At 47.1% G+C, this 285,009-nt stretch overlaps 1 protein-coding gene across 1 annotated transcript; it reads left to right on the top strand.

The window, feature by feature from the left end:
• The first annotated feature begins 93,723 nt into the window (after nt 1-93,723).
• On the top strand, nt 93,724-267,407 carry LOC138265301 (solute carrier family 2, facilitated glucose transporter member 11-like). Its single transcript, XM_069212908.1, has 12 exons — nt 93,724-93,771; nt 97,735-97,842; nt 137,499-137,659; nt 183,103-183,227; nt 185,076-185,205; nt 185,611-185,759; nt 230,074-230,261; nt 232,389-232,499; nt 246,934-247,035; nt 252,559-252,634; nt 264,730-264,857; nt 265,958-267,407. The coding sequence occupies exons 1-12, from the start codon at nt 93,748-93,750 to the stop codon at nt 266,159-266,161; spliced, it is 1,506 nt and encodes a 501-aa protein (XP_069069009.1). The 5' UTR covers nt 93,724-93,747; the 3' UTR covers nt 266,162-267,407.
• The last annotated feature ends 17,602 nt before the right edge of the window (nt 267,408-285,009 follow it).

The following is a 285,009-nucleotide window of genomic DNA, read 5'->3' as shown; positions in this document are numbered from 1 at the left end:
CTCCATCCTCTAAATATTTGCATGACTTCAGAACAGCTTTTGACAGAGTAGGGAGGAATTTGCTGTGGTCCGAGTTGTTAAACTGAGGAATTTCAGATCATCGTCTAAGGGCTATTGTCTTACTATACATGGACACATGGGTCAGAGATAGCTGAGCCCATTGTTGGTAGCATCTGAAAGAGTTTACACTAATTCAAGGCTCAAACAGGGCTGTGTACTGGCTCCATTCCTTTTCAATATATATTTCGGAGACCTTGGCCCTCAGTACCAGTAAGTCTTTCCCTCCGAATTCAGACCGCTTCCTCTCCCAGCACTGCAATACACTGATGCCACTGTACTTTTGGATCAAAATGTTGTCAACATATGAAGAGCCTTAGCCTGCCTGCGGGCTTGTTACAGAGCGAATAAGCTTATAGTCAACACTGAAAAAAGCAAGGTTTTGTATTTTTTTGCAGGAAAGGAGATGGCACTTAGCTAACAAGAAATTAGAACACTCTGCACTTTACAAATACGTTCGGATTCAGTTTGTGAAAGTGGAAACAATGCATCATCAAGCTTTCTTAAAATCAACAGTTTTAGCCTTAAATACCCATTTCTTGCATCTGAGTAAAAAGTTGTCTGGTCCATTCTCAGGCAAAATTCAGAATGTTATGTCAGTAAAATTAATACCCACGCTCAATTTTAGGTCTGTGTAGGCTCAAGTAAGATTAGAATTTTACTTATATAAATAGAATCCAAGACCCTTTTTTCCGAATTTTGTACCAAAAGCTGAGAACAGACCTTGAGGACAACTTTAATATCCATAATATGCAAGACATTATTAAATCTAACAACCCCTAGAAACAGTACTTCCCTTCTTCCATTAGAAAGTTGCCGTTTAGTAACCTCTGGCACCCATAATTCTTGGCTCAGCGACTTAAACCCTTAATAATGAAGCAAGCAAAAGTAATTTCTTTCTCCAAAGATCTTGGAAAAAAGTAAAAAAATAAGTTTGGCTATCAATTCTTATGCTATCAGTTAGCCACACAGATAGTTAAGTTCACCATTGTATTTTTTATATAAAATTTCAAATTTGTAAGACTCATTTTTTGTTGCTTTCCTTTATTAGAATTTAGATCCGGTTGGAAAGAAACTGGAGGAAATCCCGTTGTAGTACCTGTTGCAACAGAACAGAATCGTATTCATTTTTTATTCATTCATCTGCTACAACCTAGACTGTATCCAAAGAATCATTATGAAACAGTGTTTTAATCATGGGCATCAAGATATGTGGTAATGTCCTCAAGAGTGGGAATGGGTCCACGCCAACAACTTGGAGCAGGACTTCCAAGACCGTTTTTGGTGTTCGACAATGTACAGCTTCCCTTCTCATTTACAGATCACCTTTGGGCTCACAGGGGCACGCGTCTTGCAGTACTTGGAGTCGTTCACTGAACCCAGCCACCAGAGGCACAGCTTGTGAGGATCTGCTATAGAAATTTGTTTGGAACAGTTTCCATAAGGCTTAAACCCTGAATGTAAGTTGTGAGCATGCAGGGGAAATTGTGATCATTTATGCATATAACCATGAACCCGGACTTCCGCAGTCTCTCATAAATTTGAGAGATGATATATTTAAAAAAAAACTTCTACTAAGAAATGTGAAGACTGAGTCAGTTAATGGATCCTGAAAGAATGTACCAAAAAGAACAAGCATTGGCAAAGTCAGTAGGTCTCGCCCATGCTATTGGCTTTGTTAATAACACTCAAACAAGTAAACTTTATTCGCAATTGTGCCATCAAAGTTCATTACATATCATATAAATAAAGCAAGAGTTAAATTTTGCAGTAACAAATACAATGGCTAATAAGTAGGATAAAACAAATCCTACAAAAAGGGGAGCTAAGTCACAGTTGGCCTAAAGTATTTCAAGGTGGGGAGCGGGATCAGCTGAGATGTTTTTTGTGTAGCCCTCCACATGACCAACAGGAATCAAGAGACCCCAAAGACCACACATTGTCTGGTATCATATTTCAAAACTGTCAATGCTTCTCTGCACTCCCGAACCCTCATGATACGGCAAATTGGTACTATCTAATATTTCCTAGCACATCAGTACGATGGACAGAAAAATAACACATGCTCTAGCGTTTCTTCTGTAGCAGTGCAAATAGCATACAGTTCTACACTAGGCCTGAGGGAAGGCGCCCAGCTAACTGTAAAACAATTTATGGGAAGAGTCCCATATCTCATTTGCAAATGGAGCACTCTGGCCAGCATTGGCTCTTCTTCATCTAAAAACCGCTCCTGCACAAACACTTTCTTTTGTAACAGGAATGTTGTGGTCAGAGAGCCCTGGTTAGGCTTAAGTAAGCCAAACTTATATTGCCAGTAGGCTTCCTTAACTTGTTCCTGAATGGTCATACAGGCCTCCTCTAAGGTATCTCAACGTCGTGCTAATCCAATCTTAGTCAGGTTTACTTTACATACTTTATCCAAGGGATATCACTGGCTTTTGGCAGGTGTAGGATCTCAGACACACACAACTGATAGGATGAGAACTCAGGGGTGGCCCAAACCCTCTTCCAGTACAAGACTAAGTTTAAATTGGGGTCGTCCACATTGGTTTTTGCCTCCATATCCATCCTCAGGGGAATCAGTGGTGTGCTAGCAGGTAGCCCCATTAATTGTCGCATAAAGCGATTATCAGCTATACCAATGATGGGCAAATCCCTATGCCCCCAAAGCTCAGCACCATAAAGGGCAGAGCCAAGCGCCTGAGATTTGTAAACTTGCAATGCTGGGGCGATGGTACAAAACTGTGAACTCTTTTGCATCCTAATTATGCCTCCTGCAGTTTTCTCTAATTTGAGTCTACACCTTGCCAGATGTTGCTGCCACTTAAAGAGGGTAACCCCCAGGTATTCGAATGTGCAGACACATTCCAGGGGAGACCCTCTAATCATGCAATTCAAATTTGTGGAACTGCAGGGGTTGAGGACCGTGTATTTGGTTTTACCAGTGTTTATGTCCAAATCCCTGAGACTACAAAAAGAGTCCAAACTATCAATGATTTTTTGTACCCAGCCTTCGTGTCAACAAAATATTGTCTGCCATATGAAATGGAAAATTATTAAAGCGGTCCAACCAATTCAGAGTTTAATTAAACAGGTTATTATGGGTCTCCCTCTGATCCTTGCATAAAGGTGGAACTCCAGATAGAACTGGCACATAAGGGCAGGCTGCTGGGGGGAGATTGATCATTGGCTGATTTACTAAATGGCTGCAAGTCTTCAACCGCTCGGGACCTGGACCCTGAACATTGTGGGCAGATTGGGATCTGACCGGGTCCCTTGTGGAATATCATCGCTGAATGTGAGAATGTTGTTGGATTTTGGCCATGGGGTTCTCCGAGTTATGCTCCCGCCTCAAGTTAGCAACTGTGGGTCTTTGATGGACTTTATCCGCAGGAGAAAAGTTTACAGAGCTTGCAGAGTGACAACCTTGGCCTCTCTCTTTATCACAAAATGGAGGTAGCACTGGATTAGGTGCCTGGGTGTGCGATTCCACTGGGTGTTTAAAGTTCTCAAGGAAGCACTCAATTGCTGCCAACCTTTCAAAAACCGGAGCCAACTCTGCCCGCAATAAATCCCCTATTTTGTATATACTGCCCTCCAGCAGTTTCCTAATCTCAACCGATTCCAGTTGCGAAACTCCTATTGTCTTGCCCACAAACAAACTATCAGGAGTAGGTAGGATAGATACTGCCATAGTACATTGGCACCGATCATTAGTCTGAACAGACATTCTCACCAAACGCAACTTTGCTGTTCGTTTTTGCCGTTTGGCAGCAGTGGCTGGATTAAGGCTATACCTCGGGCTTGGAGCTGCAGCAGCACCTGGGGACACATGATTGACAGGGGGTGGGGAACCTGGTATACTTGCAGATGGGTAATCAGGCAAATAACTTTGTGGGGCCAGCATATCACCAGAACTGACAATCTTGGTTCTGTAAGATCTATTTCATCACTGATAATGTTAACTGTCCTATGGAGCATCCTATCAATAGAGCTAGATGGAGTGAGAAACGTTGATGTGCAAGGAGCTCCTCCCAACTTTTTCTTTCTCGTTATGTGTTGTTCTACTCACAGTCCTCATCTACCAGATGTCCACAAAATTACCAAGTGGCAAAAAATATTTAAAGCGTACCTCAATGTTGAAAATCAAGGAGATTGGCCCAGCTTCCACTGGGCTCTGACGGGCACGAACAGGCATGCCCATGCAACGGGAGCACGCAACGTGCTATATAGCGCAAGGGAGGGGGGTGTCCGACCCTCCCCCGGTCTCACATTGGTGCTTCCAGGCACTGATCCTCCTGGGACATGGAGTCCCCACCACCAGCAAACATAGTAGAGCAAAAGCGGTGCTACCCAGGCAGGGGGAGCCCATGATGCGCTATATAGCACAAGGGAGAGGGTGTGTCTGACCCTCCCCATGTCTCACAGCACCTCCAGGTGCCCGGCCTCCTGGGACACGGACTCCCTACCACCAGCAACAGTAATAGAGCAAGAGCGGTGCTCCTCAGGAAGTGGGAGCACACAACCTGCTAGATAGCGCAAAGGGAGGAGGTGGTGTCTGACCCTCCTCTGGTCTCACAGCACCTCCAGGTGCTGGGCCCCCTGGGACACTAAGTCCCCACCACCAGCAACAGTAGTAGGGCAAGAGTGGTGCTCCCTAGGCAGTGGAAGCCCGCAAGGTGCTACATAGCGCAAGGGAGGGGGTGTGACCCTCACGTTGGCGCCTCTAGGCGCTGGGCATCCTGGGACACGGAGTCCCCACCACCAGCAGGAATAGTAGAGCAGGGCCAGCCAATAATTTTTAGCAAGTTACACCAGCATGGCTGCTTTGCAGCACGCTAAAAGTTAGTGGGGTAACGGAGAGTGGCGTGGAATGAAGTGTCTAAAGTAGAGTGGAGTGTTATGGAGTGCCATAGAGTTGAGTGTAGTGAAGTGTTGCAGAGGGAGTAGAGTTGTAGGGTGGAGTAGATTTGAATGGAGTAGCGTGGAGTGGCATTTAGGGGGTTATTACAACTTTGGAGGAGGTGTTAATCCGTCCCAAAAGTGAAGGTAAAGTGACGGATATACCACCAGCCGTATTACGAGTTCCATAGGATATAATGGACTTGTAATACGGCTGGTGGTATATCAGTCACTTTACCGTCACTTTTGGGACGGATTAACACCTCCTCCAAAGTTGTAATAACCCCCTTAGTGTTGTGGAGCGGTGTTGAGCAGAGTGGGTAGGCATAGAGGGAGTTGCGTAGAGTGGAGTACAGTGTTGTAGAGTGGCATAGAGTGGAGTGGCACAGAGTGGAGTAATGTAAAAGTGGAATGGCATAAAGGGGAGTAGAGTGTTGTAGGACTGAGTGGCATAGAGTGGAATGGCAAAGAATGCCATAGACTGGAGTGACAGAGTAGAGTAGTGTGTTGTAGAATGTAGTGGACTAAAGTGGTATGAAGTGGCATAGAGGGAGTTGTCTAGAGTTTTGAAGAGTGGAGTAGTGTTGAAGAGTGGCACAGAGTGTTGTAGAGTGGAGTGGCAGGTACTGGAGTAGTGTCAGAGTGGAGTGGAGTAGAGTTTAATAGAGTAGAGCATCTGAGAGTGGAGTATTGTAGAGTGGAGTGGAGTAAAGTGGCCTAGGGTACAGTGGTGTAAAGTACAGTGGTGCAGAGTAGATTGGTGTAGAGTGCATTGGTGTAAGGAAATGCCTTCCTTGGCATGGTTGCCCCCTAACTTTTTGCCTTTTGTTGATGCCAGTTATGATAGAAAGTGTGCTGGGATCCTGCTAGCCAGGCCCCAGCACCACCGTTCTTTCCCTAAACTGTACCTTTGTTCCCACAATTGGCACAGCCCTGGCACACAGATAAGTCCCTTGTAAATGGTACCCCTGTTACCAAGGGCCCTGTGGCCAGGGAAGGTCTCTAACGGCTGCAGCATGTATTATGCCACCCTGGGGACCCCCGACGCAGCACATGCACGGTGCCTCACAGCTTGTGTGTGCTGGTGGGAAGAAAATGACTAAGTCGACATGGCACTCCCCTCAGAGTGCCATGCCCACCTCTAGCAGGCCTCATAGCCCTAAGGCAGGGTGCACTATACCACAGGTGAGGGAATACTTGCAGGAGCAATATGACCCTACAGTGTCTAGGCCAAATCTTAGACACTGTAAGTGCAGGGTAGCCATAAAGAGTATATAGCCTGGGAGCCTGTCAATTATGAACTCCACAGTTCCATAATGGCTACACTGAAATCTGGGAAGTTTGGTATCAAACGTCTCAGCACAATAAATCCACACTGATGCCAGTGTGGGATTTATTGAACAATGCACACAGAGGGCATCTTAGAGATGCCCCCTGCATGCTAGTCCGACTCGTAGTGTTAGGCTGACCAGTTCCTGTCAGCCTGCCACAACCAGACAAGTTTCTGGCCACATGGGGTGAGTGCCTTTGTCACTCTGTGGCCAGGAACAAACCCTGCACTGGATGGAGGTGCTTCTCACCTCCCCCTGCAGGAACTATAACACCTGGCGGTGAGCCTCAAAGGATCATGCCTGTTGTTACAGCGCCCCAGTGCATCCCAGCTAGTGGAGATGCCCGCCCCTCCGGACACAGCCCCCACTTGTGGCAAGTCCAGAGGAGATAATGAGAAAAACAAGGAGGAGTCACCTACCAGTCAGGACAACCCCTAAGGTGCCCTGAGCTGAGGTGACCCCTGCCTTTAGAAGTCCTCCATCTTGAGTTTGGAGGATTCCCCCAATAGGAACAGAGATGTGCCCCCATCCCCTCAGGGAGGAGGCACAAAGAGGGTGAAGCCACCCTCAAGGACAGTAGCCATTGGCTACTACCCCCCCAGACCTAAACACACCCCTAAATTGAGTATTTAGGGGTGACCCTGGACCCAGGAAATCAGATTCCTGCAACCTGAAGAAAGAAGAAGGACTGCTGACCTGAAAGCCTTGCAGAGATGACAGAGACACTAACTGGCTTGGCCCCAGCCCTACCGACCTGTCTCCAGACTCAAAGAACCTGCACAGCGACGCATCCAGCGGGACCAGCGACCTCTGAGTACTCAGAGGACTGCCCTGCACCTAAAGGACCAAGAAACTCCCAGAACAGCGGCACTGTTCAGAAACAGCAACAAACTTGCAACTTTGAAACAACTGTTAAAGAGACTCTCACTTCCCGCCAGAAGCGTGAGTATTCACACTCTGCTCCCGACACCCCCGGCTTGAATCCAGGACAACAAACACCACAGAGAGGACCCCCAGGTGACTCTAACGACGTGGACACCCTGAGTTGACCTCCCTGCACCCCCACAGCGACACCTGCATAGAGGATCAAAAATGTTCTAGCTTACGTGACAAGAATTTTCAATTGTATTAAGGACACGGAGGCGAGGATTATGCTATCTCACTCTTCACTGTCAACACACAGAGGCCAATAGAAAAACAGAACTACATTTCCCAATATTAAACAGCCTTGTTATGACCCCCAATCAGGGCCCACCATCTGCTATATATGTCCTTAACACGTTAGTCCTTCAGCAACCAAAGACAAACCATCAGCCAATAGGATTCGTGTCCTCGAACCACAGGACTCCCAAAAGTGGGAGGTGAACAGCACAACGGTGCAACTTAAGTCGAAAAGATCTCTATGAGGAAACTCAGTCAATCCTCCGTGGAATTCTTTCACATAGCCTTCTTGTCTGAAAAAACAGAAAACTTTACGTAATGCTATATCTTAATAAATCAAACAATCTTAATAAAGGGAGGGTTACATCATAATAATATCAATGTAAATTACATAAATACAATTTACAATAAATTGTTACCAAAAAACCCGGGTGGGATAATCCTCGCGTCTGTGTCCTTAATAGAATTGAAAATTCTTGTTGCGTAAGCTAGAAATTTTTTGATTCTATGTCAGGAACGGAGGCTTCGGATTATGCTAGTTTAAAGCTGAGCAATTACTCCAGAAGCTACATCCACAATAGGTTTATGATAAAATAACTTGAAAGTAGAATCTGAAGACCAATCAGCTGCAGTCATAATGTCTTCAAATCTAGAACCTGAATTGAAAGCTTTAGAAGCCATTGCTCCTCTAACAGCGTGAGCTCCAAACACAGAGATATAAATTCCTGCCTCCTGTAACAACCATCTGACCCATCTAGCTAAGGTGGCTGAAGACGCAGGTCCAAATGGTTTCTGCAGTGAAATCAACAATTGTCCAAAATGATCTCTTCTTAACTCTCGAGAAACATCTTCATAAACTTTCAAACAATTCACAACACAAAGTTTAGAATTATCCCTAAAACTTGGATACGAAATACATGTAGAAAGTGACTTAGTTTGTTTAGAAATCCTAAAAGAAACTCCCGTAGGAGTAAATACTCTACCTGCGATATCCAGGGCTTTAACGTCAGATACCCTCCTACCTGAAATCAGGCAAAGTAACATAGTTAATTTGGCAGACAACTGTTTCTTGATAGACCTTCATTAGCCGGCCAAGAAACCAGGAATTTCAAGATAATATTTACATCTCATAAAGCAGAATATTTGGGATTTTGTACCAACCGAATACCGCATAGAAGCTTACATATCACAGGGTGTTCCCCAATAGGCTTACCCTCAACTCGTGGATGTTTAGCTGAAATGGCAGAACGGAAGTTATTAATCGTTCTGTAAGCAAGTCCTTGCGCCGCTAACTGGGACAAAACATTTGCAATAATTTGCACTGGTGTTCCCAAGGGATCCACACTCTCCTGACTGCACCAATCCAATCTTTGCTTCCATGCGGAGGCATATCTCTTATGTGTGCTAGGCATCAAGGATTGAGAGAGGAAGAACCTAGGGCCAGATGTAGCAAAGTTTTACGAGTCGCAAATGGCCCGAATCGCTATTTGCGACTGCAAAATCGGAAATGGGATGCAAAAACCCCATATCCGACTTGCAAAAAGCGATGCGAGCCGTTAGCGACTCGCAAAATTTTCGACCCCATTTTGCTACCCGCAAATAGAAAGTCGCAATTTGCGAGTCGCAAACCTTATGCAATTTCAACTCGCAAATTGCGACTAGTCGCAAAAAGACCAGTTTGCACTTGCAATTCACCACTAACTCAGAGCAGGTGGTAACCATAACCAAAGTATAAAAGGAGACCCAGAAGGCATCTGGGTTACTCAAGATGGCGGAGATATACCTGATAGCAGTGAGGAGGAGAGTCCACGCCGCCCAGCAGAGGAGGAGGAGGGGCCACAGACAGGAGAATATATATAGAACAAGGCAGACTCTTTTTCAGTAAACTGAGGAAGAGATCTATGACAAATACCACCTTAGCAGCGCAGCCATACTAGAATTCATTGATTTACTTAAACCACAGCTAGAACACCAGACTCTGCGCGGCTGCGCCATCCCTACGCATGTGCAAGTGCTATGCTCACTGCACCTCTTGGCCTCGGGGAGCTATCAGGGGGTCATTGCTGTGGCAGGTGGGGTATCTCAAAGTTCAGTGTCAAGGTTCCTCAGGGCCTTCCTAGATGCCTTACTCACACACATGTCTCACTTCATATACCTACCAAGGAATGAGGCAGAAATAAACAGCACCAAGCTGGACTTTTACCGCATTGCCAACTTTCCCCATGTCATAGGATGTATAGATGGGACACATATTCAAATATGCCCCCCTGCAAACCTGGAACATCTTTTCCGCAACAGAAAGTGTACCCACTCACTGAATATTCAGGTTGTTTGTGACGCCCATTATGTCATCACTGACATTGTAGCTAAGTTTCCAGGCAGTACCCATGACTCCTACATTTTTAGGCACAGTGGGATACACCAACGCCTGGAACGTGGGGAGTTTGGAGACGGATACCTCCTAGGTAGAGCTGCATACACCTTGCAGACATACAGACAGGTCACTGTGCACACCAACCAGGACTTTCTAACAGTGTGATGTTTGTGCCCAACAGGTGACAGTGCATATGATCTAAGGCCATGGATTATGACTCCGTTTTTACCCAGCAATGAATGTGAGAGGCGATACAACAATGCACGTAAGAGGACCAGGAACCTTATCGAACGCACCTTCGGACTCCTGAAAGCAAGATTCAGATGCCTCCACCGCAGTGGAGGTGCCCTCCAGTATACCCCCATTACAGCATTCAAAATTGTGGTCGCATGCGCCATCCTTCACAACATAGCCACCAGACGTGGGCTACCTCTCACCCCTGCAGACCCAGATCCTGATGATGAAGAGCAAGAGCAACCACATCGCCATCATGGGGATCGGAGTATAGCTAATCAAGGCAGACTGAGACGGGAACACATCGCAAGCCAATACTTTGGAAGGTACGTGTCAACTCCAACCATACTCACCTATTGACCAAAAACTCCATTAGTTAAGTGGAACAAATAAACTATTTAATTTGTGCAGAAATAGAACTATTTACAAATAATAACTGTTCATGGTCATCTAAATGCAAACCATGCCTGGGGCACATTGATGTCATGTGCCACATCAACAGGGCCAGGGTAATGTCTATGTCCTTCGGTGGACCCTGCCAGCCTGGCTGGTCCCTGGTGCTTCTGCTGTGCTCTGCCTGGTACTGGTACTCCGGAGCACCCTAGTGTCAGTGGCAGAGACACTGCTCACTGTAGAGCCCTCCTCGCTGTCCTGGGGTGTTTCCCCTGTGCCCCTGGACAGATGCCGTGCCTCCATTAAGTCTATCACGTGTGTGATACGTCCCAGGCCCCTAGCCACATCTCCAGCAAAAATGGCCCATTTCGACCTGGAGGCCAACTGTCCTTCTCGACAGGCCAGTGGTGTTCACAGCCAGTCTGCCAATGGATGTGGCCATCCTATCTAGTCTTTGAAGGAGCTGACGGTCCCTGCGCCGCCCACCCTCGGCCGGGGCCAGTAGTCCTGCTGCCAGATCCCTCATGGACAGGGCTAGGTCCCCAGTGTTTGTGGCAATAATGTCAATTCTGGAGTTCAGATGCTGCATGCTGGCCTCGTTATTTCGGACAAAGCGGTGCAGCACACCACTAATCCTCCCTAATATGTTGTTTTGCAGGCGCTGACCACGCAGCAGCTGTGCCTCACTGTTGCTGGGAGGTTGACGGCCGGACGCAGCCTGCAGCCCTGATCTCCTGTACCTGCGACACCTGCGCAGCGGTGGCTGCCTTGTGTGTTCAACTGTATCACTCCTGCCTGTTGCTGGCGCAGCCTCCTGGAACACAGTTGCAGCAGGTGTGGACATTTCAGGGATGATGTTGGCCGTGCAGGTGGGAGTGCTGGCGGCTCCTGAGCTGTCCTCATGTGGCTGGCTGCTGTGGGTTGTGGTGGTGTCTTGTGGGAGACCTGTGGGACATGGGGAACAGACTGTCAGTGTCTACTATATGTTGCACACTTCCTAATAAACAATTGCCTATGAACTGCCTACTTGACTACATTTCCCATAATGCATCATTCTGGTGTTTGCTACCCTGAAATGGAGCTATCTTGGTTGAGCATGCCCCTGTCTACATGGTGGGTGGGGGTATGGCATTGATAGGGGTACAGGCATGTCACATGGTACTCACCGGTTGATGTGGTGGGCTCTGAGGTGTCCAGGTCTCCAAATCCTGACACTGCCTCCTGCTCCAGGGTCTCCTCCACCCTTTCTTCCAGGGGTGTGGGTGGTGCTACTGAAGATGGTCCCCCTCCTGTGCGTCTCATCTCCCGGAGCCTTTCAGCCACCCTCTCCTTGGTCCGGGAGCGGAGGTCATACCACCGTTTTTTTATTTCTTCAACACTCCTGTGGCTCACCCCCAGGGAGATGATTTTTTCCTGGATCTCCTGCCACAGTTGTCTTTTGGTGGCTTCTGGCACATTGAGGGCTGCCTTCCCAAATAATTCGTCATAGTGCTGACAGCATTCATCTGTCAGCACCTCAAGCTCCTTCTCTGAGAATTTAATTTTTCTCTTTCTAGGAGTTCCTTCCATTGCAGCTGCTGTTTCTCCTGTGTGCAGTTCAGCAGTTAAAAAGGGTGTGGTCCTCCCTCCTCCCAGGTGTATTTGTAAACTTCCTGGCTGTGATGTCATCATCATGTGCCAGGAAGTGTTTCCAGAGTGTTCTGGAGTGGTTTCTGGAGTGTTCTGCAGCACCTGTAAGCAATTTACATGGTACTTGCAATTTGCGACACCCACTCGCAAATTGCGAGTTCGTTTTTTGCACAGTCGCAAAAAGTGACCTCGCAATCAGCGGACTCGCTCTCTGCGTTGCGACTCCGGGTGCGAGTCGCTATTTGAACACTGACATTGTACCTGCATTTCAATTTGCGACTCGCACCTACTCGCAAATTGCGAGTCGCAAAATGTTTGTTTCCTACATCTGGCCCTTATTGTCTTCCGAAACTTCAGACAGTTGTTCGGAGAGCCTGAAATTCTCCAAGCCACGAGCGACGACTTGCCCTCCAAAACAAGAGGGTGCGGTTGTCCCAGAGGATCCAACAAGAGATCCATTGAATTCAGAATTTGCACCGGAGCTGCACAACACAGGGACAATACCACTGGAAACCAAGATTGGGCTTTCCAGTATGGGGTTATCAAAATCAACTCTACCTTCTGTTGAAGGACCTGGGAGAGAACCCTGTGAATCATTGAAAAAGGGGGAAACGCGTAACTCAATTCCCTGTCCAGGACTGCAGGAAGGGGTCTGACCCTAGGTCCATCGGATCTGGTCTCCAACTGTAAAATCGCGGGAGATGAGAGTTCAGGCGAGATGCAAACAGAGCCACCATGCAAGGACCCTAAAGATGATTCAGAAATTGAAAAACCCTGGGGTGCAATCACCAATCGCTGGCATCCCGGAGATACTGAGAATTCCAGTCCGCTACTACATTCACCCTGCCTGGAATGTACTCCGCTGTAATCGAGATTTGGTGAGCTAGGCAAAAATGTCAAAAATCTTTTGCGATCTCCGCTAACATCTTGGCTCGCGTCCCCCCTAATTTGTTGATGTATCTCACTGCCGATATGTTGTCCATTTTTAGAAGGATACAGCAATTCGATTTGAGAGGGGACAGAGTCTTCACCGCAAACGAGCATGCTAGAAGCTCTAGACAATTGATATGTAATTGGACCACCGACCACCGTCTCTATCTATCCACATCTGGCTCCCCAACCCCATCTGCTGGCATCCGACTCTATGATCACCTCCGAAACAGAGGCAAAAATCGCTCTGCCATTCCAAGCATCCATATGGGCTAACCACCACCGGAGTTCCGTCCTGGCTTCCTGAGATAAAACTATCAGCTCTGAATAAGCAAGCCCCTTTTGAAGGTGCCTAATCTTCAACCTCTGAAGAGCTCGGTAATGTAGAGGGCCTGGAAAAATAGCCTAAATGGATGGAGCTAGGAGGCCCACTAGACGGGAAAGAGCCCTCAAGGAAATCAAAGGAGCAGACAATGCTCTCCTCAACTCCTTCTTGATTGCCAATCTCTTGGTCAAAGGGAATTTCAACTGAGATGAAATGGAATCTGTTCTGAAATCTAGAAAGTCTATCATCTGAGAAGGATCTAGTTGAGACTTTTCCACATTTATAATGAACCCGAAATCCTGAACTAATTGAATCGTCCAAGATAGGTGGAGAAGAACAAGACTCTCTCTTGTGCCATGATGAGAATGTCTTCTAGATACACTATGAGACGTGCTCCTTTCTCTCTGAGCCATTGCATGACTGGTCGCATGAGTTTGGTGAAGCACCAGGGGGCAGAAGAAAGCGCGAAGGGAAGAGCTGCGAACTCGTAACAAATGTTTCACCAGTAAAATTGAAGGAAGCGACGATGAGGCGCAAAAATAAGAACGTTCAGGTATGCATCCTTGAGATCTAGACGGACCATCCAATCGCCCTCTAGTAAGAGGTCTCGGAGCAAATGAATGCCCTCCATTTTGAAATGACGAAACACGATCCAAGCGTTGAACTGCCGAAGATTGAGCACCAGCCGTGATCCCTCTCCCTTCTTTTGCACCAGGAAGATAGTACTGATAAACCCTCTGGGATGAGGGGAAGAATGAACAATGGCTCCTTTTAGAAGCAAAGCTTCTATCTCCTGATCTATGAAACTGCTCTCTAGTTGGGAAAAACTGAGAGGAAGAGGAGGGAAGTCTTGTTCGGGAGTTGAATAGAACTACAGGTGATGACCTGTCACAGTCTGCAAAACCCATACATCTTGAGAGATTAAGGCCCAATTGTGTACAAAAAAACTGGATGCCCCCCAACAAAACTTCCTGGAAAGAACAAAGCTTTACCTGCTTGAGAGGAAACTTAGTTATATTGTCCTCTTTGAGGCCCTCCCGGGTTGCGTCCTCTATAGCCTCTGCCTCTTGAGGGGTAGAAGTTGGCCTTGTCTTGGAAGCTGGAATTACCTCTGCCTCGTTAATAAGGACGTGAAGTCTGGGAATAGCTGGGGCCTGGCGCTCGACCCCCAAAGCGTCCGGCCCTGTGAAAAAGGCCACTATTAAAAACCTTTTTGATAGAGGTATGGGCCTTACCCAAAGCTGAAAAGGTCGCCACAAACTTGACAAGATCTTTAACAAATCGGTCGCCAAAAAGAAGTCCATTGGCCACAGGGCCCGCTGCAGTAGGAGCTAATTCAGCTAGCTTCGGATCAATACGTAGCAGAAGAGACTTCCTGCGTTCCGTGGAAATGGAACAATTAGCATTGCCTAAAAGGCAAATGACCCTTTGGGCCCACACCTGCAAAACGTCTGGGTCAATGGCTTCTTGTGATACTTTGGCCTGAACCGCTAGGTCCAGGATCTTAGTGAGGGGACCCAAAACATCCAGCAATTTATCTTGACATCCCCTCCATGTCCTGTCAATACCCTTTTTAGGATCCTTGGCATACTTTTTTTAGAAAAGTAACCATATGGGGATCTAATTTGGGGGTATCTGCCACCTTACCGGCTAGGGCAGGACGAGGGCATTCAGAACGCAATGTACTGCGAATGTCTTTTTCAAAGCTCTTCCGAAGTCGAGATTCGACATACATAGCCATTTCCTGACAAGGGGTCCATTCGGTTGATCTGGGATGTATCAGAGCTTCTCGATCAAAAAGAAGATTCTTACTAGCCTGAGAGCTCATAGGATCATCTGCATGACGCGTTTTACGTTTACCTTGCGTTTTATCAGGGGATGATTTATCCTCAGAGTCAGATGAATTGGAGTCGTCAGAGGAGTTCTGATTAGTCTCGGAGGACTGAGCATCTTTGTGGCTTCCCAAAGATTCATATTCATGATCATTTAAGATCGCATTCATGGACTGATCCAAAGGGTCACACAAAGATGACTGGCTAGGCTGATTTACATTGACCTCTGTAGGGCTGGGGTTCCCCGCTCCTGCGCCAAAACGCCTGATCCCATAATAAAAAATGGGTTGTGCAAAAGGTCGCAAGGCTTTCACCAGGGCTTTATTTACAGAATCCTGCATGTGGAAGTCAAGGGCTTCCACCAGGTGCTCCTCCATATGTTGATCAAAATGACCGGCCTCATAAACCCCAAACTGCTCATCTTCTTGGTATTGTGCCATAATTACTTTGTATTGTGAATTCTTTTAAGAGGGGAAGAAATTCTCCCAGCCGGTAATTTTTTCTTAATGTTAGGCAATTCACAAGAGGAGTGGCACCAAAAAAAACCCTAGAGCAGAGCTCTAACGTTTATTGCAGGCCCTCAGGGCATAAAACAGGGGGCACGCAAGCTCCAATCCTGCTGAGCTCCGTGTTCCCAACGCGCTCGCACTGAACTTAAAAATAAGTTCATGCGCATGCGCGAGAAGGGAAACAGAAAGAGGACTGTGCTGCCATAAGTGCGGCCGCCCCACCACTCCTAACTGGCGAATTTTTTGTGAATCAGCAAAAAGCCAAAAAATATCGAGAAAGATTTGCCCGGAGCATCTCGAGCACGCGCGACCGACCTCAACCGGAGCAAAAAGGCACCTGAATGCAAAGGTGCTGCGCCAAAGAAGCTAAAGTGAACGCAATGTAAGCACAATGTAAATCACTATAAATATAAAGAACTTATCTCTGCGTGTTGAGCAGCAAAGAAAGAGGAAGGACTAACGTGTTAAGGACATATATAACAGATGGTGGGCCCTGATTGGGGGTCAGAACGAGGCTGTTTAATATTGGGAAATGTAGATCTGTTTTTCTATTGGCTGCTGTGTGTTGACAGTAAAGAGTGAGATAGCATAATCTGAAGCCTCTGGTCCTGACATAGAATCCAGAGGCTCCCCCTGACCGCGACTACCTGGGAACAAAGGAACCCGGCGCCTGGACCAAGCACTGCACCCGCCGCCCCCAGGACAGAGAAGAACCACCTAGCAGTGCAGGAGTGACCAGCAGGTGGCCCTCACACTAGCCCAGTTGGTGGCTGGTTCGAGAAGCCCCCTTGTGCCCTGCCTGCATTGCCTAAGTGACCCCCGGGCCTCCCAATTGCTTTCAATAGCAAACCCGATGCTTACTTTGCACACTGCACCCGGCCGCCCCTGTGCCCCTGAGGGTGTGTTCTGTGTGCTTGTGTGTGTCTCCGCCCAGTGCTCTACAAACCCCCCCTGGTCTGCTTCCCGAGGACACAGGTACTTACCTGTAAACAGACTAGGACTGGAGCACCCCTGTTCTTCATAGGCGCCTATGTGTTTTGGGCCCTCCATTGACCTCTGCACCTGACCGTTCCTGTGTTGCTGGTGCTATGGCTTTGGGGTTGCCTTGAACCCCCAACGGTGGGCTGCCTATGCCCAGGAAACTGACTGTGTAAGTGCTTTACTTACCTGCAAAATCTAACCAAAACTTACCTCTCCCAGGAACTGTTGATGTTTGCAGTGCCCACTTTTAAAATAGCTTATTGCCATTTTAACCAAAACTGTGTGTACTACTGTTTTAGATCAAAGTTCTATACTTACCTGTGTGAAGTACCTTGCATTTGATGTACTTACCTCAAATTTGAATATTGTGGTTCTGAAATAAGTTAAGAAAATATATTTTTCTATATAAAAACCTATAGGCCTGGAGTTAAGTCTTTGAGTGGGGTTTCTCATTTATTGCCTGTGTGTGTACAACAAATGCTTAACACTACCCTCTGATAAGCCTACTGCTCGATCACACTACCAAAAAATAGAGCATTAGTAATATCTAATTTTGCCACTATCAACCTCTAAGGGGAACCCTTGGACTCTATCACTTTGAGATAGTATATACAGAGCCAACTTCCTACATTGGTGGATCAGCCGTGGGGACTAAGACTTTGCATTTGCTGGACTACTCAGCAAATAACTGATCACACAACTAAATTCCAAAAATTGTCATTAGAAACTGATACTGATTTTTGATTTTTTTACTATTTTTCTAAATTTTTAAAAGTCCTGCTAGGGCCTTGTGTAAGTCCCTGATAGCATTTCGTTTAGAGTTTAAAAGTTTGTAAAAGTTTGGATTTAAGTTCTAGAAGTAGGTTTTATATTCTCAAAAAGTAATCCCAACTTTTAGAGTGATAATGTCTAGCACAGATGAGATGGTGGTGGAACTCAACCTCACCCCATACCTGCATCTAGGGATGTCAGAGTTAAGGTCTCTCTGTAAGCTAAAGAAGATAAAAACTGGGTCCAACCCTACCAAAGTAAAGCTCCAGGAGATTTTGGCAGAGTTCACAAAGGACCACCCCTCTGAGGATACTCCTTCAGATGGGGAAGTTAGAGGATACTCCTTCAGATGGGGAAGTTAGTGACCAGGAGGAAGATCTCCCCCTTCCTGGCCTAACCAGGGAGAACAGGGGTCCTCAAACCCTGACTCCACAAATCATAGTCAGAGAGACGGGTTCTTCCACAGGGGAGACCAGTACCTCTGGAAGCATTGAGGGCAGCGTCAATGAAGAGGACCTTCTGTTAGCCATGATGGTCAAAAGATTGGCTTTGGAAAAGCAGCTACTACCCATAGAAAGGGAAAGACAAGAGATGGATTTAACTGCTATCAATGGTGGCAGCAACATAAATAGGGTCAGAGAGAATACTGACTCCCTAAAAATCCCCAAAGGGATTGTAACACAATGTGAAGATGGTGATGACATCACCAAGTGGTTCACAGCTTTTGAGAGGGTTTGTGCAACCAGAAAAGTAAAAAGATCTTACTTGAGTGTTCTCCTTTGGGAAATGTTTACTGGAAAGTGTAGGGATAGACTCCACACACTCTTTGGTAAAGATGCAGAATCTTATGACCTCATGAAGGCTACCCTAATTGAGGGCTTGGATTCTCAACTGAGGAGTACATGATTAGGTTCAGGATGGATCAAAAATCCTCGAGCCAGACCTGGGTTGATTTTGTTGACTTCTCAGTCAAAACACTAGATGGTTGGATTACTGGCAGTGGTGTACATGATTATGATGGGCTGTATAACTTGTTTATGAAAGAACATCTGTTAAGTAATTGTTTCAGTGACAAACTGCATCAACGTCTAGTAGACCTAGGTCCAATTTCTCCCCAAGAATTGGGAAAGATGGCAGACCATTAGGTCAAGACTAGGGTGACCAAGACTTCCACAGGGGTAACCAAAAGAAAGGGGTCACAAAGCCTCCCCAGGGGAAGAGTGGTGAAACATCCAAGGGTAAAAGTAAAAAGTCTTCTACAGGGCCTCAAAAATTTGCTCAGGAGGGTGGGCCCGAGCCTATTCACAGTCTATAAATGGGCATAACAGTAAAAACTTTGATCCCAAGAAGGCCTGGTGTCGAATCTGTACTCAGCATGGACACCAAACTGGAGACAAGGCCTGTCCAAAGAAAAGTCCCAAAACAAATACTACTCCGGTTAGCACTGGAATAGCCAGTCTTCAGGTGGGCTCAACAGTATGCCAAGAGAAAATCAGGGTTCACACTGAAGCTACATTAGTCTCTGAGGGCAGGGTGGATTTAGCCACACTTGCTGCCTGGCCGCCTAACATGCAAAAATACAGGCAGCAGCTCTTCATCAATGGGATTAACCCCTTCTGTGCCCAGGACGTAATGGTTACGTCCTGAGGCACAGTGCTGCTGTGCCCAGGACGTAACCATTACGTGCTGTGCACAGAGCCCAGAGGGAGCGCTCTCGCTCCCTCTGTGTGGTTCCCCCCCACCCCCCCAAGTCAGGGATGGAAGGGGAAGCCCTTCCCCTCCCACCCCCGACCCCCCCAACCCCCCCGTGACGTCAGCGCGCGAGCGCGCGCTGATTAGTCACAGGGTCTCCCCCATCGCGCTGGAAGCAGAGCTTCCAGCGCGATTGAAAAAGAAATGCTTTTGCATTTCTTTTTCAATCCCATGGGGGAGGCCCCGAGAGGCTTCAAAGGGAAGGAAATGTATTTCCTTCCCTTTGAAGTCTCTCACAGGTTTCAAAAGCCGGATTGCTTGCAATCCGGCTTTTGAAACCCCACTAGACACCAGGGATTTTTTTTTTTTTCCTTGAAATTGGCAAAAGGGAGCGACCCCTTGGGCAAGGGTCGCTCCCAGGGGGGCATTTTTTTAGGAAGGCCTTTTCTGCCCCCCCTGGGGGCAGATTGGCCTATTATTAGGCCGATCTGCCACCAGGGGGGGCAGAAACCTCTAGGCACCAGGGATCTTTTTTTTTTTTTTTTCTTTTTGTTATGTTTTCTTTTTTTTTTAGGTGGGGAGCGACCCCTTAGGCAAGGGTCGCTCCCCTAGGGGGCAAATTATATTTAGGCCATTTCTGCCCCCCTTGGGGGCAGATTGGCCTATTTTGATGAGGCCAATCTGCCCCCAAGGGGGGCAGAAACCATTAGACACCAGGGAGTTTTTGTTTTTTTTGCGTGAATTTCACGCAAGGGGAGCGACCCCTTAGGCAAGGGTCGCTCCCTGAGGGGGGGTGGGGGGGGGGGATTATTTTAGGCCATTTCTGCCCCCCTGGGGGGGGGGGTAGATCAGCCTATTTTCATTCGGCTGATCTGCCCCCAAGGGGGGCAGAAACCACTAGGCACCAGGGATTTTTTTGTTTTTCTGTTTTACAGATGGGGAGCGACCCCCTTGGACAAGGGTCGCTCCCCTGGTGGGGCAAAATGTATTTAGGCCATTTCTGCCCGCTTTGGGGGCAGATCGGCCGATTTTAGGTCAATCTGCCCCCAAGAGGGGCAGAAACCACTAGGCACCAGGGATCTTTTTTTTGCGCCGTCACACAAGGGGAGCGACCTTGTAGTCAAGGGTCGCTCCCCGGGGGGGGGGTAGGGGTGGGGGGGCAAAATTATTTTAGGCCATCTCTGCCCCCCCTGGGGGCAGATCGGCCTATTGGTATTAGGCCGGTCTACCCCCAGGGGGGGCAGAAACCTCTAGGCGCCAGGGCAAATTTTTTTTTTGTGTTTTTTTTATTGGTTTGGTGTTTTTTTTAGAGAAGGGGAGCGACCCATCAGGCAAGGGTCGCTCCCCTGTGGGGCAAATTGTGTTTAGCCCATTTCTGCCCCCCTTGGGGGCAGATTGGTCGATTTTAGGTCAATCTGCCCCAAGGGGGCAGAAACCACTAGGCACCGGGGATTTGTTTGTTGGCGCCAATGTCACGCAGGGGGAGCGACCCCGTAGGCAATGGTCGCTCCGGGGGGGGGCGGGGGTGGGGGTTCAGGGGGCAAATTTATTTTAGGCCATTTCTGCCCCCAGGGGGGGCAGAAACCTCTTGTTGCCAGGGCAAATTTTTTTTTTGTGTTTTTTTTTTTGTTTGTTTGGTTTTTTTTAGAGATGGGGAGCGACCCATCAGGCAAGGGTCGCTCCCCTGGGGGGCAAATTGTGTTTAGACCATTTCTGCCCCCCTTGGGGGCAGATTGGTAGATTTTAGGTCAATCTGCCCCAAGGGGGCAGAAACCACTAGGCACCGGGGATTTGTTTTTTGGCGCCAATGTCACGCAGGGGGAGCGACCCCGTAGGCAAGGGTCCCTCCGGGGGGGGGGGGAGTGGGTGTTCGGGGGGCAAATTTATGTTAGGCCATTTCTGCCCCCCCTGGGGGCAGATCGGCCTATTATTAGGCCGATCTGCCCCCAGGGGGGGCAGAAACCTCTTGTTGCCAGGGCAATTTTTTTTTTTGTGTTTTTGTTTTTGTTTGTTTGTTTTTTTTTAGAGATGGGGAGCGACCCATCAGGCAAGGGTCGCTCCCCTGGGGGGCAAATTGTGTTTAGACCATTTCTGCCCCCCTTGGGGGCAGATTGGTAGATTTTAGGTCAATCTGCCCCAAGGGGGCAGAAACCACTAGGCACCGGGGATTTGTTTTTTGGCGCCAATGTCACGCAGGGGGAGCGACCCCGTAGGCAAGGGTCGCTCCGGGGGGGGGGGGGTGTTCGGGGGGCAAATTTATTTTAGGCCATTTTCTATTATTAGGCCGATCTGCCACCAGGGGGGGGCAGAAACCTCTAGGCGCCAGGGCAATTTTTTTTGTGTGTTTTTTTTTTTTGTATGTTTGTTTTTTTAGAGATGGGGAGCGACCCATCAGGCAAGGGTCGCTCCCCTGGGGGGCAAACTATGTTTAGACCATTTCTGCCCCCCTTGGGGGCAGATTGGTCGATTTTAGGTCAATCTGCCCCCAAGGGGGCAGAAACCACTAGGCACCGGGAATTTGTTTTTTGGCGCCAATTTCACGCAGGGGTAGCGACCCCGTAGGCAAGGGTCGCACCTGGGCAGGGGGGGTTTGGGGGGGTGGGGGGTCAAATTTATTTTAGGGCATTTCCCCCCCCTCCCCCGGGGCCGGCTGAGCTAGAGGCCAAAATCCACAGGTAGGCACTTTGCAAAAAACACCTCTGTTTTCTGTGAAAAAATATGTTGTGTTTTGGGCCATTTCCTTTTGTGGGCGCTAGGCCTACCCACACAAGTGAGGTACCATTTTTATGGAGAGACTTAGGGGAACGCTGGGTGGAAGGAAATTTGTGGCTCCTCTCAGATTCCAGAACTTTCTGTCACCGAAATGAGAGGAAAAAGTGTTTTTTAGCCAGATTTTGATGTTTGCAAAGAATTCTGGGTAACAGAACCTGGTCAGAGCCTCGCAAATCACCCCATCTTGGATTCCCCTAGGTCTCTAGTTTTCAAAAATGCGCTGGTTTGCTAGGTTTCCCCAGGTGCCGGCTGAGCTAGAGGCCAAAATCCACACGTAGGCACTGTTTTCTATGAAAAAATGTGATGTGTCCACGTTGTGTTTTGGGCCATTTCCTGTCGCGAGCGCTAGGCCTACCCACACAAGTGAGGTATCATTTTTATCGGGAGACGTGGGGGAACGCTGGGTGGAAGGAAATTTGTGGCTCCTCTCAGATTGTAGAACTTTCTGCCACAGAAATGTGAGGAACATGTGTTTTTTTAGCCAAATTTTGAGGTTTGCAAAGGATTCTGGGTAACAAAACCTGGTCCGAGCCACACAAGTCACCCCATCTTGGATTCCCCTAGGTCTCTAGTTTTCAGAAATGCACAGGTTTGGTAGGTTTCCCTAGGTGGCGGCTGAGCTACAGGCCAAAATCTACAGGTAGGCACTTTGCTAAAAACAGGTCTGTTTTCTGTGATGTGTCCACGTTGCGCTTTGGGGTGTTTCCTGTTGCGGGCGCTAGGCCTACCCACACAAGTGAGGTATCATTTTTATCGGGAGACGTGGGGGAACGCTGGGTGGAAGGAAATTTGTAGCTCCTCTCAGATTCCAGAACTTTCTGCCACAAAAATGGGAGGGACATGTGTTTTTTTAGCCAAATTTTGAGGTTTGCAAAGGATTCTGGGTAACAGAACCTGGTCCGAGCCCCGCAAGTCACCCCTCCTTGGATTCCCCTAGGTCTCTAGTTTTCAGAAATGCACAGGTTTGGTAGGTTTCCCTAGGTGCCGGCTGAGCTAGAGGCCAAAATCTACAGGTAGGCACTTCGCAAAAAACACTTCTGTTTTTTTCCAAAATTTAGGATGTGTCCACGTTGCGCTTTGGGGTGTTTCCTGTCTCCGGCGCTAGGCCTACCCACGCAAGTGAGGTATCATTTTTATCGGGAGACTTGGGGGAACGCTGGGTGGAAGGAAATTTGTAGCTCCTCTCAGATTCCAGAACTTTCTGCCACAAAAATGTGAGGGACATGTGTTTTTTTAGCCAAATTTTGAGGTTTGCAAAGGATTCTGGGTAACAGAACCTGGTCCGAGCCCCGCAAGTCACCCCTCCTTGGATTCCCCTAGGTCTCTAGTTTTCAGAAATGCACAGGTTTGGTAGGTTTCCCAAGGTGCCGGCTGAGCTAGAGGCCAAAATCTACAGGTAGGCACTTCGCAAAAAACACCTCTGTTTTTTTCCAAAATTTAGGATGTGTCCACGTTGCGCTTTGGGGTGTTTCCTGTCGCCGGCGCTAGGCCTACCCACGCAAGTGAGGTATCATTTTTATCGGGAGACTTCGGGGAACGCTGGGTGGAAGGAAATTTGTAGCTCCTCTCAGATTCCAGAACTTTCTGCCACAGAAATGTGAGGGACATGTGTTTTTTTAGCCAAATTTTGAGGTTTGCAAAGGATTCTGGGTAACAGAACCTGGTCCGAGCCCCGCAAGTCACCCCTCCTTGGATTCCCCTAGGTCTCTAGTTTTCAGAAATGCACAGGTTTGGTAGGTTTCCCTAGGTGCCGGCTGAGCTAGAGGCCAAAATCTACAGGTAGGCACTTCGCAAAAAACACCTCTGTTTTTTTCCAAAATTTAGGATGTGTCCACGTTGCGCTTTGGGGTGTTTCCTGTCGCCGGCGCTAGGCCTACCCACGCAAGTGAGGTATCATTTTTATCGGGAGACTTGGGGGAACGCTGGGTGGAAGGAAATTTGTAGCTCCTCTCAGATTGTAGAACTTTCTGCCACAGAAATGTGAGGAACATGTGTTTTTTTAGCCAAATTTTGAGGTTTGCAAAGGATTCTGGGTAACAGAACCTGGTCCGAGCCACACAAGTCACCCCATCTTGGATTCCCCTAGGTCTCTAGTTTTCAGAAATGCACAGGTTTGGTAGGTTTCCCTAGGTGGCGGCTGAGCTACAGGCCAAAATCTACAGGTAGGCACTTTGCTAAAAACAGGTCTGTTTTCTGTGATGTGTCCACGTTGCGCTTTGGGGTGTTTCCTGTTGCGGGCGCTAGGCCTACCCACACAAGTGAGGTATCATTTTTATCGGGAGACGTGGGGGAACGCTGGGTGGAAGGAAATTTGTAGCTCCTCTCAGATTCCAGAACTTTCTGCCACAAAAATGGGAGGGACATGTGTTTTTTTAACCAAATTTTGAGGTTTGCAAAGGATTCTGGGTAACAGAACCTGGTCCGAGCCCCGCAAGTCACCCCTCCTTGGATTCCCCTAGGTCTCTAGTTTTCAGAAATGCACAGGTTTGGTAGGTTTCCCTAGGTGCCGGCTGAGCTAGAGGCCAAAATCTACAGGTAGGCACTTCGCAAAAAACACTTCTGTTTTTTTCCAAAATTTAGGATGTGTCCACGTTGCGCTTTGGGGTGTTTCCTGTCGCCGGCGCTAGGCCTACCCACGCAAGTGAGGTATCATTTTTATCGGGAGACTTGGGGGAACGCTGGGTGGAAGGAAATTTGTAGCTCCTCTCAGATTCCAGAACTTTCTGCCACAAAAATGTGAGGGACATGTGTTTTTTTAGCCAAATTTTGAGGTTTGCAAAGGATTCTGGGTAACAGAACCTGGTCCGAGCCCCGCAAGTCACCCCTCCTTGGATTCCCCTAGGTCTCTAGTTTTCAAAAATGCACAGGTTTGGTAGGTTTCCCTAGGTGCCGGCTGAGCTAGAGGCCAAAATCTACAGGTAGGCACTTCGCAAAAAACACCTCTGTTTTTTTCCAAAATTTAGGATGTGTCCACGTTGCGCTTTGGGGTGTTTCCTGTCGCCGGCGCTAGGCCTACCCACGCAAGTGAGGTATCATTTTTATCGGGAGACTTCGGGGAACGCTGGGTGGAAGGAAATTTGTAGCTCCTCTCAGATTCCAGAACTTTCTGCCACAGAAATGTGAGGGACATGTGTTTTTTTAGCCAAATTTTGAGGTTTGCAAAGGATTCTGGGTAACAGAACCTGGTCCGAGCCCCGCAAGTCACCCCTCCTTGGATTCCCCTAGGTCTCTAGTTTTCAGAAATGCACAGGTTTGGTAGGTTTCCCTAGGTGCCGGCTGAGCTAGAGGCCAAAATCTACAGGTAGGCACTTCGCAAAAAACACCTCTGTTTTTTTCCAAAATTTAGGATGTGTCCACGTTGCGCTTTGGGGTGTTTCCTGTCGCCGGCGCTAGGCCTACCCACGCAAGTGAGGTATCATTTTTATCGGGAGACTTCGGGGAACGCTGGGTGGAAGGAAATTTGTAGCTCCTCTCAGATTCCAGAACTTTCTGCCACAGAAATGTGAGGGACATGTGTTTTTTTAGCCAAATTTTGAGGTTTGCAAAGGATTCTGGGTAACAGAACCTGGTCCGAGCCCCGCAAGTCACCCCTCCTTGGATTCCCCTAGGTCTCTAGTTTTCAGAAATGCACAGGTTTGGTAGGTTTCCCTAGGTGCCGGCTGAGCTAGAGGCCAAAATCTACAGGTAGGCACTTCGCAAAAAACACCTCTGTTTTTTTCCAAAATTTAGGATGTGTCCACGTTGCGCTTTGGGGTGTTTCCTGTCGCCGGCGCTAGGCCTACCCACGCAAGTGAGGTATCATTTTTATCGGGAGACTTCGGGGAACGCTGGGTGGAAGGAAATTTGTAGCTCCTCTCAGATTCCAGAACTTTCTGCCACAGAAATGTGAGGGACACGTGTTTTTTTAGCCAAATTTTGAGGTTTGCAAAGGATTCTGGGTAACAGAACCTGGTCCGAGCCCCGCAAGTCACCCCTCCTTGGATTCCCCTAGGTCTCTAGTTTTCAGAAATGCACAGGTTTGGTAGGTTTCCCTAGGTGCCGGCTGAGCTAGAGGCCAAAATCTACAGGTAGGCACTTGGCAAAAAACACCTCTGTTTTTTTCCAAAATTTAGGATGTGTCCACGTTGCGCTTTGGGGTGTTTCCTGTCGCCGGCGCTAGGCCTACCCACGCAAGTGAGGTATCATTTTTATCGGGAGACTTGGGGGAACGCTGGGTGGAAGGAAATTTGTAGCTCCTCTCAGATTCCAGAACTTTCTGCCACAGAAATGTGAGGGACATGTGTTTTTTTAGCCAAATTTTGAGGTTTGCAAAGGATTCTGGGTAACAGAACCTGGTCCGAGCCCCGCAAGTCACCCCTCCTTGGATTCCCCTAGGTCTCTAGTTTTCAGAAATGCACAGGTTTGGTAGGTTTCCCTAGGTGCCGGCTGAGCTAGAGGCCAAAATCTACAGGTAGGCACTTCGCAAAAAACACCTCTGTTTTTTTCCAAAATTTAGGATGTGTCCACGTTGCGCTTTGGGGTGTTTCCTGTCTCCGGCGCTAGGCCTACCCACGCAAGTGAGGTATCATTTTTATCGGGAGACTTGGGGGAACGCTGGGTGGAAGGAAATTTGTAGCTCCTCTCAGATTCCAGAACTTTCTGCCACAAAAATGTGAGGGACATGTGTTTTTTTAGCCAAATTTTGAGGTTTGCAAAGGATTCTGGGTAATAGAACCTGGTCCGAGCTCCGCAAGTCACCCCTCCTTGGATTCCCCTAGGTCTCTAGTTTTCAGAAATGCACAGGTTTGGTAGGTTTCCCTAGGTGAGAGGCCAAAATCTACAGGTAGGCACTTCGCAAAAAACACCTCTGTTTTTTTCCAAAATTTAGGATGTGTCCACGTTGCGCTTTGGGGTGTTTCCTGTCGCCGGCGCTAGGCCTACCCACGCAAGTGAGGTATCATTTTTATCGGGAGACTTGGGGGAACGCTGGGTGGAAGGAAATTCGTAGCTCCTCTCAGATTCCAGAACTTTCTGCCACAGAAATGTGAGGGACATGTGTTTTTTTAGCCAAATTTTGAGGTTTGCAAAGGATTCTGGGTAACACAACCTGGTCCGAGCCCCGCAAGTCACCCCTCCTTGGATTCCCCTAGGTCTCTAGTTTTCAGAAATGTACAGGTTTGGTAGGTTTCCCTAGGTGCCGGCTGAGCTAGAGGCCAAAATCTACAGGTAGGCACTTCGCAAAAAACACCTCTGTTTTTTTCCAAAATTTATGATGTGTCCACGTTGCGCTTTGGGGCGTTTCCTGTCGCGGGCGCTAGGCCTACCGACGCAAGTGAGGTGTCATTTTTATCGGGAGAGTTGGGGGAACGCTGGGTGGAAGGAAATTCGTAGCTCCTCTCAGATTCCAGAACTTTCTGCCACAGAAATGTGAGGGACATGTGTTTTTTTAGCCAAATTTTGAGGTTTGCAAAGGATTCTGGGTAACAGAACCTGGTCCGAGCCCCGCAAGTCACCCCTCCTTGGATTCCCCTAGGTCTCTAGTTTTCAGAAATGCACAGGTTTGGTAGGTTTCCCTAGGTGCCGGCTGAGCTAGAGGCCAAAATCTACAGGTAGGCACTTGGCAAAAAGCACCTCTGTTTTTTTCCAAAATTTAGGATGTGTCCACGTTGCGCTTTGGGGTGTTTCCTGTCGCCGGCGCTAGGCCTACCCCCGCAAGTGAGGTATCATTTTTATCGGGAGACTTGGGGGAACGCTGGGTGGAAGGAAATTTGTAGCTCCTCTCAGATTCCAGAACTTTCTGCCACAAAAATGTGAGGGACATGTGTTTTTTTAGCCAAATTTTGAGGTTTGCAAAGGATTCTGGGTAACAGAACCTGGTCCGAGCCCCGCAAGTCACCCCTCCTTGGATTCCCCTAGGTCTCTAGTTTTCAGAAATGCACAGGTTTGGTAGGTTTCCCTAGGTGCCGGCTGAGCTAGAGGCCAAAATCTACAGGTAGGCACTTCGCAAAAAACACCTCTGTTTTTTTCCAAAATTTAGGATGTGTCCACGTTGCGCTTTGGGGTGTTTCCTGTCGCGGGCGCTAGGCCTACCCACACAAGTGAGGTATCTTTTTTATCGGGAGACTTGGGGGAACATAGTTTAGCAAAACAAGTGTTATTGCCCCTTGTCTTTCTCTACATTTTTTCCTTCCAAATATAGGAGAGTGTGTAAAAAAGACATCTATTTGAGAAATGCCCTGTAATTCACATGCTAGTTTGGTCACCCCGGAATTCAGATATGTGCAAATAACCACTGCTCCTCAACACCTTATCTTGTGCCCTTTTTGGAAATACAAAGGTTTTCTTGATAGCAATTTTTTACTCTTTATATTTCAGCAAATGAATTGCTTTATACCCGGTATAGATTGAAAACGCACGTCAGGGTGCAGCTTATTTATTGGCTCTGGGTTCCTTGGGTTCTTGATGAACCTACAAGCCCTATATATCCCCGCAACCAGAGGAGTCCAGCAGACGTAACGGTATATTGCTTTCGATAATCTGACATTGCAGGGAAAAGTTACAGAGTAAAACGTAGAGAAACATTTATGTTTTTTTCACCTCAATTTCAATATTTTTCTTTTTCAGTTGTTATTTTCTGTAGGTAACCCTTGTAAGATCTACACAAATGACCCCTTGCTGAATTCAGAATTTTGTCTACTTTTCAGAAATGTTTAGGTTTCTGCGATCCAGCATTGGTTTCATGCCCATTTCTGTCACTGACTGGAAGGAGGCTGAAAGCACAAAAAACTGCAAAAATGGGGTATGCCCCAGTAAAATGCCAAAATTGTGTTGAAAAATTGGGTTTTCTGATTCAAGTCTGCCTGTTCCTGAAAGCTGGGAAGCTGCTGAGTTTAGCACTGCAAACCCTTTGTTGATGCCATTTTCAGGGGAAAAACCACAAGCCTTTTTCTGCAGCCACTTTTTCCAATTTTTTTGAAAAAAACGAAATTTTCACTGTATTTTGGCCAATTTCTTGGCCTCCTTCAAGGGAACCCACAAAGTCTGGGTACCTCTAGAATCCCTAGGATGTTGGAAAAAAAGGATGCAAATTTGGGTTGGTTAGCTTATGTGGACAAAAAGTTATGAGGGCCTAAGCGCGAACTGCCCCAAATAGGCAAAAAAAGGCCCGGCACAGGAGGGGGAAAAGGCCTGGCAGCGAAGGGGTTAAAGTAGAAGCCCTGAGGGATACAGGTGCCAGTGCCACCATGGTGACAGACAAACTGGTTACTCCAGGACAGTACCTGGCTGGACAGAATATCCAGTCACTAATGCTGACAATCAAACTAAAGTCCATCTCTTGGCAATGGTAACTTTAGCATGGGGAGAGGTCACTGGCCTGAAAAAGGTCGTAGTCTCCTCTTCAATTCCAGTAGAATGTCTGCTAGGGAATGATCTGGAGTCCTCAGCATGGGCTGAGGTAGCACTCAAGACCCATGCAGCTATGCTGGGTATCCCTGAACTGGTGTGTGCCAAGACCAGGGCACAGAGCAGGGCTCAGGGTGAAAAGAAAGTGTTGGAGTCTGGAATAATGGCCCGCCTTCCAAGAGAAAAGGAAAGAAGACTGGGAAACCAGCTTCTACACAGCAAAACAAACAGAACTTCTCTTCCCAGGAAGATGTTCTATCCCTTGAGGGAACTGAGTCCATGGAGCTGGAGCCTTACCAGGTTGAGCTCTTGGGCCCAGGGGGACCCTCAAGGGAACAACTGTGCAAGGGACAAAAGAGTTGTCCCTCTCTTGAAGGCCTAAGACAGCAAGCAGCGGAGCAAGAAAAAGGAACTGTAAGTGGAACCCACAGGGTCTATTGGGAAGATAGGCTCCTTTACACCGAGGTAAGAGATCCCAAACCGGGTGCCACTAGGAGAGTGGTAGTACCTCAGGAGTTAGGGAGTTCATTCTGACCTTAGCCCATGACATTCCCCTTGCTGGGCATTTGGGACAAACCAAGACTTGGGAGAGACTAGTCAACCATTTCTATTGGCCCAATATGTCCCAGAAGGTTAAGGAGTTTTGCACCTTCTGTGTCACCTGTCAAGCCAGTGGTAAGACAGGTGGCCATCCAAAGGCCTCCCTCATTCCACTTCCAGTGGTGGGGGTCCCCTTTGAGAGAGTGGGAGTGGACCTAGTGGGTCCACTTGAACCTCCCACCGCATCAGGGAACCAATATATTCTGGTAGTAGTGGATCATGCTACCAGGTACCCTGAGACAATTCCCCTTAGGTCCACTATTGCTCCTGCAGTAGCTAAAGCACTCATTGGTATTTTTACCAGAGTGGGATTTCTTAAGGGGGTGGTTTCTGACAGCGGAACCAACTTCATGTCAGCTTACCTAAAGCACATGTGGAATGAGTGTGGGGTGACTTACAAATTCACCAAACCATACCATCCACAAACCAATGGTCTTGTAGAAAGGTTTAACAAGACATTCAAGGGCATGATCATGGGGCTCCCTGAAAAACTCAAGAGGAAATAGGATGTCCTCTTGCCATGCGTGCTTTTCGCCTACAGAGAGGTACCACAGAAGGGAAAAGGGTTTTCTCTCTTTGAGCTTCTGTTTAGCCATCCTGTCAGGGGACCACTGGCACTTGTAAAAGAAGGCTGGGAGAGACCTCTCCATGAGCCTAAACAAGATGTAGTGGACTATGTACTAGGCCTCTGCTCTATGATGGCAGAGTACATGGAAAAGGCAAGCAAAAACCATGAGGCCAGCCACCAACTCCAGAAGTTGTGTATGACCAAAAGGCTGCTATGGTTGAGTTTCATCCAAGGAAGAAAGTCTGGGTTCTGGAACCTGTGGCTCCCAGGGCACTTCAGGACAAATTGAGTTGCCCTTACCCAGTGCTAGAGAAAAAGAGTCAGGTCACCTACCTGGTGGACCTGGGCACTAGCAGGACCCCCAAGAGGTGATCCATGTTAATCACCTTAAGCTCTATCATGACAGGGCAGATGTAAACATGTTAATGGTTACAGATGAGGACCAGGAAGCAGAGAGTGAACCTCTCCCTGATCACCTCTCCACTGACCCTATAGATGGTTCAGTAGATTGAGTTGTCTATTTAGACACCCTCTCAGGCCAACAGCAAGCTGACTGCAGGATAGTCCTCCAGCAGTTTGCGGAGCTCTTTTCCTTGACCCCTGGTCAGACACAACTGTGTACCCATGATGTGGACTCCTTTTGTTATTTACTGAAAAACAATAGTAGGAAGTGTATTGCATACTCTATGCCTGAAAAAGGTTTTTTTCCAATGTATGAATGTCTGCAACAATAAGTATAAAAGTCAGCTGATGATCAATGCAGGTTTTTACAAGACTATTGGGTTTAAGCAGCTTTTCCAATAGAGCAAAAGAGAGATTTAAGAATGATACTACAACTGCCACAGTTCAGGGACACTACAAATGCAATAATTGTGCAGCATGCCAGTTTACAAGGACTCTAAAGAAATTATGTTGAATGGAATGTCACATCAGCAAAAAGATTTTTTGAACTGTAACACAAAGAATGTGGTTTACTGTATAAAGTGCCCTTGTGATCAGGTGTACATTGGACAAACTTCGCAACCGGTGAAGACGAGAATTCTGCAGCACAGATCAAGGATTAAGTGTTCAACTCGAGGTGCGCCATTGGTAGAACCTTTTGGTGAATTAAATCACAAACCAGATGACATCTGGTGGTCCGTACTGGCAGTGATACACCCTAAAGGAGATGGTCGTCCAATAATAAGCAAACTATTAAGAATGGAGGCAAGATTCACTGAGAAATATAGACCAGCCAGACAAGGCCTAAACGACCTGAACGAACTTTGGTCTCTGATCTAGAGACTCTCCTTTTGTTATTTACTGAAAAACACTAGTAGGAAGTGTATTGTATACTCTACACCTGAAAGAGGTTTTTTCCAATGTATGAATGTCTGCAACATTAAGTATAAATGTCAACTGATGATCAATGCATGTTTTTGTCCAAAGTAGAACATGGATGTAGATATTGTTTGTGGGTATACAGTATAATATCCAAAAAATAGGTAAACATGGTTCATTCAAACTGTACTTTATAGAAACCATTAGAATGTACGCTGTGGATAGACAATTGCATAGAGGTAACAAGATCAGGGTTATCTAATTTTCAAAAACCTTTTCTTCATATAGAGACCAGCATTTTTCATAATAGAAGGAACAGCTTCCATAGAGCTTTTTGGTTTACACCAATAAAGCCATTATGAGAGGGATATAATATACAGAAAATACACTGAAGATGATATATGCCCAATACCATCATTTGTAAGTGTTGAGGGATAAAGAGTGTTTTTCCCCCCGCTGGATTTACTGGGAGAAATGACACGTATTGTTTCAGGGGGACATCACATGATCTAGAAAAAATGTATAAAAATAACTTCAGTAAGATATGCATCCGGGAAGCGGTCGGATGACTGCTTTAGCCTGATTTGTTAGCTGAGGAGCAGTTTCATTTTGTCACATAATTGTATTGATCAATATATACATTATTTACACGCATGCTAAATGTAGAACGGTGCGTTGCATTATAGCTTCAAGATGGCAGTTACATTTCACAAAGTTTTTATCTATATGCGGCTATCTAAGATGGCCGCAGCATCGCAGCACGTCTTAGTATAAACGCGGCAAGTTTCTCGGCCGCGTTTCAGAGCCTGCAAGGAATTGACATGGATGAGACCGTTTGTGTCTATTCAAATTCAGCTTCTTGGAGCGAGTACGCCCGAGTGCATTATATATGCACACTAGTTAAATGATAGCTTGAGCAATCTTTTCAAGACACAACTGCTGATAAGTAAAAAAAAAAAAAACTGCGATTAAGCCACCAGCATATTGGTGAAGTTTTTAATGTTTGATCATTCATTATATTTACATCATTTTTCGAAGGTCAGACCAAAGAGTGTGGAAGTAACTGAAGCTGGGAATAAAAGGTAATATCGAAGTTACTCATTAGGAGATAATCTGTTCACACTGTCTAACTGACTAATATACACAAGGATCTATAAATGACACGGTTTCGCTCATTAATCATCAGAGCATAAGTACCATCTTGATATCTAGAAGATTTGGTGTACGTGATAACTCACTATGGGGTTTCCACATTAGTGATTCTTCTCTAATTTAGCATCTGTTTTTAAAATAGCACTTGTAAGGTGGAGGTATTACAAATTGTTTTTAACAGTTGTTACAAATATTTTTCATTTTTAATAGGCATTGTTGTCTCCGTTTGTCCTGATGAGGCCCAAATACGAAGGGGCCGTAACGCGTCGACATTTGTGTTAGATTGCAAGGTTGTAAGAAAGATTTATTGAACCTTTAAGAGCTGTGTCATACATTTCCTTATGACTTAGAAGGAAAAGTTTATAGATTGTGAGATGTGTGTTTCTTAGAGTACAACCATCGCAGATACGTGGATTATTGCTTTATGGGACGATATAACCACATTGTTTGTAAATGTAGGCGAGCAATGATGTATATAACTCTTGATATATTTCGGATTTTTGATAACACATGTTTGTATTTGTGTGTAGTTATTTGTATTTAGGATGCTTGTTCTTAATGATTTTTCGTCCTTTTTTCAAATGAATGAATAAATGTTGAAATGTATTTTCATTACCAAGGGGGTATTAATAACCCCATAGTGTATGAACTTAATTTGTAGATTCTTTCCTACTAGTTGACCAAGTTCATTTGTCGTGGACACAGGAGACAGTATGCCTGTCAAGAATAAAATATTCAGACAGTCTGACCAAGTCAAAGAAAGCATCAAGGTGGAAGTCCACAAGATGCTGGAGTTGGGAGTGATTGAGCACTCTGACAGTCCCTGGGCTAACCCAGTGGTCTTGGTCCCCAAACCTCACACAAAGGATAGAAAGAGAGAGCTGAGGTTTTGTGTGGACTACAGAGGGCTCAACTCTGTCACCAAGACAGATGCTCATCCCATTCCAATGGCAGATGAGCAGACTGACAAATTAGGTGCAGCCAAATTCTTAAGTATCTTTGACTTGACAGCAGGGTACTGGCAAATCAAAATGGCACCTGGAGCAAAAGAGAAGACAGCATTCTCTACACCTGATTGGCACTATTAGTTTACTGTGATGCCCTTTGGCTTAAAGAATGCCCCTGCCACCTTCCAAAGGTTGCTGAATCAAGTCCTTGCTGACTTAGAGTCCTTCAGTGCAGCTTATCTTGATGATATTGCTGTCTTTAGCTCCAACTGGCAGGATCACCGGGTTCACCTGAAGAAGGTTTTGCAGGCCCTGCAAACAGCAGGCCTCTCTATCAGGACATCTAAATGCCAGATAGGGCAGGGTACTGTGGTTTACTTGGGACACCTTGTAGGTGGAGGCCAGGTTCAGCCACTCAAACCCAAGATCCAGACTATTCTGGAATGGGAAGTTCCAAAAACCCAGACTCAAGTCTGGGCATTCCTTGGCTTGACTGGGTACTACAGGGGGTTTGTGAAGGGATATGGATCAATAGTGACACGCCTCACAGAACGTGCCTCTAAGAAAATGCCCAGAAAAGTTAACTGGGCCTTGGACTGTCAAAAGGTCTTTGACACCCTAATATAAGCTATGTGTTCAGCACAAGTTTTGAAAGCTCCAGATTATTCAAAGCAGTTCATTGTGCAGATTGATGCCTCTGAGCATGGGATAGGAATAGTCCTGTCCCAAACACATGATGATGGCCTTGACCAGTCTGTTGCTTTTATTAGCAGGAGGTTACTCTCCAGGGAGCAGCGTTGGAGTGCCATTGAGAGGGAGGCCTTTGTTGCGGTTTGGTCCCTGAAGAAGTTGAGACCATACCTTTTTGCTACTCACTTCACAGATAAAACTGACCACAGACCTCTCAGATGGCTGATGCAAATGAAAGGAGAAAACCCTAAACTGTTGAGGTGGTCCATATCATTACAGGGAATGGACTTTGTAGTGGAACACAGACCTGGGAGTGCCCATGCCAATGCAGATGGCCTTTCCAGGTTCTTCCACTTAGAAAATTAGGACTTTCTTGGGAAAGGGTAGTCTCATCCTCTTTCGTTAGGGAGGGGGAGGGTTTTGTAAGGAAATGCCTTCCTTGGCATGGTTACCCCCTTTTTGCTGGTGCCAGTTATGATTGAAATTGTGCTGGGATCCTGCTAACCAGGCCCCAGCACCAGCGTTCTTTCCCTAAACTGTACCTTTGTTCCCACAATTGCCACAGCCCTGGCACACAGATAAGTCCCTTGTAAATGATACCCCTGGTACCAAGGGCCCTGTGGCCAGGGAAGGTCTCTAAGGGCTGCAGCATGTATTATGCCACCCTGGGGACCCCTCATGCAGCACATGCACGCTGCCTCACAGCTTGTGTGTGCTGGTGGGAAGAAAATGACTAAGTCGGCATGGCACTCCCCTCAGAGTGCCATGCCCACCTCTCCTCTCAATGCCTGTCGCATAGGTAAGTCACCCATCTAGAAGGCCTTACAGCCCTAAGCCAGGGTGCACTATGCCACAGGTGAGGGCATTTTTGCATGAGCAATATACACCTACAGTGTCTAAGCCAAATCTTAGACATTGTAAGTGCAAGGTAGCCATAAAGAGTATATGGTCTGTGAGTCTGTCAGTTATGAACTCCACAGTTCCATAATGGCTACACTGAAATCTGGGAAGTTTGGTATCAAACTTCTCAGCACAATAAATCCACACTGATGCCAGTGTGGGATTTATTGAAAAATGCACACAGAGGGTATCTTAGAGATGCCCCCTGCATGCCAGTCTGACTCCTAGTGTTAGGCTGACCAGTTCCTGCCAACCTGCCACAACCAGACGAGTTTCTGGCCACATGGGGTGAGTGCCTTTGTCACTGTGTGGCCAGGAACAAAGCCTGCACTGGGTGGAGGTGCTCCTCACCTCCCCCTGCAGGAACTGTAACACCTGGCGGTGAGCCTCAAAGGCTCATGCCTGTTGTTACAGCGCCCCAGGGCATCCCAGCTAGTGGAGATGCCCACCCCTCAGGACACAGCCCCCACTTTTGGCGGCAAGTCCGGAGGAGACAATTAGAAGAACAAGGAGGAGTCACCTACCAGTCAGGACAACCCCTAAGGTGCCCTGAGCTGAGGTGACCCCTTCCTTTAGAAAATCCTCCATCTCGAGTTTGGAGGATTCCCCCAATAGGAATAGGGATGTGCCCCCCTCCCCTCAGGGAGGAGGCACAAAGAGGGTGTAGCTACCCTCAAGGACAGTAGCAATTGGCTAATGCCCCCAACCTAAACACACCACTAACTTGAGTATTTAGGGGCAACCCTGAACCCAGGAAATCAGATTCCTGCAACCTGAAGAAAGAAGAAGACTACTGACCTGAAAGCTCCGCAGAGACGACAGACACCAACTGACTTGGCCCCAGCCTAACCGGCCTGTCTCCAGACTCAAAGAACCTGCACAGCGATGCATCCAGCGGGACCAGTGACCTCTGAGAACTCAGAGGACTGCCCTGCACCTAAAGGACCAAGAAACTCCCAAGGACAGCGGCACTGTTCAAAAACAGCAACAAATTTGCAACTTTGAAACAACTGTTAAAGAGACTCTCACTTCCCGCCAGAAGCGTGAGTCTCCATACTCTGCACCCGACGCCCCAGGCTCGAGTCCAGGACAACAAACACTGCAGAGAGGACTCCCAGGCGACTCCAACGACGTGGACACCCTGAGTCGACCTCCCTGCACCCCCACAGCGACGCCTGCATAGAGGATTCAGAGGCTCCCCCGTCTGCGACTACCTGGTAACAAAAGAACCCGACGCCTGGACCAGGCACTGCACCCGCAGCCCCCAGGACCGAGAGGAACCACCTACCACTGCAGGAGTGACGAGCAGGCGGCCCTCATCCTAGCCTAGTCGGTGGCTGGCCCGAGAAGCCCCATTGTGCTCTGCCTGCATCACCTAAATAACCCCCAGGTCCCACCATTGCTTTCTATAGCAAACCTGACGCCTACTTTGCACACCAAACCCAGCCGCCCTTGTGCCGCTGAGGGTGTGTTTTATGTGCTTGTGTGTGTCCCCTCAGTGCTCTACAAAACCCCCCTGGTCTGCTCCCCAAGGACGCAGGTACTTACCTATCAGCAGACTAGGACCGGAGCACCCCTGTCCTTCATAGGCGCCTATGTGTTTTGGGCCCACCTTTGACCTCTGCACCTGACCGGCCCTGTGTTGCTGGTGCTGTGGCTTTGGGGTTGCCTTGAACCCCCAACGGTGGGCTGCCTATGCCCAGGACCCCTTGGGCACTCCCCCTTGCTCTCCGCTCCCTGCCGATGCCTCCCTGCGGCCACGCCCCCCTCGCGCCCCCATTCGCCGCTCCCTCCCGCCTCCCAGCTGCTCCTCCCTCCCCCTCCCTTCTTAATGGCTGGCGCTGCGCATCGCGAGTGAGCGACCTCTGACCTGTTTAGGTCTAGAGCTCGCCCCCGCGTCCGCAGCACCAACCTGCTGCCTCCTGCCTCTGACCCCACCCACGCTGCTGCTAGCGTGTTCGAGGCTCTCTTGAGCCGTTGTGCTGTGTATTCCGCCGTCCTGTAAGTGGTTTCTGTTTTCTTCTGTGCCTCGCCTCTTGCGCGTCTGCCCCCGTTGTGCCCCTCTGATTGCTGTGCCCCGATTGTAGTTTGTGCCAATACTGTATTTTGTGACTGTTTTTCCGATTTTGTGCCCGACTTTCTTGTGCCTTGTTTAAGTTGTTTTTCGCCCCTTGGGCGCTCCCCCTTGCTCTCCGCTCCCTGACGCTGCCTCCCTGCGGCCCCGCCCCCCTCGTGCCCCCATTCGCCGCTCCCTCCCGCCTCCCAGCTGCTCCTCCCTCCCCCCTCCCTTCTTAATGGCTGGCGCTGCGCGTCGCGAGTGAGCGACCTCTGACCTGTTTTAGGTCTAGAGCTCGCCCCCCGCGTCCGCAGCACCAACCTGCTGTCTCCTGCCTCTGACCCCCGCCCACGCTGCTGCTAGCGTGTTCGAGGCTCTCTTGAGCCGTTGTGCCGTGTATTCCGCCGTCCTGTGAGTGGTTTCTGTTTTCTTCTGCGCCTCGCCTCTTGCGCGTCTGCCCCCGTTGTGCCCCTCTGATTGCTGTGCCCCGATTGTAGTTTGTGCCAATACTGTATTTTGTGACTGTTTTTCCGATTTTGTGCCCGACTTTCTTGTGCCTTGTTTAAGTTGTTTTTCGCCCCTTGGGCGCTCCCCCTTGCTCTCCGCTCCCTGCCGCTGCCTCCCTGCGGCCCCGCCCCCCTCGTGCCCCCATTCGCCGCTCCCTCCCGCCTCCCAGCTGCTCCTCCCTCCCCCCTCCCCTCTTAATGGCTGGTGCTGCGCGTCCGCGCAGCGGGCGCGCCGGAGGCGCGCCAGAGGCAAGCCCGTCTGTGCCCGTCCGCGCCTGGACCGCGCCCAGCGCCACCCCCCCTGGTCCTCACCCCCCCACAACTCCTACTTCCGATACTCTGCCAGCGATCTCCTCGCCCTCAACCCTGGCCCCTCCATAGAGTGCTTCCTGGCCACCCCGAAGCACACCAAAGGACCTTTTTCCTGCCGCACCTGCAACTTCTCCTGCAACAGAACAACGAAGCCAGCAACAAACAACACTAACCACCTGCACTGCATCCTCCTCAACACACGCTCCGCACGAAAACACGCCATCGAGCTCTGGGACTTGCTCGACACCACCGCCCCAGACGTGGCCTTCCTGACCGAAACCTGGTGGAACGACTCTTCGGCCCCTGACATCGCTATCGCCATACCGGACGGATACAAGATCACCAGAAGAGATCGAACCAACGGAATCGGTGGAGGAATAGCCATCGCCCACAAATCCACCCTCAAGATCCACACCCACACGGACGACACTCTCAAGACAGCCGAACACCTCCACTTCCAGATCCACACGGACCCCAACACGACCCTCCGAGGAACCCTCATATACCGCCCTCCAGGACCAAGAGCCCCTTTCAGCGACACCATCTCCGACCTCGTAAGCACCCACGCCCTCGCCTCTCCAGACTACATCCTCCTGGGAGATCTAAACTTCCACCTTGAAAACAACAACGACGCCAACACCGCTTCACTGACCACCAACCTCCACAACTTCGGACTCCACCAACTGGTCAACACTCCCACCCACATCGCCGGTCACACGCTTGACCCCCTCTTCACCTCAAGCAACCACATCTCTTTCAGCCACACCTCCGAACTCCACTGGACCGACCATCACTGCGTCCATTTTACCTTCAAGAAAAACACCGAACACCACCGCATCCCTCTACCACCTCACCGCCGCTGGGGAAAAGTCACCAAAGACCAACTAACCAGCTCCCTCGTCAAACACCCACCACCCGACTCCAACGACCCGAGCGCCGCCGCCATCAACCTCCATCAATGGATCCTCGACTGCGCCAACACCTTAGCTCCACTCAAGAAACCCACCACCAACCAAGGAAAGAAAAAACCAGCCTGGTTCACAGAAGAACTGACCACCTCAAAACGCACCTGCCAGAAGCTCAAGAAGAAATGGATCCTCGAGCGCACTCCCGACAACCTTGCCACCCTCAAAGACGCCAACCGTGATCACCACCAACGGATCCGACTCGCCAAGCGCGCCCATTTCACTGAACGCCTCAACAACAACGCCCACGATTGCAAAGAACTCTTCAGCATCGTGAAGGAACTCTCCAACCCTAACGCCAACATCAACGACGTCCCACCCTCCCAGAAACTCTGCGACGACCTCTCCACCTTCTTCCACCAGAAAATCGCAGCCATCCACGACAGTTTCAACACCGCTCCTCCGCCAGACCCCACCCCTGACGACGACGCCCACGCCTGCCGCCTCACCGCCTGGATCCAAGTGGACGACGCCGAAACCCTAACAACCATGAATTCCATCCACTCAGGCTCTCCCACGGACCCATGCCCACATCACGCATTCAACAAAGCCGACGCCACCATCGCCCCCATACTCTGCAAGATCATCAACCTCTCCTTCAACACCGCCACCTTCCCGGACAGCTGGAAGCACGCAGAAATCCAACCCCTCCTCAAGAAACCCAAGGCTGACCCCAACGATCTCAAAAACTTCCGACCGATCTCTCTCCTCCCTTTTCCAGCGAAAGTCATCGAGAAGATCGCCAACGCACAGCTCGCCCACTTCCTAGAAGTCAACTCCATCCTAGACCCCTCTCAATCTGGATTCAGACGAAACCACAGTACCGAGACCGCACTCCTCGCCGCCACTGATGACATCAGACAACAAATAGACAATGGCGAAACCTCAGCCCTCATCCTCCTCGACCTATCAGCCGCCTTCGACACAGTCTGCCACCGCACCCTACTGGCCCGTCTCCACGAAGCCAGCATCCAAGACAAAGCCCTCAACTGGATCTCATCCTTCCTCTCCGACAGAACCCAGAGAGTCCGGCTCTCCCCCTTCCGCTCCAAAGCCACCAACCTCATCTGCGGCGTCCCCCAAGGCTCCTCTCTCAGTCCAACGTTATTCAACGTCTACATGGCCCCCCTTGCAAAAGTGGCCCGTCAACACAACCTCAGCATCATCTCCTACGCCGACGACACCCAGCTCGTCCTCTCCCTGACCAAAGACCCTCTCACCGCCAAAACCAACCTCCACGAGGGACTAAAATCCATCGCCAAGTGGATGAACAACAGCCGCCTGAAGCTCAACTCCGACAAGACGGAAGTCCTCATCCTCGGACGCTCCCCCTCGGCCTGGAACGACTCCTGGTGGCCCACTGCACTCGGACCCCCACCCACCCCAGCCAACCACGCAAGAAACCTCGGATTCATCCTCGACTCCGCTCTCACCATGTCCAAACAGGTCAACGCCGTCTCCTCTTCCTGTTTCAACACCCTCCGAATGCTCCGCAGAATCTTCAAGTGGATTCCAATAGGAACCAGAAAGACGGTAACTCAAGCCCTCGTCAGTAGCAGACTTGACTACGGCAACGCACTCTACACAGGTATCCCAACAAAAGACATCAAACGACTCCAGCGCATCCAGAACGCATCCGCCCGCCTGATCCTCGACATACCCCGCCGATGCCACATCTCCCCCCACCTAAAAGACCTCCACTGGCTCCCCGTGGAAAAAAGGATCACCTTCAAACTCCTCATCCACGCTCACAAGGCTCTACACGACACCGGACCCACTTACCTCAACACCAGACTCAACTTTTACGTCCCCACACGTCAACTCCGCTCTGCCAACCTCGCCCTCGCCATCGTCCCCCGAATCCAGCGCAAGACCTCTGGCGGCAGATCCTTCCTCGCCGCCAAGACCTGGAACTCTCTCCCCACCTCGCTACGCCAGTCCCAGGACCTCCTCACCTTCAGGAGACTCCTCAAGACTTGGCTCTTCGAACGCTAGCAGCTCCCTCCCTCCCCCCCCCCCTCAGCGCCTCGAAACCCTGACGGGTACATAGTGCGCTTAATAAGTTCTCTGATTGATTGATTGATAAGTGCTTTACTTACTGGCTAAAACTAACCAAAACGTACCTCTCCCTGGAACTGTTGATTTTTGCAGTGTCCACTTTGAAAATAGCTTATTGCCATTTTAACCACAACTGTGTGTACTACTGTTGTAAATCAAAGTTTTATACTTTTATGTGTGAAGTACCTTGCATATGATGTACTTATCTCAAATTTGAATCTTGTGGTTCTAACAATAAATTAAGAAAATATATTTTTATATATAAAAACCTATTGGCCTGGAGATAAGTCTTTGAGTGTGTGTTCTTATTTATTGCCTATGTGTGTACAACAAATGCTTAACACTACCCTCTGATAAGCCTACTGCTCGACCACACTACCACAAAATAGAGCATTAGTATTATCTAATTTTGCCACTATCAGCCTCTAGGGGGAACCCTCGGACTATGTGCACACTATCTCTCACTTTGAGATAGTATATACAGAGCCAACTTCCTACATTTGGTTTTAAGTAAAGTGGCAGAGAGTGCTGTGATGTAGAGTAGTGTGGCACTGAGTAAAGTAGTGCAGAGTAGAGTGCAGCAGTGTAGAGTCGATTGTTTCAGAGTGAAGTTGTGTAGAGTGCAGTAGTGAAGGGTAGAGTGTAGTGGTGCAGGGTAGAGTGCATAGAAGTAGACTAGAGTGGCATAGAGTGCAGTGGTGTGGTGTCAGGATTGTACCTTTCCGCAGGGATGAAATGGAAGTGAGGCAAGTTCCCAGCCTCCCAATGAGACAAACAGGCTAGATAAGCCAAGTCTGGCCCAATGGGATGAAGGAACGATAGGAAGCAAGACTCAGACTAGCATACCAGGTAGACGGGTGCAGCCTATGGTTTCTATAATGAAACAAATGATAAGTATCATTAGAATAAGAGTTGCAACAAAAGACTTTCTGTATATTACTATTGTCTTGTTAATCTTACCCTCATGTCCCTTCCCCCTTTCTTTTAATGAGATGAGTCCAGTATATGGATTGGCAAACACTGTAACTAGAAAAAGACTCTGAAATCAGTAACATCAATAGACTAGAACAATATTATACCAGTCTAGGGAATTTCTATGCACATACCTAAACTAGTGCTCTTCACCCCAATGCTAACTGTGGTCACAACTCAGTAATAACAATCGTTCTCATTTCCTGCAAATATTAGTGTATAGGTAAGTCATCTGACATATATATATCTTCTGAAAATTAGTGAGAGGATGTTGTGAACTAAGAATACCTTGACTGTTTTCATACGTAACAGACAAAAATCTCTAATACATTAGTCCATAGTTGCCTAAATCTCTAATAACTCCTTAATTTGTCTAGATTTTGAGAACACGTTCAGGAGTTCATGGCAGTTAATATCTTGCTGGGATCTATTTGTATCTTTATAATAATACAGTCACATTACTCAGGCTGAGGTTGGGATTAGTATCTTGCTGCACTCCATTCATGACTTAACAAAATAAGTTCACAGTATTAAAATTGAGGATGGAATTACGGAAAATGGGAACATGGGAAGCAGCGATCTAAAACTAGGTCAGAAGGCGCTGAAAGGCAAACTCTTCTGAGAAAAGTCAAGTGCTCGAAAAAAACCACAGAAGGCAACAATACGGCCTACCAGGGAAGAGATGGCCAAATGTGGATTGGAGAGGAGTCCTGCAGGAATGCTTAAGGACGGTGAGACCGACCCGCATCAGGCTTGAGACAGGAAACAAACTGACAACAAGCAATCGTCAAGGGCAGTGCGCAGTTTTAAGGCTAAGCATTCACCCTTAAAAGGACCGTGATCCGTGGGGCCTGACACATGAAGTGGTGAGTGCAATGGCAAGGAGTGTAGTGGTGAAGAATAGATGTGGCATGTAGTGCAGTAGAGTGGTGTAGAGTTGAGCGGTGTAGAGTAGAGTGCAGTGGAATAGAATGCAGTGGTGAAGAGTGCAGTCTTACAGAGCAGAGTGGTTCAGAGAACAGTGGTGCAGAGTAGACTAGAGTGGCATAGAGTGCAGTGGTGTAGAGTGCAGTGGTTTTGAGTAAAGTGGTGTTGAGTGCATTGGCACACAGTGCAGTTGTTTAGAACAGAGTGGAGTGGCATAGAGTGCAGTGGTGTAGAGTAAAGTGGCATAGAGTGGAGGGGTGCAGGATAGAGTGTAGTGGCATAGAGTGCACTGGCACAGAGTGCAGTTTTGCCAAGCAAAGTGGCATAGAATGGGGTGGTGTAGAGAGGAATAGTGCAGAGTAGGGTGCAGCGGCCTAGACTGGAGTGATGTCGGGTGCATTGGTAAGGAGTGCAGTGTTGCACAGTACAGTGCACTACAATAGGGTAGAGTGGTGCAGAGTAAAATGGTGCAGAGTAAAATGGTGCGGAGTAGAGCACATTGGCATAAAGTGCACTAGAGTAGAGTGGGTCAGAGTAGAGTGGCATAGAGTACAGTGGCAGAGACTGCTGTGTCAGATTGCAATAGTGCACAGTAAATTAGAGTGGTGTGGTGTACAATGTAGTGGCGTAGAGAGTGCATTTGTGTAGAGACCAGTAGAGTGGCATGAAGAGTGGTGCAGAGTATAGTGGCATAGAATTCAGTGGTGGAGAGTGCAGTGTTGCAGAGTAGAGTGGTGTAGAGTTCAGTGGTGTAGAGTGCATTCGCATAGAGTAGAGTGTTGCAGAATAGGCTATAGAGGTGCACAGTGCAGCAGTGTAGAGTAGATTGGCAAAAAGCATATGAGGAAGAGGATGTGGCCTAATGGCCTGAGCGGCAACTTTGGAGCTGGGGGAATTGAATTCAAGTCTTGGTGTTGGCTCAACATCCTGTTATTCTAGGCAAATCATTTAATCTCCCCGTTGCCTGCAATTCAGCGCCTTGAGACCCTCACAGGTGATTTGCTGCACTTTACAAATCCTGGATTTACTTATTTATTTTAGTTGGTTTTAAGTAAAGTGGTTTAGAGTGCATTGAAGTTGAGTGCAGTGGCATAGAGTGCAACGACGTAGAATAGAATGGCCTAGTGTGGTGTAGGGTAGAATGTAGTTGTGTACAGTGGAATGGCACAGAGTGGAGTAGAGTGAGGTGGTGTACAGTAGATTGTTGCAGAGTCGAATGCAGGTTTGTAGCGTGCAGTGTTTTAAAGTAGATTAAACTGACTAAAATTAGTCTGGCTAAGTGAATTGGCGTAGAGTGCAGTGGCATAGCATGGATTGATGCAGAGTAGAGTGCACTAGAGTGGCGTAGAGTGTTGCAGAATAGAATGCTGTGACAGAGTGTAGTGGTGCAGAGAAGATGGGTATCATAGAGTACAGTGAAGTAGTGTAAAGTACAGTGGTGCAGAGTCGATTGGTATAACTTGCAGTAGAGTAGAGTGCATTGGTTTTGAGTAAAGTGGTGTAGAGTGCAGTGGCATAGAGTTAAGTGGTGCAGGGTAGAGTGCAGTGACATAGTGTAGTGGTGCAGGGTAGAGTGTAGTGGTGCAGGGTGGAGTGCAGAGGTGTAGACTAGAGTGGTGTAGAGTGAATGGCATGGCGTAGAGTGGTGTAAGGTGCAGTGACATGGGAATGCAGTGCTGCAGAATAGATTGGAGTGGTTTGGAATGATGCAAAGTGTTGTGGCATAGAGGGCAGTAGAGTGGTGTAGAGTTGAGTGGTGCAGTGTAGAGTGCAGTAGTGTAGAATGCAGTGTCAAAGTGCAGTGGCGAAGAGTAGAGTGGCAAAGAGTAGAGTGTTGCAGAGAACAGTGGCATAGAGTACAGTGTTGCTGAGTAGAATAGAGTGGTGTAGAGTGCAGTGATGTAGAGTGCAATGGTTTAGAGTGGAGTAGTGAGCAGTAGAGTGGTGTCGAGTTCAGAGGCAGAAAGTCTTGCAGAGTAGAGTGGCATACAATGCAGAGGTGTAGAGTAGAGCAGTGCATAGTAGAGTGGTGCCGAGGACAGAGGCCTAGAGTACACTGGTGCAGAGTAGAATAAAGTGGTGTAGAGTGCATTGACATAGAGCACTATGGTGTAGAGTGTCCAGCCATGCAGTGGTGTAGCATGCAGTAGCATAAAGTGTTTCAGAGTAGAGTACTGGCGTAGAGTGCAGTGGTGCAGAGTAGTTGGTATGGAGTGCAGTGGCATAGAGTGAATTTGTCCTGAGTAAAGTGGTGTTGACCTCATTAGTGTAGAGTGCAGTGGTTTAGAGTAGAGTGGAGTGGTGCAGTATAGAGTGAAGTGGCGTAAAATGGATTGTTTCAAATTAGAGTGAAGTGGCATAGAGTGGAATGGAGTGCCTAGACTGGAGTGGGGGAGGGTGCAGAGGTGCATAGTATAGTGGGGTAGAGGGCACTCATATAAAGTAGAGTGATGACGAGTAGAGTGGCGTAGATTTCAGTGGCAGGGTGCGCAGTGGCAAAATTCAGTGGTGTGCAGCAGATTAAAGTGTTGTAGAGTGTAATGGCATAGAGTCTAGTGGCATAGAGTGCACTGGCATAGAGTGGGATAGAGTAGAGTGGTGCAGAGAAGAGTGCAGTGTGGCAGACTAATGTGGCATAGAGTTCAGTGACAGAGAGTGCAGTGTTGTAGAGTAGATTGTTGTAGAATGAAATTGTTCGAGCAGAGTGGCACAAAGTGCATTGGTGCAGAGTGCAGTGGCGTAGAGTGGTGCAGAGTAAAGTGACATAGTGCAATGGTGTATAGTACAGTGTTGCAGAGAAGAGTAAAGATGCATACAGTGCAGTGGTGCACAGAGTGCAGTGGTGTAGAGTGTATTGTTTTTTAGTAAAAGGTTGTAGAGTGCATTGGTATTGAATGCAGTGGCATAGAGTACCACTGCACAGGGGTGTAGAGTAGAGTGGTGTGGAGTGGTACAGGGTAGAGCAGTGACATAAATTGAAATGGTGCAAAGTGTAGTGGAGTGCAGTAGTGCAGAGTATATTGTTTCAGGGTAGATTGCAGTGTTGTAGAGTGCAGTGGCATAGAGTAGAGTGGATTGTTGTAAAGTGCGGTGGCATAGATTGGACTGATGTAGAGTAGAGTGATGCAGAGTACATTGTGTTGGTGTAGAGTAGACTGTTGCAGAGTAGAGTGGCATAGATTTCAGAAGCCGAGAGTGCAGTGTTGCAGAGTAGAGTGGCAAAGAGTGCATTCATTTTGAGTAAAGTGCATTGGTGTAGAGTGCACTGGGGTAGAATGAAGTGGTATAGAGTAGAGTGTAGTGGTGCAGGGTACAGTGTAGTGGTAACGAGCTGAGTGGTGCAGAGTAGAGTGTAGTGGCATAGAGTAGAGTGGAATAGAGTAGCGTAGAATTCAGTTGCAGAGAGCGCAGTGTTGTAGAGAAGACTATTGTAGAGTGCAGTGATGTAGAATAGAGTGCATTGGTATAAAATGCAGTGGTGTAGAGTGGCAGAGTACGGAGGAGCAGAGTGGAATAGAGTGGCATCGAGTGAATTGATGTAGAGTACAATGGCATAGAGAGCAATGACACAGTGTCAGTATAGTGGCACAGAGTAGATTGGCATTGTGTGCATTGGTTTTGTGTAAAGTGCAGTAGAGTTCATTGGTATATAGTGCAGTGGTGCAGCGTAGAGTGCAGTTGCTCAAAGTGCAATGGTGCAGAGTAGATTGTATCAAAGTAGAGTGGAGTAGTGTACAGTAGAGTACAGTGGCATAGAGTGAAGAGTAGATTAGAGTGGGATAGAGTGGATTGACAGTGTGCTTTGGTGTAGAATGGAGTGGTCTGGAGTAGAGTGCAGTGGCACAGGGTGCAGTGTTGTGGAGTGGCATAGTGTGAAGGGGTGCAGAGTGGAATGATGTAGAGTGCAGTGGCGAAGAGTGCAGTAGTGCATAGTAGGGTAGTGTGGGATAGAGTACATTGGCATAGGGTTGAGTGGTGTAGAGTAGAGAGACATGGAGTGAAGTGACAGAGTGGAGTGGTGTGGAGTACAGTGCAGTGACAGTGTAGAGTGCCATAGTTTGGAGGGGTGCAGAGTAGTGTGGAGCGAGGTACAGTGAAGTATGCATGGTGCAGTAGCATACCGCCATTACAGACAACACATCTTTAATTGAAATGGCTATTATGTTCGCACAGACATAATGTTTTACTGATAAAGGTATACAGCACCAGCACACAAACGATAATGTGTGGAAATGTCATCATCTAGTGTATTGATATGCTTTGATTGTAATAAAATATTTGTGTCCACCACACAAATTACCAAAGAATGTGCTTCATTTACAGTCGTATAATGTTTTTTGTGTGCTAGAAAAAAAATAACATCGTACAGCCTTCCTCAACCCTCAGTAGACAGCATGATTGTCACATAAGTCCACTTACTTTGTTCTCAAAGAAAGAAAATTAACACCAAGCTCCCTGGAAGACAAAGCCTGATATTTGACATGTCTTTGAATGATCAGCAAATTTGACAAGATAAGAACAAGATTCAAAGGCCTGTTTACAAAAATCGCGCACTGGATCAAGATTATAGTAAATAGCATTAGGGCAACGGAAGAGACAAACTCAAGCTAGACAGCCTAAAACAAAAAGAGCAGGCAAATAGAAAGCAAACAAATGTGTGTAGGAAGCTGGCTCTGTATACACTATATCAAAATGAGATATAGTGTGCACCGAGTCCAGGGGTTCCCCAAGAGACTTGACAGAGGCAATAATAGATAATACTAATGCTCTATTTGTTGTAGTGTGGTCGAGCAGTTAGGCTTATCAGAGGGTAGTGTTAAGAACTTGTAGACACACTAGCAATAGAAGAAACACACACCGAATGACTTAACTCCAGACCAATAGGATTTTATATAGAAAAATATTTTTTGTTACTTTATTACTAGAGCCACAGGACTCAGTTCAGAAGTAAATACTGTTGCAGGTAGGTACTTAGCATAGACATCAATTTAACTTTGTATCACTTTAGTCATGTAAACAGTTTTTAAGAAAACAGAGAATATCTATTTTAAAAGTGGACATTGCATTTTCAGAACAGTTCCTGGGAGAGGAAAATGAAGTACAGTTTTAGAGCTAAGTACATGACTTACAGTTCCAGTCTCCAGGTAATAGGTAGTCCACCGTTGGGGGTTCAAGTCAGCCTCAAACACCCACCACCAGCAACACGGGCCAGCCGGGTGCAGAGGTCAAAGTTGAGCAATTTTAACGAGGGCTCCTATGGAGCCAGGGGGTACTCGGAATTCGGTCTGCCAACAGGTAAGTACCCGTGGTTTGGATGGCAGACCAGGGGGATTAGAGGAGCACTGAAGGGACCCCAAGTAAGCACCAATCCCACACCCTCAGTGACACTGGGGCAGCAGGGTGCAAACAGGGCATCGGGTTTCTAATGAAACTCCATGAAGGGACCCCGGGGGTCACTCAGGTGCTGCTGGCGAGGTCCAGGGGGATGTCTCGGCACACCACCGGTCGGACGGGGAAGAGAGCTGCCTGTTGATCGTTGCTGAACCGGGTGTCAATTTCTCCAAGGTCTGGGGGCTGCGGGTGCAGTGGGTTCTTTGTCGTCGCTTATCTTTGTCCAGGGCTGTCGCGATCAGGGGGGTCCTTGGGATTCCCCCTGCAGGCGTCATCATGGAGGGATGGAGAGGTCAACCCAGGGTGGGGTCTTGGTCACCATTGCTTGGTGGTCCTCTCTGGTCGGTTGTGCCACCTGCACTTGGGCCGTTGGCTTTGGGTGCAGAGTGGTTAGGACTCGCACTTCTGGAGTGAGGTGGGAGTCCTTCAGAAAAGGTTTCTTCTTTGGACAGGGCCGCTGTCCACGATAGTTCTTGATCCTCTGTGATGCAGGCAGTCCTCTGGAGGTTTTTCAAAGGTTGCTGGACCTGCAGGATGCGTCGCTTTTCTTCTGCAGGTTCTTTAAAGCAGGAGACAGGCCGGCAGGGCTGGGGCCAAGTCAGTTGTTGTCTCCTTTCCTTCTTTGCTGGGGTTTCAGCTAAGCAGTCCTTCTTCTTTTCTTGAGGTCGTCAGGAATCTGACTAGCTTCGTTCAGGGAGCCCTTAAATACAACTTTGAGGGGTGTTTTTAGGGGTTAGAAGACAGTAGCCAGTGGCTACTGTCCCTGATGTTGGCTACACTATTCTTGTGCTCACTCCCTTTGGGGAGGGGAGCACATTCCTGTCTCTATTGGTCCCTGTCCTCCAAACCAAGATGGAGGATTCTGCAAGGAGGGGGTCACTTCAGCTCTGGACACCTTAGGGATGGTCCTGGATGAGGTGGTGACTCCTCTTTGTTTTTCCTAATTATCCCTCTGGATTTGCTGCCAAAAGTATGGGCTTTGTCTGGGGGCTGGGCATCACCACTAGCTGGAATGCCCTGGGGCATCGTAACACGAAGCCTGAGCCTTTGAGGTTCACCGGTAGGTGTTACAGTTCCTGCAGGGAGCAGGTGTGAAGCACATCCACCCAGTGCAGGCTTTGTTTCTGGCCTCAGAGAGCACAAAGGCTCTCACCCCAGGGGGTTAGAAACCTGTCTCTCAGTGGCAGGCTGGCACAGACCAGTCAATCCTGCACTGAAGGATTGGGTAAAATACAGGGGTCAGCTCTAAGATGCCCTCTGTGTGCATTTTGTAATAAATCCAACACTGGCATCAGTGTGGGTTTATTATTCTGAGAAGTTTGATACCAAACTTCCCAGTATTCAGTGTAGCCATTATGGAACTGTTGAATTCGTGTTGACAGACTCCCAGACCATATACTTGATATGGCCACACTGTGCTTACAATGTCTAAGAATGGACTTAGACATGGAAGGGGCATATCGCTCATGCAGCTGTGCCCTCACCTGTGGTATAGTGCAGCCTGCCTTAGGGCTTTATGACCTGCTACAGGGGTGACTTACCTATGTCACAGGCAGTGCTTTGTCTGCATGGCACCCCGAGGGGGATGCCATGTCGACTGTGCCTTTTTCTCCCCACCAACACACACAATTTGCAATGGCAGTGTGCATTTGTTAGGTGAGGGGTCACTTAGGGTGGCAACACACATGCTGCAGCCCTTAGGGACCTTACCTGGTCACAGGGCCCTTGATACCATTGGTACCTTTTACAAGAGACTTATCTGTGTGCCAATTGTGGAAACACTGGTACATTTTTAGTGAAAGAACACTGGTGCTTGGTTTGCAGGGTCCGAGCGCACTCTCAGTCAAGTCAGCATCAATATCAGGCAAAAAGAGAGGGGTAACTGCAACAAGGAGCCGTTTCCTACAGCTGTGCAATGTGTGCCTATTTCAGTTAATGCGCATTTACAAAGTATTCAATGCATTGCAAACTAATTACACAAGGTGTGTTGTTTTCCCTTCACCCACTCAGTCACCTCTTAGTACTTCACTCCTTTATTCTTTCCTAAGTTCTTCCGTCCCATCCTACCAAACAAATTGAAAAATCTATTTTTGGCATGTGCCACATTTTGTAAACCATAAAATATATTTCATGGTTTACCATAGCAGATTTATTTTATGCCTGTTCAGATTTTCCCCTTTACACTTTTGTCTACAAAGTGTTTAAATAAGTCAAAGCTTAGGCACATGATGAATTGGTGATGATCCTTTACATCCCTTTATTCTATAGTAACACTCTACCTAAATGCCTAATCCCTCTGCTTTACTCTACTGCAGAGTAAGTCAAGTTTCCATTCCTTATTGCCCAGCAAATTAATTTGTTGAAAAGAATTTGGGGTGGTGGGCGAGGCCAGTGAGTACAGTGGGATTAGTGAGTGCCTGATTTGATTTCAAGTTTGGCGTAAGGGACACTCTGTGACAAAGGAGCCAAATGCAATCTATATGGCTCATTCCTTTCCCTGTAGTACAGTGCATCATTTTCTCCATCATCTATTTGCGGCAGGTAGGAAAAATTCTATATCCATATTTTATACATGACATGTGTGACATATCTTATTTATTAATTTGCCTCTTTGGAGTCAGGGTAGAAACTAAGTGAAAGGCATAAGGGGAGGAGCAGGGCCATTGGAATTAAAGATAGATAAATGTCAAGTATGGCAGCACTAGCTGGAGACAGTAGCAAAGTACTTGAAGCACTGGCTAGCGTGCCTCCATTATTTTGGCACAGAAACTTGTACTTCATAGTGCATAATGCCTTACTCATAAATGAGAGGTAATTTATTTTTATTTTTCTACTAAAAGTGTTTCCTTAGTTTTTAGAAAAACCTGGAATCACTGTTTTTAATCTGGTGTTATTCTGTCTTAATTCTATTCTACCAGACACCAGACAGTCAGTGCTTTTTATGTGAGGCATGTGTGGGTAAACAAATAGAATTGGCCCTGTGACTCTCCTAATCATAATGACATCAAATTCTAATGACCCTATGGCACAAGCAATGTAGTGTTACTGTGCCACCCACTCCCTACTTTTGAAGAAGTGTTTGTTCAGAGCATTGTTTGCAAGTTGTCTTTTATTTTTGTTTATAGCTACTCCTGCTGGATGACCACTAATCAGACAGGAGATAGCGTCCCGTCTGCGGCGGCAGAGGCTGGAGAACATCCAGGGCGAGTACCAGCGGCTGGTGGTCCTGGAGGAGGAAGAGGCTGAAAAAGCTGCCTTGGTCCTAGGACCCAGCCCAGCAGCACGCCAGCACCAGCCTCCCAGCCACTACATTGCTGGCACCACCGCCAATGGTCAGGGTCCTTTAGTGCCACTGCTGCCACTCCCTCCTGTTCTGACAGGTTAATCCATGTCCGTGTCCTGGAGTGGCTTGAACACACTGAAAGAAGACTAGGGAGCATACAGCAGAGCCTGGACCATCTGTAGACCCATGCGGACAATGCCCTCTTCTAAACCCTTTTTTATTTTATTTTTTGGTGGGTGGGGCTTGTTGTGGGTGGAGCGGGAGGGAAGGAGTTGGGACCGGGCTTCACCTTTGACTTTAGTTGGATTTTTTGGGGACGGGGCTATTTGTTTGGGGAGAGGGCTGGGCCTGTTGTAGGTGGAAAGGGTGTTTTTTTGTATTTGTTAAAAATAAAAGGAAATAATTAATTTTCCTCGATTTATCCCACAAATGTTTATTTTGGTGATTTAGTTTGCACTGCTGTCTTGTAATTTAGCCTGTTTTCTAAATCTGCTAAAAAAGTGTATGTCATTTACTTATACCCTTGCACTACTGCCCTCCGCAACTATATTAACTACAAAGGGGTGATTGGCATTGCCTATTTTGCCTATAAAAACCTAGATACACACAGACATCTTCTTCAGTAGGAGTTAATTACTAACTAAACAGGTTAATTTTATACCATAATTCTTCTCTTACCTGAATTAAGTGAGGGAATCTTCCAACTGCAGGGTTTTTCCTATGGTGGCATCTTAAGGGGATGGTAGGTAGTAGTAGTAGCAGGCTAGTATGCTAACAGGGAAGAAAGAAGGGCCCAGGGCCCACTCCCACCTAGGCAAACTAATGAAAGGGTTATCCATCACTGTCAAATAGACTGAAAGAAAACAGAGAGTTAGTGGGTCATAGTATATCATAACTATAAGAAGACTGAGACCAGGCTACCAAAATGACAGTATTTGACACACACCGAAGAAGGTCTGATATGATAATAAAAACTAGCAATATCAATATCTTCTGAGCAATGGTGGTGAGCTAGTATTTAAAAACTAACCTTAGGAAATGAAATCATGGAGTCAGGTGAAGTTGGCTCAGAGTCAAGAGTGGTTGGACAAAGCTAAGCGTTTATGCAACACACAACACAACAGGCCTTAATGATGATGTTGATTGGGCTGGTATAGAATATTGTGCAGGTAATAGAAGGTCATGCTGTGAGTTGGTGTTGCTTTCAGCACATGAGCCCCAGCAAGTGTGTGGTCCATTTACAGTGTAAAATTAAGTCACATCTCAATAAATCACACAGCCCTAAGGAAGAGAGTTAGGGAGCTCGATGAATGGATGTGAAAGGGGGTTTGGGGAAAGGTGTGACAAAGACAAATACTACACAAAAGAAACCAAGACAATATTCATTGGAGCACTGAGCAGCACACCATCATCAATCTGTTGTGGAAGGAAATGATGAAGTATGACACAGTCAGTTAAATGCATTGAAAACCGTCCTTCTGCTCCACAGACCCAAGATAGTATATCTCTAAATGTTGGTTTGAAAAATACAAATTATGAAGCACTGAAGTTATTTGACCAACCCAGTTCTAAAATTATGATTGTTAAAAGAAAGATTATACAGTCTTGCCAAATTAGGCACTACGGCCCTCATTACAACATTGGCAGTAAATCCCGCTTACCGCCCTGCAGAAGACCGCCAACACACGCCGCAGCCGTGGAATTCCGCCACAGCTATTATGACCCACAGTTCGGAATCTGCCAAAATCTAGACACATACACAAGTCCGCCACACCAATGGTCTGTAATTAACTGGCGATAACAATACCTCCACCGTCACGCCAACAGGAATACGCCCACACTATCACGACCCACGAATCCAAGCGGCGGTCTTTCAACCGCGGTAAACCATTGGCGGCACACACCGCCGTGCTCAAAATACACACACATTGGTCAATTCAAATACACACACCTGATACACATACACACACCACTCCCACACACCCAATACAATATAAAACACCCGCCTACATCACCCACAAACCCTTACTACCAAAACTTTTGACGAAGGCCAGAGAGACAGCACAGCAAAGACAACACCAGCATACAGAGGCACACAACACCATCACACATACACATCCACGCACAAAACACCACACACCCCTAAACATCACCTCACACATCACCCACACCATCACCACCCCATGGCACCGCAAAGACACCCCAGGTTTTCTGAGGAGGAGCTCAGGGTCATGGTGGAGGAAATCATCCGGGTAGAGCCACAGCTATTCGGATCACAGGTGCATCACATCACCATAGCTAGAAAGATGGAGCTATGGCGCAGAATCGTGGACAGGGTCAACGCAGTGGGACAGCACCCAAGAACTAGGGATGACATCAGGAAGAGGTGAAACGACCTATGGGGGAAGGTGCGTTCCGTGGACTCAAGACACCACATTGCGGTTCAGAGGACTGGCGGCGGACCCCCACCTCCTCCCCCACAACTTACAACATGGGAGGAGCAGGTCTTGGCTATACTGCATCCTGAGGGCCTCGCAGGAGTAGCAGGAGGAATGGACTCTAGTAAGTCAAATCATAAATATTACATCCCCCCACCCTACCTGCATGCTATCACATACCCCCGCCCTCGCCCTCACCCCATCACTCCAACTCCTCACATATGTCCCACTATCACAAACCACACATCCCAACACCAAGCCCTGCATGCAACAACAAAGCATGGACACCAATTACCAATACATGTCCACTACACATACCCACACAGACCCCTAAACAATTAGCACACAAGGTCCTACACAGGAATGCAAGCACTGGGGTACAGGGTCACCCCCCCATTGCACACCATGGCACACACAGATGCAATAATCATGCCTTTACACCCCTGCAGGACCCCTACCCAACGTCACAGGACAGGAGGTTCCTGACATGTCCACTCCACCCACAGAAGAGGCCCACAGTGAAGACAGCAGCTCTGTCCAACTGGATCTAGATGACCAGCCCGGCCCATCTGGGACCTCGGGACAGTCGGTTCCCCTCACACTGGCACAAGCCACCACAGAGCCTCCTCCCTCAGGAAACAATAGCACAGCACCCACCCAGCAGGCCCATACCTCTGTCCACAGGACACGTCAAGCAGCAGTGTGTCCAACACTACAGGGAACCCAGGCTAACCCACAAACCCAAGAACAGCAGGGACCTGGGGGCAGTGGTAGTGGGCACACAGTTCATGGGCCCAGGAACACAGGGGGACTGGGAGGGCTGCTGTGCGACAGGGGGAGAACAGGCCCATGGAACCCACTCTCCACGAAGCCCTCTCCAACATCATGGGAGCCTACCATCATTCCCAGGAGACGAGGGCAATGGTACTGGCCAAGTTTCAGGAGACCCAGCGGCGGCAGCAGGAACAGTATTTGGGGTTCAGGGAGGAACTCAAATCCATCAATACTACCCTGGGCCCCATGGTAGGGGTGCTGAAGGAACTTGTGAACACCAGGAGGGACACTGTGGCACAACAAGGGCCCCCTGACACTAGCCTGGACGATGAACTGCCCACCACCTCCGCCGGCGCTAGTGGACAGGAGGCACCACCACAGGACCACAACACCAGCACCCCACCCCCCGCAGATGGAGAACCACCTGCAAACGGTCCCTGAGATCCAGGACAAAGACAGAGAACCATGCCAAGACCCCTGTCAAGAATTGAGACCACCCTGATTGTCATCCTCCTGTCCCACTTTGTCACCCTGTCCATCCTTAAACTGCCCCAGCTCATCTTCCTATGCCCCTTTGGACAATGCACCTGTGAGACTAATAGACTGGACTCTGCAATGGACATTCCTCCACCATCACCCCTGACCATTTTACAACCCCCCCACTATCTAGCACTTAAATAAACACCCTTAAATCACAAAACAATCTGGAGTCAGTCTGTGCTTTCACAAATGTGTATTTGCAATAACTGAGGGAAATAGCAATGGCCATTGTATTGTCAACATACCTATGTCGCACAGCTCTAGTCCATGAGGAAACATAGCAGAGGTCACACAGCGGGACCCACATCTGTGAAATCAAAAGGGAAAGTGACAAATCAGAGTCCATACACTGGGTGAAAGTGACAGACAGATGAGAGGTAGAACAAGTGTATCAGATATAGGAGGCAGTGATGTCTTCTTACCTGAAGTATTGATGAATCACATGTTTCTGTTGTCTATGTCCTCTTCTTCTGCCTCCTCTTCTTCACTGTCCACAGGCTCCACAGCTGCCACAACATCTCCTTCAGGACCATCCTCCTGCAGAAAAGGCACCTTTCGTCGCAAAGCCAAGTTGTGCAGCATAGAGCAGGCCATGATGATCTGGCACACCTACTTTGGTGAGTAGAATAGGGAACCACCTGTCATATGAAGGCACCGGAACCTGGCCTTCAGGAGGCCGAAGGTCCTCTCTATAACCCGCCTAGTTTGCCCATGTGCCTCATTGTAGCGTTCCTCACTGGGGTCAGTAGCCATGACAGGTTGGGGTAGCCAGAGTCACCTGCAAATGTCGAAGGACAACTGTTAGACACACTACCCCTTAGGGACAACCCCAGACCCAGACAAATACTCACACTGTATAGGGTCCATGTCCTCACCTAATAGCCACACACAGTGCCTCTGGAGTTGCCCCATCACATAAGGGATGCTGCTATTCCTCAAAATGTAAGCGTCATGCACTGAGCCAGGAAACTTGGCATTCACATGGAAGATGTACTGGTCGGCCAAACACACCATCTGCACATTCATAGAATGATAACTCTTCCGGTTTCTGTACACCTGTTCACTCCTGCGGGCACCTATGATGTTGGGGATATGTTCCAAAGCATAGAAGTCACTTTTCACTGCAGGCAAATCCTCCACCTGAGGGAAAACGATGTAGCTGCGCATGTGTTTCAGCAGGGTAGACAACACTCTGGACAACACGTTGGAGAACATAGGCTGGGACATCCCTGATGCTATGGCCACTGTCGTTTGAAAAGACCCACTTGCCAGGAAATGGAGTACTGACAGGACCTGCACTAGAGGGGGGATCCCTGTGGGATGTCGGATAGCTGACATCAGGTCTTGCTCCAACTGGGCACACAGTTTATGGATTGTGGCACGGTCAAGTCTGTAGGTGACAATTACATGTCGCTCTTCCATTGTCGACAGGTCCACCAGCGGTCTGTACACTGGAGGATGCCGCCATCTCCTCACCTGCCCCAGCGGACGTGCTCTATGGATGAGAACAGCGAGCAGAGAGTCAGCCAACACTAAGGTACGAAAACACAACTTTATTCCACACATTTGTCAATCCGCTATGTGCCTGTCTTAGTGTGTATGCAAGGCCTAGATATGTGTGACGCATTTAAAATTAATGCCATGTGGCCCCCTGAAATGGCGGCTGCCTGACCTGTAAGGTGGGACAATGGGATATGAGGTAACTGCGCTGGCGTTGTACACCGTCGCGGTAGGCGGTCGAAGACTGTGGCGCAATCCTGCAGTGGTTAATATTGGACCCTATGGGTCCCAGGAGCCAATGACGATGTACGCTGGCGGTGATGGTACGCACCGCCGCGGACGTGACCACCATTTTCTGTCTGTTCACTCACTTGATACCTGATCTTCGACAGGAGAGGACCTACACTGCAAGTGCTGCTGTGACCTCAGTCTGCAAGCGACAATGGCTACAGTGTCTGGGGAAAGGGCCCCTGCCTTCACTTCGGAGGAGTTGGACAAACTAGTGGATGGGGTCCTCCCCCAGTGCATGCTACTCTACGGTCCTCTAGACAAACAGGTGAGTACACTGTGAGCATGCGGTATGGGCAATGCCTGGAGTGGTGTGGATGGGAAATGGGGAGGGGGGAATGAGGCGTTCGTGAAACGACGGTGAGTGTATGCGCGTCAGGGCAAGGGTGGTAACGTGGGCCAATGACTGTGACGGTCCAGACGGTTATATTTTCTCCTTTTCCCCTGTACTATTCCTCTAGGTCAGCGCCCACCAGAAGAAGGATATTTGGCATGCCATCGCCAAGGAAGTCCGGACCATGGGGGTCCACCACAGACGGAGCACCCACTGCTGTAAAAGATGGGAGGACATTCGCCGCTGGAGCAAGAAGACGGCGGAGGCCCAGCTGGGGATGGCCTCCCAACGTGGGAGGGGTGCCCATCGCACCATGACCCCCCTGATGTTCCGGAGCCTGGCGGTGGCATATCCGGAGTTGGATGGGCTCTTGAGGGCACCACAGCAGCCACAAGGGGGTGAGTACACTGTCATTCAGCTGATTCAGCACGCATGGGAGGTGTCTGGGTGGGGGAGGTGGGCAGTGGGTTACCCTACGCCAGGGCGAGTTTTGCAGGCAAGGACCCTTTGTGAGGCAGGCTCAGTGGCACCCCATCCCCACAAGTGGTAAGAGCCATTTACTGCTAGTCAGGCTCCTGTGACTTCCATGTGTGCAGCAATCGGGCATAGGCCTTGTACCTCATGGCCCTGTGATTAATTAGGGAACTCTAAGTGCATGGCATAGTGCAGATGGCTGTTGTGTCTGTAGTGTCCTCCAACGGTATCGGTATTGTATGCACTGAACATGTCTTTCTACTTTCTTTCCCCCCTCTTTTTGTGGTCTCCCTGTTCTTGTGTGCATTAGCATCAGCAGGCGGAGGAGCAGTGCCATCAGAGCAGGAGGGAGCTGCATCCCACATGGCCCTGGAGGGCGAGACTATGGACTCCGAATTCACCAGTGGGACGGAGGGCGAGGGGAGCTCCACGGCGGGGACAGGAGCTGAGACGACCAGCGACACAACTGCTCCTCTGATGGGAGCTCCCTTGCGGTGGCAGGCCCCTCTGTGCCCACTGCATCTACAGGTACAGCCGCCACCCTCCCTACCAGCACCGCCCTCCCAGCAGCCCCTCAGCGTGTGTCCCGTGGCCGCTCACCCAGGAGGGTGGGCATCTCCTTTGCCCCAGGCACCTCAGCCCCTGCCCCAGTCAGCCCTGCTGCCCTCAGTGAGGAGGCCATTGACCTCCTCAGATCCCTCACTGTTGGGCAGTCTACCATTCTGACTGCCATCCAGGGTGTAGAGAGGCAGTTGCAACAGACAAATGCATATCTGGAGGGCATTCATTCTGGTCAGGCAGCCCAACAGCAAGCTGTTCAGACTCTGGCCTCAGCACTGATGGCAGCCATTGTCCCTGTGTACAGCCTCCCCTCTCCAACTTCCTCCACCCAGATCCATTCCCCAGTACCTCAGCCTATCCCAAGCACACCATCAGACCAGCATGCACACACCTCAACACACAAGGGTAGCTCTGGCAAACATAAGCACCACACATCCCACAGGCACTCACAGAAGCATCATACCCATGCACACATGCCAACATCCACTGCCTCCACTGTGTCCCCCTCCTCCATGTCTCCCTCCTCCCTCCCTTTCACGTCTCCACTCACACCTGCATGCACTACATCTTCAGCCACTATGTCCATCACCAGCACGCCCATCACCACACACCGCTCATGTGCAGTGACCAACCCCACTACTATTCACACATCCCCTGTGTCCTCTTCCAGTGTGTCTGTGAGCCCTCCTCCCAAACTACACAAATGCAGTCACACACCCACCCAACAGCCATCCACCTCACGACAGCCTCCAGCCCATGCACCTTCACCCAAAGTCAGCAAACGTACACCTGCTACAACCAATACCTCTTCCTCCACTCCCAAACCCCCTCCATCTACCCATCCCAGTGTGTCTAAACGACTTTTCCTGTCAAACCTTGACCTCTTCCCTACACCTCCCCCACCCCTTCCGTCCCATAGGGCCCGCCTGTCCAGGTCCCAACCCAGCACCTCAGACACCACATCACCGGGAACAGTGGTGCCAGCAGTAACCGGCTTCTGGAGTGCGCCAAGCAGAAGGGCAGCCATTGTGCCAAGGAGCCAGGCCAAGGACATTCCCCACCTCAAAAACAAAAGAAGTTGGCCACAGCCCGGAGGGAGAAGGCCAAAACACTTGCCACCAAGGGCTCTCCCAGGTCTACAGTTGTGAGTGGCAAGACAGCTGCGCCACCATCCAAGGTGGGGAAGGGCCAGAGGCAGAAAGGGAAGTCGCAGCCAACCTGCACGGCGGACAAGACCGCCACTGGCACCGCCACATGCACCGCCGCCATGGGCACCGCTGCCCAGGACACCGCCACCAGCAGCACGCTCACTGAGCCACCCACCAGCACCGCTGCCCAGGACACCGCCACCAGCAGCACGCTCACGGAGCCACCCACCAGCACCGCTGCCATGACACTGCTGCCAGAACCACGCTCACTGAGCCACCCACCAGCAGTGCCACCCAGGACACCGCAGCCAGCAATACGCTCACTGAGCCACCCACCAGCACCGCCGCCCAGGACACTGCCGCCAGCAACACGCTCACTGAGCCACCCACCAGCACCGCTGCCCAGGACACCACCGCCAGCAGCACGCTCACTGAGCCACCCACCAGCACCGCTGCCCAATGAGCGCCGCAAGCACCGGCACCACTGAGGCCGCCACCAGCGGCCACGCCACATCCTGTGCCAGTGGCACCACCGCAGACATGGCTGCCATCCCCAGTGGTCAGTCGTACGTGGCTGGTGGTCAGTTCCAGAGGCCTGGACAGCTTCCATGTTGGCCCACCGTCAGTGGAGAATGACATCCACTACCTTTGTCCTTGGCAGGATGAAGCACTCTGGGCACAAAGCCCCCTCCAGAACCAGAGGAGAATGACATCCACTACCTCAGTCCTTGGTAGGATGAAGCACTCTGGAAAGCCCCCTCCAGAACCAGTGGAGAATTACATCCACTACCTCAGTCCTTGGCAGGATGAAGCACTCTGGGCACAAAGCCCCCTCCAGAGCCAGTGGAGAATGGCATCCACTACCTCAGTCCTTGGCAGGATGAAGCACTCTGGGCACAAAGCCCCCTCCAGAATCAGTGTAGAATGACATCCACTACCTCTGTCCTTGGCAGGATGAAGCACTCTGGGCACAAAGTCCCCTCCAGAACCAGTGGAGACTGTTATCCACTTGAGAGACTGTGGCTTTGCACTCCCCAGGATAAAGCAGTGGGCAACCCACCCACTGGAGAGACTTGAGAGACTGTGGCTTTGCACTCCCCAGGATAAAGCAGTGGGCAAACCACCCACTGGTGAGACTTGAGAGACTGTGGCTTTTCACTCCCCAGGATAAAGCAGTGGGCAATCCACCCACTGGAGAGACTTGAGAGACTGTGGCTTTGCACTCCTCAGGATAAAGCAGTGGGCAATCCACCCACTGGAGAGACTTGAGAGACTGTGGCTTTGCACTCCTCAGGATAGGATACCTCAATGGGCATGGAGCCCCCTCGTGGAGCTGGAGTTGTGCACTCATCCAGCTGAGGTGTCACCCTTCCCTTCCCCCTGAGGTGCCTGTTTTATTTCGATCTGATGCTGCAGCAGTGTTCTCTCCGTTTGGATCGGGTATCTTGTGTGGGTCTCGCTCAAGCATTTTGGGCCCAGTGGTCCAAGGACTATGTAGGTCCAGTACATGGACTTGAAATCTTGGTGTACATATTTGTTAATAGTGTATATATATATTTTTGACTAATGGATTTTTACTCATTACAATCGTTCAAATAATTTCCTTTTGTCCTCGCGTTCTTCCAGAGGAGGTTGGGGGGTGTAAATGTAATGTTTCAACATGTATTTGTGTGTATGGTGTTGTGGGTGAGGGTGGGGGTGGGGGTGTTGCGTGTTGCGTGTGTGAGTCACTCTCTTTTCCGTCCCCCCTCCCCTGTGTCGTAGGTGCAGTACTCACCGTGGTGGTCGCCGCCGTCGGTCGTGCTCCTGGTAGAGGAGCAGGAAGAGAATGGCAGGTAGAATTTGGAGTTACGGCTCCATGGCGTCCTGGTTCCACATGGGGTGTGTAGAGGTGAGCGTTTTCCCTTCCAAGTCCTGTTTCCGCCGTGTTTTTGCTCACGTTGAATCCGCCCCAGAAAAAGTGGCGGATTGGCCTCTCATAATGGTGTGGGCGGTACATTGTATTTCGCCTGTCTGTTGGTGGTGACCGCCATGCTGTTTGTTTGTACCGCCGTGGTGGTCGGAGTGTTAAAGTGGCTGTCTATGTTGGCAGTTTCCGCCACGGTCATAGTTCCATTTTTTTTACCGCCGGCCTGTTGGCGGTCTTACCGCCGCTTTAACACCGACCGCCAGGGTTGTAATGAGGCCCTTTCATTAAACACAAAGAGAGAGTTATGGGAGTGATGCTATCCCACACAAACTCCCAATAGAAATCTATATATCCTTTAACCACTGAAGGTGTGGGATAGTTGAAGATGAGGGTGGAATTCGACCAGTGTTCCCTCAATATCAGTACCAGTTAGGTAGGGATTCGTGATAGAAGGAGAGAAATGTGTGAAGAGTGTCTCTAAACAGGTGGCTGTGTTAAGTAAGGGGGGGAGTTCCTTTACGGACTAGGTGGTCTCACACACATAATAGTGTCCTGCTTCATCATTTGACCACCTAGCCCCACCCAAGTAAGATGATACTACTTGGGCGGACTCAACCTCTTTGTTAAAAGAACAAGAGGGAGTGCTGAAATTAATCTTACTGGATAAATATCAGGGATCCAGATAGGGTTAGAATAAAATTACCATACATGTCACCTATTTCAACTGATTAAATTTTAATGGAGGTGCATGTTGGTAAAGTTAAAACAGGGGGGGAAGACTCAATAGAGATTAATGTCTCTTAGGGCCAGATGTATGAAATTATTTTGCACTCGCAAACGGGAAAATCGGCGGTTTGCGAGTGCAAAACCGTGGTCTGCGATGCATGAAATGCATTCGCAGACCACAACTAAGAAATCGCTAAAATTTGCGATTTCTTGTGTTGCGACCTGGAAATAGCGAGTCGCAATTTGCGATTCACAATTTTCAGGTCACACGGCTATTCTGGAAAAAATCACAAATTGCGATTTTTCCGAAAATGGCATTTTGCACTTGCAAAATACCATGTTTTGCAACCAGGTGGTAACCTGGTGCAAAATTAAAAAATGCAGTTAAACTGCATTTTTAACTTCAACATGTAAAGCACACATGCCCTTTTGACATGTGTGTACCTTACATGTTGAAAAAAAAGTTTTTGGGGTGCAGGAGAAGGGGCCTTAAGCCCCCAGCACCCTGGCCTTTTGCATTTCCAAAATTGCGATTTCTGGTTCAGAAATCGCAATTTTGGAAATGCAAAATATTTGCAGCTATGGGCCAATAGGCCCATAGCTGCGAATGGGGCCGGTATCACAATTTGCGATTCGGTAATAGCATTTGCGATTTTTAAGAAATCGCTATTACCGATTCGCAAATGTGATACATGGCCCTTTGCGAGTCGGTAATAGCGATTTCTTAAAAATCGCTATTACCGAATCGCAATGGGCCATGATGGTACATCTGGCCATAAGAGTCTAAAAAAAATATGACCAACATGTTTCTGCCCTCTCAATGTGCTGGAAAGTCAGGGGCATTCGTCAGGGTCTAGGATCCCAGAGTACTACTACTAAAGGGTGTGCTCGCTAAGTGAAATAAAAGATGTCTAAAGGCCTACCTGAACAGGTGGTTAATTTTAGGGTAGGTCTGTAAGGTAGGATAGATAAACTACTGGTTACAATTTAGGTGAAAAAAGGGTGGCACACCACTGCACACAACACAGCAAAGCATGGTGGTAACACACACGGCAAAAGTAAATAAAAACACTCAAAACACATGCAGTGATGACTTACCCCGGAAATAGGGGCAATCGGCCTCTGGTCTGGGTAATGCCGGGGGTGGGGTTTTCCCTTGTAGTCACACTCTTGAGGGGAAAAAAAGGAGGAAGGGACAAAGAGGGGGGGCAAAAAGGAGAGAGAACGCAAGGATAATCAGAAAAAGGTAAGAGAGGGAAGGGGAGGAAAAAAAGGGGGGGAAAAAAGAAAAACAAGGAAAAGAGAAAAGAAAAAAGAAAATGAGAGAAGAGCCCAGCAGTATAAAATGAATGCTGGTGTTCAGTGGGGTTGCACACAGGACCGGGATGAAAGAAAGATCCAAGGTGCAGGCATAGCCTGAATAAAGACTTACCACTCCAAAGGGAATACCTGGTGGGAGTACCTACATGCCGGTGCTCGACTGCTCTGATGTTGAGTTGAAGGTGGGCCCGGCATTTAAGGTAGCTGTGGGAGTGAAAACCAAAATGCATGCTGGGCTGGCAGTGTCCGGCGTACATCAAACGTTTACGGCGCTCCCGGAAATCTGGGTGTGTCAGGGAGAGCCATGCTCAAAAGACGCGCCATGTTTTGAAGGCGCGTCTAGGGTGCGGCCCTGGTACACCGGAAAATGAAGGTGTGGTCGCTTCAGCCGCATCCCAAGGCCGGGATGCGGCGAAGCCCTACATTTCCATTCTCTTGGAGTTTCCATCACTCTTGGGTGCCTGGCTCAACCTGTCCAGTAGGTAAGCTGGTGTCTTGAACTTTCACCAAGGTTGTTCGTGCAGTAGAGGACTAGGAGAAGGCCTGCGAATTGAAAAAAACAGTAACTGTATCATAGAGTAAAGGAGAAGGACAAAAGGAAGCAAGGCAAGCTTCATGAGAAGTCAGGAGTGTAACAAAAAGACTCAGAGGCTGAGCAAGAACATAAGAGGGGTTTGATGTTTAAATCAGAAATGCAGCAAACATATACTCAGCATCATTTCTCAACAATGCACTTCCCTCCAGTCAACAGAGCTGAGTGAGTACTAGGCCTCAGAGTCTTCGCCATCATCATTGTTTCTCATTGAAGTTGATAACTTTCTAGCTGTTGAATTAGTCCCACCCTGAGTCCTTCCACCTTTTTCTCCTGATTCCCAAACCGAGTGAGGTAGACTTGCATAGTCAAGTGCACTGCAGTTGAAGACAAATAGAGAAACCGAACTGGAGTATTTTGTGTAGATTTGTGTTTGGTAACTAAAGTGACTGGTCTGGTCTGAGGAACCAGAAAAAAGAAGTGGACCCTGCAGGTAATTTTCAAAGATCAATCACTTTCAGGAAACAAATATCACCCATCAGCCCCCGAACAATGCAAATCACCAGAATCAAATTTACAAATTTGTGGAACTCCCTCCCTTACTGTCAGCCACCACATACATCATCAATCATCACTCACAGTCACTCAATATATCACCACTCATTGGTACAAAACTTAGTAGTTACCTCTTCCAATCCAAGCATGTGGTTGAACAAAATATTATCTCCTCCATTGGTAGCAAAGTAGCAACACACACATTGGAATGTGGCATTGTCACTGGCAGTCTTTTAATAAATGATCTTCCGGAAAATCCCTGCTAGGCGAGGTAAAAAAAAAAAGAATAGCAATGGCATGTGAGGGAGCCTGGCTTCATCTCCAATGTCCTGAAGGGGAATGTGGGGGCTTCTTAACTGCACATGGGTCAAACTCTAATCCAGCCATATAATAATATGTGACTAAAAAATGGTGGGGCAGCATAAATCGACATGAAGATAAGGTTTCACAAGCAATTTTATTTTTGCAAAGAAAGAAAGAAGTTCAACAAGAAAAATGTAAAAGTTCTATAGTGGCACTGGCACACTCAGTCCAGGAAGTAGAGTTTGTCCTCAGACTCAGGTGGTTCACACAGAAGTTGGTCAGCAAACACTTGATTCTGACCATTCCTCCTCCTCCTCCTGTGGTGTTTAGGGAACAGTGTAATCAGGTGGTATAAAATGCTGGTTCATTTTGATGATGGTTAATTTCTCCATGTTTTGAGGCAAGAGACTGGTCCTTCTCACTGTAACAACTGAACCAGCTGCACCAGCTGCACTGAACACACGTTTAGCAGACGCACTTTATTAGATACTTTATTACCATCCTGCTGAGCTCTGGCCTTTGACACATCTTCCAATACCAATACACCAATGGATTTTGATCCATATACACCTCTTTTGGGTCATTCAGATACTCCTGGAACATCCTCTGAAATGTCATTGGTGCTGCCAATTGCTTGACCTCTTTTGCCTTCACCTCAGCACTAGACTTAAGCCCTGCTACTTGAAACCAAGCAAATGCAGAGGTTGATTTTGATTCGTCTGATGCTGTTGTTGCCATTGTTCTTGCTGGTGTTGGCTGCTGTGAGACAAGACTGCCCTCTCTTGAAGTTGAAGGCAGCACCCCAGAACTGCAGAGTGGGACTGTAAGTTCTAGCCATCTTCTTTCAGTTCTCCGGCTTGCTCAACAATCCCCTCTTGAATTTTGAAACATCCCCTTCAGAAAAAGGAATGAAAGAGGAAAGATTTTTTGAAGCATTTATCAAGTAGGGTGGCATAGATGTACTCTTTGGATGAGATAATGTCATTTTGCATTACAAGTCAAGGGTTAGCTTAGGCCCTTAACCAAGGCATGCGCATTTGGGTATTCGTTCACACCTCCAAGTGCAGATCTTTGATACACCTTCTTTAGCTGGTCCTGTAGCAGATGCAACAACAGGATAGCTTGGCCCATCGTACTGTCCTCCTTGCTAACTTCCCGTGTGAAAACCTCAAAACGGAGCAGCATCTGTGTCAATCATTTGACTACGCCCCATTTGTCTGCCTCCATGATCATAGCTTTCTGAATTGTATCCCCTTCTCTTAGAATGACATAGTCATTGATCTGTCTGTACTGCTCAAACAGATGTTGCAACATCTAGCAGGTTGAGTTCCAACGTGTTGGCACCTCCTATATCAGGGCTTTAACTGGTACTCTGTTGCCACACTGAATAATCTGCAACTGTTTCTGCGCTTTAAAAGAATGGCTATAATGAGTGTAGATGTGTCTACAGGTGATCAGTATGTTGCTAACTATGGCCCTCATTATGACATTGGCGGTAGGTGCCGCTTCCCACCATGCTGACTGCCGCCAACATACCACGACCACGGCGGTATACCACTATGCGTATTATGACCCACACATAGAAATCCGCCACTATACAGACACACACACAAGTCCGCCAGGCCAAAGGTCAGTGATGAAATGGCAGTACTAAAACCCACACCGATACGCCAACCGAAATACGCCCACAGCATTATGACCCACGAATCACAGCGGTGGACATTCAACCGCGGTAAGCCATTGGCGGTACAGCCGAGCTCAAAATACACACACACATACAAAACACCACCACATTGGACAATTCAAAATACACACACCTGACACACATACATACACCACACCCACACCACTATAAAACACACACCAACACTACCCACAACCCTTTATGAAAAAAACAAAATTGGCTACTGAGAGAGAGACAAGCCAGGAGCACCCACTGAATCAGAGCCATAAAACACCATCACCCATACATCATCCATGCACCTCACGGCACTCACCCCAACACATCACCCCACACACCCTTACACACACCACTCACACTAAACCCATGGCACCACAAAGACACCCCAGGTTCTCAGAGGAGGAGCTAAGAGTCATGGTGGAGGAAATCATCCGGGTAGAGCCACATCTATTCAGATCACAGGTGCAGCAGACGTCCATTGCTAGGAAGATGGAGCTATGGCAGAGATTCCTGGACAGGGTCAACGCTGTGGGACGGCACCCAAGAACAAGGGATGACATCAGGAAGAGCTGGAACGACCTAAGGGGGAAGGTGCGTTCCGTGGTTGCAAGACACCAGATAGCTGTACAGAGGACTGGCGGTCGACCCCCATCTGTCACATGCAGAAACAATAACACTGCATTTACATACCCACAGGACCCCCACACAATGTCACTGGAGAGGAGGTGCCAGCAACATCCAGTCCCCCCCAGAAGAGGCCCACAGTGATGATAGCAGCTCTGCACGCCTGGATCAGGATGACCAACCTGGCCCATCAGGGACCTCTGGACAGTCGGTGACCCAGCCATATTCCCAAACCACCACAGAGCCTCCCCCCTCAGGAAACACCATCACAGCACCCACCCAGTGGGCCCATCCCTCTGCCCCCTGGACCCCAGGGACCCCAGGCAACCCTACAAACACAGGACGATCAGAGACCTGGGGTCAGTGGCAGTGGGTGCACGGTTCAGGGGACAGAGGCACAGGACAACAGGGAAGCTGGGAGGACTGCTGTGCAACAGGGGGAGGACAGGCCCAGGGAACCGACTCTCCACGAGGCACTCACCAACATCCTGGGAGCATACCATCATTCCCAGGAGACCATGGGCCAGATACTGGCCAAGCTGCAGGAGACCAAGCTGCTGCAGGAGGGACAGTACCTGGGGATCAGAGAGGACCTGAGAGACATCCACACCACCCTGGTCGCCATTGCAGGGGTGCTGGCAGACATGGCCAATACCATGAGGGAGGCAGTGGCACACCAACGGGCCCCTGACACTAGCCACACCGATGAACAGCCCTCCACCTCTGCTGACGCTAGTGGACAGGAGGCCCGCCACTGGAACAACAGGCCACCAGCACCCCACCCCCTGCAGAAGGAGAACCACAATGCAAAAGGGCCCTGCGATCCAGGCAGAAGCCAGAGAACATTGCCAAGACCCCTGCCAGGAAATAAGACTCCCCTGAATGTCACCCTTGTGTCCTACTCTGTTACCCTCTCCACCTTGAACTGCCATTGCTCCAGTTCCTATGCCCTCTTGGACAATGCACCTGTGATACCATTAGACTGTACTCTATCCTGGACATTCCTCCACCATCAACCCAGCCCATTGAAATACCCCCTACACTTATTATCATAGAAATACCCACCCTTGGAACTAATACAAGTATGGAGTCTGTCAAGTGATTGAAATATGTATTATTTTAACAAGCTGTAAACATTGCAATTCAAATGTACAGTTACATATATATATATATATAGGTATGACCTGTAGTGGGCAGCAGTAAACACACCAGGAGCCAGAGTGGGGCACAGATATCTGAACATAGAGATGCCAAAGGGTACAGTAAGTGACCATAGAAATAGGAAAATCAGGCTGCCATGTACAATGTCCAACACAAAACTGCAATGGAAGGTGAAGTTACAGTGTCTTACCTGTGTGTCACTGGAAGTACTGTTGAATTATAGTAGTTCTGTTGTCCACATCCTCTTCCTCTGCCTCCTCTTCGTCACTGTCCACAGGCTCCACCGCTGCCACACAACCATCTCCAGCCTCATCCTCCTTCAGAAAAGGCTCCTGGCATCTCAAGGCCAGGTTTTGCAACGTGCAACGATGATCTGGCACACCTTCTTGGGTGAGTAGTACAGGAATCCACCTGTCAGATGGAGGCACTGGAATCTGGCCTTCAGGAGGCTAAAGGTGCGCTCAATGATCCTCCTTGTTCGCCCATGTGCCTCATTGTAACGTTCCTCTGCTCTTGTCCAGGCATTCCTCACTGGGGTCAGTAGCCATGAAAGGTTGGGGTAACCAGAGTCACCTGCAAATATTGAGGGATACCTGTTAGCCAGACACTCACCCTTAGGGCCAACCCACACCCATATACCTACATCAACTATGTGGGGACCATGGGCTCACCTATTAGCCACACTCTGTGCCTCTGGAGTTGAGACATCACATATGGGATGCTGCTATTCCTCAAGATAAAGGCATCATGCACAGAGCCAAGATACTTTGCATTGACATGGGAGATGTACTGGTCCGCCAAACACACCATCTGCACATTCAGAGAGTGAAAGCTCTTTCGATTTCTGAACACCTGTACATTTCTCTGGGGGGGGGGGGGCAAAGGCAATATGTGTACCATCAATAGCACCAATGATGTTGGGGATATGTCCCATTGCATAGAAGTCAGCCTTCACTGTGGCCAAATCCTCCACCTGGGGGAATACGATGTAGCTGCGCATCTGTTTTATCAGGGCAGACAACACTCTGGTAAGCACGTTTGAGAGCATAGGCTGTGACATCCCTGATGCCATGGCCACTATCACTTGGAAGGAACCACTTGCCAAGAAATGGAGCACTGACAGGACCCGCACTAGAGGGGGGATATCTGTGGAGTGGCAGATAGCTGATATCAGGTCTGGCTCCAATTGGGCACACAGCTCTTGGATTGTGGCCCTATCAAGTCTGGAGGTTAGGATAATGTGCCTGTCCTCCATTGTTGCCGAGTCACCAGGGGTCTGTACACAGTGGTATGTCTCCATCTCCTATTCATCCTCAGCGGTTGAACTCTAGGGTGAAAAATGGTGAGCAGATGGTCATATTCAAACATAAACTCAGATTAATATGCTTTTCTGTTTTTACAGAAAAAGTATGTGAACGTGTTGGCCCGTTGATGTGCCTATGTCTGCTGTGACGCAGTTAGGTGCCATGGCCTGTGCCCCCCTGAAATGGCGGGTGCCTGACCTGTGAGGTGGGACAAGTGGAAATGAGGTAATTCCGCTGGCATTGTGCGCCGTTGCGGGAGGCGGTCGACGACCACCATGCAACACCGCATTGGTTATCATTGTTCCTACGGGTTCCCAGAGCCAATGGTGATGTACACCGGCGGTGATGGTACGGATGTGACCGCCATTTTCTATCTGTTCACTCACTTGCTACCTGACCTTCAACTGGAGAGGACCTACACTGCAAGTGCTGCTGTGACCTGTGTCTGGAAGCAACCATGGCTTGAGTGTCTGGGGAAAGGGCCCCTGCCTTCACTTCCAAAGAGTTGTAGAGACTGGTAGATGGGGTCCTACCCCAGTACCGTTTACTTTATGGTCCTCCAGACCAACAGGTGAGTACACTGTGAGCATGATGCGTGGGGCATGAATGTATGGAGTGCTGTGTGTGTAAGCCTTGTGTGGGGGGGGCTGAGGGGTCCTGGGCAGAATGCCACATGTATGGTGGTCAATGTATGTGCGTAACGGGATGGGAGGGATATGTTGGGCTATGAGTATAACAGTCCTGACGGTACAAATAATACCTTTTCTGCTGTATCTTTTTCTGCAGATCAGCGCCCATCAGAAAAAGGGTATTTGGCGTGCCATCGCCAAGGAGGTGTGGACCCTGGGGCTCTTTGACAGGCAGAGCACCCACTGCCGTAAACGGTGGGAGACTGGGGCTGGCCTCCCAACGAGGAAGGGATGCCCGTTGTACCCTGACCCCCTGATGTTCTGCATCCTGGCGGTAGCCTATCCGGAGTTGGATGGGCTCTTGAAGGCAACACAGCAGCCACAAGGGCGTGAGTACAGATTCAGAATCATTACTTTGCGTACGTTAAGGTGTTACCTGGGTGAGGGATGTGGGCTGTGGGTGCCCCTAGGCCAGGGCAAACATGGCAGGGTTAGGTTCCCTGATGGGCAAGCTCAGATGCACTCTAACCCCAATAATGTTAGTGGGCATCTACTACTGGGCAGGGTCCTGTGGGTTTCAGGTGTGCAGATAATGGTGTTAGGCATTGTACCCCATGACCTGGTGACTAGCATGTAACTGGTAGTGCCTAGCCTAGTGCATAGGGCTGTTCCCTGTGAGTTGTGTACGCCAACGGTAGTGTTGTTTCTGGCATTGGCCAAGTGTATCCTCTGTGTCTGCCCCCTCTTTTTGTTTTGTCACCCTGTCCTTGTTCACATCAGCATCATCTGGTGGAGGAGCAGAGGCACCGGCGACGGAGGGAGCTGCATCCCACATGGGCCTGGAGGCCGAATCCACTGACGGTGAGGGCACCAGTGGGACGGAGGGCGAGGGGAGCACTACGATGGAGACAGGAGGGGACAGGTCTGACAGCAACACCTCCTCCGATGGAAACTCCCTGGCAGTGGCAGACACCTCGATGCCCACCCCAACTACAGGTACAGCCGCCAACCCTGTACCAGCACCGCCGTCCCAGCAGCCCCTCAGCGAGTTTCACGTGCCCGCCCACCCAGGAGGGTGGGCATCTCCTTTGCCCAGGCACCTCAGGCCCTGCCCTAGTCAGCCCTGCTGCCCTCAGTGAGGAGGCTATTGACCTCCTGAGATCCCTCTCTGTTGGGCAGTCAACCATATTGAATGCCATCCAGGGTCTACCAGGTCATTTGCGACAAACAAATGCATACCTGGAGGGCATTCACTCTGGCGTGGCGGCCCAACAGAGAGCATTCCAGGCTCTGGCCAACTCACTGATGGCAGCCATTGTCTCTGTCTCCAGCCTCCCCCCTTCGACTTCCTCTACCCAGTCCCAATCCCCTCAACCCCAGTGTAGGAAGTTGGCTCTGTATGTACTATTTCAAAGTAAGAAATAGTGTGCACAGAGTCCAAGGGTTCCCCTTAGAGGTAAGATAGTGACAAAAAGAGATAATTCTAATGCTCTTTTTTGTGGTAGTGTGGTCGAGCAGTAGGCTTATCAGAGGGTAGTGTTAAGCATTTGTTGTACACACACAGGCAATAAATGAGGAACACACACTCAAAGACAATTCCAAGCCAGTAGGTTTTTATATAGGAAAATATATTTTTTTAGTTTATTTTAAGAACCACAGGTTCAAGCTTTACAAACAATACTTTAAATGAAAGGTATTTCACTCAGGTATCTTAGGAACTTTGAATCATCACAATAGCATGTACAGTTTTGGCAAAAATGGCAATAAGTTTTTTTTTAAATGGACACACTGCAAAAATCAACAGTTCCTGGGGGAGGTAAGTATTTGTTAGGTTCACAGGTAAGTAAAGCACTTACAGGGTTCAAAGTTGGGTCCAAGGTAGCCCACTGTTAGGGGTTCAAGGCAACCCCAAAGTTACCACACCAGCAGCTCAGGGCCGGTCAGATGCAGAGGTCAAAGTGGTGCCCAAAACACATAGGCTTCAATAGAAATAGGGGTGCCCCAGTTCTAGTCTGCCAGCAGGTAAGTACCTGCGTCTTCGGAGGGCAGACCAGGGGGGTTTTGTAGGGTACTGGGGGGGGGGGGACAAAAGCAGACACAGAAAGTACACCCTCAGCGGCACAGGGGCGGCCGGGTGCAGTGTGCAAACAGGCGTCGGGTTTGCAATGGGATTCAATGGGAGACCCAGGGGTCTCTTCAGTGAATCAGGCAGGCAAAGGGGGGGCTCCTCGGGGTAGCCACCACCTGGGCTAGGAAGAGGACCTCCTGGGGGTCGCTCCTGCACTGGAGTTTAGTTCCTTCAGGTCCTGGGGGCTGCGGGTGCAGTGTCTTTACCAGGTGTCGGGTTCCTTGAAGCAGGCAGTTGCGGTCAGGGGGTGCCTCTGGATTCCCTCTGCAGGCGTCACTGTGGGGGCTCAGGGGGGTCAACTCTGGCTACTCATAGGCTCGCAGTTGCCGGGGAGTCCTCCCTGTAGAGTTAGTTTTCCGCAGGTCGAGCCGGGGACGTCGGGTGCAGAGTGGAAAGTCTCACGCTTCCGGCGGGAAACGTGTGGTTTTTAAAAGTTGCTTCTTTGTTGCAAAGTTGCAGTCTTTGTGGAACAGGGCCGCTGTCCTCTGGAGTTTCTTGGTCCTTTTAGATGCAGGGTAGTCCTCTGAGGCTTCAGAGGTCGCTGGACCCTGGAGGACACGTCGCTGTTTCAGTTTTTCTTGAAGTGGGGAGACAGGCCAGTAGGGCTGGGGCCACAGGAGTTGGTGTCTCCGTCTTCTCTGCAGGGCTTCAGGTCAGCAGTCCTTCTTCGTCTTCAGGTTGCAGGAATCTGTCTTCCTAGGTTCTGGGGGCCCCTAAATACTCAATTTAGGGGGGTGTTTAGGTCTGGGAGGTTAGTAGCCAATGGCTACTAGCCCTGAGGGTGGCTACACCCTCTTTGTGCCTCCTCCCTGAGGGGAGGGGGGTCACATCCCTAATCCTATTGGGGGAATCCTCCATCTGCAAGATGGAGGATTTCTAAAAGTCAGAGTCACCTCAGCTCAGGACACCTTAGGGGTTGTCCTGACTGGCCAGTGACTCCTCCTTGTTTTTCTCATTATCTCCTCCAGCCTTGCTGCTAAAAGTGGGGGCAGTGTCAGGAGGGGTGACATCTCCACTAGCTGGGATGCCCTGTGGCGCTGTAACAAAGGGGGTGAGCCTTTGAGGCTCACCACCAGGTGTTACAGTTCCTGCAGGGGGAGGTGTGAAGCACCTCCACCCAGTACAGGCTTTGTTACTGGTCACAGAGTGACAAAGGCACTCTCCCCATGTGGCCAGCAGCATGTCTGGTGTGTGGCAGGCTGGCAAAACTAGTCAGCCCACACTGGAAGTCAGGTATGTTTTCAGGGGGCATCTCTAAGATGCCCTCTGGGTGTATTTCACAATAAAATGTACACTGGCATCAGTGTGCATTTATTGTGCTGAGAAGTTTGATACCAAACTTCCCAGTTTTCAGTGTAGCCATTATGGTGCTGTGGCATTCATGTATGACAGACTCCCAGACCATATACTCTTATGGCTACCCTGCACTTACAATGTCTAAGGTTTTGCTTAGACACTGTAGAGGCATAGTGCTCATGCACCTATGCCCTCACCTGTGGTATAGTGCACCCTGCCTTAGGGCTGTAAGGCCTGCTATAGGGGTGACTTACCTATGCCATAGGCAGTGTGAGGTTGGCATGGCACCCTGAGGGGAGTGCCATGTCGACTTAGTCATTTTCTCCCCACCAGCACACACAAGCTGGCAAGCAGTGTGTCTGTGCTGAGTGAGGGGTCCCTAGGGTGGCATAAGACATGCAGCAGGCCTTTCAGACCTTCCCTGGCATCAGGGCCCTTGGTACCAGGGGTACCAGTTACAAGGGACTTACCTGAATGCCAGGGTATGCCAATTGTGGAGACAAAGGTACAGTTTAGGGAAAGAACACTGGTGCTGGGGCCTGGTAAGAAGGCCTCAGAACACTTTCAGACCATAACTTGGCATCAGCAAAGGGAAAAAGTCAGGGGGTAACCATGCCAAGGAGGCATTTCCTTACACCCAGCCTATCCCAAGCACACCTTCAGACCTGCAAGCACCCAAATCAAAACACAGAAGTGGCTCAGGCAAACACAAGCACTACTCCTCATCCCACAGGCACTCACGCAAGCACCATCCAGATGCAGAAACACCAACATCCACTGCCTCCACTGTGTCCCCCTCCTCCTCGTCCACCTCCCTCCCAGTAGCGTCTCCACTCACACCTGTATGCACTACATCCTCATCCACTACCTCAATCCCCAGCACACCTATCACAACACGCCCCTCACTGGCAGTCACCACCGCCACATCCATGCACACGTCCTCTGTGTCCTCTCCCAATGTGTCTGTGCCCCCACCTCCCAAAGTACACAAATGCAGGCACTCAGACACCCAACAGCCATCCACCTCACCACAGCATCCAGCCCATGCACCTGCACCCAAACACAGCAGACAGACACCTCCTAGAACCACTCCCTCTTCCTCCACTGCCAAACCTTCACCCTCTTCCCGCCCCAGTGTCCCTAAGAATCTTTTCCTTGCCACCCTTGACCTATTCCCTGCCCCCGTCCTTCACTTCGGTCCAGGGTGGCCAGAACCCAGCCTAGCACCTCAGCCACTCAGTCCATGGCCACTGTAGTTTCTGCAGCTACTGCAGGTGTGAGAGGCTCCAAGGAGGCACCCGTCAGCACAGCCAGTGTGCCTGCACCACCTGCCAAAGGCAAGAAGGGGCCACCAGCTAGCAAGGGTAAGAAGGGGACACCAGCCAGCAAAGGGAAGGAGGCACCACCAGCCAGCAAGGGGAGGAAGGGAACACCAGCTGGTAGACGAAAGGAGGCACCACCATCTGCTAAGGGCAGGAAGGGGACAACAGCTGCCAAGACCAATGTGAAAGGAACTGACGCCGCAGGCAGGATGGCTCTGGTGCCTGGGGCTGGAGCGGCATCTGGTCAAACAACACCAGCCATGGCACTTCAGCCGTCTGAGGCTGCAGGGGAAGGGCCGGAGCCTCCCCCACCACTGACAGCACCGCCACCTGCACCGCTGGCAGCACTGCCATATGCACCGCCGCCAACACTGCCACCTGCACCACCAGCAGCACCACTGCCAGCAGCAGCAGCCCTAGTGGGCAGCCGTCCGAGGCTGCAGGGGAAGGGCTGGAGCATCCCCCCACCACTTACAACACCGCCGCCAGCCCTGCAACTGCCTTCCACTGAGCAGCCGTCACCACCAGGGAGCAGTGTGTAGTCGTGACTAGATGGGCTATAGTGTGTCCTGGCCCCTGCAACACCTGTAGGTGTGACACCCAGGTGAGAGACTGTGGCTTTGCACTCCCCAGGACCAAGCAGTGGGCAAACCACCCACTTGAGAGACTGTGGCCTTGCACTCCCCAGGACCAAGCAGTGGGCAAACCACCCACATGAGAGAATGTGGCTTTGTACTCCCCAGGACCAAGCAGTGGGCAAACCACCCACTTGAGAGACTGTGGCCTTGCACTCCCCAGGACATCGCAGAGGGCATATAGCCCCCTCCAGGAGCAGTGGCGTTGTACCATCTTCTGGCTGAAGTGCCCCCCCATTCCACCTGAGGTGTTTGTGTGTTTTCGACCTGATGCCCATGCAGTGTTATCTCCGTATTGAGGCAGAAGTCAAGTGTGGCCTTGGCCTATGTGTTATGGCCCCGTGGGCCACGGACATTTTGGAGTGGGCATTGTCCCTCCATTTGTATATATTGTACATACTGTTTATTGCTTTAGGAATGTATTTTTCTAAATTTATAATATTACACTCAATTTAATCAATTCCTTTTGTCCTTGCCTTATTCCTGAGAGGTACGGGGTGTATATGTAATGTTGTTGCATCTGTGTTTGTTTATGGTGTTGGGGTGGGGGTGTTGCGTGTTGCGTGTGTGTGTCACTCTCTTCCCCCCCCCTTCTGTGCTAGGTGCGGTACTCACTGAGGTCGTCTTCGCCGGCGTCATGTTCCTGGTGTAGGAAGAGGTATACCAGCATGGGGAAGATCTGCAGTTCGGGCTCCATGGTGTCGTGGTTGTTCCCTGATTGTCCAGAGGTGGGTCGTTCCCCTCTGTGTACTGTTTCTGCTGTGGTTTTGATGGTGTTGGTACTGCCCCGGAAAAGCTGGCGGATTGGCTTGTTGTAATGCTGTGGGTGGTACATTGTCTTCCGCCTGGCTGTTGGCAGTTACCGCCAAGGTGTTTGTTGCTACCGCCGTGGCGGTCGGAGTGTTAAAGCGGCTGTATGTGTTGGTGGTTTCCGCTGTGGTCATAATTCCATTTTTCATACCGCTGGCCTGTTGGCGGTATTACCGCCGCTTTATCACCAACCACCAGGGTTGTAATGAGGGCCTATGTCTTCTTTTTTTTTAAAGTCTTGCACAACCAGGTTGATGCAGTGTGCCAAACACAGGACCCTGAAATAGCCACCGTCAGCCATGGCCTTGACTATGTTACTGTCATTGTCCGTGGCAACAAATCCAATTTGGGGACCTTTGGGCCGCGGCCATTCAGACACCTTGCTATTAAATTCCTCCAAGATGTTTGCAGTTGAGTGTAATGTCTCCATGGTAAACATAGTTACTGTTGCATGCCGTTGAAAGCATTTAAATCTTCCTTCAGGGCCGAGATATGTAGCTAGCTTTTGCTTTACCCCCACAAAAGAGTTCCAGCATGTAGTGATGCACATGTAATCTGTTGCCTGACAACTGGTCCACATGTCTGTTTTTAGGTGGATAGTGTGGACAACACTTTGCTGCAAAGCTTGTCCAATCAATTGCAGCACATCATGATGCAGCACTGGAATAGCAGCTCTGGCAAAATAGGGTCTACTTGGAACCTTCCATTTTGGGCAGATGCCACAAACTCTAAGAATCCCACTCCTTCCACAAAGGAAAAAGGGAGGAGGTCCAGCGCTAACATTTTTGTCAGCTTCCCATTGCACAAACGTGCCATTGGATGGTTGTGGTTGTAGGGCCCTTCCTGCCTAAACATGCCCATAATTGTAGCCTGGATTTTCTTCTGTTGTGGGGCCACTGATGCAGGCTACTTTTGAAATGTAGGTGTTGGCAGACTCAATGTACATCGTGGTGCAGTCACCGTATGCCGTGGTGCCTCTATCTGTCTGAGTCTTCCTGTGATATTGTGAAGTCATTGAGGCGGGTGATTCTGGTGCACTGCTAGGGACAGGGCTGCTTTGCTTGAGGATGCCAACCTCTTCTTATTCACCTCCCACCATGATTTGACCAGATGTATCTGATGTTTCCTGGCTCTCCCGACCTTCACCACCATGACCACATTCAGCAATTTTTTAAGGTGCTCCTTCCACTGGATTTCATGATTATTTTTCATATGGGTCATCTTGCCTCCAGTACCATAGTGTGAACCAGGCTTATCACGATGAACACTTGTGTGGCAAATGGAGCATATCGCAATGTTCTTCTCCTGTTTGCTAATCATAAAAATGTCCCAAACTGGGGAGAAGTACTTTCTTATTGGGCCACCACAATGCCTGAAGAAGAACTGGAGGTAGATGGGTGTGTTGATTGCCTCTCTGCAGTGCTTACCCCTTTTGAGGTACATGTTGGTGTAGGTTTCTTCTGGGGCCTTACAAATATGGGAGCTGGCTGTGCTGCCTGTGCCACTTCCCTCTAAGAAAGTTGGATAGTATTGTTGGACTCCTCTTTGCCAGCTTCCACAATGACTGGTTCATCATTATCATCCTCCTCATCATCATCCCCTTCCATGATTCAAAGGCTTTCTGGAACTTTCCTTCTCCCTTGCCTCTCCTGGTGTCTTGCGGACTCTGCCGGGGTCCACTCCATGTCCCTATCATTGTCATCAGAAGTTGTGCTTGGAGAAGATGGTGAAGTAGTACCCTTCCCTTTTCTTGCTGGAAATCTACTATTGCTGGCTGCAGCTGCTGTCCACTTTGCTCGGTTTCCTGAAATGATAGGGTCAAATCCAATTCAACGTCACTGCTCGTCGGCATCTCCATGATTGCAGTGGCTGCCTCACTGACAGACATGGTCTTGTGCTTAGGTTGGGGTGGTGCTGTTGATGTGGAAGTGCTGCTCCCAGGTTCCTCCCCGAAGGCCAGTGTGGCAGGCACACATCTCCCAAAAAAGGTTGAGGTTGGCATGCCACTTGTGGAAAGCTGCCTCTTCTAACTGGCCACTTTCTTGGGAGCAACTTTCTTTGGGGCCACGTTAAGCTCTAATTTGGCAGTGGCACTAAGATCCACAAGTGGAAGAGTTTGGAGGACCGAAGTAAATATAAGGCTTTCTCTTTGGCTGTACTGCGTGTAATGTGAGGTCTCCTCTGTTGTGCAAAACATGTTAGTGAAACTTGGCATTGTTGCAGGTTGAAATAGTACAGACAAATGCAATCTTAGTGCAGTTGGTTACTTATATAATAAATACCAATGAAAGCAACCATTTTAAAGTCAAACCACACCATAAAATTGAATTTCAAATCAGGCAGCACAACATGCAGATATATCTCTTTGCTTTATCTCCATCTGTTTTAAAGGGGACACCTGGGGTAGTCAGAGAGAGGTGCATGGGTAAATGGAATAATCCTTTAAAAAGCATATGGCGACAAGGTGGTCCGGGGAGATGGAATAAACATTAAAAACACAAATTATGCTGTTAATTTGTCTGCAGTGCTCCGCGGCCAGGGTGTCCAGGAGGAAATGGAATTATTATACACCTAAAGAAACTGAATGGTGTAGTGCAGCTGTGCGTCTTTGGTAGATGGATATAGGAATGGATGTGGATGGAGGGATGGATCAAGGCAAAATGCTGAATTAAATAAAATTTAAATAAAAAAACAAGAAATTAAACAAATGAAAACTAAAAAATTTAATAAATATAAAAATGAAAAACTAAAATATAAAGAAGTTATAATTAAAATAAGCTAAAATTAAAATTAAAATAAAAAATAAAATAAATCGATTAAAAAACAATAGAATAGAATTAGAAACAATAGAATAAAAAAAAAATAGAGAATAAAAATAAAAAATAGAATAGAAGCTTAAAATGAACAAATGATCAATAATTAACAGTGTTTGTTTGTAAGCCTCTGGCAAAGACACACTGGCTGAATACGCAAAATGGCTGACAGCCACATGGTCAAACAACAAGAAGGAGCAAGGAGGCATGGCAAACAAAGCACACATGCAAGCCTTTAAGAAAAAGGGACACTGGCTGGATGGACAAAATGGCTGCCAGCCACATGGTCAAACAACAAGGAACATGGAGGCATGGTGAACAAAGAAAGAACACATGCAAGCCTATGCCAAAGGAACACTGGCTGCATGCACAAAATGGCTGCCAGCCACATGGTCAAACAACAACATCAAGGAGGCATGGGGAACAAAGAAAGAACGCATGCAAGCCTATGGCAAAGGAACACCAGCTGCAGGCACAAAATGGATGCCAGTCACATGGTCAAACAACAACAAGGAGGCACGGGGAACAAAGAAAGGACACATGCAAGCCTATGCCAAAGGAACACTGACTACATGTACAAAATGTCTGCCAGCCACAGGGTCAAACAACAACAAGGAGCAAGGAGAACAAAGAAGAACACATGCAAGCCTATGGCAAAGATGCACTGGCTGGATGCAGAAAATAGCCACCAGCCACATGGTCGAACAACAACTGTGAACAAGTAGGCATAGAGAACAAAGAACACATGCAAGCCTCTGGACATAGACTATACAGAATGGCCCCTGGCCATACGGCATGGAAAACAAAGACAAATGGTGGACGATGACAAACACACACACACACACTGGCCATAAGGAGACATGATGGTAACACTGAAGAAAACATTAAACAGTAATGCAAAACATGAAAATTAACTCATCTATAAAAATTTCACAACAGTGAACACATCCTCCTATGCCATCAAATATTACCACACAACTTATACACTTTTTGCCAAAAAAAGGAAATGGAAAATATACCTAACATTTTTAATTTAGTCTAATGCCATCCCTGCCCTAAATTAAGTTTTAAAAACATATATCACTGAAAATGTATTTCATGCACTGATGACTACTAGTACTGGGCCTACTGGCTAGATGGCCCTTTGGATATTTAGGCCACATAGTAAAATGATTGCACATTTTACAAACATGTACAAAAGGTACTGAGCTGTGCAACAATTTTTCTTTACAAAAGATGAAAAATCAAGTGAAATGCAAAATAAATAACTAGGCCCATAATTAATTCTAGGGCACCCACCACTATAGAAATTATAAAATCAAAGTAGAAAGAAATACTGGTGCATGCCCAAGCAAACAAACAACACCTTTATTCGGTGCTTTATCAACTTACTTGTGTGATTTCAAAAAAACAAAGTCCTTAAATCCAAATATAGATCCAGGAGTCAAAGAGAATGATTCTTTCACCTTGAAGTCCAAGTGAAAAGTGACCAGGAGATGCAGAAAGCACTGGAAGGAGCCTGCTGGACAGGAAAAGGAAGTTGGACTCTCTGGGACATTTCCTTCCTGTTTGAAAAAAAGGCTTATCAATCTAAAAAACAACTTGAAAGTTTGACGGGAGAAGAAAATCCACTTGAAAACCACTTTTTAACTACATTAAGATGTACCTGGAGTAGAAAATCTATGACAGGTGCATTCATGCTCATGAGCTGAACTGTTTTTGCTGCCGTCACTGCCAGAAGCAGCATGAGTGAACATGAAGTCTTGTGCCAGCGGCCGGAAACAGCGCAATCAAATGCAAAGTTTTGCCCGTGCTCATTAGTGGCCCGGGAGTATCGTGGCACTCTTGAGAGAGTACCAAAACCTAATCTCACGCGTGCGAACAAACTCTGCTCCGCGCTGGAATGAGGATTTGGGAACTCCGCCCTACTCCGGTTAGTGCCTGAATTCCACAAACTCTGTCCGCGGTACAAACTTCTACGCCCCAGGCCTACCCGTAACCACTCTGATGCCTCCTGCTCAATGCCCATTCTCTCTGCAAACACCACCAAAGTCTGGGACACCATCTCCACCCTCACCTCCAAAGCGATCTTCATCACAGAAGCCTGGCTCAATCCATACTGCACCCCAGACATCGCCATTGCAATGCCCAGCTCCTACAAATTGACACACCAAGACCATTCCAGCAAACACAGAGGAGGCATCACTATCATCCACAAAGAAACATTCTGCTGCACCACCAACAAAGCCGTCACCACATCGATCATGTAACACCTCAACTTCCAACTTCACACCAACATCAGAATGACCATCATAGGCACCCTTGCCTACAGACCCCCAGTAGCATGCACTAACTTCATCGCCCCACTAACCATCAATTCCAAGTACAACATCTTCCTCGAAGAACTCAACTTTCACCTGGAAAACCCCACAGACACAAACTCCACCAACCTCTTGGAATGCATGAGCAACATCAGCCTCGCCCAGTTGGTCACCAACCCCACACACAGAACAGGATACACACTGGACCCAGTGTTCACAGCCAGCCACAGAGTCAAATACAGTCATGCCACAGAACTCACCTAGACTGACCACTCCATTTTCCACATCACTATCAGGGGATCACCATGCACTGCCACTGGCCCTCCCAATGCCCCTTTCTGCAGCTGGAACAAAGTGACACAGACCCAATGGATGGGCACCCTGAACACCACCCACCCTGACCCTGCAACCAATCTAGAAACAGCAGTCCAGAAATTCACCACTTGGATCACCATCAAACAAGCCAAGACCCAAAGAGCTACCAATCAAGCCAGCTGGTACATGCCAAAACTCAGGACAATCAACTACAGCTGCAAATAACTGTATAGAAAATGGCGCACCAGCAGAAACACCACAGTCTAGGCCACCTTCAAATCAGCCCTCAACAAATACCACCAACAATTTAAAGATGCAAAAAGAGATGTTCTAGCAGATGGGATTAAGGCAAGCGCCAACCACACCAAAGAACTCTTCAGCATTGTCAGAGAGTTCTCCTGCCCTACAGCTACCAAGAACATGATTCCCTCCCTCACAAGAACTCTGCGACGCTCTAGCAGACCACTTCCACAACAAGATATCCACCATCAACAAGAACTTCAGGCCTCAACCCACTCACCTCCACATCTTCCTCACTCCAATGGAAACTTCCTCCAACCAGCCACTCACCGCATCGGAACAAATCACCACATAGAACACCACAGCCATCGTGAACTCCATCTTCTCTGGAGCACCCACAGGCCCATGCTTCCACCACCTCTTCAACCTTAGAGGCAAAGATATCACCTGCGAACTCCCCACCATCCTCAATGTATCCATTGCCACATCCAACTTTCCCAATGCATGGAACACGAAGAACTCACACCTCTCATCAAGGAACCCTCTGCTGACCCCAGAAAACTCCAGAAATACCACCCCATCGCGCTGCTTCATTTCCGTGCCATAGTCCTTGAGAAGGCCATCAACCATCAGCTCGCCGATCACCTGGAGAAAAACAACCTACTCGATGCCTCCAAATTCAGTTTTCATGCCAACCACAGCACTGAGACCGCCCCGATCACCGCCAGTGACAACATCCATACCCTTCTTGACACAGGACAATCGTGGACCCTGATCCTCCTTGACCTCTTTGCACCATTTTACACCATATCCCACCACACTCATCAAAAGACTGCACCACATCGGAATCCAGGAAGGTGTCCTCAGATGGATTGCATCATTCCTCACAGGATGAACTCAGATAATCCACCTACCTCCCTTAGCCTCAGAAAACAAGAGCACCATCTGTGGTGTTCCTCAAGGTTTATCCCTCACCCCACCCTCTTCAACGCCTACATGACACCTCTAGCCAACATCGTCAAAACCCACAACCTCAACATCATATCCTATGCCGACGACACCCAGCTCACCCTCTCACTCTCAGCAGTCCCCACTACCACAAACACCAACTTCCAAAACTGCATGAAGAATGTTGCCAACTGGTTGAAGAGAAACTCTCTGATGCTCAACCTTACAAGACCGAAATGCTAATCTTTGGCAACAACTCCTCTTCTTGGAATGACACCTAGTGGCCCGCCGAACTCAGACCCACTCTGAACCGAAAGACCACGCTTGCAACCTCGGCATCACCCGGGGCAGCAAGTTTCCTGTGAAGCAACAGATCGATGCAGTCTCCTCTGCCTCCTTCCACTCTCTCCACATATTCTGAAGAATCTTCAAATGGCTCCCAGTCGTTAGAAGGAAAACCGTCAGTTAAGCCTTACTCACCAGCCACCTAGACTATGGCAACGCACTGTACACAGGAACCACCAAAAAGCTCCTGAAGAGACTACAGATGATGAAGAACTCAGTGCCCAAACTCATCCTCAACCTGCCCAAACAGAGCCACATCACCCACTCCAAGCCCTCCATGACCGAGGACCATCATACATCAACCACCTGAACTTTCCCCAACCGTCCAGATCTTCGCTCTGCCTCCCTCACTCTTGCAAAGACACCACACATCCACTGAAGCCACAGCGGAGACAGTCCCTTCCTTTACCTCATCCCCAAGTCCTGGAACAGCCTGCCCCTGCACCTTCGGACATCTTTCTCACTGGTGGAATTCAGGAAAAGACTCAAGACATGGCTTTTCAACTGAGCCCTAATGCCTAGCGCCTGGATACTCTCACGGATGATTACCAGCTGTAGGAAGCTGGCTCTCGATACAGTGCACTAAAATAAAGTACACTGTGCAGAGAGTCCAGTGGATCCTCAATTAGTATTGCAGAGGCAAAAGTGGATAGGACTAATGCTATATTTTGAGGTAGTGTGGACGAGCAGCTAGGCTTATCAGAGGGTAGTGCTAAGCATTTGTTGCACTCACAGAGGCAATAAATGAGACATACACTCAAAGAATAAATCGGAAACCTGTTTAGATATGTTTCAAACCCAAGAACATTGTAATCAGGTAAGTAAACTGTTAAGCATATATACTTTGTAGTTTCCAAAAATAGACACTACAATTTCCAGATTTCTCTTAATGTTATCCTATGGAGGAAAAACAATGGTCAGCAAACACAGGGTTAGCAATGACTTACAATGCCAATTTGAGAGATTTAAGATACATATTGGTGCCCAATGGTTTCTTATGGGAGCCTGACTCCATGACAAACAGATTGCAGGCTCTGGCTGGGAAGAGAGTTGGGGACAACAAACAGATAGGTAGTAGACTAGGGGTGCTCTGGGATGTAGGTGCACCTTTGGTCCTCTTCTCCTGTGCTGAGGGGCGATGGATGCAGGGTTGTCTTTAGGTGTCGGGGTTTTCGTCCTGGAGCACTCGCGGTCAGGGGGGTTCTGTATGTTGAGGCTGCAGAGGTTGTGGAGGAGCCTGGCAGGGTTGGGCCTAGGGTAGACTCAAGCTCTTAGGAGCCACGGGGCATCATTGCCACCGGTGACCCACCTCAGCTAGGGTCAGAGGTCACGGGTGCAGTGGTTGCTGGAGATGTCAGATTTTCTCTCTCCACAAGCCTGTGGGAGAAGGGGCTGTGTACAGAGGCTGCGGGTGTCTCGGGAGAGTCCAAGATGGGTGAGACCACACTGGACCTGGTCTCTGAGGACCCACATTGGCACCATTGGTTGGCTTCACCTCGGGTCGTGGACATTGGGTGCAGTGGTCACTTCTGGTGTCGGGTTTTCGGGGTTCCAGCAGCTGCAGAGTCTTTTCTGTGGAGTTTCCTGTTGCGGGGCAAGTCCGGTGCCCACAGGAGACTTGAGTTGTTATTGAAGGCTGGATGATTTGGCGTCTTGTGCAGAATCCTTTGAGGTCAGCAGGCAGGTGGGAGGGGCTGGGTCCAGGTCAGCTGCTTCTTTTTTTCCTCTACTGCCGGTGCAGCTCTTCTTTGCCCGGTTCTTCTTAGGTTGTCAAAATCTAAGGTTCAGGGGTGCCACCTAAATATTCAGTCTAGAGGTGCTACAGGGATTGGCAGGTGGTAGCCAATGGGCTGACTACCTTGAGGGTGACTACACACTTCTTATGACCACTTCCACTGGGAACTGGGCATAACCCTAATCCTAGAGGCCTAATTCCTTCCAAGCAAGATGGAGGAATTTGAAAAGTAGTGTCCACTTCAGCTCGTTCACCTTAGGGGTGGGACTGGCATGATGTGGGCACCCCTCCTAATTCATCTAATTGTCCTGCCTTTGCTGCTGTTACAAGTGGGGTCAGGACAGAGGGGGTTTGGTCAACTCCACCATCTGTAGAGATCTGGGTCACATTACAGAGGCAGCAAGGCCTTTGGAGCTCCTCACCCTGGAATGTCCATCCTGCCTGGGAGAGGAGGTCACACCTCTTCCCAGAGCAGGCCTTTGTCTCAGGCCCTCAAGAGTGTGGGCTCTCACAGTTGGGGGCCAAACATGGGTCTGTGGTGGCTGAACTGGTCAGGAACAGTCAGTCAACACACTAGTACTTTGTAGTTTTTCAGGGGACACCTCTACGGTGCCCTCTGTGTGTATTTGTTAATACATCCATCACTGGGGTCAGTGAGGGTTTATTGTTCTGAGATGTTTGATACCAAACATCCCAGGATTCAGAAAAGTCATCCTGACGCTGTGGAACTCGTAATGACCAGTGTCCAGCACATGTTTTTAAAGTCTCAGAATCGACAGAGACATAGCAGTGGGGCATGCACATGTGCCCTTGCATGTGTCTGGATGCACCCTGCCTTAGGGGTGACTAACACCTGGCACATGCAGTGATAGGGGACCTGGCACACAGGGGTGTCTGACAGGTCATGTTTTCAATTTAGCGTGCACCAACACACGCAGTCTGCAATGGCAGCACTGTGTGGGTTTGGTGAGAGGTCCCTGAGAGTGGCACAATTGGTGCTGCAGCCCTCAGAGACCTTCCTTAGCACCCCAGGCCCTAGGTACTAGGGGTGCCATGTTCTAGGGTAACTAAATGTTTGACAATTGTGCAAAACAACTGTGCATTTTTGGGAAAGAGATCTGGCACTGGGGACCTGTTTAGCAGGGACCCAGTGCACTAACAATCAAAGCCACATCAGAACCCAGGCAAAAAGTAGGGGCTAACCATTTAAAAAAGGGTGCTTTCCTACAGCAGCGCTACACAAATACTGATTGACTGACTGACTTGGGGAAATAGAAGCAGATTGTTATGAGGGTAAAGTATCAGATGTGTCAGGAGGGTGCCTTTCATAAGGTACAGTAAGCTACAGTGGCTCTACATCTGAGGATATTATCAAATAATTTGATTGTTTTATTTTCCCCTTTTAGATCATTTTTTCTACTTACCTATTCAATGGTTGTTCATTTTGTGTAGATAACACTTCAGGAAATAAACTAAAAAAACACTAAATATGCACTCAGAAAATGATTCTTAAATAGAAAAGGAACATAGAGAAGATAAGGGCACACAGTGGTAAGACACTAATGAGGGAGGCAATGATAAAGGAACAAGGAAATTAGGAAGGGAACAAAGGCTATCACGAACATGATCTAGGCAAACTTTGCAGGGAGAATGAAAATACTTAACAAGGTTGCAGTATGATCAGGGCACATTTAAAAGGCCACTTTTCAAAGAGTAAATAAAAGTACTGTGTTTGATATGGTGATGCTTTGATGTAGTGCTCTGACACAGCACATACCACAATAAAGAAAATTTGACAAGGCTGCCTGTATTATCACAGGTACATTTAAAAGGCCCACGTTAAAAAAGTAAAACAAATGTTCTCTGCTTGATGTAATAATGTTCTGGTGGTAATGTTTTGATACAGCACATACTACAATAACCTTCACCCACTAACATGCACACTGGATAAGGGTGAATGTGCTCACAGGGACGTCCAGATGGGATGGTACTTGGATGTCACTGTGCACACATCACCTTCTGCTAGGAAATAATGCACATAGCAGAGCACATTACACAAAACAGTAAGCAGACATCCAGCAAAGGCCAGATGTTTCAAATAGCTGGGCGGAATCAAGTTCACAACAGTAACAACTATACCAACGAAACAATCTCAAGTTCCAACAGAGTACACATGGTAGGTTCTCAATATTTAGATGCACTATCTTTACTCTCCCTGGTTGTTATAATGGATATAGAATAGGGTGCCAGCTTTAAAAGTAATCACTATGCCAGGACATTGGGAAGTGTTTTTGGCTCACACACTTAGAGTTTAGGCACACTGGACCCGATTCACAAAGATCTGCTGGATCTCCACAATGAGAAACTGCAGTGCGGCGATACTACCTCAACTACGGAGTCTCCGCCATCAGTGCAGAGGCTCCTTGTGAATCGGGCCCACTGTTTTTATTAGGGTCGAGCGCGCAAGGGCTCTGGCCTCTGTTGTAATCTCTCTGTGGGCCTTTAACCACACCCATGTCACACCCATCACTTTCATTGGTTTGTTAGCTTGCCTTTAAAATTCGCTTGAGTTCATTTGTGAAAGGCATGCATACGTCATGCCTTTTCCGGTGTTAAGCCCTCCTCAAGCGCACTGGCCAACTACTGAAAACATACGAGGCTCCATGTATTCAGCCTGGTTTCTGGACTACTTTTTCTTTTAATTCCTTACACAGCGCGATCTCGCTGGGTTTTACACTGTGTGACCATGCTCATTTAAAAAAAAAATTCTAAATTTCCCCCGTCCCCATCCACACTGCCACCCACCCTCCCCTTGAGATTTGCGGCCAATGCACATATGGATTGCTACGCGTCCTCTAGTTTACAATGCTAATAGCTTTTACTCGAGCAAACGCAAGATCAATTGCATTGCAAATTACCTGAGACATGTGTTGAGAACACCAGTGAAACAGGCGGATAGCCATGGGTGTTGTTTGGTCCAAGTAATTGCTTCAGATTTCCCAACAATCATGCTGGGACATCTTGTATAGACACATTACATGAAGGACATGCGGGGAGCTAAGGAATATCAGAAAGAAAGGAGTGCGGACTGTTAGGTGTACTTAAAATGAAATAGTGTTGAAAGTAATCAATTATTTTTATGGCCTCAAAACATAGACCTGAGAGAGTCTGTTTTTGTCAGTGCGGGCATGTAAAAATACCAGGTGAAACCCGGCAAACAATTCACATAATCCTACTGAAAGCATTTGTAAAACAACTATGTACTCCAGAATGCATTCTTAGGCGGGTGTAATAGACCCCTCCTCCACCCACCCCGGATGATAGCTCTAAAAGTTGCCAATAAACTCAGTTTTGGAGCTCTTCTCCTGTTTTGCCGATGCTTTTCTAAGGCCTATAGTCCAAAACACGGACACGTATCTGAAGGACATGAAGGATGTATTATGTCTCCTTAAAGACAGGCGTTTCGACCCCACTAACAAAACACTCTTGGGTTTGGATGTGGAGAGCCTATACACTAGTCTACCTCATGCTGACACTCTACGCATTATAGAGGAGGTAATTTTCGACATAGACCGGGAATATCAGACTCCAAGCAACCTGGTTCTGGAGTGCTGTTTCTGGGCACTAACCAAGAATTGTTTTGGTTTTGAAGACACCCTGTACCTTCAGAAACATGGCACCAGCGTGGGAAGCTCCTTTTCTCCAAGTCTAGCAGGTCTTTACGTTCACCATCTGGAGAAAGAAATAATTCTTAAACCCACCAACCCATATAGGGAAATAATTACTCTATGGAAGAGATACATCAACGACATCCTAGTCATCTGGAAAGGGGAGGAAACACAGATAGCCCCTTTTTTGGCATGGCTAAACGTGCAGGATCAGTTCCTGAAATTCCCTCTAACAATGAGCAAAGCACAACTGGTTTTCCTTGACCTAAACATTATAGCAACAAATGGCACTCTAAAAACTACTACCCATGAGAAACCAACAGCCAAGAACCATTTGCTACTATTTGACAACGCACACCCTCGCCATCTGAGAGAGCCAGTTCTCAGTCCTCAGACTCAGGAGAAACTGTCCTGAGGTATCCGATTATAAACAGCAAGCTCAGAACCTGGCATCCAAATTGGAGGCTAGGAACTACCCCCCAAAGAATCATCAGCCGTGCCATGAAACAAGCATGCAACAACAACAGGGAGGCCCTTTTCGACACCCCTTGTTTGAAAGAGAAAGAAGAAAGGCCCATATGTATCACCACATTTAATGTTGCCTCTAATCTGGTACATAGGATTATCAATAAACATTGGCGCATTCTGAACAGCGGCAGCCTGGACCTTCACAAACCTATCTTTGGTTTGGGAAAAGCATAAAGGACATACTGGTACACACCCGACCATGTCAACACAAGAGAGGGTTGAACACCACCAACCTCCTACCACCACCCACAGGACATTATCCATGCAGCAACTGTAGTGTATGCCATTTGACACGTTCAACCAAGAGGGTCACTTTCAATAACTACTCCACCTGGGAAATCAGAGGTTTTACCAACTGTAACACCCAAGGAGTAGTTTATATGAATACATGCCCATGCAATCTGTATAACATTGGAATGACTACCCCCAAAGCAAAGATCCGCATAGGGGAACATCGCAGTAACGTAAGGTGCAGCTGCGCTATGACAAAAATGTCCTCCCATTACATCGATAGCGCCCACACAGTAGATGATTACCAATGGGTCATCCTCGAACATCACAAGGAGGTTAAGTCTGAGTTCTTCCTTCTTAAAAGGGAACAAGGCTGGGTCTTCAAACTACACACTCATCAACATGGTCTCAAAGAAAACATCCCATGGGGACAACTAATGCAACATTAACAACTGTTCCCCCTTCTTGAGAAAGACACCCAGATGTCCAACACCATATGTGGACTTAACTCATTTGATTCCTCAATTACCATTAAGACACTTCTTGAACCTTATTTCCAGCCCTAACTAATGACAATTTATTTCTTACATGTATATTTTTCTTATGTTGCAAACCCTCCCTCTTCCTCCCTCTCTCTTTTTCTCCTTTTCCCCTATTTTTCCCTCCTCTTTTTTCCTTTATTTCTTCTCTCTTTTTATTTCTATAATTTTTCTTTAATTTGTCTTTCCTTTCCCACATACCACCTCCCCTGACCCCTTGCCCCCCTCTTTTTTTCCTGCCTCCTCCCCATGCCCTTTTTTTGTGTGTCCACTTTATAAGTTAAGTGATGCCATAACAATACAGGCATCTCGAGGGGCACCCATAATTCGTAGCCCTCGTAGCCCTTCAGTAGGCCACTGATGACTGCCATCTTGGAAGGTCGGCGGTCTAGCCTTTCACATGCCGACAAGTCTGGACGAGTGAGCAGTTTCTCCATTACAAATACCGGATCCCTATTGGGATCGCAGTGTTATTCAGGTCCCAGTGAGGTGAGGAGTAGGTTATTGGCGGGAGTGTCGCTTTGAAGAAGTAAGTGCGCACTATGCTCTGGAACACCTGCAGTGGTAACAATGCGCTCGTTGGGTCTGACTTTCACTGCATATTTATTTATATATATTTTTCAGTGTGTGACTACAAGCACACACCCCTCCCGGAGGACCTATGATGTGATTAGCATAAACACTGAAAGTAGGTCACACATGTTTTCTTAGAGGTGCCTCATGTGTTTTAAGTGTATTGTAGTGGTTCTTATATGTAGTATGTCTTGTATTCGTTTTTTTTGTATGAATTACTGGTGCTATTTGGCTGGGTGATGGTGACAACGGCACCACGCCCCTGAGAGATGCATTTACATCTTTTATTTTCCTTTTTCTTCCACAGATTTGCCCAGCAGAACATTGACACTGAGGGGTAGTATTTAATTTAATTGTATATATCACCTTACCACAGTGAATAGTAATAGTACTTCCATTAGTGGTAGGCGCACGAGGAGTGATACTAGGGAGATCACTTTGGTCCTGATGAAGAGTTTAGGGGTAAACTCTGAAACATGTAGACCACTAAGGGGGACAGATACATAACATACCCACCCTTCTAACACCCCTTTTTAATCATACCACCCCTGTGAGACAATAAATTAGTAGTATCATCCAGAGGGTAGTATTTTTAACTTACCAAGACCCAACCACTCCTATCCTTTTCTAGCATCCCCATCGTTGATACCAACAGTGCTCCCACGTATTCCGTCGGTCGCAGCACGCCTTATTCTGCAGCAGAACAGGAGGAAACCCAGTGATGAAGCATGCCACCAAGGGGTAACCCTGGTGGGTGAGGGTTTTTCTAACAAAAAAACGTTTTTTCTGTGGAAGTTTCCCCTTCTGGGTTGGGTCTCTAAATACATTTACTGAAGCTTCAAGGACGATAGACCCTCCCGTTAAACCCTCCTTCTCCCCCTTTGGCAATAATTTTCAGCCTGGATGAAAAAGTCTGGAGCACTAGAAGAGTAAGTCACAATTACTCACAGGAAAATCTTCCAGAATGGTGCCCATTATAGGGGAGCGAGTGACGAGTGATGGCAGTGGTCACTCAGCTATGGAGGGCATTTTAGGTGGTCAGCTGTGGTGGTCTGGTGACACCAAGCGATATTTTGGAGGGTGACATTACCGCCAACTCCCTTCTCGGCATAACTGGACAATTTAGGAACAAAAGAGATCGCGGAGTTTTAATACCACTAACATAGCTGGTGGGGATGGACCAGGAGAAGACGTTCAGTGAAGGTGGCATACAGAGGAAACCGGGGCCAGGTTGGAGAATAGGGCGACTAGTTCAGCCGTTCGAAATGGTTTTGCCCTAGGGCTACTGCTGGCCTCAAGGCCCCTAGTTTGCATTCCACAGCTCATTCTGCTCTAGCAGAAAACAGTTTGCTTGCACTTGTCTCGGTACTATTATCACCCACGTTATACGTTTCCCGTATGCTAACACTCGTGTATAACTACTCAAAGAATAATTTGTAATGAAAGTGAATGCCACGGGTCACTTAAGTTTGCGGTGAGTGCTGTTTCAATGATTTTAGTCACTCGCTCACTCACTCTCACAGGCAGTCCATTGAAAGAGACGGGTGGTCAGAATTCCCTAGGCCACGCGCTTGTGCTGCAACATTTATTTATACATTTTAAAGCAAGCCTCCGCTATAAATACCATGTAATATGGATAATACCAATAGATAATGCGATATGCCACGAGTTTCTTGACCTGGATCCCGCAAAGCTTCTGACACGCCTGGGTCACTTGTGGTCACTCATACTCGCTGGCTCAGGCCATGTGAGTGAGTGACTGCTGCCCTCAGCAAGAGAGCTGCTCTCATCACCACAATGCTAAATGAAGAAGGCTCAGACGAGTCTGGTGAACTGAAGGTTTTCTCCACATCCAGGAGCTGTGCCAGGGAAATCGCCCTCCCTAAAGCACACACTCTTTGCATCTCGCCCAGACTTCCCAAGGGCGTTAAGACGCCAGGCTGGCACACGTCTTTGGGTGGGGTAGCTCGGAGAACGGATTTGTTCTGGGGCTCTCGTGCAGACAGGCCATAGACCGCAGTAGGGCATGGTGGATTAGATTAAGCATGACTTAATTTTGTTTTTTTTAGGTTAATGTATGTCAGAAATCTGGGCCACCTCCAACGACGACTTTGGCCAGATGAAGAAGGCTGTTGTTTATCACAAGGGCAGACCTGGCTGGTAGGAGCACTGAGTGCCGCTACCAGTCCCACCCAGATCGGGAGAGCTGACAGACTCTTTCCCATCAGCATGTCCCACTTTAAAACCACTGACCCCATGCCACCCGCCCAGCTCTCCTCGCCTCTTACTGGGAAGCTATCTTCGCCTCCTCTTGTTTTCATTGGGCAGGGGCTGTCGCGACTGGTCATCCATAGACACTGAGTCATCGGACATAGGCTTCCAATGACAAACAGGCCGGTAATGGGGTTTGAATATTACAAGATAGTTCGTTATTATGTCTGGGGGAGGAGGGGTGGCAGGAGAGCACCTGAGGCCTCTGTGCCCGGTGATTGGGAGTGAAACCAGCCTTTCTATAAAAACTGAGTCATTCCACATTCTGTTCTGAGGCGAGAGGGGTTCGTCGTGTGCCCCAGACCATGTCGTCCCAGCCATCTGCAGGGGTAGGTGACGTTTGCTGGGTTCTGCCCTTCCTTTGCTTGGCCTCTTTCTTGGGGAATGTCTTCTTTGGTGCTGAAAACTGAAGTTGACTGCCCAGCAAAGGCGCATGGGTGTTCATCATTTGCCTTTTGTTTAATTTTGCCTCTCTCTTTCCGTTGCTCGTTGAGTGGGTGATACTTTGCTTTTGTATGGATCATCTCAGACAGGAGGCTATTTCACAAACACCCCATTACCTTACTGCACACGCACGTCTGTGCATAGGCACAGCCTGTATGGTTTAAACCTTGAACATGGTTCACCTCCTCCAATGAGGAACGGAACAATTGTCCACACACTGCCTCAGACGGCAGACGGGATAGGCCCTTTTTGTCAAACGCTGTCATTGGATAGTGAGCAGAGAAGCTTGACTCTTTCAGCCCCAGCTGAATCCTCAGGCCTGCTACTGTAGTCACTGAATAGAGGGGTAGCGGGGTTGTGACAGAGGCACAACACAGGGCCCTGCAATGTAGGGTCCCCACCCTTCAAGGGACTACTCCCCCTTTAAATTAAGGCCCATGGATATCTGTGATGGCAGTCTCCCAGCCCCCCCAGCACATTCTGCATGAGGGTCCCATAAGTTTGTGTTACGCCACTGAGATGTGATGGTGGCACAAAAAGATGTCTGTATCAGGTTGTATGACACACATCCCTGCTTAAAAACAAATACACTGACAGATACTTTCATGTGGCAAGAAATCATATTTTATAGTTTTTTCCTGGTGACTTCTAATGCAAATAATAACACCCCAATACGCGATTTGAGCCTCCTACGACAGAATGTAACCATTATTACTTGTTGGTAGAGATCTCTACCATTGAGGTGGGTATCTCCCTATGGGAAAGAATAGGTACATTTAATAAACTTCATTATGTAGCAAAAAATGAAAATATTTTAAAGTAGAAAATAAATGTCAAGTAAAGTGAAACAGTTAATATTAGCCTGGAGCTAATAAACTAAAATATTACACCACATTAACTCCTCAATATAAATGTGTATTAAATAATACCGTACATTTGTTATATTAATGTCATTTCTTAATATTATTTCTAATAAATATTAAAAAAACAAAATTACCCATCCTCAATAACATTTAAATTTTATTTAGTTGATATTAAACATAGCTAAAAGTTATGCATTCAATTCATTTAAACACTTCTTACATTTTTATGTATTATTAAATCTAAAATATAATACAATTAAGCTATAATTAGACTTCATTTTTTATTACTAATATATATATATATATTTATTTATACACACACACACACACACACATATGCAACCATACAGATAGATAAATAGATAGATAGATAGATAGATAGATAGATAGATAGAAAGATAGAAAGATAGATAGATAGATAGATAGATAGATAGATAGATAGATAGATAGATAGATAGATAGATAGAAAGACAATCAGCATTCAGACAGAGAAGGTAACAGCTTATGACATGGGATGCTGTCAGTCCCTTGTAAAATTAAAGCAAAATGCACAGCAAATAAACTGAAGAGGTGGCACTCTAGGAATTTTGGTACCAAAAAATAGATAGTTTTTGGTAGCAATAAACGAGCAACACGTGTCAGCTAATGCTTTTATTACAACCCAGTCCCAACGTCAAAGTAATTTACTTAATTGAACATTTATTACTATGGGGTGTTGTCATATTTGCATTCCTCCATTGTTTTCTAAGCGGAGTGTTTTGCAGTATTAGTGGCTGACTTACTCCGAGGCTGGATGGAGAACATTTACACCGGTTTTGAGCCCTGTATAGCTTTAATAACTTTAGTAGTGTGTTCTGTGAGGTACAACCTTATTTATTTTTTACATGTGTTTTATAGCGCCAAACACTGAAAGGAATGAAAGTGCTTCACACAGATCAGCAGTGATGCAAAGGCGGGACACACAACACGATAACAACTCAGATGGCAAACGTAACAATCATAGAATTGGTAATAGTTACAGCACAGGGAACTACAGGAGAAGGGGATTCAAGGAAGAGGGCAATAAGAACTCAAAACTATAGAATGGAGGATAACGGATAGGAGAGCGAAAAAAGAAGAGAGGGGTGAGATAGACGAGGAGAAGGAGAAAAAAGTGAGGTCTAGAGAGTAAGAAAAATATTTACAGAGAAGGAGTGAATGCCTTTTAAAGAGAGGGTGAAGAGCGTATGAGCAAGTACTGTGTCGTACTGAAGCTTGTGAAAAAAATATTACAGGAAAGTCAAATCGATTGGCCCTACCTGCTCGTTTCCTTTCTATTGTGCAGCCCACCTGCACAGAACCTCCCCTCTCTCTCCCCACGTGCGGTTCTCCGGTGTCTTCTTGGACATCTTAGAACCGTGACATCTCTGGGGGTGATTTTTAGGAGGGGCACACATTGGGCCACAGATGACACTAGTGGGGCCACCTAGAAACGTGACTGTGGAAAGTGTGGATGTTGGGGATCTGAGGATCCAGGCGAGAAGCAAAGCCCTGATTGGCTGGCTGCTGGCAAGCAATGTATCACTTTAAGGGTTCTCACTACTGCTTCATGAGACAGCTGCTGCTCCTTTCCCCTATGCCCTAACCATTCATCCATCCGTACAAGCCATCACTAAACACTCGTTCATCCACCCTTCCACTATCCTAATCACCAATGAATCCATGCGCTCACCCATTCATCCAACTATCTATTCACATTCTCTTATCCTTCCATGCATTTCCTCATTCATCCAGCCAACCATAAGTTCAGTTTCGAACTCACCCATTTAATCAAACCTACGCACACCACTTTGTCCATCAATGAAGAAACACTTTCAGTTACAACAAGTACATACCTATTGGTTTTGTTCTTTTTCAGCTCAGTAGACTTTGCATTAAGCCTGTTCCTACGGTGTGGTACACAGCAGAGGAGGCCTGGTTTCCTCTGCAGAGTGTGGCGTGGTGCTTGCTGTACCTGCAATAAACACACTTGTAGCACCCTGGTGGGCCGGAGTTTTTGCTTTAGTTGATTTGACTGAAAAGAAACCCATAGTGTTCATTTCGCTGTAAAGATGTAATGAGGACCATTGTCATCTCAAATATATGAAAATAAAATATATTTGTGTTCTTTTACATTGTATTCACGTTTAACTGAGTTCATTTAATACATTAGGACTGAAAACTAATGCCCCGATATTGCTTTCTTTTCACATTCATAATAAGTTGTGGGGAGAGGACCGGGAAATCCCCGAAGGCTCCACTGCATTTTCGCTCTCTCTGTGCCTTGGCCCAGAATTGTGTCTACTATTGCCCTGTGGTCTGGGTCTCCCCTACTTTTTCCTTGGTGATGTTTCTTTCTGTTTCTCCTTTTGATGATGTTCCTTCCTCTGCTAGAGCAGCAAATACAACCTGTTCCATGTATATCATCACTCGTTCTTTTCAACATGTACATATTATTGATGCACCCAAGTACACCTCCTGTCTCTTCTCCCCTTCATCTGTGAATAATGTGCAGCGTTGCTCAATTCTTGCACAGTCCAGCGATCGCAATATAGGTTTAAGTATTTTCTATGGAAAACTGGTCTTTAAAAGTCTGAGAGCTTCTGGCAAGGTAAGTTTGTTCGTTAAAACTTAACAAAGTTTCACTTCCTCCCTAAAATTCTGTTGGAAAAGGTAAGGTTCTGTTCTGTTAGTCCCAGCTTAAACATAATTGATCACCCATGAAATGGTTGCTGGTTAACATGAAATGATTACTGGTTGCCATGCAATTATTGCTGGTTGCCATGAAACTGCTGCTGGTTCCCATGAAACTATTGCTGGTTGCCATGAAACTGTTGCTGGTTGCCATTAAACTTAATCCAAAGGTCCATTAAAGCTCTTTGTGGGAAAAGCCATAGATATCATGTATGGTTTCCAAGCGAGGTCCAGTGCTTCCAGAGATTTCACCATCTTCCTCTCTCTTTCCAGCCCTCCCAACAGATGACCTGGAGCCTGGCCTGCCTGACTTTAGTAGTGGGTATCGGCGGGTCCTTGCAGTATGGGCTACACATCTCTATAATCAACTCGCCATCTAAGGTAAGCACCTCAGTGACGGTCCATCATTCGAGATCATCGATGAGAGCATGGGTGATCAGAACAGGTGAAGCCGTAATCTTCTTTAACAACTTCATTGCATGCAGCTTCATGTAAAGACCTTTCACTTTTAATGTAAAAAATAAAACTAGGGCAACTCGTTTGACAAACAATATACTACTTTGTTCACTTAAATATTATGCACTTAAAAGAGTAGGCTGATTAATAATAGCATCACAAATATTAGCTATAAAGTAAAAAAAATGTTATTAAGTTATATGGGTAAACGATCAATCATCAACAAGGGGATGCAATAATTCAGTAGCAGTTCCTTTAGAGTTAAAGTCACAGTAATATTATACCAGCCAGTCTACCACATATGATACTGTGTAGGATACTCATCCATTTCTTAAAGAATGAGTGCATGCCTTTCGCTGACGGATAGGTCTCTCCCAGCACGTGATGCTGACAATCTAGAAATAGAGTAACCCCCCTCCCCCAACTGGCCTTGAACCTGCTTCTTGCCCTGTGTATTCTGTTGTTATTGTGTGTAGTGGACTGTGGGAAGGAGGAGGAATTACAGCAATCTGGCTTCACCACTTGGGTCACAAGCTGGCCTTCTGTAAAGGATTGAAGGGGTTTACAATCTGTATGTTTGTAGGGTGCTCCAGCCCAGCTCGCCATGGCCACCCTGTGCCCCCTACAGTGGTTTAGTTCCTATCTGCCCTGTGGTTTGGAGTTGGTCCAACAGCATCTCCCATATTACCGATATGAGGTGTTTCCCCAAACCCCTATATTCTTCCCTTCGTAAAGCGGTACCCTCCGCTACGTCCCTCCCAGTGGAGCACCTCTGCTCTCCAACTCAAATCTGATGGGGGAGTCGAAGATTTCCAGCGAAGTGTGAGTAGTCTCTTGGCAAGAATTAGGGCCAGGTCGGCAAATCTAGGCACCGCCACGGACCCCCTGCGTCTTGGGACCAGTATGCAGTGGCTGACCAAGTGCCAGGGTGAGGACTCTGTAATTGCCTGAAGTGTGTCACGTATTTTGCCCCAGTAGGGTCTCAGGGATGGGTACGCCCACAACATGTGGAGGAGATCCGCCTCCTCTGCATGGCATTGTTGACAGGAAGACTTTGCAGTGGGAAAAAGAGAGTGTACCTCTTTACAGGTCAGGTATACCCTGTGAAAAAATGCAATTTGTATAAATTTGAATCACGAATTGCATGATATGTCGGTTGCTTGTCTTGTTAGGAATTTCCACTCCTTGCCATGCAATGGGTGTGCCAAATCTGTTTCCCATTTCTCCCGGAAGGGGACTAGTGTCAGAATGCGTGCGCTGGGCCTTGTACAGCCATTTAACTAGGTGCCACCTGGTTTCCATGTCATATAGTGCTTGCACTAGAGCGTGTGTCTGGGGTTCGTCCCCTGTTGGGGTCTATTGTTGCCGAATATAGTACAATAAATTGGCGAGTGTTAGAAATAGAGTGCTCGGTAATTGCGTGAATTAGATGCTCTCACCACCCTCAATCTGACAACAGAAGAAAGTTCAACTCTAGCAACGCCTATATCGATCACGGAAATAAAATCTGCAATCCAAAGTATGGCCAGGGGTAAAGTCCCAGGAGCAGACGGGCTTCCACTAGAATTGTATCACCAGTACCAAGACCTGCTAGCCCCCCACCTTTGCGCATTATATGCAGAAGCGTGGAATAGTAACACCCTCCCCAAATCCACCAACGTAGCTATTATGATCCCCCTGCTGAAACCAGATAGACCCGCCACAGATGTTCGCTCTTACCGCCCTCTATCCATGCTCAACATAGACTACAAAATACTAAGCCGGATCCTAGCTGACAGATTACTCCCCTATATGCCCTCATTGATACATCAAGACCAATCGGGTTTCATACCCAAACGCAGCACATCCCAAAATATTAGACAACTCATATCAATACTCCACTCCTTGCCCCCGAATTTACCACAAGCGGCGATCATCTCGGTCGACATAGAGAAGGCATTTGACAGCTTAAGATGGGACTATCTGGAACAAGCTATGCTAAAGTTGGGGCTGGGCAAAGGATTTGTAAAGTGGACCAAACTACTATACACTAACCCTACTGCAAGAGTAAGAACAGGCAATTACATATCTCCTCCATTTCAGGTCGGCAGGGGCACAAGACAAGGATGTCCATTATGCCCCCTTCTTTTTGCAATCGCAATAGAACCCCTAGCGCAAATGGCAAGAACCGGCCTCTACTATAAGGGCATCCCAATAAATAACTGGTCCTACCACATCGCCTTATAGGCAGATGACATGCTGCTCTTCCTACAAAACTTAGAAACAGACCTACCTGGGGCCATGAGAATGATGGAAAGTTATGGAACTGCCTCCGGACTTCAGATTAATTGGAGGAAATCCACCATCTTCCCACTGCACAAAGAAACCCCAGAACCAAATGATACAAGAGGCCTTCCCTGGTCACCTAACACATTCAAATACCTAGGAGTAAAGATTTACCACTCAGCAAATGACCTACTAGAAGGAAACATACAAGGAGCACTCAGAGGGATTAGAGCCAGTATGCGCTTCTGGGAAACACTGCCTCTAACAGTCACAGGTAGAATTGCTCTTCTTAAAATGATAGTGCCGCCTAGACTGTCGTACTATTTTTCAACCATCCCACTCATAATCCCGAAAGCAATATTCAAAGAAATAGAGTCCATGTCCACAAATTTCATTTGGGGTCCGAGCAGACATAGAATGGCAATATGATCTCTTCAGAGACCTACAGCTGAGGGTGGCCTAGCCATCCCTGATATGGAAATATATTACTGGGCAGGACAACTAGAATGGATCGCAAAATTATCGTGCAACCCTCCAATTAACGCCAAACTATGCCTTCCCTTAAACTGCTCCATAGACAGGATATTGGGCATACTACTGAACCTCTGGAAATCCAAGCAACTGCTCCTGATAGAATGGGAGTCGGCTAGACACTGTTGGTACCAATATCTGAAGCGCTCCCGCATTAACACTCCATACGCCCCAGAAGCTCCACTGTCCTGCCCGACCCATATCTTAGGGAAGCAAAATATCCCAGGTCTCAAAGCAATGGGCCAGGGTAGATTCTCCATGCTCCTCCCAGGAAGTTAGTCGAGATGCAGATAATACACCAGGGGCCAGATGTAGCAAAGGTTTTTACCCATTCTGTGTCTATGGGAAAAAGTGTTCGTACGTATGGCCCCAGATGTGGGGACGCTGCATAGGGGAATGTTAGGAGCATATGGAGTCGTGGCCTAGTGAGTCGGAGTGCCAAGTGCCAGTACCACAGCGCACTGTGCAACAACAAAGGTATCTGCTGAGGGAATGACAGTGCCCCGGGTAGGAACAGCGACTGTAACTCCCTGCTACTCAAGTAGGCCTGCGGTATAGATGGTCTTCGGCAGGTGGATACCCACCAGCCAATAGGATAACCACTGCAGTTGTGCTGCAAGAGAATATGTGCGGAATATCGGGAGCCCCCACACCCCTAGCGTCCGTTGGCAATTGTAGTTTTTGGAGGCTGATGCATGGTCGTGCTGTAGCCCATATTAGCTCATCAATAGTGCATTTATTGTTTTGAAGATCAACTGCAATATATGAATAGGGAGGTTTACAAAGTAATACAGTAATGTGGGGATCATCACCATCTTGGCCAATGCCAAGGACCCAGCCACCGATAAGGGTAAAATAGTCCAGAATTTGATTTTTGCCCTCAAGGCAGTTATTGCCTTGTGTAAATTGCCCTCTAGTAAATCAGTGTTGGAGCGGTATACTTATATGCCCAGATATCTAAATGCTTGGTGGGCTACAGGGATCTTGGGTGTGCCCAAGGGGATCGTGTTGGTGGATGCTAACCTCTCGCGAAAGGAGAATGCCTGAGATTGAGTGATTAACTCTCAAGCCAGAGATTGCGCCGAATCACCCTGGTGTGTGTGATAACTCTGTTCGAGGTCACTAGTCATGTCGTGTACAAATACTAACATGTCATCTGTGTATAGGGGCACTGTGTGCATACAGCCCTCATCCTGTATATCCCATTCCCTCTTTTATTGTCTTAATTTTTGTGCAATACGTTCCATTGCTAGGGCAAACAGTAAAGGGGACAGTGGACAGCCCTGGCGCGTGCCCTGGGATATCGGGTAAGGCAGTGAAACATGTGTACCTGTTTTTTCTCTAGCCGTAGGGTTGGCATATAGTACCCTAACCCATTTATTGAAGACAGCTGGCAGGTTGAACCTCTCGAGCACTGTGAAAAGATAATCTCAGTCTAATGAATCAAAGGCCTGTTGCAGGTCTAAGGAATAACATCCAGCTCTCGGATAGATAGATTGAGCTGACTCCATCACTTGGTACGGGTGGCGGATGTTCAGGGATGTACTCCTACGCGGTATAAAGCCACACTGATTTTCATTAATCAATTGGGAGAGAAGTAGTAAGAGCCTCTGTGCAAGAACTTTGCTAAGTACTTTATAGTCAGTGGTTAATATCGACAGTGGTCTATATAAGGAAAGTGTGTCTGGTGTGCGGCCTGGCTTCAATAAGCAGGTGACTAGGGCCTTGACGTCACATGGGAGCTCATTAGTTTCTAGGGTAGTTTCATACATTTTCACGAGCTTTGGTATTAATTGTGCTGCAAATGCTGAATAAAACTCAGTAGGCAGCCGATCTACTCCCGGGGTCTTTTTACGCTGCGTTTCTTTTATGGCCAATCGTATATCCTTCTATGTTATTGGCGTTGCCAGTTATGTGCATGTCTCACCATCCAGGCAAAGGAGCGGGAGCTCCCGGAGAAAATTTGTACATTGATCAGGGAGGGTGAGCGGTTGGGGTTGGCCATGTACAGTGTCCTATAATATTCTTGAAGTGCCCGATTTATCTCCAGTTGTGTGGAGCACTGTTGACTGGTATGTGAACTCACTTGGAGGATCAGGGCAGGGAATCTAGGTGGCAGTATCATGCGTGCCAATAATGCACCACCCCTGTCCCCTTCAGAGTGTGCCCGATGTGTGTATGTTTTGTGGTCATAGGTACATGATTGCTCTAGGATTTCTGCGTGTTGCACTGTTAGTTCTTGCAAGTCAGGTGAGAAATTGGGGGTCATTGACCGCCACGCATTCTAAGCTGCCCATTTGGTTCTCAATTCTGGTCAGATCCTGTAGCATCTATCATATGGCCCATGCCGATGATTTAATGGCCACTCCCCTACCACTTTAAAAGCCTCCTACTCTATTAGCCATGAAAAGGCAGTACCACATGACCCCTCCATTGACCCCACCATCTAGCTCTAAGCAGGACCCCTTTGGGGGACAAAAGGTGTGTTTCCTGCAGGTAAATGATCAATGCCTTACAGAGGTGCAGCTGAGCCAGTACCCTCGACCACCCAAGTGGTCGGGCATGTACAAACATATATATTTACTTATACATTAAAATAATAAAACAAACATGGGAATACAGTGTCGTAGTGTGTCGTAGTGTATCAGAAGAGCTGTGCCACATCAGTAGCGATCATTGTGGTTTTGTTTCGTGTGGGGTGGTAAGATTTAACCCTTCTCTAATTAAGGGACATATAGATGCATTTATTTATGTACACGTCTGCATATATTGGGTACTCATTGGTGCCTCATTTTGCATCACTAAACATGGAGTGAGAATGTGTCAGTCGGGGTATGCCCTTGTCTCGGCCTGGTCAACACCTTTTACCGGGGAGCAATGTCATAAATAGTGATCCGCGTACACAGCGGCATCTTCTGCCCTAAACAACGTAGCAATCAAGATATGTAAGTAATTCCTATCAGGGTACAGACAACCTGAGAGTAGGAGGGAGTCATTTGACTGTCCAATACCATGTGGTGTATACGCAATATAAGGTGGGTGGGTGTCATTTTTGGCCTCCATGGTAACAATAAAAGCGTCCCAAATTTCAGATCCTCCCTGAGCTAATCCCCTGTATTGTAGCTGACGTAGTGTGTGCGCCTCTACGTAGGATCATTGTATCAGGTCACGTAACCAGTTGTTGTATCCCGGAGTATGTGGAGCCAACCAGTGAGTCGCTATTAAGCGTTTAACCCCTTCTGTGCCCAGGACGTAATGGTTATGTCCTGAGGCACAGTGCTCGTGTGCCCAGGACGAAACCAGTATGTCCTGGGCACAGAGCCCATAGGGAGCGCTACCACTCCCTCTGTGGGGTTACCCCCCACCCCCAAAGGCAGGGATGGAAGGGGCAGCCCTTCCCCTTTTACCCCCACACCCCCTCTGAGACATCAGCACGCGATCGCGTGCTGACTATCACAGAGGCCTCCTCCCATCGCGCTGGTAGCTCAGCTTCCAGCGCGATCTGAAGAGAAATGAAAAGCATTTCTGTTCCGATCACGTGGAGGAGGCCGGAGAGGCTTCAAAGGGAAGGAAATTATTTACCTTCCCTTTGAAGTCTCTCTGATCGTTTTAGCAGCCGGATTGCAAGCAATCTGGCTGCTAAAACGCCCAATAGACACAAGGGATTTTTTTTTTTAGGAAATTGGCACGAGGGAGTGATCCCCCTTGGGCAAGGGTCGCTCCCAGAGGGGCATTTTTTTAAAGGCCTTTTCTGCCCCCAGGGGGGGCAGAAACCTCTAGGCACCAGGGATCATTTTTTGTATTTTTTTTTTTTTAGAGGTGGGGAGCGACCCCTTAGGCAAGGGTCGCTCCCCTAGGGGGCAAATTATATTTAGGCCATTTCTGCCCCCCTTGGGGGCAGATTGGCCTATTTTTGTGAGGCCATTCTGCCCCCAAGGGGGACAGAAACCACTAGACCCCAGGGAGTTTTTTTTTTTTGTTGTTGTGAATTTCACGCAAGGGGAGCGACCCCTTAGGAAAGGGTCGTTCTCCTGTGTTGCAAATTTATTTTAGGCCGTTACTGCCCCCCTGGGGGGGGGGCAGATCAGCCTATTTTAATTAGACCGATATGCCCCCAAGGGGGGCAGAAACCACTAGGCACCGGGGATTTTTTTTTGTGGTTGTTGTATTACAGATGGTGAGCGACCCCTTAGGCAAGGGTAACTCCCCTGGAGGGGCAAATTGTTTTTAGGCCATTTCTGCCCCCCTTGGGGGCAGATTGGCCGATTTTAGGTCAATCTGCCCCCAAGGGGGGCAGAAACAACTAGGCACCGGGGATTTTTTTTTTGCGCCAACAATGTCACGAAAGGGGAGCGACCCCGTAGGCAAGGGTCACTCCCACGGTGGGTTAGGGGAGAAAATTTATTTTAGGCCATTTCTGCCCCCCCTCGTGGCAGATCGGCCTATTGTTATTAGGCCGATCTTCCCCCAGGGGGCAGAAACCTCTAGGCGCCTGGGCTAATTTATTTTTTGTTTTATTTTTGTTTGTTTGTTTTCCCATTAGGTAAGGGTCGCTCCCCTGGGGGGCAAATTGTATTTAGACCATTTCTACCCCCCTTGGGGGCAGATCAGCCGATTTTAGGTCAATCCCCAAGGGGGGCAGAAACAACTAGGCACCTGGGATTTGTTTTTTGCGCCAATGTCACGCAAGGGGAGCGACCCCGTAGGAAAGGGTCGTTCCCCAGGGGGTTTGGGGGGGGGGGAAATTTATTTTAGGCCATTTCTGCCCCCCTGGGGGCAGATCGGTCTATTGTTATTAGGCCTATCTGCCCCAGGGGGGGCAGAAATCTCTAGGCACCAGGGCAAATTTGTTTGTTTGCGTTTTTTGGTTTGTTTTGTTTTTAGAGATGGGGAGTGACCCATTAGGCAAGGGTCGCTCCCCTGGGGGGCAAATTGTATTTAGACCATTTCTGCCCCCCTTGGGGGCAGATCGGACAATTTTTGTTAGGCCAATCTGCCCCCATGGGTGCAGAAACCACTTAGGCACCAGGGATTGGTGTGTGTGTATACGTGTGTTTTCTTTAGGGGGCAGCCCCTTCGGTAAGGGTCGCTCCCCATGGGGGCACATTACTGTTGGCCATATCTGCCCCCCATTAGGGGCAGATGGGCCTATTTTTGGAAGGCCCATCTTCCCCAAGGGGGGGCAGAAAGCCCACAGAGGCCGGGGAAGTTTTTTTTCCAAAAATAAGAGGGTGGGGGTATGGCTATACCCCCCACCCCAAATAAATGGGGCCAAAGTTGTTCTGCCCACTAGTGGGCAGATGAGGCAATTACCCCTGATCCACACCCCGGGGGGCAGAAAGTCTACTAGATGCCAGGGAATAAAAAAAAAAAATATAATAATGGGGTGGTGGCTACCGACCAGTATGGGCCTGATTACGCCCCCACCTCAACTGAAGGGGGGAACAGTCTTTCAGCTCTCCCCTGCACTCTAAAACCTCTTATCCCACAGCAAGCAAGAAGACATTTGATTATTTTGGTTTTAGTTTTACATTTGGGCCATGAGAACTTGGCTTACTCTCAAAATCGTCCTCCTTGGAATGGTGAGGGCTGCACTTTATGGACTTTGGGACGCTGCCATGTAGAAAAATCCACAAGACCTAGACACATCTGAAAACTAAACATCTGGGTGATTCCAGGGTGGTGTGTTTCACATGTACCCCGCACCATTTTTGTACCCACAATCCCCTACAAACCTCTAACTTTGCTGGAAATCACACATTTTTCCCACGTTTTTGTGATGGAACCTTCCGGAATCTGCAGGAATCCACAAAATTCCTACCACCCAGCATTGTCTCATCTATACTGATAAAAATTCTGCTGCACTTGTCAGCCTAAAAATGTTTTTTTGCAAACTGCCCTTTTGGACCCCCTTTATTCCCCCTCAATATCGACATGTTTTTGGCTCTTCCCTTTCACAAGCACTTGGCCCACCTACACAAATGAGGTATCATTTTTACCGGGAGACTGAGGGGAACATTGGGTGGTATGAACTGTGTCCCAGTGCGGTGATCCCACACAGAAATGTGGGAAAAATGTGATTTTGTAGCTAAATTTGAGGTTTGCTGAGGATTCTGGGTAAGAAAACATTGGGGGATCCACGTAAGTCACACTTCACTGGACTCCCTCGGGTGTCTAGTTTTCAGAAATGTCTGGGTTTGATAGGTTTCCCTAGAAGGCTGCTGAGTCCAAAAACACAGATGCCCCCCTGCAAAAACAGGTAGTTTTGTATTTGATAATTTTGATGTGTCTAGATAGTGTTTTGGGGTGTTTCCTTTCGTGGGCGCTAGGCCTATCCACACAAGTGAGGTACCATTTTTATAAGGAGACTTGGTGGAACGCTGGGTGGAAGGAAATTTGTGGCTCCTCTGATTCCAGAACTTTCTGTCATCGAAATGAGCGGAAAAAGTGTTTTTCTGGTCACATTTTGAAGTTTGCAAAGGATTCTGGGTAACAGAACCTGGTCAGAGCCCCACAAATCACCCCATCTTTGATTCCCCTAGGTGTCTAGTTTTCAAAAATATGCTGGTTTGCTAGGTTTCCCCAGGTGCCGGTTGAGCTAGAGGCCAAAATCCACAGGTAGGCACTTTGTAAAAAATACCTCTGTTTTCTGTGAAAAAATGTGATGTGTCCACGTTGTGTTTTGGGCCATTTCCTTTCGTGGGCGCTAGGCCTACCCACACAAGTGAGGTACCATTTTTATCGGGAGACTTGGGGGAACGCTGGGTGGAAGGAAATTTGTGGCTCCTCTCAGATTCCAGAACTTTCTGTCACCGAAATGAGAGGAAAAAGTGTTTTTTTGGTCACATTTTGAGGTTTGCAAAGTATTCTGGGTAACAGAACCTGGTCAGAGCCCCACAAGTCACCCCATCTTGGATTCCCCTAGGTGTCTAGTTTTCAAAAATGTGCTAGTTTGCTAAGTTTCCCCAGGTGCCGGCTGAGCTAGAGGCCAAAATCCACAGGTAGGCACTTTGTAAAAAAACACCTCTGTTTTCTGTGAAAAAATGTGATGTGTCCACGTTGTGTTTTGGGCCATTTCCTTTCGTGGGCGCTAGGCCTACCCACACAAGTGGGGTACCATTTTTATTGGGTGACTTGGGGGAACGTTGGGTGGAAGGAAATTTGTGGCTCCTCTCCGATTCCAGAACTTTCTGTCACCGAAATGAGAGGAAAAAGTGTTTTTTTGGTCACATTTTGAGGTTTGCAAAGGATTCTGGGTAACAGAACCTGGTCAGATCCCCACAAGTCACCCCATCTTGGATTCCCATAGGTGTCTAGTTTTCACAAATGCGCTGGTTTGCTAGGTTTCCTCAGGTGCTGAGTGAGCTAGAGGCCAAAATCCACAGGTAGGCACTTTGCAAAAAACACCTCTGTTTTCTGTGAAAAAATGTGATGTGTCCACGTTGTGTTTTGAGCCATTTCATTTCGTGGGCGCTAGGCCTACCCACACAAGTGAGGTACCATTTTTATCGGGAGACTTGGGGGAACACAGAATAGCAAAACAAGTGTTATTGCCCCTTGTCTTTCATTACATTTTTTCCTTCCAAATGTAAGGCAGTGTGTAAAAATGACGTCTATTTGAGAAATGCCCTGTAATTCACATGCTAGTATGGGCCCCCCGGAATTCAGAGATGTGCAAATAACCACTGCTTCTCAACACCTTATCTTGTGGCCATTTTGGAAATACAAAGGTTTTCTTGATACCTATTTTTCACTTTTTAGATTTCAGCAAATGAATTGCTGTATACCCGGTATAGAAAAAAAAAACATTGCAAGGTGCAGCTCATTTATTGGCTCTGGGTACCTAGAGCTCTTGATGAACCTACAAGCCCTATATATCCCCGCAACCAGAAGAGTCCAGCTGAAGTAATGGTATATTGCTTTCAAAAATCTGACATCGCAGGAAAAAGTTACAGAGTAAAACGTGGTGAAAAATGGCTGTTTTTTTCACCTCAATTTCAATATTTGTTTATTTCAGCTGTTATTTTGTGTAAGAAACACTTGTAGGATCTATACAAATGACCCCTTGCTGAATTCAGAATTTCATCTACTTTTCAGAAATGTTTAGCTTTCTGGGATCCAGCCTTGGTTTCTCACCCATTTTGGTCACTAACTGGAAGGAGGCTGAAAGCACAAAAAATAGTAAAAATGGACTATGTCCCAGTAAAATGTCAAAATTGTATTGAGAAATTGAGTTTTCCAATTGAGGTCTGCCTGTTCCTGAAAGCTGGGAAGATGCTGATCTTGCCACTGCAAACCCTTTGTTGATGCCATTTTCAGGGAAAAAACCACGAGCTGCCATCTGCAGCCCTTTTTTCCAATTTGTTTTTTTTTAATACAACATTTTCACTGTATTTTGGCTAATGTCTTGGTCTTCTTCAGAGGAACCCACAAAGTCTGGATACCTCTAGAATTCCTAGGATGTTGGAAAAAAAGGAAGCAAATTTGGCGTGGGTAGCTTATGTGAACAAAAAGTTATGAGGGCCTAAGTGCAAACTGCCCCAAATAGCCAAAAAAAGGCTCGGCACGGGGGGGGGGAAAAGGCCTGGCAGCGAAGGGGTTAAACACTATGAAGGCCAAATCGATAAACCTGTGTAACTGCTTATCCCCTTTGGTGTGCCGGCGTAGGCCTAGTAGGCATGATTCTGGTTCCATATGTAACGTATAATCTGTAATATCGGCTATGGTGTCCGTCATGTGTTGCCATGCTATGACTAGTGGGGGACACGCCCATTCCATGTGATAAAAATCTGATGATGGCTGTGCACATCTAGGACACACCAGGTGCAAACCAGGGTATATTAGTTTTATGCGGGCTGGAGACAAATAGGAGTGATGTATGTAATAGAACTGAGTGTATCGAAGTCTGGTATTGCAGGAAACATTTTTGACAGCGGATAATGCCGCCTTCCAGGTGTTTTGGGACAAGGGAGAGGGAAGCACTTCATCCCATCTGGCTTTGGCGCGGATCAGTTCGGGGCATACCTGAGCTAATAATATCAAGTATAATCTTGAAATTGTGCCCCTTGTGTTTCCAATCGATAGAATCAATGTGAGCAATTGTGATTCTTGTGGTTCAGCGCTCTCCTGTTCCCACGTGGCTCCCAACAATTGTTTGATCGCGCAGTATGTGATGAAGGCGCTGGCCTGAATACCCGCTGTCGTCATGAGTTCGCGAAGGACTTTAGTGTAGAATCCCCATAAAGTTCACCTGAGTTTGCTAGGCCCGCTTCACGCCTCACGGACTCGTCGTGATGCCTTATTAGAGCTTGGGCCCTAGGCAACTGAGTCCATGAGAACATGGGAGAATATGGCATTGGGGCACCCCTACCGTGGACATATCACTGCCAGCACGACTTTGCAGCTACTAGTAAAACGGAGCCACGCGGTGGACTGTGTGAACAGTCTAGCAGCCAAGTGATCACCGGGAGCGGTGCTAGCATCTCTATTATTGCTGTACGTTCCGCTGAAGGGGTCTCACCAAGCCATAAGGCCGCCCATTGTGACTGGGCTGCTGCAAAATACAATTCGAAATTAGGCATGCCCAGTCCTCCTTTCAACTGTGGGTATTGCGTTATGGACAGCGCCACTCTGCGTCTGTCCCTGCCCCACAGTATGTCCGTCATTATGGATTGTAAGGTCTTGAAAAAAGAGTGAGGCAGGGTAATTAGGAACGCTGTAAAATAATATAAAAATCTCGGGAGGATGACCATTTTTGCGATAGCTATCCACCCCATAGGCGACAGAGGGACAGCCACCCAAAATGGTAAAGAACCTCGCACTAAGCGAAGAACTCTATCTATGTTGCCCTCTCTGAGGTCATCCATAGAATGATAGATCTGTATGCCCAGATACTTAAAAGTGGTATGGCACCACGGTAGTTGATAATTTGGAAGAGCCGAGCAGAGCTCCGATGGTACAGGGAAGAAAAGAAAAATGCAAGATTTAGAACAGTTGACCCGTAGGCCAGATATGGTTGCAAAAGTGTCAAGTGTTTCCATTACCCCGGCCATGGAAGTAGTATGATCACGCAAATATATCAGAGTGTCATCTGCATACAGAGAAATAATATGATGTGCATTAAGTTCTGGGATGCCCCATATAGACGCTCGCCTGCGCAGCCTGGCCGCCAGTGGCTCCATGGCGATTACAAAGAGTAGGGGAGACAGCGTGCCAATAAGAAAGTCCCAGCTCAGCGTGTCAAACTCCTTTTCTATATCCAGGGACAGGGCCACCGCATTGGTAGGGGACTCAGAGTTGGCTCTGTGTATTATACGAAGTAATCTTCTAATATTTAGGAAGGTGTTTCTACCAGGTATAAACCCCGATTGATCCTTATGGATCAGATGCGGCAAAAAGGGAAGGAGTCTGTTGGCAAAAAGTTTCCCCAACAACATACAGTCGGTGTTGAGCAAGGAGAGGGGGCGATATGATCGGAAGTCTAGTGGGTCGCAACAAGGCTTTGGGAGCACGACTATAAGAGCCTCATTCATTGAGTCAGGTAATTGCGCCCTATCAAATGCCTCATTAAACACCTGAAGCACTGGCTTTAGGAGATAAGTAGTTTGAGATGTCAGATATTCCACTGATAGGCCGCCTGAACCCGGTGCCCTGTTGCGGGCCATCTGTGATAGCACTGAGCAGATTTCCTCTGTGCTAATTGGACCATCGAGTGCATCAGCCTGCTCAGGCTGTGAGCGTCTCCGAGGAGGGGACACTGAAAAATCAGCCATCTGCGTTGCAGGTGGAGGAGGACTGGATGAGTAGAGGGACCGATAGTAATTGTAAAAGGCTTCATTGATTTTTACCTGTGAATTTACTATCCGCCCTGAACTCAACCGGATTGCTCCTATAGGTGAGGGTTGAGAGGGCTGTCGGACTAGCCAGGCTAGTAAGCGGCCTGCTCTATCTCCCTCTGCATATTTACGTGTCATATAGTGTCTATAATCATGTTTGCTCAGTCTAGGATCCGCTTCCCTGTAACTCGCCCTCAGTGATTGTAGCTCCTCTACTGTTATCTCGTTGCCAGCCACTGCGGTCTCCACCTAACGCAACTCGGACTCCAGACCCGCAATTTCCCTTATCAACACCCGCCGGAGTGGTGGGAAGGACCTATCTATGTGGATGTCCATGACACAGTTAAAGTCCCCACCCCAGATGCTATCTACTGTTGGATCACGGAACAGACCCGTTGATAATGTGTGTAGAAAACCAGGCTGATTAATGTTGGGAGCATACAGCGCTACTAGTGCCAGCGGTGTACCATCCAGGCTTCCCTCCACTACCACGTATTTGCCATCAGGATCAATCTGCGTGCAAGTGACCACATAGGGCACCCCCGGAGCGATCCAGATCGCCACCCCACGAGCAAAAGATGAGGATACCATGCCTAACAGTTACCCCTTCCAATTTGTCCACGTGTGATCCAGAGTAGCGTCTGAGAGGTGTGTTTCCTGAAGCATGGCAAAATGTATCTGGTGACGTTTCAAGTAGGCATGTATGTGCTGCCGCCTGCGTGGATTCGCCATCCCCCTTATATTCCATGTACGCACGTTATATCTTGGAGTATGCGATTGTCCTTGCACAGTCATGGAAATTAGGGAAGGTAGAATGGTGGGGGAGTGCAGAGATCCCATACCATGATGACCATGAGGAGTACCCGGAGCATCCTACCCCAGACACGCTCGCCCCTAAGAACCCAGAGTATACTCCCCACCCACCAGGATAAGTCTATTGTGTGGCATTGATGTTATAGTCCCATGTAAAAACAAAGGGAGAACCCCATTGAAGAAAAACAAGAGAAACAACAACACTGATAAACAATAGAACTAAGTGTGCAAAAAACAAAACAATTCGTGCGAGCAGGCATAGGGTCGAACAGGTCCATATGGAATAGGGCGTGGATGATGTAGGTCAGCTTTAGAGGTGCCCATTCCCAGCCAGCAGATGGACTTACTCAACCCGCCTCACAGCGCGCCAGCAGGGGAGGCCCCAGGTCGTGTGCCACTCCTCGCGCTCCTCATCTCAGTCCAATCTCCAATGGCATCTCCGGACAGCCGCGTGGAAGCCTCAAGTACTCAGTAAATAGACAGTCAGCCATATCTAGGTACGAATCAAATGTCACCTGCCGACTGCGGGGTGGGAAGCGGACCCGGGAGGGAGTCTGCAGAGTCTGAATGGGTTTCATGCTCTGGTTCAGTGTCACCTCGTTCTAATGTCTCAGCTGGAGGGTCAGTCACAAATCGCGTCATCTCATGTAAGAGCAGAGAGCACTCCTCCGCCACTTGTTCCACAGTTGGTTTGATCCTTGAACGCGGCCGGTATTTGCGTTCCTCCATGGAGGACGACCATCCCTCCTTCCGAGTTTTTCGAGTGTGCAGGCCGGGCAAGACCCTTGGCATGGAGCCAGGTCCATGCATCATCTGGAGAGGTAAAGATATGAACCTTGGGCCCGTCTTGTACACGTAGTTTGGCGGGGAACAAGAGCGCATATTTGAAGTTATGTTCACGAAGGCGGTCTTTTGCCTGGTGAAGGAACTACGTTTTTTCTGGACTTCCGCAGTGACGTCTGGATAAGCCGTGATTGATGCATTCTCAAAGTGCTGCGGTCCCAGCTTACGAAACATTTGAAGTATAAGGTCTCTGTCCCGATAATGAAGTAACTTGGCTATTATGGGGCGCGGATGCGCTCCTGGTGGTGGTGGTCTGCCCAGGACTCTGTGAGTGCGTTCAATCGAAAATAATTTCAGGATTTTTTCCCGTAATACAGTCTTTGCCAGCCATTTTTCTACAAACAGGTCAGCACAAGGGTCCTCGGCTCTCTCGGGGAACCCCACCAGGCGGATATTGTTCCATCTAGATCTACCTTCGGCATCATCGGTTCTGTGCTTCAGTCTGTCCACCTCTGATGACAAACGTAGTACCTTTTCTTGTAACGTTTGGACCATTGGGGCCAGTCCAGCCAGGTCCTCCCCGCCTCTGAGATCCGGTCTGCCAGCGCACGTTGGTCGGCCCTGAGTAGCCTGACATCTGCCACTACATCTCCGATCTTTGATTCCAGGGTGGTCTTGGTTTCCACAATGGCCTGCAGCACTCTCTCAAACTGCAAAGTATGGTTGCACAAAGTGAGCTCTATCTGCCGCAACGCCTGGACAGTCATATCCTGCTCCTTAGTTGGGGCGTCTAGAGCATCCATAGCCCCAAGGGTGCTTTCGCCATCTTTGGCTTGCCCATTTTGTCCCCACAGCAGCGAAAGAGGCCGCCAGGGGAGAGCCTTCTGATTAAAACCACCCGGATTGCGTCCCCATAGATCAATGATGTGGGAAAGAGATCATCCGGCACTCAGGTTTTGTAACTGAGAGTCCACGACAGCAACAGGTTTCCGCATCCATATATCTACACGTTATCTCACTTGGTAACCACTCAGCATATGGTGGTAAGTGCAGACCACAGGATGTAAAGTTCAACTCTCCGTGCAGAGGCGAAAGGTGGTGCCCGGCACTCCTTCTGTCGCCCCTGGGGTTGGAGGCAAACTTTGTCTGTAGTAGGGACAGATGTCGTGCCCTTCTTCATAGGGTCAGGCAGTACAGGAGCATGGGGCCATACTCATTCAGGCCATAGACCTGGCCACTACATAGGCTTTATCTGATCCTATGTCTTATGGTGCATTTCAGTAGCACAGCACCTCTGCGTTATTCGCTCCTACCTTGGATCATGTGTTCGGCGGCCCCCGCGAGGGAGCGCACCCAACTGCGGGCCCCCAGGAACAGTGCCATTGGGGTGGCGCGGCCCGATGTGTGCCGCTGACCAGCCGCTTGCGGTGCACAGTACCTCCTCACGGCCACACATGGCCCGCTCAACCCCACCCCAACCCAGATCAGATCGCAGGACTTCTGCATACAAGCCGATCGGCACGAGGCAGCCGGAGTCCGCCCTCGGCTCCAATGGGTAGGCACTTCCGCCCACGACGGCTCGCGCCCGCGACCCAGGCCTCACCTCCGTCTGGCCCGATTTGGACCAAGCGCCCCTCCGCTCAGTCTTTTGTAGCATCCACGTGGATGATCACAGTCGAGGCACCCCCAATGGTACCAGGTCAGCGGGGAGACATGCGATCCGCCGACATGGATTGGGGATCGCTTATTTAGCAGGAGATTTTGTACGCCCGGGATCGGAGCTGCAGATTATGCTGCCGCTCCGGTTGCCATCTTGGCCACGCCCCCACAGTGCTGTTGCCATGACCCTATAGTATGGAATATTTTATTTGCTGTGTTCCCCTCACCTTCCCCCGTCATCAGCAGAGCATTGAGAGGTAGGTAAAGCAGCATTTTAAACATCTCAACTTTAAGGTCCAACATAAAACACCTGTTCAACCAAACTCTAACTTTCAACTCAACAAACATGGGTGCATTTGCTTTTGGCGGGGTCCAAGAAGCACTCAAATCTAGATGGTCCAGGCTGCCCCAGTGTGAGTCCTGTAGTGTTCATAGCTCTGGTTCATCCGCCCGAAGAGTCCAGCATAATTGCAAGGCCATCAATACCCAATTGGCATTAGGTGGGGAAATGAAAAGATAAGCTCCATGGACCAGTCCCCAGTCCAGCGGGAACAAATAGGCCTCCCCAAATGACTCCTAAGAAAAGAAGGTGCAATGGCAGATTGGAGCATCTCATGCTAGTACCCAGGCTTCCCGATGAGGGAGGATCATTGAAATCAAAAATAGTGTCTGCAGTCTGCGACGTGATTGAAGGGAACAATGCCACACTGGAGTTCGAGTCAGAGTGAGTTGTAGTAGAAAGGGTCTCCATGGACTTCACCATCTGCAAAGCTGCAACTCTCAGTCTGTGAGCCTGCTGGGGAGAGAGTGCAGCGGAAGGCATTCTCTTCTGTTGCCGCCTGCGCTGTCTTGGTGTTTTTCGGTTGGGTTTCTGTGTGCCGTCCTCTAGCCCTTGATGGTGGGCTGAGGGGTATGTGTGCTCCAGCCAGTCCCAGGCCACCTCAGGGGAGTTGAAGAATAAGGAGCGATCAGTACTTTCAGGCATGCCGGGAATAACAGTGCGTATTTTAGTCCTTCATCTCGGAGCTGCTTTGTCACCGACTGGTATGACGCCTGGCGTCTCTGCACCTCCAGGGTATAGTGTGGGAAAAGTGAAACTGTTGTGTTGTTCACCGTGATGGGTGCTGTTTTATGGGCCATTTGCAGTAGGTGGTTTTGGTGGCAAACTTTTAGGATTCGCCTAACCATGGGGTGAGGTTGTGCCACTGGTGGTGGGTGGCGTGCCAGCACTCTGTAGGCCGTTTCTACGACAAATCCGGTGGAAAGGCCCTGTGAGTCTCCTCAAGTAACTGGGTAGGATTGTTTCCCTCCTCTTCCTCCGGCATTCCCACTATTCTCACATTGTTTCTCCGTGCTCGTCTCTCGGCATCCTCTGCACGGTCGTGTAACTGCTGGATCAGCCCCTCAGCAGTGCTCACCCTGTCAGCTAATTTCCTGTGGTCATCTCTTAAGATACCAAGGTCTGTGGCTAAAGTGTCTATGTGGTGTTCAGTTGCAGTGCTCAAATCGCATATTTCTTGCAGTGTAAGGTCCATCTTATCTGCTGAAGGAGCTGGATTGGTAGGGGGGAAGAAGTCCAGAGATGCAGAGATGGTATGTCTCTAAATGGGGTCCTGGCAAGTGTTGGAGTCCCCGAGGTGGGATGGGGCACGCGCCAGAGGGGCCAGCTCATTTGAAGTCCCATACCTCCAATCCCTTTAAGCTGGGGAGTGTCAGAAGGCCCCAGGCAGGGAATGTAGCCCACACCAGCATGAGGGCTACTCCGGTCAATGGGCACCTTCCCACAATCACCTCAGACCAGTTGGAGGAAGGGGCTGAGTGCAAGCCCTCACCGAGCTACAGGCCCACGTATGACAGTGACAGGTGGGCCCCAATGTGAGATGTCTGTACATAATTGCAGCTATGAATGTAGTAGGGGCCATGCTTCTGTCTGGCCACCAGGGGGGTGCTGGTGTGTGTCCTGCAGGCCCTGCAGCACCCCCCGGCCGAGCCCCCCCACACTGGCTGTGTCAGCTGCAACAACAGGCAGAGCCGCAGGTCTCACCATGCCACTGCCACCACCACCGCAGGCCCTCCAAGCAGCTATGGGCTGCGGACCAGGAGTCCAATCCAGGATGTCTCCTCTTCCCAGGTCTCGTGCCATCAGCCCAGTGCCAGGGAGCTGCGCAGCTGCCCTGACACACCGATACCAGGGCAGAGCCCCCCCTCACCTCACAGCCCCGAGGGTGAGGCCACTGCAGCCAATCAATGCTGCAAGCCCACTCTCCTCTTCTGGGGGAAGAAACACTGCTCCCGAGCAGCTCCTGGGTGCAGCTCCGCGATGCGCGTTGGGCCCACGCAAGCACCACCCCCTTCATCACAGGTGCCTGGCCGCACACCGCCAAAGTCTTCTGGGGGGTCCTGCATTTGTAACACAACCGCCGATTGATGTGCAGCCCAGGATGCAGCAGCTAGAGTGATGACAGGCTGTGCGCAGGACCTACGCAGGCCTTGCTGGTCTTCTTCATGGGCACAGGATGGCACGCCTCCAGGGTCCTCTGGGATGGTCCAAAGCGGCTAGGAGTGAATCCTTTCTACCCGAAAGACAACAATGTTGGGTTTTTTAATTATGCACCTATCAACATGGCCTTACTGAAAACATCCCCTGGGGCCAGCGCAGGCAATACTAACGACTGGTTCCCCTTCACGAGCGTGACACCAACACATCCAGCAGGTCACCATCTATATGTTAATAGAGGTCTTATGAGTCCTTTTAAGCCAACTGTCACAATTTGTGAATTCAACAAATAGTTTTCTTCAGCCCTGACATATTAGAGCTATTCATCCTCTTTATTTTATTTTATTTTTCTTTCCCTTCCCCCTCCCTTTTTTCTTCCCTCTCTCTCCTCTCTTCCCCCCTTTTTCAGCCTCTCCCCCCCTTTTTTTTGTACTCTAGTGCCCATAATTTATTTTTTCAGGCATCCCGAGGGACACCCATCATCTGGGGTCCTCTCAGCCCTCTGTGTGGACACGGATGACCGCCATTTTGAAAGGTCATCGGTCTAGTGCCAGACGTGCCCACGAGTTGGGACGCGTCAGCAGCATCTCTCATAAATACCAGATCCCAACTGGGACCGAGGTGTTTTCGGTCCCCGGTGAGGTGAGAATTAGGCTGCAAGCAGGAGTGCCTCTTTGATGAAGTAAGTGCCCACAATGCCTCTGACCACCTACAACAGTGGCGGGGCGCTCGGTGAGTCTAACTTTGCTGCATATATATTTTTCAGTGTGACTACAAGCACACACCCCTCCCGGAGGATCTAAGAGGCGAGTAGCGTAGACACTAGAAGTAGGTCACGCATGCACCACGTGTGTTTTCTTAGAGGTGCCTCAAGTGTTGAAGTGTGTTATATTGTTTTTATATATTTAGTATGTCTCGCATTTGTTTTTTTATGTTGATTACAAGTGCCATTGGGCAGGGTGATGGTGGCAATAGCACCATACCCCTGAAAGATACAATTAGCAACTTTTATTCTTTCATCCTTCCACAGGTTTGTCCAGTAGAACATCGATACCAACAAGTATTTTTTCATTGTAGTTGTATATATTAAACCACACCACAGAGCATGTAGTAATAATGCTTCCGTTACTGGTAGGTGTACAAGGAGTGACACTAGAGAGTTCACCTTGGTCCTGATGAGGAGTCTAGGGGTAGACTCCAAACATGTAAACCACTTAGGAGGTAAAGTATATAACATACCCCCCTCTCCAACACCTCTTTTTAACCATACCACCCCTGTGAGACATATTAAATTAGTAATACCATCCAGGGCGGTATTTTTAACTCACCAAGACCCCACCACTCCTATCCCTTTTATCATTCACATTGTTGAAACTATCAGTGCTCCCACTTATTCCGTCGGTCTCAGCACACCTCATTCTGTAGTAGAACGGGAGCAAACCCAATGATGAAGCATGCCACCAAGGGGTAACCCTGGTGGGTGAGGGTTTTTCATCCAAAAATATTTCTCTCCTTTCGGACCAGGCCTTTTTGTACAATTACCAAAGTTCTAAGGAGGATAGACCCAATCCCATCAAACCCTCCTTCTCCCCCTTTTTGTTAGCAGTGCAGAAGAGGCCCGAAATCGCAGCTTTCATTGCCTACAACCCTTTCCTGAATGCGCCCGATCTCGGAAGGGATAAGTAGGGTCGGGCCTGGCTAACCAGGCCCGACCCTGTTTAGCGCTTCCAAGATCGGGTGCATTCAGGACAGGGTGCCACTCCACTGCTCACGGAACTCCTCCTCCGCAGAATTCCACAGTTTTAAATCAACTCTGCAAAATTCCACGGACTGTGAGCTCCACACAGGCCTAGGAGTGAGATAGCCCCTTTCTTGCTGTGGCATGTTTATCCCCTTCACTGAGTGGCAAATGTGTCTCCTAGTTCTTTAGTGAAGGCCACCCATGCGACTAGCGGGTTTGAGGACCTGTCTTGCTGTCCTTGTAGGATGATCTTTGCAGACACCAAACGTCTGTCTGCGGATGTGATCTTTTGTTGCTGATGGTGTATACAGAGCATGCTATTTCGTTCGAGTTGTGAGTGACTGCAAGTCCTGTTTTAAACATGATTACTTGGGAGATGATCACTAGATTCTTCCTCTACTAGTTGATATGACGAAACATTATGGTACAGTGACAAAGTGGTAAAAGTGTAGTGTAAGGTTGAAGAAGCCCTTGTGGAGTGAAATGTTGCTGCACTGGGGCTATCATCCAGGTACCTGCCATTTAGGGCCTGAAAACCAAGAAACTCTAGCTCTCTGAGCAATTGCTTGCCAGCTTTATTTTGTTTACCTGTTTTGATCTTCCCTTGCTGTGGAATATCCCATTGCAATGATTGGGCTGATATAAGTTCTTCGTCCTTCAGTGTGCCCAATAGAAATAAATTGAAGTTCCCTGAGAGAATAAAGTTGGGGGATTGTTCTTCTCCAAGAAGCCTTTTTTTGCTGATCAACAGCGTCAAACCTGTTACCCTGCCTTTGGGATGCAGATATACGTTTAGGATCACTATCCTTAGATCCGTTTCTTTGCAGCATGCTGTTGCTCTGATTCCTTTCAGATCAATATATTCCCCTGACTTCACATTCATTTTCTTGACCTTGCTGATGCTCATTGTTGAGATCCAGATTGACATACCTCCCTGCAGATGACTGAACCTGGCACCTTTTTGGGCCGAGACGTGGTATCCTGTAAACCCCTCCACGTGAAATGCCTATTCCAGCCACGTTTCCTGCAGTAGTAAAATGCTGAATGCATGTAGAAAGAGTAGTACATGTCCATCTGTTGTTTTGTTCCCTAGGCCATTAATGTTGCAGGAACAAATACGGAGGGAACTTGATTTGAGCACCGGTTTTTCCAAGGCTTGGGAGCTTGATTTAATCAGTTGTGTTTTCATTGCTTATGGGCTTTGTCATAAGGTGGTGTTCAGGGGATTAGGGAGGGCTAAAGGTGCTCTATCTGATGCTATTGCTGCTGTCTTGCATGCCTACTGAAACCTCGCTTCCACTGGAATGGCAGGCGTATGTGAGTTGCCTGATCTCAAAGCCTCTTCTTCCCCAAATCGAGATTGTGGTTGCAGCTTGTGGGGAATCTTGTTCTGCAGAGTCTTGATCTGGCTTTGGAACGCCCCTCCTGGTAGGGGGACCACTTCCTGACCTTTGACTGGAGCTCTGTCGTTTGGCCCATCCTCTGCCTAGGCTCACTTTGTGCGCATGCCAGTTATGTTATCTTCCTGCAGCTTCCTAGTAACAGTCTTGGTTGTAGTTTCCATTCAAAAATACTCAGTGATTTAATTCTTCCTGTTTCTGCCTTTCCTTTTTTGCTTATGGTGCCACCAAGCATTGTTCCACTGCTCAAATTGCAGAGTCTCCCTTTCCTGGTTGAGATCATGGTTGTTTTTTGGTGTCGTTCGTTTGTCTGTTGAGAAGCCTATTAGTTGGTACTGGGATCGCTTGCTGATTTTATCATATTGCTCTGCCATGTACTGGGCTAGGCCGGTCCTGCTCTCTGTCACTTGGGGCACCAGAGGTTCTGCGGCAAAGGCAGTGTGAGAAGAGCCATTGTAAAGGCTTTGTTGATTTATGGTAGTAACTTTTCCACTGCTTGTGGATTGTTTTAAGTCAGTTAATAAATCGCTCATCATGGCAAGCAGTGTGGTAACTTTTTACATTACTGGGCCACAGACACTAGAACAGGCTACTTGTATCTGCTAGGAATCTGTTTGAGCTCGCTTAATTAGGCTGTTCAGATCTGCCAGCTTGCCATCTATGTCAGAGACTATTACAGCTGAAAAGTTGAGGATTGATAGCTGAATTTCCATCTTGTCGGACTGATACTGAAGGGCATTCATTGAGAGCTGCATGGTGTTTAACAGTGATGACCAGGTGGTGTCAGTTTGTTGTTCCTTTTATAATTGATTTTCGGGTCAGTTCTGCAGGCAGTTTTAGGAGCGGCCCCGTTTTTTCCTCGGGGTGGGGGGCGTTTCTGTAGATATAATGCTGCTAGTACTTCCCATTCTTGGGTCGTTAAGTATGAGATGTTTCAGGTGTTGTCTTGTGGCTTTTCTGTTCTTTAAAAGTTGCAGTTTCTGCTTACAGGACAAACCTGTGAAGATTTAGTTTGACTGGCTCTGTAGTTGTAGACACCAGGGTACATAAGCCCTCACTCCTTATGCTGTTGGTTTGCACGGGGTGGGGGACCCCGTGGCTGGTGACTGCTCTTTGGGGCATTTCAGACTGCTTTCCCTTGAGGGACTTTGGCTGAGAGGTGTAGCCCCCATATCTTCCATGCCACTCTGTGTGTTGGGGGAGGTGTGTTGGAGAAACTTCTGCGCCCCATGAGGCTGCTGCAACTGTCTCAGCAATGCCTTTCGCTTGTTGAAGGTTATGACATGCTCCGTTGCCCCACTGGCTTCCTTGTTTTCTTTTATGTTTCTGATCTCTATAAGTTCTGGTGGGCTGTTAGTATGGCGCGCAGAAGTGCATGCAGAGTTTCCCTCCAGAGTTAAATCTGTCACTTCAGGTTGCAGTGGTGAAAGGAGCCCAATGATCCAATAATTACAAGGAAAAAATACCACTGAACCAGTATCCTTTAAGGAAGTAAACTTTGAGTTTATATTTGGTTGTGGCTACGTGTCATAACCCTTAGCATTCCTCCTTCTGGGCTGACTGCGCCTGTTTTTCTTTGTACCGCTGTAATCGGTGTGGTCACCACTGGGGTATGTTCGCCCTTTTGTACTCTTCTTTCGGTGGCAGCAATAGTTCTCTGTTGACTTCCTTTCTTTTTGCTGGCTGCAGTAGAAGTTAGCCCTCTCACCTTGCCTGACCTCATGCCTGGGTCTGACTGGGCTCTGCTTGGCGTCTGATGGCTAGTGCGAGTGTACGACTCAGCCAGCTGACAGTCAGACCCCTGGATCCTAGGTCTGTTTTATTCTTTTCTGTTTTGCTTCTGTATCTTCTAATAAGAAGTAGTCACAGTAGACCTCAAAAAGCCTGCTAACACTCTATGTGCACCATCTCACTCCTGGTAGCTGACTTGTAGGCTTTGGGAGCAGGAGCACGCAGACATTTCTGATTGTATTCTTGTGAAGACACTCTGGCCCACTGTTGTCAGACAATTTTCGACTAGTCCTGCTGACTCCCTCTATGCGCTGCCTCACCCCTTGAGGCCGACCTGCAGCCTGGTGGGGTGAAGGGGCACAAGCATGCTCAATTTGTTGGCCGGAGGGAGGTCGTGGGCCAGTGGGAGCTTTGCCAGTTAATCCTGGAGAGTGTAATGGCAGCAGGCTGCATCAAGTCCTGGCTCAGCTGCCTCCGCTGCTGCTAGGCACTCTCCGCTGGCAGGGCCCTCTACCGTGCTAGTTAGCCTCAATAGCAGGTTTTCCTGGCGTTTCGCGTTCTTCCCAGCAACCTGACTTTCCAGCTGTGTCTGAGTGTGGTCTTCTTGGTTGAGAGAGTGAGAGTCTTCTGGCATACTCACAGCTTCTCTGCCTCCCGCCACCCCTGGCCCAGTGCCCACCTCCCCTGCACTCCCTCGCTAACCGTGAAATGCTGTCCTTGATGGTACTCCTACTAAGCAGGAGGGAGTAAAGCTGTGGAACGGAGTGAGGATGTGGTGATGCGGTGCAAAGCAACACAGTGATACAGTTCGCTTCTGAGGAGCCGCGGTGGGCTCGTGGCCTCGGCGCTTGCTCTGCAGATTGACGCTGCAGATGGCTTGCACGGTGTTTCAGGTAAACTTCTGTGCAGCACCGACAGCCCTCGTGAGAACCTCTGTGGGCCTCCGTGAGCCTCAGTGTGGTTTAGCAGTGGAAAGGAGTCCACTCTGGCACCGGGCATCCAGCACCTAGCTCATCGCTGGTCAGGTGAATTCTAGTTATTCGCAGCAGTGTGAGGTATGTGCATGTAGGAAATTGAAGTATGTGAGCTGGAATCAGACATTCCTAGAAAATGACTTTACACGCTTACAAGGTTGCTTCAACTCCCCATTAATTAACAATATCTCATAAATATTACCCCACATTTGAGGAACTGGTAGCACAAATTTCTATCAGCTTGCAAAGCTTTCTACAGTCTGGATACCGCGGGCAGATTTAGCAATACTTCACACAGTGCAGCAAGCCACCTTGTTGCAATGTATGAAATGGAAAGGGCAGGAATGCACTGTATATAATACAGCACATTCCTATTCTTGCCTTGTGGTTGCGCGCATTGTGCTTCCTAGAGCCAACGCAGGCACCCTTGTGCCATGCTTTCTGTGTGTGCTATACTTCACCTGGGGGTGCATGGCATTGTGATGCATTCCCAGATCGACCAGTAATGGTAAATCTGGGAGTGTGCCAAAATCCATGGGTGGATGCGTGGGAACACCCAGGCTGCACTCATGGAATGCTTCTTTGAGGCAGAGCAACTCAATGCAGTTATTTGCATTGCATTGCGTTACTCTAGCTTTATCAAGTCACTCAGGGCCATGCAAGGTGGCCTTGCATGGCTTGATAAATCTTACTTTATTGTTGCATCGCTCTTGCCCCCCCCTTGCGTGGCATCAGGGAGACGTAACACGTTGATAAATATGCCCCTGCATGTGCAGCATGTCCTGCCTGCCAGAGTCACTGAAGTGGGAGGTATTGCAAGAAATCCCAGCAAGACCTCCCTCACCCTCCTCCTCAGTCAAACATAGGGAAGAAATTGTCCCAGTTTTACCCCAAAAAATAGCTGTTGGTAACCTCCAACAATGTGGAAGCTGTGGGTGTCTTCAAACGTCAAGAAACTGTCTCACAGGAAAAGGTCTCCAAGCAAGGTGCACCCACGCTTTGTAAACAGTGCCATCGACCTTTCTCAGGCTATCCTTCAGAATGGCTGTAGTCACTATGGGCCAGATGTACGTACATTTTAAATTGCAAGTTCCTAACTGCAATTCTATGTGAATCGTAATTAGGAAATCACAATTTCAAATGTTTGAAACTCGTTTGAGTTTCATTTGTGATTCCCAGTGCGTTGCAAATATACCTACCCCATTCATATTCATGAGGTAGATCTCGTTTTGCGACCCACTGGGAGACGCAAAAAAACCACAAGGATGGTGGCCTGCTGGGGTCAGCAGACCATAATTTCTGTAATTGCTTTTAAATAAAGCAATCTTTTTTTTTTAAATGCAGCCCGTTTTCCTTAAAGGAAAATGGTTTGCATTTAAAAAAGAATATGACAAGTTTTTTTTTTCATTTTGTAAGAGTAGACAGTGCCTCCTCTTAAGAAATGCTTTTACAGACATTCCCGAAGGGGTCCCTTGGTGACCCTGTCCCATTTTCGAATGGGTTACCACCAATTTGGAATTTGTCGTAACCTGCAAATGTTTTGCCACCGCAATCAGGTTGCAAAACATTCAACCATACCACTGCGATTCGGTATTAGGAAAGGATGCTCTAAACACCCTTCTTCCTAATACCAAATCGCAATGCCAAATTGCAATTCAGTAACAAATTACCGAATTGCAATTTGGCATTGGAATATGCTAAACAGTTTTCTAGGTGTCACAAACAGCCTGATTCTGTGATTCGGACCATTTGTGAGTGCTACAAAGCTTTGATCATCTGGCCCTATATCTACAATGATTTGGAAGAAGGTGAGTGAGTAATCACACTGCACACGACTGCATCATGCACGTTTACAGTACGCCCTATCATTATGGGCATCGTTGAGGCACCGCCCCCCACCCATCATCAGTAGTGTGTCACTCCACTAGCAACCTTTTAACCGTCTCTTTTCCCACCACTGTGTAACTAACATGTTGCATCTGCACTGAAAAACAAAACAGCTCAAGGTCCGGAATTTCCAAGCCCCCAGTGACTCCCCCCCCCCGTCCTATCTGATTTCAGGGTTGCCAAACATTCTCTACTTCCCCATTCAGCCCATATTAATGATATTAGGAGGGAGTCTGTGTTTTTTAAGGTTATCACATAATGTGTTTTGCACGTAATCAAGGCATTCTAGTAAGAAAATAGTTTTTGCAACAGCAAAAATTGAATTCCGTTAATAATTTTAATTAACATTATTCCCTCAATTTAAGTCGAATGGCTGACCAGATAGCTCACAGTATGTTTCTAGCTGATCTTTAATTTTCTCAAGTGACACATTCAAACTAAAAACAAATCACATACATCAAATAATGTGTACTAGCTACATTGAGGTGGTTCACAATACAATTGCAGAAGACAACATAAGATTGGGTTGTTCCGACAATTCCTAGGTCCACTCCACGTATCCCACATTTCCCATTGCCTTGAAGAAATACACCATTCTCATTTGAAGACATTGTTTGAGTAGCAGGGGTGTGGAATTTTTAAAATAATCTACTTGGCCAAGGGACAAAATGCTAATGAGATTTACATGTCCTGAAAAATCCACTTGTCCCACCTACTTCCTACATCAATTTTAAATGCTGACACTGAAACATGTAAAAGTTTTTATTTTGTTTTATTAAACCAATAACTATTTGGGACTTTGTAATCATGCTAAAGAAAAACTTGAAAAACAGCTATATTATCCCTATTATCCAAAAGTATATAAATTGTATAGGAATACAGCAGCAAATAATCTTGCATCGCAAGCTGTTCCAAGATTCATTATTGACAATAATTCAGTAGTTATGATAAATGTGACCTCTTATGTCCGCACACATGCTTTGTGCCTCCTGTTGTAAGACAGAGATCAATAGTTCTCCTGGGGTCATATTCCTCAAAGTTGGGCCCTTCTATTTTAAGAAGCATTAGATCTTGGAGAGCATCTTAATTTAACCATGTTCTTAATGGCAGTCATTGCAAAAAAACACACGTTCAGCTTCTGCTGTAGACACACTAAATGTGAACATCATCTCCGCAAGCTTTAATATATTAGTTAACGTAGAAGGTTTTGCTGTCAGCAGGATGGAGTATGCAGGCAATACAGGAATGCCTTTGGTCTGAAAGCTTTTCATATGGGTTTTAAGTCCACAAAACTCCTCTACAATTGCCAACCGCTCATCTGTGGTGAAAATGACTTCATAATGTTGAACAATTGCCTCAATATCAGAGACCCCATATTGATACAGTTCCTCTCTACTCTCCGGCCATAGTGTATAATCAAATGCCTGAAATCCTTGAACTGTCATGGAATTAAAATTTGCAAACCTCTCATCAATGTACTTAACTACACTGTCAATGAGCTCACTGTCACTTTGAATTGTTGTTGCTAGTGGACAGCAGCCTATAAGTTTATTTCCCAGCCATCAGTAGAAATGTTTCCAAACTTTTTTTCTTCAGGGTGGTACAGTTTTTTAAACTGCTGCATGTATTCACCCAACTCACTCTCAAGGCCTACTAGGGTCAATGCACACTTCTCTACAGCAGGTGGAACATGCAATAAAAACAGTTCATTAGACTGAAAGAATTCTGAAAGCTGAGACTCTGGATTCAGAACATCTCTCATGGTGTAAAGGTTTTTTATGAATGTAAAGCTAGTTACAATTGAGAGGTACTTTTTTGCCTTAGCAGCATAATCATCACTCCCAGCTCAACCTGTCCTAGGTGTAGAACCACTGTCTGCAGCTTTTGTTGCATGGCTGCCAAAGCTTTGTTTTTCTGGATACCTATCAAACCTGTTTAATATCAGTGAAATGTGCAAAGTTTTCTTCAATTATTCTTGAAATTTCTTTAACATCTCTTCGCCTCTTAGGACTATACTAGTAAAATTTGAAAATCCATTTTAAAGTTTCTTCAAACTGACAAATAGAGGGTTTGGATTTTACAGCATTTGGAATCCCAAGCTGAAGTTTGTGTACTACAGAGTGGAACGGTAGAAGAAAAGGAATGTCATTCTTTAAGAAGTGCTGCAACTCGTCCCTTAGATCCCATCATAGCTGCAGCACCATCAAAATTGACAGCTATTAGTGAGGGGCCTGGATATTCTGTAGACCTCATACCTTCTAAATCCAAAGATAACCTTTGGATTCCATTAGCTATACCATCCAGAACACCGTGAGCGTGTTCAAGTGGAACAAGATCTGCAAATAGAGTGTAGGGTTTCCCATCACTGACTACTCTCACCAGCACATTTTCCTGTTCAATGAAGTCACTATCTGTGCTTCCGTCTGCAATAATGCAAATGAAGCGATAATTTGAAGCAATTTTTTGATGTCCTGTCAAAGTATATCGGCCTCACATCTTATGAACTCTGAGGCTGTTTCACGGTTTGTATAATTTTCTCCTATATCCACACCAGCTTTCTTCCTGGCCATACATATGGTTTCCATGTCTGAGAGTGGCTTACCTTGTTTTGCAATTAGGCAAGCATTGTTAAACAAGATGGTCAGTTTCTTTCTTTCTCTCTGCTTCAGCTTTTGCAGTGCTTGCATGATGAGGGACTGCTCTGTAGGGGGACTGGAATTTGAGGTACTCACTCTAAGAGTCTGAGACTGCAATGCAGTTTCTTTCATTTCCTGGCGGTGCCATGAAACACGTCATATGCTAGTTTCATGAGCTCCAATTGGTTCAATGCACACCTGGCCACATCCACTTAAGAATGCATTTCTACCTGAACCTGAATAGCTGACTGCTACAGTAGAACATTTTTGGCAAATAGTGCAGTACATTTTTGGTCCTTCTCCTTCCTGGCTTTCCTTCAGGGCTAGCCATGGCCAGGATTCCACCCAGTGAGACTGAAAAACTTGTTTTCTTTTTTCAGCATCAAACCTTTTGTTCTTGTTTAGGTTAGGATTGGGGGGGGGTACAAAAACGGAATATCTGTTCTTTTTGGTTTCCTTCTCCTGGGTTTTCTTTATCAGTGTCTTTACTTCTTTTGAATCCAAAGTTGAAAAGACATTGCTGAGACATATTTGCCTGCCAACAGAACAAAGTGATCAAATCTGAGGCTACTTGATTCAGTTTTATATCCACAGTCCAGAAATGTAGAGCCAGTTGCAACAAGCCTTTCACATAGGAGACTCCAATAAATCTAGAGACAGTTTTCCAAACTCTCTGAGAAAAAGGAGCTGAGGCAGCCTGTTGCAATGAAGCTTTATTCTGCTATGGTTCGTAGAGATTCTGTTTCCTGCCAAGTTGTGAATGCACTGATAATGGTGCTACACTGGCTGCACAGTAGACCTAGATGCCAAGACAAGATTTACACTAAGAACAAGGATGTGGGCTTTGGAAAAGGACAAGCTTAACTAAATGGGATTCAAATCTACCATCCATGTTACCATAACAAAAATTCTAAATAATTAGAAATTATGTATAATTGAGTGCTTACGAAAGATACCTCTTGTGATTAATGTTCCTGCTAGGGAGAGAGATGGGAGTTTTCTCTAGTGGCAGCCATAAAGTTAGCATAGAGGGCTAATAAATATGCCTGCTGCAAAGAACAGATTTATATTTTGTCATAGTTAAGTGGATAAGTAAAGTCAGAGCCTTTACAAGTGATGTCAAACAAATTAATGCATGTGAAAGGGGGCATTGGAAAGATGAGGGGCTGGGTGGTAGTGAGGGAATCCGGCCCTGAACTGACGTCACAGAATGAACGGTGCAGACAAGGTCAAATGGAGGAAATTGAGCAAATTCCAGTAGCACGTTTTGCTTGGATTTTCACATTTTCTGACCTTCTTCATTTTGAATGTTTGTGCAAGCCCACTGTGATGTTAAAGAAACCAAATGTTTACATAGCAGAAAAATAGCATTAATTATTCAATATATAAGCAAAGGCAATTAAAAATGGACGCTGATCAATCTTCTCTGTGCACTACTTGTTGGATCTGTTTAACATATATTTTATGTCCAAGAATGAAAGGCTGAGTCGGAATTTGAAATTGTGACTTCCAAGTAGAGACAAGCTGGCATCTTACTGAGCCATCTCTGTAAGTTAACTCTGTCTGTGAGCCATAGTTCTATTGTCTGCAAAAATAGGGAGCGCTTAGAAGCTGGCTAAATGATTGTGTATAAAAAACAGGACTTGGTATGTCCCACGTCCCTTCTCAGGAATACCAATTTTAACCATAATCGACCGAAGCACCAGTGGAAAGTGTCCAGTGCCTCGACTGCTCTTTCCCCTTTACTTCCATGTGTTTGGACCAGATGCTTGTTCAGCTTTGTCTAGCTCCGCCTAACAAACAAAATTAAGGAGCATCCGTTATATGTTTTTCTGCTTGAAAGAAATGAGCAAAATCATAGTGTCTCCTAAATGTAATGTCTTTTTATGAGGGTTGTACACAAATTACAAATGTACTGGTGCCACTAATGACTGAGTTTATTAAACATTAAACCACACCAGTAGATTAAATCAAAGTCTGTTTACAGTAGAAAATAGTTTGCAGCTTTCTGTTTTAATAAGACAGGCAGTTGCTGCTTTTGTAGAGTGCTCTAGCATCCCCGCCCCATGAAAAGGAGGCTGTATGATACTTAAAGGAACATCATTCAAGTGGCATATGGTTTCCTACCCCTGCTTTGCCTCCTCTATCTTCCCAGGCCATTAGGCAGGGCAGGCTATTGTCATTACACAAACATACGTACATACTTGTAATGCTGATGGCCTGCCCTGCCTAATGACCACATGGGGAGCAAGGCCCTTTACTGTTAAACAAGGACCTTGCTGCCTGTGTGATCATTAGGCAGAGCAGGCCATCATCATTACAAGTAGTGCATATGTGAAATGACGATGGCCTGTTCTGCCTAATGATCACACAGGCAGCAAGGCCCTTGTTTGAACGTACACAAAGGCGTACATATGTACTACACATAACTTTGCATACGTTTAAACAAGAGCCTTGCTGCCCGTGTGATCAATAAGCAGAGCAGGCCATCGTCATTACACATATGTATGTACTTGTAATGACGATGGCCTGCCTTGCCCAGTGCTTCATTTGTGCTTGATGTTTCTGGTGCTGAGCACTGCCACTTATTTTTGAGGGCCGACGCATATTCTTCTGCCCCAAGCGTTTGCTGTGAGCAAGACACATATGGGAAAGAGGAAGGAAGAGAAAAACTAAAAAGCGTCACAATGGGAGAAAGGAGAAAGCTGCAAAAGTGAACTGAAGGGGATGTGCCAGTGGCTTTAAATGGCGTGAAGAGGCGGCCGCCCGAGATGGCTTCAGGATTACGCTGCCTCAGTATTCTGTGTTCCCATATTTAATGAGCAGTCCCGGGTCTAAGAGGAGGGCTTTGAGCACCGGCACGTTTTAATTTACAAATTAAGCTGGCCCCTGCCTGATCATCACACAGGCAGCAAGGCCCTTTATTTACTGTTAAGCAAGGACCTTGCTGCCTGTGTGATGATTAGGTAGGGCAGGCCATCGTCATTACACATATGTACTACTTAAAATGACAATGGCTTGCCCTGCCGTTGGGGGTTCAAGTCAACCCCAAACACCCAGCACCAGCAACACAGGGCCGTTCAGGTGCAGAGGTCAAAGAGGGGCCCAAATAACATAGGTACCATGGAGAGAGGGGGTGCTCCGTTTCCAGTCTGCTGGCAGGTAAGTACCTGCGTCCTCGGGGAGCAGACCAGAGGGGTTTTGTAGAGCACTGGGGGGGGGGGAGTCCCAAGTAGGCACACAAAGCACACCCTCAGCGGCACAGGGGCGGCCGGGTGCACTGGGCAAACAAGGTGTTGGGTTTATAATTGAAATCAATAGAGGTACCTGGGGGTCACTCAGACGTTGCAGGCAAAGCACAGGGGGGCTTCTCGGGCCAGCCACCAACTGGGCAAGGGTGAGGGCCGCCTGCTGGTCACTGCTGCACCGGTGGTCGGTTCTTCACGGGCCTGGGGGCTGCGGGTGCAGTGCTTCTTCCAGCCGTCGGGTTTCTTTGTTCTGGTCAGTCGCGGTCAGTGGGGGTCCTCGGTTTTCCCTCTGCAGGTGTCATTGTGGGGGTGCAGAGAGGTAATTCCAGGGTGGACACGTTGTTGGAGTAGTCTGGGCACAGGCCAGGGGCGTTGGGTGCAGAGTGGTGAGGACTCACACTGCTGGAGTGAGGAGGGAGTCCTTCAGAAGAGGTTTCTTCTTCTGTTCTTCTTTGGACAGGGCCACTGTCCACGGGAGTTCTTGATCCTCTGGGATGCAGGCAGTCTTCTGGAGGTTTTTCAGAGGTCGCTGGACCTGCAGGACGCGTCGCTTTTCTTCTGCAGGCTCTTTGAAGAAGGAGATAGGCCAGTAGGGCTGAGGCCAGGTAAGTTGTTGTCTTCTTTCCTTCTCTGCTGGGGTTTCTGATAAACAATGCTTCTTTTTCTTGTGAGGTAATCAGGAATCTGAAGTCCTAGGTTCAGGGTCGCCCCTAAGTACTGAATTTAGGGGTGTGTTAGGGACACAGGGCAGTTCCCAATGGCTACTGTCCTTGAGGGTGGCTACACCCTCCTTGTGCTCACTCCCTTTGGGAGGGGAGCACATCCCTATCCCTACTGGGCTAAATCCTCTAAAACAAGATGGAGGATTTTCCAAGGAGGGGGTCACTTCAGTTCTGGTCACCTTAGGGGTGGACCTGGCTGAGGGGGTGACTCCTCCTTGTTTTTCTCATTATCTCCCTGGACTTGCCACCAAAAGTGGGGCTTTGTCCTGTGGCTGGGCATCTCCACTAGCAGGAGTGCCCTGGGGCATTGCATCACAAAGCCTGAGTCTTTGAGGCTCACTGCTAGGTGTTACAGTTCCTGCATGGGGAGGTGTGAAGCACCTTTTCCCTGTGCAGGCTTTGTTTCTGGCCTCAGAGAGCACAAAAGCTCTCTCCCCAGGGGGTCAGAAACTCTTCTCTCAGTGGCAGGCTGGCACAGAAAAGTCTGTTCTGCACTGAAGGATTGGGTAAAATACAGAGGGCATCTTTAAGATGCCCTCTGTGTGCATTTTTTAATAAATCCAACACTGACATTAGTGTGGGTTTATTAATCTGAGAAGTTTGATACAAAACTTCCCAGTATTCAGTATAGCCATTGTGGAACTGTGGAGTTCGTTTTGCCAAATTCCCAGACCATATACTTAATATGGCCACACTGTACTTACAATGTCTAAGAATGGACTTAGACACTGTAGGGGCATAATGCTCATGCAGCTATGCCCTCACCTGTGATACAGTGCACCCTGCCTGGGCTTTAAGGCCTGCTAGAGGGGTGACTTATCTATGCCACTGGCAGTGTTTTGTGGACATGGCACCCTGAGGGGGATGCTATGTCGACTTTGCCTTTTTCTCCCCAATACACACAATCTGCAATGGCAGTGTGCATGTGTTAGGTGAGGGGTCCCTTTAGGTGGCATAACACATGCTGCAGCCCTTAGGGATCTTCCCTGGTCACGGAGCCCTTGGTACCACTGGTACCTTTTACAAGGGACCTATCTGTCTTCCAGGGGTGTGCCAATTGTGAAAACAATGGTACATTTTTAGTGAAACAACACTGGTGCTGGGGCCTGGTTAGCAGGGTCCCAGCACACTTCTCGGTCAAGTCAGCATCAATATCAGGCAAAACGTGGGGAGTAACTGCAACAAGAAGACATTTTCCTACATTCACTCTACACCACTCCACTCTCCTCCCCTCTATCACTCCACTCTATGATGCTCTATGCCCCCGCCTATACTACACTCTATCCCATCCTAATCTATGCCACCCCATTCTACTCCACTCTATGTCACTCCACTCTATCACACGTCACTATATGACACTCCATTTCATTATACAACATCAAACTCTAGAGCATTGGCCCTACTGTACTCTATGACACTCCACTGTACGACACTCTATGCCACTTCATTCTACAATACTCGGACCAAGTGTCTGACTTGAAGTTATATAGGTATATAGCAGTGCTGAAATTGATTAGTAATGCTTTCATTCCTTTAACTTGCAGATTCATTTTTTTTTGCACTTTTCATCATTTTAATACGGATCAATTTCACTAATGGATATTTGCCATAGTTTCCCTTTGAAACAATATCCTATTTATACATATATAAAAATGGAATCATGTGCTATCCTAGAATTTTTTTTAATTATGAAGCCTTTTAAAATGAATTTATGTATGTTTTCAAGCTATATGCAATTTTTATTTTGCATGTTGGTAAAACACAAGAACAATTTGATTGTTGCCAAAGAGATAGTATGTTTTTCATTTCCATGAACATACTATTTTTTTCTTTGGGTCTTAGAGGGCAGCGGGAACCGCTGAATGGAATTACATCAAATTTGACAGGTAGCTAGATCTTGGTTAGTAGATTGTGTTTTTTGTGATTTGGTGTAAGTCCGTTCAGTAGTTGTGGAGTTATTGAAGGTTAGAAAAAATAGATATATAGGGACATGGATCTTCTGTGAATACCACCGTAGTGGATCCGGGGGTAAAGAAAGCCCCTGATTAGCTGGCTGCAACCTGACAGAAAAGTTGCGGTCACCATTCTGTTAGTCGCATCGGGTAGTGTTTGTGGACTTAAAGTAATTGAACAAACTACACCTGTGCCAAAATTTTACCAGTCAAGTGAAGATGGGCAAAACCTTTGACCACATGCTGTCAATTCACCCATATTAGGTGGATATTACCTTTTTTTACTGGCATTTACCCACTTAACAAACAAAATTAATTTCATAGACTTTGAAGAGGTCACTAGCTTTTTAAACCATTAAAACTATTATAAGAAATTAGATTATTAGCTGAGAGTGGTAAGCATCCACACCAAGAAATAATCACTATCCATGTCAGGTTGAACCTAGAAAAATCACTAAATAAATCTGAGCTCAACCCAATAGCTCAGAGCAGGCACCCTTAACTTAGAGACACTGTGTAAAGTATTTAATAAACAAAAGGACACTACATTGACAAAAGTCCAATAAGGGGATCCGACATATGAATTTTTAATGTTTTAAGTAGAAATAGTGCCAAGAAGCACAAAGTGCCAATGATAGTCAATGATCGTGGTAGAACAGGACCTAGACCCAATTTGACACTGACCGGGATGGAGCATGCATTGGATATATCAACCAGGTTTAACCTGGGCACAGATTTTAACTTCTGACTTTAGTCATTTAAGTCCCAATTCACCACAGGAGTACACTTCTAAAGATCTCTAGGGCCTTAGAAGCCAGTTAGAGACTCACAAGCTGGCAGGCAGAGGCCAACAAGAGGGTCCAGCCCAGGTCCATTTGCCACTGGTAACGTGGTCAGTTGCTGAAAAATGCCTATTGTAGCTAGTTGTATTATGGTAGTTTTAACCAGGAGGTCAGCATTGGAGCCTTGGAGTCCACACCTTTGTCCTGGGCACAACAAGGAACGCAGGTCCAAACTTTTAGACTCTTCTTAGGTCTCATGGGACAGGTTCAGTCCCCTTATGATCTTCCACAGGTCCAGGAATGTTCTTCCCTGTATCTCCATTGTTCAATGATTTGTAAGTGGGGGGTGGAAAGGTTTAGATGCCAGGCACCCCTGGCTCATCCTAGGATGCAACATCATCTCTCCACTCTTGACCCAACTCTGTTGCTCAGCATTCGGGGACAATTCAATAGTGTGTCATCAAGTTTTCTTTGTAAAGAACTCCTGTGAGGGCCTCAACTCCACCTCTAGCTGACATAATTGTTAGATCCTTCACACCAAAACATCAAACTCCTGTGTTGTCTCCAGATGTCTGTGCTTCTTTTGGTGGACCTGTGCTGGCCCCAGTGTGGCAATAATTATCAGGTCCAGATTTCTCCCATTCCCTTTCCTCTTCTAGGAAATAGTTTAATCACTGACAACTGCTCCTTTTGTGTGTTGAGACATTTGTTATCTCTGCCAGGGAGAAGAGTAATTAAGTTGGACCAGCAGATGGGACAAAGGCCTGGAATCAGATTACAAGGTGGAAAAAAACCAATGACAATTTCTGAGGTCACATAAGGTGTTTATGTGGGTTTTTGGACCTGTACATTCAAACTCGGCATGCAAGCTTTACCCCAGTTTGACACCTTGTTGGACTGTGTAGGCCTAAGTGGAGTGAAACTCTATCTTAAGGCAGATTTCACCTATGTGTATAATGCAGAAAATGAACTACAGATTTTCCAGTAAACCCTACTGACCTATCCATGAATGCCCATATTATTATAAGGCCTACCCTAGTCCAGCACCAATTCTGGTAGAGTTCCTTCTGTGTGAGGCTACCTGTGCACAATTACCGGGCAGCACTCAATAGTAGTCTCACACATGCAGCACGCACATGTGCATGCAAGCATGTGTTCATGTGTACTCAATTTAGAGCTCTTTAAAAAAGATACTTGCTGTAAACACTCAGCTCCAATTATCGTGAAATTAGAGTGAGTGTACTTAGGAAAAATTCTTCATGTTAGCTTTCTTGATGACCTTTACATTCTTCATTTTTTATAATAATAAGCACATAATAACGATAAGCTTACTGAGGTTTCATGGGACATATGTCCATTTCCTTCTCATTTCATTCATGTAGCTATGGTTTCAGGCAGCCACTAGAAAATAACTTGGTGTGACTGAGATTTCTTGGCAATACAACAAATCCCTCTGATAGTGCCATACAGGTGGAGAAGAAAAACAAATGAGAGGAGCAGTTTGGATGAAGACAAATGTTCCCATTCTGCTATGATCTGAAAGTGTTACAGTACATCAGCCAGATTACAAAACGATTAGCTGCAAAAAAGTATTTTCAAATTGTGTATTTATTTTTCTGACTGGTCTTTAATTTTGAGATGTAATGTATGTACTAATTGATCACATTGCAAAATATCCAATCACAAGCAAATTGAGATATTCAGCCATCTTCAATATAGTTTTATATAGTCCCAACCTAAGTAAATTTCAAGTTTCTTGTCATAAGATTCCATATCACCTGCCGTTTGTAAAGGAGATATGAACTTTAACCACTTCATCAACATTCAGTTATGTTTACAGGTCAGATTGCATAATGTAATTTTCTTTTTATCTTTTGCATGCTGGACAGCTGTACTTTATTAATAGAAATTGACCTAAACTGGAAGTCTAATTTCAGAGGGTCAGTTAACCATATTGCAAAGGAAAATAAAGTATTTTTAACATTTGCACTAGTTTTCTTCTTGTGCTCTTTTAAACCCTACTTACAAAGTTAAACATTCTTTTTGAAGGTTGATAACTTATAAAGAAGTCCTAGATCGCCGTCTTTACATGTTTTAATCAATAACATTTTACCACCCAGTTACACTGCCATTTTGTAATATTTTTGAAGCCACAACTCATAACAAATGCCTCTTGCCTCAGATATCTCTATCTCTTAAAGGGATTTTCTCGCAAACTGAGATATGTTCCAGGTAGGTAACTAAGCAGAGAACACTTTGATGTCATCTTAATTCTATACCACAATAATGCTATACGTCATAACACTGTAGAATTAGCCAATCTGTTCCCAACTTCCAATCTAAACACCTCTTTTGAAATAGATTTCCGCAGTCTAAGGGCATCTTTCCCTATTCAACATTCTATTCCAGTGGTTCCCAACCTTTTGACCTCTGTGGATCTCTACATTATCATTACTGGAACCGGGGACTCCCACTGAATCATTATTGGAATCCAGAGACCCTCCACAGAGGCATTACTGAAAGCTGGGGACCTAATCTGTTAATATTATTTAATTTTCTAAGCAGTTGTGGACCCCCTTAGGAGGATTTGCAGACCCCTAGTGGTGCCCGGACCACTGGTTGGGAACCACTGTTCTATTCAATAAAAATTATTATTGAAGAAGATCTACCATACAGCAAAAGAGTACATCTCTAGTAGATTTTACTTTGCAAAATATGCCAGTTTAAAAGGCCAGTCAGACAATCCACCATTTTTATAATCAAAACGATTCAAGCGTACAGAGATGCTCTTGATTCTCACTCTAGAATCGCTACAGTCATGTTTCCAAAGCAGTTGATTTATCAAATGTTGACTTGGACCCTATGTGACGTCCTGACATCCTTACTTCAAGCTTCCCCAGATCAGGATCCCCAGGGATTTGGTTTGTTCACCTACCTGTGATATTGTCTATTTAATTCCTCGTGTGGTGGGATTCTCTGAGATCTGGTATAAGGATTCCTTTAAAGGTTGCAATGTATCTAACCAGTGTCATTATGATGGAGTTAAGAGTGACAGATTGTGTAAAGCTGTATGGTGCCCTGTGTGAATATATTTATTGTAATATGATGCCATTCTTTCTTCCCAGTATATCCAACACTTCATGAACCAGACCTGGATGGACAGATATGGCTTACATTTCAGCCAGGAAACGGTCACATTCCTATGGTCTCTCACAGTATCGATCTACAGCATTGGAGGGCTCTTGGGAGCACTGCTTTCAGGTCACCTCTGTGTTAAATATGGAAGGTACCTTTCAGCCTCTCACTTCTTCCCTCACGAATGCCACCTTTTCCATTTGAATCAACAATAATGGAATTTGAATCTGTAAACATTCAGTGCGGCAACCCACCTACAATGTAATGAAAAACAAAACACACAATTCATTTTCTGAGCATTATAGAGACTACTGGCTAATACAGAGCCCGCCCACCCAGTGATTGTCTCATAGATTCACTGACCTACAGTCTGCTCATCAATTCATTCCATGGCACTTTCTCTCACTCGCTTTTAGTGATTGATTCAGTGAAGTCCTCACTCATTTGATTACTCACAAACTGAATGACTAATTGACCCACTTATTTATTGATCCTCTTGCTCGCTCACAGATGTTAACTGTGTAGTCATGACACAGTAGGCAAGTAAGTCAGGTGAAAATTAGAGTCTAAGAGAGAGACTATGATTGCAGATTCACCAAAACACCAGGGATAGCATAAGTGATAATGTGTAGCTTGACAAAAAATGCTGCTGTTATACCCTCAAAAGTCTTATACGTTTTGTTCTGTGGCTGGAAAATTGTGAATACTTACTACAAAATGGGAAGGTTTTAGTGAAAATCAAGAATATATTAGGAATTGACAGACTACTACAAATATCTGCCCACAAAACAGCAAGGTTACATCTATTGACAAATTAGCAAGAAAGGCCTATGGCATAAGATGAAATCTTACATGTCAATCAACATGCATTATTGATGTGCTTCATTGCCAGCTCCAAAGCTGTAAAAACAATATGTAGGTCAACCAGTGAATGACCTCCGTACATGATTCAGGAATCACAAATCAGCAATATTTAATAAGAAACTTGACCAGCCTGTAGCCAATAATTTCAACCTTGTGAACCATTTGCTATCAGATTTGAAATTTGACCCTGTGGAACATATCTGGAGGGAAGACGTACTGGACCTCAAAGAAAGCTTCTGCTGTACCATTTAAAGTCATTCCATCCAAATGGGCTGAAGATCACTGACAATACCACCTGATTAGGGCATTTGTTAAGAGATCTCAGGATTGCATCAATTCCACTCATGATGCTGAAATTCCCCTAGAGATACCACATCTATCTTAGATTGCGACAATGCACTATAGAAACACTTTGCATAGTTAAATGTAGCAATGCTGTATGGGTGCCTATCAAAATGTATTACAAATGGCCCATAAATACATTTATCAATGTTAGTTGTCATGGCAGCACCTATTATGATATCATACCACATGATTTTATAATTTTTGCCAAATTTTGACATTTCATTATAGGTCATCTATTCTAAAGGTCCCAGTGAGCCTAGGAATTTGACTGTGACATTGCCAGGAGAATAACCCAAACCCAGAAGGTGCATAGCCTTTATTTGGACATAAATTGAAACCAAAATGTAAAGTCCAGTGTAGGAAGCTGGCCTGGTGTGTGGTGAGCACCTATGGTATTATCACCTTATGCCAGGTCCAAGTATCTCCTATTAGTGAGGTGTAGCCAGTGTCTAGGAAGCCAGGGCTTTTTAGAGGTAGCTGTGGATGAGCAGCCAAGACTTATCTAGGAGACATACAAACCTTATGCAATACCACGTCACACAGTACTTACACACACAGTGTTACAAAAATAAAAGGACTTTTTTTATAGTAACACAAATAATAAAATACTGAATAGGCAATACTCCAATAGGAGGTAAGTAAACACACTATTTTGTACACATTAGAAGTCAGTGACTAGCATAGAAAGCAATTGAAATAGTAAAAACAATAGCAAATAGTGAAGGCCCTAAAGGGAGACCAAACAAAATATAAGTGGAATGTGAAAGCCAGTCCCCCACCCAAGGAAGTGGAATCAGTAGAGGGGAGCTGGAGGAAATAGGAACTCCAAAAGATAAGTGCCAGGGTGCCGCCAAGCGACCAGGAGAGAAGAAGTAAGTACCTGGTTTTTCCCCAAACCCACAGGAGAACTTTGGAAAAGGACTGTGCAAGACCCAGACAAGACTGGAAGAAACCAAAGGTTGATCCTGACAGAAGAGGACTTGCAAAAGAAGCGGATCAAGTCAAATTTGAGTTGGAGGACCTGACGGCGGCAGGAGCAACTACTTACCCTTCTGTGGATGCAGGACCAGGTCGACGGTGGATGAAGAAAGTCAGCAGTGCAGCACAGGAGCAAAAAAGGAGTTCCAGAAGTGATGTCCCATGTCGGCTGTTGTGATGCATTCAGTCAGTGGTGTTGGAAAACCACCAACAAGCCTTGGAGAACGCAAGAGTCGCAGAAGATGATTTTTGCAAGGATGAGGAGGTCCAGGGTACTTGACCCAAGGAGGGGAGTCCGAGGTGACCCTCAGCAGCTGGGAGAGTCACAAGAAGAGGAGGCAGCCCCCACTGGTGGCCCACAGGCAGCAGGCACAGGAGTTGCGCTGAGGCCCACTCAGTACACCTGGAGAGGAGACCCACATTGCTGAAGCAGCAGGCAGGAGACTGTGCTTTGCAGGTAAGAGTGCTGGAGGCCGAGGCTATACAGAGCCTGAATATCCCTTGGGGGAGAAACAAACAAGCCTTGGTAGCTGCAAGAGTCGCAGTGTACAGGGGTACTGTCCTGCAAGGAGAGGCAAGGGCTTACCGTCTCCAAAGTTGGACAGTTGGTAAAGACGACCAAGGAGACCACTCCAGATCATCACCACCTTTGATGCAGGATCCACTCAGCTCTGGAGGAGAGGACATCCACGCAGCCAGTCGTTGTTTCAGTTGGTGCCTGCAGATGGTGGGGAGTGACTCTGTCACTCCAAGGGAGATTCCTTCTTTCTTCTTGTGAAGGCTGAAGACTCTTCACCCTCAGAGGATGCACAGCCAGGGAAATTTTGCAGTTGCTGGAAGGAGCAGAAGAAACAATGTTGCAGAGTGAAGTCGTCACTTGAGTTGTAGATGGTTGGTTCCTGGAGGGTCCAGTTGCAGTCCTGGTGGCCAGAAGATGAAGTAAATGATGCAGAGGAGTCCTGCTGAAATTATGCATGTTGAATCTGAATACCTACCCAGGAGGAAGACCCTAAATAGCCCAAGAAGGGGGAATTGGTCACTTAGCAGTGTGACCACCTATCAGGAAGGGGCTGTGACATCACCTGCCTGACCTGGCCACTCAGATGCTTTGAGGGGCCTCTGCCCACCTTGGATCCAAGATGAAGTGGATCCAGAATCAAGTGGCCATGTGGAGGAGCTCTGGCACCACCCTTGGAGTAGTGATGGACAGGGGAGCGGCCAATCACTTTTCCACTGTCCAGTTTCGCACCAGGGCAGGGACCGGGGACCCTGGACTAGTGCAAACCAGTTTATGCAAGGAGGGCACCAAATGTGCCCTTCAAAGCATACCTTTGGCTTGGGGAGGCTACCCCTGCCAAGCCATGTAACACCTATTTCCAAAGGGAGAGGGTGTTGCCTCCCTTTCCCAAAGGAAATCCTTAGTTCTGCCTTCCTCTGCTTGAGCTGGTCAAGCAGCAGGAGGGCAGAAACCTGTATGAGGGGTGGCAGCAGTGTGGGCTGCCCGGAAACCCCCAGAAGACTGGTAGGAACAATGCTGGGGGTCCTCTAAGGACTGGCAACAGTATTGGGGTATGATTCTGACATGTTTGATACCAAACATGCCCAGGTTCAGAGTTACCATTATGTAGCTGGACACAGGTAAAACGTCTTCCCCGCACTTACGAGGTCCAGAGTAATTGAGCTGGAGTTCGTAGGGGCACCTCTGCTCATGCCGGGTTGCACTCATACACAGGTACCTGCACCCTACCCTCTGGATTAGGAGGGCATACCATAGGGGTCACTTACACTGACCTGGTACAGTGACCTGTAGTGAAAGGGTGCATGCACCTTTTCACACAGGCTGCAATGGCAAGGCTGCAGACACATTTTGCATGGGCTCCCATGGATGGCACAATACATGCTGCAGCCCTCAGGGAACCCCTGGTGCCCCAATGCCCTGGGTACCTAAGTACCATATACTAGGGACTTATATGGAGGCACCAGTCTGCCAATTGTGGGATGTGCTCAGTCCTAAGCAACCAAATTTAGAGGGTGGGAGCACAGTCAAAGAGGTACTGGTTCTCAGGAACCCAGTGAACACAGTCAAAACACACTGACAGCAGGCAGAAAGTGGGGATAACTATGCCAAAAAGAGAGTACTTTCCTACATCCAGCGCAAAATATGACAGACAAGCTCATATGATTACATTTATTACCTAAAATATTCCTGTTTCATGAAATATATTTACACGATAGTCTTAGAAATTCATCCATAAATCTCATCGTACCTGAAAGATTGATGATCCCATACCTGTGGACAAATGTAATTGTATGTGGGCCCATGCTTGTATCATTGTAAGCAGATGTAAAAGTTGTGTGCTTGTCAAAAGGACATAATGATGTTAGAGACCACACAGTATTAGTGCATCACCTGAGAAGGAATGTTGTGGAGTATATAATAATGCACAAAATGTATTCATCATGACAGGCAGATGTGAAGGTAGTTTACTTATCAAAGCGACTTAATGTTATTAGAAACTACAGTATTAGTGCATTGCCATAGAAAGAGTATTGTGGAGTTGTGGGTCACTGTTTATGCAAGAGGAGTATAGCTGGACAGGCCTGGTTATAGATTTCCATGTTAGCTTGTTTAAAATTCCCCGCTGCCCAGATTCTCAGTTGTAGTTGTTCACAGAGGTGCCCATAATGTAATCTCCTAGCCTGGGGTGCCTAGGGTAACCAAAATGAGCCTGTCCCATGTGGTGCAAAAATAGTGAAAAGTGCAACCCTGTGAATATGCAAAAAAGGTGAAGAGCACCAGAAATAGATGCAGGTAACATAAATGAAACCACTGTATAGTGTTTACTCCAGAACAAGTATCTTCTGGTATGGGGGCAGAAACATGTGTCTAAAGTCCAGTGTGGCCGCTAACTCCTCATGTATGTTAGGACCTGTTGGCCACTTAGTGTTGAGACCAATTATATACCATGAATCTAGAATTCTTAGATGTTTTTCCCGGTCTCCAGCCCAATTGTGTTTTCTGACCCTGTCAATTACGTAATAGGAGAGTAACTCATTGTCTCCATGGTGGACCTTTGTGAAATGATGCGCAACCCAATTGGCGGGGTGAATGTTTTTGAGGCTCACAGATGTCCCAATATCCTTTTCTTCACAGGCAGCTTGGTACTTCCTATTTATGCGAATTTGCAAGGGCATTCTAAGGCATATACTGTGAAGTCAGACATGCAGGCAATGAATCTGCTCTTGCCTATGGGGAGTGTGAATTGCTTATGATTCACACCGTGTTTTCATGCCTTACATTAGCCTTACAGGAGCCACATATAAAAGGTCTCTTTTGGTCATTCAACCATGTGGATGTTTTTGCAGGGTTGGAGTAATTGTGAAAAAGCATGTCCTTAATTTGTCTAGGTTTCTTGTATGTCACTTTGGGACAAGCTCATATGCTTCTGCCAATGGCCGGATGAATTGTAATGAGCTCCCAATGTTTTTTGAAGCACTGCTTTTTTTTGTGAGCACTTCCATTGTAAGGGGTTATGAATCTGGGAGTTCGATTGTCAGTTTCAGTTTTCTGATATTCTCTCTAAACAATACATCCTCATGCGTCAATGTCTGGACCTTCTGTTTTGGTTGATTGAGAATTTTGAGGGAACATCTACGTTCTATAAAATGTTGTATCATGTTTTGTTGCTCTGTGTTGTATGTCTCATCTGTGCTATAATTATGGTGCACCCTGAGGAGCTCCTTGCTTGTAGGGGATGCTCCACTTGAGAGGTTTGGCATGGTGACTATGAGCATGTAAGATGCTGCTGCCAGCAGTGTCTTTCCTGTTTAATGATGTTCTGACTACATTGTCTTCAACATGGACTGCTATATCAAAATATTCACTGTGCACCTTACTAAATCTTTAAGTGAATTTTAAATTGAGATAATTGGTTTGTAGTGTAGTAATGAATTCCTCTGCCAGTTTTGTGTCACCCTCCCAAATGATAAACAGGTCATCAATGTTTCTAATCCTTATTGGTATGTGACTGTTATATTGTTCTTTAGTTTCTGTCCAGACCACATGCTCCTCCTACCAGCCCGGGAAGAAGTTCACAAAGCGAGGCACGAAGCAGGTACCCAATGCAGTCCCTGAGCGCTGGCGATACAAGGGATTTTAAAAAAGAAACATGTTTTGTTTAAAGCAGGAAAGCATCATGCATTTCAGCATATTAGTATGGTCAAACAGAGAGACAGGCCTGTCCCAGAGGAAATACATACACGCTTCCATCCCCAGTTTTTGCTAAATGCACATATACAGAGAACATACATCTAAAATGATCATTAAGTATGAGTCCTCCCATTAAATATCATGAGTCCTGGATAGGAAATCCCTACTGTCTTTTCAGAACAACCTCAGGTTACATACATAGGGAGACAATCAATGAATCATGGTGATCATTCACTGCTAATTACCCCACATATTACATCAATAAGTGCATCTCCTATGACATTTTTGATGATAGTGCAAAATTTGCAGTAAAATTATTGTTCTGAAAACTGTTAACTGAGCTGAATTGTTATGATTTTGTGCATGTAAATTCTGATCTTCACTATAACTTTCATGTAACCTTTGGTGTGTTTTTAGTGAATATTTACTCACTCATATTTACTCACTAACTCACTATGTGTATATTCACACAAAAAAGTTGTATTGGCCTGGCACCCTCGCCATGGACAGTTCTCTCATCAACAATGTTACTGCAAATGTTAGTGTGACATTATGAATGGTGTTATAAAAGATTTCATGGGTGCTATAATATCCGCTGTAATTAGCAGTTTATGGCGAGGGCGCAAATTATTGTTAACTTAGGGCACATGTCATAGTTACCTGAAATAATTCTAACTATAACAGCTGAATATCTATGGTTTTGTATGTTTAAAATGTGAGCCTAACTACAACGTCCCTCTAACCTTTGCTTCTTAAATTAATTCCTAGGTTTAAAAAAAATTCAATTACAAACTATAAAGTCCTTGTAACCTTTGTTTTTTTTTCAGTGAATTTCTGTGGACTTTTTAATGAAAGTAATTTTAAATATTATATGTTAATCCAACTGCCTCAGCGCATGGCCTTCAGCCGTGTGTGGTTGGGGTTGGGCAGGCCCTGCAGCCAACCCCCTATAACCACTCAACCCAACATCAAATCAGTCATGGAATTGTAAAGCGTGGCTAATCACCCATAGGGTCTCAGGGCGCTGAATGTAGGCGTGCTGCTCAGTCGAAGAGCCAGGTCTTGAGGTCCTTCATGAACTGCTTCAGTGATGCGGTCTGCCTGAGCTTGAGGGGAAGTGTGTTCCATGTCCAGGCTGCTATGTAAGAGAAGGATCTTCTTCCTGCTTTACTTTTCTGGATCTTGGGGACAGCTGCAAGGGTGAACTGCGAGGAACAGAGACTTCTGTTGGGTACGTAGAAGTTGAGGTGGTGGTAGAGGTATGCTGATCCTATGTTGTGGTCCATGTTGTGCAGTGCCTTGAAGGTGTGGATCAGAAGTTTGTATGTGATGCGCTTGTTGACCAGAAGCCAGTGTAGGTCCCTGAGGTGGGAGGAGATACGGCTGGGGTGGGGGATGTCCAGGATGAGTGTGGCTGCTGCATTCTGGACTCTTTGTAGTCTAGATTGAAGTTTCTTGGTGGTGCAGGCATAGAGTAAATTGACGTAGTCTAGTTTGCTGGTGATGAGTGCGTGGGTGACTGTCTTCCTTCTGTTGGGGGGAATCCATTTGAAGATCTTCTGCAGGAGACAGTGTGTGGAAGCTTGATGAGGAGATGGGGTTAATTTGGCGGGTCATCGATAGGAGTCCAGGATGATGCCCAGGTTGCACTTATGGCCAGGAGGAGTCATTCACGAGCCAATCACAAGGAGCCGATCACGAGGATCTCTGTCTTGTCCGAGTTGAGCTTCAGCAAGGTGGTGACTACTCTCATGTGGAAATTCTTCTTGGCTTGCATAGAGCCCTTGGACAAGGAGAGGATCAGCTGGGTGTAGTTAGCTTAGGAGACTATGTTGCGCTCATGTTGTTTGGTAATGTAGACATTGAAAAGCATCGGGCTGAGTGAGGATCCTTGGGGCAATCCGCAGCAAGTGTTTTTAGGTTCTGATGTGAACGGTGGTAGTCTGACCCTCTGTGTTCTTCCGGTGAGGAAGGACTTGATTCAGTTCAGGGATTTGTCTTGAATGCCGGCGTCGTGCAGTCTGTCACAGAGAGTGGAGTGGAAGACTGTCAAATGCAGCGGAGAGGTCGATGAGGATGAGTGCGGCCGTGCCTCCGCGGTCCAGTATGAAGTATATGTCATCGGTGGCTGCTAAGAGTGCGGTTTCGGTGCTGTGGTTGCTTCTTAATCTGGACTGGGAAGAGTCAAGGATGGGTCTGTAATTCTTCATCTGTGTAGGGTTGGCTGTGGGTTTCATGAGTAGCGGGCTGATTTTGGCATATTTCCAGTCTGAGGGGAATGTGGCAGTCTTGAAGGATAGGCTAATGGTTCGGCAGAGCTTCAGTGCTATGGTGGGGCTGGCCAGGTTGAGGATGTGATAAGGGCATGGATCCGAGGGTGCCTCCGAGTGGATGGAGTTCATCAGTCTATGGGTGTCCTCTATGGTGATGGGGTGGTCCAGGGGTTCTGTATCTGGTGAGGTGCAAGGTCCATGGTGGTAAGCGGTGCTGGCGGGCTTTGGTTCCTGAAGCCTTCGTAGATATCCTAGATCTTACGGTGAAAAAAGGTGGTGGGGTCATTGCAGACATCTTCGGAGGGTGGGAGGGATGGATGAGGTGTTTGCCCCGGGGTTCGTGAACTCTTTTACGATAGTGAAGAGCTCTTTGCTTTTGTGAGTGCTGGTGTTGAGGCGTGCTTGTAAGGTGGCTTTTTGGCAGCTCTGATGTTGTGGTGGTGCATGTTGGCTGCATTTTTGTACGCAGTGCGATCTTTGGTGGATTTGCTGAGTCTTCATTTCCATTCCAATCGTCTGCAGGCATGCTTGGATACTGTAGGTCTGGCGTAAACCACTTGGGTGTTTTGCTCTGTCGATTCCCTGTTGATTTCCTTAGGGGGGCTACGTCGTTGGTACAGTTTGAGAGCCAGCGGTGTAGGTTGCTTGCGGCTTCGTTAGCGGCAGCTGCATCACGCCCGGTCTTTGGCCGTGCACAGCAGAGGTTGGCCGCACACTCTGGCCTGCATCCATGCCCTGCAACCAACCCTCCATAGCCATCCAACCCTGCACCAAGCACAGCCATTGGCTGTGTGCAACATAGATTAGATGCAAGACCTGGCCTATGGTCAGGCTCTATGGCCAACCCCCATAACCACCCAGTCCCATTCACGCCGTTTGGCCGTGCGTGGTGGGGGACTGCCACAAATCTTGGATGCTTCCAATCCCCTACAATCACCAAATCCCACACCATTCACTGCCTTCCACCATGCGTGGCAGGAGTTAGCTGCAGGGCCAGTACGCAGGCTAGGCCCTGCGGCAGGGCCAGATTTGCCGTAGCGGGCTTCAGGAATTTTCCCAGGAGGCTACAGTGCGGGGGGCAGTTTGGTTACTGGGCCCAGTTTTGCGATGGTGCTGCAATATCAACCCCCAGTAACAAAAGCAGCAATCCAGCAAAACCCAGTCTCATTTCCAGCCTCTATGTGAGGACTGATCTGACAAAATTGCCAGGTCTGCTTTAGGTTCTCAATCTGGCCCTGCCCTGTGGTCAACCTTCTTTAAGATCCAAACCCTGAGCCCCACACGGCCTTTGGCCGTGTGTGGTTGGTCACAGGGCTTACCCCCTATAATTAGCTAACCCCACGTCACACACAGGTGAAGGCTGTTTGCGGTGGAGATTAGCCACAGGACCTGACCTGTGGCAAGGCCCTGAGTCCAACCCTCTAAAAGCACCAAACGCATGATACTGATGCCCTTGCTAAACACAAATAGAAATCAAAGGGGGCTGGGTGCATACAACCTAACACCCTTGCCTTGGTCCTGGCGTTCCACTGGGTTGTGACCTCACAATCCTAGCACATCATCTGTGGCATACCCCAAGAGTCACCCCCAGCCCAACCCTCTTCAACATCTACGACACCTCTTGCAGATATCATCAGATTGCACAACCTCAACATCATATCATACTGCGACAATACCCAGCTCATCCTCTCACTCTCAGCTGACCACATCTGAACGAAGAAAAACTTCCACAACAGTATAAAGAACGTCTCAGCCTGGATAAAGAACAACTGCCTTGAGCTCAACACGGACAAAACTGAAGTACTGATCTTTGGCAGACAAAATTGCTCTCTGAAATGACTCCTGGTGGCCATTGGATCTTGGTCCCACCCCCACTCCGGAAGACCACACCCGCAACCTAGGCATCCCCCTGGACCGAAACGCTCCTCAAAACACCAGGTCAATGCCGTCTCCTCAGCCTGCTTCCACACACTCAGCAATGTCTGCAAAGTCTTCAAATGGCTCCTCATCAATACCTGAAAAACAGTAACGCAGGTCCTCATCACCAGCCAGCTAAACTATGGCAATGCACTCTATGCGGGTACCGCCAACAAACTTATGAAAAGACTCCAAATGATCAAGAACGCGGCTGCCAGACTAGTCCTCAACCTGTCCAAGAGGACCCACAGCACCTGAACTCCTGATCCAGAAAAGATGCAGATTCAAGCTTCTAACCCATGCCTACCAAGCACTCCTACTGCCAAAGACCCACATACATGAACCACCACCTACAGTTCCACCAACCTCCCAGGAACCTTCCCTCTGCACACCTCGCCCCTGAACAAATACCCCGTATCCACCAGGTCCGCTTCGGAAGACTGTCCTTCTCCCACCTCACCGTCACATCCTGGAATACCCTCTCCCTCCACCTCCACTTCTGCACCTCAACCCCACTGACCCATTTCAGGAAGGGACTCAAGGCATGGCTCTTTGATTGAAATCTGTTGCAAAGCACCTGGATACCCTCTTGGGTGACAAGCCTCACTATAAAAATACTACTTGACTGATTGATTTGCATGTGCACTCAGAAAGGCTGGGTAGTAAAAACTAATTGTAGATTTACACCTAGGTGCAGTAGTAAATGTGCACTTTAGTAAAGTTAGACATTTACATTTATCTCAGTGATTACGCCCCTCTGAATATAGACACAAACCTGTTACAGAGCATGAGCAAAAACTTGCAATAGAAAGGGATCAAGGCTGTCATTTAGAGGTGCCAGCTTAAACCAAAGTAAAATCCAATGGAGTAATTAATTTAAAGCACTTCAGAATTGGGGTATTAGCAATTATTTAGGTTTTTCCATCAATTGATGGTGAAAACCTATGGAAATAATGCAGTTCTGCTTTTGGATGGAATTTATACCAACAAAATGCAGGTGGTAAACGGGTATGTTTTTTCTGCTGCAAGGAGATATTACTGTACTTGTAATCAATTTAGACTGCATTACTTTAAATCAGATCGATGTGCAGAGAGGGGAGAGGAAGTGGTGTAACGGCCAGAGCTGCTGGCTTTGAAGCTGGGGAACTAGGCTTGAGTCTCCGAGTTGGCTCAACATCCTGAGATTCTGGGCAAATCAGTTAATTTCCCTGTGCCTACCAAAATATGAATGTGCCCATAACTGGTGCTACTGTAAAGTGCCCCAGGGCCTCTGGGTCGAGTTTGCTCTATATAAAACAGCAAACATAAAAATTGGATTATCGCAAAATTATGCATTTTTGTTCATTCTAAATGTTGGTGCAAGTAAGTGTAGGACATCTTTAGGCTAGAATGCCTCCTACTGTTTAGGTGAAAGCTATTGCAGCTCTGCCTGGAGCTGTGTGAGGACATGAAGAAATGAGAGCTTTCTAGAATCATAAAACCTCAAGCTGAACTGAAATTTGGTTAGTATGTGAGCCATTATCACTTATAATACCCGAGCATCCTCTTCTCAGTATTTGGTGCAACGCTCCAAGGTTTTCGAGGTACACTGCTGTAAACATACTGAAAATGAACAATTAAGAATCCATCTCCCAACCTTGCACCACCAGGAGGTGACTCTCGAGACATCCAAGGGAACTAACTGAATCACTATCAAGTTTGTGAGCCTTCTTATGATTCCTCTGGTATGTGGCGTGGTAATACCACACAGGTAAATACTGATATTGTCAAGTGTGACATTTACTCAATGCTGTATTATTTTCCTATTCTGAGTTCCATACCTCAAAATTTGGTATACCACAATACAGTCTATTTTTCCAATTTTGAAGTGGTAAACTCAGAATCTGAGGTGTTTTCTATCACAGATTCCATCAGGCTTTTTGTTGTATCCTAGCAACGGGATGCTGCTACTGCTGGATTCTAGATTGTGGAGTGCAGCAGCCAGAGAGCAGGCAGTTGCAGAGTGGATTGGACATGAGTAGGGGTTGTTCCATGTAACTTAATAAATCATTTGTTCCCAAGTCTACGAGTCTCCAGTCTTAAGAAGAAGGTGTCGAGAATGGGATTGTAGTGACAAGGGGCCAGATGTAGCAAACGTTTGCGACTCGCAAACGGGCCGATTCGCAATTTGCGACAGTGCAAAATCGGAAATGGGATGCAAAAAGCCCATTTCCGACTTGCAAAAAGCGATGGGAGCCGTTTGCGAGTCGCATCCGTTGCGACCCCATTTTGCGACCCGCAAATAGCAAGTCGCAATTTGCGAGTCGCAAACCTTATGCAATTGCAACTCGCAAATTGCGACTAGTCGCAAAAAGCCCAGTTTGCATGTCCCATTTACCACTAACTCAGAGCAGTTGGTAACCATTACCAAAGTATAAAAGGGGACCCAGAAGGCATCTGGGTTACTCAAGATGGCGGAGATATACCTGATAGCAGTGAGGAGGAGAGTCTACGCAGCCCAGCAGAGGAGGAGGAGGGGCCACAGACAGGAGAAGATATATAGAACCAGGCAGACTCTTTTTCAGCAAACTGAAGAGGAGATCTATGACAAATACCGCCTTAGCAGCGCAGCCATTCTAGAATTAATAGATTTAGGGCCAGATGTAGCAACTTTAAAATTTGCGAGGTGCAAAGTGCGAGTCCATGCGACTCGCACTTTGCACCTCGCAAATTGCTATGCAGTACGGTGTCTCAGACACCGACTGCTACTCGCTAAGGGGTCGCAATGACCCACCTCATGAATATTCATGAGGTGGGTCGCAAATTGCGGCCCCATTGCGAGTATAGGCACTCGCTAACATGGAGGCCTGCTGACGTCAGCAGGCCTCCATGTTAGCGACCTGCTGTTCAATAAAGCAGTTTTTTTTTTTTTTAAGTGTAGCCCGTTTTCCCTAAGGGAAAACGAGCAGCACTACAAAAAAAAACGAAACCTTTAGTTTCGGATTTTTCAGGGCAGGGAGTGGTCCCTGGGACCACTCCCTGCCCTGAAAAAATAATATGGGGTCCAGTCACAAAGGGGAAGGGGTCCCATGGGGACCCCTTCCAATTTGCGAGTGGGTTACCATCCACTTGAAGTGGATGGTAACTGCGATACGATTTGCGACCGCGTACGCGGTCGCAAATGGTATTGCATCCCACAGCGACTCGCAAATAGGAAGGGAACACCCCTTCCTATTTGCGATTCTGAAATGCATATTGCGAGTCGGTTCTGACTCGCAATATGCATTTCTGAATAGCAAAGAGGCTTTTGCGCCTCGCAAACGGCGATTTTCGCCATTTGCGAGGCGCAAACCCTTTGCTACATCTGGCCCTTACTGAAACCACAGCTAGAACGCAAGACTCTGCGTGGCTGCGCCATCCCTACGCATGTGCAAGTGCTATGCGCACTGCACCTCTTGGCCTCAGGGAGCTATCAGGGGGTCATTGCCGTGGCAGGTGGGGTATCCCAAAGTGCAGTGTCAAGGTTCCTAGGGGCATTCCTAGATGCCTTAGTCACGCACATGTCTCACTTCATATACTTACCAAGGAATGAGGCAGAAATTAACAGCACCAAGCTGGACTTTTACCGCATTGTCCACTTTCCTCATGTCATAGGGTGTGTAGATGGGACACACATTCAAATATGCCCCCCTGCTAATCTGGAACACATTTTCCGCAACAGGAAGTGTACCCACTCACTCAACATACAGGTTGTTTGTGATGCCCATTATGTCATCACGGACATCGTAGCTAAGTTTCCTGGCAGTACCCATGACTCATACATTTTTAGGCATAGTGGGATACATCAACGCCTGGAACGTGGGGAATTTGGAGACGGTTACCTCCTAGGTAGAGCCACAGACACTTGCAGACATACACACAGGTCACTGTGCACGACAATCTGGACTTCCTAACCGTGTACTTTTGTGCCCAACAGGTGACAGTGCATATGCTCTCAGGCCTTGGATCATGACTCCGTTTTTAACACCCAGAACTGAATCTGAGAGGCAATACAACAGTGCGCATAAGAGGACCAGGAACCTGATCGAGCGCACCTTCGGACTGCTGAAGGCAAGATTCAGATGCCTCCACCGCAGTGGAGGCGCCCTCCAATACACCCCCATTACCGCTTTCAAATTTGTGGTCGCATGCGCCATCCTCCACAACATAGCCATCCGACGTGGGCTACCTCTCACCCCTGCAGACCCAGATCCTGATGATGAAGAGCAAGAACAACCACATCGCCATCATGGGGATAGGAGTCTAGCTAATCAAGGCAGACTGAGACGGGACCACATTGCAACGCAATATTTTGGACGGTACGTGTCAACTCCCACCATACTCACCTATTAACCATTTGTTAAGTGGAACAAAAATAACTGTTTTATTAATGTCATGAAGAAACTATATACAAGTTGAAATTGTCCATGGTCAAGAAAATGCCAACCAGTCATGTGGCACATTAACGCCATGTGCCACATGAATCTGTCCTGGCTGTTATCTATGATCTCCTGCCCCTCCTGCCAGCCTGGTTGGTCCCTGCTACGTCCATGGTGCTGTGCCTACCACTCCTCAGCACCCTACTGTGAGTGGCAGAGACACTGCTCACTGTTGAGCCCTCCTCCCAGGTGTATTTGTTAACTTCCTGGCTGTGATGTCATCATCATGTGCCAGGAAGTGTTTCCAGGGTGTTCTGGTATGCTTTCTGGAGTGTTCTGCTGCATCTGCAAGCAATTTTGAAGGTATTCGCAATTTGCGACACCCACTCGCTAATTGAGAGTTCGTATTTGCACACTCGCAAACAGCGACCTCGCAAACTGCGGACTCGCACACAGCGTTGCGAGTCCGGCTGCGAGTCGCAAAATCGAATCGCTTTTTTTTCTGGCATTCCAATTTGCGACTCGCATTTTGCGAGTCGCATCAACTTGCAAAATGCGAGTCGCAATTTTTATTTTTGCTACATCTGGCCCAAGGAAACAACCGCATTTGTAAGAAAATATATGTGAAGAAGTTTCTGGAAAAAGAACTATCCCTGGCGTATGCACACTGAGATATCAAGACAAGCGTGAGGATATAGCCTAATATAGCCACATTTGCTCATGTGGAGGCTACGGTCTAACTGTTTGGACCTGTTGGTGAGTGCCTGATGAATTTGTACACCAACAGGCAGCGCATTGCGATACTGAGTGTAGTACTTGTACCCGCCGTTAGCCAGTGGGGAGGCTCAAGCGTTTACTGGCCACCTAGAGCAGCACGTGTAAGGCACGTGCAACAAACATACTGTACATCTGCCAGTTGATGTGCGCGTGTCCCTATTGCCGGTCCATTCACAACAACTTAAACGTAAATAGCGGGGATTGAGCGCGAGGTACACGAGTGACTGGCTGCACAGAATCCGACGGAGGAGCACGAGTGTCTGCACAGGATCCAAGCACATTGAGGTAACGTGTCACAATATGACGTGTGAGCCAACGAAGGCAGCAGTATGCCATTACTCTGTAGTTACCTGGGTGGCTGTACCTGTGTCCACGATGCAATGATCTACGTTCTGCGACGCAGAAAACTGCCTGGGACCGGAGCGATCGGCACAGTGGGGAACTAGTAGAAGGAAAGTTGTGCCGGAAAACATTAATGGAGGATAGGACTTCATCGGGGGTATGATCGAGCCTTATGATTTAACTAAGTTATTAAAAAAAAGATGATGACGATGATGTGATGATAATGGTGGCTATTTTTATTGGTTTGGTTTTTATTTATGTGACATAAAGACAACAGTGGCAACATTTCCTTATTTTGATTAATTGTTTTAAGAGAAAAGTTAGAGATGTACTATGTTCACAAGCTAATTCTTTTAGTGTGGTATACAGGTTGAATGTGTTGGTGTGATACCTTACATAAGTGCTGCAACCTTGTAACACATACATATCAAATACTTATTACGTGAATCCACAGACCAGGAAGCACATTACGACTTCCATTGCAAATATATCAAATATATATATTGTCAAGAATAGTTACTTCATCTATAATGGCACCTTCTGAAGTTTTGCAGAACCTAGGGTCATGGTATGGGAGGACTGGAAAGAATTCTTAGCAACATGTCTTGAGGCGATAGAAGAGGAAACATTTCCTTGCATAAGAAAAATTTGCATTATTAACGCATTATCTAGGTATAGATGGTACGAAGGTGTTAAAGACTTTACCTAAACCCTCCCGACAGTGGTAATAAACCATCAGGGGGATGGAGAAGACGTATCACACACTGAGGAGGTGGAGAATGATGAATATTAACATGCTATGGAAGCAGTAGGTGAGAATTACAGCAAGAAATTGAGTGTAGTAGTAGAGTGACACAATTTTTTCTCTAGGTCGCAATTGCCAGGGAAGAACGTGGAACAATGGGCCAGATGTATCATACAACCGATTTGCGATTCTCAAATAGCGATTTTTAAGAAATTGCTATTTCAGAAATGCAAAAAGGTATGCATGATTTTTGCGATTCGGTAATAGCGATTTCTTACAAATCGCAAATGCTATTACCGAATCGCAAATAGAGAATCTGTCCCCATTCGCACCTATGGGCCTGTTGGCCCATATCTGCAAATTTTTTGCATTTCCAAAATTGCGATTTCTTAACCAGAAATCGCAATTTTGGAAATGCAAAACCTCAGGGTGCTGGGGGCCTAAGGCCCCCTCTGCTGCACCCCAAAAATTTTTGGGGGGACATGTAAGGTGCACACATGCCAAAAGGGCATGTGTGCTATACATGTACATTTTAAAAATGCATTTTAAATGCATTTTTTAATTTTGTACATGGTTACCACCAGGTTCAACCTGGTGGTAAATAGCGATTCCTAAATGCCCAAATCGCATTTAGGAATGGCTTCATACATGTGCTAAGAAATTGCAAATAAGGAATCCTTATTTGCGATTTCTTATTTAGAGAGTCGCAATTTGGGACTCTCTAAACAGGGTCGCAATTTTGAGGAATCGCTAATTTTGCGATTCCTTAAAATTGTGTTCAGAATGTCTTTCATACATTCTGAACTGGCTTTTTGCATTCGCAAACGGGCATTCGCACCGTTTGCGAATTCAAAAAACCTTGATACATCTGGCCCAATATGTTTCAGTTTTAAGGACATTAGCTGCAACGTGTAAATTTAAAGATTTGCATGAAGAAATCATAATGGACCAATTCATAAACAAGGTAAGCAGTGTGAAGACTCAAGAAAAACTGCTGAAACTCAAAGTTCCCTTGTTGTAGAAAGTTATAAACATAGTCAATCAATCAATCAATCAAATAAATTTGTAGAGAGCGCTACTCACCCGTGAGGGTCCCAAGGTGAGATGGATGGAACACACATCAAGGTATATAAAATAACTTTATGATCATACTGGACGCAATGAAGGAACCAAGTTAAATGTAGTACAAAAGTAAAAAAAGGGGCCAGGACCAGTGGTTAGAACAGCTGTGAACAGGGAAAAGAAGGCATGTTATATATATGGGAGCATCAAACACACTGCTGATGCAGACACATGTCCTGCTTTGAAAGCAAAATATTTCAAATGTAAAAAGAGTTTCCATTTTTCAGATGTTTACAAATCAGACAGTCAGAATAAGGGAAGGAGAGTGGTAAATGTAGTATGTGACAACCAAGAAGAATACACAGATGAAGAGGTGGATGAAAACACAATCAAAGTTTTAGTGTAAACCAAGATGTAGTAGATAAAATAGAAGAAGGATATCGTCCACCTAAATGTGTTATAAAAAATAGATCAGCAAAATGTATTTGTGTGGGAAGACTCATGTTCACCTTATACAATCATAGATAAGACCACATGGCAGAAGTTGGAAGGGTGCAGTTTAAATCCTCCTGACATAGAGCAAGAAGGATATTGTGGAGTGAAGTTACCATTACTGGGATATTTCAAAAGCAGGGTTTTGTACAATGATAGAGATGCAAAGGTTAAAATTTATGTAGTGGAAACTGGGAAAACGCTTTTAGGGTGGAAAGACCAAAGAGTGTTGGGCATCATTCGTAACCCCAATCATTGTGAACAAGTACTTCTCACAGAGGAAACAAGTAAAACTCAGTGGCACATAAAATATCCAAAATTATTCAGTGAGAGTTTAGGATGCTTAGAAAAATGTGAACACTGTATAGTACTCAAATCTGGCAGTATTCCTAAAGTGAGGAATGTACCACTTGCCTTGAGGGGTCCTCTTAAAGAAGAATTGGACAGATTATGTGCGGCCGGGGTGATAGAACCATTAGAATTGTCAGAATGGCTTAGTCCAATAGTTTTGGCATGTAAACCTAATGGCAAAATATGCATGTGTGTTGTCTTACGAGTGTAGGAAACTGGACCCTTTTTTGCAGTAACCCCCACTTTTTGCCTGATATTGATGCTAACTTGACTAAGGCTAACTTGACTAAGTGTGTGCTGGGATTCTGCTAACCAGGTCCCAGCACCATAGTTCTTTCCCTAAAACTGTACCATTGTTTCCACAATTGGCACACCCCTGGCACACAGCTAAGTCCCTTGTAAAAGGTACCAGTGGTACCAAGGGCTCTGTGACCAGGGAGGGTTCCTTAGGGCTGCCACATGTATTGTGCCACCCTAAGGGATCCCTCACCAAACACATGTACATTGCCATTGCAGATTGTGTGTGCTGGTGGTGAGAAAAATGTAACGTCCACATAGCATCCCTCTCAGGGTACCATGTTCACAAACCACTGCCTGTGGCACAGGTAAGTCACCCCTCTAACAGGTCTTACAGCCCTAAGGCAGGGTGCACTCTACCATAGGTGAGGGCATAGCTGAATGAGCAATATGCCCCAACAGTGTTTAAGTTCATTCTTAGACAATGTAAGTGTAGGTTGGCCATATTGAGTATATGGGCTGGGGGTTTGCCATTATGAACTCCACCGCTCCATGATGGCTCCACTGAAGACTGAGAAGTTGGTATCAAACTTCTCAGCACAATAAACCTACACTGATGCCAGTGTTTGTTTCATTGTAAAATGCACACAGAGGGCATCGTAGAGATGCCCCCTTTATTTTACCCAACACTTTACTGCCAGACTGACCAGTCTGTGCCATCCTGCCACTAACAGACAAGGTTCTGACCTCATGGGATGAGAGCCTTTGTGTTCTCTGCGGTCAGAAACAAAGCATGCTCTGGGTGGAGGTGCTTCACAACTCTGCCTGCAGTATCTTTTGTGACCTCAGGGTCCTCCTATTGAAAAGCATTGGGCTCCCAGCCATTTGTTAGTACCATGCTCCCTGCTGCCCCTGTGCCACTGAGGGTGTGTGATTGGTGCCTACCTGTGGCCACCCCCAACCTCCCCCCGGTGCTCTCTTAAACCCTGCAGGTCAGCTCTCCGAAGACGTGGGTACTTACCTGCAAGCTGATCTTTTCCAAGCACCCTGTTCTTATAGGATTGCATTGTAAACCTGATGCCCACTTTGACATGTGCATCCAGCCGGCCCGATTGCTGGTGGTGCACTTTTGGGGTCAACCTAAACTTCGACCTATGGACATCCTAACCTCCGAAAACTGAAGTTGTGCGTCATGTACTTACCTGTTAACTATAATAATACCTTTCCCGCCCTAGGACTCTATGGACTCCTTTGGAAAATTGCAGTGTCAACTTTTGAAATAGAGAATTGCTACTTACTTGTAAACTGCTTTATTTGCTAAAACCAAACAAAGTATATTTGATACATATGCTTGATACCTACTTACAACTGTACTTACCTAAAACATAAGTTCTTCAGGTTCAAGTAATAAAGTAACAAAATATATTTTTGCTATATAAAAATAATTGGCCTGGGGTTAGTTGTTGAGTGTGTGCCTCATTTCTTGACTGTGTGTGTACAACAAATGCTTTGCACTGCCCTCTGATAAGCCTAACTGCTCGACCACACTATCACAAAAGAGAGCATTAGTGTTACCTATTTTAGCCTCTGTTGAGCCTCTGGGAAACACCTGGACTCCTCATTTTGACATAGTATATACAGAGCGAGATCCCTACAAAGAGATCTTAATCAACAAATTTGTGTAAACCGTCACCCTTTGCTGCACATAAATTAATTATTTTCCAATATAAGAGGTGTAAATTATTTCTCTTGCATAGATTTATCCAATGCATACCACCAGGTACGATTGCATCAGGATCAAAACACCTTACTTCATTTATAACAGCTGAAGGTGCCTTTCAGTTTGTGTGCATGCCATTCGGCTTAGCCTCAGTATAATGTGCTGAAGGGAATTTCAAAAGTTTTGATCTTCCAAGATGACATTTTAGTTTGAGCTGCTGACAAAGAACAGCATGATAAGACATTAGATCTAGTGTTAGGAAGATTACAAGATGCTGGGTTAACAGTTAGCATTGATAAAGGCAAATTTGGTGAGAAACAAGTGAAGTATCTGGGACACATGTTGTCTGGGGATGGTGTCACATCAAAATTGAAACTGTTGGAAGCTATTGAATGTGCACATGGTCCGACAACCAAAGAACAACTTCGCTCTTTCCTCGGTTTAGCTGAGTGTAGGAAAGTACTCTCTTTCTTGGCATGGTTACTCCCATTTTCTGCCTGTTGTCAGTAAGTTTGACACTGTCTGCTAGGCTCCTGCTAACCAGGACCCAAGTAGTTTTGCCTTCTCCTCTAAATTGTACCTTTTTCTTCCCACAATTGGCATACTGGTCCCTCCATGTAAGTCCCTAGTATGTGGTACCTAGGTACCCAGGCCATTGGGGTTCCAGGGGATCCCTATGGGCTGCAGCAGTTATTCTGCCACCCATAGGCATCCCATGAAAATGGTTCTGCAGGCCTGTCATTGCAGCCTGTGTGAAACAGGTACATGCACCCATTTTCACTACAGGTCATTACACCAGGTCACTATGAGTCACCCCAAGGGTAGGCCCTCTCAGCCCTGAGGGCAGGGTGCAGTTACCTGTGTGTGAGGGCACCCCTGCACTAGCAGAGGTGTCCCCACAAACTCCAGATCCATTTTCATGGACTTTGTGAATGCGGGCATGCCATTTTACGCTTGTACTGGACATAGGTCACTTCCTATGTCCAGCAACATAATGGTAACTCCAAACCTGGGCATGTTAGGTATCAAACATGTTGGAATCATACCCCAATACTGATGCCAGTATTGGTGGCATGATTCCATGCACTCTGGGGGCTCCTTAGAGGTCCCCCCAGATTGTTCCTGCCAATCTTTCAGGGTCTGCGAGCAGCCCATGCTGCTGCAGCCCCTCAGACATGATTCTGCCCTCCTGCCACTTAACCAGTTCAATCAGGGGCAGGCAGAACAAAGGATTTCCTGTTGGAGAGGGGTGCGTCCTCCTCACCCTTTGAAAATAGGTGTTACAAGGCTGGGGGGATAGGTGGGTAGCCTCCCCACACCACCGGTTTGCTTTAAAGGGCACATTTGGTGTCCTCCTTACACAATCCAGTTTGCACCAGTCTGAGGACCTCCGTTCCCTCCTCTGGTGCGAAACTTGACAAAGGAAAGGTGAGGGACCACTCCTCTGTCTATCACCACCCCAGGGGTGGTGCCCTGAGCTCCTCCAGGAGGCCAATTGGTTCTGCCATTTTGAAATCAAGATGTTCAAAGGCCCCTGGGAGCATCTGATGGGTCAGGGTTGATAACTAATGTCAGTGACCCCCTCTGATAGGTGGTCACCTTGCCAAGTGATCAAGACCCTTTTTGGGTTATGCTACATTGAAGGTAATAATGGATAATGAGACCCAATATCTTACGTTTGAGGTGAAAGTAAGAGATTTTCTGGGGGGCCCAGGTGGACTGGGTTCTTGATTCGGGGTTCTTGGGCAATGGGAGGGGAGGTGGGGAAAGCAGAATGGGTAAGGTGTTGAGAGGTAGGAGGGGTAGGTGGTGGTAAACAATCCTCTGTGTTTCTCCCCCCCTGTTACTTCTGTCTATTTAATCATAAAATTTAAATACAGGTAGTATGTAGATGGACACAAAATATTAGGGTTATAGTGCTACAAGGTAATCTTGAGGCTTAGTATAAAAAGCACAAACGCACTAGGCGGGACGGTCGGAGCAGGCATGCTTCCATCATTAGGGACAGTGGGGTCCCATACTTTCCACAAACTGGGTGTAAGGGTAAGGGTAAGGGTACGGGGGGTATAGGTGGGGGGAAGGGTGAGGTGGGGTAGGTAGCGGGGTAGGACGGCAAGGGGTTGAGGGGGTGGGAGAGTGGAGGTTGGGTGTTGGGGGACGGGGGGGTACCTTTATAGCTAGCGACATATGGAACAACCTAGTTGAGACATGCCAGAGGAGGAGGATTAACAGGGCTCAAAGACAACGAGTAGGCTTGTATAGAGGAAGGAGTAGTGTTGCGAGGCTGGCACAACAAAATGATCAAAATGGCAAATAGATTAAGGATCTGCGCGGTGAATATCTGTGGTCTTAATAATTCTCAAAAAAGGAAAAGAGTTGCAGCTGGTCTTAAACTGATTAAATCAGATTTATATTGTTTACAAGAACCACATATTTCATGGGATAGACAGGAGCTGCTGAAAGAACTTGATTTAACACTTTTGGCTTGTACCCGACAGGAGGTGCCGACACGTGGTGTGGCGATATTGGCTAGAATGGGTAGTTTTCATGTTTTCCGTTCTCAAGCAAGCAGTGATGGACGCTGGGTTCTCGAAGAATTCTCTGTGAATGCATACAAATTTACTCTCTGTACCATATATGGGTCAATTTTTGATGAGGCTGAGATTCTGGATACTCTGAATGCAGAATTAACTGGATGGCCCTTACCACTAATAGTATGTGGTGATTTAAATATTCATTTAGAAGTAGGTAGTAATAGTATGGATGCTCAGAGTTTATATAAGGGACGAAAGCCTAAAGTATGGAAGGCTTTGAGGAGGCTAGTGGTGGATCACGGTTTAATTGATGTTTGGGAAAACACTAAAGCCCCATACCCGGGGTATACCTATTACTCCTCCCGTCATGCGAAATTAGTACAGTTGGACTATTTTTTTATTTCACAAAGTTTAATCCAAGGGGTTGGAATAGAATGTAAACCTAGATTTTTGTCAGATCATAATCCACTAATTTTGTCTATATTGATAAGAGGGTCATCAAGTCCATGTCGTGTTTGGACATTTGATAGGAAATTGTTGGTCGATCCAGGATATATATCTCACATGAGAGTTTGGATTCATCAATTTTTTGATGTCAATGGAAACACGACAAATTGTGGGATGGTATGGGATTCATTCAAAGCCGCTGTAAGGGGTGAGACCCTTAGCTATAGTTTGGAAGTACAGGTAGCCAGGGGAAAGAGATTGCAGAGCTTCAGGAAAGATTAACAGCAAAAGAGAGGGAATTAGCCCTTAAAATTATTAATAAGGAAGATTGTACTCTTATACAGACTCAGACTGTGATCCTCAAAGCCAGAATAAATGCACATTTTAATAAAATAGTCGCAGCTGATTATCAAAGTCACCGGCTTGAGTATTATGAATATGGTGAAACAACTGGAAAAGTTTTAGCTAGGCGTATAAGACAAAAGGCTGTTAAGCAAAATATTCTAGATATTATTGACACTAATGGCCAGAAACATGTAAAGCCAGAAGAAATTTTAGAGGTCTTCAAGGATTATTATCAAGATTTGTATAGAGAGGATATAGTATATTCTGAACAACTTCAAAAAGAGGTCAGTGGATTTTTAGGTGAATTAAAAAACACAAGGCTTTCTCTCGAGGAACAAAGGATATTGGATACACCGATTCAAATTGAAGAGATAATTGAAGCCGTGAGTTCCCTGGCAGCTGGGAAGGGTGCCGGACCCGATGTCATACCACTGGAATTTTATAAGGTTTTTTTGGCAGACATAAAAAGGGATATACATACCACTTTTTGTAAAGCACAGGCAGGTCAAGCACCCTTATCTTGGGAACATGCTAATATTATAGTGTTAAAAAAAAGGATAAACCAGCAGGTCTCCCCAGCTCATATAGACCAATATTGTTGCTGAATATGGACGGGAAGATCTATGCAAAGGTCTTAGCTAGCAGATTGGCAAATGTAATAGCTAGCTTAGTAGGAAAAAAACAACATGGATTTATTCCCGGCAGAGACACGATAGGTCACATAAGAAGAATAATATCCATATTTGATCTTGCAGAGCTGCATCGAACACCCCTTGGGTTATTATTATTAGATGCCGAAAAAGCATTTGATCGAGTATTATGGAAGTTCATATCGCAAACTCTGCCGTGGCAGGGTATAGGGATAGGGTATATAACAGCTATAAAAGCCTTATATGCAGCCCCTAAAGCTAGAGTTCGTGTTGCGGGCTTGGAATCTGGTATTATATCAATTTCAAGGGGGACCAGACAGGGGTGCCCATGCTCCCCTTTGCTTTTCGCTTTATACATTGATCCCTTCCTATCAAGATTAGAGGAATGTAGAAATATTAAACCATTAATATATCATGGAGAAGAGTATAAGGTGTTTGCTTATGCAGATGATGTAGCAATAGTGACAAGTAATCTGGAGGATGCTATCAAGGCAGTTGAAAAGGAGGCGAGAAAGTTTTGAAGATACTCCGGATATAAGTTGAATCCAGGCAAGAAGCAGATAGTATGTTCTGAGCATACCTCACTAATAGACAAGCGGGTGGTATCTGATGCTGTGTATCTGGGGATTAAAATTACCTCTGCGGTCAATCGATTGGTGGAACTTGCTAAGTAAAATAAAAAGCGACTTAGATAGAATGCATAATTTGCACTTATCACTTGAAGGTCGCTGTAATGTTTTAAAAATGATGGTTCTCCCAAAAATATTATACCTATTTTGGGTTATTCCTGTCGAGGTCAACAGAAATTGGCTTAAAAAATTTGAAAAAATAGGGAATAACTTCTTGTGGGGATATACTAAATCTAGAAGGGCAATGAAGTATATGATGCTCGCTAAGGGCCGTGGAGGTTGGTCGATTCCTAACTTTACAATGTATTACTATGCTTGTTGCCTCCAACATATGGATGAACTTATAAGGGGAAATCCCAGAGGAGTCATAGAAACAAACCAATCCTCTATATATGCTATGATGGTGGGTGGGGAAGCAAGTGGGTGGCTGTCGAAGTTTGAGGAACCAAGTTACTTTAAAAAAGTAAGATTTAAGCCTTTTCTAGACGCCTATAAGGTTTGGGTGCAGGTAAAACGGAGTATGGGATTGGGAAAGATTACGATTTATACGCCAATGAACTTCTCTGCTATTCCTAATTATATTTTTAAAGATCCTATACTTGCTTCTTGGCGTCATTGGGGAATAAAGAATATTGGGGACATGCATCGCAAGTCCGGATGTAAATCCTTTATGGAGTTGCAATCTCAATATGGTCTACCTAGGACCCATTTCTTTAAGTTTCTGCAAGTACAGAATTTTTTTGGCTGTCATAAGCATGACATGCTGGAAATGGGCAAGATTCCATTAGTTAAGGCCATTAATCGTGGTGAAAAGATTGGTATGATATATACATTATTAGTCGATTTACAATCAGATGATATGGTACATCAGAATGAAAGATGTCCAATGTTGAGAGTATTGCTGTGTGAGATAGAGGTATTCCTCAAGAAGATCACAGGCTGTAATGTCCCGCTGTCTGCTATGCTGGTATTACTAGGGGTTACGGACTCAACTGAAGGCATAGAGCCCCCATTGTATAAAATAAGGCTGTTTTTATTTGTAGCAATGGCAATATTTCGACTCTGTATTGCAACAGACTGGATCAAAAAAGAAGCCCCTACGTTTGAGGGATGGCGCTCCAGACTACTTGCTATTTATAACATTGAATTGAGTTTATATAATCTAAAAGGACACAAGAAGAGACATGGGGGGAACGAATTTGGGCACCATTGACTAAATGGCTGGAAAGCCAAGATGCGCTGTAGAGGCTGTTTGACAAGTGATGGATATCTCTGCCTCCTTCCGTCTTTTGTTTCTGTTTTGGAATGCTATGTTTTCATGTTGTACAAGATTTGTATGGTCCTTCTCTTTGACATGCTAGAATATTAATAAAATAAAAAAACAAAAAAAAAGAAAGGGTGCATGCACCTTTTCATTCAGGCTGCAAATGGCAGGCCTGCAGACACAGTTTGCATGGACTCCCATTGGTGACATAATACATTCTGCAGCCCATAGGGGGGGCTCTAGTGAACCAATGCCCTGGGTACCTAAGTACCATATACTAGGGACTTACAGGGGTACACCAGTGTGCCAATTATGGGGTGTAGAGAGTACCAAGACAACCAGGAGGATCCCAGTGAAAAAGTCTAAGCACACCAACAACAGGCAAAAAGTGGGGTTAACCATGCTAGACAGCAGTTTAAAATCCTAGAGAAACTGGTCTCATTGAGAGATTTAACCTGAGTCCTAAAAGAGTGTGTGCAACTGGCATATGAGAGTGGCATGGATTGTAAAAAATCAGCCAGAGAAATGTTGTGGAGCCACCGACATACACTCCATTCAGCCACTAGGGAAACACCATTTTCTCTACTTGAAGAGAGACTAGCTTGCTCAATGGTCACCCCAGGATGGATGATGAGGACAGAGAAGAGAAGTACGGAAAGGAGAAAGGTGAAGCAGAGTGTGGCAAAATATCAAGGGAGATATGTGGAAAGACACAATAACAGATTGAGGAAAACGGCGCTCTATTTCAAAGGTGATTGGATGAGAGTGTCTCAAATGGGACAACTGAAGGCAGGGAATTACAAATGGTCTAAACCCAAAGAAGTGAAAACAAAATCATAGGCAATTGTGTGTGGTTGGATAATGGAAACAAATTGAATATCAGGAAGATAACATTGTGTAATGAATTGGAGTGCAAAATGTGGTTGAAGAAAAAGGAAGGAGAGGGAACAAATAGGAGTGATAGAATTAAAGAGGAAATTCAAGTCAGTTCAACAGAACAGATGAGAAGTATGCCAGCTTGGCACAATGATTACATGTGTACATGAACATAGCATTTGGTAGGAGTTAGTGTTAATAGGGTAAGCTGTATTATTAATATGTTGACTGTGTAATTAATGTTATTGTGTAAAAGGGGAAGATGTGCTGTATCCTAGCAACGGGATGCTGCTACTGCTGGGTTCAAGCTTGTGGAGTGCCGCAGCCAGAGAGCAGACCGTTGCTGAAGGTACTAGACATGAGTAGGGGTTGTTCCATGTAACTTAATAAATCATCTAGTCCCAAGTCTTTGAGTCTCTTGTCTTAAGACTTTTCCACACAAATTGTAACAATTTTGTGCCTGAATTGGAATTACCAACCTTTTGCCTTTACCTGTATCTCTTGACATTTTAAGTACTGCGAAGGTAATGGCGCGAAACATGCTGATACTATATGCATGTATTAAACAAGCAAATGCTCTTTAGATAAATGCATGTGAAGCCATACTTTGTGTAAGGAATATATAGGAAGCAATAGTTACATACAATAATTTAGTAATATTCTGTCTGCAGGGAAAACTTACCATACACAGGGCTCTTGGACTGCTAAACAGAGAATGGCCATAACAAACTTGAAAGCTTAAAAACAAAATATGCTCATTTTCAATGCCTGATTTAGATAGTACAGTTGCCATGTGTGACTTTAATGAGTGGTAGGGACAGTTGAGGAGAGTAGATATGCTGGAGGTTTCAGCTCTTCTGAAGTGTATTGCACTTAGCAATGCACTAGAGAAACATGGCAAATATATTTTAGGGTGCCCAATTTACAAAACCATGTAAATACAATTTGGATGTACAAAGGCTTGAACTGAAGAAGGGTTTTTGGCCTGAAACCCTGCTCCACTGCAACAAAAATTAGTCTCTGTCAGATTATCAGTATCTCAGTTTTGTGCCTAGAGCTAGATTACACACACACACTCAAACTGCATCCGCACAGAAGACAGACCCAACTCCATGCATATCCCACTAACCACCAAGTTCATGCACATTAATACATGCTCTGCAGTACTCTATTCTTCAGACATTGCATAACGTATCACTTATCACAAACTTGGTGTGATCTTCATCCCAGAAACATGGCTCACCTCAGCAGCCTTGTATATCTTAAGTGCTGTTTTTTTTTTTCAGACTACAACATCCTTTGGCAAGAACATATGCATAAAAGAGTAGGTCTAGAGGTCATCCCTAAGTCCTTCTGGTCCTACACCCATGGCAAATGACATTCATCACCATGGACCTCCTCATTTGCCACTTTCCGTTCTCTGCTACTCAGTCTGCCAGCTTCAACGTTATCTACAGGCCTCCCAGACATAACATGGACTTCACTGACAAATTCTCAAACCTCCTGACCAAATCACTCATGTGCCATACCCACACCACCCTATTAGGTGATTTAACCTCCCCGACAAAGCAACCTCAATAAAGAAGAGAGATCCCTTTTTAAACCTTACTGCCACACTCAATGTGGTACAGCATGTCATCCAGCAACCATGGTACATACAGCATGGCATCTTGTGAACACACTCCAAAGGTCATATCCTTGACCTTGCCTTTTGACATTGCCAAACAATGCAAACCACTAATATGCCCGGACTGGAAAGACTATCTCACCATCCCCATCTTCATGCCCAGCTTTCGTTCAACAAACCAAGGTCAACCCAAAAGAGCAGCTGAGAAAAGAACCCCCCCACCTCCAGAACAAAGGTTCTAAAAGTAGAATCCTTCCATCTATCCAACTGGCACCTGCACAGGACCCAAGGTTTTCTCATGTATCCCGTCATCTTGATCATGGAACCCCTTGGGGATCTACTCAACAATAATAGCATCAAAATTCACCAACCTGTAAGTTTCCTCTGCCCCCGACACCCAGTGCTTCAAACACTGCCTGCACCTCATCCAGGCATGGACGGCCAGTAGCTACCTGGAGCTAAGCTCTACCAAAACAGTATGCCTCTTATTTGCCAAGAACATTATGCAAAAAATAGGTATAACCTTGCTCAGTAACATGAATTTTGATGGGCCTGAATGCCAAATCTCTTAGATTTACCCTGAACACCAGCCTGATCACTAAAGGAACACATTGCTTAGAACCCAAAAACAGTGTAGTACGAGCTCCTTCTGCTAAGGAAAGTGAAACTGTCCACACCAGAAAGCAACATCAATCCCTCGTTCTTTAACATCTGACAGCACCATGCTCCATGATCTCCCAGAATTCACACTGCCCACTCCTTTAGAGAATCCAAACTCTGCAGCACATCTCAACAAGGATCTAAAAATTATAATCACATTTCCCCCATCCTGATGGAACTCCACTGTCTCCTCTTTCTGCTTGTACTATCTTAAAAACTCACCGAATCACCTATAAAACCACCAAGACCATCACCCTCGCCTATCTGATTGCTAAGCTCACTATTTCTGGTGGCTGTCAGCATACCGGAAGCCAGGATACAATCAGAGTAGAACCAAAGGATTGTAAAAAATAAAAATAAAACAAAGTACAGACTTTCTCACCTAAGCATCCAAGATCTGCAACAATATTCTGTACCACCCCTGCATCAATTCAGGAAACGTTTGAAGATGCAGTTCTTTAAAGAACAATACATCACTATGCAGTAACAGTCCACTTCTGATCCCAGGGACCAGCTACTGCACCAATCATTTGTAGATGGTATCTTTGCATGAATCTGTGTAATGAGATCCTATCAGGATCTTTCCACTCCTTTACGATCATTTATGATCAAAAAGAACTGATGGCCTCTGAAACTGTCACCATCCGAAGTACTATGCCTTACTACTGGTTAAAACGTCATATTATCTCTTGCATGGTACAACACATTATGGAAGGATGGCAAGGTCTCCTACACAGTTCTGCTACTCTTCTCTTCGTCCTCTTCTTTTGCCCTTCCATGTTTCTTGGAAGAGAGTGAGGATAAACAGAGAGGCATTCAAAGATGGTAATCAAAAGTGAGGGATATGTCTCCTCTTTTAAGAATGCTTTCCCATTTTTTTTAAAAAGGCCAAAGTGGCAACTAACATATTAGAGCAGCCAGTTAAACTGCAAAATATGCCCTTATAGCTATAATCCTGCAGTAGTAATGGAAACCCATGAAAGCAAGGGAAATTGACCAAAACTAATTCCCGTTGCCTGTTGCTCCCTTGGTGAGCAGGGAGTCCTCTTCTAGCCTAACAGGAGAGGATATAAACTCCTGAACTGATCAAAACCAAGCGGAGACCCCCTATCTCCTGCATTCCTTGCCCCAGGGACAGGAATCAAAATAGGAGGAATTTACAAATGCCAGCCCATTTATTGTACCGAGTATGGGATGTGTGTATGTGCATCGATTATGTGAATGCTTTATATGGCTGCCCATGTGATGTCTGTATGATACGTACTAGTGTGTACGTATATTTGCAAGGAATATGAACCTGTGCTTGTGAGTTGATATGACGCATGTGTACTGAAAATGACACGAGAGCCGACTTTCAGTTAGATAAAGCTCGAGAATGTTCCTGGAGTGTGAAAACATCAAGCTTTTCTCTCTGGGTGAGTCACCTATAGAGAGGAATCTGAAATGAGTGGCAAGACTGGTGTCCAAGGGAGATCAGATCAAGTCCTGTGTGGAGCAAGTGGGCAATAGAAGAAATAGGCTATTCCTCCTAGTGTCACCTATAAAAGGTAGAATCTACAGGAGTCACCACAAGAGCTCTGAAATGGAAACAAATGCAGAGAGAAACTCTTGGACTAGTGATGAGTGCAGGAAAAGCCAGAATGATTCTCTACTTGTTCTAGCCGTACACAAGATAACTGTACTAAGGACTAGAGGATGAGAAAAATGGGTTCCCTAGGTGAGTCTGTAGATGTTTTAGTTGCAATGTGTCACCATATAGTGACATGGGTTACTACATAGGTGTATTAGGAAGGCTCGTAATGGTCCATGAAGGCAAATGTATACAATAAGACCTGCTACATTGGGAGGGGCGTGGCCAAGATGGCTGCCGGAGCGGACGCTTAACTGAGGAGCTCCGCTCACGGCCCACCAACAAACTAAAATCCTGTTCCCTGCTGTACCCCAGGCTGTGTCAGAGAGGTGTAGGGACCTCACCTAGCTCCGGTGAACAATTTGGGGGAGATACGGACCTGAGGGCGTGGCACACGCGGAGGAGCCGGAAACGTGGAGACGCCACCGCCGCCATTGTCCGGAGCCGCGGGCCTCGCCTGAGCGTACCGAGCGTCGAACCGGGATAAGTGCGATTGGACGCCCGGACCTCTGGGCCCCCTGCTGACGCTCCTCGGCTTGTTGCAGGGGGCGTGCTGCGCACCGGCTGAGCCCGGCCGGGCGACCCAGATAGGCGCCTGACTGCCGCGGACGGCCGAGCGCGGCGATCAAGGCCCGCCTGCTGGCCCCGCTTGATGGATCGGGGAATCCTTGCGATGAGCGCGGAAGAACCCCGGACCCGGTGCCCACTGTAAATTTGTTGGAGCGGTGGCGGAGACGACATCACGGCCCTGTTGCGGAGCCATGGGCCTCACCTGACTGGGCCGTGCGGATTTGAAGCGGACCTCCCACTGGAATCTTCATCGACTGAAACTACGGGATTGCTGGGGAGCCTGAACCGCAGGTGCTCCCCCAAATCGGGTCCTGCTTGGCGATAGCTGGAGCGAGGTAGGGGGCGCCTGGGAACCGGATACGGCCTGTGCCCGCTAGAACTGAGTGACTCTGGTGGACCTAGGTGGTCACCATCACTGGAATGGGGCGCGACCTCTCCCTGATCCCCGACTTGAGAGTACTAGTGGGAGCATTGGGATGAAATCGGGGGGACCAGTGGGTGACATTCCCCACCGCGGCACGGAGCACACCAGCTGTAATGGGGGACCAATTGTATAAGTGCACCATTTCCCCACCAAGTTCGGAGGCGTTTAATCCAAACAGGAGATAATAATAAAAGAAATAAGGAGGGGAAAGGGCGGACACGCCCAGTAAATAACCGGCTATCAACCCCAACAGAACGGACAGATTGGATCCCCAAGAAGAACATGGTCAAACCAAAACACCCCAAAACGGGGACACTGGGAGATGGAGACCCTCCTGTGCTAATGGGTCATGTGGACATGCAATCGACCACACTGCTCCAGCTAAATGAAACGCTACGAGCGCATTCCCTCCAGTTTGATAAAATCATGCAAGCAATTATGGACACTAAATCATCACTAGAAGGGAAAATTGATGCCGCGGTTTTGGAAGTCTCATTGCTGCGCGCTGACCACCGCAAACTAACAGAAAGGGTACACGACACTGAAACGACACTAAAAATGGTCCAGCCAGAAGTAGCAAATATGAGAACTAAAATGCAACAAATGGAACTGGATATAGCTCAACTGCAACGCAGGGCTGAAGACGCTGAAGGGCGGTCCAGACGTAACAACATCAGATTCCTCGGCATCCCAGAGCGAATCGAATCCCCCAAGGCAGAGGCGTTCTTAGAGTCCTGGCTGAAAAACACACTTAAAGTTCAGGACCCTGTTACAACTCCAGTGATAGAAAGGGCACATAGAATCCCGAGCAGACCACCTCGCCCTGGAGCGCCACCCCGCCCGCTAATAGCACGTTTCCTAAACTACAGGGACAGAGACTTGGTCCTCCAATACTTCAGAACATCTAACCAGATCACCCTGGAAAACAGCAGGGTTACGGCCTACCCAGACTATACGATGGAGGTACAGCGTAGGAGAGTTGCTTATGTCAAGATCAAACAATTACTACGAGAGAATGGCATCACCTACTCTCTCCAGCACGCCTATGCTTAGTTATGGATGAAAAGACCCTAATGTTTCCCACACACGAAGATGCATGGACTTGGATCCATGCTAAAGGATTGGTCGACCCTACCAAGGAAGACGCACTCACCGAAGAATGGTCTACCGCTAGCTCCAGAAAGAAGAAAAAGCCTAAAACCTCCTCTCGCCCCACAAAGGCACAAATGGTAATGGATCAAGCACAAATATTGAAAGATACCAACTCATTTGCGCGTGCATTACTGGACGCCAGGAGTGAAACGGACACTAATGATACCGCCTCACATGGGGGAGGCTCAAGTCCATCCCCCTCCCCGTTGCTGGTGGGGCCAGACCTCATACCGCACACGGCAGACGAACTTTAGAAGATCATGACTGGTGCCCGTGACGACACCGCTGGTCGCCGCGGTGGCCGGGGCGTGGCTGCCCCTCTACCTCTGGGTTTTCTTTCCGAGGTTTGCAGAGGATATCGGAGAGGAAGAAGTTGCCATTAACATCGGAAATGGCGGCTGAATCATTGAACACTGAACCAACACAAATGGGATCGCAGAGGCAATGAAACATCCTGAAGGTGGGCCACCCAAGGGCCCGACCTTGATTAATCCACGTCCCCCGACACCTGAACGGTATCCGAATGGAACTGACTTCCCTGGATGCCACTTTAGGCACCGGTTGTGCCACTTTGTTTAACAGACGGACACTGTCCGGAATATCCTTTTGGTTGTTATACTTTCCTTTTTCCTCTCTTCTTCAAACCCACTATGGGCCTTCTCTTTCCCCTTCGGTGCGCGGGTTGCTGGTGGGTGGGGGGGGGTCGGGGTGGGCTTGCGGGGCTGTGGCGGGCGGAGATGCGGGGGCGCGGACTGGTGGGGTGAGAATTGCTCAGATAGCTCTTTATGGCACAACACAACCCAATGAATAAGGAACCCATATATAATATAATAACTTGGAATGTGAAGGGTATGGCCGGAATTAATAAACGCAATAGAATACATGCATACCTAAAACGCCATCATATACACATAGCAATACTCCAGGAAACACACATTACACCTGCAGACGCTGCTCGGTTGGAAAAACGCTGGGAGGGTTCAATACATAGCTCTGGTGACTTGTCCTTCGCTAGAGGGGTGCTGATCTGGATAGCTCTGGGTGTCCTCTACACAGTACAACACAGCATAAAAGATAAGGATGGTAGGTTTGTACAACTAAAGGGACTGTTGGACGGGGAGGAGCTCGTGATAAACGGGCTATATGTTCCGAACATTAAACAAGGAGAATTTTTACAAAAAAAGATATTGCAATTAACCAATGATCTAACTACACCCTGTATTTGGGGTGGGGACATGAATTGTGTCCCGCATGTAGATATACAGTAGATAGATCACACCCCCCACTTGTGGCCGCCCCAACAGCGAAAAACTCTCAGATGTTAGGCATATGGATGGAAGAGCGACGCCTGACTGATATATGGAGGCACATGCACCCACATGAAAGAGAATACTCCTACTATTCCCCAGTACATCTATTACATACCCGAATCGACCTCATCCTTATCTCACAGAACCTAACACATAAAATAATGAGCGCAGAGTACTCTGCCAAAGTAATCTCAGATCACTGCCCACTTATAGCACAAATAAGATGGGGCAGGCCCCGCTCCTGTATTCCAACCTGGCTTCTGCAGACTCAATTATTACAAGACCCCCCTTTCAGGAAAGACATAGCCACGCACATCTCAACATATTTCACGTTAAACGCTGGGACAACTAGTTCCAGGGCCATTGAATGGGATGCACACAAGACAGTTATCAGAGGGGTATGTATATCAACGACAGTAGGAGTTCGTCAAACACTGACACGCGAACTCCGAGTGTTAGAACAAGAAATCCACTCCTCCGAACGCGAATTCGCAAATGGCACGATAACACAAGCGAAGCTCACTAGTATACGCTCCAAATGGACCGAGACAGACAGCCGACTCAGACATTTTGACTACCGACATTACATGGCCCGCACACATGCAGAAGGTGACAGATCCTGTAAATTATTAGCATGGCTTACAAACAATGAACGTCGGAACCCTCCCATAGGTGCTATTTGGCTGGAAACAGGACTGATAGTTAATACACAGGCCAAGATTAATAACGCTTTTAGAGAGTATACAGCTCATTATACCAAGCAAGGCCTCCACCCACTAACGCCCAACTGAATGACTTCTTCAGCGGCATTACCCTGAACCGCCTAACTGCCTCACAGGTGACAGAGCTAGACAGACCGATAGACATAACTGAAATCCAACAAGCATTGCAGCAATTAACACATGGCAAAGCACCCGGCAGTGATGGTATACCCATCGAATACTACAGCACGTTCCCATCCCAGACATTAGCTCCATACCTAGGAATGTTAAAGGAGGCTCTAGAACGGGGCCAACTACCAGATACATGCCGCGAGGCGCTGATAGCAGTGCTGACGAAGGCAGGCCGTGACCCATTGGATGTCCGATCATATAGGCCATTATCTTTGCTAAATACAGATTGCAAACTACTCGGCAAAATATTAGCCAACCGCCTGCTCCCATGCGTTTCAGAGTTGGTCCATCAGGACCAATCGGGCTTCATCCCCGGTCGCAGCACGTTTAGTAATATCAGGAACTTACTGCGCCTGATGGGAAACTCTCCTGAAGATGATTGACACCAAGTGGCAGTTTCATTAGATATAGAAAAAGCGTTTGATACGCTGGGATGGCCGTTCCTAACAGAAACACTTAGTCGTATGGGCTTCGGGCGAACTTATATTGGCTGGGTGAGAGTGTTATACTCCGGCCCAACGGCTAGAGTTAAGACGGGCGACACGATATCTGAAACATTTAACATAGGAAGAGGCACCAGACAGGGTTGCCCGCTATCCCCGCTCTTATTTGCACTAGCTATTGAACCACTGGCTGCCCGTCTCCGTACAATGGCCCCTGCCTGGGGTGTCCTGGACGGCCGGACACATCAGATAGTCTCCTTATATGCAGATGATGCGCTGATTTTTCTTCGAGATCATGCTGTGGACTTACCGGGTCTATTGGATCTCTTACAAAAATTTGGCTCGGTGGCCGGGTTAACAGTAAACTGGGCAAAATCGTGCATATTTCCTATGCGCCCGGTCCCCGAAGTACATAGAATTCTATCAAGCCCGGGTGATCTGAAATGGTGCTATACCACATTTAAATATCTGGGTATAAATATATACCATGAAAATCGTGATTTAAGAGATGGTAACCTCGGCCAAGTGATTAGATCAATTAGGGGCTCCCTGCCATTCTGGTGCTCACTTCCACTGTCCCCAATGGGCAGAGTAGTCATAGCAAAGATGATAGTACTGCCGCGCCTCCTCTATTTCTTCATGGCACTGCCGCTGGTATTGCCTGGTTCCTTTTTCCAACAATTGAACAGCTTACTAACGGATCTAATATGGGGCAGTGGCCGCAGACGGGTCGCGTTAACTAAAGTGCTTCAACCGCTTAAATTGGGGGGACTGGGGGCCCCCAAATTCGAAGCCTACTATGCAGCTGCTCAGATACAATGGATAGCTAACTGGATTGGAAACTCCAACGGCGCGGAAACACAACGGGTGTTACTGGATCTCGGCGGTGCTGGGGTACTACAATACCTCATGGACCGCGTAGACCCCAGACACACATGCAATATGCTGTTGACCACTGCGCACTGGGCTTGGGGCCGATATGCATTACTATGCGATAAAAATCCACAATACTCCCCGAGGATTTGCTGCTGGCTCAACCTACATTGGCGAAAATAGCGTCCAAGGTGGGCCTGAACACGTGGGGAAGCAGAGGCATACACACATTTGGGGATATTTACCAAGATGGGCAACTCCAAAAATTTGAGGCATTAGCTGACAAATATGCGTTGGGTCAAGGGGGATTCATAGCTTACGGAGCAGTCCGACACGCTATGCGAGCGTGGTGGAGGAGCGGCAATTCGGAACTGGATGTTTCCCCATTGCTACACGAGCTGATGGGGAACATCACCGCCCCAACAAGCATATCGAACATATACAGCATCCTCGCTGCCCAGTCCGAACACAAACAGGAACGGGCAAAAAACAGATGGGATTGCGTGTTACCTGAACCCCTAACACTAAACTCATGGGAACAGGCTAAGAAAATGACTTATGAGGTTTCACGCAACCCCGCTTCCGGTACACGCAGTTTAATTACGTGCATCAGACTTATTTATCACTGCATCGCATAACGCGGATGTTCCCCAGTTCACTGCAGACATGCCCCAGATGTGGCACAGAAGAGGCCACTTTCTATCATATGACATGGGAATGTCTCCCAATCCAAAACACATGAATTGATATAATAGCGTTGCTTGCTGATTGGACAGACACTACACTATCCCCCACCCCTGACTTATGCCTATTGGGCATAGCACATTGTCCTAAAAAATGCAAACAAACATATCAATGTATCGCCCTGGCATTGGTGCTGTACAGGCGCCTCATAGCCATGCAGTGGAAAGCACCGGGAGCCCCCAGCATCGCCCAATGGCGGGAGCAATTGATACGGTGGGCTAAAGCAGAAGCGCAGACTCTGCAGAACTTGTTGGATAAAGGTATCCTAGTTAAAGGCCTAGATACATTGAATATGTTTGTGTTGGCTGCAGAAAACAAAGATGATGAACGCCCTCCCTAAATTAACAAGAAATAGACATCACCTGATATTTCAGCAGTAAAGCTAAAACACTAGTATAGATGTTCACCGATACAAATAGGATAGGATGTAAACCAACAATGTAACATGCCTTGAGGGAATGCCTAGATGCATCGCCGGGGGGATGGAACGCGCAGGCACGATATGGACCCTATGTGTGCGGGGTGCCGCCGTTCTCCCCCTCCTGGTCCGCTGTGCCTGCGCTGCCATCCTCATTTCGAGTGCAGGCTGGACCCCTGCTATCCCCAAGTGGCCCCGTTGAGTGCGGGAGCGGTGGCGATAATTGGGTTGGAATGTGGACATGCCGCGGGGCCGGACATGGTCGCCGCCCCCCCCTGGCTCTCCCCACCACCTCTCCGCTCCTCCCTCCCCTCTGCCTGCGCCCTCCTTAACCGCTTTAGCTCTTATCTTTAGATCTTCTTCCTATATCTCTTGGTTTTTTGTAATAACCTTGCACAAGTGGGCGTAACTGCTGTATCGTAATTAAGTGAAACTACAGCGAAATCAGACAGAACTATGCATGGAGCATAACCCAGCATTTAGCGCCATCATTTTAGCACTCAATGCACCCCTGCATCCAAAATGGAAGAGGATGCATTTTGCCCTAAGAAAATAGCAATGTAACACAAAAGCAGAAGTCAGTACCAGCTTGCTACGTTTGTTGTTCCTGTTGTCCTATATTGTGCCAAATTACTCATAATTATGTAAAGGGACATAATTGCATCATATTCCATCCAAAGACTAACACAGATTTACTACAATTACTTCACAGGACTTTAGTGCACAAAGAAGAGGCAATTGTGTATCTCTTTTCAAGGAAATCGCATCAATGTGAAACATTAAAGAAAATGCACAAGCAGTTCAGGCAGTAAACTTGGATTGAATCAACCCGAGTTTGCAAAGGGATCAGAAGTACAAGTTGATTGATTATTATCACACCGTTGCAGTTTTTCACTGATAAATTCCAGCAAGTCAGATCTTCTGTATTATTTGTGGAGGCGCATAACAAAGACAAAACAGGTGGAATATGGTGTCTTAAAACGTATTTCTGTCTGTTATCCATCATTTTCTTGTTAAAAACTCAACGTAGTAGGTATTTACTGCAATTAGTAAATACCTCACCCTGGGGTAATGGTATTTATCAGGAGTACTAAATAACCTATCCGCTTCCATCCACTTGTGATGAGGGCCTCAGAATCCTGTGTTGAATTAAAATTCCTCCAGCGAGGTAGTCAATATGGGACAAGTAAACACTGTCAGTGAGGCATGAGATATTATAACACAGAGAGAGACTGTCGGGGAGAGGAACAGACACCATGGGACAAGTAAACACTGTCAGTGAGGGATGAGATACTATAGCAAAGGGAGAGACTGTCGGGGAGAGGAACATGGGACAAGTAAACACTGTCAGTGAGGGATGAGATACTATAGCACAGGGAGAGACTGTCAGGGAGAGGAACAGACACCATGGGACAAGTAAACACTGTCAGTGAGGGATGAGATACTATAGCACAGGGAGAGACTGTCGGGGAGAGGAACATGGGACAAGTAAACACTGTCAGTGAGGGATGAGCTACTATAGCACAGGGAAAGACTGTCAGGGAGAGGAAAAGACACTATGGGCCAAGGAAAGACTGTAATTGAGGGTTAAGATACTATAGCACAGGGACAGACTGTCGGGGAGAGGAACAGACTCTCTGGGCCGTGTAAATACTGTCAGTGAGGCTTCAGATACTATAGCACAGGGAGGGACTGTCATGGAGATGAACAGATACTATGGTCCAAGCAAAGGCTTCCATTGAAGGTTAAGAAAATAAAATAAAATCAAGATGTGGTCACGTTTATGGGAGTGGCAGAGCACTTTAGTATAATATACCACTTGTATATGTTGATATTGGTCCTATGATTATATATACATTTACTCCTGTGCCTTTGACAATAACAGTGGTCTAAGGATTAATGAGAGAGCTTTATTCTCCCTGGCGTTAGACTTCTCTATGATAGGCAAACACTATTGGGCTGTATGAGGACAAAAAAAAAAAAAAAAGATACTTTAGTGTAGGGAGAGCCTGAAAGAAACTGATCCTATGGACTAAGAAGAGACTCACTCTTAGTAAAGAGGACACATGCTGTAATATGGGAGAGACAGTCAATGAGAGGTGCAGATACTACGAAGAGGCTGTTAGTGAGTTACAGATACTGTTGTAGAAGGAGAAACTGACATTGAGATAACCATGCACTGTAGTTTAAGGGGAACTTGTCAGTGAGAGAGAGAGATACTGTGGGCTATGGAGTGACTGTCAGCGAGAGGAGCATGTGTAAGGAAATGCCTCCTTGGCATGGTTACCCCCTAACATTTTGCCTTTGCTGATGCTAAGTTTTGATTGAAAGTGTGCTGGGACCCTGCTAACCAGGCCCCAGCACCAGCGTTCTTTCCCTAAACTGTACCTTTGCTTCCACAGTTGGCACAGCCCTGGCAGTCAGATCAGTCCCTTGCAACTGGTACCCCGGTACCAAGGGCCCTGATGCCAGGGAAGGTCTCTAAGGGCTGCAGCATTTTTTATGCCACCCTGGGGACCCCTCACTTAGCACATTCACACTGCCTCACAGCTTGTGTGTGCTGATGGGGAGAAAATGACTAAGTCGACATGGCACTCCCCTCAGAGTGCCATGCCCACCTCACACTGCCTGTGGCATAGGAAAGTCACCCCTCTAGCAGGCCTTACAGCCCTAAGGCAGGGTGCACTATACCACAGGTGAGGGCATATGTGGAAGAGCACTATGCCCCTACAGTGTCTAAGCAAAACCTTAGACATTGTAAGATCAGGCTAGCCATAGGAGTATATGCTCTGGGAGCTTGTCAAACACAAACTCCACAGTTCCATAATGGCTACACTGAATCTGGGAAGTTTGGTATCAAACATCTCAGCACAATAAATGCACACTGATGCCAGTGTGCAATTTATTGTAACATACACCCAGAGGGCATCTTAGAGATGCCCCCTGAATACCAACCCGAATCCTAATGTAGGTTGACCAGTTTCTGCCAGCCTGCCACACACCAGACATGTTGCTGGGAACATGGGGAAAGTGCCTTTGTCCCTCTGTGGCCAGGAACAAAGCATGTACTGGGTGGAGGTGCTTCTCACCTCCCCTGCAGGAACTGTAACACCTTTTGTTACAGCGCCCCAGGGCATCCCAGCTAGTGGAGATGCCCGCCCCTCCGGCCACTGCCCCCACTTTTGGTGGCAAGGCTGGAGGAGATAATCTGAAAAACAAGGAGCAGTCACCCACCAGTCAGGACACCCCCTAAGGTGTCCTGAGCTGAGGTGACCCCTGCCTTTAGAAATCCTACCTCTTGAGTTTGGAGGATTCCCCCAATAGGATTAGGGATGTGCCCCCCGCCCCACAGGGAGGACGCACAAAGAGGGTGTAGCCACCATCCAGGACAGTAGCCATTGGCTACTGCCCTCCCAGACCTAAACACACTCCTACATTTAGTATTTAGGGGCACTCCAGAACCCAGGAAATCAGATTCCTGCAACCTGAAGAAACAAGAAGGACTGCTGACCTACAAGCCTGCAGAGAAGACAGAAGACGACAACTGCTTTGGCCCCAGCCCTACCGGCCTGTCTCCTGCTTCGAAAACCTGCAACCAGCGACGCATCCGACAGGGACTAGCGACCTCTGAAGCCTCAGAGGACTGCCCTGAACTAAAGGACCAAGAAACTCAAACATAACGTTCAAAAACGCCGCAGGATCCGTTCCCGGAGTCGGGAAAGCCGGGTATTGCTGCTGCACCGGCGCCGGCATAGATGCCGAAGAAGGACCAGGTAACTCCTGGCTAGGAGAACCCTCTGGCCTCTGAAGAGGCTCCACCTCGAAAACTGGCCCGGGTGAAGTCGGGGTCGTAGGAGGTGGAGGGGTGACGGTCGGGCTAATCTCCCACGTCAGACGGCGCCGAGCTGACGGAGATGCCGATCTGGACCGTCCCTTACTCGATCAGCGCCGGGAGTCGTGACGGCGCCGAGAGTCACCATGGCAATAATGGGTCCTCGAAGATCTTGAAGAGGACTCCCTCCGATGACGCCTTTCCTTCTTTTTCTTGGAACGGGCCAAGAACAATTTTGCCTCCCTTTCCTTGAGTGCCTTCGGGTTCATGCGCTGGCAGGTGCTGCATGACTCGACCTCGTGGTCGGAGCTAAGGCACCAGAGGCAATTCTCATGGGGATCGGTAACCGACATCCGACCCCCGCACTGGTTACATGGTTTAAAGCCAGATTTCCTTGGCTGTGACATTGTAACCGTCAACTCGAAACTGTAGCTCCCTTTAAGCCTCGAAGAAAAACCGTTACTCGGAGGCACGGAAAAAAGGGAACTGATGTCTGCACGTCGACGAGGGCTTCTTATTACCTAGATGACGTCATACGGCGTCGCGTGGAGTCGGGCGATTGTGACGTCATCGTCGACGTGCAGAGCTAGAAGAAATTTCTGTTGAGGCTGGCGCGAGGGGAGAATTCTTTAGGTGAGGAATCCACAGGTAGTTACTGTATCCACCAGAAAAAGCGTTACCGAAGGTAAGTAACTTATTCTTTATGTGTTTACTTCAAATCTTGAACCTGTGGTTCTTAAAATAAACTAAGAAAATATTTTTTCTATATAAAAACCTATTGGCCTAAGTAAGTCTTTGCGTGTGTTCCTCATTTATTGCCTGTGTGTGTACAACAAATGCTTAACACCACCCTCTGATAAGCCTACTGCTCGACCACACTACCACAAAATAGAGCATTAGAATTATCTAATTTTGCCACTATCTTACCTCTAAGGGCAGCCCTTGGACACTGCACACTATTTCTTACTTTGAAATAGTATATACAGAGCCAACTTCCTACAGCATGTATTAGTGAGGTCTCGTTTGACTTCTCCCAAACACTCCAACATATTCATTCTTAGTAGCAATGCGGTTCTTTATTCCACTATCAGATGGAATAGTGATTTATTTGCCTGAAGTTTTGATACCCACAGTAAGTTTTGAAATGCAAAAAAAGCTATATATTTATTGTAAATTGGTAGTAGGTACTGAGGGTGTCTCGCCTTGTGAGTTTTTTTGTGATTTGATCCTACTGGTCATGATTCCCGGCGAAATCGTCATCTAAGGCTGTGCATGTTGTATTTCTCTATCTGCTCTCTTGCTCCAGGCAGGTGAAGAAAGCACGCCTGTACCCCTCTACCCTTCCTGCTTTGCCTCAGAGGAGGCGATACAGGCTGAACTTTGGTGGGCAAAACAATGCCATCACCAACACTCCCTGCGGGGTTTCACACCGCCAACAAATAAGATCTTGCAGACCTATCTAACCCTTGCTCCAACGGTTTCTAGCCCATATGTCCAGCTAAAGGGCAGAGAAAGGCATCTTCCTGTTGCATCTTCTCTGTTTGGATTTGTTAGGGCCCTGACAACGTCTAGGGCTTGGGTCTGATCCTCTGCCTATCTCCCCTCTCATATTTTTCCCTAAGTCCCTTCCCAGTCCTCTTGAGTGAACTTCTTATGTTACTCGTTTGCTGCCTTACCAGACTCCATACAATACTACTGGGGGATTAACAGAGCCTCCAATGGTTTACTCTTCTGGGCATTCTATATATATAAAACACTTGGCATCACAAGAAGTATGGAAAAGCTATATAACTGCAATACATACAATACAATATCATAGAATGCCAGTAAAGGGAGCAAATTATAGAGACTGACAGTGAGAGGAACAGATAGAATGGGCTAAGGAGAAACTGCCAAAAAGAGAAACAGATGGAACAGTGCAATTAGAGACTAAAGGCTAAGCAGGGACAATAAGTAAGCAGAACAAATACTTTAGTATGAGCAAATACTGTGGTATAAGGAGGCCAGCAAAAATATACTTTTGTATAATCGTATAATCAGAGCCTATCAGGGAGATTAACAGATACAGCATTAAAAGGACAAATCAACAGTATCTCTTGCCTAGTTAGAGTGTGAGAGGCATGTAATTTAGCATAGAGAGAGACTGACAGCGAGGCTAACAGATACTATATATAGTTCAATTAGAGACAATCAGTGAGGGGAATGTGGACTAAATTTTCACAAGAACCAGATGGTCAGCGAGGGAATGATAAGCAATAATATTTGCAGAGACTGTCATAGAGGGTAACATACCATACTATAGTATAAGAAGCGACTCTCAAATAAACAATTAGGGCCATATTTATACTTTTTGACGCAAAACTGCGCTAACGCAGTTTTGCGCCAAAAAAATTAGCGCCGGCTAACGCCATTCTGAAGCGCCATGCGGGCGCCGTATTTATTGAATGGCGTTAGCCGGCGTTAGCCGACCGGCGCTGCCTGGTGTGCGTGAAAAAAAAACACGTACACCAGGCAGCGCCGGCGTAGGGAAAAATGGCGTTCGGGCGTCCAAAAATGGGGCAAGTCAGGCTGAGGCAAAAAAAACGTCTTAACCCGATTTGCGCCATTTTTTTTGGGCGCCCAGACGCCATTAACATGACTCCTGTCTTAGCAAAGACAGGAGTCATGCCCCCTTGCCCAATGGCCATGCCCAGGGGACTTCTGTCCCCTGGGCATGGTCATTGGGCATAGTGGCATGTAGGGGGGCACAAATCAGGCCCCCCTATGCCAAAAAAAAATAATAATAAATACTTACCACAACTTACCTTTTCTTCCCTGGGGTGGGTCCCTCCATCCTTGGGTGTCCTCCTGGGGTGGGCAAGGGTGGCAGGGGGTGTCCCTGGGGGCTTGGGAGGGCACCTCTGGGCTCATTCTGAGCCCACAGGTCCCTTAACGCCTGCCCTGACCCAGGCGCTAAAATCCGACGCAAATGCGGGTTTTTTAGTCCCGCCCACTCCCGGGCGTCATTTTTGCCCGGGAGTATAAATCCGACGCAATAGCATCGGAGTCATTTTTATAGACGGGAACGCCTACCTTGCATATCATTAACGCAAGGAAGGTGTTCACGCAAAAAAATGACGCTGACTCCATGAACTTTGGCGCTAGACGCGTCTAACGCCAAAGTATAAATATGGAGTTAGTTTTGCGTCGAATTTGCGTCGAAAAAAACGACGCAAATTCGGCGCAAACGGAGTATAAATATGCCCCTTAGTGTACTATAAATCTACACTAGTGGTTCAAGGAAAACTGCTTTTGAGGAACCCCGGTTGGATTATGCTGCTGCTCCTTGTGCATGAGTTAGTATCACTGAGAATGTGAAATGGAGGATACGGGTGACAATACGGCTCTCTTGTAAAGATCGATTTATACTGCTTCTTGAACTGAAAGAACATGGAGACTGAAAGAGATGTGACAGCAAAAGCTGTGGAGAGAAAAGACGAGGGTGGGGCCCAGTGCAGGAGGTCTGGCAGGGACAGTGGCTCAGCCTCACTCAGACGACCTCCCCATTTCTCTTCATACTGCAGGAAGAGGACCTTGCTGTGCAACAACTTGGTGGCTATCCTGGCTGCGGTCCTCATGGCAATCAGCAGGAGGGTTGGGTCCTTCGAAGTGATACTTCTGGGAAGAATGCTATATGGGGTCAATGCAGGTGAGTAGGGGAGACATGTATATACCATATTATGTACTGGGGTAACACCATACATAGGGACCCAATGGAGTATTGCATTTAGCCCTATTGCATCCTACACATGGGACCACAGAAGGGTCACACATGATGCTGTGCATGAGGCATACATTGCAATGAGAAGGGATCATGGAATCATGCAGATTTATATGCATCATTCTATTCATGGGGACATAAGTTGTGGAGACATAAGTTGGGCTATGCATGGGTATATGCATAGTGGTGCAGATCTCTTTGCATCAGGCCTTGCAGAGGTCTGTGTGTGGCATGAGGTCATACTACCACAAACTATCTGCCTATCAATAGCTCATTCTCCAAAGGAAGCCTCTTGCAAGCCTGCGCCTGCCCCCTGGAGCATATTTTTTGCTACAGACATTAGTGGGCTTGGAACATACCATGGAAGCAGGGGTGTTCCTTGTGATAGTTGTTAAGTGGAGTATTATTTCTACTTCTTTGGTAAGAGGTGCATGGCCCATTGATGGTTGGAAGGTGTAGATTAGTGATGATTAAAGAGAGAGGTGTGGCTTCAAGATGGTTTATAAGAATGAGTGGCTAAAGGATGGTTGAAAAAAGAGTGTGGCTGCGTGATGGTTGCTAAAATGGGCATTGGTCTGATAGCTGGGAAAAGCAGAAGTCTCAGAGATGGTTTGTAAAAGGAGCTTAACTTAGAGATTGCTGGAAAGAAGAAGTGAACCATGAAGGATTGGTATGAGGTACGTGGCTCATGGGTGGTCCATAAGAACGGTGTATCTCGGGAGTGGTTGGCAAGAAGTGCGTGGACTAAGGGATGATTGGTAAGATGGGTCTAGCTCGGGATGGTTGATAAGAGAGGCAAAGCTCAGGGATGAATCCTTAGAAGGGTGTGTCTCAGGGATGTCTGGTAAAAGCAGTGCCCCAATGGATTGGAAAAAACTGTGAATCAGGAATTTTTCATACTATGTTTCAAGAATGATTGATAATAAAGATGAGTTTTAGGAATGAATAGTAAAAGTGATGAGGCAGGAGGATGTTTGATAAGAAGAGTGTGACTCAGTTACAGATAATAAATTGGTTGTTGCTCGGTATGGTTGGTAATAGTTTTGTGGTTCAGAGATGGATTGTTAAGAGAGGTGTGGCTCCGGGATGACTGGTAACAGGTGTAGCTTGGGGTGGTTCATTAGTCTGATGTGTTTCATAGATGAATAGTGAAACTCATTTGGCTTGAGGATGTTTGGTAAGAGGTTGTGCCTGATAGCAAAAAGTTTCTGGCTCAGGGAAAGTTGATAAGATGATATGGCTCGGAGATGGCTAGTACAAGAGATGTGGCTTATCGAGGTCCGACTTAGGGATGGGTTGTAAGAAGGTGTAATCATGGATCAGTAGTAAAATTGGTGTGACTCTGGAGTGGGTGGTAAGAGGGTGTGACCCCTGGATGGAGAATAAAATGAGTATGGCTTGAAGGTTGCTAAGAGGATGTGACTCAAATATGTTTAGTAAAAGGAATGTGGCTGAAAATGGTTGGTAAGAAAGGTGCTCATGGGTGGTTGGTAAGAGAGTGTGACAGATGATGAGAATGTGTCTTAGAGATGGTTCATAATAAGCAGTGATGGATATTTAAAGGGTTGTGGCTCGGGTAGTTGGTAAAAGAAGGTGACACTAGAAGGGTTTTTTTCAGGGATATTTACTTAGATAGTGTTGCTCCAGGACAACTGTGTAGGGGTTGCCCTCAGGAATAGAAAATAGTTGAGGATGGCTAGGTTGGCAAAAGAGAGCATTGTCTAGTGTTCATTTTCTTCTGGAAATGCCAATCATGTTCTGCTTCTACTCCTACAGGTGTGGGTCTGAATTCGCACATTATGTACATAGCTGAGTGCGCCCCACTGAAGCTGCGGGGAATGATAACTGTGTCTGCCTCACTCTTCATCGCTGTTGGAAAGCTCATCGGGCTGGCCTTTGGACTGAGGTAACTGATGGCATGTGCCCGCCAATGAGCAAAACATAAAACCCAGTGGTGTTTCATGAATAAACCTCAAAAATCTTCTTTAACTCTACATGTATCCACAATGTATTTTGATATTGAGTAACACAATTCCTGCTTATAGTTTAATATGCCTTTAAATAGTATACAAATGCCATTCGCGTTATCTTTTTCCTGCTGCAGAGGGTAACATTGTTCATTACTATTCATGGTTCTTCCAGGAGGTGACTTTTGTTCCTCACCTTGACTTCTTTGTCTGCACCAATTTGTAAAATCGCAATTTCATTTCTTCAAATGCTGTGCTCATATGCCTTTGGCTATGGCCAACTTAATATGTGATGGAAAAACAAGTTCCAAAATGATACATTCAAACTTTTTTTGCTCTTTTAGTGAGTTCCTGTCTTCAGAAGCCGCCTGGCCTCTCCTTATGGCAAGCAGCGGACTTCCAGCCCTGTTACAACTGGTTACGCTGCCATTTTTCCCAGAATCGCCTCGCTATCTCCTCATTGACATGGGTGACAAAGAAGGCTGTTTGAAAGGTGAGGTAAAAGGACCATCCTCAAGAGCACTGCCCTGGGCCTGGAGTCACTATACTGCTTCCTGTGGCATTAGTAAAAGTAGATCATATGCCAGCCCTGCAACTCGAGTTCCTGTAGCTTACATTTGGTCTCCTATCTGATGTACCTAAGAGTCATTAGAATCCGCCTATCTCTGGCCAACTTGGAACATATCAGAGTGCTTTCAATGTGCCATGCCCCCACTCTGTTTCTGGCTCATGTAAGTGATTTACCACAGTCTTGTGCTCAACCAAGGTAGTGCCCTCTTGGGTGACTCAACCTGTGGTGGATCACTGCTCTGCAGTGTACAAAAAATATGTACACCTCTGTATGCCTCAGTATTGGGCTGAGTCTCAGGCATCATACCACCTTCTCTGACCACCACATCAGGTAGGCAAGGTTACTGCTTGCAGGTCATTCTCATGTCCGCTCCTCTGATCCATGTCAAGATATGCAAGAAAACTGATGTGTATAAGCAAACATTGCGGGGTGTTTTCCCCAGTAGCTCGCACATCTCCCGGTAAATGATTAAAAATTCCTCTACAACGGTTCCTAACAAGATCTTAAAAGATGGGGTTAAAATATATTTACATATGGAAATATTCCTAAATTAATATTATAAACTGAAATTAATTCATTGATGCCCGTCAATATTCATTCTTCTCTGAGGAACAAATAACATAGTTCTTGAAGCATTTCGGGATAAAAACTAAAAGGAGAAGAACATTTTTAAAATGTATATGTGAACAGTAACAGAGTGGATACTGAATAACCTGCATGTCAGTATTTTTAACTTTTTCTAAATCGGTTACGTCACAGAGTTCTGAGAAACTTATGTTTGGACAGAAAATATTCAAACTTTGCGGCATTTCAAACAATCAGTCTCATTGTGATAAATGTCCATATGCAGCTCCGCAGTGTTTGCCTTTAAGCAAACAAACCTTCCCTTTCACTATTCTAGCACTATACACATCAATAGGGTGTATGAATATGGCATGCTGATATTTGTAGTTGTATTAATGCTATTACATACAGTGTTTTTAATTTCCTCTGATTAGAAATTATGTAATCATCTTCACACTTCCCTTGAAATCATGCAAGTGGTATATTATTCTTCGTTGCAATACCCAATTTATAAGCCATAATTCGAAAATCTGGTTTTATGATTTAGGTGTCTCCTTCACATTACATGCTGGCTCTAGTAGTTAAACAGAACAAAGAATTCACATGAAAGCATGCTAAATCTTGCTCATCATTTAATCCTTCTGGTTTTAATGTGTATACACTTTCCATCTCATATAACTGGATTTTGTGAATTGTAATAGGATTGCCTTTCACCTTTTCTTGTACCATTCTTTATCCTTTATTTTTCTTTGAGTTTTCAGCAGTTGACAATAAAGTATAGCCTCAAAAAGTGGTTTAGTATAAAATATTTGTACTGTAAATAAAATGTTCCTGTGAAGTGGTTTTGTGAAAAGACCTGTTTTCAATTTCTGTTGTTCTGGTATTACAACAATATTACAATAATTTGTGATCTGTTCCTGTCCAAATTTCTAAAATGTCTCATACGACTCCACCATAGGTTGATTTTGCTCCCCAACAGTGTATATGCTGAAGAAAATGTTATTGCTTCAAGAAATGCATGTAAACATGTGCACACACAGATGCTGTTGTGCTTGCCATGGCCATGCCAGTAGTTTGCAAAGAAAATGTGATTTTAAGGGGCAATACCTGTTGCGGACGTTGAGCAAGTTCATTATAGATTCATGGCGATTTTGACTTCATGTGTGATTAAAATGTTAGACAAACTTTTCAGTCAGACAAGAAAATGTTTATTTTGACCTTAGTCTTTAAAACATCATACAAACCATTCTAAAATTAATCATCCTACTAAATATAAATACAATTAAAATCACATTGTGCAAACTTAACACAAGAATAAACATTTCTTAAAATTGTTTTTAAGATCCCATTAAAAGATTAAATGCATTGAATGGCAGCCGCCAATCTTCCTAGGTCACACGTCACATCCAAAGAATGCATTTCAGCAATACTGGGAAATTAACTCAGAATCCGCGAATTCAAGGGCGGCAGAATGGGAAGCACACAAGGTGATAGTCAGAGGATGTTGCATGTCATCCTCCTGGGGGGTTAGGCGCACTCTACACATGGAGATTAGCAAGTTAGAAAAGGAACTGAGAGCACTTGAAATAGCGGTAGCCGGGGAAGAGACACCATATACCGCATTAAAAGAGGCACGCACAAAACACAAAGAAGCAGACTCCCGCCTCCGCAAGCACGATTATAAGTATCACCTGATGCGACAGCAATCGGAGGGAGACAGGTCTGGCAGACTGCTGGCTTGGCTCCTAAAGGGAGTTCAGCAGCAGGCTCCAATAGGGGCCATAAAACTAGATAATGGTGACTTGGCCTCCACACAGACAGATATAAACGGGGCGTTCAGGGAATATTATACGAACCTTTACTCCAAACGAGCGGCCTGTACACCCGCGCAGCTCACAACTTTTCTGGCAGGCTCTCAACTAGCACAATTATTGTAGGAAGATATTGAAAAGTTGGAGGCCCCACTGAGTATAGCAGAACTAGAAGCAGCACTAACACAGATGCCTAGGAACAAGGCACCGGGAATAGATGGTCTCCCACTAGAATATTATGCGAAATACTCGAACCACTTGAAGCCTCACCTGCTGAAAGTATACGAAGAGGCCTGGAACCACAAGGTATTGCCCCCCACGCAAAGAGAAGCCATGATAGTGGTCCTGCCCAAGCAGGGACGGGACCCCACAGATGTTAAATCATACAGGCCACTATCACTCTTAAACACTGACTGTAAAATTCTGGGCAAAATATTGGCTAACAGGCTGGCACCTGTCATTCACACTTTGATACACGAAGACCAAAATGGCTTCATCCCCAAACGTAATACCTTCCTGAACATCCGTAGACTAATGGGAGTGATGGGAAGTACTCCTCCGGGGCACATGAGGAAATGGTGTTATCATTGGACATCGAAAATGCATTTGACACGCTGGGTTGGGATTTTCTATTTGTCACTATGCGGAAAATGGGAATTGGCCCCAAATATATATAATGGGTACAAACACTATACTCCAAGCCACAAACACGCGTCAGAACGGGCAGAACGGTATCCGACAACATCCCGATCGCTAGAGGCACTAGACAGGGATGCCCCCTGTCCCCCTTATTATTTGCTATAGCAATGGAACGTCTAGCTACCCGCCTGCGGTCGATAGAGGACGGTTGGGGCATACTCAGGAACGGGGTGAAGCACATAATATCTCTGTACGCAGATGATGCCTTAATATATTTACGCAGAGGAAGCGAGACAATCCCACCAGTAATCACACTCCTGTCTGAATTCGGAACAATGTCCGGGCTGGTAGTAAACTGGGAAAAATCGTGCGTGTTACCCCTGATTGCACGGACACTGTCAAATAGGGCAACGGCCTCGACAGGGCACTTAAGATGGTGCTTTGATTCATTTAAATACCTGGGGGTTCAAATATACCACAAACCAGAGGACCTCAGAGACGGAAACTTGGGGAGAGTGCTGGCCTCCATCAAAGGGTCACTACGTTTCTGGGGCAAACTACCATTGTCACCAATGGGCAGAGTGGCGATAGCAAACATGCTGATACTACCTAGGCTTCTGTACTACTTCTTGGCGTTGCCGCTCCTGATCCCCAAGAGCTTCTTCCGCGAACTGAATGGAGCATTGCTGCAACTCATATGGACGGGAGGTAGAGCGCGTGTCGCACTCGCCACACTGCAGCGCCCGGTGTCTGAGGGCGTCATGGGAGCCCCTAATTTTGAGCGCTATTACGCGGCTGCACAGCTCCAGTGGATAATAAGCTGGATACATAGACCCACACTGGCAGAGTCGGCTTGGACGCTAGCGAAACTGAGTGGCACGCCCTTGGTCGCCTGGCTGGCATCCAGAGCTCCGGGTGATGGCCGACAAACCACTAATGCTGGTGGGGCACGCATATTGGAAGAGATACATCCAAAATGGTTGCGGCGTGCTCCCCTACTCGCCTCTCGTGCAGCTGGGGGCGCTCCCCGGTTGGGCGGGGGGAGAAAGAAAACGTTTGTTGGCAGTGTGGGCGGAGGCGGGAATAGAGACGATTGGAGACTGCTTTGAAGAAGGGAAATTAATGTCCTTTGAAGTGATACGTGACCTCACCTCAGTAAATCCTGGGCAATTTATGACATACCATGCCATATGCCATTCTATTAAGAAGATGTGGGGGACAGGGAACCAAGAGCCCACAACTTCCTCAGCACTGCACCATGTGTTACAATATGACAGCCAGCTGAAGATAGTATCGAACCTATACAAAGCACTGAATAAGCACCCTGCACCCAACTTGGTAAAGGCACTAACTAAGTGGAACGATGTGCTCCCACTCCCGATCTCGCGGGAAGAGTGGCCACGTGCTCTACTTCATACACGGGGGGTCTTGAGAAACCCTAGGTTTCGATATACGCAATTTAACTACCTGCATCAAACGTACCTCTCACCAGCCAGGATTAAACGAATGTTCCCCAGCTCGGACCCAGTCTGCCCAAGGTGCCGAGCACCGCTAGCACATTTCTACCACATGGTATGGGACAGCGCCCAGGTGCGTGTGAAATGGAGTGCAATAGTGGAGAAGGTATCGGAATTGACAGGGATGGCACTTACAGCAGACCCTAAATCCTGCCTGCTAGGTCTGAGACAGAGCGAAAAAAAACATAAGCATCTACACAAGTTTATAGACCTCGCATATGTAATGTACAAAAGACTAATAGCAATGAACTGGAAGTCGGCCACTGCCCTGGATCTGATAACCTGGCACGGCACGATACTGAGATGGGCTAATGCGGAGCTGATGGTACTGCAGAACTTAACAGGGGGGCTCCACCGGCAGGCGGGCAGGGAGGTGTGGGAGACTCTGATAGATAGACTAGAGGCCAAAAGCGACGAGAAACCGCCATGAACTAGTGCACATGATAACTCTAAGGCAGCAGACCGCCTGTCGGGGTTGCTCCCTCACCCAACACGGGGTTCGGCTGACCCGAATCGCTGGGCAGACTGGCGCCCTCGCGGCCGTCTGTGCCATCTGGGGCGATCTACAGAGATTGCTCAAAGCGGAGATAACATTCTACACAGATATAAAAGCCACACAGCCCAGACACCACACACTCCTTTCGATCCAGACCTTCCCCTACACAGCACATAAACACTAGACCCATAAATGAATATACCCAGACCGGGGCTTATTTGTCTACAATTTATTCATGGCAAGCGATTGTCTAGAAACCGCACTTGTACTCCTTATTAAATGAGCGAATGTGACCTCAGTTAACTTGTTGTGGTTAAAGTGTTAAATTGTGTATTAATAGTGCAATAGATCTAGCATATTTTGATACTGCATTTGCCAAACGCTGGAAATAGATCTAAAGTGAAAATGCAATAAAAATATAAAACAAAAAAAACGTTTAGTAATTCAACTCCGTAGTGGAATTGCAGGCAAATCATGGCTGCATAGGCAGCCAAAACAGGTGTTAGGGACATATCTCAAAAACATTTATCACATTTGTAAGGCCACTAATTGATATAAGGTTCTCCCTTTCAGTGATTCAATATGATCTTTCCATGTTAAGCTCTTCTTGTACCATACTCCGAAATACTTATAGTTATTCACTGTTTCTAATTTATTGGACAAGTACATTTCACATTTTACATTTTTTTTTCCAGAATCCCAACACCTTGGTCTTGTCCATATTTAACACTAATGTTTTATTACAGTACTCCAAGAACTTATTCAATTTCTTTTTATAGGCCTACTTCTGTCATATTAATTATGACCAGGTCATCTGCATATAGGAGGCATGCTATGAGGGTACCATCCATTTGTGAGCTGAGGCCCTTTGATGCCGCTAATACTGCCAGTGGGTCTGCAATAAACAGGGAGAAAAGCAAGGGGGCCAGGACGCATCCTTGGCATAGCCCATTCTTGATTGGAACTTTCCAGGTCAAGCTTCCTTCTATATAAATGATTATCTGGGTCCAATTTTGTGAACGCAAACCCTTTATGATAGTAAGGAGACTTCTTGGGATTTTCATTTGAGTCAGTGGTTCCCATAAACATATCCGAGCTACCGAATCAATTGCTGCACGGCTATTAACAAAGCAGTAAAATAAGTTGGCCCTTTGTTCCACAGCATTATTTGCGAGCGACCACAAACTGAAACAATAGTCTAAAGCAGAATGTCCTTCCTTAAACCCTCTTGTTCTAATGGGACAATTGTATGGAGTTCTGCCTATTCCTTAAGACTACCTAACATAATCTTTGTGAAGAGTTTCTCACCCGCATCAAGGAGGTTGATCAATCTATCATTTGTAGGGTTTTTTATATCTATCTTCTTATGTATGGGTCTTATGCTGGTGCTCTTCCAGTTTTCAGGAAACTGGCCTCGAGATAGGATTCCCTGAAATGATAAATGAAAAAATGTAACCCCCAAATCAGCTTCAGTTTTAAATATGATGGTGGGTAGATTGTTTGAGCCAACCACTGTGGTTAATTTAAAGGACACTATGGTGTCTTCGATATTTTGCAGGGAGAATAGGGCTTTAATAGCCTCATCGAGCCAAATTGTCATGCTCTCTACCACACTTCCTGCTCCATACGTCTCCTTTAAATATTCAACCCATGATTCTTCGTCCACTACACATCTCAATGACCCCTTCTCCTTGCCAGAACCTTGTTGCAAAAGCTGCCAAAATGTTTTTGTATTTTATGTTTTAATAGATTCTACTGTATCGTTCTAGCAGCTTTCCTTGTAAGCTCTTTTCCTAATATTTATATATTTTTTTATTTTCTCTTTATGGTCTGGAAAACTGTATACCTCTTGTGATCATATTTTACCTTAAGGTTACTCCTCTCTTCCTTTATAAGGCTTTTTAAATATCTACAATCTCGATCAAACTAAACATTTCCTTTTCTAGCATCTCCCAGGGCTTTTTATGCTTTCTCATATTAGCCTTTAACTCCACCTTTAAGCATTGTACCACCTGGTGGATTGTTTTATTGTGCCATTCTATGCAGTTCTCTGGGCTATTGCCTTATCTTGGCTCTGTTGGAAGTTAGCCAGTTCAACCAGATGTTTCTCTGAGATTCTTGTAGTAAGTCATTTGGGATATTCTACATCTACAGGGAGACTAACTGAAACATCTTTTAGCTGGTTAATTAAATGTGTTTTATCCTTGAGCAATTTAGGAATAATGTTAATACCCTTTTGAGGTGGTATCTAACATATTTAGCTGAATTATTAAATTCTGTTTGATTAACAGCTTCTATTTGTCTAAAGGATGGTTTTGTGATATTTTTGTTTAGTAAAGAAATTAAATAGATACAATATCCGTGGACTCACATTTCTTACATTTTGTTTGGTTCTTCCATCAGTATTTAAGTAAGTAGTTTGTCAGTTTAATCCTAGGGTAGTTTCAGCTATTGAATTTCATCAAGATATTGTAAAGCTTCTTTTAAGTACCAGGTTCGATTCATCATGATTAATCTTTCATCTTTATCTGCTCCCTTTATTCATAGCATTTCTTCATTTAAAAACATGCACAAATTCCACATTTCAATGGTTTATGTTGGAAATTACTATCTTTTGCATGGTATTCCCTGAGATTTTTGTCTTGACTGTTTTTGTTGGCTGTAGAACTCTGTGCACTTTACCCCTCCTAGCTAGAGGTAAAGTGCTGTGCTCGCCCTTTAAACATGATGAAATCCATGATGAAACTTTAAACTTATAGGCCCCCATATACTATGGACATATAAGTACATAGTTTATGGGGGTCTGTAAGTTAAATGTCACACGTGGACTGTAGTACCCATTGTGCCATACACTACAGTGACAATCTAAGCATGACTCCAGGCCTGCCACAAGTAGCCAGGCTGTGGATGCTTTTACTGCAAATTTAACCTGTCAAAATGACCATTTTTGACAAACCTAAACCTTCTTTTTAAATGTTTATATGTCACCCAAGTAGGCCTTATTGCCCATAAGGCAGGGTGCTCAGTGTAAAAGTCTTAAAAAATAGTTTTACTGTTGCAGGGTTGGCTGTTCCATAGGAAAGCATTGGGATACAATATTACGTTTAATAAATGGTATCTCTGCCTAGGAAACATCTACACATTTAATATTTGCATTTTTTGAAATATTTATTACTGGTGAAGTCAGATTTATAATATATATTTTAGAAAGATGATTTTTAAAGATTTACCTTTGCCCTGCCTGTAGTTCTGGAAGATAAGTCTGCATATTGTTCTCTCACTTCTGCTAGCCAGTAATTATCATTTTAATAGGCGTGAATAGGTGTGAACTTGCTCCCAGGATAGGGACAAAAGGTTTTGGATGTGAGGACATGTTGTTATGCCGTTGACAGGATGGCCTGTGGGCTGAGCCCAAGGACTTAATTAACTTCAAGGTGACTACCTGTCACACCCAGCCGTGTACCCTTATTATGTCCCTCCATCCAGACCACCCTCTATGACACTGGACCTGTTGTTCACATCACAGTGTCAAATCCTGCTGGAGGGTCAAAACCCGATGTGGGAGCACACTGGAATTACCATAGTATGCTACACATACACACACACACACAAATACCCACCCACACACACACCTCCCCCCAGCAATTAGAGCTAAAGTTTGTTGTTTTTTCACGCTGCATGAATCTTTGCCCAGATTGTTGCCATATTGGTAATCATCTTGAAACAGTTTTTCTATTTATTGGATTGTGTATTTTTTCTCTTTCGTATTGTTCATTTTTTTACTTTAGTTTCTCTCAAACGTTTGCCCAGTAGACATTACAATGCATGGTTTTACCTCATATGCCTTTACTGAGCATTATTTTACAACACATGCCTTTACCACTCATATGCCTTTACCATGCAGGTAAGTATAGATATATATATATACATATACATTAAAACCTATAGTTAGGATCTAGTTTCCTTGGAAAAAAACGTTTTTTGACTTGGCTATATTTTTGGCGCTGTTTGACAAAACTTCATGAAAATATCCAGAAAAAGTATGCCCAAGGGTCTTGCTGTACATGGGAAGTTTCGGGGTGATCCGTGGAGTGGGGCCCTAGAAAAAGGGGGCGGGGTAAAAAATAGAGTGTTTCCAATGTTAATTCTCATAGACACTTTAGACACGCCTGCAGGCTTAACCGCTGGACAGGATAACATAAAATTTGGGAGAAAGGTTGTTTTTGGCCTGCAGATCATGCTTTTTGTAATTTGGTGTAAATCTGTTTAGTAGTTTAAGAGGAATTAAAGGAAATCCAAATTTGTATACCTGAGTAGAGCCTAAGCACAGATCTCATGGTGAGATCTGACTGGCTGTAAGCATTTCAACCAGGATGTGCTAGCAGCCATCCTGAGACCAATATACATGATGGCACCCCATGAAAACAGTGAATGTCAGGTTTTGATGGTCACAAAAAAGAGAACCTATAAAGACTGATAACAGATGTTAGTTGCAATATAAATCATTTGTTGATGGTACCATACTAATTTTAGGAATTGTGGTGTGTTCTAAGGTGATTTTATCCTGCTAGGATTTCATGAATCATGTTTGAGAGAAGACTGTTTTCTCATGATTTTCCCATAGAGGTGATAGAAGGTGCTCCAGAAGCAAAAATTAGAACATATTTTCTGTAAATCCACACTATCTTTCTCAGCCATATGAGAATGAAGTCAGACATTCGCAGTAAAACATGTACTTCCAATGGCAGCAGCCTGTCAGTTGATTCCTTTGTGTTCTACCGCAGCCTCCCACAGTGTTCTATAGCGCTAGACGACACCAATAGTCTTACTTATGACAAAAGCGAGGCCGTCTTGATTGAATCAAATGGGTAAAACGTAAAACATTTAATTTAGAAAGGAACAAAATGAGGGTGTTCCTTTTGTCATAGAAATTATGTTTAGTGCTGTAGAAAGGAAAAATAGGACATGTTTTAAGTGAGTTCTCAAATATCTTTCTCTTCTATTTCATTAAAACATTCTAACATGAGGAATGAAACATGCACTTTCAACACGAGCAGCTGACTGCCAGTTAACCACTGTTGCCAGATTGTGAGACCCGTCCCAAGCCCAATGCTGTCCAAGTTCAAGCCCAAATTCAGGCCAACACAGACCAGTTTCAGCCCAAAAACCAGCCCAAAGTTGCAACCTTCAATTTATGCAAGAACAGCCTTCAGGAAACATTTTAAGCATAATCCTAATTTCTATCCAATATGTGTATAGTAGGAGGAGGTTCAATGGGCACCTAGGCACTTCTATACTGATGTTCCAATTCTAATAGTAACTATTGATTTTGATGATCAGTCCCCATTACGATCTGGCTGTTACTTTGGTCACAATAAGTTCAACTATGGGAGAGGATGTGGTGCAATGGCCAGAGCTGCTGACTTTAGAGATTTGGTATCATGTTCAGGTGTCGGCGTCACATCAACATCTTGTGATTGTGGGCAAATCACTTAACCTCCCCATCCCTTCCAAAAAATGATCTAGATTTCAATGCAATGGAGGGAAACAGGGGCTTATTTACAAGCCCCTTGCTCTGTCTGTGCATCACAGTTTATGACGCACTGGCGGCGCAGAGTGCAGACCCACGAGGCCATGCAAAGCCACATTGCTTGGCTTTTCATGGCTTCTTAGATATGATGCATGGCAATGCAGCACAAGTCACTGCATTGCCTTACACTGCGTCATGGGGCATTGGGGTTGGTTTTCCGATGCAACACCCATAGGCTTTGCGCATTTTCAGATTTACAAGGATCTGTAAATGTGAGAATGCGTCAAAACTGTATGCCTCCCCAGGGGAAGTGTAACGTGGAGAAATATTGTTATTTATCCTTGTTTTTCCTGTTTCTATGTGTGCTGCATTCTGCAGCAGAAATAGAAAGAGGAAAAAGCCTCCATGGATTGTTTTTGTGCAGGAAGGTGCCCGTTCCTGCACAGAAACAATCCTGCTAACAACACAGACACCCTTGCACTATGGTGCAAGGGTGCTATGATTTGGAACAAGGTTTTTGACTTTGTTCAACCTCTTCATGTAAGAGATATGCAAGTACTGTAAGAAACTCAGATCTGTAGAAGTAATGACAGTAATGATGAAAATAGCACTCACTAATTTTCTTTTCTTTTATAGCTCTAGTCCTCATGTCAGAATAGGAGTATGTAGGATGTCAGAGTAGTTTACACTGCAAACATATTACTATCCAAAGGACACCCTGGCTGTACTATATTGGGATTCTGACTAAGTAACAGAAAGATCTCTGTGACAAAAACACACTCAGTATTCTACTGAGTGATCTACATACAATAGTATAGAGGAGGACAAACCAAAAAACATAAGTGTGAGCCAAGCCAGAGCCCAGCCAACGGGCGCCTTTGGCTTCAAGACCCCATACTGGAGTTGAGCCATGAACATATTTGGGTTGCACATCCTACAACAAAACATGTGTTAGAAGATAAGACATCTTCACAATTCAAAAAAGTGTATTTTTAACACATGCAAGCATTTCTCCTTAGCACACCAAATTATACCACCTTATTGAGAAGTGTTCATTACAAGTGAAAGTTTTTAAACATAAATTGAGAAGCACTCCTGCTCCCCGATGATGACAATGCTATCAGTGTACTAAGAGGCAAGTCAGGTGTCATGTACCCTAAATGTGGACTTGATTCTTAAAATAGATGGCACAACCATATAGGCTATTAAATCAAACACAAGAAAGGTTTTTTGCAGAGCTTGCATCCTGTACTAATGTATTCAAAGGTGTTCTCATACAGGATGAACAACAAAAAAAGGAGGCTGGCTGAAATAGTATTTGCCTATGATCACACAATTAGGTCAAGCAGGGAAACTGGCATTAATACCACATTTCCAATTTCAGACTGTGCAATTCGGCCACTAGCTGGTATCTCTTTGTAACAGCAAATGTTAACACTTTGCTATTAACTCTTGGAGAACATTAGAACCCACTTTTTATGTATCACAGTTTTACATGGCACGAACCATGTCTCAGGACATAAGAGTGTTTCACAATAAAACAGACACTAAGGCCCTCATTACGAGTATGGGAGTCTGTTGACCGCCGCAGTGGAGATGGCGGTCGCACCGTCGCGGGCCTGGCGGTGAGGACCGCCATATTACGAGTAAGGGGAAGGCACCTGCAGAACACAGCCAGGTTTCCGTCCAAACCGCCACTGTGGATAGACCGTCGCAGCCGGCGGCATGCATCTCCAGACCAGCAGTCAGGCAGTTTCCCACGACTGTATTACGAGGCTGCACACCGCCAGGTTTTCTGGGGCAGTCTTACCACCACAAAAAGGATGGCGGAAATGAACAACATAAAAGGTAATACTCACCTTCAGGAACACAGGCACGTCCGTAGGCGCTATGACATGCGAATTGCAAGTCTTCCCAATGCTCCTGCTGCCCATTGACCTCCAGGACCAGCGACGTCGACCAAGACACCAACCGTAAGTACACCGCCCTAGCACACACTGGAGGGAAGGACATTAGTACACACACACCCCACACACACGCACAATCGAACATTCACCACACATGCACGTCGAACAAAAGCCACGACAAGGTTATTACCATCGACACCAATGGTGCAGATATATTAACAAATAAAATATTAGTGAGAACCAACTATTTACAAAGGGGCCCAAGGGCCAGTCCAAACGTTCTGCACTGCCCCGAGCACACTAGGCACAGTAGCACCCCTTCCTGACTGCAAAGTGCTGGCCTCCACAGGGCAGGGCATCAATGGGGCATGCAGGCACCTCAGGGTTGAGGGGGTGGGGTTGGTGGGGGTGGTTTGCACTTTGATGGGGGGTCCTTTTGTCTGGGCTTTGAGGGGGGTCCTTAGGCTTGCCCCTGGAAGGTGGTGGTTTAGTCGGAAGAGGGGGTTTGGGCTTGGCCTTAGAAGTGGACTTGGCCTTGGCTGTGGGAGGGGTAACTGTGGACTTGGTGGGGGTGGAAGTTTTAGGTGGGGGAGGGGCATGGGGACGGCCAGGGGAGGCCTGGGAGGTGGAAGGCAGGGGTCTGGGAAGCAGGGGGGAACAGGGACTGGGACAGTGGCAGGAAACAGGGAAAACTCTGTCTGGAAATGTTTCTTAGGGGCACAAGGCAGGTCGTGGGAAGGACGTTTGGGAGTGGAGGGAGAGGGTATGGTTGAGATGTGTGTATGTGGAGGTGCCTTGGGTGCAGGTGTGTGGGTGGATGACATGTGTGTACTGGGTGAGTGTTGGGTGGGTGAGTGTGGGTGTTTAGGTGTACTAGGAGGAGGGGTAGAGGAGATGCAGGTACATGGCAGGGGGGATGTGTGAGTGAATGTTGGGGTGGTGTCTGTAGGTAGGGTGGATGTGCTACTTGTTGGGGTGTCGATAGTTGTGGTGTGTGCGCATGTGCTGTATGGGGTGCATGTATGGGGGTCCGATTTTGTGGTGACGGTGGCAGTGAGGGCACATGTGGCAGAATCTGGGACTGATGAAGTGCTGACTGCAGGTGTGAGTGGTGTTGTGACTGTGATGGGGAGGTGGTGGGGGAGTCGGTGAAGGGATTGGATGTTGGCACGTCTGCATCTGAATGTGGTTTGTGTGCATGGCGGTGGTGGCGTTTTTGGTGCTTGTGTCTGTCCTTGCGTACCGTGTCTGTTGATGTGGATGCATGTGGGTCAGTAAGTATGTATTGAATGGGTGACGGGAGAGGGATGTGGGTTTGGGAACATGTATCTGGAGGGGGAATGGAACAAAAAAGGGAAACAGGCTGCCGTCAAGGAGGAGGCCAGACCCTGAAACGATCTCCGCAGGCCAGACAGGGCACCGTGAATGTCTTCCAGGAACGCATTGGTCTGCTGCATCTGGGATGCCAGTCCCTGGATGGCATTCACAATGGTTGACTGCCCCACAGAGATGGACCGCAGGAGGTCAATAGCCTCCTCATTGAGGGCAGCAGGGATGATTGAGGCAGGGGCAGAGGTGCCTGTGGCGAAGGAGATGCCCACCCTCCTGGGTGAGCGGGGTACGGGCAACTGGGTGGGGAGCTACATGGATGGCGGTGCTGGAAAGGGGGGTGGCGGACAAGTATGTTAATGGGGTGGTAACAGATTTTTCCACCACTGCCAGGGAGCGTCCATTAGAAGAGGAATCTGAAGATGTTGTCGTCGATCCTGTCTCTCTCATGGCACCCCCCTCGCCCTCCATCCCACTGGTCCCCTCTGATCCACGTTATCAGCCTCCTGGGTCCCATGGGCTGCAGCATCCCCATCGCCAGTGCCTCTTCTCCTTCACCAGATGATGCTGATGCACACCAAGAGAGAGTAGGAGAGAGAGGGAGGGTGATTGGGAGAGAGAGAGAGAGACAGGGTGCAATCGGCCAATGCCAGCACAACAGTCACACAGAGTAACTACATCATCTTCTGATTCCCTGACCTACACATGCTACATCAAAGGAACACCATGGGGGAAACCACAGCAATGCAGATGTATACCGCTGACTCTGATACAGATGCAATTGTGTACATGATGAGAGGCATACCCGCCACATCTGCCCAGGACCTGCCCTTGTCACATGACCGTAGAGACACATTATTCCTGGACTACAATACCAACAGAATCCTGCATGGCTAGTTAGTATGCCAACTAGACCATTGTCAAATAGCACAGTGACATCTTGCCCCACCCTACCTCACTACACATACAGTACCTGGCAGCAGATAGTGGTTTCTACATTCACCCCTGGCACAGTGGTTGGCATCAACTGATTACAATGGCCTGACAACCCAGATGCTATGATCCTGTTGGCATGTGCTGCCTAGCACATCTTGGTAGTAGGTGACAACACAGATACCACATTGGAGCTAACTGCCCCTCCAGTCACAGACTGCATGGCCACACATTTATGATGCAAATCCTGCCCGGCTGTCTAATACCCGTAGTGGACATGAATCCACCTAGTAACCACGCTACAGCTTCCCAATAGTGCACACCCAGAGCCACTATGGAGACACATATCGTGAGTAAGAGTGTGCACTCACCCCCTTGTGGCTGCTGTGCTGCCCTCAAGCACCCATCCACCTCAGGGTAGGCCACCTCTAAAATGCGGGTCATCAGGGGTTCAGGGTCTGACAGACACCACTTCCACGTTGGAAGGACATCCCCAGCTGGGTCCCTGAGGTCGTCCGGGCCCAGTGTCTCAGGTCCTCCCACCTCTTTCTGCTGTAGGTGCTCCACCAGGCATGGATCCCCAGGCACCCCATATCCCCTTCTTCTGATGGGTGCAGACCTGCATGGGTGACACCGATAGAAGGACATATTCATGTAGAGTGGCATCACAGGGACAGCAGAGGACAGCACACATCTCACGACCACACTCACATGTCATCAATCCACGTAGGCTCAGACTCCTCAGCCATGTCCATTCTCCAGGCACACTGGTTCGTCCCAAGGCCTCCATCCCCATAGGCACCATTCACAGACAGGACAGTCACATTGTCCTCACCTGCTGCTCTGGTCCCCCTATAAAACTGTCCATACAAGGGTAGGACCACCTCCACAAGCTTCTCCAATTCCACCTGGGTGAAGGCTGGGGCCCTATGTCCTGCAGGACGTGGCATCTTGGCTACCAGAGTCAGAACACAGCAGCATACACAGTGGAGGTCTTCTGTGCACGACTGTCACAAGTCGATGGGGCATGAGCGCATGAAATGGCGATCACGGCCGCCACGGACATCACCGGCAATGCTGGCGGCGATCACCATTGCTCCTGTCTCCCATAGTCAACCATGTTAACCAATGAGGAGTTGCATGGCGGTTAAGACTGCCTACTGCCTACCGCTCACTTCCATCTGTCCTGTGCATCAAGGACAGGCAGCTGCCATTTTACATGTGCAATGTGTATTGAGGGTGGATTTAGGTGCGTCATAGGTGACATTTGGTGAGCTGTGCACAGCTGAACTACGTCCACACAGTCAATGCTGCACACCATGATTTCTACTCCCTTCTATTTGCAGGTATGGTGGAAGGTTGAGGATGAGGAATGCTCCAGTGTACAGGCCCCTAGTCAACCTTGCCACTCTGGAAGAGCGACACATCATTAAGACCTATCGTCTAAATTGTCAGACCATCCAGGAGGTGGTGACCCAGTTGGAGCCGGAACGATTGCCTGCCACTCGTCACCCAAATGGCATCCCTCCCACAGTACAGGTGTTGTCAGTCCTCCATTTTCTTGCCTCAGGGTCCTTTCAGATGACAGTGGGTTTGGCAGCAGGGATGTCACAGCCCATGTTTAGCAACATCCTGAACGACGTCCTATGTACCCTGCTACAACATCTACGCAGCTACACCAGGTTCCCGCATCGTTCTGATTTGCCCACTATAAAGGCTGCCTTCTATGATCTGGCACATGTCCCTCATGTGATAGGGGCCATAGATGGCACCCACATTGCCCTAGTGCCACCCATGAGGAGTGAACAAGTGTATAGGAACCATAAAAACTTCTATTCCACCAATGTGCAGGTGGTGTGTCTCGCTGACCAATATATCACACAAGTGATGGCCAGGTTCCCTGGCTCTGTGCATGACTCCTACATTCCGTGGAACAGCACCATCCCACACATGATGGCCCTAAGACATCACATCCCATTGCTGGATGCAGAGGGGGTGGCAGCTGTACCAGTGGCTGATGAAGGTTACATGTGGCCATAAGTTGGGTTCTTACTGTGCACAGGTCAGTGCTATACTCATCCTGGTGTTGTGTTGCTGTACTTGTGACATCTGTGTGCATGACCATTGTTCCCTGAACTGCCAGATCCAGTGCAATATGTGTGCTACACTAGGTGGTTTCTTTTGTATTGCATCCAGTCCTGGGATTCAATATTGGGAGGTGGTGCAACATTACTGTTCGTGGCAATGTGAACTGCCTAACGTGTGGCTCTGTTTGCTGTGACGGAGGGACCATTTGGGAGGTATGTTTTGGGAATGTGGGTCTGTTATGGCCATATGTTTTTGGGCTTGACTTGCCATCTCAGCCCTGGCTTTCTATACCTACAGTGCATGTGTGTTGGTTTGGTAAATGCGATGCCTATAGTGACTGATGTCCCTGTCTTGTTCTACTTTCAGGACATTATTGTCGTGCACTCTGGTCCCTGCCTCACCTGTTGCCTCCCTTGACCCATCTCTCCAGCCACTGCCTGCTTCACTGTAATCCTTGCTACATATTGCTCCCCCTCTGTCACTCACACATACATTGGCAGGACATTGGGTTAACTGTTACACGTGTAATGGCAGTATCTTTTGTACTCATGACAATAAAGACGTAGGCAGTTAGTGTGTTCAATGGTGTTTATTTGGGAGTTACAAGTGCAAGGGGTGATGAGTGGGGTCATGGCAAGTGGGATTATCGGAGCACTTGGGCCAGCTGTGGGTAGTCGAGGTCCAGTATGGTGGCCATTGGAGTATGGAGAGATGACAGTGGCCAGTCAACAGTGTGCCTCAGTGACACACAAGGGAGAATGTTCAGGAGAGGGTCACTTCCTAGCAGTGGTCTTGGCAGCAGTTCCGGCAGCATGTCTGCTTGGCCATCCTCGCTTGTGTGGGGGCTCGTCGGCTACAGGGGGAGGGGTGCGGGTGTCTTGCGGGTCCTGTGGCAGGGCCTCCTTTCCACTATCTGCCGCTGATGTGAAGGTCTCAGATGGGATGTGGCTAATGGAAGGGGCCTGTTAGTGGGAGATGGACTCACGCAGGAAGGTGGTGAGTTCCTTCAGCACCCCTGCCATGAAGGACATGGTGACATTGTGGATCTGCCACTGCTGCATGGCCATGATGGTATTCACTCTGCAGCCTCTGGGTCTACTTCATAGTGGCGAGGATCTGGGCCATGGTGTCGTGGGTTTGGTGGTATGCATCCAGGAATTGGGTGAGGGTCTCCTGGCTAGTCTGGTGTTGTGGCTGCCCGACCCCTTTGGACACGGATCCCCTCCCACTACCCTTAGCACCCTGTACCTGTGCCCCTGGCACAGTGTGCCCACTTCCAGTAGCACCTGGCCCTTCATTATCTGGGGTGTGTGCCCTTCACTCTGGCTCCTGTACTGTGGGGCACACTTCTGATTGAAAGGTCCCTGTGGCACAGGTTTAGGAAGGAGGGGCTTGCTGAGATGTTGCAACCACATGGGAGGGAGAGTCCGGTGTGTCCAAGGTGGGGCTGCTGGGAGTGGACTGACCAGTCGCCCCAGATGGCCCGGCAAATCGTCCCCATCCAGACATCCACTGGGGCCTTCATCCTGGGGAGGGATGTCTGACCCTGGCATCCTCTATAGGGTGGCAGTGGCTGGGTTACCTGTGGATGGAAAGGGGGAGAGTTTGAATGTGGATGTGTGGTTGTCATTTTCATGGTGTGGTACATGCAATGGCCCGATTTGCTTCCCAGTGATGGCAATGACAGCTGCAGCACAGCAGACATTGATTTGGGTATGGAGTTTGTGCCATGACTCCTATGTTCCATGGAGGGTTGCAGATGGTGGTTGGCATTGCTGTCATTGCCATGTGTTGGGAGGCAGTCGTAGCAACCAGTAGGTGTGGGCTGTGATATGGTTGTCCATGCAGGTGTTCCACTGTGAAGTGGTACAGTGAATTTTAGCTGTGTGGGGTGTGATGCATTGTGGGAGTAGTGGTTCTTCACATTGTGATTAGTATCCGGGCATTAGTGGGGGAATGTGTGGGGATGGTGAGAGATGGGTGATGTTGCATGCAGGGGAGGAGTGTGGGGTGATTGGGGTGTTGCAGTAGTGTTGGATGGGGTAGATAGGCGAGTGGTGAGTAGGCATGCTGGTAAGGAGTGGTTGGTGCCTAGGGTGTATTGTTGACTTACCAGAGTTGAGCCCTCTGATGATACCAGTCAGGCCCTCTGGATGCATGATGTCCAGGACCTTCTTCTCTCAGGATGTTAAGTCAAGGGGCGGAGGTGGGGGCCCACTGCCATTCTTGTTCAGGGCGATCTGGTGCATGGATGCTGTAGAACGGACCTTCCCCCTGAGGTTGTTCCACCTCTTCCTGATATCTCCCTTGTGCGTGGATAGGTGCCAACTGAATTGACGCTGTCGACGATCCTCTGCCATAACTCCGTTTTCCTGGACACTGATGTTTGCTGGCCCTGGACTCCCATCAGTTGTGGCTCTACTCTGATGATCTCGTCCACCATGACCCGCAACTTATTGTCTGTGAACCGTGGGTGCTTCTGGTGTGACATGTTGTCGGGGGGTGTGCTGTGCGGGTAGGGTGTAGTGCGGGGTGATTGGTGGAGTGGGGGTGTTTGGATGTGGGTGCTGCTTGGTTGTGTTGGTGGTGTGTGCAAAGTGTGCAATGTGAAGGTGTTTGTTGTGTATGGGTGGTGCTTCGTGGCTCCCTAGCTGGTCGTGGTCATCGCAAGGGATTGTGGGTGTGTGGGGGGGTGTTATATGATACCCTGAGCAGGTGTGTGTATGTGTTTCAGGTGTGGGGTATTCGAACTGTCCAATGTGGTGTTGGCTACTATTGGTGGTGCCTTTTTGTACCGCAGCAGTGCGGACCGCTGTTGGTTTACCACCGTGCATGTGCCTCTGTGCTGAAAACTGACTCGTAATAGGGCGGTTGGAATGGGGTCGGCGAGGCAGGGCCGGCAGTAGGTCAGTCACTATTTCGCTGTTGGCCAGCCTGGCGGTGTTGGTTTTAGGGCTGTATTTGGGTGCTTTGTTCTTTGTGACTCGTAATACGATGGCCGCTGTACCACCACCACTGGCGGGATGGTGGCAGCATTTTGCATGGCGGTCTTGCCCGAAAACCACCAAAGTCATAATGAGGGCCCGAAATTAAAAAAATTGATCTCTCCAGCAGGATAATTAATATATTAAGTAACCTGAAAACTGTTGGGTAATAAAGGAGACTCAGGCTGCTGGGCATGCCAACCACCTTTGATTCCCCTCAGTGTCTCCCCTTGCAAGGTCTGGATCATGTCCACGAGCTCTACTTCCAGGGCAATTTGCGCTCAGCTTGCATCACGTGACAGTGCATGTGTGCTCAGCGAATCACAAGAGCAAGCCAAGGCTTGTGGTCTGGCAACTCTGATTGGCTGCTATGATGATAGTGCCACCCACACTTCCCAGTGAGTGACTGCACTGCATCAATAACGAGTCAAGGCCAGGAGTGCTGCTGACATTGCTGAGGCGCCGCCCCAGCTTCAAGAAATGCGTACAATGGGCTAATATTTGCCCAAAAAGTAAGCACCCGCCATGCAGGTTTTTTTCCGCACAAATGGGAACTTTGAAATAGCCCAATCTGGCAGCACTGCAGGTACCTCCCTGGTGATCAGCTGCTTACAGTGTTCTAATGAGCAATTAGATTGCTAACATTCTGAATTGATGCCAAACGCCATCTTGATGGAATAGAAGTGGAAAACGAAAAGCATTTTCTACTGAGCATACTGCAGTAAATAAGGAAATTAAGGAGCTTCATAACAAACAAGTCTCCCAAAATGGCCACCAGAAAAAAAGAGCCCATATGTAGCACACATATCACCCAAATGTTGCCCAAGTACAGCGCAATGACAGAAGTGTGCAACACACTTAGGGGGCGATAGTTTCATGGAACTGGCACAGGGTGGCACTGCGCCAAAATTGGCAGCACTGTGCTGATTCAGTTCTGAAATGCAGGGATGCACTGTATTTACAAAAATACGGCACACCCTTGTGTTTCCCCTAGTTCTGGCCCTACATTTAGCTGCCAACGCAGACATCCTTTCACCATAGTGCAAGAGTATCTGCGTTGAAGGGGCGATTGTTTCTGTGCAGTAAGATGTCCTTTCCTCCACATAAACAATCTACAATGGCGATTTGGCACTTCTATGTGTGCTGCAGAATTCAGCACACATAGAAGTAGCAAATCGTCATTATTGAATGATTGTTTATGTGCAGGAAGGGACACTTTCCTGCACATAAACAATCATTAATGACCTTTTGCTCTTTCTACGTGTGCTGCAGTGCTTTACATAAAAGCATCAGTTACATGACACAAGGACACATTAGTTTTGATACATAAAGAAAGCAAATAATTTTAAAATGCTTTGTCACTATTTGAGAACTCAGAAAATGTGTCCTCATTTTTGTTTTTTTGGGCACTAACCATAATTTCTATGGGAACAAGACCCTCTCATTTTTGTAATTTCTAAAGGAAATGCTTTAGGTATTACAGTTTTGATTACATCAAGATGACGTCAGGCGTGCCATACTTTTGTAATAAATATAGAATGTTCTCAATCTAGTTGTTCATTAGTATACTGTGGGGATGCAGAGGTCAGAGCCACAGCCTCAGATAACTGAGGGCAGGAAGGAAGGTGCAGAGGCAACAAACTGACCACACTGGGCAGGCAGGAGGGCTAGTGGCAGTACAACAAACCATAGAGGGCAGGGGAAAGGGGTTGCAGGGGCAACAAACCAACCATGCAGTACAGACAAGAGAGGCTGTGGAAATATAGCAGACCATTGAGGGCAGAAAGAAAGAGGCAGAGGCAGTACAACCATGCCCACAGACCTGATTAAGGCGGGAGATTCCCAATGTTTTTTAAACTCAAAAGGGCTTTATTTTAGCAGCCTCATGCCTAACATCTTCTCTTTCGCAATGTAAATCAATGGCGAAAATCAATTCCCCAGGTTTTTTTTCATAATCGCCCTCTTACCAAGTCCAAAATATTGGCAAGCATGGTACATTGGATCACGGAGGGCATAAGGAATGGAGAGGGACATGGACTCAAATAACACAGGGCAGGAGAGAGATGGGCAGAGACACCAAACTGACCTTACAGGGCAAGCGTCAGGGGTTGCAGAAGCACAATACACCATACAAGGCAAGTAGGACGGCAGTGCAGCACAATGGACCACGGAAAGCAATAGGGAGAGGACAGGGTCATGCACATGTACAACAGAGGGGGAAAGAGGCAAGGGCAACAAGCTGACCATACCGGACAGACAGGAAGGACAGTTGCAGCATAACGAACATGAAGGGCAGGAGGGAGGGGGCAGTGGCAGCACCTGGGACTGTGCGGGCAAGGCAGGGGGCTAGTGCATGGACTTGGACAACAGAGTGTAGGGAGGAGGTGGATGGGGCAGCAAGCTAACTGTTCAGGGCAAGCAGGAAGGGCAGTGGCAGAACAATGGCCACACAGGGCTGTAATGAGGGAGCGGTGCATGGATTTGGACAATGGATGCCAAGGAGGAAGGGGGCAAGAGCAGCCAACTTTGATGGGGGCAGCGCAATGCCAGGCCAGACCCTGCGTCCAACCCCACCCCCTACCTTGCTTTGCCATGGGCATCTTACTTAACCTTAAAAAACCCTAGAAATTCACTGAAAAAACAAAAGTTACAGGGATTTTATAATTATGAAATAGAATAATAAAAACTTTAGAAATTCACAAAAAATCCAAAGGTTACAGGGATACTATAGTGAGGGTAAGATTTTACACACACAAAACCATGGAAATTCAACTGTTAAAGTTAGAGTTATTTCAAGTAACTATAACTCGTGCCCTAATATAACTGTAACTTGTGTCCTCGCCATGCACTGGTAATTACCCCAGTTATTACATCACTCATGACATCTCCTTTGACATCATTGATAATGTCACTGTAACATTTGCAGTTAAATTATTGATGAGAAAACTGTGCATGGCTCCCTGGAACCCGCTGAAGGATAAAACAATGGTTTTAAGCCTGGGGGGGGGGGGATCCCAGGACGACTCCTGGACCAAGGATAGGGAGAGTAGGCAGTCACGGCTCATAGGGATTACTGGGGGCAGAGTGGGGAATTAATAACTATTTATTTTAAAAAACGTACCTCCGCACGCCACCGATCATGCATCGTCTCCGGGCCAGGCAGGCACAAGCTCCCAGCCTGCCCTGTGGCCAATCCTGAAACTGCTCAGAGCAGCATCAGGATTGGCTGGGAGCACCCAGCCAGGGTGCTCCCAGGCAGACTGGGAGCCTGTACAGGCTCTCTTCAACCCGGCAACTGTGTTGCTGGGCTGGAAAGAGCCTACTACGCATATGTGTTTGGCCGTCCCGAGATGGGTTTATTATCCTTTCCTTTTGAAAGGATTGGCAGTGGGTGCTGCTGGCAGGGGGGGCGACGCTCCTCCGCCCTTATGGAGGAGCCGCCACTGGGAGTAGGGTATATATATATATACCTTGCCCCTTTTCTTTTTCATGTTTTCTTTTTGACTCAGCTGTCCCAAAATGGCTGCCAATACTTGTTGTTTGAAGTGTTGGCAGCCAACTCAGCAGGAGATCTCCCTGGATCTGCAGCACTATATATACAAATTTCTTTTCCCTTTAATAGTGCAAAAACGACTGAATGGATTGACACCAAATAAATAAAAAGGGTGATCTGCAGATCAAATGCAAAATTTTTGCCAAATTTGGTATAATTCTGTCTAGCAGTTCGGGCTGCAGGAATGTCTAAAGAGTCTATGGGAATTAACATGGGAAACACACTTTTTTCGCATCCCCTTTTTCTAGGCCCCCACTGGACGGATCATCCCAAAACTTTCCATGCCCAACATGACTCTAGAGGCCCTTTCTTGAAGATTCGTCAAATGGTGCCAAAGATATAGGCAAGTCAAAAAACACTTTTTATATGGAAATTAGATCCTAACTATAACTACCTACTGGGAACCGCCAGTAGGTAATGTGTAATGGCTTTCGCCATGCACTGCTAATTATCCCACATATTGCAACACTGACATCTTTGATAACATCATGGATGATATCTATGTAATATTTGCAGTAAAACTATTGGGAAAACTGTGCATGGGGGGGGGGATGCGAGTTATTGTTACCTTAGGGCATTAGATACAATTACTTGAGATAACTATAACTGGTCAATTTCTGTGATTTCTAGAGATTAAAACTTCATGTTGTTACCGAACATTTCACCTATCTATGACGTGGCCTTAACCTTTGGTTTTTTTTTTTTCAGTGAATTTCTTGGTTTTTAAAATGTTAAATGATAGTTAAGGCCCTGCAGCGAACCCCTCACATGCTGCCAACCCCATGCTGTGAACGGCCTTCGGCCAGGCCCTATGGCCAACCCCCCCAAAGGCAGCCAACCGCACACTGCACATGGCCTTTGGCCGTGCGCTGTGGATGGGTTGCCTCAGGGCCTGACCCTGGGGACTTCATCCCCCATGACCTGCCATGATATTTAGGGGGAGGGGGTCCCATGACCTGTCCCCAGGCTAATGTCATCCCAGGGATGCCCCCCATTGAAATTAGGGGGAGGGGCAGATGCCCCCCGCTCTGGGCCAACTCAGGCCACAGGGACCCATCCCCAGGGCCCGGCATCATAATTAGGGGGAGGGAGTCACTTGGCCCCTCTCTCTCTCTGCTGATTTTAGCCCTAGGTACCCGATCTCCTGGGGACCGGCATTAATATTTGGGGGAGGGGGACATATAACCCCCTGTCTGGGTTTATTTACGCTCTGGAACCACACCCCCATTGTCCGTTGTTTAAATTAGGAGGAGGGGGGCACGTGGCCCACACCTATGGCCGATTCAGCCCTAAGGACCCCATTCCCCAGGGCCGGGCACAGTAAAAGGTGGGTGCCCTCATGCCCACCAAGAACACCCACCATAGTATTGTTGGAGGCTGTGGGGGGAGCCTCAAGGCCCCTGCTGCCCCAGCAGCATCTCCTCATTGCTTCTAATGCTGCTCCCTGTGGGAGGAAGCAATATTTATATCTGTTTCCCTTTATGTATCACTACCCTCCCCCTTGTTTCTTTTTTAATAGTTTTTTTCAAGTCCCAAGTCCTAAGATGGCTATCACTACTTTCTGGTTGAGGTGGTGGCAACCAATCAAATCTCAGCTTGAAATCTGTCGGAATCCTCGAAACCACTGCGTCCCTAGATATACAAACTTTTTGAGAATTAAGTGCTCAAAAACAACTGAATGGATTTACATCAAAATCCAAAAAGCACTGCTTCTGTATCAACATCTGCCTTTCTGTCAAATGTGGCGTAAATCCGTTTAGCGGTTTAGGCTATAGCTATGTCTAAAGTTCCTTTGGGAAAATGAATGGAGGAAACGTGTTTTGGAATCCCCCTTTTTTGCCAACCCCTGCTTGACGGATCACCCCGAAACTTTCCAGATTTGCGGAGATTTGTCATATTATCAGTTTGCGGACAGCCAATCAGGGCCCTGCTTTTACCCTGGATCCACGAATCCTCCGTGGGTGGATCAGCTGAGAATCCACATCCCTATATATTTATATTTTTTAACCTTAAATAACTCCAAAACTATTGAATGACTTTACAGAAAATTACAAAAAGCCCGCTTTCTAGACGAAGATCTAGCTTTCTTCCAAATTTGGTGTAGTTCTGTTCAGCAGTTCGGGCTGTAGTCGTGTTCAAAAATTGAAAAACCCAATGACATAGATAGAATGAAGAAAAAGTGTTTTGGGAGCCCCCTCTTTTTCTCGGCTCCCACATCACTGATGACCCAAAACTTTCAAGACAGCAGCATGTTAGTTTTGGAAATTTTGTGAGGATTCGTCAAAAAGAGGCAAATTAATTGGCAAAAAAAAACAATTTGTCAAAATTAGGGCCTAACTATAACTCCCTACTGGCTCTCACCAGTAGGTACTCTCTCTCTCTCTCTCTCTCTATATATATATATATATATATATATATACATTCACTTAAAAAAACAAAGGTTACTAGGACGTTATAGTTAGGTTCTGAATGTACTCACACCAAACCATAGAAACTCAGCAGGTAGAGTTAGAGTTATTTCAAGTAACTACAGCTCGCACCCTAAGGTAACTATAATTCGCGCCCTCGCCATGCACAGTTTTTTCTTCAATAATTTGACTACTTATGTTTCATTTATATTTTTAATAATGTTATATAAGTTGTCATGAGTGCTGGAATATCTGGGGTAATTAGCAGGGCATGGCGAGGGTGCGAGTTATAGTTACCTTAGGGCGTGAGTATTGTATTTGTCAAGTAAAAAGAGTACAATTACATTTCAATATACACCGTAAATATTTTAATTTAAAAAGTAATTAAAGCAGGAATGTGACTTCTGACACACCTAGACTAGAGCCCTCAATCTTCAGGGTGAGGGACTGAGACCTTAACCTCTAGGCCACAGGTAAGTCTTTGCTAGTTTGATGGTAAAAATATATAAATGTTTTCATCACTAGGAATGTTTAACAGTCAAAACACTAGTTAATAAACAGACACACTGCATGACATACCTGGATTTGAACATTCAACCTACTGAGTGATAGTCCAAAAGCCTTACCAGTAGGCCAGATGTCACTCTGCTCTGATGTGCACCAAAACCTCACTATAACATTCAAACAAACATCTTGCTTGTGTGCTGCTTCGAAGTAATTCTATGGAGAGACTATTGTTATAGCAATGGTCCCTCAATGGAATAACCTCAAAGTGGCATACAAGCTAGATGCTTGCTGTCAACTGAGGACTGCAAGGGTAGTCTGAAGGCCCCCACGGTCCTAGCCGGCTTCCCGTTTCCTGTGGGAGCCGGCATTGCTCCTGCAAGATGGGAGCTGCTTTAAATAGCAGTTCCCTGCTTGCGGAAGGAGTGTTTTCATCTGTTTCCTTGCATGCAAATTTGCATGCAGGCAAACAGATGTAAACTCCGGTTACTGCTAGCAGGAGCTGTTTGACAGCTCCCGCTTCCAGAAAGCTGAACTATGGTTGCTTTTGCTTGGTGGGAGCCGTCAGCTCTCAACAAGCAAAAGCAAACATCTACCTCCTGAGGTGGGCACCTCGGGAGGTAGCAGGAGCCGGCCCTGGGGTGTGGGTGTCCCCAGGGCCATCTATGGCTCCACAAGGGGGCCCCCCAATATTTGTTTTAGCCCCAGGGAGGTGGAGGTCTCTGGGGCTGGGGATCCGCAACAAACCCCTTTCATTAATATGTTTGAGCCCCGGGAGGTGGCGGTGCCTAGGGTGCGGGGGGCCGTGTGAGCCCTCCCGCATTTTTTTTACATCCTTTGTCCCGGGGAGTGGCGTTCCCCGCATTAATTTAACATGTTTTGCCCTGGGGAGTTGGCGGTCCCTGGGGCTGTAGGGGGGACGCGCAGGCCCCTGCATTAAATTATAAACATTTGCCCCAGGGAGGTGTTGGTCCCTGGGGCTACAATAAGCCCTAGGAGGGGGGTCCCATGCACCCCCCTCCTTTTTTTAGCCCCCCAATGCCCCTGAGACCTGGCCCACATGGGGACAAACTAAAAGAAAAGCACAGGAGACTGCCCTTTATTTTATTTTTTTTAAATCTCGGAAAAATCCATGGATCCACCCGTGGATTTTTCTGAGATTTTATTTTTTAAAAGTGCCTTTTAGCCCTGGCAGGGTCCTTGGGTGAACCCTGCACCAAGGTGAGGGGCTCAGTGGAATCCCACTCTGGCCCCTTTTCTTTTGTTCAATCTTTTTTGTTTGGACTCTACTGAAGCCGAGTACCAAAATGCACTTCCTTGTTGAAGTGTTGGCAGCCAATCAGATATCAGCCCTGTGAAAGTTGGATCTGCAGAGGATCCGTGTCCCTAGATATCTATATATTTTTTAACTGTTATTATCTTAAAAACACTTTAAAAGATTTACACTACATCACAAAAAGCACGCTTTCTGGGCCAAGAGCTAGATTTCTGCCAAATTTGGTGTAATTCCGTCCAGCGGCTTGCGCTGTAGTCACCTCCAAAATCCGTATGGCAAAATGCATAGGGAAAATGCGTTTTAGGACCCCCCTTTTTTCTTGGCCCTCGCTTGACGGATCACCCCGAAACTTTCAAGACAGCAGCTGAACCAGCAGTCATATCAGTTTTGAAAATTTCATGAAGCTTTGTCAAGCCGTGCCAAAGTTAATGGCAAAACAAAAAACACTCTTCCTATGGAAACTAGGTTGTAACTATAACTACCTACTGGTGAATGCCAGTAGGTAGGTAGATAGATAGATAGATAGATAGATAGATAGATAGATAGATAGATAGATAGATAGATAGATAGATAGATAGATAGATAGATAGATAGATAGATATTTGTTTTTTCCCAAACCCTCCTTTATAAATTACCCCTACCCCCCTATACCAATACACACTCCTAAACCGTAATAATACCCTTACCACCCTCTGTCGCTACCCACCCCAAAACCATGAAAATACCCTTGCCACCCTAGGCCTCTACTCTACTCATCCCGAAACCTGAAGAATACCTTACTGCCCTATGCCCCAACCTACCCTTGGTAGCTGCAACCTAAAGATACCCTTACCACTCAATGTCCCTACACACTCCTAAACCCTAAAAAATATCCTTACCACCCTATGCCATTTTCACCCCTAAACCATCAAATGCCCTTACCACCCTATACCCCTGTAGGAAGCTGTCCTGGTGTAGGGTGAGCACCTATGGTATTATCAACTCACAACAGGTCAAGGTATCCCCTATTAGTGAGATGTAGTCAGTGTCTAGGAAGCCAAGGTTCTCTAGAGGTACTTGTGGATGTGCAGCTAAAGCTTATCTAGGAGACATGCTAAGCTTATGCAATACCACTATGGTCACACAGCACTTACACACATGAAGGAACCACATTGTGTTACAAAAATAAAGGTACTTTATTATAGTAACTGAAATACTAAAATACTGTATAGGCAATACTCCAACTGTTGGTAAGTAAACACACTATTATATACACATTAGCAATCAGTAAATAGCATAGAAAGCAATAGGCATTGGTAAAAGCAGTTGCAAATAGTGAGGGCCTATAGGGGAGGGCCAAACCATATACTAAAAAAGTTTAATGTGAAAGGCAGTCCCCCACCGCAGGAAGTGGAATCAGTAGAGGGAAGCTGGAGGAAGTAGGATCCCCAGGAGGTGAGTACCAGAGCGACTCCCAGCGACCAGGAGAGCAGAGGTAAGTAACAGGTTTTCCACACAATTAACAGGAGGAGTTTGTTAAAGGATTGCACAAGAGCCAGACAAGACTGGACGAATCCAAAGGTGGATCCTGAAAGAAGAAGACCTGCAAAGGAAGGGGACCAAGTCCAGTTCGTGATTGAGTGTCCGGTTGTGGCAGGAGCCACTGCCCACCCTTCTGTGGATGCAGGACCAGGTCGACGGTGGACGAAGAAGGTCAGCAGTGCAGCACAGGAGCAGAAGAGGAGTTCCAGAAGTTATGCAAGTGATGTCCCAAGTTGGCGGTCATCATGATGCAGTCAGTCAGTGGTGGTGGAAAACCACCAACAAGCCTTGGCAAATGCAATAGACGGAGGAGAAGGTTTGCAAGGCTGAAGAGGACCATCAAGGTCCAGGGGACTCGACCCAAGGAGGGGAGTCGAGGGTGACCTTTTGGCAGCTAGGAGAGTCACAAGAAGAGGATGCAGCCCCCACAGGCAACCCACTGGCAGCAGGCACAGGAGTTGCAGTGAGGCCCACTCAGCACACCTCAATAGGAGTCCCACATCACTGGAGCACCAGGCAGGAGACTGTGCTTTGCAGAAAAGAATGCTAGGGGCTGGGGCTACACAGCACCTGAAGATCCCTTGGAGGAGGAATAAAAAAGTCTTGGTGGCTGCAAGAGTTGCAGTGCACAGGGGTACTGCCCTTCAAGGAGAGGCAAGGGCATACCATCTCCCAAGTTGGATAGCTGGTAGAGAGGACTAAGGGGACCACTTCAGACCACCACCTGTGATGCAGGATCCATGCAGTTCCAGATGAGAGCATATCCATGCAGCCGGTCGTCATTGCAGTTGGTGCCTTCAGATGAGGAGAGTGACTCCTTCACTCGAAGGGAGATTCCTTCTTACTTCTTGTGCAGGCTGAAGACTCATCGCACTCAGAGGATGCACAGCTGGGAAAATGTTGCAGTTGCTGTAAGGAGCCGGAGAAACAATGTTGCAGAGCGGAGTCGTTGCTGTCGTTGCAGAATGTTGGTTTCTGGAGGGCTCAATTTCAGTCCCAGTGGCCAGAAGATGAAGTAAATGATGCAGAGGTGTCCTGCTGAAATCTTGTATGTCGAGTCTGAGGACCCACCCAAGAGGGAGACCCTAAATAGTCCAGGAAGGGGGACTGGTCACCTAGCAGGGTGACCACCTATCAGGAGGGGGCTGTGACGTCACCTACCTGACCTTCCCACTCAGATGCTCACAGGGGCCTCTGCCCACCTTGGTTTCAAGATGGCAGAATCGAGTCGCCACCTGGAGGAGCTCTGGGCACCACCCCTAGGGTGGCGATGGACAGGGGAGTCACTCCCCTTTCCTTTGTCCAGTTTCGCGCCAGAGCAGGGACCAGGGGTCCCTGTACTGGTGCCAACCGGTTTATGCAAGGATGGCACTAAATGTGCCCTTCAAAGCATACCGGTGGCTTGGGGAGGCTACCCCTCCCGAGCCATGTAACACCTATTTCCAACGGAGAGGAAATCCTTTGCTCTGTCTTCCTCTGCCTGAGCTGGTCAAGCAACAGGAAGGCAGAAACCTGTCTGAGGGGTGGCATCAGCACAGGCTGCCCGGAAAACCCCAGAAGACAAGTAGGAGCAATGCTGGGGGTCTTCTAAGGAGCCCCCAGAGTGCATGGAATTATACAACCAACACTGGCAACAGTATTGGGGTATCATTCTGACATGTTAGATAACAAACATTCCCAGTTCAGAGTTACCATTGTGTAGCTGGACCAAGGTAGAGCTGTGTCCAGGACATGGGTAAAATGGCACTTACGAAGTCCAATGTAATGGAGCAGCAGTTTGTAAGGGCACCTCAGCTCATGCAGGGGTGCCCCCACAGACAGGTACCCTCTGGGCTAGGAGGGCCTACCATAGGGGTGCCTTACAATGGCCTGGTGCAGTGACCTGTAGTGAAAGGGTGCATGCACGTTTTCACAAGGGCTGCAATGGCAGGCCTGCAGACACATTTTGTATGGGTTCCCATGGGTGGCACGGTACATGCTGCAGCCCATGGGGAACCCCTGGTGCCCCCAGTGCCCTGGGTACCTGAGTACCATATACTAGGGACTTACATGGGACACCAGTATGCCAATTGTGTGGTGTGCAAAGTCCTAAGCAACGAAATTTAGAGGGAGGGAGAACAATCACTGGTGTCATGGCTAGCAGGATCCCAGTCAAAACACACTAACAGCAGGCAAAAATTGGGGGCAACCTTGCCAAAAAGAGGTTACTTTCCTACTACCCCCACCCCTTAAACCTTAAAATTGTTACAACCAATACTCTTACTCACTGCTAAACCCTAAATGTAGCCTTATTACCCAATAGCCCTACCCAGCCTTAGACCCTAAAAACATATTTTCAACCCAATACCCTTATCCCCCCCCATAAACCCTAAAATTACTCTATACCACCCAATTCCCCTATCCACCACTTAACCCTAAAAAATCCTTACCACCCTATACCCGTGCCCACACCTAAACGCTCATATATAGAATGCTTTATCGTCTTAATTTGCATGCCCATAGGACTCTCGGTGGACTTCTGCAAGTCCAACATTCACATATCTAGGACATTTTAACCCTAATTTCTCCAATATCAAGGAACAGATTTACACAAAATCACAAAAACATGCTTCCTGGGTAAATATCTAGCCTTCTGCCAAATTTGGTGTAATTTTGTTCAGCCATTTTGGCTGTAGCATTTGTGTTTTGGGAGCCCTCTTTTTCTCCATCCCCTCTTGATAGATCACCTCGAACATTCAATGAAGGAGCTGAGGTGGAAGATTTTTCTTCCTGGAAAGGCTTGTGAAGATTCGTCAAATGCTGGAAAAATTATTAGCAAAACAAAAAAGGCTCTTCCTACGGAACGGCAGTCCTATCTATAACTACCCAATCACCTCTGTTTTAAAATGTATTCTATCTATATATCTTACGTAGTGGCAGTTGCCAGTGGGTAGCTATAGGATAAATTGTGTTTCTATTGGAAAAGTATTATTTGGTTTGCTTATTACTTTGGCACCTTTTTACCAATCTTCACAAAACTTTCCAAAAAAAAGTCTCATCCACTGCAGATTCTTCCAGTACAGTTTTGGGTGATCAGTGAAGCAGGGGCTGTGAAAAAAGTGGGTCCCAAAACGTGTTTCCCCCCATTCATTTAATATAGTAAATTTATACATAGCTACAGGCCCAACAGATGAACAGATTTACACCAAGTAGAAAGCTAGGTCTTGGTCCAGAAAGCATGCCTTTTGATTTGGCATAAATCCATTCAATAGGTATCTAGAGAAATGAAGCCTCAAAATCATTGTATATTTCACACCACAGGGAATCCGCAGAGCCAGCCGATCTCAAGATGAAATCTCAGTGGCTAACACCACATCAAAAACTATGTGGAGGCAGCCATCCCAGGTACAAAACAAATAAGGGGGACAGGATGGAGATACCCTGCACCCTAGGGCTGGTGGGGGAACCTCCCAGAGGACCACCTCTGAGGCCAAAAACATATTTTCTTTTTCAGCGGCCGGGGTGGAAGGGCAAGCTATTTGGAAGGGGTAGGAGGCATGAGCTCTCATCCCCCTTGAGCTTTCTTTAGGCATTAGGGACCCCATCCTCCAGGACCCAATGAAATAAAGAGGGGAGGGTGTGTTGCCCCCCTCCTCAAGCCTCTTCAGGCCCAGGGGACTCCATCTCCCAGGGCCAATTTCTTAATACGGGGAGAGCTCTCACAGACCCCTTTCACAAGCCTTTTCAGGCCCGGGGACCCCACCTCCAGGGGCTGTTATTTTAATTATGAAAAGAGGGGTGCATCCCAACTCCCTGAGCCTGTTCAGACCCAGGGGACCCCATCCCCCCCAGGGCCATTTATTTAGGATTGGGAGGAGGGCGCACAGCCACCCTCCCTGACATTGGCCCTGGGACCACCCCAGGGCACTATACTCTGCAGTGTCCTGGGAAGCCCACTGTGGGAAACTTTGGTTCCCTGCCTGGGAGAGTGTGGGCATACCCTGCCAGCACTCTCCTGGACATGGAACCAAACATTGTTCCCACCAAGTGGGAGCAGTTACAAATGCTGCTCCAGCCCAAGTAGAAGCAAAGGAAGCGGCCTGAGTCATGCTGGCACCCAGTATGGTCCTAGCCGGGGAGCCAGCAGGGGCTGCAGGGGTCTTGGGGGCTCCCATTGTAGCTCCCAATGTTGCTAGCATGGTGGATGCCCCAGGTGCTCATTGGGGCACCCACCTGAAATAAAAAAATAGGGCTGGCTCCTGCCAGAGAGCCAGCTGGGGCAGTGGGAGCTCTGGGTGCAAAAATTGTGCTTTGGGTACCCAAGAAAAAAATGCCTGTACCCACGATGTATGCTGGCTGAGTATCCAGTTGTGGCGATGTGGGACATGGGGCTCCTCCCATCCCCAAACAATATTTAAGATGTTAGTGTCCCAGGTGGGCATCACAAGACCCACAAAAATATATTTTTTTTAAGTGAGAAATAAATGAGCAACCAGAGACACTCGTTTATTATTCCTCGCTCCAGCAAGGAACGCCTCATAATGCCCAGGGATTTAAAAAAAAAAGAAATAGTTTGTAGCTGGTGGTGTCCCTAGAAAAGGCAAGTGTACTGTGAGAAATTGGGTTGCTGGTTGACTAGGGTGTGAGCCGCGGTCAAGCAACAGCCACAATCCCTTACGGGGTGAACCACAAAATGTCACTAAAGTAACTTGGGCTTAACCCTGGGTGGCTTGGCACAAAAAGCAGTCAAACTTAACTTAGAGGCAATGTGTTTGTGCAGCGCACAAACAGTAATAAAGTGAAAACACAGCACAATAAAAATCCCAAACCGATTTAGACAGAGTACATTTTAATAAATCATTTAACACCACAATGACAAAAATCCAATTACTAGAACTGGAGCTACGAATTTTTTAATTTTAAGGTTCAAAATAGCGATAAAAAGCAAAAAGCGCTGATTGCAGACATTTGGTTGACCAAGACAAAGACAAAAGTTAAGGCTGACTGGAATGGAGCATAGTTCAAATACAGGAAGTGGATTGGGCCCAGTCACCGCTTACCTTGAACTTTGACATTTTTTGAAGAAAAAGTCTCTGAGTAGGTAAAGGTTCAGCGGGGCAAGGCTGCAGGAGTGTCTGAGGAGGGAGTGGTGTCATCGGCTAGCCGTGGAGCAAAGCCACTGTGAAGAATTTTACCTTGGCACTTAGTCGTTGAGATGGAAGTTGACTAGGGAAACACCCGGAAGAACGACTCCGAAACCACGAAGTTCTGAAAAACAAAACAACGCTTTCGTTTTCCACGACTTCCTGGTTTTGGTACCTTAACCACGCATGTCTGAACCACATACATGCGTGGTTAAGGTACAGAAGAAGGGAGTCGGAGTCCATGCGGTAAAGGAGTAGGTAAGTTGGGCTGGGACTGGGGCTTTTTTTTGGGGGGGTGGGGCGGGAGGCTCGGGGAAATTAGGTTTAAGGGGTGGGTTGGAGGGTTAGGGTGTTTCGGTTTTAGGGGCAGGGTGGGGACTCGGGTATTTTTAGTTTTTGGGGTGGGGGGCTGGGGGTGATTAGGGTTTGGGGGGTCAGGGATTAGGTTTAAGGGGTGGGTTGGGGTGATTAGGTTTTAGGGGCGGGGTGGGAACTCAAGGTATTTTTAGTTTTTAGGGTGGGGTGGGGGGCTGGGGTGATTAGGGTTTAGGGGGGTCAGGGTTTAGGTTTAAGGGGTGGTTTGGGAGGTTTAGATTTTAGGGGAGGGTGGTTGGGGTTCTGGTAATTTTGGGGGTGGGGGCTTGGGGTAGTTGTAGGGATGGCAGGGTCGTGGTAATTTTTGGGGGTGGGGGGCTAGCGGGGAAGCATGCTGGAACCGTGTATGCTGATCGCTAATGACTTTACAAGGAATGCGTTTCCAACAGTAAAATTGTTGTAAACGCATTTGTGGTAAAGGCATTAGTGGTTAGAACGAGGTTGTTGTTCCGACCTCGTTGTTGAGCCACGGGTGCTTGAAGCACCCGTGGTTCCGACATATAACCAGTTGAATATCTCCAGTGGGATGAAGCAGAAGGCTGTAGCTGAAGACTGTTCTATGAGGTCGTGATACCCCTTTGGCGAAGGACTGCTGAAACGGAGCTGCTGCTTGCCAAAAGAACGTAGCGGGAGAAGCCACAAAGTAAATCCAGCCGACAATGCACCTCGGGGGGATAATTGAGCAGGTTGGTCCCGGTGTCCTCCTGGTTCTCAAAGCACTTTTGGCCACATTTTGTCTAAGTCCTTAGTTTTGGAAATTGGGCATCTCAGCACCTTTAGCACCACAAGAAGGGTCCAAGAGTGGAAGGAGACCTATTGGGGGTTCAGGTCTCACTCAGGCTGGGTCCTGGTGCAGGTTTGAGATGGTGGGAGCCTGGTATGTCCCTGTGGCTCAGAACAGGAGGTCAGCAAACCAGCCGTTGGAGTCACCTCTGGAAGTCCTGGGTGCAGGTGAAGATGCAGGACTCAATAGCAGACCTTCCAGGTACAGCAACAGACTGGTAGACTGCACAGCAGGTCACAGCAGCAGGCAGTCCTCTGAGAGTCCTTCCACAGGTCCAGTAGTGATGTGAAGAGTGGGTCTGACAGCCCTATTTTTATACCCAGGTGCCTTGCTTCTAGAAGATGGGATAGTTTCCAGAAAGGTTCTTTGAAGTTCTGGCAGTTTCCTGCCTCCCCTGCCCTGGCTCCTTGCTGGCGGTACTGACAATACAGGGTTGTTGAGTCTATTGTTAGGTGACAGTGCACAGCCTTTTCAGGTGCAGCTTGTGCTCAGCTCTGCCCTCCCCCATCCTGCCAGTGGAAAGGCCATTCAGGCTCTACACCCATTCATGTGAAAGGCGCTGAGGGCTGAAAATACGAACTTTCTAAAAGTAGCATTTTAAAACTTTTAATGATAAATTTGACTTTACCATTAAAGAGGGTTTACCATTACAAGTTCATAGGCACCAAACATGCCACATGTACCTCATCTCATTTATGAATTACAGCATATTAAATGTAATAAGTAATACCCACTGTTATTCTATGGGAGAGGTGGGCCTCACAGTAATGAAAACAGATTTGTGGGGGGGTTCACTACCATGACATGTCCTACCTTTTAATTACACAGCACTGTGCTCTATGGGCTTACATTAGGGATGACCTATATGCAATAAAAGGGGAGTTTAAGGTTTGGCAAGGGGTATTAAATGCCAAGTCGACATGGCAGTGGGACACTACATTAAAGCTGCAATAGCAGGCCTGGACATGTTTTAAGGTGCTACTTAAGTGGGTGGCGCAATAAGTGCTTCTGGCCAACTAGTAAAATTTGATTTACAGGCCCTGGCTACATGGTATACCACTCTACAAGGGACTTACAAGTAAATTAAATATGGCAGTCAGGTATATGGCAATCAAACCACGTTTAAGGGATCTAGCACAAGCACTTTAGCAGTGGTAAAGTGCACAGAGTCCTAAGGCCAACAGAAGCAAACAATTCAGGAAAATGCAGGCTAGCAGGCAAAAAGTTTGGAGGAAGACCACCCTAAGGAACCAGGTCTAAGAGGCACCACCAAACCTTTGTTTTAATGTTGTGGGGGTCGGAAGAACTGCAGCAGCCACCCATCAACAATACAAAAAAAAACAGTATGTCTTCTGGGTCATTAAATCCATTACCCCAGGAGAACTTACTATATTTTTCTAAACCACTCCTAGGTGGAGCTTTGTGCTCTTCAGCTGCAGTACAATGACCTGTTCTGGTTGATTTTATGACTGCATTTTGTCACCTGAAAAATGTTAAACGAATCACTCATAGACTTTAACCATTTTTAGAAGAATCACCTTCATTAAACATTGTATTGTGTGAATTAGTGAAATATACATTTGATTAACAATATTGGTGATTTTTGGACAACGATAATAGATATGCTTTATATACATTGATATGCTTATCCCTTGATAGAGCCAGTAAGCTCCCTTTTCATATTTATGTGTTGTGATCTTTGGCAAAGTTAGTAAATCGGACCTTCTGCAGCCAGGGGCTGCGACCAACTGCATAGAGTGTACAACTAAAGGTCGTGTGCTAGAGGAGATAAGGCACTTGCAGGGGGTTGGGCACAGAGCTTGACTGCAGGTCAGGCCCTGCAGCCAACCGCACGATGTGGATGGCGGAAGGTCATGCACGGTGAGGGGAAGGGGGCTTGCAGGGGATTGGACATGTATATCGATGGACATCTTACTTTACACTAAAAAATAGAAATTCACTGGAAAAGCGAAAGGTAAATGGGATGTTATAGTAAGAAATTGTAATAATATGTTTATTTACATTTTAAAAAAATCTTAGAAATTCACTGAAAAACCAAAGGTTAAAGGGACATTATTGTTAGGTGAAGATGTTGGTTAAACATACCATATTAAATTAACAAAACCACTGAAATTCACTAGTTATAGTTATCTAAGATAACTAAAACTTGTGCCCTAAAGTAACTATAACTTTCACCCACACCTGACATTTTCACCTAACTATAACCCTCCTTTAATCTTTGTTTTTTTCAGTGAATATACATATATATGTGCGTGTTATTTGCAAGATTTACCATATCCTATACACTTCACAGGTAGCCTAGTTCACATTAACAATCAACCACAGGTACATGGGAAATCCTTACTGCACACAGTGTTCGATATGTATACAACTACTCAGAGAAACCAAGTTATTCAAAAAACTCAAAGTCTGTTCCAAAGGTAATGCTATGCTACGGACATCTTTTATCTGTATCAAACCTTTCAGAATCGACAAACCTACACTGAGTAATGAAGTTGATATGAGTAGAAAAGTGGGTACTACAAAAAGTGTTTACTCTATGGTGGGAGTTCTCTCTGTACCACACTGTTTGCAGACAGTAAAACTTTCATGAGAAATACACCGAAAAAGATGAAAAAGTATCTACTAAGAACAATGCAGTGTCAAAAAATACACTATTTGCTTAAAATAATGAAGGTCTGAAGGTGCTAAAAATTATACTACCTGCAGCTTTCATACTATGGGGAATACCTTACAGGTAGCCCATCTTCTGAAGCAAACCAGTCAGATATACATAGGCTAGTATGTAGATATTGTCATGCTGAGACAATTCTGTCTAATTAGTCCATACTTTAGATCAACTACATAGAATGTTTGCCCTGTTGGAAACTTTTCTCCAGAGCACAAAAAACAAACCTTTGTGTGTAACATACTGAACATAAGCTGTCAACTGTCATCTGCACACAGAGTTACTTTTCAATACAAAGATTTATAACGTGTTCAATATCTATGATACATTAGGAGCACATGCATTTTGTAAACAGTTACACCCATTAGCTGGAAACAGGCTGTATAAAATTAAGTGGAAAAATAATATGGTACTATGTGAACTATAGAACAAACACACTCATTGGATGATGTCATCAGTGATGTAATAGAACATGTCATGAGTGATGTAATTTGTGCGGTAATAAGCAGTGCATGGCAGGGGTGCAAGTTATAGTTAGCTCTGCTAACTATAAGTGGAAAATGTATCTGTTTTTTTAGTTGAAACCTTAATGTTGTGTCTGACATATTCACCTAACTATAAAGTTACTTCAACCTTTGTTTTTTCCATTGAAAATATATGTGTAGACACACACATACACAGAGACACACACACTCAAACTTTCCAGACCTATTCTTCCTTCTATATTGGTAGATGATGAAAGGTTTTGCGGGGATTGGTCAAGTGGGTGCAAAGAAAAAAGGGGTCCCAAAACAGGTTTTGACTCAAATGCATTTTACATAGACTTTTTGTTATGGATGTACCAGTAAAATGTCTGAATAGATTAACATGAAATTTGGCAGGATTAGACATTGTGGTGCACAGATAATCATTTCGGGTAAAATAGGTAAGTAGGGTAACCATAAGGTATTATAACTCAGTGATATATGCTGTTGTGCTATTTTGCAGAAGTACTGCAGACAAGTCATTAGGTGATTGGCTAATGACTGCCTTTACAAAAGTGAAAGGCAGCCATGTTGTTTTTAGGTGCTGTTTGGCTGTGTTCCATCGTATGCCTTCATATCTAGGTAAGTGTTAGGTTTGGTATTTTTATCCTACCTAGTATCACTTTAGTAAAGTAGTAATAGGTAGGAAAATATTAGTACCAGAACTTAGAACTTTTTACACTACTTACATATACTACCAAAAATACAATTTACACTTTCAAAATGTATATTCCTGCTACATTACATACATTCACACACTTTCACATTACACATTTCAATTAATACGCTCCACTCTACAACACTCCACACTATGCCACTCTATGCTATTACATTGTACTCTACTCCACTATATGTGACTCCGCTATGTACCACTAAACTCTACTCTAATCCACATTACGCCACTGCATTCTATTACACTCCACTGTTCGCCACTCCATTCTGCACCACTCTACTCTATGCTAATTTACTGTATGCCACTCCATTCTATGACATTCCAGTCTACACTATTTGACTGTGTGCCCCTCCACTCTGTTACTCCACTGTACCAAAGACCACTCTACAACACTACACTCTCTGCTATTCCATTGTACTTTATTACATTCTACCATACCACACCCTACTCCCCTCCAGACTTCGACACTTCACTGTATGTTCTCCTACTGTACCCCACTCCACTCTACACCACTCCACACTACAACACTCAACTCTATAGTCCTCCACTCTTTGGCACTCCCCTATATGCCAATCCACTGTACTGAACTTCACTCTACACCACTCCAGTCTACACCACTGTACTGTGCCCTATTCCACTGTACCACTCCACTGTAGTATATTCCACTCTACTCCAATCTATGACACTATACTTTACAACAGTACACTTTACAACACTCTCTGTCCACTTAATTACGATTTCCAAATATTTTTATTAAAAAAAAAAAAAAAAATTTACAATTCAAGGAAAAAACAAAGGTTAGGGATACGTTATAGTTAGGAAAACTTTATTTATTCGTTGTATACAAAGCCAACTTAAACTCCATAAACATTATAACTTCTAAAGTTATAGTTATAACTTAAAATTATAATGTATGCAGCCCCTTCAAATTATTGTAACTTGTACACCTACTCATTCACTTTTATCACCTCACTGCCCACACCACATTAACTATAACTCACACCTTCTCCATGCATAGTGTTATGATACATTATGTAATTTAAGATGTCATCAGCATTGTTGTAATTTCACATGGTATAAGTGATGTAATATGTAAGGGTATAACCAGTGCTTATATAATTAGCCTGAAATCACCATCCCCTCCCTTGCCTAACCTCAAGGCTGCAGGCAGAAAGACTGGCATTGGTTATGATATGCCCTCCTCTACAAATCCCAAGCCAGCAGGTAGGAGCACTCAAATTGAAATGGAGTCACTATTCCCCTTTCAGTGGCAAATCCATGGGCAGTAGATAGGAACAATGACATTGTGCTGGAGCCACATCTCCTCCCTTGGTCAATCTCAAGGTAGAAGTGCTAATATGTATCAGAAATTACCCCTCAAACACACAGTCCCGTCCAAAGGTGGCAGGCAGGAGAAGTGGCATGGGCTGGAGTCACCTCTGTACACAGGCCCAACCAAGGCAGAACCCAAAACACTACAAGAGCCTGGAGTCTCCCTTTCCCCACCTTGGTCAATCATCGGACAATTGGCAGGAGCACTGATCGGTGCATGGAGTCACCCTCACATTGCACGGGCCAGTCACAAGCCACAACAAGCAGCTGCACTGACCTGAAATCACCTGTAGGAGGCTGGCCTGGTTTGTAGTGGGTACCAAAGGTATTTACACCTTATACCAGGTCCCGTTATCCCTTATTAGTGAAATGTAGTCAGTGTCTAGCAGCTAGGCTGTCTAAAGGTAGCTTGTAGCAGAGCAGCCAAGGCTGAACTAGGAGACATGCAAAACTCTTGCAATACTACTGTAGTCACACAGTACTCACACACATGAAAGAAAATACTCAGTATTATAAAAATAAAGGTACTTTATTTTGGTGACACAAATGCCCAAAATACCTTAGAGACTATGCTCCCTTAGGAGATAAGTAATATCCACAATATATAAACTAGTATCCAAAAACAGGTAAGTACACACTCAGAAACCAGTGCAAATAGTGAAAATCACAATAGGTTGCAACGGGCCTAGGGGGAACACAAACCATATACTAAAATAGCGGAATGCGAAGGTCGGTTTTTCACCTAGGCAAGTGTAGTGTGTAGAGGGGTGCTGGGAGTGCAAGAAAACACCAAAGGTAAGTAATAGAACCCAATCCAGAGCCCAGGAAAACAGGAGAAATCACAGTAAGTTGCCTGAAGCACACAAGGAGTCGTGATAGAAGAATATGCAAGAACCAGAAGAGACTGCAAGACACCAACAATGGATTCCTGGACATGAAGACCTGTGGAAGAAGGGGACCAAGGCCAAGAAGCGCTGAAGAGTCCAGGGAGAAAAGGAGCCTCTGCTAACTGGAATGAAGGTGCAAAAGAAGAACCACAGATGAGAAGGCAAAGTCAGTTATGCACCCAAGAAGACAGATGCGGGTTCCTGGTTGGTGCAGAAAATGTCCAATGCCGAATGGATGATTTCAGTCTGGTTTGCGTCATTTGATTCCACCAACAAGCCTTGGCACACGCAAAGCTCGTGGTTGGAGGAAAATGGCGCTGCCCGGGACCAGGAGGGACCTGGTGGCCTCTACCCAGGAGGGGGAGACAGAGGGGGCTCTCAGCAACTCTCAGCAACTCAGAGAGCCCTCAGAAGACCAGGCAGTGCGCACAGGTGTCCCACAGCCCGGGGACAAAGAAGGTGCAAATGGAAGCCCATGCAGCACAACACAAAGGGATCCCATGCCGCTGGAGAACCACTCAGGAAGCTGTGCGTCACAGGATGGAGTGCTGGGAATGTAAGAGGTGCTTACAAAGAACTTCATGGAAGGTCGCACACAAGCCTTGGCAACTGCAAGTCACGCGGTGCACTGGGGTACTGTCTTGCGTGGGGAAGCAAGCTCTTACCTCCACCAAAGTTGGACAGCTGGACTCTGTGACTGTCGGGGTCACTTTAGTCCACCACCCGTGTTTCTGGATCCATGCTCGTCATCTGGAGAGGGGACCCACATCACTGGTTGTCGCTGCAGAGAGGTGCCTGCTGAAGCAGTGAAGTGAATCCATCACTCCACTGATAATTCCTTTGGTTCTTCTGGTGTAGGCTGAAGACAGGCAGTCCTCAGAGGATGCACAACCTGGAAACTGTTGCAGTTGCTGGCAGGAGCTGAAGATACAATGTTGCAGAAGTCGTCTTTGCTTCTTTGTTGCAGTTTGTAGAGTTCCTGGAGGGTTCAGCTTCGGTTCCGTCGGTAGAAGATGAAGTAGAGGATGCAGAGGATTCCTGCTGGAGTCTTGCAATCCGAATCTGAAGAAACACCCAGAGGAGAGACCCTAAATAGCCCTGAAAGGGGGAATGGTCACCTAACCAGGTAAGCACCTATCAGGGGAGGTCTCTGACATCATCTGCTGGCACTGGCCACTCAGATGCTCCCAGAGTGTCCCACCACCTTGGAATCCAAGATGGCAAAACCCAGGGAAACTCTGGAGGAGCTCTGGGCACCACCCCTGGGGTGGTGAAGGACAGGGGAGTGGCCACTTCTCTTTCCTTTGTCCAGTTTTGCGCCAGAGCAGGGACTGGGGGTCCCTGAACCAGTGTAGACGGGATTATGCAAGGAGGGCACTATCTGTGCCTTTCAAAGCATTTCCAGTGGCTCTGGGAGGCTACCCCTCCCAAGCCTCTAACACCTATTTCCAAAGGGAGAGGGTGTAACACCCCTCTCCCAAAGAAAATCCTTTGTTCTGCCTTCTTGGGCTTAAGCTGCTCAAGCAAAAGGAGGGCAGGAACCTGTCTGTGAGGTGGCAGCAGCTGGAGCTGCCTGGAAAACCTCAGAAGGCTGGTATGGCAGTACTGGGGGTCCACTGTGGAGCCCCCAGAGTACATGGGATTGTGAAACCAATACTGGAACCAGTATTGTGGTACAATTCCTAGTTGTTAGCACCTTACATGGCCATATTCAGGTTTACCATTGTGAAGCTGGACATAGGTATTAACTTATGTCCAGTGCACACGTAAAATGACATCCGCGCACTCACGAACTCCAGGGAAATGGTCCTGGATGGCGTAGGGGCACCTTTGCTAGTGCAGGGGTGCCCTCACACATAGGTGCTTTGCACCCAGCCTTCAGGGTTGGAAGGCCTGACAGATAGGTGACTTATAAGTGACCTGGTGCAGTGTAAATGGCTATGAAATAGCACCATTTCACACAGACTGCAATGGCAGTCCTGTAGAAGCCTTTGCATGGGCTCCCTATGAGTGGCAAACATAATGTTGAAGCCCATAGGGATCCCTTGGATCCCCAATGCCCTGGGTACCTGGGTACCATATACTAGAAACTTATAAGGGGGCACCAGTATCTAAATTTGGGATGAAATACTGGGTTACTAGTATGTAGTGACAACATTGGGAACAGAAAGAGCATAACCATTGGGGTCCTGGTTAGCAGGACTCCAGTGACACAGTCAAGCATAGTGACAAAAACAGTGAAACATACTGACAAGTAGGCCACAAACCATAAGCACTGGGGTCCTGGCTAGCAGGATCCCAGTGACACAGTTAAACACACTGACAAACAGGCCGAAAATGGGGGTAACCATGCTAGAAAGAGGCTACTTTCTCAAATCACCATCCCCCTTTTCTCTGCCCATTCCAAAGCAGCAGACAGGAGCTCTGACATAGGCTTGGCATCACCATCTCCCCTCCTCTGTCCATCCAAAGGCAGTAGATATTAGCCCTGACATAACCCTGGAACCACTTACCCTCTACTCTATTCAATCCCTCAGAAGCAAGCAGAAGCACGGCTACATGTCGGAAGTCACCACCATACCCCACCACACACACAGACCCATCCCAAGGCAGCGAAGGGAGCACCAGTACAGTGCTGAGTCACCATCCCCTACCCTGACCAATCCCCAGGTGGCAGTAAGGAGCATTGTCAGTTTCATCCAGCACTATCTCTACTTTTCTGACTGAACATGATACAGGTGAGGTCCTTCTTGGCCTGGATTTACGATTTATTCTTTGTTCACCCCCAGCCATGCTACAGCTCTGGAAAGGAAGAGACCACACTGCTGAGATGATTGGCATGATGGAAGAGCGTAAGGCGATTAATGGAGCAAAGCCAAAGGGTGTGGTGGATTTACTGAGGGACCACTCTGTCCGCCGGCAGCTCATCGTCCTCTTGCTCGTCTGTGGAGCCATTCAGTTCATTGGAGTCAATGTGGTAACTTTCCCTTAATACAGCACTTACAACAGCCACATGTAGATGTTTTTTCTAGTACTCTTAAAATCATTGATGTCCCCAGACCTATGAATCTCTTTCAGGGGTGGAAAAGATCTGAAAACCAAAGTGGAGAATTCAGTGAAAAGGTGTTACATTTGACAATATGGTGGCTGTAAGTACATATCACTGGAGGCAGACATTTACAAATGTTCTAATTTTTATTTCCAGGTAGATATGTACAGAAGTTAGATAGTCAGGTATGCAAATCAGAGCCCCTTCAAGAGAATGATATTATCTGCTGAGTTCCTGGGTAGCGTCTGTTAGTTATAACTAACACACAGAATCCTGAGGAGCCACACAATGTCCCAAACAGAACCATGACAAGACATGACAGACACAACTACAACAGAAGGGAATATCGCAATGTGTTTGGATACTGACTTGAACAACAAGAAGACACTGTTGTCCAGGTAATTTCTTTCTAAAAATAGATATCAGCTATACAGGCACATACTAATGAGCATCTCCATCACTGTCTGACTTTTCAATCACATAAGATGGGAAAATACCCTACACTCACAGTTTAATAAAATGCTCACACTGTGTTCAACCAGAATCCACTTCATGGGGAAACAAAGCCCAAAGCTCCCTCCTCACAAAGGTTACTTGCTGATATTTATACGATGTATTAAAATGTATGATCCCCAATTCTACCAATGATAGGTAGGCTGTTACATCATGTATTGCTCCTCTGTTATCTATGGATCTACTGCCTACTTGATGTCAACTCAAGACTGGTTGTGGTTTCTCAAGAGCGGGGAGAATCTGCCTCTCTTTCTACGTCAGCACACTCTCCGAGGGGGAATAACATTCCTGAAGATAAGGTTACCCCAGGGTAAACAGGGTCAGGGTAGAAAAAGGGACAAGCAAAATTCTGAAAGTAATACAGAACAGCACTTAGCAAAGGCTCACTAGACCTTTTAGTTTCTATACCAAAAGGCACACAACACATCAGCTCAAGTCTTTAACAAGTGTGCATGACTCCAAAGCTTAGACTCAATGTGGTGCTTAGTGAGATAAAATAAGGGAATCTCTATGACTAGCCAGACACCAGGATACAGCTAGCGAATCAAAAAGAGAGGGACCATCGGCCCAGTGGGGCTTAGGTTGTAGATTTATCAGTAAGAGATCACCATCAATGGAGGAATGCCAACTGGCAAGTCACAAACAACTGCACGGCAACACAGGAAAGCAGAAAAACTGGCGCAGCCCTACCTAAAAGGGAGCTAACTACTGAGGGAAAAGTGGGAAGGAAAAATACAAAAAAATTGATGGAATTCCAAATGGGTGCAAACTGAGTCGCTGCCAAGCACAGTACTCTGTGAATGCTGTCATTTTAACTAGCACTGCTCTCATTACCCTAAGTGGAACCACTAGCTCACCTTTCAGGCCTGAGCTTCACAGCCCCAGAGGGCCTTCCCAGTTTCCATCTACCCATTCTCTACATATTCCTGGACTGTGTATATTTCCGCCAATGCTGCAAATTGTTAGGGCCTTTGAAAAGCAATGCCCTAACAGGCTGGGGATGTAATTTTGCAGGCCGGACCCCTGTAGTCCACCAAAATGTTAAACTCATCATGGAATAGGACCAGATATAATAGTAGTGCCCATGTGTCCAGGACTTTAGTGGTAATTGGTAGAGAGCAGGCAATAGCTGGGAGCCCGGGTGGTTTATCAAAGCCACATCCCACGCCTCCTCAGGGTTGTGAAGTATAATATTAATACATCTACAATGTGTGTGGCCTGTTAATAAAACCTCATTAAGGCTCATATTTATACTTTTTTAGCGCTGCATTTGTGCCTCTTTTTGACGCACAAAACGGCGCAAACTTACAAAATACAATTGTATTTTGCAAGTTTGCGCCGCTTTTGCGTCAAAAAATGACGCAAATGCGGCGCTAAAAAAGTATAAATATGGGCCTAAGTATCCAAACAAGACCTAGTTGGACCAATTGGAAGCACCAAAGAGCATGGAAACATCGGTGATATATTTAGGTTCGTTGGCTATCAATTGTAATCCTTACTAGCTTACAGCTTGTGACGTTTTCTTATATTCCATCTTTCCAGGTGTACTTCTACGCCTATGATGTTTTCCAGAATGCTGGAATTGCCGGCAGTCAGATTCGCTATGTGTCCCTTGGAATGGCCATCACGGAGATCTTCACAATCATCTTGTGTGTAAGTACAACTGGAACTGCTCCGATATCTCATTGGTTTTAAAGCTTGTTCCCTGCCAGTTTCTCATGACTACTATTTTCATATGCCCATCTCTGTTGAGTTTCTTATTCCCTTTATTATTTTCTCTTGACTGTATTCTGCTGTACTCTTGTTATGTTATGTTATATTATGTTGTTATGTAATGTTATGCTAAGTGTCGATAGAGCTCCATTTTATTCATATTGCTATTTCTCTGTCGGAATACCTTCACCAGGTCTTAATTGCCAACCTCTGCCTGGCTCCGGTGCAGATTTCATATGCTTTTTCCTGTGCCTGTTTTCTGACTACCTCTTATGTATGCACTATGTCTAGCATATGTTAGCCAATGTTAAGATTCCTTCCTCTGCCTTTGCTTGCCTGTTTGCTATATCCATCAGAAATGGGAAGGTTTGTGTGCTGGCTAGAGGTTAGCATGCCTGGTGATAGCACCCATGGACTTCCACCTCTGGGAGTGTCTATCTGGCCCTCCAAACCTCACAAACACCATACCTTAAGTAAAGGCTAGAACACTAGACCAGTGGTTCTTAACCCACGGTCCCCAGACCCTTGAGGGGACACAATGCCTACTCACTGTCACCAATTGCTTAGCAAATTAAATAATATTGTAGGAAGCTGGCTCTGTCTATACTATATCAAAATGAGATATAGTGAGCACAGAGTCCAGGGGTTCCCCAGAGGCTTAACAGAGGCCAAAGTAGATAATACTAATGCTCTGTTTAGTGGGAGTGTGGTCGAGCAGTCAGGCTTATCAGAGGGTAGTGCAAAGCATTTAGGCGGTCATTACAACATTGGCGGTGAAAGCCGCATACCGCCGTGCAGAAGACCGCCAACACACCGCCGCGGCCGCAGAATTCCGCCACAGCTATTATGACCCACATCTTGGAATCCGCCAAAAGTCAGACACCCACACAAGTCCGCCACACCAAAGGTCAGTGAAAACTGGCGAAAACAAATCCTCCACCGTCACGCCAACAGAAATACGCCCACACTATCACGACACACGAATCCACGTGGCGGTCTTTCAACCACGGTATTCCATTGGCAGTACACACCGCTGCGCTCAAAATACACACACCCTTACAAAACACAGCCACATTGGACAATTCCAAATACACACACCTGATACACATACACACACCACTCCCACACACCCAATACAATATAAAACACACACCCACATCACCCACAAACCCTTACTACCAAAAATTCAGAAAGAAGCCCAGAGAGAGACACCACCAGCAAGAACAACAGCATCCACAGGCACACAACACCATCACCCACATAACTTCCACGCACCTCACACAACACACCACTACATATCACCACACTTATCACCACACACTCCACCCCACACATCACCTACACCACCCCAAGGCACGGCAAAGACACCCAAGGTTCTCGGAGGAGGAGCCCAGGGTCATGGTGGAGGAAATCGTCCGGGTAGAACCACAGCTATTCGGATCACAGGTGCAGCACACCTCCATAGCTAGGAAGATGGAGCTATGGCGCAGAATAGTGGACAGGGTCAACGCAGTGGGACAACACCCAACAAATCGGGAGGACATCAGGAAGAGGTGGAACGACCTAAGGGGGAAGGTGCGTTACGTGGTCTCAAGACACCCCCTGGCGGTTCAGCGGACTGGTGGGGGACCCCCACCTCCTCCCCCACAACTAACATGGGAGGAGCAGGTCTTGCTGATTCTGCATCCTGTGGGCCTCGCAGGAGTAGGTGGAGGAATGGACTCTGGTAAGTCAAAGCTTTAACTACTTCATCCCCCACCCTACCTGCATGCTATCACATACCCTCACCCTCACCCCCAGCACCCCAACTCCTCACATATGTCCCAACATCACAAACCACCCATCCCAACACCAAGCCCTGCATGCAACAACAAAGCATGGACACCCATCACCAAAGCATGCCCACTGCACATACCCATACACCCCCCTAAACCATCCTCACACAAGGTCCTACACAGGAATGCAAGCACTGGGGTACACGGTCACCCACCCATTGCACACCATGGCACACACAGATTTAATAAACATCCTTTTATACCCCTGCAGGACCCCTACCCAATGTCACCGGACAGGAGGGTCCACACATGTCCACACCACCGACAGAAGAGGCCCACAGTGATGACAGCACCTCTGTCCAACTGGATCTAGATGACCAGCCCGGACCATCGGGGACCTCGGGACAGTCGGTTCCCCTCACACAGGCACAGGCCACCACAGACCTTCCCCCCTCTGGAAACACCAGCACAGCACCCACCCAGCGGGCCTATACCTCCGTTCCCAGGACACGTCAATCAGCTGTGTGTCCACCACTACAGGGAACCCAGGATAACCCACCACCCCAACAACAACAGGGACCTGGAGTCAGTGGTAGTGGGCACACAGTCCAGGGGACGGAGGCCCAGGAACACAGGGGAACTGGGAGGGCTGCTGTGCGACAGGGGGCGGACAGGCCAAGGGAACTCACTCTCCACAAGGCCCTCTCCTCCATCATGGGAGCCTACCACCACTCCCAGGAGACAATGGCAACGGTACTGGCCAAGTTTCAGGAGACCCAGCGCCTGCAGGAGGAACAGTATATGGGCTTCAGGGAGGAACTCAGAACCATCAGCTCCACCCTGGGCACCATCGTAGGGGTGCTGAAGGAACTACTCAACACCAGGAGGGACACTGTGGCACTACAAGGGGCCCCTGACACTAGCATGGACGATGAACTGCCCACCACCTCTGCCGGCGCTAGTGGACAGGACGCCCCGCCACAGGACCACCACACCAGCACCCCACCACCTGCAGAGGTAGGACCACCCCGCAAAGGGTCTCTGAGATCCAGGACAAAGACAGAGCACGATGCCAAGACCCCCTCCAAGAAATGAGACCACCCTGATTGTCATCCTACTGTTCCACTTTGTCACCCTGTCCATCCTTAAACTGCCCCAGCTCCACTTCCTATGCCCATATGGGCAATGTACCTGTGAGACTAATAGACTGGACTCTGCCATGGACACTCCTCCGCCATCTCCCCTCACCATTTCACTACCCCCTCCAATATTGAGCACTTAAATAAACACACCTAAAGCACAAAATGATCTGGAGTCTGTCTGTGATTTCGAAATAGTGTATTAGCAATTACAGTGACAATTTTTTTTTAAAATAGTAATGTCAACATACCTATGTCACACAGCTCTAGTCCATGAGGAATCTAAGCAGATGTCACACAGTGGGACCCACTTCTGTGAAATCGTAAGGGAAAGTGACAACTCAGTGACCATACACTGGGTGAAAACGACAGACAGGAGAGAGGTAGTAGTTTCAAAGTACATGTAGTAGGCAGGTTTGTATTCCTACCTATGTCTCACTGGAAATATTGCAGGATCACTGAGTCCCTGTTGTGCATGTCTTCTTCCTTTGCTTCCTCCTCATCACTGTCCACAGGCTCCACAGCTGCAACAACACCGCCATCTGGACCATCCTCCTGCAGAAAAGGGACCTGTTGTCGCAAAGCCAAGTTGTGAAGCATACAGCAGGCCACGATGATCTGGCACGCCTTCTTTGGTGAGTAGAATAGGGATCCACCTGTCATATGGAGGCACCTGAACCTGGCCTTCAGGAGGCCGAAGGTCTGCTCGATCACCCTCCTAGTTCGCCCATGGGCCTCATTGTATCGTTCCTCTGCCCTTGTCGTGGGATTCCTCACTGGGGTCAGTAGCCATGACAGGATGGGGTAACCAGAGTCACCTGCAAATGGCGAGGGACAACTGTTAGACACACACTAACCTGTAGGGATATCCCCAGACCCAGACAACCATTCCCACAGTCTTGCTTCCAGGTGCTCACCTAATTGCCACACACGGTGCCTCTGGAGTTGACCCATCAATAAGGGACGCTGCTATTCCGCAGGATGTAGGCGTCATGCACTGAGCCAGGGAACTTGGCATTCACATGGGAGATGTACTGGTCTGCCAAACATACCATCTGTACATTCATAGAATGATAACTCTTCCAGTTTCTGTACACCTGTTCACTCCTGTGGGGGGGGGGGACCAAAGCCACATGGGTCCCATCAATGGCACCTATGATGTTGGGGATATGTCCCAGGGCATAGAAGTCACCTTTCACTGTAGGCAAATCCTCCACCTGAGGGAAAACGATGTAGCTCCGCATATGTTTCAGAAGGGCAGACAACACTCTGGACAATACATTGGAAAACATAGGCTGGGACATCCCTGATGCCATGGCCACAGTTGTTTGAAATGACCCACTTGCAAGGAAATGGAGCACTGACAGCACCTGCACTTGAGGGGGGATTCCTGTGGGATGGCGGATTGCTGACATCAGGTCTGGCTCCAACTGGGTACACAGTTCCTGGATCTTGGCACGGTCAAGCCTGTAGGTGATTATCAAATGTCTCTCCTCCATTGTCGACAGGTCCACCAACGGTCGGTACACCGGAGGATGCCGCTGTCTCCTCACATGTCCCAGCGGACGGTGCCTATGAAGGACAACAGCGAGCACAGAGTCAAACAACTCAGAGGTACATACCCACAGTTTACACAGAACACCAATCATACACAAAAGGTGGACTGTATGTGTGTTGAATCTAGGCCTAGGTATGTGTGACACAGTTGAAAATCAAGCCATGCGGGCCCCTGAAATGGCGTCTGCCTGACCTGCAAAGTGGGACAATGGGATGTGAGGTAACTGCGCTGGCGTTGTACACCATCGCGGTAGGCAGTCGAAGACCGCGGCGCAATGCTGCATTGGTTAACATTGGACCCTATGGGTCCCAGGAGCCAATGACGTTGTACGCCGGCGGTGACGGTACGCACCGCCGCGGACGTGACCGCCATTTTCTATCTCTTCAATCACTCGATACCTGATCTTCGACAGGAGAGGACCTACACTGCAAGTGCTGCTGTGACCTTGGTCTGGAAGAGACAATGGCTCGTGCGTCTGGGGAAAGGGCCCCTGCCTTCACATCGGAGGAGTTGGAGAAGCTCGTGGATGGGGTCCTCCCCCAGTACACGCTACTCTACGGTCCTCCAGATAAACAGGTAAGTACACAGGGAGCATGTTGTATGGGCTATGCCTGTGTGGAGAGGTCTGGATGTAAGAAGGAAGGGGGCAGAGTGCTGCGTGCATGAAAGACGGTGAATGCATGTGCCACATGGCAAGGGTAGGGATGGGGCCAATCACTTAGACGGTGCAGTTGGTAATGACTTCTCTTTTTCCCCTGTACATTTCATGTAGGTCAGCGCCCACCAGAAGAAAGATATTTGGCGTGCCATCGCCAAGGACGTCCGGACCCTGGGGGTCTACCACAGACGGAGCACCCACTGCCGGAAAAGATGGGAGGACATTCTCCGCTGGAGCAAGAAGACAGCGGAGGCTAAGCTGGGGATGGCCTCCCAACGTGGGAGGGGTGGCCGTCGCACCATGACCCCCCCCTATGTTCAGGATCCTGGCGGTGGCCTACCCGGAGTTGGATGGGCGCTTGAGGGCATCACAGCAGACACAAGGGGGTGAGTACACTCTCATTCTGCTTACTTTGCGCGCAGTGGAGATGTCTGGGTGGGGGAGGAGGGCTGTGGGTTTCCCTAGGCCAGGGCGAGTTCCGTAGGCAAGGCCCCTGCGTAAGGCAGGCCATGTGGCACCCCAGCCCACCTCTGCAGAGTGCCAAGTACACCTAGTCATGCCCCTGTGTAATAAATATGTGCAAATGTCGTCCATAGCCTTGTAGGCCATTTCCCAGGAATTGAACAGTGGAGCCCAAGAGCGCGGCGTAGTGCAGGGGGCTTCTGTGTCTGTCGTGTCCGCCAACGGTAGCGGTAATCCATACACTCAACATGTCTTTCTTCTGTCGTCCCCCCCCCTTTTTGTGGTCTCCCTGTTCTTGTGTGCATTAGCATCATCAGGCGGAGGAGCAGTGGCACCGGAGCACGAGGGAGCTGCATCCCACATGGCCCTGGAGGGCGACACTACGGACTCGGAATTCACCAGTGGGACGGAGGGAGAGGGGAGCGCCACACCGGAGACAGGAGCTGACACCAGCGACATGGACTCGTCCTCTGATGGGAGCTCCCTTGTGGTGGCGGCAACATCTGTGCCCCTTGCATCTACAGGTACAGCCGCCACCCCTCCTACCAGCACCGTCCTCCCAGCAGCCCCTCAGCCTTCGCCCCGTGCCCGCTCACCCAGGAGGGTGGGCATCACCTTCGCCCCAGGCACCTCAGGCCATGCCCCAGTCACTCCTGCTGCCCTCAGTGAGGAGGCCATTGACCTCCTCAGGTCCCTCACTGTTGGGCAGTCTACCATTTTCAATGCCATCCAGGGTGTAGAAAGGCAGTTGCAACAAACTAATGCATTCCTGGAGGGCATTCATTCTGGTCAGGCGGCCCTTCACCAAGCTTTTCAAACTCTGGCCTCAGCACTGATGGCAGCCATTGCCCCGTCTCTAGCCACCCCCCTCCAACTTCCTCCACCCAGACCCAATCTCCTGTACCTCTGCCTATCCCAAGCACACCATCAGACCAGCCTGCACACACCTCAACACACAAGGGAAGCTCAGGCAAACATAAGCACCACACATCCCACAGGCACTCACGCAAGCAACACACACATGCAGACACACCAACATCCACTGCCTCCACTGTGTCCCCCTCCTCCTTGTCTCCCTCCTCCCTCCCAGTCTCGTCTACACTCACACCTGCATGCACTACCTCTACAGCCACTACGTCCCGCTCCAGCACACCCACCACCACACCCCGCTCATGTGCAGTCACCACCCCCACTACCATTCACACATCCCCTGTGTCCTCTCCCAGTGTGTCTGTGACGCCCCCTCCCACGATACACAAACGCAGGCACACACCCACCCAACAGCCATCCACCTCATGACAGCCTCCAGCGCATGCACCTTCACCCAAAGTCAGCAAACGAACACCTCCTACAACCACCACCTCTTCCTCCACTCCCAAACCCCCTCCAGCTATCCATCGCAGTGTGTCCAAAAAACATTTCCTGTCCAGCCTTGACCTTTTTCCCCCACCTCCCCCACCCGTCCATCTCATAGGTCCCGAAGTAGCACCTCAGCCAAAACATCTCCGGGACCAGTGGTGCCTGTAGTCACCGGTATGTGGAGTGCACCGGCCACCAGGACAGCCAGTGTGGCACGGAGCCACAGCACAGACAGTCCCCCATCTGTGAAGCATCAGAAGTTGGCCAGTGCCGCGCGGGAGAGGGGGAAGACTCCAGCCACCAAAGCCGCTCCCAGGGGTCCCGTTGGGAGTGTGGAGTCAGCTGTGACACCTTCCAAGGTGGGGAAGGGCCACAAGAAACCGGGCAAGTCTGGGAAGAGCTGCACGGCGGAGAAGACCACCATCATCCCCGCTGGCCAGGAGGCCACCGCCAGCTCCAGCGCAGCTGCCCAGGAGGCCACCGCCAGCCCCAGCCCAGCTACCCAGGAGGCCACCGCCAGCCCCAGCCCAGCTACCCAGGGGGCCAGCACCAGCGCAGCTGCTCAGGAGGCCACCGCCAGCACCAGCCCCGCTGGGCCATGAAGGACCGCCAGCACCAGCCCGCTGGGCAATGAAGGAACGCCGTCTCAAGCACCGCTCAACAGGGCACCGCCAACTCAAGCACCGCTGAACAGGGCACCGCCAACTCAAGCACCACTGAACAGGGCACTGCCAACTCAAGCACCGCTGAACAGGGCACCGCCAACTCAAGCACCGCTAGCCCATGAGCTGCAGGGGCACTGATGCAACTGGGTCCGTCATGGGGGGAGTGATGCACTCTGGGCACCAGTCCCCCTCCAGAACCAGTGGAGAGATCCATCCACTACCTCTGTCCTTCACAGGATGAAGCACTCTGGGCACCAGTCCCCCTCCAGAACCAGTGGAGACTGTTATCCACTTGAGAGACTGTGGCTTTGCACTCTCCAGGATGGAACAGTGGGCAACCCACCCACTGTAGAGACTTGAGAGACTGTGGCTTTGCACTCCCCAGGATGGAACAGTGGGCAACCCACCCACTGTAGAGACTTGAGAGACTGTGGCTTTGCACTCCCCAGGATGTAACAGTGGGCATGTGGCCCCCTTGTGGATTTGTCATCGTGCACTCAAGCGGCTGAGGTGCCCCCCCTTTCCCTCCCCCTGAGGTGCCTGTTTAGTTGCTGTCTGATGCCCCTGCAGTGTTCTCTCTGTCATGGTCGGGGATCTTGTGTGGGCCTCGCCCATACCGTGTGGTCCCAGTGTTCCACTGACTTTTTTTGTGCAGTACCTGGACTACTATGCCTGGTAGATATTTTGTACATGGTGTATATATATATATATTTCTGCCTACTTGTTTGTAATATATTCCGATGGTTACACTCATTTTCTTTGGTCTTTGCATTCTTCCGGAGGGGCTTGGGGGGTGTAACTGTGATGTATTGATATGCATTAGTGTGTGTGTTGTAGTGGGTGAGGGTGGGGGTGAGGGCGGGGGTGTTGCGTGTGTGCGTCCCTGTTTTTTCCCTCCCCTGTGTTGTAGGTGCAGTACTCACTGTGGTCTTCGCTGCCGGCGTTCGTGCTCCTGGTAGAGGAGCAGGAAGACTATTGCAGGTAGGATTTGGAGTTCCGGTTCCATGGTGTCCTCGTTCCTCGTGGAGTGTGTAGAGGTGAGCGTTTTCCCTTCGAAATGACTGTTTCCGCCGTGTTTTTATCTGCGGTGAATTCGCCACCGGAAAAGGTGGCAGATTGGCCTGTCATAATAGTGTGGGCGGTACTTTGTCCTCCGCCTGTCTGTTGGCGGTGTCCGCCGCGCTGTTTTTTTGTACCGCCGTGGCGGTCTGAGTGTTAAAGTGGCTGTCTTTGGTGGCGGTTTCCGCCACGGTCGTAATTGCAATTTTTTTACCGCCGGCCTGTTGGCGGTCTTACCGCCGCTTTAACACCGTCCGCCAGGGTTGTAATGACCACCCTAGTGTACACACACAGACAATAGAAGAAGCACACACTCAATGACAACTCCAGCCCAATGGTTTTTATATTGCAAAAATATATTTTCTTGATTTATTTTTAGAACCACAAGATTCAAGTTGCAGGTAGGTACGTCAAAAGGTTCGTATTTCACACATGTATAAACAGTACTTTGTTTGAAATTGATAAGTTATACAGTTCTTGAAATATTGGCAATAACCTGTTTTAAAAATGGGCACACTACAATTTTCAGAAACAGTTCCTGGGGCGAAGAATTGCTAGCTCGTTTTACAGTTAAGTACAACACTTACAGTTTCAGTCTCAGGGTTTTAGGAAGTCCACTGGTTGGGGTCCAAGTTTACCCCAAACACCTACCACCAGCAACACGGGGCCAGCCGGGTGCAGACGTCAAAGATCAGCAATTTTAACGTGGGGTTCTATGGAGACAGGGGGTACTCGGAATCCCGTCTGCCTGCAGGTAAGTACCCGCGACTCGGAGAGCAGACCAGGGGACATTAGAGGAGTACTGAAGGGGCCACAAGTAGGTACCAAACACACACCATCAGCGGCACAGGGGCATCCGGGTGCAGGGTGCAAACAGGATGTCGGGTTTTGGATGCTAGTCTATGAGGAGAACCGGAGTTCACTCAGAGGCTGCAGGCGAGGTCCAGGGGGGTGTCTCGGGCACACCACCACTCGGACAGGGAGGAGGGCAACCTGCTGACCGTAGCTGCACCGGGTGTCAGTTTCTCTAAGGCCTGGGGGCTGCGGGTGCAGTCTGTCTTTAGCCATCGGATATCTTCATCTGGAGCTTTGCGGCCGGGAGGTCCTCAGGATTCCCTCTTCAGGCGTCATTGTGGAGGGGTGGAGAGGTCAACCCAGGGGGGGGGTTTGCTCCCAATCGCCTGGAGACCCTCTCTTGCTGGGTGGACCACTTGGACACGGGTCGGGTGCAGAGTGGTTAGGACTCACACATTCGGAGTGAGGTGGAGTCCTTGGTTGTAGGTTTCTTCTTGGACAGGGCCGCTGTCCACAGGAGTTCTTGGTCCTTTTGGGTGCAGGGCAGTCCTCTGGAGCTTGGCAGAGGTTGCTGGTCCCACTGGATGAGTTGCTGTTCTTTTGCAGGTTCTTTGAAGCAGGATACAGGCCGGAGGGGCTGGGGCCAAAGCAGTTGTCTTCTTCCTTCTTCTCTGCTGGCGTTTTCAGCTTAGCAGTCCTTCTTCTTCTTGTTAGGTCGCCAGGAATTTGGTATGCTGGGTTCAGGGAGGCCCTTAAATCCTAGATTTAGGGTCTTTTTAGGGGTCAGAGGGCAGTGGCTAATGGCTGTGCCCACTCCCTTTGGGGAGGGGGGCCTAAACCTAATCCTATTGGTTCCTGTCCTCCAAACCAAGGTGGAGGATTCTGCAGGGAGGGAGTCACCTCAGCTCTGGACACCTTAGGGGTGGTCCTGGCTGATGCGATCACTCCTCCCTGTTTTCCCTAATTTTCCCACCGGACTTGCCGCCAAAAGTGGGGCTTTGTTCGGGGGACGGGGATCTCCACTAACTGGTGTGCCCTGGGGCACTGTAATCCGAGGCTTGAGCCTTTGAGGCTCACCGCCAGGTGTTACATTTCCTGTAGGGAGGAGGTGTGAAGCACCTCCACCTAGGACAGGCTTTGTTTCTGACCACAGAGTTAACAAAGGCACTCACCCCATGTGGTCAGAAACTTGTCTGAAAGTGGCAGGCTGGCACAGACTGGTCAGTCCTACACTAGCAGTTTGGCTAACATCTCTAAGATGCACTCTGTGTGCATTTTCCAATAAATCCCACATTGGCATCAGTGTGGGTTTATTATACTGAGAAGTTTGATACCAATCTTCCTAGTATTCAGTGAAGCCATTATGGAGCTGTGGAGTTCGCAATGACAAACTCCCAGACCATATACTCAATATGGCTACACTGCACTTACAATGTCTAAGAATGGACTTAGACACTGTAGGGGCATATTGCTCATGCAGCTATGCCCTCCCCTGTGGTATAGTGCACCCTGCCTTAAGGCTGTAAGGTCTGCTAGAGGGGTGATTTACCTATGCCACAGGCAGTGGTTTGTTGGCATGGCAGGGGTGCCATGTCGACTTTGTCTTTTTTCTCCCCACCAGTACACACAGGGGCTGCAAGGCAGTGTACATGTGCTGGGTGAGGGGTTCCCTAGGGTGGCACAATACATCCTGCAGCCCTTAGAGACCTTCCCTGGCCACAGGGCCCTTGGTGCCAGAGGTACATTTTACAAGGGACTTAACTGTGGGCCAGGGTTGTGCCAATTGTGGGAACAAAGTTACAGATTTAGGGAAAGAACACTGGTGTTGGGGATTTGGTTATTTGGATCCCAGCACACATTCAATCAAAGTTGGCATCAACACTAGGCAAAACGTTGGGGGTGGGGTAACCATGCCAACAGTGGCACTTTCCTACAAATATTAACAAATCAATAAAGCATATACAACTAAAGAGGCAAAATGTAAAACTAAACATTGTAAAATGTTCTATAGGTGTGTGGAAATTTGAACTTGGAGGCTAAAACTAAAGTTCCTCAAATGTATTAATTTGAACAGTGCAAGAACATCAAACAGAATACAGTATGGATGAAGGGTGGCCTCAATTGAATTTAAAAAAGTTCCACCTTTTTAATTAAAACATTGTTTTTTCTAATATTTGTTTGTGTATTTGTTTGACAAATGCTTGTTTCTGCCTTTTGTGTATTGTCTTTAGATTCAAATAATAAATTGCTTAGGATAGACTCTCCAGCTTCCAATTATGTCTCATTGGGGGGCTCCCCAGATTCCACTACTGTTTCCGGGAGGGAGAGGACTGGCCGTACTGGGCATCGGGTGTTTCCAGGGAGGATAAAAGGATGGGGGCTGCTTTTGTTACTATGGGGCCGCTTTTGTAGAAGTGCAGCAGTTTTAAAAGCAGTGCATAGTTCCTTGTATATCCAACAGCTTTCAGTCCATAATAAAAGTGCCAAGATAACACTGGTGATTAAGGTACCTGCTGGAGAGAAATCACAGTTTTGTCTAGTACCAATTTATCCCAAGAGGGTTAATATGCCTGCTGAAATGAAAGTGTACTATGCAGATCACAGAACAGTCTTTTATGTGCAATGGTCAGTGAGATTGGAACACTGCTTTTGTCACAGAGATCCTCTTATAACTGTTCAGTTCATAAGTTACAATCATAATCTAGCACAATGAGCTACGAACTGCCATCAAAGGGATGCATGCAGTCTGCATGGTGCAGGTTAGAAAGTTATGTTTTTTCCAGTCTTTGATTATCCTGATTTTCCTAAAAAGGGTCTGTTTGGGTAGAAATAATTTATTAGTAAAGTCAAACCTAACCACTGTGTTATATTCTGAATCCTGAGTTTATGCTTCCCGAGACCAAGTATTCTTAAAAAATGCCTGCCAGTATGGATGACGTGTAAATTCTACACCTTCTAGTCCCCTTTGTCATATGTAACATTTTCTTTACACTGATTTACACAAGTATGATTCTTTGTCTCTGTCTGTATGTGTTATGTTAGGAGTTTTATAGAGCGCCAGGTTACTCCAGATGGAGCGTCCTCGCGCTAGAGGTCCGGCCACCAACACCACCAAATTACTGTCTCTATTCTACCTTTGCCTGAAAGAGCCATGTCTTTAACTTCTTCCGGAAGGCAGATTCCTGTTTTTCCTGTCTAAGATCAAGAGGCAGAGAGTTCCACAGTTTGGGGGCCAGGAACCTGACAGAACAGCCCCCCAACTTTGACTTCTTCACTCCTGGGACTATCATAAGTGCTGCATCTGCAAATCTGAGGCTTCTGCTAGGGCAATATGCCTGCAGCATCGGAAATAGACAGTGAGGGCTTTTACCCATCAAGATTTTGTGGCAAAAACAAAGGGCTTTAAATGCTACTCTCTTCCTCAGAGGAAGCCAGTAAACCTTCGCAAGAGCTTGGCCCATGGAGCAGAGCTTAGGAATGTTCAAGAGTAGGTGGGCCGCCACATTCTGCACCCTTTGTAGTTTTTGTAATTTGCCCCTAGTGGCACATAGATAAAGAATCTTACAGTAGTCCAGTCCAGAGTCTAGTTTGAATCTGAACCTGAACTAATGTTTTCCTAGCAGCTACAGGAAGAAAGCCTAGGACCAAAACAGATACCAGCCAATCCAGAAATTTGTTTGTAAAACATAAGGTTTGAGTCAAATCAAAAACCAAGATTTTTCACAGCTGGTTTAGGAACTGGGACAGAAACCATAGTGTTCGGCCACCAGGCCGAGGACCAGATAGAGGGCTGTTTTCCCACCACCAGCACCTTGGTTTTCTCTGCATTCAACTTGAGGCAAATGCTATCCATCCACTCAGCCCGATCAGTGGGACAAGATCTGAACCGAGCAGCACAGGAACCCTGATTCTGCATGAGGATGATGATCAGCTGAGTGTCATCAGCGTAGGACATGATCTTAAAGCCACAGTGGGCAATCACCTCTGCTAAAGTGTGCATGTAAAGGTTAAACAGCATGGGGCTCAGGGCAGAGCCCTGAGGCACCCCCTGCTGTAGCGGGAAGACCTCAGAAGAGCAGGGGTTGTGCACGACCTGGAAAGTGCGGTGTTTAAGGAAGGAGGCTGTCCACCTTAGAGTAAGACCACTTATACCCAAGGACCACAGTTGCTCCAGAAATAGGCCATGTGACACTGTGTCAAATGCTGGCGTAAGTCCAGCATAATCAGTGCAGCGATGGTCCCATAATCAGCAATATGTCTGAGGGACTCAGCCATTCGCAGTAAGGCAGACTCTGTACTGTAGTAAGGACGGAAACTCTATTGAGTCTTGTGTAAAAGGTCACACGTGTGGGATGTAATTTGCTCCAACACCCTGTGCAGGTAAGAGAGGCGCTATGAAACAAATGAAATGCATGTGAGAGAGGGGCTATGGAGAGATGAGAGGCACTGTTAGAGGGTGATGGTGAGGAAAATTATGGAAAAGCCCCAGTAAAGATTGCTGTATCCTGGTGCACTGTAAGATCATTATTTACTATGCTTTAAAAACGAATCCAATTCAATATGTAATGTATTGTGGAATGCACAGTTTTTGACATTTTTTCCCAACTCTTCCTGGAGGAGAGAACCACTCAAGCCCCAATGTAATGGTCAGGCTTGCTCGCTATGCACAACATTTGCCAGGGCTGCTTTGAGTTCCCAGTCCGGCCCTTGGGGAGCTGGGGTGTTACCGGATTCCAGCAATGATTAAGCAGGGGCCCACAGAAGTCAAAAGTTTAAGAACTGCTGTTCCAAACTGTCAATTTCCTGATTCACTCGCTTTTAGCCTTTCAGTAGTATACAAACTGCAGTTTGAAAGATAAACTTTTATAGTGCTTTCTGACCAGTGGTCGATATTTCTCTTGCAGGGATCCATGATCGAATGTTTTGGGAGAAGGACCTTACTTCTGGGAGCCTACACATTAATCACTGTGACCCTTGGGCTGCTGACAGCCACACTCACACTGCAGGTACAGGAGATAGTCCAGGACTCGTACATAAGAGCTGAGCAGTCCACGGTTTGAGTCATATTTTACACATCTGAATTTAATTCAACTTTATGAAATTAAAATGCAGACCTAAGACCTTCTAAGGAGTCTGCACCATGCATTTTTAGCATTTCAGAATAAACGGACTTCATTGTAGCAGGTACTGTGTCCTGATAAAGTTTTTTTTATAAAATTCTATGTTCATCCAATTAGTTTTAAAAGTGAGAATAAATTCTCATTCGATGTCCATTGATGTTCAATTGAAGATTTTTCACTAAATTTCGGAAGATTTATTAAGGTAAAACGTTCATGTAAACTTATTTAGAAAATGAAAAGTTTTCTATAAGTACTGGTCAAAATAAAGTTTTGATTTAAGATCTGAGCTTATCGTTATGACACTTTAGTATTGTACCCGCCCAGTAATGCATACATCTTGCACAAATATATGTCGGAACAACGCATGCTGGAACCACGCATGCCGGAACAACGAGATCTGAACAACGACCTAGTTGTTACCACTAATGCCTTTACCACGAATGCCTTAACAATGATTTTTCGTTGTAAAGGCATTCCTGGTAAAGGCATTAGTGAATGGCATGCATGGTTCCAGCATGCGTCCCCTGTGGCCCCTCACCCCCACCCCTAAAAATTACTGCAACCCCCCCACCCCCACTCCTAAAACCACCCCAACCCGACACCCCTAAAATTACTGCAACCCCTCACCCCACCCCTAAAACCTAACACCACCCCAACCCCACACCTCTAAAACCTAAAGCACCCCAACCCCCTACCCCGCCCCTGAAACCTAAACCACCCCAACCCCCACCCCCAAATACTAAAAATACCGACCCCCCCCACCCCGGCCCTAAAAACAAAAAATGCCCCGACCCCCCTCCCTACCCCAAACCTAAACCACCGACCCCCCACCCCTAAAACTAAAAATACCTCAACCTACCCTGCCCCTAAAACTAAAAATACCCCTTCCCCAAACCTAAACCGCTCCGACCCCCCACGCCTAAAACTAAAAATACCTCCACCCCCTTCCTCCGCCCCTAAACCACCCCTAAAACTAAAAATACCCCAACCCCCACCCCACAAATCTAGACCACCCCAACCCTCCACTCCCAAGAAGTAAAAATACTCCGACCCCCCATCCCTGCCCCTAAAACCTAAACTACCCCAACCCGCCACCCGCAAATACTAAAAATACCCCAACCCCCCACCCCGCCCCTAAAACTAAAAATGACCCTCCCCCAAACCTAAACCGCCCGACCCCCACCCCAAAACTAAAAATGCCCCGAACCCCCTTCCCCGCCCCTAAACCTAAACCACCCCTAAAACTAAAAATACCCCAACCCCCACCCCACAAACCTAAACCACCCCAAACCCCCACTCCCAAAAAGTACAAATACCTCGACCCCCCACCCCGCCCCTAAAACCTAAACTACCCCAACCCGCCACTCCCAAAAAGTAAAAATACCCGACCCCCCACCCTCCACTCCCACCCCTAAAACTAAAAATGCCCTGACCCGTCTCCCCTGCCCCTGCCCCTAAACCTAAACCACCCGACCCCCAGCCCCTAAAACTAAAAATGCCCCAATCCCCTCTGCCCTTAAAACCCAGCCCCACTTACCTCCTCCTTGATCGCGTCGTCCTCCTCAGCCGACTCCCTTCTTCTGTGTCTTAACCACACATGTGCGTGGATAAACACATGCGTGGTTAAGGCCCCTTAACAAGGAAGTCGTGGTTAACGAAAGCATTGTTCTGCTTTTGTTTTCCACTACTTCGTTGTTAAGGAGTCGTTGTTCGGGATGCTTTCCATAACTGTAATACAGAACGCAAGGAATCAATCTTTCAGTAAATATTTCTTCTAGTGTTTGCTTTTCTAATATTTGGTGTGGTGGGAAAAAACAGAAAATAAGGTAAGAATGCCTCTCGTTCTCTGCGTAACTGATTAGACTCACCAGGCAGCACGCTGGTGGGCCTGCTATAGGGGTGACTCATAGGTCAGGCAGCGCACACAGGAGTCCCACAGCATGGGGGAAAAGAAGGTGCAAAAGAGGCCCACTCAGCACTACGACAAAGGCTCCCATGCCGCCAGAGAACCACTCAGGAAGATGTGTGTTGCAGGATAGAGTGCTGGGGTCCCGGAGCTGCAAGGTACATGAAGAACTTTGTGGAAGGTTGCCAACAAGCCTTGGCAACTGCAAAACATGCAGTGCACGGGGGTCCTGTCTTGCTTGGGGAGACAAGCTCTGACCTCCACCAAAGTTGGACAGTGGTACTTCAGGACCATCAGGACTACTTCAGTCCACCACCTGTGATGCAGGATCCTCGCAGCTCAGCAGGAGAGGGGATCCACGCAGCCGGTCGTCGTTGTAGTATGTGCCTGCTGAAGCATGGGAGTGACTCCTTCACCCCAAGGGAGATTCCTTCACTCTTCTGGTGCAGGCTGAAGATGGGCTGTCCTCAGAGGATGCACGACCAGGAAACAGTTGCAGTTGCTGGCAGGAGCTGAAGATACAATGTTGCAAACATCATCTTGCTTCTTTGTTGCAGTTTGTAGAGTTCCTGGAGGGTTAAGATGCAGTTTTGTCAGTGATAAGTTGAAGTGGAGGAAGCAGAGGATTCCTGCTGGAGTCTTGCAAGTCGAATCTGAATAACCACCCAATGGAGAGACCCTAAATAGCCCTGAAAGAGCGATTGGTCACCTAATCAGGTAAGCACCTATCAGGTATCAGGGGAGGGCTCTGACGTCACCTGCTGGCACTGCCCACGCAGATGCTCCCAGAGTTCCCTGCCAACCTTGAATCCAAGATGGCAAAACCCAGGGACCCTCTGGCGGAGCTCTGAGCACCACCCTTGGGATGGTAATGGACAGGGGAGTGGTCACTCTCCTTTCCTTTGTCCATTTTCGCACCAGAGCAGAGTCTTGGGGTCCCTGAACTGGTGTAGAGTGGATTACGCAAGGAGGGCAGCAAATGTGCCCTTCAAAGCATTTCCAGTGGCTTGGGAAGGCTACACCTCCCAAGCCTGTAACACCTATTTCCATAGGTAAAGGGTGTAACACCCCTCTCCCAAAGGAAACCCTTTGTTCTGCCTTCCTGGGCTCAAGCTTGTCAAGTAACGGGAGGACAGTAACCTGTCTGTGAGGTGGCAGCAGCTGGGGCTGCCTAGAAAATCTCAGAAGGCTGTAATGGCAACACTGGGGGTCCTCTAAGGAACCCCCAGAGTGCATGGAATCATGCAACCAATGCTTGCAAATGTCTTGGGGAATGGTTCCAACATGTTTGATACCAAACATGGCTATGTTAGGAGTTACCATTATGTAGCTGGACATAGGTAGTGACCTATGTCCAGTACACGCGTAAAATGGCAGCTCCGCACTCACGAAGTATGGGAAAATCATCCTGGAGGTCGTGGGGGCTCCTCTGCTAGTGCATGGGTGCCCTCACACACAGATACTTTGCACCCTCCCCTCAGGGCTAGAGGGCCTGCTATAGGGGTGACTTATAAGTGACCTGGTGCAGTGTAAATGGCACAAAAATGGTGCTTGCAACTTTTCAAGCAGGCTACAGTGGCAGTCCTGCAGAAGCCTTTGCATGGGCTCCCTATGGGTGGCAAAATATATGCTGCAGCCCTTAGGGATCCCCTGGAACCCCAATGCCCTGGGTACCTAGGTACCATATACTAGGGGGCACCAGTATGCCAATTGTGGGGGAAATACTGTGTCAACAGTAAGTAGCAACCAAATTTAGAGGAGAGAGAGCATAATCACTGGGGTCCTGGTTAGCAGGATCCCAGTGAACACAGTCAAGCACACTAACATCAGGCGGAAAATGGGGGTAACCATGCCAAGAAAAAGGTTACTTTCCTACAGGCCAAAGTACTGGAAAAAGCCATCAACACACAACTATGAAATTTCATCGAGGTCAACAACTCTCTGGACAGCTCCCAGTCCGGGTTCCGCAGCAACCACCTCACAGAGACAACTCTTCTTGCAGCCACCGACGACATCCGATCACTTCTAGACCATGGCCACCCCGCAACATTCATACTCCTCGACCTCTCAGTGGCCTTCGACACTGTCTCTCACAGCACATTGTGCACCAGACTCCACGATGTAGGAATCCATGGAACAGCCCTGAAATGGATCCACTCCTTCCTCTCTGGAAGGACTCAGAGGGTCAGGGCCCCTCCCTACACATCTAAACCCAAAGGAGTCAGCTGCAGAGTTCCCCAAGGTTCCTCTATGAGTCCAACTCTTTTCAACATACACATGACCCGAGTCGCAGCCATCCTCAGAAGCCACAGAATGAACATTGTGTCAAACTTAGATGACACACAACTCATCATTTCCTTCACCAAAGACCTGAACACGGCCAAAAGGAATTTCCACTCATGAATGGAAGCTGTAGCTATCTGGATGAGAGAAAGCTGCCTCAAGCTCAACTCTGACAAGACAGAGCTCATCCTCTTTGGAGAAGCCACCTCAGCATGGGACGACTCCTGGTGGCCCTCATCTCTCAGGACCCCGCCTTCACCGACTGAGCACGTCTGCAACCTAGGCATCATCCTCGACTCCTCCCTATCTATGACCCGACAGGTAAACTCAGTCACCTCCTCCTGCTGGCACACCCTCCTCCAACTCTGGAAAAGTTTCAAATGTATCTCAGCAGACTGCCGCAGGACAGTCACCCGCACCTTAGTCACAAGCAAGCTTGACTATGGCAACTCTCTCTATGCCAGAACTACGACGAGAAATTTCAAAAAGCTGCAACTCATCCAGAATGCCGCCGCTAGACTTGTCCTGAACCTCGGAGGTCAAGAACATATCTCTCAGCACCTGAAAACCCTCCACTGGCTCCCAAAAAAAAGAATCACCTACAAGCTACTCACCCACACATACAAAGCATACACAACATTGGACTGGCATACCTGAACCACAGTGTCTCCTCCCCACCTCTGCTTCGCCCAACTGGCTCTGGCCACTATCCCTTGCATTCGAAAAACCACTGCCGGAGGACGATCCTTCACCTAAATCGCAGCAAAGAGCTGGAACAACCTGCCCCTAGAACTCAGACAAAGCCCATCGCTCACCATCTTCAGGAAGAACCTCAAGTCGTGGCTCTTCAGATGAGGCTCCACACTTCCCTCCCTGCCCCTCCCCCCCCCAGCGCCTTGAGTAGCAGTGCTTTACAAAAACAGATTAATTGACAGTTACCTGAGATAACTATAACTGTGTTTAACTCGTAATCACATAGTACTGGCTGGGGTGCGTGGTACTGTAATTACAGGTTCGGAGAAATGATGGCCTTTGGACATTCACGAAAGAGGCTTTGTTGAGGGAGTCTCACCTGCGAACCCTACCACCATGAAGCAAAACACACAGTACATACCTCTGTTTGGAATTAATACTCTTCACACATGACTGTTTGTCACCTGTAGTAGCAATAGCAGTGTCACATGCCGTATTTGCTTACTGTATCCTCCTTTCTTCCACAGGACGTGTACTCTTGGATGCCTTACATCTCTACTTTGCTCATCTTCATATTCATCCTGAGTTTTGGACTAGGGCCAGGTTTGTATCTCTTCTCTTTCTACTGCCTCTCCTTTCATGGCCATTGTCACACTTCCAGGAGCATGTACGGGGGAGAGTAAACAAGTTTTGTGATCACCATAGGTAGCACATATACCTAGTAAGAGGAATGTTTGAGTACCACTGAGATCACAACCTATGGAAAAAGTAAACTGCTGTTATCAGCACCATGTCAGATATTCTCAGCCTTCCTCGCCCATCCCCAATGGGTAACTCTAACTCTGGAGCTACATTGAAGAATGCTGTTCTGCCTATTCACAAAAATCATTCATTTACAAAACTGAAGTAAGCTCAGTGGGTTAAGGCCCCTCTTGCAGAAATCTTTGTAGTACTTACAAGTTAGAGGATTGAACCCTGATGTGATAGTTTGTCCTTCCATCCTTCCAAGACCAATAAAAGGAGTGCTATTCAGATAAAGGACCACAAAATGTATTTAAGCGAATATGAGCCACAATTTGGGATGTACTATGCATTTTTTATTTAAAGTTATGATTGCTTGGGTGTCACACTCCCTTGCAGGCCATCCAGGCACAGGCACTGGTCAATATACAACCAGTATTTTTGCATTGTAATGGGGGCATTGTGAGCTCCTGGAACATTTGGTAGTCTGTGGGCTTTTATTTTTAGAAACGTAACATGTATGTGGCTGAACTGTCATTTCCGTTTGATTGTGCTGTGTAGCACTGTGGATCTGAGTTTTAATTGTAGGGCATATTGAGAAAGTAGTTCAAGTAAGTAGGTGCTGCAGGACTGTGGTCGGCTTCATGAGTCAGAAAAGAGGTTTAAAAGCCTCTATTTTAATGAGACCCAATGGGGATATCAAAGATTATCGACTTCATTGCTATGAAATATTGTTGTCCTTAAAGTACACTCAAGGAACAGGTGTATATTACATTTGCTGACATATGGTTTAGTATGTTTTAGTATGTTATGTTAAATTGTCTAATAATTATACCTAGCATGGCATGTATCATAGATTTTTCAGGCAAGAGGTTAAGAAATGATTCATAGAAAACTGGTATGCACGTGTAGGAAGCTGGTTCTCTATAAAGTGCACTAAAATGTTCTACACTGTGCAGACAGTCCAGTGGTTCCCCAATTGGTTTGCAGAGGCAAAAGTAGATAGGTCTAATGCTCTGTTTGTGGTAGGGTGGGCGAGCAGTTAGGCTTATCAAGGAGTTGTGTTAAGCATTTGTTGTACTCACAGAGGCAATCAGTGAGACACACTCAATGAATAAATCTGCGACCAATTTATAAAAATAGCATTTGCTTTTATATATGCTTTGAACCAAAGAATGTTGTAATGAGGTAAGCACTTTTCAAACGATAATTACTATGCAGTTTCAAAAGTCGACACAGTGCAATTTTTAGAGTTCTCAATGTTAACTAATGGGAGCATAACAAGAATGCAGTTTTGTAGGTAAGTACATGACTTATAAATCCAGTCTTCACGGTTTTAGATCAACACCAGGCAAGGTTCAAATCAGTACCAAGAATGCACCCAAAGTGGCACAGGGGCAGACGGTTGCAGAAGTCAAATTTGGAGTCGGGTGCCCCATATTAATCAATAGAGACTGGGAGTGAACGAAGATGCGGTGCTCACAAGTGAGTAAAGCGGTGTCAGTGGTTGACCTCCTGGGGCTGAGGTAAGCACAAGGGGAGCCATTAGACAGCACCAAACTTACACCCTCAGTGACATCGGGGCAGCCAGGTGCAGAGTGCCAACACAGTGTTGGGTGTGCAATGTTAATCAATGGGAGAGATTGGTTTTGGAGAAAGGCTGCAGGCACGGGCCAGGGGGCTGAACAAAGAAAACCCACAGCTGCCCAGGTAAGTTCTGATGCTAGGGGAATCAGGGGCACCATTGGTCCAAATCAGCAAGGCCCAGGGGCGTTGGGTGCAACAGTGTTCTTTGGCATCAGGAACAGCTTACTGGGCAGGTTGCAGTCAGTGGGGAGACTTCAGTTTGAAGCTGCAGGCTTCGAGGCAGAGTCCAGTAGGGGTCAGCCCACAGTGGACTTGGGCTCAAGATCGCTGGGGAACCTTTATAGGACCAATGGGCCACATGGATTCGTGACGTGGGTGATGGGTGCAGATGTTGGTCCGGAGGCGGTTTTGAGGTTCCTACGGGCAGAGTTTTATTTCATTTAAAGGTGTTTTCTTCTTGAACAAGTCCCCTGTTTTCAAGAGATCTTGATCTTTTTCAAAGGCAGGCAGTCCTCTCAAAGCTTTGGAGGTCGCTGGGCTGAAGGATGGGTCATCTTTTGGCACAGGACCGTGGAGAGCTGCATACAGGCTGGTAGGGATGAGGCTAAGTCAGTTGGTCTCTGCAGTCTTCTCAGCTGATACAACTCTGTAGTTCCCAGCGCTTCTTACGTCCTTAGGAATTTGAGTTCTAGGGTTCAGGGGTGCCACCTAAATACTGAATTTAGGAGCTTTACAGGGAGTTCAAGGTTGTAGCCAATGGGCTACTCTCCTTTGGGGTGACTATACCCTTTTTATGACCACTTCCGTTGGGAAGTGGGCACAGCCCTAACCCCAGTGGTCTGAATTCCTTCCAAACAAGATGGAGAAATTTAAAAGATAGTGCACACTTCAGCTCGTCCACCAGGGGTGGGAGTGGCATAAAGTGGGAATACCTCCTAATCTGCCTAATTTTCCCGCCAGTCCTGCCGCCAAATGTTTGGTCAGGAACTGGGGGTCGGCCTTCTCTACCATTTGGAGAGGCCTAGGTCGCATTACAAACGCGGCAAGGCCTCTGAAGCTCCCCACCCTGGAATGTCCATCCTGCCTGGACGAGGTGTTTGCACCTCTGCCCAGAGCAGGCCTTTGTTCTGAGCTCTCAAAAGTGTTGGCTTTCACCTCAGGGGGCCAGAATTCTGTCTAGGATGGCTGCACTGGTTTTGACCAGTCAGTGTCCATGCTAGGAGTTATTAGCTTTTCAGGGGGCAACTCTAAGGGGCCCTCTGTTTGCAGTTTTTAATAAATCTATCACTGTGGTCGGTGAGGGTTTGTTATTCTAAGAGGTTTGATACCAAACATCCCAGGATTCAGAGAAGCCAACATGTAGCTGGGGAACTCGAAATTGCCAGTGTCCACCATATGCATTTAAAATGGCTTCCCTGTACACCTACTATGTCTAGGAATCGACGAAGACATAGTACAGACATATTTGCTCATGCATATATGCCCTCACATATAATATAATGCACCCTGCCTGAGGCCTGTAAGACATAGGCTGCATGCAATGTTGTGTTTTCATTTTAGTTCTTCATCAAGACATGCAGCCTGCGAAATAAGCACTGTGTGCACTTAGTGAGGGGGTCCCTGAGGGTGGCACAAAGTGTGTTGCAGCCCTCAGGGGCATTCCTTTTGTACCCTTTGCCCTTGGTACCAGGGGTACAATTTACTAGGGACTTACAATGACATCTACATTTTTTGCCAATTGTGCAAAACAACTGTGCAGTTTTGTGGAAAGAACACTTGCACTGGGGACCTGGTTAGCAGGAATCCAGTGCACTTCAGTCAAAGTTGCATACAGAACCAGGCAAAAAGTGGGGAGGTACTGCAACCAGAATTCAGCTCCCTACAACATGTATTTGAATAAGAGTGTATTTTTAACGGGCATCCGCCACATATGTTACTTAGAAACACAGGGAATATGGATGGGATAGCTACTTAAAACAAGTAGAATGTCCATGGGAGAAAAGGGGACTGCCTCAGCTTAAAACTGAGTCAATGATAAATTATTCTTCCATGGCACTGACCTTAGAAGTCATTTAGCAAATGTGAGACTATTAACACAATGGGATGGCTCCTGAGAGAGAAAAACAGCCTTCTTTTTAAATAAATTCTGGACAAATTAAAGTTGCTCCTGAATATAAAAAGTGGTGAGGCTGTTTAATATACAGGCAACCATACCAAGATATAATGTGTGCTTGTTTGCTGACATGGATGAACAAAATCATATACTGGGGTAAAAACAATATTAGGGGGCATATTTATGAGTTTTGTGGTTCAGGGCAACGTGGCAAGTCACATTGCTGCGCTGCCCTGAGTCACAGGGAAAGGGCAGGAATGAGCAGTATTTATCCAACACAGGGCATTCCTGTCTTTTTCTCTTGCGCTGGCATCATTTTGGCAGCCTAGCCTTTGTTGTAGGCAGGAGTGTGCCCCCTCCTGCACAAAAACAATCCTGGGAGGCTTTAACTCTTTCTAGGTGTGCTGCAGAATGCCCTAGATTTTTAAATGTATAATTATCTGGACATCTTGTTTGTCAAACATTTTAACAAAAAATATGTACCTCTTACTTGTGAGTGTACACAAGGTTTACAGTTTATTAGATTTTACACAGCCAGCACAAATTAGTAACCAATGTAAATGTTGAATTTGTTATTAATTTAAATAGTAAATACCTTCAGAGAAAGAGTAGATCCTATAGAAAAATTATGGACCTGTCAAACGTTATAAAATGTTAGACATATCAATTGTCACAGCTACTTTAGAAAAGTGGTCATTCAAAGCAAAAGGCTGTGTATGAGCAATTAAAACTAAGGGCCTCATTTAGATCTTGGCGGGTGAGTTACTCCGACACAACGGTGACGGATAACCCGACGGCTGCAATTTAAATCCCATTCTGGGCCTGATTTAGATATTGGCGGAGGGGTTGCTCCATCACAATGGTGCTGGATATCCCTTCCGCCGAATTTGAAATCCTGTTATATCCAATGGGATTTAGATTTCAGCGGATGGGATATCCTCCACTATTGTGATGGAGTAAGCCCTCTGCCAATATCTAAATCAGGCCCTACATCCTATGTGATTTATATTTCAGCAGACCAGATAGCTGTCACCATTATGATGGAGTAACTCGTCTGTCAAGATATAAACCTGGCCCAAGTAATTTTATACATAATAAATAAAACACAAGAATATTGAGCATTAAAGCTCAGTACCCATATTAAAAGAGTATTTATAGCATAATTAGAAACATGTTAAATATCTCTAGAAATTAAAAGTATGGCAAACAGTGAGATATGATATCAGGATGTACAATTGCATTGTAAGCAAGAGAAAGATCTTAATCAGTGATGTATACTGCTCACAGTATACTTTGAGAGTGACGTTTTAGGACTTGTTTTAAGAGCGCCTGAATTGGAGACAACTTATGTTTTTTTTTTGTTTAATGCAGATACTTCTGATGTGTGCATGATAGTTTATAACTTCATATACTTTTTAGACTAGAGTATTATTTGTTCATTATATTACCAGTGGACGTTCCTTCATGTTTTTAAATGTGTGTATTTGTTTGAAGAATAACTGTAGGTAATGGTGTAATATTTTGCTCAGACCACGACTGTAGGAAAGTGCCACTGTTGGCATGGTTATCTCCCCACTTTTGCCTAGTGTTGATGCCAATTTTGATTGAAAGTGTGCTGGTAACCTGCTAACCAGACCCCAGCACCAGTGTTCTTTTCCTAAAACTGTACCTTTGCTTCCATAATTGTCACAGCCCTGGCACACAGTTAAGTCCCTTATAAAAGGTACCCAAAGCCTGTCCTAGCAGGAACTATAACACCTGGCGGTGAGCCTCAAAGTCTCAAGCCTCGGGTTACAGTGTCCCAGGCACTCCAGCTAGCGGAGATGCCCACCCCCCCCCCACCCCCCCCCACCCCCCCCCCGGACAAAGCCCCACTTTTGGCAGCAAGTTCAGCGGGAAAATTAAGAAAAACAGGGAGGAATGACCACCCCAGCCACGACCACCCCTAAGGTGTCCAGAGCTGAGGTGACCCCATCCCTGCAGAATCCTCTATCTTGTTTTTGAGGGCATGGACCAATAGGGATAGGAATCTGCCCCCCTCCCCAAAGGGTGTAGCCACCCTTAGGGACAGTAGCCATTGGCTACTGCCCTCTGACCCCTAACACATCCCTAAATCTAGGATTTAAGGGCCTCACGGAACCCAGCTCACCAGATTCCTGGTGACCTACAAGAAGAAGAAGGACTTCTAAGCTGAAAACCCCAGCAGAGAAGAAGGAAGACAACACCTGCTTTGGTCCCAGCCCTACCGGCTTGTCTCCTGCTTCAAAGAACCTGCAAAATGACCAGTGACGTGTCCAGCGGGCCTAGCAACCTCTGACCACTCGAGAGGACTACCCTGCACCTGAAAGGACCAAGAACTCCCGAAGACAGCGGCTCTGTCTAAAGAAACCTACAACCAAGGACTCCCACCTCACTCAGGATGCATGAGTCCTGACCCCCGTGCACCCGACGCCCACGGCCCGTGTGCAGGTGGTCCACCTAGCAAGAATGGGTCCCCAGGTGATTGAGAGCAAGAGCCCATCCCGGGTTAACCCCCTGTCAAACCTCTACGACGACTCCTGCTGAGGGAATCCAGAGGACCCCCCCTGACTGTGAGCTCCGGACGAAGACATCCAACGCCTAAAGGACCCACTGCACCTGCAGCTCCCAGGCCTTGGAGAACCTGACCCCCAGTGCAGCATCGACCAGCAGGCAACCCTCTTCCCTGTAGAAACCAAAGAAGACAAGGAAGGGACAGGGAGATTAGTGGTCCAGTGTACAGACTCCCTAAATGCACGTAGAAACCAGAGAGTACACTGTTTCAGAGCACAAAGGCAGGGGGACCATGCTCTCAGGAGCAAGAGCCATCACACACCCAAATGGGTGTCATGCTTCATCATCGGGGTGCTCCTCGTCAGACCGGCACTGCAATGTCTGACGGGCTCCCAGAAAGGGGGCTCTTTGCCGGAGTTCTTTGTTGTGGCTGCTGTAATTTAAATATAGTGAACAAAGCCTATTGGCAGACACTAATAGGAGAGAAAGAGATAATAAAATTGACTCAACTCCTCCAGAGACAACACAATTTTAATCGACTAAAGTAAGGTGTAGGCCAAGATTAAAAATAGACCAAAAGGGAAATATGAGTAGTCATGCTCAATCACTTTCAACAAGGAATACAAAAGAGGTCAACAAAAAGTTTTAAAGAACCTCTAAAAAGATGTGAACATGTTTTGTGTCTAGTGGTCCAGCCGGATCCACTGGCGCTTCATCAGGACCAGAAAATAATTCTCTTATCACCAAATAATTTTTTTGTTTGTTGATAATATGATAATCCTAATAGATACATTCAAACACAGTCAAAAATATAGATTACTCCTTATATCTAACATAACTCTCAACTAAGGTGTAGTCAGAAAATCACTCATTAAACGGGGTGGCATTAAAAGTACCATGTGATTGCAATTCTACAATCCATCGGTATACATATAAGGTAGAACGGAGAGCTAAGTCTGTCACTCAAGTTAGAAAGCCCCTCATCAACATGGCCAGGTACAGTGGAACAAGCGATGTAACTCTTCCCTCCGAGTCGGTGGTTTGCCCGAGAAGCCACCCTGGACCTCGATTGCAGCCTCAGAGTGACCCCCCGGGTCTTCTCATAGAGTTGCATTGGAAACCCGACGCCCTGTTAGCACCCTGCACCCAGCCACCCTAGTGCTGCTGAGGGTGTGTGTTTGGTGCCTACTTGGGACCTCTCCGGTGCTCTCCTAAACCCCCGTGGTCTGCCCTCCGAGTCGCGGGTACTTACCTGCTGGCTGACCGGATTCCGAGAACCCCCCTGTCTCCATAGGAGCCCACGTTAATTCGGTGCCTCTTTGACCTCTACACCTGACCGGCCCGTGTTGCTGGTGGTGGGTGTTTAGGGTTAACTTGAACCCCTAACGACAGACTACCTGAACCCTGGAGATAAGAACTGTAAGTTGAATACTTACCTCTAAAACTAAACTACTTTTTCCTCCCCCAGGAGTTGTTGAAAATGTAAGTGTCCACTTTTAAAATAGCTTTTTGCCATTTTAAAGAAATCTGTATACATTTTCGATTCCATTCAAAGTCCTGATTATACCTATGCAAAGTACCTTTCATTGTATGTAGTTACCTGCAAACGGAATCTTGTGGTTCTAGAAATAAATTAACAAAACATATTTTTCTATATAAAATCCAATTGGTCTGGAGTTAAGTCACTGAGTGTGAATTTCTTTTATTGCTTGTGTATGTACAACAAATGCTTAACACTACCCTCTGATAAGCCTAACTGCTCGACCACACTACCACAAAGAGAGCATTAGTATTATCTATTTTTGAGCCCCGCTCATGTATCCCAACCTGGCGACTGCAAACGCAATTATTACAAGACCCGCCCTTCAGGAAGGACATAGCCACTCATATATCAGCATACTTTAAGTCGAACGCTGGGACAACTAGCTCTAGAGCTATTGAATGGGACGCACATAAGACAGTCATAAGGGGGGTTTGTATCTCAACCACAGTCGGAGTACGTCAGACTTTAGTGCGCGATCTCCGAGCATTGGAACAAGAAATCCAAACTTCTGAAGGCGAACTTGCTAAAGGCACCATAACTCTAGTGAAAATCACTGATATGCACTCTAAATGGACCGACACAGATAGCCGCCTCAGGCATTACGACTATCGTCACTATTTAGCTCGTACACACGCTGAAGGCGACAGATCTGGCAAATTATTAGCATGGCTCATAAACAATGAATGCCGGAATCTCCCCATAGTAGCTATTCGCCTGGAATCTGGGCTGATAGTGAATACGCAGGTAGAGATAAATAATGCTTTCCGAGAGTACTATAGCTCACTATATCAACCACGTCCACCTCCCACCAACACTCAACTAGAAGACTTCTTCAGTGGTATTACGCTGACTCGTCTATCTGCCGCCCAAGCGATAGAGTTAGACAGCCCAATAAAGATATCTGAAATTCAGCGAGCACTACAACAGTTAACGCATGGCAAAGCACCTGGCAGTGACGGTATTCCCATTGAATACTACACCACGTTTCAACCCCAGACTTTGACTCCATACCTAGCAATGTTAAGGGAGGCTCTAGATCGAAAACAGCTCCCCGACACGTGCCGGGAGGTGCTGATAGCAGTACTGCTGAAGGCGGGCCGCGATCCATTAGATGTTCGCTCATATAGGCCATTATCATTGCTAAATACTGATTGTAAGTTACTAGGCAAGATCTTAGCCAACCGCCTGCTACCACGCATAGCTGAACTGGTCCATCAAGATCAGGCAGGCTTCATACCCGGGCGTAGCACCTTCAGCAACATCAGGAATCTGCTACGCCTGATGGGAAACTCCCCAGCAAACGAGGAGATGCAAGTCGCAGTTTCCCTGGATATCGAAAAAGGCGTTCAATACATTGGGATGGCCTTTTCTAATAGAAACACTCAACCGAATGGGCTTTGGGCGAATATACATCGGCTGGGTGGAAACACTATATGCAGGCCCAGTGGCTAGGGTTAGGACAGGGGACACAATTTCAGATAAATTCAACATCGGCAGAGGTACCAGACAAGGATGCCCACTATCCCCACTTTTATTCGCACTAGCCATCGAGCCCCTGGCCGCCAGACTCCGGGTAATGGCCCCTATATGGGGCATCCTAGATGGCCAGTCACACCAGATAGTCTCCCTATATGCAGATGATGCGCTGATTTTTCAACGCGACCATGCTATGGCCCTCCCGGGCCTGCTGGAACTTCTTAAAAAATACAGTGCAGTAGCCGGGCTAACAGTCAACTGGGCAAAATCCTGTATATTCCCCTTGCGCCCGGTTCCCGAGATACTCAGAACGCAATCAAGCCTGGGGGGCCTGAAATGGTGTTATATCACATTCAAATACCTAGGTGTAAATATATTTCACGACAACCAAGATCTAAGAGATGGCAACCTTGGTCAAGTGATCAGATCAATGAGGAGTTCCTTGCCCTTCTGGTGCTCACTCCCATTGTCTCCTATGGGCAGAACTGCCATTGCAAAGATGATAGTACTCCCACGCCTCCTTTATTATTTCAAGGCATTGCCCTTAATACTACCGAGCTCCTTTTTTAAACAACTGAATAGCCTATTAACAGACCTAATATGGGGCAAGGGACGCAGACGCGTCGCATTAGCAAAAATAACTCAACCACTCAATCTAGGGGGGCTGGGCGCCCCCAAGTTTGAAGCGTTCTATGCAGCCTCCCAGGTACAATGGATAACCACCTGGATGGGAAACCCTACCAGCGCGGAGGCACAGAAGGATGCTGGCTGTTCTCGACGGTACGGAAGTACTGCAATACCTTATGAATCGGACAAACCCTAGACACACAAGTAATATGCTACTGACCACTGCACACTGGGCCTGGGGACGCTATGCACTGCGAAGCAGTAAAGACCCGCAGTACTCCCCCAGGATACCACTATTGGCACACCCGACGCTGGCGAATATTGCGGTCACGCTGGGTTTGAACACCTGGGTCAGCAGAGGTATACACACACTTGGAGACATTTACCAAGATGGGCAACTTCAACCATATGAATCATTAGCCGACAAACATGAATTGGGTCAGGGGGGCTTCATAGCCTACGGCGCAATCAGACAGGTAATGTGCGAGTCATGGAAAAAAGGCAACTCGGAACCAGAGGTCTCCCCATTGCTCCATGAGCTACTGGGGAACATCAACGTCTCATCAAGCATTTCAAATATATATAGCATCCTCACCACCCAAACCGAACACAAACAGGAACAGGCAAAAAACAGATGGGATAGTGTGTTACCAGAGCCTTTAACACTTAATTCATGGGATCAGGCGATGAGAATGACCCGCGAGGTCTCGCGCAATCCCCGCTTTCGATATACACAGTTTAACTATGTACATCAGACTTATTTAACTCCACACCGTATAACACGCATGTTCCCCCTTTCACCCCAGACATGTCCCAGATGCAATACAGAAGAAGCCTCCTTTTATCACATGACCTGGGAATGTCTCCCTGTTAGGAACACATGGATAGCCATAACATCGTTATTGACTGAATGGACGAATATCACACTATCCCCCACTCCTGAAGTATGTTTACTGGGTATAACACCACACTCCAAGAAACACAAACGATCATATAAATGCATCGCCCTGGCCTTACAGCCATGCACTGGAAGGCCCCGGGCGCCCCTACGGTTGCCCAATGGTGAGAAGAGGTAATACGCTGGGCCAAAGCAGAAACACAGACCCTACAAAATTTGTCGGATAAAGGTATTCTAGTAAAAGGCCTAGAGGTATGGAACACATTCGTGATAGCTGCAGAAAACAAAGATGACGTTCGCCCTCCGTAAAATAACACAATACCAATTCCCCCGTTACTTCCGCGGCAAATGGAATCATTACCACATTGGTTGACCGACACGCTCAGGGTAGTGATACACTAATAAAGAATTTGCAATAACCCACGAAGGAACCCCCGGAAGGTTCGCTGGAGAATAGGATAACAAGTAGCGCTGCCTCTTCCCCTCCCGGCATCCGGCCCACCCCGCTGCGGCCTCCTCCCCACCCCCCCGTCTGCCTCCTCTCCCCCCCCCCTCCGGCTGTGCCCGCCGTCCCCACTCTATCTCTCTGCTTAATGTCCTTCACTACATTTCTCTGTTCGACTTCCCACTTTGCACATACTAAAATTACTGTATAATTCGAAAATATAATCTGTAATGCCCAAATTGGGTTGCGGTTGAACTGAGACATGCAATATGTGTGTATAACGTTTGGTATGAACAACACGTGTCGAATACACTGTAATCTCTGTTATGTTATTTGTAAGTTACCACCTGGTTGATAAAACAATAAAAATATATTTAAAAAAAAAAAAAGTATTATCTATTTTTGCCTGTCAAGCCTTTGGGGAGCCCCTTGACTCTGTGCACACTATATCTCATTTTGAGATAGTATATACAGAGCCAGCTTCCTAGAATGACTAATATTGTTTTTACTTTTTTCAGTAAAATACGACTAGTCTGGAGAAAGTGGATTAATTAATTTAATTATTTTGGACTTGATTTATTGAATGTCTAATCCATGAAAGTGAAATTGTGATGTAATAGTTATCTACAAATCACTGTTTAAACAGCCACATCCTCTAAAATGGCAAAAGCCATGTTGTGTCTCTTTATCTGCAGATGTTCTTGCACTGTTCTTAATTCTGGAATTCCACTCCTAGGTGGTGTGTCCTGCCCGCTGCCCACAGAGATCTTCCTGCAGTCATACAGAGCTGCCGCTGTCACCTTACATGGATTCCTCAACTGGTTGGGAATGTTTGTCTTAGGGCTTGGTTTTCCTTTCCTTGTGGTGAGATATTTTTCTTACATTTTGTGAGGCACAAAAGTGGAAGCTTGGAGGGATGCTTAGGAGGAGTTAAGATTGAGGACTGCTTATAAAATAGCAAACCTTATATCCCTGATTTAGAGGAGGGCGGTAATCCCAGCGAACCACTTAATGATTCAAGCGCTGCCTTATCCCCACAGATGGCCCTGTTAAAAGGGTGGCGTGCGAGGATCCGGATTGAACTGCCAAAAATGACAATGCAACAGCATGGTCCACTGTGCTGCCCTTGGACCTGCAAATGCTAAGAGAGCCCAGCAGGCGTGACCCGGTTTTTCAGATCTTCCAGCTACCATGTCACTTCAGACCTACAGGCCCTTGGGTCTCCATCATCAGTCAGGCAAGGCACAGAAGCAGCAGGCTAGACTAGCCCACTGCTGCCTGGAGTAGGGTAGAGAGACCTGGCTGACCTGACACTGATAGTCAGGTTTCTGTCCAAATGCACCCCAGAACACAAGATACCGACTACCTCTCTTTAAGACACGGAAGAGTCCCGGGTTTCAGAAATGTTAACATTTAGAAGTTACAACCGAACACATTTCTTAGAAGGCATTGGCACTTTAATTAGGCACCCAAGAAATAACTGTTATCCGCCACTCCTGCACAAACACGGCAGCTGGACAAAAGTAGTATATCTTTTCAATTCACTTCAGAAAAAAACACCGCACTTTCGGTCTGATCCATAAAGGGCCTGCGCACTCGTGGCAGAGACCCCCGCAGTCGTGGGGTAGTCTCCACGCTCGTGAGGGAAGCTCTGCAATGAAGTTTCTCATTGCGGAGGTTCTGCCACAAGTTTGGAGACGCCTCCGCCACGAGTGCGGAGCCCTTTCTGAATCAGGTCCTGAATGTGTTTATGTTCCAGACATGTTGCACATGTGCACTTTGCACAAACAATGTTCTGTGCACTTAATGAAAAGGATTATCACTTAAAGAGATGCACATAGGGACTGATACAGGTATGAACAACTCAGTGGATTCCATGTTTCAGGGTAGAAAAGACGTGACATGTTTGGGGACTTGCAGTTTGGCAGATGGGATTCTCCTCAACCTTTTGCCTTCTCTTGCAGGAGTGGCTGGGGACATACTGTTTCCTAATTTTCCTGGTGTACTGTCTGTTGATGGCAGTCTTTACCTGGATGTGTGTGCCAGAAACCAAGGGAAAGACCATGCTGGAGATAATGGAAGCGTTCCGCCATCTGAACTTCCAGAGATGGAAAAAGGAGACGGACCCGGAGAAAAATGACTTTTCTATCTTTGCCACTAAACTCTGATCAAGAGAATCATCACTGAATTATGGACCACCAGCTCCATTTATTATAGGACACACACTGTTGAGTTGTGGTCCAATACAGCTGAGGCACCCACATGCCATACAGAGTGAACCAATGAAGAAGAAGCAGGAATACAGGAGCCGGCGCAGCAATCATTGAAAGGCACTGCTGTTAAACAATGTACAAGTTGAAAATAAGTTATTTTTAATGCAGCAACACAGCCTTTGTAGTTACCGACAAGAGCCCTACTTGTCCTCCATAATCAAATATTCACCCATCAAGGGCTCTAGCCGTGTGCTACACATACACTACATATTGCTGGAATTTACTAGTAAAACCAAAACACCACAATTCTCCTTTCCCCAACTAAAATCACACAGTTTTATAGATATGTACAATTATTTTTTCACATAGTCTTGTAAGTATGATTTTTGTGTCATTGATTCACAATTAGACTTTGCAGTGGCCATACGCACACAGCAACCTTTTAAATTGTCACCATTCCTTCATCCACTCAAACCAGGATCCAACCTCTCCCCACACTTCTCCCACAAGCTTTAACACTGCAGACAGATGCCCAACTACAATTCCAAACCCTTTCATGTTCTGTCTCTACTGCATTTTTACACAATTGCGCAACTCTCATTGGCTTAGTGTACTTTGACCACTCCAAACAACGAGCAAGAGCTCTCACCTCGACACAGCCTCCAACATGTACTTCCTTGTTAGCCACGTATTTTTGTCAAACATGTTGTTATGTTAAATCTGTGCCTCTTTCTTGCTCTCTCTACACACCTACACCATTATATCTCGCTCCCCTGTTCTACCATAACTACAGTTTTAATACTAGGTGTATGGCCTTAGGACAATTCAAATTACGTTTTCCCAGTAGAAGTATGTGGAGACACACAACACATGGGCCCAGATTTAAGAGGGCCGAGCGCCGCCTTGCACCACATTAGCATAATTTTTTATCCTAATGTGGCTCAACAAGGCCAAAATCGCCACGCTAGATTTACAAAGTGGTGCAACCAGGCATAATGTATGCAAGGGGTGGTCATTTCCCGTTTAGGGGGGGCTGAAAACAGGGTGCGAAGAAATCTAAAAAAAATGTGTGCCATTGTTTTGGCATTTTTAATGCTCAGAGCAGGCATGAAAAGGTGGCACACTATTGGTTACAAAGGGCCCCTACGTACTGTTCTGGGTTAGTGGCAAAATGTTGTACATCAATAGCATCATAAATTCTGCTGCCATTGCCCCCTACCCTGTGCATGGTGCGCCATATTTTAAATACGTGCACACATGGTGGCGGTAGGGGGGGGGGCAAGGAAAGTGGTGATGCACTGGGTGCAGCACCACGTTTCTTAAATTTGCCACATGGTTTGGCGATTCTGCCAATCTGTGTTGCTCGCTTTAGCCATCTATATGCTCTTCTTCAATGTGTTACTCATTCTCTTCATAGCACCATTTGTCTGAGGATGATTGAGAGCTATATATGAGTGTTACTATAACCACTGTACTCTTCCATGTCTTTAGTACAGAATTGAATAGCATTATCAATTATAAACCTGGGCAAACCTCCTTTCTAAGCACCCCTTCCAAAAATCTGGACACACATGAGAAAAACTATCACTAGTACACAATATTTCTATCCATCACAAATACAAAACTAGCAGTATGATTATGTAAGGAGTAGCATGAAGCCCACACAATGTTCCTATCCAATCCTTTGCTGCCTTTTCTCAAGGCTGTTCCGAGGATTCCCTGCATACTGTTGGGTTTGTCACTACTTTACAGTCACAATAGTTGCTTACCAAATGCTCCACCTCTATGGCTAATGCTTCGAAAATCCAAGCACGCCCTTTCCTTTGTTTTCATTATCTATAAATGCCCTTCATGAGCAAGTTCTAAGATCCCCTGTCTCAGTTCCTTATGAGTCACCAACCTTGTCCCCCTCAATAAGATTACCTCTACTGTTGCCATTTTATCCATAATCAAACTAGAAAACTTTCACTTCTGCACTTAGCTCACTCATTGTCTCTCATTTCATATCCAAGATATCAGTAACCTTCATCATAGTCTAATTCTTAGCTAAATCCTTCCATTCTGTTTCTTTTCTTTTACAACCCCTTGTGTTAGAGCACCCACACTCACAGTATCATCCAAAACTTGTCTTCACTGACTCCTCCTGATTTTTCCTCACCATTACTCACCAATCTTTGTAAGCAATCTGCTGCTACGTTCCTTACTCTGGAACGTATTCAAAGTTGAATGTGGACTCCTGCAGAGAAATAACTTACTAAGAATGGCTGAAACAGCATCCAACTCTATTCTTGATGAGAAGTTCTTTCAAAGGTTTATCTGAGCGTACTACCCAAGTGGTACCCCACACAAAATTTAGCAAGCACCCTACCGTCCGGTACAATGTCAGTGCTTTTACTCAATCACTGCCTAACTGTGCCGTGAGCATTGTAAAACCCTTGAAGCACAGGAAGCAATGCATTCTTGTCCATCAACCTTTTGTAAAATAATTAAAGCTCTCAATCCCCTTGAACGTACATCTTTAGCCAATATGGTATCTAAGCCTGGAAGGCATGCTGGCAGATATGGAGATCTAGTCACTTCCTGTTTAAATTTTTTTTATGGTATCAACCATTTCCTTTCTTTAGATACATACTATTCACTGTTATCAAGTGCCCGAAAAACCCCTGCTCTTACATCCGAAACCTGCACTTCTCTGCTGCATTGCTAACCAAGAACTTTGTAATTTCTCTAAGACCTTTTTGACCTGTCTTCATGATCCTTTATCATGCTCCCATGGAACCAAGATATCATCCTGATAGCATTAATCCCTGGTAACTTTTCCCAGAAATTAAAGCGATAGCTCTTCGACAAGCATCTCATGCTTGGATTAAACCAAACTCCACTGTGACAAATGTAAATGCACCCGCAGGTATTATGAATGTATTTCGCACTTTCAAACTTGTGAGCATATAACTGTCTGATAATATGCAGAGGCCAGGTCCAATATTGTGAAGTACCTGACCCCTGTTAGCATGGAAACAATTTCCACAATGTTTAGAAGAGGACATGTATCTACTATTATCTCTGTGATTAGTCCTTTTAAGGTGACACAGAGATGCATGTCACCACGCAATTTTCTTGCAACCACAGGGTGCACCAACCATTTGGTATTACTTTAAACATTCTTTGATGAGACCAACCTATAACTACACCCCCTCTCCACAAATGCAATGTAAATCTACCTCTTACCTCAATGCATCCTTCACAATAGCTAGGGGCAGACAGGTCTTTAATTCCACTGAACATTTGCCCTTAGAGACCTTTTTATCAAAGCCCCCTTGATGTCTCTGTCAAATTTCCTAACTCCCTAAGGTGAATTGCAGCAGGAAAGAGAGAGAGTAAGAGAAGGTGGAAACATGAATGTAGAGAGAATGTAGAGAGAAGAAGGAAAGAGGGAGAAGAAAGAAAGAAAAAAAGAAAAAAATGAGAGAGCAAATGGATGGAATGAGATGGAGCAATGAGACAAAGGGAGCGAGGCTGGTTTGGGTATTTTTGCTGTGACTGCTTTTTAGTTCAAGTTATGGTTACCACGTGTGGAAGGGCTGGTGTTTCATTTGTCAGTATTAGAGCTGTGGAATTGTAATCTCAGGAGGGTTTCAAGTTTAGCAGTTGAGACTTGAGCTGCCTTGGGACGGTTGGTGAACTCTTGGACACCAACAAATGCTCATCTTACTCTCACCTGGATGGTGTAGCTACTTTACTGAAAGACTTAACGCTGGTGACAAGCTGCTTAGGAGGAGATGGGCATCTATCAGAACCTCTCCTTGAATCCACCAAAGGATTAGTGAAGGTTTGACACATATCTTTGTCTTGATGATCTCGAAGCTCTACTGCTTTACCTCCTTTGGTTGAATGGATTGAATGCCCAAAAAGAAGGAGAACCGCTATTAGGTGAGCACTTTTTTCTTTTGATTTTGCTGTGCAACTCATGAGTTTTGCAGACATGCAACATCACAAAGCTTGTGCTGATGGCCTTGGGAGGAGGCCTTATGGGCTGGCCGCTAGGAGTGTGCATCATCATCTTGCAAAAGCGGCGGGCACGCACAATACATCCTCACGTGGTGTTTGACATAATTATCATAATAAATGCGTGTGATGTTATATGCAGACGTCACTTTAAATTGAGAAACTTGCATTCTGTTGCCACAAACTCAACCCAGTACATATGCTGCCACTTCTAAGATGAGGAAACTCTTACTTCGAACTCTTACACTGAGGAATGTTAAGAAATATAACAAAGTGGCAGAGGGACAAACCATGATGAAAAGAACAGAAACTTAATGTAAGGAAATGCCTCTTTTTGCATGTTCACTTACAAATGTTTGGACCTATGCTGCTGGTTTTTGGACTCTGAGAGTGCAATGAAGCTTGCTAACTAGACCTCAGTGCCAGTGTCTTAACCCCATACAAATTGCATGTCGAATTGGATGTACCCAATTGGCAAGGCCTGACTTACTTATAAGACTCTAGAATATGGTGCCTGGGGAACCCAGAGCATGTAAGACAGTGTCCACTCAGGACTGAAGCACTGTTTACACCACCCACTCGTGTGACAAGGTGCAAGATGGCTCCCAGCCTGCCAATCCACTGCAGACTGGAAGGGGAGCAGTAGCTCTGCTAGATCGACTTTGCCATTTAAACGTATGACAAAGTCACCCTATCCCTTAACATTATATGTAAGTTTCCCCTAAAGAAGGCCTATCGAGTCCTACGGCAGCAAGCAATGTTTTGCTAGCTAAGACATACGTTTTATGATATGCCTTAGCAGCAACACTTCCGAAGTGTTGTTTTGTTGTGGGTAAAGATGGTAGCCCCATTGGCGTGCATAGGGTTGCAGTATGGTATCCCCACCTGGTTAACTTTTGACTGGGACTACCAACTGGAGCAGCGACTCCAAGGGTCAGTTACCTGACCCCCCAGAAAGGCACTGGGGACATTAAAGCTAGAAGAGCCCAACTCGCATCTCTGGTAGCAACCACAGATGTTTTGCCCCTTCTCCATGCCGGGCACCCAAAGGACAATTCATAGACAGCCAAAAGGTGCACTGGTGTCTACTGGACTTGTGAGTGTTGGTTATGACTGGATTCGTCATCCAAGAAAGACAGAGGTCTCTACCAAACATTTGCACCGTGACCGCTGTGTTGCAAAAGTACAAGGTCTGCCTCTGCATCCCTTGGAATCCTGGAAAGAAGACTTTGTGGGAACTAGAGATCCATGGACTGAGTTGCTCCTTCTCACCTGCGGGCCAAGGACTCGGACAGATGTCACCCCCCAAGGGGGACCAGAAGAGTGAGGTCCCCACAATTTGTTCAAGAAATGACTCCCTGTCTGGGAGTGAGAGGAGCTTCTCTTCAGTGAAGAGACCTAAGGGCCTAGAGGACCAGCTTAGCCTTTTGGATCTTCAGGAGAAGAAGCTGGCCTTAGATGGGAAGAGACTGGCCATGGAGGAAAGAAAGATCAAGCTGTGGTTGAGACCCCAGGAGAAGGGTGGCAGCAGCAGAGTCAAAGAGGTAACTGCTGAGGGTGCCTCTGATCCAAGGTTGTGTAAAGGGATTGTGCCCAAGTACACTGAGGGGTATGACGTAGACAAATAGCTGGCATCCTATGAGAGAGCTCTTAGGATGATAAGGTGGGTGCATATTATTGGGGGTCTTTACTGTGGGAACTCACTCCAACTGTACAGAGAAGTTACACTCTAAGTTATCTATTCCTAGAGAGCTGGGGTAGATAGCTGATGAGTAGGTACTCACTAGGATATCCACAAAGTCCTTAGATGCTGAACACAAGAAGGGGGACAGGCAGGCCCCCCCTTTACAGGAAAGATGGGGAAAGTTTAAAAAAAACAAAGTGCCCCCAAAAGAATCCGAAGGGGGGCAGAGCCACATCCCATACTATGAGGAGGGGGTATGAGGGAAAGAATTTTGACGCTTCAAAGGCTGGGAGTGCTTTGACTGCAGACAGCCTGGGCACAAGAACGGTGATGCTGCATGCACTAAAAAGTCACCCACTGGTGACTCTACAAAGGGGATTGCCAGAGTAGGGATTGGGGTGGAAGTTGGCCCTGGGCATTTCAAGAGGTACACTGAAACCACTTCAGTTTCCCTCAGTGGTGAGGAAATTGAACCTTTAGCCAACTGGTCTGCCGGTACACACAGTGGCCAAAAATCAATGGAGTAGGAGTTCAGACAATGAGGAATACAGATGCCAGCATAACCATGGTTATAGTCAGGCTGATTTCCCAAAGCCAGATCCTGCCAGATGAGGTGCATGAGATAGCCAACTTTGACAATGTTACAAAGTCACATCCCACAGCTGAAGTAGACTTTGAGTGGGAAGGAATGTCTGACGCTAAGAAAGTAGCTGTGTCCCTGCCATCCCAGTGGAGTGTCTCTTGGGCAATGACCTTCAAACGTCTGTTTGGGCAGAGGTGGGGAGGACTCATGGAATAATGCTGGGCCCCCCTGAGTAGGTTTGTGTCTCAAACAACAGCACAAAAGGCATTGTGGAAAGTATAGGGACTGTGGATCCTGAAACAGTGGACACAGTCCTTAGCAACAACAGGGAGGGCAGGAAGCCTGGCCTGGGAGGCTTCTTCAAGAAGTCCTCAGAGCCAGAAAGAGCCTAACCCTCAGAGAGCAGGGCTGCTCTTTGAAGAGGAGGGTGCTGCCTTGAGAGACTTGCCTGACTCAGCAAAACTTCAAGGGGCAGGTAGTACCTCCAGAGAGGACTTGAGCCCGAGACAAAAGACTTGTCCCATTCTTGAGGGCCTGAAGTAGTTAGCAGTCAGTCAGGAGGAAGGAGATATCAGTGGGATCTATGAGGTATACTGTGAGGAGGGAATCCTGTACTGTGATTCAAGGGACCCCAAATCAGGGCCAACCAGGAGAGTGGTGGTCCCCCAAAAGTACACAGAGCTCCCCCTTAACATAGCCCATGACATCTCCTTGGCTGGGCATCTGGGGCAGACTAAAACCTGGGACAGGTTAATCAACCATTTCTATTAGCCCCAGATGGCAGAAAATGTTTGTCACTCCTGCGTGATCTGCCAGGCCAGTGGCAAGGCAGGTAGCAAGCTCATGCCCCCTGATACCACTTACAGTAGTGGGGAGTGACATTGTTAGTCCCCTAGACCCACCTACTGCCATAGTTTTATCTTAGTGGTAATGGACAATGCCACTAGATATGCAGAAGCCATACCCCTAAGGACAGTTACTGTCCCTGCAGTGACTAGGACCCTCTTTAGTATTTTAACTAGAGTGGGTTTCCCTAAGGAGGTTACTCCAGATAGAGGCACAAAAAATTCATGTCTGCCTATCTGAAAGCAATGTGGGATGAGTATGGAGTAACTTACAAGTTCACCACATCATACCTTGTATGGTCCCTTCCCTTGTTCATAGTTTTAACAAGACCATGAAAGGCATACTTATGGGTTTGCCCAAAAAACCCAGGAGGAGATGGGATGTTCATGCCATTTGCTTGTCCACAAGGAGATTCCACGGAAGGGAGTAGGTTTCTGCCCTTTTAACCTACTCTTTTGATACCCTGTCAGGGGTCCTTTAAGTTTGGTGAGTTAAGGTTGGGAGAGACCTCGCAAGAAGCCCAAACAGGTCATCCTAGATTATGTACTAGGCTTTCACTCTAGAATGGCAGAGTACATGACGAAGGCAAACAAAATTTTGGAGGCCAATGAGAAGCTTGTCAAGCACTGGTATGACCAAAAGTCTTTCCTGGTAGAATTTCAGGCAAGACAATTGGTTTGGGTGTTAGAGCCTGTAGAACCCAGCGCACTCCATTACAAATTAACTGGGCCTTACCCTATCTTAGAAAAGAAGGGAGATTTCATGGACTTCATGGATGTCGGTACCCCAAGAAACCCTCATAGGATGATACATATAAACAGGTTCAAGTTGCATCATGGCAGAGCAGACATCACATACACATGGTGACAGATAGGGGAGAGGAAGAGGAAAGTGACCCTCTCCCAGACCTGATGTCTACCAATGTCAAGGATGGCTCAGTGGAAAGAGCTGTGCTCTCTTCCACTTTGAGAGATCAGCAATGGTCAGACTGTCTTACCTTACTTAGGAAGTTTGTTGGGTTATTATCTTTGACCCCAGGTCTGAAAACTTTGTGTGCCCATATTTTGAACACAGATGACAGTTTACCTGTCAAAAGCAACATTTACAGACTGTCAAACCAGGTCAAAGGTATCATGAAAGCAGAGGTTGCTAAAATTCTGGAGTTGTGGATGACTGAGCCTTCTAATAGTCCATGGGCCAGTCCAGTGGTTCTGGTGCCCAAAGCTAATCCAAAAGGAGGAAAACCTGAACTAAGGTTTGTGTGGACTACAGAGGCCTTAACACAGTCATCAAGACTGATGCTCAAACCCATTCCAAGAGGTGATGATCTCATAGATAGGTTGGCGTCTGGCACACATCTGAGTACCTTTGATATGACATCAGGTTATTGGCAGATAGTCGTCACACCTGAAGCCGAAGAGAGGTCTACCTTTTTAACCCCAGAAGGCCACTTTCAGTTCAGGGTGATGCCCTTTGGGTTGAAGAATCCACCTGCCACCTCCCAGAGTTCTTTCAGGCCTGGAAAGTTTCAGTGCAGCATTTCTTGATGGTATTGCTGTATTCACTTCCACCTGGGAGAATCACCTGGTCTACCTCAATGAAGTGCTTCAAGCCCTTAAACAGGCAGGGCTGACTATCAAGGCAAGCAACTGCTCAATAGAGCAAAGGTCTGTGGTGTACCTGGGCCACCAACCTAGCAGAGGCCATGTACAACCTCTCCTGCCCAAGATCCTGACAATTCTGGCCTTGAAAGATCCAAAAAACAGGCTCAGGTCAGAGCGTTTTCAGGCCTGACTGGGTCCCATAAGTGGTTTGTGAAGGGTTATAATACCATAGTGGCACCACTAACAGAATTAACCTTCAGAAAGCAGCCAAGGAAAGTCATCTGGACTGATTCCTGTCAAAAGGCCTTTGACACTCTTAAAGAAGCTATGTGTTCAGCACCTGTCCTTAAAGCACCTGACTTTAGTAAAGACTTTGTTGTCTCAGCTAATGCTTCAGATCATGGGGTTGGGGCAGTTCTGTCATAGCTGAATGATCGGGGTCATGATCAACCAGTTGCCTTTATTAACAGGTGATTCTTCCCCAGAGAGCAGTGTTGGAGTGACATTGAGAGGAAAGCCTTTGCTGTTGTTTGGTCCCTGAAGAAGCTGAGACTCTAATTATTTGGGACTCTCTTCAAAGTTCAAACAGTACACAGACCTCTCCGATGGCTAATGCAGATGAAAGGAGAGAATCCCAAACTACTGAGGTGGGCCATTTCCCTACAGGGTATGACTTTACAGTAGAACATAGACCTGGGACTGACCATGCCAACACAGATGGCCTTTCCAGGCTTCTCCACTTAGATGATGCAGATCACCATGATAAAGGTTAGGTTGCTCATCACCTTTCTTCTGTAGGGGGGGCAATTAAGGAAAGGTCTCTTTTGCATGTTCACCTCAACCTTTTTGGACTGATGCTGCTAGTTTTTTGACTCTGAGAGTGCACTGAGGCCTGCTAACCAGACCTCAGGCCCAGAGTCTTAACCCTAAACAAATTGCATGTCGAATTGGATGCATGCAATTGACAAGGACTGACTTACTTATAACTCCCTAGTTTATGGTGCCAGGGCACGTAGGAAAGCGTGTCCACTAAAGGCTCAAAAACTGTTTGTGGCAGTCTTCATGTGACGTACAAAATGGCTCCCAGCCTGCCACTGTAGACTGTCAGGGCAGTGCTTGCACTGCTAGTGCGACTTTCTAATTTAAACCTATGGCAAATCCATCCTATCCCTTAGCGTTATATGTAAGGCTCCCATAAGGAAAGCCTATCAAGTCCTATGGCAAGAAGCATTATTTTGCTAAGTAAGACACATGTTTTACATATATGTCTTAGCAGCAGCACGGGGGCGTGGCCAAGATGGCGACCGGAGCGGCAGCATAAACTGCAGCTCCGATCCCTGGCCCGGTAAATTATCCTGTTGGAGGCGCCCGGGCCCCCCGAGAGCGGGTCCGACTGCCGCTAAGAGGGCTGCCCGGGGGCGGCATCGTTAATCGCGGCCGGAGACGCGCTACTCGCATGGCTGGCGATCGGCTGGATTGAGGCCGTGATCGCGCTGCAGACAACGCGCTCGCGGCGAGCGCTACATGGAACCACCCGCGACCCGGTCCCAGAACACGGGTTCGCGTTATGCTGAGGCGACATAGCACCTTCGTTTTTACCCGGTGGGGAGAGGCGCCGGGGTGCGCGCTCTGGAGGGGCGGTGCCGTCCAGGCCACCTACGGTACAGCGCCATCTTAGCGAGATAAGCCCTGCCGGAGCAGGCTTACCTGTTTTACACCCGGTGAATGGGGCTTCCCGTACTGTGACTCTCCTGCTGTCCTGCGGTAACACACCGTTCCGCGGCCGTCCTGGAGGTCGTACTGCACGGAACACGCCTCCTGTTGGTGTGGCCTGGGGATTGCGCCGCATGCACGGAAGGCGCCATTGGGAACTCTACGCAGAACTGTGCTGGCTGGAATTTATTTTTTTCACTGCGGCGAAGCCCCTCAGGGGCCGAATCCTGTCAAGGTAGGCCCTCCCCCGCACCATAATCATCGAGATGAGAAGCCGGTGTGGATGTTCTGGTTTCCTCTGCCCACCCATAGCTGCATAGCGCCCGCGCTCTGGCTACTGATTAATCCATCGCATCAACAGGCCCAACAGGCGGCGGCCAATACGTAACACCTCTGCATCTTTTGCAAACAATAGTGCCTAACTCTGCCATAAAAGGCCCGCTGGCGCTGTGCAATGGCGCGTCGCATTGGGGCGCGCACCCTGTAAACTCACTCTGTGTTATCGCTGTGGGGCAGCATCGACCTGTGGCATCCCTGCTCCCTGCACAGAGCAGTCCGGGAAAACAGACTCACTAAATAACTGGCTCCAGTGTCGCAGGCCACGTTGGATGATAAATTGTGGCCAATTAAACGCACTGAATCAATGCGGATTGCTACACCAGCACAGGGGACCACAGCCGCAGCCCCTACTGTACGTATCCTTGTCCTGCATTGGCCCGTGCTTCACTTCTGGGAGACTGAGGCATTAGGAAGTCAGCTATCTGGGAGAGGGGTAAACACATAATGGACCTGGCTGTTTATAAGGGAAGTGCCTATCGATGACAGTTACCGTGTGGTAGTGCGCACGCGCATGAATCATCCCTCTTGGGACACTAGTTCCCATGTGTTGCTGTAACTTCTGTCACAATGCACAGCGTATTGCTCCCTATTCCACCAGTCTTATAAATTCATACCAGCCCTGTCATTATTAAGTGACACAAGTGATAGCAAAAATACCATCCAAAGCCTTGCTTGTTCCTGGCCTTGCTCCTTTTCAACGTCTAGGCTCGAACTGGTGTGACACTTGACTAGATCGTGCATACTGCTTCGCGTTTTCTCAGCACGCTAACGTCTAAGAGCTCCTGTACTTGCCAAATGGTCAAACCAAAAACCCCACGTGCACCTCTGGGCAAGATGGAACACGCCACCTCATCCTCCTCAGAGCCCTACGCCAACACACAAGTGGCACTTCAGAAACTAGAATTGACCCTACAATCACACACATCACAATTCGAAAAGATACTACAAGCCATTCTAGACACTAAAATTACTCTGGAAGCTAACATAGGTTCGGTAACAGAAGATCTTAACATACTTCGCACTGACCAACACGCACTAGCTGATAGGGTATCGGAACTTGAAAGAGATACTGTGGCTATCCCCCGCTCGGTGAAAGATCTCCAATCGCAACTAGTTCACTTATCGACAGAGGTGGACTCTTTAAAACGCAGAGCTGAGGATGCAGAAGGTAGATCTCGCCGCAACAATATCCGTATGGTGGGATTCCCCGAGCGTGCCGAGGGCCTCAGTGCTGAACTATTTATAGAGAAATGGCTTACTGATACTATTCTGAAGGATAATATCCCGAAGTTCTTTTCTGTCGAAAGAGCACACAGGATCCCTGCCAGGCCTCCCCCTCCTGGCTCCCAACCACGTCCGCTTATAGTAAGACTCCTTAATTACCGTGACAGAGATCTTATCCTACAGTTATTTCGCAAATCTGGCCCGGTAAGCTTCGAAGATGGTGTGATTACAGCCTACCCAGATTTTACAGCAGAAGTACAGAAGAAACGCAACTCTTTCTACCATGTTAAGGCGTGTCTCCGAAAACACAACATCAAGTATGCGCTGTTGTTCCCTGCCAGACTCCGGATACAAGATGACACTCGCACACTCTTTTTTACCTCTCCAGAGGACGCCTGGACCTGGCTACATGCCAAGGGGCTAGCCGATCCATTAGACACAATTGCTCTGGGAGCCGATAGACCCTCCTCCACGTCAGGTCGCAGACAGCGCAAGAAACAAGGCGCGAAGCCCTCGCCTGAACAAGCGCAAACTGAACGCTCCCGACTTTTGCGAGCCACATCCAGATTTGTTAACGCGTCACCTACTGCCTCCTCTACACAAGCGGACGTTGAGCAGGAACAGGATGCAAACTCTGACTCAGCTGAATCCACACGTGGCCCTACCCTCACACCACGCACAGCAGATGATATCTGCTAAACAGCTGGGCCCTACTGGTTCTTACAGATCGTGGACAGTATCACAATACTATTACACCTCCTTCTGAGCGCCATCGGCATCCACCTGCTACGCCGCGTGATTCGATTGTGCCCCTGGGCGGCACACTCTTCACCACAAGTGAACAGGGCAAGGTAAACCCTAGACTCTGTATCAATGCTGCCCGACACCCCCCTGCTCCATATGGACCATTCTCTCATGCCAGCAAATGCTGGAATAGATTTCTATTTTTCAATTCAGTTGTTATTGTGTGTTGTTTTAGTGTGCTCCCTTTTATTTAATCGTTGGTTTTATCACATGTTAGTTAATTGCAAATGCAGCAGCAAATGTACATGTCATGATTATCATAGCAATAGGACTGCAGCTCGCAATGTCGCTGGTGTGGGTCGCCCAACCTTAGTGTGCGCATGTCACAATGTTTTTGTGTCATGGTCAGCAGGCAATCATTCCCTTGGGCATACGAAAACCACAACAATATCATGGCCACTCAAACTCATCAGAGTATAGCAAAATACAAAGTGCTCACATGGAATATTAGAGGCATGGCAACCTCACGGAAGCGTCAGAGAGTTTACGCCTTTCTTAAGAGACATCAGATACATATAGCACTATTGCAAGAAACACATCTCTCTAAAGCTACGCTAGAAAACACACGCTCAAAATGGAAGGGGCAATTGCATGGCACAACTTCTTCATCATTTGCCCGCGGGGTAGCGATTTGGATCGCCCCCGGGGTTCCATTCACCGTGTCTCGCACACAATGTGACTCAAATGGTCGCCACGTGATAGTTGAGGGCATACTAGATGGATCCCCTTTAGCCCTAGTTGCACTGTACTCCCCAAATGTAGACCAGCGAGATTTCCTATCTACACTTTCAACCGGCAACCTTAATGACCCTACGTTGGAATGCGTTTGGGGAGGAGACTTTAACAGTGTCTTAGACACTCAAAAGGACCGCTCGTTCCCCCCGCTTACCTCAGCTCCTTCCAATCGTGCCTCTCAAGCACTAGCAAGCTGGGCTTTAAACAATGGCCTGAGCGAAGTATGGAGGACGGCCCATCCTGCCCAACGGGAATACTCTTATTATTCCCCTGTACATAAGCTGTATACCAGAATAGATATGGTTTTTGTATCTGCAACAGTGATTCAGAAGGTGTGCGGATCTGAATACTTAGCGCGCACTATATCAGATCATAATCCTTTATGTGTAACAATAGCTTGGGGTCACATGCACACCCGCATACCGACGTGGCGTTTACAGCCGGAAGCCCTTTTAGATCCCCCCTTTCAAACAGAGATAGCTAAAATATTAGCTGATTATTTCCTGCTAAATAAAAACTCGTCATCATCCCGCTCTATAGAGTGGGATGCCCACAAAGTGGTGATAAGGGGACACTGCCTTGCAGCCACGGTAGGGGTGAGAAAAGTACTCACTAAAGAGCTACAAACATTAGAGGTAAAAATCCGTAATGCGGAGGCTGCGGTTGTTGGGGACGAGTCCATACTAACAACACTGAATTCGCTCAGGGCCGCTCATAGCGAAGCAGATACTAGGCTAGGCAAACATGACTACAGACATTATATAACAAGACAGCACGCTGAAGGAGACAGGTCCGGTAGATTGTTGGCTTGGCTGACTCGACAGCCCTCACAGCCAACACCTATCGGCGCGATACGTTTAAACCCCAACGTTATCGTTAACACTCAGTCTGGCATTAATGAAGCCTTTTTCACATATTATCGTACACTTTATACGTCTCCTCCCCCTCCGCCGGAATCACACCTAACTGATACACTACAACTTGTCTCTCAAAACCAACTTATCCTCGATAACACCCATATTCTAGATGGCCCCATTACCATTGAAGAACTGCGCTCAGCTTTGGCACAAATGGCGCGCAGTAAAACCCCCGGATCGGATGGACTCCCGGTGGAATATTTTAACTCTCATGCGAGTCATCTCCTGCCCCCGCTCGTTGAAGTGTTCAATGAGGCGTACCATAATTTGCAAATGCCAGACTCTTTGCGCGAAGCTTTAATAGTGGTCCTTCCAAAAGCTGGTCGAGACCCACTTGATGTTAAATCATACAGACCGCTCTCCCTCCTAAACACAGACTGCAAATTACTAGGGAAAATATTAGCGAATAGGCTCCTCCCCTACCTACCGAGTCTGATACATCAAGACCAGTCCGGCTTTATCCCCGGCAGGAGCACCTTCCTAAATATTAGGAGACTGCTTCATATAATGCATAACAACACGAACACCGAAGCGGTCGCCCTCTCCCTAGATATTGAAAAAGCGTTTGATACACTAAGCTGGAATTATCTTATTTGCACACTCAGGGCGTTCGGCTTCGGACCTGGCTTCATAAACTGGATCAGGACGCTGTACTCTAAGCCCACAGCACGTGTAAAAAATGGTCGCATTATCTCCGAAGCATTTGCCATAAGTAGAGGCACCAGACAGGGTTGCCCATTATCCCCCTTGCTGTTTGCCATTGCCATGGAGCCACTGGCAATCAAACTGCGTAGCTTCGCGCATATGTGGGGTATCCCGGAATCTAACACCTATCATATCATATCTCTATATGCAGATGATGCCCTGATTTATCTGCGTAATCATTCTACCTCCATGTCAGAGGTGCTGAAATTGCTGGACTCCTTCGCCCTCGCCTCTGGACTTCACGTCAACTGGTCCAAATCCAGTATTTTCCCTCTTATCTCCATTCCGACTGATGCGCATATAACACTTCCGCAATATAAACTACCGTGGTCATATACAACCATTAAGTACCTCGGGATGCAGATTTACCACTCTGTTACAGATTTAAAAGAGGGCAATATTGACAGAGTGGTGAGATCCACTCGCGGCTCGATACCATTCTGGAGCTCACTCCCTTTATCCCCGTTGGGCCGGGTAGCAATAACCAAGATGATTATCCTCCCGAGGTTCCTATATTATTTTACTGCCCTGCCAGTGTGCCTGCCACGCTCCTTCTTTAATAAATTACATTCAATATTAACCGACCTACTCTGGGGCAAAGATAGACGTAGAGTAGCGTTGACCATAACACAACATCCGCAGGAAATGGGCGGGTTGGGCATGCCTAACCTCGAAAGATACTACGCGGCCGCTCAACTGTCGTGGCTGGCTGGATGGCTGCATGATGCCCCTTCCGCTGAGGGCGCACTGCTGCAGTCATGTATGGCCCCCAAGGGGCTGCTGCTCACATTGTTGTCTACCCCTCACTCCTTACCCTCGAAACACATACTGATGGAAGCAGCTCGCTTTTGCTGGTACAGATATGTCCATGGCAAGTCCCCCTCCCCCCCTTACTCACCCTTGATACCGTTGTTTCAATTGCCGGGCACCCAAATTATTTCAATACATCATAACACACGGGATATAAATACACTGAAGGTGGGCGATCTATACTCCCATTCCGCGCTGTACTCCTTTACGGAACTGGTGTCTGCCGGGGTGATGCACAATGGGGCCTTTTTGACATACAGCGCCATTAAACGACTGCTAAACAAGACCTGGGGCCTCGGCAATAATGCACCCCCTGAGTCCCCATTATTCACTACTATCCTTACAATAGGTAGCGCAAAAGGTACCATAACTAAAATATACAAAATATTATTAGCAGCAGTTTGCACTACCCTGCTGCACGCTAAAGCACGCTGGGACATGGTCCTTCCTACGCCATTACCACTAAAAACCTGGACCGCAGCTCTTGCAACAATCAAATCAATATCCCGTAATCCTCGCTTACGCTATACCCAATTTAATTATATTCACCATGCTTATTTATCCCCAGCCCGCATTCTAAGAATATACCCGAACACAACTCCGTCGTGCCCAAGATGTGCTACCCCGGCAGCTGACTTTTACCACATGGTTTGGAGTTGTCACTCAATAAACTCAGCCTGGCACCGAGTTACAAACGTTACAGCAGACATTTCATCCCTCGCATTATCCCCCATACCAGAGTCCTGCTTACTGGGCATACGTCACCGCACTAAGGGAGATAAACAGACACACAGATTCATAGACTTAGCGTTTGTTGTCTTCAAACGTCTGATTGCAACACATTGGAAGGCTCCACATGTTCCGTCCCATTCGGTTTGGCTGCGCGACTTACATAGTCGCTCGCAGGCCGAGGCGCAGACACTTAATCTATTGCAACGTAAAGGTCTCATCGAAGTGGGCCCTGAAGTCTGGAATACCTTTGTGGTGGCAATAGAAGCGCGTGACGACCTGCACCCCCCGTGAATAGTGCAACATACACAAATCTTACAGCAAGGTGGATACGATCAGCAGGATACTTGAACTGCCTCAATCTTAATTATAGACATTGCTGACACTCTCATTCTAATCCTCAAAGTATTAACCTAACAAACCAGGCTGTTTCCACTGCGTACAAGACTCTACGCAGGTCAAACCCAGTCCGATCAATGCCAAGTAGGCTCAGCATCCAGCTGAACTCCACAAAACACAATCCTTGCCCCACCTCTGTCCTTCGATCTAAACACACTTACATATATTAGCTGCATTCCTTCCTCTAGCCTCTCCCTACCTCGGCTTGAGGTTGCAAATATTATCAATGACATTGGTCGTGCTTAGCTGCATTGATATTCGGCAAGTAGTTGCCGCACAGTATTTAAGCTGTATGTTTCCTTTTTTCTTGCTCTGTTGGCATTATCTTATGTTTGTTTATAATTTGATTTTTCTCTTTCTCTTTCATACCAGTTAATATGCAAAGAGGCTGTGCAAGATTATTTATGCGAGCAAATAATTCGATAAATTGTAAACAGCCAATGTACTGGTATGTGAATGTTATGTTTAATAAACAGATTTAAAAAAAAAAAAAAAATGTCTTAGCAGCAGCACTTCCGAATTGTTTTGTTGTGGGTAAAGCTGGTAGCCCTATTAGCTAGTATAGGATTACCATGTGGCATCCCCTTATGGCTAACTTTTGACTGGGACTACCAAACGGGGGTACTGTGAAGTATCAGATTAATCATGGCATTAAATGCAACCTGATGCCCAGGCTGAAGTTAATGTCACTATTACTAGTGGACAGGTTTTATAAAGTTGTCCATCTGTGCTGTGCTTGTCCAGCAGCCTCATAAAGGCATACACACTCAGACAGATTTCTGACCACCGGGGAGATGTGTGAATGACTTCCAGGCTCAGGAACAAAGGGCAGTGCTGCAGCAGTGAGATGTCACCTCCTTCTCTGTTCCGATGGGCACTCAGGGGGTTAGCCCAGAGGCAAGCTTCAAAGGGGAAGTAACCTTTGATGGGCCGCCTGGCCCATCACCTCTGAGCAGGATGCCAAGGGTCATTTGGCTGGCCCCCAAATGGCACCAGGGACATTAAAGCTGTAAGAGCCCAAGTTACATCTCTTGTAGCCACAGCAGAGGTTTTGCCTCTACTAGACACCAGGCACCCCAAAAGACAATTAAGAGATAGCCAAAAGATGCATCCATGCCTGGTGGGCTTGTGAGTGTTTATTGTGACCAGATTCATCACCCAAGGCAGATTCAAACCTCCACCAAAGATTTGCACTGTGACCACTTGGTTTCAGAAGTTCAAGGTCTACATCGGCAGCCTTTGGAACCCTGCACAGAGGACTTCCTGAGACCCCGAAATCTGTGGACAGAGTCACTCACACTCACTTATGGACCAAGGACTCGACCATTGTTCCTCCTGTGGACCACAAAGCATCAGGAGCATCCTTGAGAATCTTTTTAAGTCTGCATCCCTCAGCATCAGGACCACTCCATTGGATTTTTCTTTAAAAACGCTCTGGTGGATGGGTAATTGTCCAAAGTGTCCCCTCTGGCATCTTATGCCTCTGTCCTGATGGATATGGTCAGCCAACTTGAGCTGGAGTTGGCAAACTAACTGTTTCAAAGTTTTCAAAAGTTTCCAAGCTGTTTGTTGCCCAATGCTTGTTTCCTTTTGATGTAAAAGTTATTTATTGCTTATAAAATCTGTATCTCCTGAACTCTCCAATGGATTTTAATTATTAGGGTGTCTAAAATTCATAAGAATAAGCTCTATTTTTATAAATTGGT

The sequence above is a fragment of the Pleurodeles waltl genome, chromosome 11 (genome assembly GCF_031143425.1).
Source record: "Pleurodeles waltl isolate 20211129_DDA chromosome 11, aPleWal1.hap1.20221129, whole genome shotgun sequence".
Taxonomy (NCBI): domain Eukaryota; kingdom Metazoa; phylum Chordata; class Amphibia; order Caudata; family Salamandridae; genus Pleurodeles; species Pleurodeles waltl.
The sequence above is the reverse complement of the archived record's forward strand: the minus strand, read 5'-3'. Positions and strand labels throughout refer to the sequence as shown.

Bases quoted from the DNA above. Each gene is read 5' to 3' on its own strand.
- LOC138265301 (XM_069212908.1), top strand. From the start codon at position 93,748: ATGTCGTCCCAGCCATCTGCAGGG. The intron at 230,262-232,388 runs GTAACTTTCCCT...CCATCTTTCCAG, and splicing joins AGTTCATTGGAGTCAATGTG to GTGTACTTCTACGCCTATGA. The intron at 264,858-265,957 runs GTGAGATATTTT...CTTCTCTTGCAG, and splicing joins TTGGTTTTCCTTTCCTTGTG to GAGTGGCTGGGGACATACTG.